The 270106-nt window shown below is 41.2% G+C and overlaps 12 protein-coding genes and 1 long non-coding RNA gene across 23 annotated transcripts in view; 7 read left to right on the top strand and 6 right to left on the bottom strand.

The window, feature by feature from the left end:
• The first annotated feature begins 5654 nt into the window (after positions 1-5654).
• dlk2 (delta-like 2 homolog) lies at positions 5655-31016 on the top strand. Of its 2 annotated transcripts, none has more exons than XM_079362018.1 (6): positions 5655-5755; positions 18045-18144; positions 26526-26583; positions 27036-27166; positions 27802-27946; positions 28132-31016. In XM_079362018.1, the coding sequence occupies exons 2-6, from the start codon at positions 18060-18062 to the stop codon at positions 28928-28930; spliced, it is 1218 nt and encodes a 405-aa protein (XP_079218144.1). In that variant the 5' UTR covers positions 5655-5755; positions 18045-18059; the 3' UTR covers positions 28931-31016. The 2 variants fall into 2 exon arrangements, with proteins under 2 accessions (XP_079218144.1, XP_079218145.1); XM_079362019.1 differs by lacking the exon at positions 5655-5755 and adding an exon at positions 13429-13600.
• LOC306835466 lies at positions 9040-26270 on the bottom strand. The gene is made up of 3 exons (XR_013780646.1): positions 25823-26270; positions 9609-9757; positions 9040-9369 (listed from the first exon to the last, which is right to left on the bottom strand). It is a non-coding gene; the product is annotated as an uncharacterized lncRNA (long non-coding RNA).
• Positions 31017-32215: 1199 nt separating the features above from the next.
• Positions 32216-42481, bottom strand: lrrc73 (leucine rich repeat containing 73). Of its 2 annotated transcripts, XM_079362854.1 has the most exons (8): positions 42189-42481; positions 41818-41870; positions 40312-40621; positions 40054-40214; positions 38250-38372; positions 37373-37473; positions 35232-35475; positions 32216-32627 (listed from the first exon to the last, which is right to left on the bottom strand). In XM_079362854.1, the coding sequence occupies exons 3-8, from the start codon at positions 40581-40583 to the stop codon at positions 32557-32559; spliced, it is 972 nt and encodes a 323-aa protein (XP_079218980.1). In that variant the 5' UTR covers positions 40584-40621; positions 41818-41870; positions 42189-42481; the 3' UTR covers positions 32216-32556. The 2 variants fall into 2 exon arrangements, with proteins under 2 accessions (XP_079218980.1, XP_079218979.1); XM_079362853.1 differs by lacking the exon at positions 41818-41870.
• Positions 42482-44425: 1944 nt separating this feature from the next.
• On the top strand, positions 44426-46569 carry LOC306836260 (calcium homeostasis modulator protein 2-like). The gene is made up of 3 exons (XM_079363261.1): positions 44426-44566; positions 44738-45344; positions 45959-46569. Exons 2-3 carry the CDS (start codon positions 44796-44798, stop codon positions 46370-46372), a joined length of 963 nt encoding a protein of 320 aa, XP_079219387.1. The 5' UTR covers positions 44426-44566; positions 44738-44795; the 3' UTR covers positions 46373-46569.
• Positions 46570-48082: 1513 nt separating this feature from the next.
• ncapd3 (non-SMC condensin II complex, subunit D3) lies at positions 48083-65448 on the top strand. The gene is made up of 35 exons (XM_079362344.1): positions 48083-48217; positions 49072-49244; positions 49377-49539; positions 49675-49838; positions 50222-50383; positions 50461-50522; positions 50611-50698; positions 50843-50976; positions 51073-51145; positions 51489-51614; positions 52201-52453; positions 53067-53105; positions 53541-53633; positions 53749-53822; positions 53921-54055; positions 54328-54548; positions 54681-54872; positions 54981-55078; positions 55350-55459; positions 55844-55951; positions 56805-56919; positions 57800-57895; positions 57989-58227; positions 59456-59535; positions 59757-59894; positions 60043-60176; positions 60516-60724; positions 61776-61886; positions 62280-62447; positions 62624-62736; positions 63095-63162; positions 63899-63946; positions 64836-64898; positions 65051-65099; positions 65200-65448. Exons 1-35 carry the CDS (start codon positions 48166-48168, stop codon positions 65267-65269), a joined length of 4221 nt encoding a protein of 1406 aa, XP_079218470.1. The 5' UTR covers positions 48083-48165; the 3' UTR covers positions 65270-65448.
• A 2213-nt stretch (positions 65449-67661) lies between these two features.
• calhm3 (calcium homeostasis modulator 3) lies at positions 67662-69922 on the bottom strand (the record flags this gene model as incomplete). The annotated part of the gene is made up of 4 exons (XM_079363142.1): positions 67662-68111; positions 68521-68648; positions 68765-68892; positions 69636-69922. 4 exons carry the CDS (start codon positions 69920-69922, stop codon positions 67662-67664), a joined length of 993 nt encoding a protein of 330 aa, XP_079219268.1.
• A 4597-nt stretch (positions 69923-74519) lies between these two features.
• edaradd (EDAR-associated death domain) lies at positions 74520-87256 on the top strand. The gene is made up of 7 exons (XM_079362010.1): positions 74520-74719; positions 82402-82460; positions 82830-82872; positions 83526-83596; positions 85556-85604; positions 86066-86916; positions 86975-87256. Exons 1-6 carry the CDS (start codon positions 74686-74688, stop codon positions 86452-86454), a joined length of 645 nt encoding a protein of 214 aa, XP_079218136.1. The 5' UTR covers positions 74520-74685; the 3' UTR covers positions 86455-86916; positions 86975-87256.
• Positions 87257-88319: 1063 nt separating this feature from the next.
• Positions 88320-92897, bottom strand: LOC306835656 (uncharacterized protein; the record flags this gene model as incomplete). The annotated part of the gene is made up of 3 exons (XM_079362321.1): positions 88320-92075; positions 92510-92685; positions 92786-92897. 3 exons carry the CDS (start codon positions 92895-92897, stop codon positions 88320-88322), a joined length of 4044 nt encoding a protein of 1347 aa, XP_079218447.1.
• Positions 92898-103795: 10898 nt separating this feature from the next.
• On the bottom strand, positions 103796-112077 carry exo1 (exonuclease 1). Its single transcript, XM_079363488.1, has 14 exons — positions 111946-112077; positions 111497-111693; positions 111278-111397; positions 110222-110345; positions 109668-109805; positions 109328-109540; positions 108974-109161; positions 108743-108845; positions 108440-108659; positions 107464-107650; positions 105932-106484; positions 105646-105735; positions 104982-105178; positions 103796-104055 (listed from the first exon to the last, which is right to left on the bottom strand). The coding sequence occupies exons 2-14, from the start codon at positions 111655-111657 to the stop codon at positions 103944-103946; spliced, it is 2406 nt and encodes an 801-aa protein (XP_079219614.1). The 5' UTR covers positions 111658-111693; positions 111946-112077; the 3' UTR covers positions 103796-103943.
• A 13-nt stretch (positions 112078-112090) lies between these two features.
• On the top strand, positions 112091-119735 carry yipf4 (Yip1 domain family, member 4). 2 transcript variants are annotated; one of them, XM_079363490.1, is made up of 6 exons: positions 112091-112168; positions 114194-114347; positions 114816-114987; positions 117766-117843; positions 117933-118046; positions 118920-119735. In XM_079363490.1, the coding sequence occupies exons 1-6, from the start codon at positions 112159-112161 to the stop codon at positions 119055-119057; spliced, it is 666 nt and encodes a 221-aa protein (XP_079219616.1). In that variant the 5' UTR covers positions 112091-112158; the 3' UTR covers positions 119058-119735. The 2 variants fall into 2 exon arrangements, with proteins under 2 accessions (XP_079219616.1, XP_079219615.1); XM_079363489.1 differs by lacking the exon at positions 112091-112168 and adding an exon at positions 112844-113103.
• A 2395-nt stretch (positions 119736-122130) lies between these two features.
• Positions 122131-254845, top strand: birc6 (baculoviral IAP repeat containing 6). Of its 8 annotated transcripts, none has more exons than XM_079363051.1 (73): positions 122131-122615; positions 125704-125885; positions 129776-129913; positions 131665-131858; positions 132491-132602; positions 132910-132992; positions 133077-133302; positions 133425-133594; positions 134310-134368; positions 134500-136182; positions 136866-137015; positions 137137-137362; positions 137681-137841; positions 138038-138169; positions 138767-138898; positions 139036-139202; positions 139863-139996; positions 140159-140320; positions 140406-140537; positions 141271-141368; positions 141467-141614; positions 141824-141957; positions 142228-142374; positions 142466-142653; positions 143370-143675; positions 143895-143994; positions 144244-144458; positions 144585-144793; positions 145465-145817; positions 145924-146143; positions 146241-146377; positions 146519-146656; positions 147539-147666; positions 147930-148061; positions 148635-148850; positions 148938-149121; positions 150093-150296; positions 150765-150898; positions 151757-151910; positions 151998-152114; positions 152481-152638; positions 153121-153247; positions 153381-153491; positions 154408-154666; positions 154770-155341; positions 155684-155859; positions 155941-156037; positions 156332-156526; positions 156619-156819; positions 156986-157265; positions 157352-157608; positions 158044-158152; positions 158454-158681; positions 159140-160004; positions 160330-160473; positions 162883-163012; positions 165143-165274; positions 165574-165735; positions 166334-166507; positions 170492-170715; positions 171226-171559; positions 171753-171970; positions 174392-174556; positions 175157-175328; positions 193085-193307; positions 194386-194531; positions 197636-197746; positions 237009-237226; positions 239949-240110; positions 241762-241839; positions 243469-243657; positions 252406-252540; positions 253587-254845. In XM_079363051.1, exons 1-73 carry the CDS (start codon positions 122405-122407, stop codon positions 253764-253766), a joined length of 15048 nt encoding a protein of 5015 aa, XP_079219177.1. In that variant the 5' UTR covers positions 122131-122404; the 3' UTR covers positions 253767-254845. The 8 variants fall into 8 exon arrangements, with proteins under 8 accessions (XP_079219177.1, XP_079219181.1, XP_079219179.1 ...); XM_079363055.1 differs by having other exon boundaries at positions 143367-143675; positions 150093-150266; positions 150855-150898; XM_079363053.1 differs by having other exon boundaries at positions 143367-143675; positions 150093-150266.
• Positions 202938-204926, bottom strand: LOC306835630 (zinc finger protein 862-like; the record flags this gene model as incomplete). Its single annotated transcript, XM_079362296.1, has 2 exons — positions 202938-203784; positions 204213-204926. 2 exons carry the CDS (start codon positions 204924-204926, stop codon positions 203107-203109), a joined length of 1392 nt encoding a protein of 463 aa, XP_079218422.1. The 3' UTR covers positions 202938-203106.
• A 7893-nt stretch (positions 254846-262738) lies between the features above and the next one.
• ttc27 (tetratricopeptide repeat domain 27) overlaps positions 262739-270106 on the top strand; it is a 68747-nt gene continuing 61379 nt past the window's right edge. Inside the window, exon 1 of the mRNA XM_079363148.1 lies at positions 262739-263040. Coding sequence (XP_079219274.1) covers positions 262950-263040 — 91 coding nt within the window. The 5' untranslated portion in view covers positions 262739-262949. The remainder of the gene's footprint in view (positions 263041-270106) is intronic.

The following is a 270106-nucleotide window of genomic DNA, read 5'->3' as shown; positions in this document are numbered from 1 at the left end:
AAAGTGCTTTGTGGAAATAATATACAGATATGTGAACATTAAAGGTAAGATGGCCACATGAGCCAAACTTTTTTGGGGGAGCTAAAGTGGTACGACTTTTAGCTGGTGGTTGAATGGTTTGATAGACGCATGTGCCTGAGGGAGCAAGTTGACCAACGATAAGTTGAACCAAATATTCCCGTGCTTGGCTGTAGAGGTCTGTAAATGAGAGAGTTGATCAGACGTTTAATCTGATCTAGGATTATCTTTTAACTTTGGTTCACCTTCTCAAAAACTAATCAAAAGTGAACACACATGAACAGTTCACATCAAAGACATTCAGGAAAATCAATGAAAGGATTGAAGTGTTGTATTGTCAGAGTTAAGACTTGAAATCTGTACAGATATGTTGACATTGATGCTTAATATCGAACACAAAACCACAGTATGCAAGATACAGAGTTTGTGTGTGTGTTTGAGTGTGTGTGTGTGTGTGTGTGTGTGTGTGTGTCTCCTGTTTTTTGTAAGACAACCATGGCGTCAAATTAAATCAAAGCACTGACGGTCACAATGACACAACAGCCCCATGTGCATTCAGTCTGCACATCTGCAAAGTCAGGTGTTGATTAGTGTTTTCACACGTGCACGAAAATCTGATGATGCTCCATATTCTTTTCATTTCCGCTTTCAATTATGTTTTTTTTTAATCACTTTTATCACTTATTACTGTAACAATAAGAATGAAGCAGTTTTCATGTATGAAGTCATGACAAATATTCTCCTGACCTGGCCGATCGGGGGAGGTGGGTGAGACATAACGTGAAAAAACGAGGAGGAAAGTAGCAGACGAAGTAGAGTCCGTCATAAGATGCTATAATGACAATATTTTAATATGAGATAATAATATTTGCCTAACAATGCTTTGGGTAGTTCAACAGAATCACAACAACATACAGATGAACAGAAAACATAAAGCAACCGTTAATTATTTGGACTGAGATTGTAGCGGTCACAGTAAACTCCTCCCATCAGACAAGGAAAGTCTCCTGCACTATATAATATGTGAATTAGCAACTCAGTGATATGAAACCAGTCACACCAGCACAAGAAGAGGAGGAAGTTCCTTTGTTGCGTCAAAATGAAAAAAAGCTTGTGATGTTTTGAAGGATTTGTTCAGAAACACATAAATCTGTTGTTTCTATTCACACTGCTATCTTTAGACAGACTGCATGCTGAGATCAAAGGTCACACACAGTGTTCATCAGTCAGACAGGGGACTCCTTGCTTTGCACTATGAGCTATATGAGAGAAAGAAAGAGAGTGTGTGTGTGTGTGTGTGTGTGTGTGTGTGTGTGTGTGTGTCTGTGTGTGTGTGTGTGTGAAGGAATAAAGGGAACAGTAAAAGGCAATAAGGACATATGGACAGACATAGAAGAACAAAGGAAGTAATCAAGGAAATATGTGACTCTTGAATCTTCCACTTAAACTCCATCTCAGAGTTTAAACTGGGATGGTGGGATAATAGCTGAGGTGGTCCTCAGCTGCTATGGTGAGGGTTGGGTCAAGGCTACCTCCCCCCCTACCCCCCCCCCCCCACCCCCCCACCCCCCCCCCACCCCATCTATTCTTCTCCCTGCAAACAGAGAGGCATTGTTAGGCAGGTGGTTTAACACACACACGCACAGTTTAGAGCGGAGAGGAATCTCCCAGCTGCTTCTGCCGCAGTTCATTCAGCAGGTTAGACCCTCATCAACCCCTCAACACCCTGCTACAATCTCCAATAGCCCAATCTCGCCACCCGTCACTTGAACATCCGAGCAGAGGTCAACAGCACGCCGTCAGACAGATTTAGCTTCCAAACACCACAACAGAAAGATCCAGTTACAGATGAAGACCAACCTGAACCAGAGCTGTGTCTGTCTTAATTTATTTTTCTTTGAATCAAAAAAATCAGAACACCTGAACTGATTGGCAGATTTTTGGATACTGATGAGCATCATAGTGTCCTTGATCATTCTGTTCAGACAGGATATGCTACTTACTCTGCGATGAGCTTGGGAGGTAACAGATGGTTGGAGGTAGTGATGGAGATGGAGATGGATATAAAAAGTAACAGTGTCTGAGTTATGACACATAAAATTAACACTTTAAATAGCTGCATTCAGAGAGAGGCAACAAACCCAGACCTTCACTTTTTTGTGACAACAAATTGATGTTTTCTCTGTCAGAGAGATGGAATAATTCAGCGATGTGTCATAAGTGTATTTCCATGAACAAATCATCAATCCAATCACAGGACACAATTACTATTCTCAAGGGTTTGTAAGTAGTTGGCAAGGGCAAAAAAAACCCAGCTTAAGGTACTCTGAAGGAGCAGATAGGAGGCATGGTAAAAGAAGCAACAGGGTTAGTACTCAGTGGACAGGTAAGTAAGAGTTTACAGGATGCATGCACAGTGACAAGTGTAGCAACATGGCAAAAGTCTCAGAGCCACATGAAACCAAATTGACTGTGTGCACAGCCAAAAGGAGAGGCAGACAGAAATCATTACAATGCGGGACACGTGGTGGGGGCAGAAGGCTGAAGAAGCTGCTGCGGACGCTCCCATTGAAAACAATAGAAAAGAATAAGCTGCTACTCTATCGCTCTCTTTATCTCCTCCTATCTTCATCCAACACCGTCCTCTTCCATCTCTCCTGCACTTGTGGTTCATTGTCATGCTCAAACATAACTGCCAGACACTTCCAAAGGCTCCGCATGTATTCAAAAAGAGATTATCATTATCAGGGTTGTGCCACATTGACCCACCTAGAATAATCTATGACGTCTCAGCTTCTTAGAGTGAACAACAAGTTCTCCCAAAGATCCCTGCAGATATCACAAAGAGCTGTTGACTCTCTCTAAGCTGTCCTTGGTCTCTTGACAAAGCTGAACTGTTGCAGGCCTGCCTGACATCAGCAACAGTGAATTGACATTATACATTAACTAAGTAATTACAGAAATTCTATGACAGCTGAAGTGTCAACATGTGCAGTAATCTATATTTACTTCCACCAAGATGAACATGGACTGCTGCCAAGGTTAGTGAAAGCAGTATATAGGCGATGGGAGCATGCTGTGGACAGCATAGCAAGGCTATTCTCCCTCTTAAAAGTTTTGTATATTGATCACTGAAAGTACTATGTTAAGGTGGAAAGGGTACATGTTATTGCTTTGAGGAGGTGCTAGTCGTCCCTGAGGAGGTTCCCTTGATTAGGATGGCATGGAGACCAGCAGGGTTGTGGCATTTTCAAGTGCTCCTTCATGTGATCATTAGGTCTACAAAAGGGGTTATGCAAGTGTGTGCAGGGGTCTTGTGATCAGTTAAGGATTTCTTCAGGTCTTAAAGGAAATTGGAGGGATTCTTATGCAGGTACAAATACTCCTTTAGGAATCACAGGTTGTTATTAAAGGGGTTCTTTTGTTCCTTTTAAGACATTCAAGGATTGCTCCTGTTGCTGGCCCAATTTTTTTGATAAAGTATTTATGCCCAAAACATTTTTCCCAGTCAAATGCTCTATTGATATTAATGACTGGCTTTATGGAACCACATTATTCATAGTCTTTTATAAACAGTAAATTAATGAAGTGTGCAAAGAACCTTTCAGGCTTTTTTACTAAATCTGTTTCTTTACGCAGAGTTAATCTTGTCTCCCAGGCGTAATGCCAGTCAGGATCAACTGTCTCTGAACTTCCTCCTCCTTACACATGAAAACATTTAAAAAGCTGCACCTTGTTTAATGTGGAAACAAGTCTCAGCCTGCCAGGAGGCATCCACCGATCTGAATGCAGATCTCATACACTTATAGAAGCTTTCTAACAAACGTGCAGATACATGAGCAGACGGGAAGGAGCCTGTGTCTGATATCATCACACTTGGCCTGCTGGGAGTTGATCTGCACAGGCTCTGTTCAGACATAACAGATCTTAGTGGATTATCAGAAAGGAAGAGAGTCTTAAACAAATGCAGAGCATTCTGGAAAGGAACGTGAAAGGTTGTCAATACAAGGGAGGCAGAACAAGCACGAAAGAGTCTCCTCTGCAGCGAACAGTTACTCTGCATGCAGAATGAATTTAGTGTGGAAAAAAACAAGCTTTTTTTACAGATGCACCAATAATGAGTCTCAATCTCACTTTTGAGAGTTGATTTGCAGTAAGCTGATGAGAGTTTGACTCTTAAATGAATTTTGGTATTTTATACTTTATATAGTTTATGTTTGGTATTTTTATAGTCTTTTGTGAGATTTCAGGATTCAGACTTGTTTGTGTCTCGTGGAGGTTTTGATTATGACTCATGTATTTCCTGAATCCCGTAACTTGGACTTGTCTTTCTCCGAGGGGTGATTTGATTTTGACTTGTCCTTTCCTGATACAGTAGGTGGTTTTGATCCTGCAAAATATGTGCCTCCCGGGCACTTGACGAGCTCCTCTTCTCATTGTCCTGGGTGTTTTTGTTTTGATATGTTTTAATTCACTCCTTTGGGTGCATGCCTGTGGCTCAGTGGTCGAGTTAATCATCTCTAATCATCAGGAGTTCAATCCCCTTCTCCTGTCAAGGTGTCTTTGGGCTATGGCGAGTGAACATGCTTGAATAATAAAGTAGTGATGGGCAGTTGGTCACTTTATGTAGATCAATGTGCTGATGTGTTTTGGCTTCAATTTTCAACCTGAGAGGTGGTAGCTTGTTTTGCCTCAAGAGTCATCCTTGCCTTTGATTGTTTACCTCAATAGCATGGGATGAGTACAAGTACGTGTTGCTGTTAAGTGGATGAAATGTATTGAAGAGTAAATAATAAAGCTAATAAAGTTATTTGTGCTCATCGTTCTGTTCCTCATTAGCAGAGTCATCCAACCATACACCAATCTCCTCATGTTACTCTTAAGACTCTGGCTTGTTTTCATGTGTCGACTATGAAAGGACATTCTCTTGTGGACATTTGTCTCTAACTTGTTTTTCAAGCGAGGATATTTTGAGCCAAACTGGTGTTTGTTGTTAAAATATTTTAACAATTTTTTTTCTACATCTGGAGAACATTTTCACCTTAACTCATCCAGGCCTCTTTGATGTTTTGTTTTCTGTGATAGTTTAAAGATGAGCAGGCAGGATGGAGGACATTGAAATGAGATACAGTTTTTTAGTTTGATTGTTATAGTTGTTTTTTAAACGCACCATCAGAGATATTAACCTTCATCTGTGCAGTGTTATAAGTGACTTCCAAAGTGTTTATGGGTCCAATCAACGCTTATTAACACCTGACTGTGAGGATGAAGCCTCACTGAAAACACACATTGTGTTGTTGTGTGTTAGGGTGACACATGGTGCTTAAATTCAATTTAACACCACTGTTATCTGACAAACAACAAGAGACCGGCCAGCTTCTTCCACATACATATACTGTACACACGACCCACCACTCAAACTGCAAGTTTATATATATTTATACGTGTGTGTGTGTGTGTTGGAGGGGGGTGTTCTGAGAGTGTGTCTGTGGGGGGAAGGGGGCTCAGACCCTGCAGAGAGGGAGTGTGTTAAATGGGAAGACTTGTGGAGGACAGATGGGGGGGGGAGGCTCTCCTTGTTGTTCGTATGCAGCTTCAAACACAAACACACACTGTTTGTAACTTGAAGAGGAAAGGAGTGTGTGTCAGTGTATGAGTGTGTTTCTATGTTGATGAGCGTGTTTTTCTAAATATTTATGAGGATTGTCACATGTAAGCAAGAAGCTGTGAGGTCAAGGTAAGAACTCTTTTTTTTTTTTTTTTTTACAAGTCTTTAGTTTATTAAAATTCAATGTTAGATTCATTTCAGTAACTTTTAAACATTGTGTCAGGTTTTAAATAATCCATCATCAAAATGATCTCTCCACTTCCACCTCAAACTACCTCAACAGCTTTTACAGCCACACATGCTCAAGGTATAATAAGTTGGTGATAGAATTTATTAAAGTAGATTTGTTTCTGTAAATTTAAAACTTAGACTACATCTTCCTGTTTATGCTTTGACTTAAGTTATATTTAAAACCTGGATTCTTCATTTTGGGGCGGCTGTGCTTCACTGTTGGAGTCAGTTATCTCTCCAAAGGAAGGTGGGGGGTTCGATCCCCAGCTCCTGCAGCTACATGTCCATTGTGTCCTTGTCCAAGACGCTTAACTCTGGGTTGCTCCCGCTGCTTCGATGGCAGCATAAGAATGTGTATGAATAGGATTATACTTATACTTATACTTAATCCTTCCTGCAGCACTGCAGGGTGTGAAATCTTTGGCTGGCAGAACTTTATTTGGTCCATTTTAGTCGAGTTCATCCGTCACATTTTTTTCTTCCTGAGCATTAATCCAGCTGCTGACCTCTGTCCTCTTTTGCCTCACATAGCTGTGCTTTAGGATGATGAACATTGGTCGTCTTGTTTGTGGAATCGATAGCACGGCTCTTAGTGTCACACTGAGGTCTTCTGTTCAAAAATAAATAAATCACAGCTCTTTGGGGAATACTTCACAAGATAAACATTTTAAAATAAAACTGTCTGACTAGATTAAATGAGAATAGCTCACATGGCAATATGAAGAAATGACTGGTCTCATCAACAAAAATGAAATATATATTTTGAATGAAAAGTCACAAACGACCATATTCTTCTTCTTGAGATAGTGAAGAAAAAGTACAAGACCATCTTACTTAAAAACTAAATTATACTTTTGACTTTGTGCGACATGAACGCTGGTTGCAAGTAAATCTGTGCACCACTGTGTTTCATTTGTCATGGCTCTGATTTTCTGAAAGTAGACACCAGCATGGTTTCTTTATTTCTCTGTAATCCTTCAGAGCTTGCTGCTCCTGACACAAAGTCATGCTGACTTGCTCTGTCGGGATCAAACACCCTCATTCAGCTTCAGCGGTCTGTAAAACTCAGTCTATAAATACCGGGCCTTCATAATAAAAGCTCTGGGACATCGTGACACACAGAGTTCTGAGGATGTCAGGTCCCTTTTCTTTGCAATTATTCTGACCTATCCACCTTGTGTTGGGTTATTTACCCTTATTAATGAATGAACATAGACGTGTCTACAACTACTCCAAACTAAGATGGGACATTTATGTCCTACTGTGTTTGACACTAAACATGTTTGTAACCGTACAGCAGTGTTTTAACATAAGAATGAAGAATCTCTACCCTGCGTCTCCTACACGTTTAATCTCTGTCTCAATCAAAGTACATCCACAGAGGCGTGAGCTGTGTGTCATCTGGAGGGTTTCATCCTTTAAAGGCCCGAGCCTATAAGGACCCACTTTCCGTAGCCTGTGTAGACCACTCAGGGCGAGCTGAAATGAAACAACTCTGCCCTGTTTGAGTCACTAGCTGTCTCCTAGCAACCTCAAAAGCTGCATTAGGACTAGTTCACATCGCTAACCTCCCTTAACTTAACCTATGCGTTTCCTCTTTTCTACATTTGTATGGCTAGCTTTTCAACTGAGTTAAACACCAAGAGTTTGGTTGCGTGAAAGTCCAACGTGTAATCTGAATTAGCACACAATGAATCTTGGGATATAGTGGGCCATAAAGGATGCACTGGATGCATCCAACATATAGATCAAGAAAAATATCACTATTTTGTTTTCTGCTTCTGAAGGAGCCTTTGAGTAAAGAACCTTTGACGCACTGCTGTGAGGTTGTCTTCAAAAGGTGCCCTTCGAATAATGTGGCCCCTGAATTTAAACACAGGATAATATTTGACCTTTAATTGAAGCTAGATCTCTGCACCTGTGTCCTTAATCTATGCGTCCTTTATGAGGAGATGAGGTTGCCATAGAGAAAGTATTAACTGTGAAATCAAATGTTTAGCAGTAGGAGATCTCGTCACAAGGTCAAAGTATGTTGCTTGGGTAGTTACTAATGATGCTGATGATGGAGATGCTGTTGTCTTGTTTCAGTTTGTTTATTTGACCTTTGTTGTTCCACTTTGCTCTTTGTGTTTAAAACATTGTCAGCAGTTTCATACAGTATGTAAGCTAATATTATGGTTTGTATAAAATTGTGTTAAAAGTTGCACAAGAGACTTTTTTTTTAACAGTGATATATATTAGTGACCTGTTTGTATTTTGTGTCACGATCAGAAGTAGAAAAACAGGGAGGAGGATCCATGTGCAGAAAAAAGAAGTGATTTATTTCAACTAAAATACCAGGACAACAAAACAAAAACTTACTCAAACAATAATCCAAAATATCCAAAATCCATGATGAGAAAAACAAAGTAAATCCAGGGAGCAGACGCGACAGACTCAGACCATACATGACAAAACTACAAAAGACAGAGACAATGAATCAACAAGAGACTGAGGGAAAACACAGAGACTAAATAGACATGGGGTTATCAGGCGCAGACTAATCAGACAGGTGAGGACAATCAGGGCAATCAAGACAGGAGGGAAACAGAGATCAAAGAACACAAGACCAGAACTCTGAGGACAACGACAAAGTAAAATCTGACACCGAAAACACAACCTAAACCACATATTACAAAATAAGACAGGAAACACTAAAGACTAGAATAAGAAACATTAAACACCAAACTAAGAACCTTAAAACACAAGTAAGACAGGAAACAAGCTTACAGACAACATAGGTTTCAACACAACAGCACAAGGATACAGGGAAACACACTTAAGACTAAAGTAAACCACACTAGGAATCATACATACACAAAACCAAACCATGACATTATTTTGACTCAGCACTTTATTCTGTAAGTAATAAAAGCTGCTCAGAGCATCACTCAAGGATCTCTGTTGTTTCTCCAAGGCTGTCATATTCAGTGCCAATGACCTTTGACCCCATTAGCCTTTTATAATGTACTTTGTCGTTTGTAGTTTTCCATGTCCTTTCAATGCCTTGCTGGAAAACCAATTGCCCTTCAGCAACCTGTAATGTAAGAGTTGAGTCGAAGTAATCAAAATGAACTAAATGGTCTGATTCCCTGAAGAAAATCTATGAATTCAAAATAAATCTTCTAGTCTTCTAAGTCTTAGATTATTTACCTCACATATTGTGGCTATATAAGAATCATTAGAAGTGAAAGTCTGCAGTTAAAAACATGCCTCAGTAAAAGTAATTAAACACATTTAGAGGAGAGACTCTTACCATACTGTGGCAGAAAAGAACTTCACCACTGTACTAAAGTTGAATGATAACAACTTTAACTCTGCAGCAGAGAATCATCAGTTCACCCAATCAGCACTGACGACTCTGGAGCCTTTAATGTGTTTTAATCCCGACTGTCATCCAGTAAAATCCAGATAATCCAGTGAAAGAGTCCTCTGTCCCAGAGTTGAGCCCAGTTTAAACTTGAAACTGATCCCTGGAAAGACACACAGACACATGCACATACATTCAGACACATGTGGACACAGAGTATGGAGGAAAACCGAGCTGACTGTGCACATGTGAGGTTTTCACTTTTGACCCCAGTTAAAGTTTGACAGTATGAGAATCTCTGATGAAAACAGCAAACACTGATGACAGTTTGAGCCTTTCTTTTTTTTCAGCCTGATGAAACCTTCAGAAACATTGCACCAAATCAGATTCCTCCTCCTGCACCTGTCCATAGCTACCAGCTTCCTCCATCTCCTCCTGTTGCTATGGCAGCAGTCCCCCATCCACTCCCCACCTGCGGGGCAGAGTCAGTGTCCCTGTTTGTGGATTAGTTCCTTCTGGGGTTTTAGAGTCCAACCTGTCAGTGACGAGAGCTGCAGAAGTCGAGACACACAAACAACAGAGACATTTTCTTTCTCATATTCTTCAGTCTTACCAGAAAAAAAGCTCTTCAAGCTAATATTCATGCAACATTTTCCAATAATCTCTCGTCAGTATTTCATTGAAGATCAGGGACATCTCCACATGTTTTAAACTGTTTACCTTCTATCCCTGCTTTAAATATAAAATCCTCCATCAGTGTTTCGATATATCTCCTCCCCCCCGTAAGCTGCTGGTTTCACTTCCTTTAGATGAAAATAGACTGGAAACTTGCTGCAGACAGTAAATACATCATATAGTCAGAGGTGGGGTTTTTTTCCATCTTTGCAGGATCATGTCTTCTAAAGTGCAGAATTAAAAGCGTTGCACTGTTGAGCTGGTGTGGAAAAATTAAGGGGGCCAACTACTGTTGTTAAATATGTGTTGGCTGTACTATAGACTGATAGACAGATGTGTGAAAGGCAAAGTAACGTCTGTTACCTTCAGAGATCTAATTGGCCAAATACCTGCAAACTAAAAACGTTATTTGAAATGAGTGAGTTTCCGCCACGCAGCTACACTAAATAATGTAAACATGAATTTGAGAAGAGAAGCAAAAGTAACGCAAAAGTTATGAAATCAATAACACAGTTAGTAATTCAGCTACTTTTTGTCAATGTGCCCAACACTGTAAGTCAGTAACTCAAGGAAATGCTGAATGACCAACATGTTATTTAAACATAAAAAACAAAAGCTTAAATTGATCAGAGATATCTCCAGCAGCAGTGATGACAATAATGATGTTATACAATCAACTCGTAGTAAATAGAACGATTATTGTACTGCATGTCTGTATTCATGGATTGGGTGTTTGTGCAGCAATAAAGCACCTGCTCTGTGCAATCTGCTGCAACGAAGGGACTCTTTAGCAGACTCCCAGAGCATAACATAAAAAAAGATTGATATTCCTTTTTGTAGGAAGAAATAGAGACAGCAACTTTCTGCAGCAACCTCAGCCTGTCTCGCAGACGTTCATCGAGGAGGATTACCTTCCTAAATTTATTTTATTTTTTCCCTGCAGCTTGTCAAAGTGAAACATCACTGCTGCAGAGATGAGTACAGACATCTGACTGTTTGGTTGTTTGGATAATGTAATAGACCTTCCTTTATGTGGAACATGTGCACAAGCAGCGCTGTAATGAGGAGCAGTACAAGCGGCTGTGGCTCAGTGGGTAGAGTCGTAGTCAAACCAGAAGGTCAAGGGTTCGATCCCCAGCTCCTGCAAGCAACATGTCCAATGTGTCCTTGGGCAAGACAGTTAACCTGGAATTTGCTCCCCCAGCTCTGTCAGGGTGCATGCGGGTCGCTGCTCCCGTGGTCGACCGCTTGCTGCATGAATTGCCCCTCGGGGATGAATAGACTTTCGAAGAAGAAGTTTTATTTGCCACATCTGTTATTTATTTTCAGTCTTTTTGATGACAGAACATTTCTCAGAGGAATGATGTGTGAAATCATCTGCAGGTTTTTCCACAATGACGTTAATCTTAAATTATTTAAATTAATCCTTTACTGGATGGTTCAAAATGTGTTCTGTCTCATCTCCAACATTTGAAATACTGCTTTTAAATAATGTATGATTCATAATATGCTAAACAATAGAACATCTGTTATGTTAAATGCTCTGTTCCTCTTATCATAGGCTTAGCAGGCGCTGTAGTTGTATTGGTAAAATGTTTGTCTTGTTTTTACATTCAGCAATGCTTCAGTGAGTTATCTCGGCTATTCGGCTGCCTACAGAGGCGCTCAGTAACTCATTGTATTTGAATAAGTCTCCTCCCATGTTAACCGTGGGGCTACATGGTGATGCAGTAGTTGCCTTTCTATGTAAAGTATGTATGTTCTCCCCATGCATGCTTGGTTTTCTCCAGCTTCCTCAAACAGTCCAGTTAAATGACTCTAAATTGCCTGGAGGTGTGAATATGAGTGTGGCTGGTTGTCGGGCTCTACGTGTCAGCCCTTTGATTTACTGGCAACCAGCAGGGTGGACTCTGCCTCCTGCTTATTGACAGCTGGCATCAGCTCCAGCCCCCCGTGACCCCGAAGTGAAAAGCTGTATAGATCATCGATGGATACATGTAAACCAATCCAACAACTGCCTATACGTATAATCTGACATCTCATCTGCAGAAACTCAGCTACATACTCACCTCATACCGCCACTCAACAGAGGTCAGAATTATTCTGAAAATGGAATCAAAGATGCTGATGTGTTATGGAAATGTATGGAACAATTTGTACTTGGCTTGACAAATTAGTTTAATAGAATAACATGTGCCATAAAGTACCTGGGTAGTGAACTGGCAGCTCTCCAGCTACCAATACATTTCCAGACCAAAATTTCCAATTTCCAGATTTGGTCCGCACTATGACTTCAATCAGCAACCCTCCTGTTCACAAACCAAGTCCCTCCAGACTGAGGTACTGCCGCCCCAAGGGCAGAGAACAAGTTAGTAAATGTTAACTAGTTTATTGTACTCATTTAATACTTTAATTAGGCCACTTTTAGGGACACATTACCTCCACCAACATATTCCACACATTCTTGACTTCACATTAGCATCATTTATCAATGCTAACGAGAGGTGTTGGCAGGCACATTTTAAACTGCTAAATAATTCAAAGACAGACTCTTCCTGTGAAGCCTTTTCCTTAAGCTCCTTTCCTCCTACAGTATATTAAATCTGTACAGCAGTTATGATCAGACTTTGTTATGATCATACTTACCTGATGTCTGTGTCTGTCAAAGAGTAACTCATTATCACACTGATGTGTGTCGATGTGCTTCAGCATGGAGAGGATTGAGGAGAGGGTGCTGTGCTACCTGATATTCTTATTTAACCACATAAGTCTGTTTGGAGTGCCAGCCTGTGTGAAAACAGGACGTTATTTATTTGAATGGGCATTTTCTCTACAAAGGGAAACAGGTGCTCATGCTCTTTTTTTGTCTATTTGTCCAAGTGCATGCGCCTTGATGTTAGAAAAAACCTCCAACAGACCTCTCTGGTGTTTTCATTTATCGTGTATTCAGTATTCACATAATTTACTTTAGAAAAAAAAATACTGATTTTACACTGTAATATGTTGAAGGCCTAAATTTTTAAGTTACTCTATTTAAAGTTTAGTATAAACATTTGAGAACAGTACTTGGCTTTTCCCCCCCAAGAATGTAGAACAATGTTGTTTTTTTGTTTTTTATATAAACCTTTGACTGTTGCTCTCATGGAGAGTATCTGATGCATTTCTCTGTGTGTGTGTGTGTGTGTGTGTGTGTGTGTGTGTGTGTGTGTGTGTGTGTGTGTGTGTGTGTGTGAGAGAGAGAGCTGTATGTTGAAGCATTAAATTGGCCACCTGTTGCTATCCATTCTCAAATGCACACACTCCCCTCATTCTTTTCTTTCTCAAGCAAACACACTGAGAGAAAAGAATTCAAACACACACACGCGCACACACACACACACACACACACACATCCACACACACAGATACACAATAAGTATTCCAGGCATGTTAGTTCCTGTCTTTGCGAAGGTTGTGTTCGTAGCAGTAATCTTTGGAAAAATGATCCTGCTCGTTATTTCCCGCCGCCTGCCAGTCGAGCGCGTGGGCAGAGCAACCTGAAGGTCTGTCGCTACAGTAACAGGCTGAACAGACCAAAGCTTGGAGCAGGAGGAAGAACAAGAGACCAACTCCAACAGGAAAACAACAAAACATGAAGAGATCTGACAGGAGAGACCAAGAGGAAATGTGAAGAGATCAACTCAAAAGAAGAAGGAGGAAATAAAAACAGGAAGCAGCAGGTAGGAACAGGAAGCTGGAAGATATCACATGATTTAAACACCTCGCCTCAGCACGTCCAGGTGCTCTGAGGCATCTGTGGATTCATGGAAACCTTTGGTTTTCAACTACCTGTTTAGCTTAACCTACCTTAGCAAAGAACAAAAACTGAAAGCAATGGAAGTTTTGCTCCAAAAGAAGTGAAAACTCACCGTCTGTCAGGTTTGCTGTTAATGCTGCTTTTCTATCTGGCTTTCTTCTTACAGTCCAAACACACAAAGCTGAGCTCCGTGTGTCAGAGAGTCAACCAACATCAGTCACTATAACTCTGTATGAAATATACTGTATGTTGTTGTCTCTGGAGGTAAATTCTCATCAGAACCTGAAGCTATGTTTTACTGCCAGGGACTTTATTGTAAGTTTCTTATGAGTTTCAGGTAGTTGTGTTTTTGTGCTGGTTCATTTGAAGGCTGTCAAAATGTTTTCACTGTGCACTACCTGCTAAGCAGGGGGTAGACGTTTCATCACGGTGCTTTAACACATGCACAAAATCCTGACGTTTACAGACCAGCTGCATGTGTGAAAGCAAAGACATAAATTAGTCACCCTGACTTTACCCAGATTTTTTTCCCGCCAGCCCCCGAGAAAATGTCCCTCATGAAGATGAGTTGAATGTAGGCTCATGTGAAAACACCTCAGGTAATATTTGAGAGAATAAAGTGATGGGCTTCTAGTGTGATCTCCATATCAAAATGAAACTTAAAATGTTTACAGTTTGCCAGTTTGTCTTCCCTGCTCTTTGATATGTTAATACACTTGGATAGAGACAAACATCTCAGAGGGACTCTGTTGCTGCAGCACTTCTGAGTGGCTCTTTCAAAGCCATACTGCCTCCTGAGCTCCTCTACAACCATCCGTCAGGGATATTCTCCAGCTGTGAGGTATATATTTGACAAGAAACTCAGGAAGATTTCCCATTTTCTGGAAATTTTAGAAGCGCACGAAACAGCTTTAGTGACTCGCTGGTGAGTATAGTGGATCATCGAGCAGCTGAGGAACCAGATGTTCTCCTCTTTAGCTTTTTGGAATCAACAGTTTGATTTGATTGGAGTTGATTTTACTTTACTGTCAGATTAGCAAAATGAAAATTAAAGACAAGATACAAAGATATAAAAGACCGACTTTACCACTGAATCACATCCGCCACATCTGATGGATAGAAGAAGAGGATAATGATGGAGAAAAGTGAAACAAATGTGCGGGGAAACAAGAGACTAAAGAGAAAGAAAGGAGAGAAGAAGAAGCAGAAGAGGAAGAAGAAGAGCAGCTGCTTGGCACTGACTCTAATAAGTCCATTATGAACAGCTGAGATCACCGAGAGGAAGTGAACAGGATCTGGGAAATACAGTCTCTGGCTCTGCTCCAACACACCAACACACACACACACACACACACACACACACACACACACACACACACACACACACACACACACACACACACACACATACACACACACATACACACACACACACACACACATACACACACACATACACACACACACACACACACACACACACACACACACACTGGAATTTCAGAACTACAAAGGAGGTTGACTTCTTATCGGGGAACAACTGATGATGAACATCTGACCTGCTTCCTATCAGGTTATGTTCAGGATACGAGAATGACTTGAATGAAACTCAGCTTACTAGCCAATCAGATCTCTTGGTTTCATAGCTCTGTTAGCTGATCGCGGGAAGAGGGGAGGGAGAAACACAGACAATATGCTACATCTTTCTGTATATTTTTTTACACATATCTATTAATGAAAGATATTTGTTGTGCTTTGCTTATATCCTCCCTGAACAGAGATGAGCTTTGTGCCTACTTATGGCTTTGTGTTTCCTTTACATATTAATTTTTATAGGCTTCTGTTAGTGAAGCCACGTCAGGAAGACACCCAGAGTATGTTGATCTAACTTCATGGTGTAATCCTTCTACTTTACACAATGCTCTTTGTTTATGTTGCTACCTGGTAACTTCTATTAGAGCCTCGACAAAACGACAGCAGTGAACATCTCTGCTTACATTTTTTACTGGAAGGTAATCTGTCAATCAGCAATATTAGTGACAGTAAAATGAAACTTGTTGTTCCACCAATGAGAATGCTTTCTTTATCAAGATTATCTCAGGTGAGCAGAGAACCCATAGCACATTTTCAACTTTCTTTTTTTTTTCTTTTTGTAAAACTGCTCAGTTACAAAGACCAGACATAAGCATAACTTATTTCCTGACTTTTTTCAAAAGTTATTTTAAATCAAAGTCTTGTGAATGAAGCGACTATCTGGTGTTGAAATTTGAAGCCACTACGGAAGTGGAAACAATTGCAATATTTGTCCAATTGAAGTTGGAGCAGAAAAAGTAAATGCAGTCTGAAATAAATGTCTCTCTGTCTTCTCTTCTTCTGCTGCTGAAAAGGTAGATCTAAACCAGACAAGTTTAACTTTAATTTAAAACAATGAAAATTAGTGTAAGTTATTCGTTCAGTTGGTAAACTCTAAAATGCTTCACATCTAACAGGTAATTTCACTTTAATGACATTTTTCACACTGTGATCATCCTGACATTATGTCAAACTTGGAGAGAATTAAGATGAGGTTATTATGCTGTTTATTTTACAAAGCTGTGAGAACGCACATGCAGACTTCCTGGTACAGGAGGATCGGGAAACTTCAACCTCAAGGACTGACAGGTTGGAGTTAGTGTCAGCTGGTCAGGTTTCACATGAGTGTGTTTGATCTTTAAAAAGCTCTGATGTGGGCTGAGTTCACTGAGGGACAAAGATCTGATCTGGGATCTGCAAGATGAAATCAGATTATCAAAATGTGTGAATAGAATCTGGCTTTTGTCTCCGCCAACTTCTCAGAAAAAATCTCACCTAAGAATCTCTCACCGAGTCCTTCTGATGTTTGCTGCTGAGCAGGAAGTTAAAATGGCTTTATTGTGAGCTGTTTTCACACATGCATTGCTGCAAATGTTGCCTATAATTGTTATTCCTGACAGCGTGAAGTTTTCCCTGTAGGACGGGGGGAGTTGGGGGTTTAGGACGCAGGGTCCAGTATGACAAAAAAAATAACGATGTGTCTGTCATGTTTTCGCTCTGATGTTTATGCTATGTCCATTTCATGCTTGGCAGCATTGTAGTTGAGTCGCCAAACCTTAAGGAGACGAGAAGTCAAGCCTGTTGCTCAAGTCCGATTCACCAAGTCACGTCTGAGTCAAGTTCCCATTACTGAAATCCAATCCAAGTCCAGTCCAAGTCTTTAAAGTTGAGTCTGATCCAAGGTTATCTTCAGTTCTTTGCTTTGCCACATTTATTTAATCTTGTTCAGTGTTTCTTAAACATTTTCTGTGAGTCGTCGTGTCAACTGTATAAAACTTAAAAGGTGTAATATTGTTAGAACAGATATCATTAAATGATTATAAATGATTTGAAGCAGTGAAAGCTTTCCGTGCCGATTTATTTATTTATTATAAATGTTTCAACGTGTGCAGTGATGTCACTGCAGCATCTCATCAGGCATTTAAGCAGAAAAACTAAAAACCATTTTGAACCGTTCTAGCTTGAAAACAAATTTGTTAACATTAGATTCTGACTGATCCTTCCTGTCAGTATATCTGGATATTTAAATGATCAATGGCATTGGAGCTCTGTATGTTGTGCTTAAATGTGCATCGAGCCTCTCTTGTTGTTCCTGCAGCAGTGGGATCACTGCAGGTGTGTATCTGAGTGCAAGAGTTTATTCTGAAAGCAAGAATAAACAAGAACCATGCAAAACTCACAATGAGCTGATTGGCTCAGTAAAGCTGTGAAAGCTGAAGGAGGTCTACAGAGTCAGCTGATATCACTTTCGTCATCACTCTGTAAACTGTTTGTATCATAATTAACATTTTTATTCATACATCCAGAGGAGCGTTCATCATTTGAACTTTTCAACAAAATTCTTCTGATAATTCTCTCCTGATCCTCTTCCTGCTCTCCAGAGGACTCACTCTTTTCATTTTCAATATAACATGAACTGACCTCTATTGACCTATCGTTGGGACAAATTATGCTTTTCAATCCTAATTTAGAATTTTTTTAAAGGAGAGATTAAGACAATAATATGAAATATTGTCAGCTTTGATGTTGTTGTAGACACTTGTTGCCTTTGTTTTTTGCATTTTAAAATGCAAACACTGAGTTGGATTAGAGAGTGTGGTGTGAACACAGCACAGCCTACGAGTTAACAGCTGATCCAGGAGCAGCTTGGATTCATGTCTCTTTCTCAGCTGGTTCAGACCTTTGATCTGCTGTAGACGTGTCCGTGTCACCTTTCAGGAGCCTCCATGTGTTTATCCTCTGCTGACAAACTGACTCCAGGTCAGAGACCAACACTTCTGTTTCTTCTGTTTCAGTTTGTCCTTGCCGACATGTCCTCAGCCCGAGCTGCAGCCGTCCTGTTGCTACTGAGCTGCTGCCTCACCGCCCTTCTCGTCCCACCCTGCACAGGTCAAGGTAAGGTCACGGGGTCATATACGACCAAACCTCAGGTAACCATCTGCAGTGGTTCAGACTTTGCTGTAGTCAGTGTTTAAATATCACCAGGACATTCAGTTTATATAAATCAGAGCTCCTTCATTCATCTGGTTGCTAGAATCAGATTTTGGTAGTTCATCCTCACAGTCCTGTAATGTTGCAAGTGTTAAGACATCCATAAGGCAGCTTCTTTTAAAGTTTCCACCAATGATTCTCCATTGGAGTTGTATTCAAGTGTTTCCGGGTTCAGAAGGTCTCCATTTATGCTTTGAATGTAGTGCAAAGTGTCTCCAGAGGTCACAGTGTAAAGCCCAGTGCAAGTCTTCAGTCGATAGCACATGAGTACGCCAAGGCTGGGTGCTCAGCAATAGTAGTAATAAAGAAAGAAAGTCTGCTTACCTGTGGCCTGATGCCCTTCTCAGCTGAGACTTTATTAGCTAGCAGCATAACAAACAATGTTTACACACAGTGGTCAAGGTTAAAGAGAGACTGGAATCAAGAATTTGTACAATAAAGTAGAGTATGGTTCTGGTGTGCGCGCACGCGCACACACACACACACACACACACACACACACACACACACACACACACACACACACACACACACACACACACACACACACACACACACACACACACACACACACACACACACACACACACACACACACACACACACACACACACACACACACACACACACACACACACACACACACACACACACACACACACACACACACACACACACACACACACACACACACACACACACACACACACACACACACACAAGGATTTAAAAGGATTTTTTTCAGTTTGTCAAGACAGACTGACAGACTGTGTAAGGCTGCCAGATCAGCAGGACAACCCCTGGGTGTCTCTCTTTGGGTCAGGGTGACGAAGGGGAACAGACTCTGGTGTCATGGCTGAATATTTAACTTACTCCACAGGCTGCTGATCTCTGAGTTCAGAGCTTGACTGACTGTTAAAAGTTGTGTGTGTGTGGGGGGGGGGGGATCCTCTTCTGCCTCCTGTCAGCTTCAGATGACATATCCCTCACCCCCAATAACCCCCCTCTCTTCCCTGTCTCTCCTCAGAGGACCAGTCAGCAGAACAGCCTTTAAAGTAATCACTTTTGATATATTAAACTCTGTACACACTCTGTCAGTACATACTCCTCATCATTTACCTAAACTTAACTGTAGATCTCAAGACACTTCAGACATTTTAATGGAGATAATCATATCTAAATGTGTGAACAAGACCATGTGTGAGAAATTCTGACAGACTTATACCATTGTCTTTGAGTCCGAAACCCTTCACCCCTCATTTCTTTTGATTTCATTCGAGAGATGTGAAAATGATTCAGCTTAGTTTTTTATTTCATAAATTCATCTCTGCCTAAACAAGAAAAATAGTGAACAGAGCAGCTTCCATTCATAAAGTCACATTTAAAAACTCTCTCCCTCTCTCTCTCTCTCCCTCTCTCCCTCTCTCTCTCACACACACACACACACTCTACTTATCATATTTATTTTAAAAAGGCGTCATAGAGGGTAGACAGGATTGGGGGATCCAGAAGGGGGAAACATCGCTGTGTGTGTGTGTATGTGGAGCACCCTGCTGTTTTTCCAAACACACCATATGAGTCCACATTCTGGCCCACTAATATTACCCCTTCCAACCTGAGAGTATGTAACGACGGCAGAGCTCCTTACAGATCCTGCTGATGCATATTACACTCTAAAAGGACTTTAACATTTACTGTAAACGTGGAGATGGACCGCAGTGAAATCCAAATAAATCTGTTAGACTGTTTGTTGCATCACAGCCCAAATAATTAATTTTAATATAAATCCTGCCTCTGAAAAGGTCATAGCCAATCATTGATTCAAATTTTGGTGGCGGCATATGAGTCAGATTTCATCAGCCTCCATAATCCCTGAATACGCCCCTGACTCTTACTTCTCTACAATCCTATACAAACTACAAACTCCTTTACAGGTTAAATTCATCAAAGAAACATCATCAGCGTTACAACAGAATGAACCACCCAGTATTATGAAATCGTTTTTTAAATGAGCCCCATCTTTACCAGCTGCCATCTTAAAGTGATGAACACCTTGTATCATATTAATATTCCATTGATATCATGTTCATCATGCTGCATTACTGGAATAAAGCTCCTATAAGGAGATTGAAGCTGATTATATAACAGACTGAAATTATTTCCTAAGCCTCTGTGTCTCTTGTAAAAATAAACAAAATCTTCAGCAACAAGATCAATTACTCAGAAGTCGACTTTATATATGTAGAAATAATCACTTTCTTCATATAATCTCTTTTGTAGGTCGTATGGGGGCGTCAGTATTCATTTCGTCTGTTTCATTTCTTAAAACAAAGGCAGTACAAGATCAGAGAACTACTTCCACCTCTGGTGAGGTCATATATGTGTTTATCTTGTGTTATTTACGAGTTACATATATAAGTTGATGATGCTGAACACTACCACCCATGTAAGCAGGAGGATCAGGATCAGGTTATTTCACAGCAGCTCCTGTTTCCCTCTGTAATCATGGAGACGCACCAACCACCTGCACAACAATGACCTTTGTTAGAGCCACGGCTTTCCTCCTGGTGTGGCTCTGATTGGACGCTTAATGAGCGAAACATGTGCTGCCAGTGAACAGGCCAATCAGAGAGCAGCAGAGTAGCCGGTGGGGTGACTTAAATTAGAAAAGCAATCATCATCTTTAAAGCTGCAGCACAAGTTAAAATTATCCTTCACACACATACGTACACCTACACACCCACCCACCCACCCACCCACCCACCCACACACACACACACACACACACACACACACACACACACACACACACACACACACACACACACACACACACACACACACACACACACACACACACACACACACACACACACACACACACACACACACACACACACACACACACACACACACACACACACACACACACACACACACACACACACACACACACACACACACACACACACACACACACACACACACACACACACACACTCAGTTTCAGTTACACTCTTGACCTGTACAGTCTCCACATGCCCAAAAAAACCTGACTTCTTAAAGCAAGTTTGAGTGAGATCCAGATGTATCAGATGAAATATCCAGATCCTTTACATCCTTTTTAGGTGCAAGATAGTTAACAAAGGATATAAAGCAAAAATATAAAAAACTGAAACAAAACAAATTTAAGAAATAATTAAAAATAAATATAATAGAATATAAAAATGTACAAACACAAAATGCACAAAAGGTGCAGTTAAACTCAAAGTCTTTTGAGCATTAATGTAACGCATAAAATAATTTCAGCTTTCACATTACTGTAATGCTATCTGACCGTGGAGCTGGATGAGAGTCTGTGTTATGTGGGGGGGGGGAACGGGAGGGCAGGGACATTATTGAGGCTAGCAGCAGAGACGGAGAAACTGTTCTTGAACCTCTTGCTATAAGACAGAAACAGACCCCAGATCAGTTTTCTGCACATTCAGATTCTTTCAGCTGGTGTCGTTCTCCCGTCAGTCATCTCCTTCTCTTCTCTTCTTTGATGCGTTTACACAAAAATCAAGTTTCAGCAGATTTCTCTGGAGCCCTGTCACTCCTTTTTCACTTCCTCTTCCCTACTTCTCTGCTCCTATAAGCCTGGGGCGGCAGCCAGAGTTTCTCTTGTCACTATTTGGGTATTCAGTACTTACATTTATACAGTACTAATACTGAGGACTATATTTTTGGGGACTATATTATGTCTGCAGACTTTGGTATTTCTGTGAACTGTAGATAGATAGATAGATACTTTATTGATCCCGAGGGAAATTCAGGGCATCCAGTAGCAGTATACAGACAGGCAGGACACAAGACATTGGTTACAATACACACCCGCTGTCCCCCCTCCCCTGTAGTAACTCTGGGGTCAGTTAAACTTTAGGTTACTAGTATCTCTAAGGATTGTTGTGACAGTCATTATTCTGGGAGGGTCTGTTGTATCTCTGGGGATTTTGGTATCATTTAAGACTGTTGATGTCTTCCAGAGACCTTTTGTCTTAGGCCCTATTTGCACAACATTAGTATTACTTAGACCTCTGGTGATTTGGGAATTACCTCCCAGCATGAATGTTTGGTGCAGTGTAGTAAAGACATTTTTAGTTTTGTACATTTCAGTTTCATTTAAATTCATTTTCAATGCACAGTTTTTAGTTTTGAATTTTAAAATGTGATACTTGTCAGGGTCGAGACTGAACAGGGCCAGAAAATGTATATGTTGTACAATTTTACCCCTGCATGATCAAATCCATAACTGAAATCTCTCTATTTTAGTTATTTGTAAACACAATAAAGTTTTAGTTAGTTATTGTTTTAAAGTAAAGCCTAATTTTTTTTCAACCTGGTCCTCAGGTATAATACCAGTTTGAACCCTGCATGGCCCTGGTGGCGCATGTGGCCATTGATTGCTATGTTAAACCCTTGTGGTCCCTGGGTTTTCTGGTGGTCCTTGTTGTCCTTCAGAACTGCTCCAGTATTATTAACAAACTCAGTATTGTTTATTTCAAGCATCTCTAAAGACTGATCAACATTTTCAGATAAAGAGGAGGCAGTAAATCTTCATCGTTGAGTAAGGCCTGGATGAATGTGGATCCTCACTGAACACACTGAGTTCAGAGGATCCACTGGGCCTCAGCTGTTCATTGTTCCCTGTTAATCCAAGCCTCCCCAGCTGTCAGATTAACCCTCCACTTGCTGTTGTCTGACTTCTCTCAGATAACACTTAGCACCCCCCGGCTGTTCTCCCACTAAGTGTGACCTGGTTGACGTTCCCGGCGTTCGTAGCAGCTTCAGGACGGAGTGCCGTGCTTGAGCTGCCGGAGCTCTGTCCTGAAGCTGCCAAAGCTCTGAGGACAGGCCTGTTGTCTCTCCGTCAGAACCTCCTTTGAAAACAATCCCCTCAAATTCCAGCAGACACTCGAGCCACCCGCAGCTTCACCTGCGCTCGGAGCTGAGAGGTTAGAGTTCACGGCTGGTGGTCTATATACACAGAGACAAAATATTCATACTAATAACTTTACTGGTATGGTGAAGTTCAAGCAGAGTTTGATCCTCCAGAGAACAAGAAAAATCAGAAAGCTTCTCAGATTAATTCTCAGTGAATGACTTCATTGAAAAAGTCATTATTTCTCCAGGGGTTTGGCTTGCACAAGTGCTGTAGGGCAAGGACTTCATCAAATTTTTATGACATACAGTTGTACTTCCTCATACCTGGAAACACCTGATAAGAAACACTAAGGTGGATATTCACTGAATTTAAATCTTTACAGCTTTAGTCTGAATTCATATTGACAGCTGTGCTAAAACAAGAAAGGCTTTGAGAAACAAGCTGACATCGTAATGCTCATATGCTAACAGTGCTTTCATAATTTCAACATTTGCAACATCTGAGGTTAGCCTGTTAGCGCGCTAACATCACCTAAGCTAAATAGTAACTTTAAGGACTTGTTGTAGACAAACAATCCAGCAAAGAATGATGGCCTTATCGTCAGTTCTGCAGGGATTTAGTCAAACATGAAAGTCTTAAACACACTCTCTAGATTTGATTATGAAAAACTCACAGGATCACAACAGTATTTGTAAATTATCCAGAGAGTAGCAACACCATCTGATCACAATTTCCTTTTCCTTCTTTATCCATCCAACGCCTGTTAGGATCATCCACAACATAACTGATTGTAGCATCTTCTGGAAAAATCTGTGGATGGTTAGTAATAAAAAACAGCCAAAACACATTATCAGCCTGGTCTTCATTGAACATGAATTATTTTATCTCAGCTTTATGCGGAATACTTGTCCGATTAATTTTCTGAGAGGTTCAAGTTGTTATTATTTTGTATTCATGGTTTTTTTCTGTTAAATGAAAACAGTTCATGCTTTGCAGTGCATAAATTATATTTAAAAAAAAAAAAAAAGAAATATGCTTGCTGCTTGACGGGCCAACTTTTTTTCCAGCTCTGAACAATGGACCAACGGATCTGAAAGCTCTATCAGTAGAACATGTTTTCAACTTGACATTTATACATATTTTACAGCAGCAGGTTGTTCACTTCCTGTTTATCCAGCTGTCTCCATGACAGACGCACTGTAACACCCGACACGTGGCTCACCCAGCACCAGGGGCAAGAGGTCAAACTATCGACTACTAATGTCTCACCAGAGACCGAGGACACTCAAATTGTAACAGCTGACTTAAAAACACAGACTTTGAACACATGGAGGGTTACTGGTTGAAATCCCAGCATGTTCAACAGTTTGTTATCTGAACCATAGTCAGTCTTTATTCAATCTCTTCCCTTTTAACACTGATCAGTGCATAAGCTTTGGTGTCCCCAACCCCGTCACCTCATGAAGAAATTAATGAGGAAAAGAAGCTGAACATTTTTGGGACAGAGCAGACATGATGAAAAAGACTTTGTTCAGTCAAGAGCACACTTATTGGACTCTGAAATACAGGTACTGTGTGAAGCCAAATGTATTCATCACTTTTATTTCCAAAGTGAGAACAGATTATATTTTACAAAAAAAAAGTAGTCCTATTGACTTAATTCTATGTGAAGGACAGTTCTGAAAAATCCAAAGAAAACAACACAACGTATATATTTGAAGCTCCACTAAAGCACCAATAATGCAAATGGTTGTTTCCAAAAGCCTTCTGCTAACGTCACCAACCAGTTCCTCAATTCAACCACAGTTCAATATCCAGCTTGGTACAATCAAACTCATGCCCACAAGGTCTGCCCAAATCGTTGGTGTCATGATTGATTACCTGGTCATGCCAATTTTGCCCAGTAGAACATGTCACGATTTGAGGTAGAAACACAGAGAGGATGACCCATGTGCAGAAAAAACAAAAACATGCGTTAAGTAAAAACACCAAAACTAAATCCAAACCATCCACAAAAATCCACAAGAAGAAAAACAAAGTAAATCCAGTGAGCACAGAACACAGGGCAACAGCCAACTAGGAGCACAGAACAAAAGACACACTAAATCAGAAAAATACAGAACAAAACTTATTAAAAAACAAATTCCAAAAACCACAAGACACAAGACACAAAACAAAGTAATCCACGGGAGCAGGGAGACAAACCACTACAAAAGACAAACTGACTACCAGAGACCACAAACCGACAAGGGACTGAGGAAAAACACGGAGACTAGACAGACAGGGTTAATTGGACACAGGTGAGACTAACGAGACAGGTGAGGACAATCAGGGTAATCACACAGGCGGGAAACTCAAGGAACAAAGAACACAAGACCAGAACACTGAGGACAAGTACAAAGTAAAACCCAACACTGACACCACCAAAACCAGATATACAAAATAAAACAGGAAATACCAAAGACTAGACTTAAAACACAAAACAGGAAATAAACAAACAGGCAGCAGGGAAACACACTTAAGACTAACGTAAACACAAGACTATGAAATATTAAAACACACAAGGGAAACAAACAGAACACTGAGGGAAACATGAAAACTAAAACAAGACCAAACCAAACCAAATCATGACAGAACATTAGGAAGATCAGACCTTACCTGTCAGAGCATGCTGCACCGCTCCTGGTGCAGGTGATTGTGATTTGATGCATTGACTACTGGAACTCCCTATTGGCAGAGAGTCCGACATGCACTATCAAACCCCTGCAGATGATCCAAAACGACGCAGCGTGACTGGTCTTAAAAAAGAGCTCATCAGTCCACTTTGCTTCTCCCTCCACTGGCTTTCAGTCACTGCACACGTCAAATTTAAAACCCTGCAGTTGGTTAACAAAACAGCGACAAAAACAGTCAAGAAAACGCTTCTAGATCCCTACTTGTGATGTACTTACTGTCTGATGTTTGTTGCTTTTGATAAAAGCACCTGCAAAGTAAATTGTAGAATTGTCTCTAAAAAACCTGCATTAAGAGGAGGCTGCTCATGTCACTAATACCAGAACTCAACACAAGGCAGAGTCTAACACAAAACACAAACCAGCGAATGACATCATGGTTAACATCGAACACGATAGTCATTGTTGGATTTCACAGTGTATGACTATAATGGACAGAGCCTAGTAGATATGTTTGGGCAGGAGCCTTTTTGACAGGCCAAACAAATACACAAGAAGTTGTATCTTTGTTTGGCCTTCTATATTTATCCATGGAGTAAATATTTCTTTGGTATAGACAAACACCTAAAAGGAGCAGTGTCAAGAAACATATTCTTCCTGTCTCTGACCTGATGTCTTGTTCTCTGCAGGAAGTGACTGCAGCTGTAACGTGACCAACAGCCGCTGTGACGAGGCAGGAGTCTGCAGGTGAGGAGTCCATAATTCTGTTAAACAAGTGGCTGTGTGTGTGTGTGTGTGTGTGTGTGTGTGTGTGTGTGTGTGTGTGTGTGTGTGTGTGTGTGTGTGTGTGTGTGTGTGTGTGTGTGTGTGTGTGTGTGTGTGTGTGTGTGTGTGTGTGAGTTTGGGGCGGGGGCTTTTCTACTTCAGGCAGCATGAAGATTTGTGTTACTCTGTAAAGTTGGTGTCATTTGGTTCAGGATGGATCACATTTCCTCTTGTTTAAGCACCCTCAGGTGTTGCTTTGATGCTCCACAGGTGAACAGGCCTGAAACAGCCCTGCTCGGCTGCTTGTTCATGTTGTACAGGTGTTAAAAGGTCACATCAAACTGAACAATCACATCACATCGAAACTAAAATTCCATCTGTTGTTGTCAATCTGCATTTAGTCAGATGTGTAACTAACTATGGTCCGTTTGCAGATGTGACCCTGGGTGGGACGGTCAGCGCTGTGACCGCTGCATGCCAATGCCTGGCTGTCTGCACGGTTCCTGCCAGCAACCATGGCAGTGCAGCTGTGAGCCAGGCTGGGGGGGGCGCTTCTGTGACAAAGGTACAAGACGTCCTTTATTTCCATGTTTGAATTAAAAAACACCAGTGGAAGTCCTTCTGTTGTCCTATATTTCAAGAAATGAGCAGTACCTTAGCTTTAAATACTTTGATTTGTTCCGGATGAAAGCAAGCACATTTTTAGCCCTTCATAATCAGAATTATAGTTTGAGATATGTTGTTAAACTAAACTCATGACATGTCAGCGTATGAAACATCATCCAAAGGTGATGGGTTGCTATACTGTATGTAACAATCAAATGATGCGACACCAGTGAGCTCGTTCAGGCAGTCAACATGAGCTGCACTGATTTCTCACTTGACATGCCTTTACCTGACAACACCTCCATCCAATTAGCAGTCTATTTAAGCTGCAAGATTTCTGGTCTCTCCCTCTGCTCCCTTCACTGCCACCTCTAACCTGCAGCAGTAACTGCACTCTGGCTCAGCCCCACCACTAGCCCAGCATCCACCTATATGCTCCGACGGGGGGGGGTTTAAGATAGATCATCCCATCACGCCTCAAATTTCTGTGTGTGAATTAAAACTAATAGGAGTGATAACTGTAGCTCATTGTTTCTGGTGTAGGTTAATGTGTCAGTTCTTGTGACATTTTTCCGGTCTTGTGTCATGTTTCAGACCTGTTCGTGTGCTCACAGCAGCAGCCCTGTCAGAATGGAGCCACCTGTACGATGGAGGACAGCGGGGAATACACCTGTCTGTGTCCTGAAGGTTTCCATGGCAGAAACTGTCACCTGAAGACCGGACCCTGCCATCAGAGGAGGTCTGCCAGGTTTTCTTCTTCGTCATGGCTTTGTCCAGTCTCAAATATATCAACAGCTGTTTGACTTTTCATCACATTTACTTTGTCTTATACTAACATACTTGCAGAACTGTTCAAATTCAAAACCAGCCTGCAAGCTGCACTCCAAGTCTTTAAGTAATGTGTGTTTTCTCTCTTGTCTCCAGGTCTCCGTGTAAAAATGGCGGTCTGTGTGAGGATGCAGATGGCTTTGCGGAGAAGTTAACGTGTCGCTGTTTGGCCGGCTTCACAGGAGAGCGCTGTGAGACCGACGTGGATGACTGTCTCATGAGGCCATGTGCCAGCGGCGCAACTTGCCTGGATGGTGTTAATCGCTTCTCATGCCTCTGCCCGGCTGGACTCACTGGACGCTTTTGCACAGTCAACCTGGATGATTGTGCCAGCCAGCCATGCCTCAATGACGGGCGCTGCTTGGATCTTGCCGGAGGCTTCCATTGCATTTGCAAGCCGGGCTACACTGGCACTACCTGTGAAACTGTGCTGATAAGCCACAGCGGCCAAGAGCCTGGCTGGACTACGGTGGGCTGGGAAGGAGGGGGAGGTTGGGTCATACCTCAGCTGACCACTGGGGGGAGAAACCAGAGGAGCAGCACCACCAACAGTAATGACAGCAGTCCTCAAGGCGACAGGCTGCTTAAGGTGACAGTGAGCGAGCGTGGCACTGCTGGCCTGTCGGAGGTGCAGCTCATCATAGTGCTGGTGCTGGCCGGGATGACACTTGGGGTGGTGGTGCTGACTGCCACCCTGGTACTGCAGGGTCACTGCAGGGATTGTACTCACGGCCTCTGCCAGTCTCTGACACTATCATCATCAACATCCTCACCGTCACAACAGGGAGGAAAGACAAGGTGCCGGCAAACAGGACAGGATGAGCATGAATGTCAGATTAGCTTCCTGAATGTATCAGAGCAGGAGAAGAAGAAACTGAACACTGAAGTCGTTTAGACTGAGCGGGTGTAAGACCTGTGGAACAAACAGAGAGAGAAACAGAGAGAGAGAGACTATGCTCTCTCACACAGCACTGCAGAGTCAAAGGACAGAGGAACCTGCTTCAGTTTCAGGTCTGAACTGAACTCAGTGTGAACCTGATATGCTAATGAACTGTGACACCGTTACATGTGTATTTAGATTTGTTCTGAATACATGTGACGTTATGTGGTGCCTGCATCACCCAGAATGAACCCCAGCATGTACAGTTGTATATCTGATGAGGGTGCATGTAGCCTGCCGTAGAGATGAGCAGTGGTCTACAGAGGTCAGAGAGATCACTTCACACACCACAGGACATTTTTTGGACTTCAAACAGAATCTTCTTAGTGCACTTCAGGCTATATTTTATGTTTCATACATATGTAGGACTTGTCCTTATCACCTGCTAACCCAGAGAAACACCTGCAGAGGGGTAAAAAAAAAGTCATTTACCCAGGTCTGATGTTATGAATGAACACAGATCAGATTTTTAATCTGAAAAACAGGATGAGAGGGACAAAACAATATACAGACTTCTCGTGTGACTTAAAGCTCCTGTGAGGAGCTTTTAGCTGGCTATGAAACAGACAATAATAATAATAATTGATAATAATCCTGACGACTCTGTATGGGCTACAAAAACAAATAAGACCATCACCGACAAATTTGTTTATTTCTATAAAGTAATTTTGAATGTCTGAAATTGTAGGAGAAGGGTAGGAGTCAAAGGAAAAGATCAGCCCTCTTTTACATATTCCATGGCAAAGAAGAGTGATGTGTTAATTTTTTGGTTCATAACGACTTAAAAATGTTCAGGACATAATTTGCAAATAATATAAGAGGTGAAATTAAATAAGTTAGTTAGTTTTTTATCAACCTTGCTCAGTGGATGGTAAATGGACTTAGACTTAGTAAAGTGCTTTTGACTATATGCGCATTAACACCACTTTCACACACTGTAAGCAGAGGCTGATACATAAAGTGCCCATCAGTAATAACTTCTGATGAAGAGATGACACACTCTACCACTGAGCCACAGCCACCCCTCAACTTTAGACACTACGTATTCATTTAGAATTACAAAAGTCAAAATGGTATCTATTGGTGAGTTTATTGTCAGTCCTATTATTGTCATAGTTCAGTGATTCAGAGTCAAGAATGCCTTTGAGTTTTGAGTTATATATAAAAAAAAATAAAAACAGGTCTAAAGTAGTAACTGGAAATCTTAAAAGATTCTCAAAGATGGATTTTGTTCACTTTGATTCAAGCCAAAAAGCCGTTTCCCCTTGTTTCACTCTTCACACTAAGCTAAGTTGGTTGAGTTTCCTTTTAATAGAACAGCAAAAAAGATTTGTGTAGATGTTAACTTTTGAAACTCTAAAGCAGGAAGAGAAAAAGAGTATTACTGTGAATGTTGAAAACTTCCTGAAGATCCTTTCAACTAAATTTGATCTAAGAGGTGTTTGCTGTTCCGTAGTAAACACAGATTATTTATCAGGAGGAAGTTCAATGTTGATCTGAGGAAAGACAAAGTTTGTCTCTGGTGGTGTTTTGTTCGTTCTCCAGGAAAAGTCAGAAAGCTCATGGTCAGAAAAAATAAGAAGAGATGTGTAAAATAGTGACTTACTGTGTGATATTAAAAATGTATTTTCCTTTTATCTCACTGTTTTTATTCAACATATCATAATTATTTAACATAACATGATTGGTAAATATTTACTTCAATACCCAGATATCAACTTTTATATGAAAATCCTGTCACATGAGCTCAGAGCAAACATGTTTTTATACCGTGTCTCATATGTGGGTGAATTCCTCTGTGTTCTTGACTGTGTTGATAAAACAGAAACCCCGTGTCTCCTTGCAGCTTTAAAGCTAATTTATTGCCGTAATTTATCAGTTGTGTATGAGTGTGTTATTCTGTGCTGAGAGTCAGAGGTTTTTATTAAAAATTGTGTGCAATAAAGTTGTGAATGACAAGCTCTGAATCCTGTCAGCGTGTGTTTCCGTGAACTAACAGCAGACTTGTCACACAGCGCCATAAAACAGGAGGTATGGAAGAAAGAAAAGCGTTCACATTCAGAGAAACATCCAGAGCTTCAGTGGGAACACCTGCAGTGGTGACTTTTTCCTAAATATCCTCGTGAATTTTAAAATGAACATTTGTAAGATGCTTTTTCTGTAACAGAAAAAGTCATCCATGATCACATTGCTTTGATAAAAAATTTAACATTCAGGAAAATAAAATCTGAGGACTTTATTTTGGAAGTAAATCAAAGAAAAATCGACTTAATTGCTTGCCAAAAGCTATCCATGTAATGGCACTTTAATTGGGATTTATTTTCAAAATGTATAGAAATGATTCGTGGATCTTCTAATCATAGTCTCACAAATACATGACGACCTTGTTTCATTCTCAGACTGTGTTCTGAATGTACTGAAGGTGTTACTTCTCTTTTCTCTGCAGCGTTCTTTTCCCTAAGCTGCAGCGTCTCAATCTTCATTCAGAACTCATTCTCAGGGTCGACAGTCAGCTCATCAAACTGCCAAACCATGACCAAACTCTGGCCCACCGCCTGACACTGGATCACTACAGGAAGTCAGACAGCCCAAAATAACTTTAACCACAGTCAGTTTCCAGCAGCTTCATCAGGAAAGAGGAGATGGAGTTACCAGCAGCAGAGACAGGGATCTGATCACCACTTCATCCTTTCTATTCAGACTGACATCACCTGCAGGCTGAAAATACCACCGCTGAGCATTATGCCGTAGATCTGTATCATTGCTCTATACTGCTCAACAAATGTGACACTGATGGCAGCACTTTTCATAGAAACATCCAGCAGCTTACATTTTTAATGGTTCTAGACAAACCGTTAACAATGATTCATCTCCAAGCACAAACTGATATTTTATCCTGGAAAAAAAGGGAAACTTGATATTTTAAACGCAGTTCTACACAACCTTTTCATTTCGTGACCCCTTTTTACTAAACTACAGTATGTCCACCTACGACTTCCTTTCTGAGGGAGATTGATTTTTTATTAATGGAAAAGGATTTTTTGTTGTCACTTAAATGCATCCAATACTTTCTGAAATAAAGTTTTTTTTAAAACCTTTTAAATATACGATTAGAAACTCATATTCAGCTGTTAACTGATGTTTCCTTGTCTTGCACATTTTGAATTAAATGCACAAGAACTAAAGGGTTTAGTAAACTGTTTTTATGGAGTTAGTTTGCTGAAAAATAATAAGAGAGTCTTTATTTCATACAAAGCTGTAAACAGTTTTATTATTAGGACATCAGAGCAGCAGAACATTTAGTCAGAACGTACATTCATCAGAGAACACACTGTACACCTGCTAAACAAACACCTGTCTAAAAGTCACTTGGTGTGTTAAGGTTTTGTGCCGACTGTTCTATGTACAGGTGCTACATCAAACCATGCAGAGCATGTGATTGGCTGCTAGCTATCAGGTTATCCAACAACCAAGAGAAGTGCAGTGCAAAGAAACAAAACAGAAAATCTCAAATCAGACAAACAGGAAATAAAATAAAGTGAGAATAGTTTGACAGGAAGTGGGTGTGTTTGTGGGAGGGGTCACATCTCAGTTTCAGCCAATAAGCTCTCACCTAGACCTGATGTCAGCAAGACCATCTGGGGGCTGGAGTCTGTAGGGTTAAAGAACGACACATTTAGAGCTTTATACCGGATATAAAGGAGCACACTAAAATCTTTAAAGGTCACATATTATGTAAAATATACTTTTCCGCGATTTTCTAACACTAATGTGTGTCCATAGTCTCTCTACAAACCCCCCAATGATGTCCATCAGTCCATCCTCGCCGTCTCTGAGATTTAGACTGGTTAAAAAAGGAAGATAATATGGGACCTTTAACTTTAAATTCTGAAACTCTAAATGCTGTTTATCCATTTTCCAAACTTTCTGTTGAGTATTTAAAGCAGATTGATTTTCTTCAGCAGACTCTCACTGGTTTAAAGTCTCATAATTATTGTTTAAACAAGTCAAGAGATAACAAGTCAGATTTAATGTTATTATACTATTTTATTTTAGGAAAAAGTTTGACAGAAACGTTTAAATGAAGTTGGCAGAACTAATTAATTAAATACAAATTTACTGTAACATGTAATACGTAGATCTGAGGGCTGCTGACAGGTGGATTGTCCATAAGCTGCCAAACATACACAATATATTTTTATCTTTATGCTAAGCTATACTATTCAGCTTCTTGTTGAAGCTGTTTTTACTAAAGTCAACTTTTTATTGTTGTTTAAACTTAAGTCAACAAGAGCAAGATCTATTTTAAATGTATGTAAATGTAATATAACGGTGTATCTTCAATAATTATAAGTGATCATTAAATATAAACTTATCATTAAATCAAACACTGAACCTCACAGAGAATTGATGTTCACAGTTGGACAGGTTGACGTTAAACTGATGCATCATTTCATTACCTGTAGTTGTGGTAATTACCACACTGCTAGCATTCAAGCTAATCCTACAAACATGCAAACTGACCTCTTCCATAACTCTTTATAGAAGGCAACAATAAACAATCCTAAAATAAAACGCCAACAGGAATAGAGTGCAGGTATTGTGGCAGCAGGTGAGCAAGGTCGAGTAGTAGAGTAGAGTAGTGAACTGCTATAGTTAAAGTACTACCTGCAAGCACACAACTTACCTGACTGTTTTGTATTCTATTAGCAACGTCTCATTAAAATAAATAAACCTCTTACATTAGGTGTTGGCTTATTCACTGGTAGAATAAGTGTCCAAAGTTTAAAGATATAAGTGATTAAATGTGCCTAAAGCCCAGCAGCAAGTCCCAACACCCGATGCACAGAGGATGTTGTCCCTTTACAAATCTAACCTGTACCTCTCCTCCTGTTTTCCAACGCCATCAACTGTCCTTTCAAAATAAAGCCATAAAAAAAAATTATTTAAAAAAATGGTCAACCAGTCGAGATGTGTGTAACCCCTGTGGCTGTGTGCATACTTTAATGCTAAGTATGATGTCATGTTGAGTAAGTAGTGACTTAAACATTCACAGTATTACATTTTGTGAATGCATGAAAATCCTGGATTTATTCGACCCTGGCATTATTTTGTATGACATGGGAGCTCTCCAGTCACAAACAGCCTACCCACAATGCTCCGCTGCTTTTTTCGATTATCCAATGGCAGAGCTCGCAAGCCGGCTATTGATGGTATGCAGTCAGAGGAACATACTGTTTGAGTATGGAGTAGGCAGTAAGACAGTTGGAGGATTTTGAAAACACACTGTATGCTTAATGTGATGTCGTAGTTAGTATGAGTAGTATGAAAGTTTACGATTTCAGCCACAGAGTTCACCTAAAAAACATCATGGAGGGAGGTATCACAGGGGTATAGTTCTGTTATGCATATACAGCATTAGCACTACTTCCTTTCAGCTCACTGATTTCAACAGAACATTTAGCCATTGTTGATGTTGGAGTGGTGGGACTTTGAGGATAAGAACTTCAGCCTACTTAGCTTCATAGTGTTACAGCCAATCACAGCAGAAGTGCATCATTGATTATTCATTCAAAAGGAATACAAAACATGTACTATAACCAGATTCACATTTAGACCTCTAGTATACAGAACACAAAACATCCTACTGTTACTACACCTAAAACCAGAGAACCAGGCTAATACTGGGTCAACTGGGACAGAACCAGGCTAACGCTGGGTTAGATGGAACAGACAGGTTATACTGGGACCGACTGGGACCTGACCAGTTGCACTATGTCAGGTGAAACACAACCAGTCCTAAACGTGGATTAACTGTGACTAATACTTGGCAAAGATGACACAGACTGGGGTTATACTGGGCTGATAACACAACCTAGCTGACGTTAATCACCATCAGTTCAGCTAAACTTGACCACTGACACCAGAATTTAACATGACACGTGGAACCAGTATGCTAAGCTGTAAAGAACCCGTGATAAACACTGGTGCATCATCAATCCGTCATTGTCATTTTATAAACAGTACCAACAGAACCGGACTGGGTCCTTGTGCCAGTTGAGCCACGATGACAAACTGTACCAAGAGAACCAGATATATACACTGAGAAGTAGACCTAGTCCACTTCTTGAGTACTGGTTCTGAAGGCCGACTGGTTTTGTGCAGTCTGAACCAATCCTGTGGTTTTTGAGGGAACAGTACAGGGATTAAGGTTGCTCAGCCTATGTGTGAGGACAGGGAAGTGTTCAGCCCTTACTGCTGTGTTGAAGCCAGGCTGGAGGCTGGTACTTGTCTCTCATTGGCTGGTACTTGTCTCTGATTGGCAGACGGGCGCTGCTTGCAGGACCGGAGTGGAGGGGTGGGGCATCTCTGTCGTCATCATCCTCTCCTTCAGAGAGCAGGTCACAGATTTGCTGCTGCAGCTCTGGACTGATGTCGTTCTCTGCCAGGACCAGGACCCTGAGGCTGGTGGGGTAGTTCTCCACCATGTCCAAGAACACCTTCATTCAGAACATCAAACCGAACTTATTGGAATAAAATGGTTAAAACAATTAAAGTATGGCGCCCAATGGTGCAGACTTGGCTGCGAGGACTGTTTCTTCATGAGCCTGCCTCTTAAAAGGACGATTTTAACTTTTGCTCCTTTGCTAAAGTGAGTTATACAAAACAGAGCTCCTGCTTCTGCTTCGTGTTACACTTTAAATAGCATTTTCGTCTTAATACATTTGGCAATAAATATCCTGCAAATCACAAGGCAACATGAAATAGCCCAGATCTATCAGGTCTGATAAACTGTAATCAGATAAGAGCGGTCAGGCTCTCACAGATAAGTTAATATCAGCACATTACTGTCCTGTCTGTTCGAGATAAAGATCGATTTTAAAACTGACTTTGGCTTCAGAAAACCAAGAAGAACAAAACACTCTGTCCCTGCATCTATGTCAGGCTGAGATTCATCTTTTATGTCTCGATGCCACCACACTTCCATCACATGTAGGACTGAACCGTGACAATCAGCACAGGTACATATTGACTTAAACAATTAACCTCAGTTTGATTCGCAAATCACAATCCAATTTTTGGCAGTAAGATCACGCTCTCTGTACTGATGGTTTGGGTTTAAGTCCGACCTGTGGCTCCCTTACTGAATGTTTCCAACTCTATTCACTCTCCTATCAAATAAAGGCCAGAAAGCTATTGAAACAAAGTGTGAAATTAAAATGTTATACGGGTCCGACCGATATGGGATTTTTTGAGATATTGTGGAGAAAAAAAATGTGACACAGATAAATCGGCCAATATCTTTTATAGATCGATGTTTGATCTTTAGATATGCACGTTTCATCCGAAAAAGATGAAGGCAAGATGGTCACTCTGCTGGAAACATCATGTACATGCATCACTTGCTTGACACTCTGGACGGTGATAATGCTTGTTGTGAGCCATATAGTGCCATCTGCTGGTGAAAGCATACCGTGTATGCTCATTTCTGCGGATTATCTTCGGTCGATTAATCAATCCTGCTCTACATTTTATAGCTTAACACGAAGTCAAAACAAAGTCAAATCAAAAGTCAAAAAATTGATTAAAGCTCCTGTAATGAACTTCCAGTTGGTACTGATTATTGCAACCTTTGTAGACAAAGCAGTACTCATTACGTCTGTGCCGATCTTCTGTGCACTTCTGATGAAAAAAAAAAATGATTATGCATATTTGCTGGAAAATGTCAAAATGTACTGTTTCAGAAGTGTGCTCTATATTTTCTTGTCTAACTCTCTGCGTAGCAGCAGTTAAAGACAGTAAATAGTCAGAGTTAATTAAACAAGTTATATTGAATATAGGAGTGCAGCTTCTTTTATTTATTCATTGTTTTAAGATTATTTGGGGGGAGTTGGCCTTTATTTGAGAGGACAGTAGAAGAGGATAGAAGGACCGGGTGATGATGTGCACCAAACAGTGTCAGGGTTTGGGAGTTGAACCTGTGACCAGAGCGACGGTGACTACAGTCTCTGCACAAGGAGCGCCTGCACTAACATATCTAAGCTTAACCCGTCATGTGATTATATTGTTCGGGCTTACTCACATTGTACTATTGTGCTGAGGGTATTGAGGGTCTGATTATGTTGTAAGTATTTGTGAATTGGCCCAATTTACTCACAGCTCATACTAGCCAAGAGGGCATGTTGGAGAGTAGATACATTCATGATACCAATTATCATCAATAAACCAGCAGCTGAAAAAGCACGTTTGATATTAGTGTTGTTAGATTTTGAGGTCATTGTCTCCCCCTCCTGGACAATGAGCTGAATTACTCAACACTGAGAACATCGCATTGAAACTAATGATGGAACAGAAGAACAATGACCAAGAGAGAGATAAGCAGTGTGATTGGTTAACCTGAGCAGACTGGTTGGTCAGTCCCGTTCCCTCCAGGTCCAACACCTCCAGGGTTCTGCTTGATGCTACGGCAACTGCCAGCATCCCGGCAATCTGATCACCTGGAAAAGAACCAAAACCCTCAAATCCAGGTCCAGCAGTTCTTCATGAATCTCTCTCTCTCAGTCTTAATACGTAACCACTACCAACTACTGCCTGGTTTATGACAAGAGATTCATTAAATCCGGTTGCAACATTCAAATGTAAGTGATCTATTAGCTGGTGAAGACTTTGCTAATTCATTGCCGGGAAACAACTGGATACATTTAATATCATTTATTTACATAGCACACATTTAATGAAGCTGCTGTTTCTAAATGTGTGAAATTGCAATTAGCCAATGCTTATCAATAATCTTAAATTCACATCAAAGTCCAAGAAAACATTACTACTGTACACTTGTTTTTGGGCCAAATATGTGAATAGTGGCAAGAGCGGCATTTATAAAAAAAAAAATAATAATAATAAAAAAACATTTAACACAGTCAGTCAGCTTACATTGTAGGCGAGCTACTGAAAAGCTGTTCCCGAGCTACCTGTAGCTACTTGTTGGAGACCCCTGCTCTAGATCATTACTGTGTTGCGTCTCTGATGTTTGTTGCTTTGGATAAAATTACGCTTCTTCCAACTGATTGATTTGTTCATTTCTTAAAAACTAATAGATTAAGTGTTTTCAATAAACACAAATAGTGCGAAGAATAGACTTCTCTCTTAGCAACGGCTCACTCTCTTTCTGTGTCACATCGGAGTACATTAAAATACACTTTGTGAGTAATGACTCTGAGGCTTAATGATCACTACATATCCAAATGCAGTCCTACTGAAGAGATGCTGTTACCCAGAGGGTTGTAGTCCAGGTTGAGCACCCGGAGCTGAGAGCTGTGAGCCACAGCGATGGCCAGACGAGCCCAGCCTTTGGAGCTGATTCCTGGGTTAGCACTTAGAGTGAGTTCCTTCAGACCTGCAGAGAAACCAGAAATACATCAACGCTTCAGGACATTTGCTGTAGGCTGATTTCTTTTTTTCTGTAATGGGAATAAAACATTATTCTATGGCTGACATGTACTTTAAAATCCCAACGCCTGTGTTAGAGAAAACACAGCACATATTGAAAACTGACCTCAAAATGATCTGTTGGATTCTGGTGGAGCAATGATTTCAGTTCTTTTGTGTCCAGCCAGAGATCTGATCAATGCTAATTTTAAACTTCCAATAAACGACATGATATCTCAGATGCTTTGAAAGTTCATACCTGAATACATATCAATGTTGATTATATATAGTTTATCAATAAAGTCAGTAACGATTTAAAGGTTAACGGTAATTCAAATGCATCTCAATAAGTAAAATTTGTAATGCTCTTACACAGACCATGTCTCATCCAAATGACTTAAAAATAACGAGCTAATTCCTCCTGAATTATTCACGTGTGGTGTGCGGACATCCGAGCTGATGAATTCAGGTTATCTGAGCCTGAATTAACAGAATCCTTGGGGACAAAATGTCCTCTGCGCTTTATTGAATAACTGTCCAATTCTGTCAGACTGCAGACGTTTTATCAGATCCGCTGCTCTCCTGGTTCTCCTTTATATGGACTACTGTTCAAATATTGTTTTCTATCTCCAGTTTTCATTCCATTAACATTCATTGTGTTCCCTTAAAACAACACAACACTTTGACACAGTTACCCAGTCTACAGCTATTTACCGTCCATGCAGGAAACATGTGCAGGTTACTTCAGGTGTTAGGTTGTAGTGCCAGGTAACTGCTGTTGAGTAATGTGATGACAAGGCATGACAGCTGGTTAATTCACTGCTCCAGTACGGGCACATCACCGTGGTAACATGTCCTGATGATCCTTTTTATGTTCCTAAAAAGTAGAGGGGGAACTTTCTCTTTAGGACGCTTACCGTCACCTGAATGCCTACACTTGCTACCATGGTTACTCTGGTGTTTGTAGTTTGCAGCAAATCTCGAATTCATTCGGATGTTTCAGTGGGTATCGCCATTTTGTTTTTGTTTTTTAGAAGTAGTGGGAGGACGTCTCTGATGGTTTATCTGATGGTAATATCAGTAGATGGTTGCTACAGGCTGGTCGTTCTGTGTCAGTAGGTTGAGACTAACAGGTTGCTATTGTTGGAACCCTACGTGCTATAGGGTTACGATCAAAGGTGAATGCCAGTGTGTTCCCAAAGTAAATAGTAATAGTAAATTGAGAGCACTTTAGTTCGGTTTTCTCTTCTCTTCCAACCACTCAAAGTCCTTTTACTCTTTGTGTGTCATTCTCCTTTTGTACACACACAGGCACTTAAGGCAGAGGCTGCTATGAGAAGTATCTGCTGCACACAGTACAGATCACACATTCTTAGTTTGATGGCAATGTCCTCAAAAGACAATTTGCCTGTCTTGCTTTCTTGTGGTGTGTTATTGCAATATGTTTTAAAAAGGGTCCGTGGTAGAGCTGGCAGCTTACTAGAGTGATCCAGTCTGTACAGTACATTCAGTGTTACTACAGTGTGGTTTCCTTTTTATTGTCTAATCATCTAATTTTGGCAGTCCAGGTTTTTTTTTCTCCAAAATCTATTGGACAGCAGAGATGAAATACATCAGATCTCCACCTGACGGAGTCAGGAGATTGTTACCTGACTTTGCTCCGTCTGGAGGCAGCATCCCACAGATCAGTGCCAGCGCCTCATCTCCCAGCATGCAGTCTCCGAGATCCAGACAGACCAGTGTTGGATGGGTCGACAGGGCTGAGTTCAAGGTAACCAGGCCGGCGTCCAACAGTGGGCTGCCATGGAGGCTGGAGGAGGCAGGGCCAGTGTCTTACAAACCAATCACATTATACCTAGCTTTGGCATTAATAGCCATTCGAAATATTAACGGATGTCTGTACTTACAACAAAGTCTGCAGGGATCGGTTTGTCTTCAGGGCATCGGCCAGGTGTCGGGTCCGACTGATGCTGGAGACGACACCCAGGTTGAGGTTGAGCTGAGCGAGCGAGTGTGACTCTGCAACGCTCCGACAGACGCGACCAAAATCACGGTCAGATAGCTGGCAGCCGCGGACGGACAACAGGCGAACGCTGTCCTCCTTCAGACTCTCACAGATGTCCTGAACCTCAGCAGCTGACAGCAGCTCCCCTGTGATCTGAATGGAGGCTGGCAGCATCCTGGACAGGACTGGGAGCACTGGGAACACTTGAACAGCTGGAAACACGGGGAGAAAACAAGTCGTCAGGCACTGCAGAGATCGAAGACAAATGCAAAAGTCATTAACTATTCTTAACTCTCTTATTAGTTACTTGAAGGTGATCTAACAATAAGCAACACAAAAACTATATATCAATAAATCCTTTTTATACCACTATTTATTACACACAGAGTGAACTGCTGCTACGTCTTTCACATCACCTTGGAAATTAAATTAATCTTTGTGATCTTTGAGGTGCCAGTCTAAACCCTACAAATTTTGGAAACTTCAGAAAGTTTTAACTTCAAACAGTCTGATTAAAGCAAAATATATTTTCTTTAAAATATAAATTATGTGATGGATAAAATTCATAAATTCTTGAAAAAGCCATCTCCATGGAAACGCAGCTTTATAAGTGGCAAAGTGCAAAGCTTGTACTTCATCAGATTTTGATCTATTTGAAATCAATAAATGTACAGTTTGTGTATTTTCTGTTATTACAACCCGCAGGTTATCAAATACGTCAGTTTGCTACCAGATGAAGACTTGGAGAGTCTGAATAACAGATAATTGGATTATGGACGTCATCTTATAATCTTCACTAAGTTCCCTTACTCCTTAGCCTAAGCTGTCACACCTGTTACTTTTAAACCAAGAGATATTTTTCTTTTTTTAAACAAAAGAAGATTATTCATTTGAAAGTGAAGCAGCTCAGATAAAGTTAAGTGCTGGAACTATTTCATGAAGGAGAATTGTGGGTTCCTCCTCTCTGCAGAATAGACCGGTTGCCTATAGCTACTTCATGTGACAACAAAACTCCCTGAAGGCAGTCACTCAGCTGTCATTCAAAAGGATATAAAGGGATGTTACTACCCTTATAGCTATCTTTAATGATCTTAACAGTTCGGTTTGTGTGGAGACAACAGTAGTAAATAACACACTTTGATAAGGGAACATTAGATAAGTTGAAGTTTTTAATTGTATACAGAGCTTTCCGTCATTTGTAGTCTGATCATATGGAAATTGGTGATCCTTATCACTCGTCTTTGTAATAAAACTGATCTATTGAAGAATTAGGTTTTTAAAAAAGTGGTACAACAACAACAACAATTATTATTAATATTATTATTAAAAGGCCTTCAGACTCCATCTGTGGCGGTTGTCAATTAGTATAGCGATAAAGATGTTAACATTGATTGACTAATTGACTGACCTACATGAGGAGATCAACTGTTGATCAGTTGTTGTTTTGTCACTTATTGGCTCCTGTACTGTCATTCAGAAAGCAGTCAGGTGTTGACAAATAATCACTTGGTCTTTACATGATGGAACGGGGTTGGATGATCAGTTTTATACACGCACACACAGTTTCGCAGACACACACACACACACACACACACACACACACACACACACACACACACACACACACACACACACACACACACACCTGTGCTACTCAATTATCAATTAATACAAAGAGTTTGTTAGCACGAGAAGGGGCCGATTAGCTCTGCAGACCAATCAACCAATCTATCATGGAGTCTGGCTCTCAAAGAGGGTTTTATAAGGATGTTAATGAACCTGATAGATGACTGATCAGCTCACGCGGGGAGGATCGGCACTTTCACACGGTGATGTCATCATTAGCTGCTCCGGTGTCTCTGATCTCGCCGCAGGCCACGCGCCGGTTATGATCCACCGCGGCGGACATCAAAGTCAAATGATCCCTGTATTGATTGATTTGGTCTGATCAGCAGCACAGAGGCGCTTTTAGTGAACAGGAGCAGGGCAGACTCGTCGGTCCGTCGGTGTAGCTCGGTGAGTCCCGGTGTGTTTCTGCAGGTGACAGTTACTATGAGAACGCGAGAAAAGAGGAGAGAAGGAGGGCTCACTCCTATTTTTTTTCCTGCGACCAAAGAGGAGACGGGCTGTACGTCATGGGGGTGTGTGCCCATTGACTTGTATAGCCTGGCCCATGGCGCTGGTCTGGCCTATAGAATACAACAAGTTGGCAAAATCATATTCATGCGACGGAGAGTGTGAATAGAGAAAATGATTTATAGAACTATTACATTGAGATACCCTCTGAGGCTGTATCACAAATTATCTTAACATTGAGATTTCTAGCATTGGGCTGAATGTGGCTTAAAAAATATAAATACTTTTTTTCTTGTAAATCGATATGTTATACATAAATTGATCATAAATAATATAAAGGATATTGTAAATGAAATAGGCTACTGAAGGGTGTGAATTAAAGGGATACTTCACCCATTTACATGAAGCTGTGTATCATTAGAAACATGGTAGTAGTGTTGAATGGTCGTGAATCCAGCCCTCATTTTGCCCTGAGACGAGAAAAATGTGTTTTTCTTTGCTTGAAAGTTTTCTTCATGTGATGCAATATGACACTTTTTGCATCACATGAAGAAAACTTCCAGGCAAAGAAAAACATATTTTTCTCGTCTCAGGGCAAAATGAGGGCTGGATTCACGACCATTCAACACTACTACCATGTTTCTAATGATACACAGCTTCATGCAAACGGGTGAAGTATCCCTTTAATAAAAGTATTAAATCGATCTCAAAAGAATGCTTAATGACCTTGTGCATAATGTTTTTTAAATGTTAGACAAGTAAAAATCTGATCCGAGTGAGGGCTCTTCACAAATAGACGATCTCTGCGGCGTTTGCGTCACACAGGCTCTCTCTCGCCCCCCACCCTCACTCACCGCTCTTCTGTGTCGTCACGTGCGAAAAAATGCTGACCTTTCTCGCTACTGATTAATACGAGATTTTATTGATGAATGACCAGAAGCTGCACGTGATCGATTGGCTTTTATGTACAGTATATGCCTTTGTCCTGAAATCACCTGAATACACTTCCGGTTCTAATTTTTGAAATAAGAGTACACGTTCAGCCTATTGCTCTTTTGATCTTTCAATCAGTGTTGTATCAGTTATTTATTTGTATATTTATTTAAACATATGAAGTGTTTATTTCTCTGGTTCTTGTTTTATTTCTTACAACACCCCCAAAGAACACATTTTGTACTATATAAACCTAATTGGTTGGCGTGTGTATCAGAAACTTCTTGCTGCTACTTTGATGAGTTTGTTTGTTTTGGTTTTATGAGTGAAATAAACCTTTTATAAATGTCTTTTTTGTTGTTGTTAAATTTAGACACATCCAATAAATGGCTCTTCATCCATCCTGTGTGTTCACACCTGAAGCTGCTCACTTGTGATCTGATCCCTATAATAACAAATGCTTTCACCAAATGTACACAGGGTCAATCAGCTTCTGTGGCTGCCTGGCCACACACCTCTGCTCCCTCCACCTGCTGCTGCATACTGCTGATACAGAGTTTACTGAGGATAGATTATTATTCTCTTCATCTTCATACTAAAGTGTTGAAGAGATCACCTTCACTTTTTTGTTTACAAGGCGGGCGGGCAAAAATGAACCAATGAGCTGTTATGCCTCCCTGTGTTGGGGACTGGTTTAAAGCATTTCTAAAAATACCTCTTCTCAGTAGTCTATAAAAATTATTTTGGCTGACAAGTCAATAAGGCTGCTCAAAATGTCCCTAAGGATGCCTGGCTTCTTTATGTGTGTGTCTGTACCTGTGACTCATATTCTGATTTGTCGGTGCAGCCCCAGTTGGTCGCCATATTGCTCTGTGATCTACAACACATGTTTTCACTTAGACTTTTTTTTTTCCACTGGGGAGGAAACATGCGGGTAGTTCCTGACTGTGAGTCATCGCTGGTGCCCAGACCGACAAACTCAAAGTTCTTTCTACAACGAGTGACTTCTATTCTTCAGTCTCCTTACCGCCTTTTGGACTCAACATACATATTTTGCAGTTTTTTTCTTGAGATATCACTTCACACGATGTCTGTGATGGAATATCAGGGCTGAGTCACATCCTCGCCTCAGGACACTACCAGAGAGCGTGAGTTTGCGTGACTGCATACTGTAAAACAGTCACTCTTTGTTTTCAAATGAAAGGATTTATTTTTAGTACTAACTTTTATAATCAAAGCTGCATGTTTTGATCGAAAACAGTTTTGTTTCCTCAAACTTTTCTCTGTGTTTAACATCTCCCATTTTATTCTCTCTGCAGCCTGAAGTTTCTCCAAATCAAACTCTCTGCACTCCAGTCACACTCTCACCATCTAAACATGGCTGCTACGGCTCTTGTCACAGAGAACTTTAAGTTTATGTCCCTCTTCTTCAAGAGTAAAGATGTGATGATCTTTAACGGTCTGATCGCTCTGGGAACTGTTGCCAGCCAGACTGCATACAGTGTGTTTGCTTTTCACTGTCCCTGTTCCTCTGGGAGAAACTACCGCTACGGCCTGGCTGCCATCGGTGTTCCTGCACTGGTACTTTTCCTGGTAGGAATAATGTTGAACAAGAGCACTTGGGATGTGGTGTCTGAATGTCGACTCAGAAGGTGCCGGAAGTTGTCTGGAGCCGCAGGTTTTGCACTGCTGGGAACCATCATCGGTCAAGCTGTGATCGCTCCATTAACCTGGGTGGTCATCTCTTTGCTTCAGGGTCAAGCGTACACATGTGCACTCAGTGAGTTTGCAAACCCCACTTCAGTGGAGGGCTTCTTTTCAAAAAATGGGTCAGAGGTCATGGCAAAATTACCATGCCAAGGAAGTGCTTCGGAGCTGCGAGGCTTCTGGACTGAACTTGAGCGACGACTAAAATACGAATCTCAGGTATTGTGGATTACTTATGTTTTGTTTTTGCTTGACTTGGTTTGTTAATATCTTGGGTTTTTTTCAATAATGCTGTGTATAATAACTGTGCTCTGAAATAAATTATTGAAGGACTAAAGTTATGCTAACATTACTTAAGGTCAGCAAATTGAGAAGAAGTCTGTGCATGCAGGGGGCGAGGCCAAAACCTAATATTGGGCTGTAGTGATTTTCTGTGATGGACCTGCACTAACAACAGGAATGATTGTGTAATGGACATGACTGCATGGCCTCGGGAACACTTCTAAAAGCCATTGTCTGTGAACACAGTCCATCACCGTTTTCTCAAAAGCAAGTTAAATTTCTACAACACACCTGGGCTGAAGCCGAGAAGAACCCTTTGGCTTGCTATCAATACACAATTCAAAAGCCATCATCCCTGATTGTATGGGGGTGCATTAGTGCACATGGCATGGGCAACTTTATACATTTACAAAGGTTCTTTTAATTCTGAACAGAAATACAGTTTTTGGAGCAACATAGGCTGCCGAATAGAAAACTTCTGTTTCAGGGAAGTTCTTGCGAGTGACCCAGTGCCTGAACTTAACTTCACGACTGTCCTTTTTTTCCCCCAGCTTTTAGGCTGGCTGCTGGTGGCCGGACTGTCTCTGGCAGTATTCTTGATGCTATGTATGAAGCGGTGCTCTTCTCCACTCGGCTACCAGCAAGAGGACTACTGGTCTCAGTTCCGATCTCAAGAAAAGACCCTCTTCCAACGCACTGCAGCTGTCCATGCCCGCCTTCTGGCTGCAGAGAACATCAAGAGCTTCTTTGGTTTTGTAGTTTTGGATAAGGAAGAGAAGGAGCAGCTGGCTGAGTACCAGAGCGCCAGTCCGATCTGCAGCACTAACTGGAACAGAGTAACTGGAGTCTACCTTTACAGGGAGAAGGATGGACTGCCTTTGTACAGCAGACTCAACAAATGGGGCACGTACACCCTGGAGAATAATGTGGAGGCCATGGACAAAGAGATGGAGGTGTTTCGTTGACAGACTTGTCATATAAACTTGCTTATTATTAGTTATTTTGCATTTTGACATGCAGCTTTTGTCCTCAGTGCGACTCTCATCAGAAATGGATGGTGTGATCATCCTTTTTTGGAAATGTTTCTATATTATCTATTATCCATATCTACATTTGTATATGTGTTTAGGTTTTACTTTCCTAGTTTCGCACATCTTTGTATTTTTTTCTGATGTTTTTTACATGAATATTTTCTTCAAATAAAATTCCAAAGTGTACACAGAATATAAAATGTAAGGAGAATCTGTGTGGTAGGTTGAGTTTCAGCACGTTTCCATTCATGGAAAAAAGGAAAATAGGATCCCGTTTACACCTGTTTTTTTAGTGGTGAACTCATCATGAAAAAAAATGAAGGGAAAGCTCATCGGTACCAAATCTATATGGGAAAAATAGATTTGACATGAGATTTCTCATTAGAATTGTGACATCTGTTCAATAAGTTTATTTGACTTAAAAATGAAAAATGTTTTAATCCAAGATTACATAAATCTTCCATTAATGATAATAAAACTGTAATGGTAAACAACATTAAATTCAAAACAAAATGAAAAATTATCAATTCTGTTGGAGAACAAAAACTTACACAAAAATGTATTTGATAGTATAGCATGTCAGCTGTGGAAATTGTCAAATATGTCAAATATAATGTTTGCATGTTGAAGAAACACTGATATGACCTGACACAAGATTGATACATATTGTAATATATTAGAAGTTTCAATTTAAAAGAAACATTTGTTTGGTTTAAATTAAGTATAACTACTATCAGTCACTTTGTTCTGTTCTTTTTGCAAATACAAACTATAATTGAACATAAACCCCTAAAATAAAACAGTAAATAGCTGGAAAAAAATTGTGGTGGCAAAAGTTACAGAGCAATATAAGTTTCTATTTTAATGTTTAAAATGTGGACACTCTCCAGACATTTCCCATGCTCTCCTTTCCACACCACGAGACAATCAGAGGAAATATGACAGTCCCTCGGTAACCTGATAAAAAGTTAATTCCATCTTTACTGCATTTTCCTTTCCTGAGTCCTAAATTCTCTGACACATCCATATTATCCTTTCTGTTGATGTCATGTGTCTTAGAAAATACTTATATTTTACTGTTAGACTTTGCCTATGTTTGGTCCTCTGTTCATATTTATTCCTGTTACAGCAAACCGTATAAAAGGAGACTTTTAAATCTCATTCTGAGTCAAAACAATTCCTCTGTGTGCTATTGTTACTATTATAGAAAAGGAAGTGAAGCTCTCGCATGTTAACTTTAAAGGAAGTGGTGCAGCTGAAGCGTATGGGACCTTCCTCTTCTAATATGAAAACACGTTTAGTGTTTGATCAATTTATAAAGCACTGCAACACCCCCTGTCTTTTTTCTGTAATGTTCTATACATTTTACTCTGCATTGTTCAATCTTTGCCTAATGCTCACTGCTTCTCTCATGCAGGTTGACTGTCAAAGTAAAACATTTGCAGTTGTCTCAAGCGTCTCATTCTTCTGACATGAAAGTCAGAGAACATACGGAAATATGGAGGTAGCTTAATTTTTTCTATTCAGTACAATAAAGACAAGAACAGTTTGTTTTCTGCTTATTCTGCTGTTTTACACTTCCCTCCATTTGGTGGCAGTCATGAGCCACTACGCTGGTTTATAAACTGCAAATAAAAACTGAAGAAGACTTGGTTTTCTGCGCATGCGCACTTGTGCGAGTGGGTTTTTCCAGGCGGGCGGGCTGATTCAAAATATAACCTCTCAACATGGATTTAATATCTGCGCTGCAATTCCTGAGATTAAATGAAATCCCAAAAGGTAAAATCATGTATTTTTTGTACAATATAAATGAGTTTTTCTTATAAACTGAATGAATCCAGATATTGTATATGCTGGCTGTTTGCTCCTAATGTAACTCGTTGTTATTTCCCGGGTTTTGTCCTCTGCTCTGATGCGCAGAGGAAAACTTTAACATGTTAGTGATGCAACGTATTGATTTGTATTTGACTTTTATTGTATGTTAAATCTAAGTGTGTTTCATTTTCGAGGACTTCAACCTTAAAATGACACGTTTGATGTAAAAAGCTGCACATTGTTTACCGATAACCTAAGTCACTATGCTGTCTATTTATATTATTATTATTATTATTATTATTTATTGCTATTATTTATCTGATAGAAGAAGTACATCGTGTTGTCACTAAACACAGAAAGGGGAATCGAAAGAAACGATATATATATATATATATATATATATATATATATATACACACACACACACCCTGCTACCCACTGTATGGTGTTTATAATGTATGTTTGTGTAGAACTGAGATAAGTGATTTATTTATTAGCTCATATTTGACAGTTAAGTAAATAACTGAACCTTTAAATTCAGTTTTTGATGGATTCTCTCACCCAAAAAAAGAGCATTTTTCATTTTGACAGCTGATGCAGCTTCTTTTTCAACCAATATCAGGTAGTATTATTTCAAAGGGTTTATTTGTCATTGCTCTGAGTGATATTTTTACATTTATTTATTTAATTGTGATTTATTATTATATGTGATTATTTGTGATTTATTATTATATGTCCTTAAGCTCCACATCATCATCAGCAGCAGCTGTGATATTGAATAACCTCTCGGGTGATGTGCTAACTGTTGTGATTTCCAGCCTGGGTGGATGAAGTGTGGGACTTGGAGTTCACCGAGAGAAAACAACTTGATGACACCGTCGGAGAGGAACTTGTCGTGATCGGAGGCAGGAACTTCAACAACCTGTACCAGTGTTTATTGGCCCATGCTGCTGAGCGACAGCCGTCTGCAAGCAGGGATGGAGCTTCACAAGTAAGACTGATTCAGCACAGACTCCATATTCACTCTTTATTTGATTCTTCCTTCAACTTGATGCTGGCTCTGGTATCTGTTTCTTGTTTGGTACCAGCACTAAGGACAGGCTGTCTCTGTGTTGTTCTGCAGAGTGTCTGGGCTATTCTGGGGGAAAACGGGGTGTCTGTCAAGACTTTGGTGGCTGTTCTGTCCCTCTTTGTCCTGGCTGGGAAAGCGAAAGGAGCCAAAGTCCAGCAGAGAGTGAGTGGACTGCGTGCTGCTGCCCTCTACCTGCTGCTGCTGGGCATCCCTGGTGAGTAAATCTGCTTCTTTTTGAGTTACGATTGCTCATTGGGGCCCATCATATAGTACACTCATGTAATGTTTAAAACATGTCTTATATTAGTAGTTCACAGTGGAATGTAAAAGTGTGCATCTCTGCTTCCAGGGAGCATCGCCAACAAAGTTTTCCATGAGGTTTTGTTGGACACGTGTTCAGACATAACGTCTCAATGCTGGCCTCAGGACTCTGGTAAGAAGCGCAAGAAAGAAGGCCCGAAGAGTTCTCAGACAGAGAAACGCTCCAAAGCGCAGAGGAAAGACCCTGAAGAGGTAACGATCACGCAAAGCCACCGGACCATTTTAAGATTAGCGCAGTAAGTGCGGAAGTACAGAGCTTCAAAGATTGACTGCACATCTAGACGCAGCAGATAGGATGTTTATTTTCTTCTTTTTAGTTCAATTTTAAATGTCTTAGTGTTTGCAGAAATGTTCATTCAAGGAGGATTTTTCAAAATAACCCTTGTTATGTGTTCTAAAGTCGATTAAAGAAAGATCTCCTATTATTAATTATTCATCAACACATTGATTAGGGTAGGTTTCCCTTGTATCTGACGCAAATGGAGATGTGCGAATCGTGTATCATTAACATGAGTTTTGGTCGAATAATTGGGGTGTAAAGGGTGTTTGAAAATGACGTCTAATGTTTCCCTCAGATGGAAGTGGATGAGGAGGAGGAAGAGGAGGAGCTTTACTTCTCTGGCCAGGACTTGACAAAGATCAGAGGTGCTGTGGTTTACTTGGTTCAAAGCCTCCTCAGACTCCTGCAGGCTTTTCCTCTCAAAGACAAACCGCAGAGCGCCAGTAACTGCACACAGGTAACTAACAAACACGCCCACTTCCCAGCACTCTGCAGTGTCTTCAGTGTTTGAACCCGTTACCTTCTTCAACGCAGATCTTCAGTAAGCTGCTGTCCTTTGAGCCACTTGTTGGAGAGGCAACCTTTGCTGCTGAACAGTGAGTTGTCTTATTTCTCTGTCTTCTCAAAAAAATAAATCCAGGTTGTGAAAACAAAAAGCTGACAGTTAATGTTATTTCTACACAGAGATATCACCAAGCTGAGGAGTATTCCTGAGATGGCTTTCTACGGCCTGCGGCTGCTCTGCTCTCCAAAACATGGAGACCAGAAAGAAGTGAGATCCTATAGTAGTTCTCCATGATTAAAATACAGGAACACATTTTAAAGTTAATTGGAGCAGAAGAAATCTATTTGCCTGACCAAATGATAAAACAGCAGTTTTTCCTGTTTCTAATCCAAACTAATGTCTGTCTGCCAGTCCCTCCGGAGGGTTTTCCACCGACTTCTGTACGTTATCTTGATGATGACTAAAAACAACAGAGGAAGGCCTTCTCTTCTCGTACCGAGCCAGGCTGTCCTCTCCACCCGCAACCAGGCCATTAGTTTTGTTTGGTAAATATCATTTCTATCATTCCTCTATCTATTAGTTACTGTAGTTATCGTTGACATGTTACTTCATGCTTGAGTTCTCTGTTTGTGTGATTTCAGTCATCTTGTGGAGGAGCTGAAGGAGCTGGCTCTGCCTTTCCTGCAAATCCTCCTGCAGCATATCTGCTATCAGGTGAAATGCACTTGTGACTAAAACTAGAACATATACTGTAAAGTTCAGAGAGTCTGCGATGACTGTTATGCCTAAAACATTATGAAGGAAACTAAGGAGCTATTTACTGATGATTGTATGAGAGGTTTTTATGATTTGAAAGCAAAGAAGTTGCACACCAAGAAGCTCCTGTTTAAAGGATTTAGCAGATCGTGTTTTCTTCTTTTAGCTTTTCTTTGGTTTGTTTTTTTGATCCAGCACTCTCCGAGGGATGTGCTTGTCGTTTTTTTTTTTTTACTATACTTAGTTACAGGTTGATTCACTGGTCAAGTGGTGATACTGTATTTATCCTGCTGATGTTTAGATGGTGGAGAAGAGTGAGTTTCGAAGCCACGGAGCCCAAGCTGTGGGTATGTTGACGTCACAGATGGCCAGTCAAGAGTACGCCCGCTTCATCAAGTGGCTGTTTAACTTCTCCAGACACTCAAAGGTAACACGCCTCCACTTTCAAAGGACTCTTTCCTTTTTATGTAAGATCCAAAAATGATGATCTAACGTTATACATTTTCATTTTTAAACCATTGAGTTTTCACCACCTGATGAAATGATCATAATCAATCAATCAATCAAATTTTATTTGTATAGCACCTTCCAGTACCAAATGGTGCACAAGGTGCTTTCCATGGTAAAAACAAGAACAAAGCAATACAACTAAAACATAATTAGAACACAATGGTGACATGAAAGAGCAGCAGACACAGCTGCACCACAAAAGGTGCACAAAGTGTTGTCATAGTGCACATTTATATTCAAACTTTACAGCAAACACGGCGTTCATTTTACCGGCAATACTTTCTTTTTCTGTTTTTAACATAAGTCTTTTCTCTAATATTACTTCTACCTTCATCCTTTCGTACATATGAACCATCAATATTTGACTGTTTGATCTCTAAGTAATGGTTGCAGATGTTACTAGCTGATGATGTTGGATATAGCCTGAATATCATTCCGGCTTCATTTATCTCTAAGTCACTGTAATCCCCTGTGTGTTGAGTCTGTTGTTGTGGCTTCTGCAGATGGTTCACCGGCTCTTCTCTGTGGACGTGGTCATGGTTTTGCTGGAGCAGCCAGAAAGGAGTTCTGAGGATTGTCAGGATCCAGAGCTCGCTCACTTCCTGCCACACAAGTTCCTGATCCAGAGTGTTCTTTTCACCCGGCGGATGGACGACTCCCCGACTGTCCAAGGCCACGCCCTCTCCTGCCTGGCTCAGTGTTTGGAGCTGCCTTCATTAAACGTCACCCGGGCCGTCCACAACCTCTTCACAGCCAGTGAGAAAACATTTATACACACTAGTGGGGAACACCTGAGTTTTTTTATTTGTGCTGTGGGAGGTGAAACTGGGACTACTAGCTAAGGGAATATAAACATGTTAAGAGGAAATCACATGACTCCTTGGACAATCTCAGGTGGACGCTTGTTCCCTAATAAAGGATAACAATCATCCAGTTATTCCTCTATGCTCTACGCAGAAGTTACATAACTTCCACATGGCCCTTACACTGCCACCTGTGCTACGTTAACACAAGCTAGTGAGTCTTGAGTGCTATCTGTCCTCCTACCACATTGACCCTAATCACCTCCACAACCATTATGCAACTGGACCTTACAAAATGTAAAACAAAAACCCAAGACAGAATAGCAAGACACGGGTGGTTCTGAAGAGAGATCTCGAAAAGAGGACGGGGAATGGAAGAAATCGAGTGAGGGGAATAAATAGATAGATGGATACTTTATTGATCCTGAGGGAAATTCAAGGCATCCAGTAGCAGTGTACAGACAGGCAGGACACAAGACATATTATTTTGAGACCACTGTGTTTGTACCATAAACTGATTATGCACACATGTCCACTAATGAAACCTGTCTACTTCCTGTGTTTAGCTGCAACCCAGACGGTGTTGGAGAGTGAAATCACAGAAGGTAACCTTTTTAGTTTGGTTGGTAACATGCCATAGAGGCTTTAAGAGGCACATTTTCAAATAAGATAAGGCCCTTATTTCTGAAAGCATTTAACAACCTTCATTAGAAATAATAAAGGTTCATGAAAATATGTTTTATTTTTTTGTAGTTATTGTATCATTTCTAATGGTTACAAACTTGATGTAGTCTTCATGAAGATATGAAGAGCTGGCGGTCTGACCAGTCAAGAAACACCAGAAGAGATTAAATGATTCCCCCCCTCTAGATTCATCTTCGACATACTCGGCCTCCAGTTAAACTTAGTTTTTTTTTCTTTTCCATGAGGAATTGTTACTTATTATTTAAACTGTGCTCACCTTGATTCGACAGAAAAAAAGGTGTAGTAGACTGCAGAGCATGACGTTTCATGTTTGAATCGACCTGACTGTGTTTCAGAAAGTCCCATGTCCCAGCAGACTCAGAAAACCTACCGCAGTCTGCCCTTCAGGACCGTGGAGATCAGCAGCACTGACGGCTCCATTTGTGACGGTAAATGCAACTATTTTTTAACTTCCTGCATGTGATTCTTGTAAATAGATGTGTAAGTTCACACATTAGCACCATTGTAATGATAGATTGACGGGTTTTTATATTGTTGATTCAGCCAAAGAGAACCTGGCTCTTCTCTTGCGGCGAGCAAAAGACCCAAAAACCAACGTGAGGAAATCGGCCCTGCAGGTATTTTGAACTCAACTTTAAAATGATCTGTTTAACACGCTGTCGACTGTTGATGCACACATGCTTTCCCACCTGCGTACTTTGCCGTCACTCTGCAGGCTCTCGTTGGTCTCCTGAAACACGATGTGATCCCAGCCAGCTCGGAGACCTTGTCCACGCTGTCAGAACGCTGCAGAGACCCCGCTGTGTCTGTAAAGAAGAAGGCCCTGCAGTGTTTAGGAGAGCTGCTTGCTGTGAGTCTCAAAAAACAAGCTCAATGAGGCGGGACATAGAGAACTCTAGTATTCAGAAAACTCAAATAGTGCAGATGGATGAATGCAAATAAGCATCAGTGACAGAAGGAATGACGCAAGTTATGTGTCTTTATTGTCCTGCATAAACAGTCACAGCTTCTCTAAACAATGTACACGAAATCTCCTACCTATAAAAAGCATACAGCTGTACATTCCTGTCCTCACAACGATCATTTCAAAAGGTTTTTATGTTGTTTTTTTTGCTCCACCAGGCTAAACCTGAGTGCAGTGTGGTGCAGAAGGCGTGGCTGCAGGGTGTGGTACCAGCAGTGGTGGACGCTGAGAGCTCAGTGCAGGAAAAGGCCCTTGAGGCTCTTGATCAGGTGCTGCTGAGCCGGATCAAACCTTACTCTGCCGGCCGCCATATGGATGCCAGTCAGAGTCTGACATGGGCGCTGTTGGACCTGCTCTGTCAGGAATGCCAGAACCTCAGGTATAAAAGTCTAAAGTTCAATCCAGAATGTGTTATGTACTAAAACAAAATATTGTGCTTATCGATCTTTAAAAGGCGTCATTTTTAAATCCTCATCACCTCACCAATGTTGTCTCTGATATTCTCTTCCAGCCGATATTTCAGCAGGGCTTTCACCATCTGGTCCAAACAGAACATGTTCACCCCGACATTCATCACCAACCTGATCTCACACACCGTGGCTGATCACGCCGCCGGCGCCTGGCTGCTACTCTCCAAGGTTGTTGCTTCGTCCTCAAAACTTCCTTATGGGAAGATCCTGGATGCCTGGGACGACTTGATCAGGTGAGTGGGAGAAAATTCATATCCAGCATTTAAATTGAGCTCATGTTTTATTTTCTACTAATAAATAAATAACATCTGTTTTTTGTTTTTTTAATTTTGTGCTCTTAGATCAAAGGACGTACCGGTGACAACCTGCTGTCACATCCTGTCTGTGATCGGAGACATCGCCGCACATTTGAATGAGGACACCAAAGACAGGATAGTTAGTGAGTGATTGTGATGGGATTAAGCCTTTAACTGTCAACCTTTCTCTCTCCCTCACTGTCTTCATCTGATTGGTGCACTTTATGTCTATGAGTGTACAACACACTCACTCTGACATGTGAAGTGAAGCAGCTCAGACATCTCTCCATCAGTGCTCATAAACTGGATGTTTTCGTGCGTGTGTTTTGATTCCTGGCCCTTGTGTTTGAAGCGTGTCCAATCTAATAGCAGGGTAATATTGTCTTCTTCTTCCCTCTCTCTCTCTCTCTCCAGGTGATCTGATGACTTGGTTAAAGACCTTCACTTTGTCTTTGGAGGTGATCAATGCTGCTGTTGAGACTCTTCATCAACTTGGCCACAGTGAAGATGTCAAACAGACCCAGGTATGACCTCCTGGTTTCTCACTGTTCAACCTACTAACATGCAGCATTCTTTTTTTAATTAGACATACTCAGATGTGGGATGTTTCTAATGACGGTTTGGGTCAAAGCTGAACATTCATGGTCTGTGACCTCGACCTCTCTGATCATTATGAATGCATTTTTAAGCGATTGCTCTGTGATGACATGCTAACAGGTTTAATGCTCCATAAAGTGATCTTTTGTTTTGGTCTATAACTCTTCCTTAATAATCTGCTTCTCATTAGAATCACACACCATCTTTTGACATATCCAAATCTGACCTGAGTCATGATTTTATACTCCTGATCCGTATTTGTACTTTCTGTCACATAGAATTAAACTTCATTTGTTTTGTGTTTTTTTCAGGCTTTCCTGAACCAGCACTGTGGGGAGCTGGTGTCTGTGTGTGAAGCTTATCTAGCTGCCATCATCCTGAGCGAAAAGGGAAACGAGAACTTGAATGAAGAGCTAATGGTGAGAGCTAACCTTCAGCAGCAACATCGACACAGGTCGATGTTGGATAAAGTTCGACTTGAAAAAGTCTTCACCGGTGACGTGTCATTTATTTGACAACATCATCGTGAAGAGACACAGTGTGTACAGCAGGTGATGCATAATTCTGGCCACAGATGTATCAGAGACTTCTGAAGATCTCGCTCCTGTAACACCTCTGTTACAACCTCCAAAAGCGATACAGAGGAGGGGTCGCTTCATCTCCCCATTACACCTCTGCGACATTCATTAAAGGTTGTCACAGGGACATGAATGTCACACCATGAAGAAGCAGTCTGAATAGCATCTCTGAATTCAAACTCAAACAACACTGATTTAGCCATTTAGCAACAAGTAGCATTCTTGGGGCGGCTGTGGCTCAGTGGGTTGAGTCATCGTCTCTCAACCAGAAGGTCTCAACCAGAAGGTCAAGGGTTCAATCCCCAGCGAGCAACATGTCTGATGTGTCCTTGGGCAAGACACTTATATGACATTGACATGACCCTGCTCTGTCAGGGTGTATGCAGTTCGCTGCTCCTGTGGACGAACGCTTGGTGCGCTAATTGCCCCACGGGGATAAATAGAGTTTCAAAAAAAAATAAAAAATTCTTGTACTGCAGTCCGACCTCTGAATCTGAATAATAAATTGCTAACCTACATGTAGAGAGAGGACACTCTGGATTGAATCTGGTCATGCAGTTTTGTGAGTTTGAGGTAATGCACCTTTTGGAATAATGGGGACCGAGCTTCGAAAGCAAACCCGAAAGCTGCATATTCTGAAGATGTGCTCACACTGACAGTGCTTCTCTTGATGTAAAAATGATCTCTGTTCCAGATAAAACACCTCCACACTCTGGGTGTGGCATCACTCCACTGTCCTTCAAAGGTTGGCAAAAGGACGGTGCTGCTTGTGGAATCAGTCCTCACAACGCAGACTGACAGAGTGGCAGGTAGGAGGGATGATCAAGTACCAAACAGAGCTCCTGTGTCCTGCCTGTACAAACCATGTCATGATATCCTAACACACACACTAAAGGCTCACAGAGAGCAAGTTTGAGTCATGTTTATTTTATATTTGATTGACAAATGATGAAGCTGTTAAAAAGACAGCTCTTTTAAGTAAACACTGTTTTCTAATTAAGACTCAGACCTAGTTTATATCACCTGTGCTCTTATTGGTCACACCCATTTTCAGTTGAGCTCTTTAAAAAACTTCATCTTCACTATTTCAAAGCCTCGTGAATTTTTCTATCTAGTGTTTAATCGTCTTCTCTGGTAAATCCTACAACCAGTGAGTAAATAATTACATATTTTTTACATTTTCATTTGACATTATGTCTTGGTAAAAAATAATATACTGGTAATTTACTGTATTATACAACATGTTGTTCAAATGTTTGATTGCATAGAAAGTCATTTGATGTAACTTTGACATCTTGTTGGCTATGAAGAGACATTGGAGTTGATTTAAAAAAAAAAAAAAAAAAAAAAGTCATTTGTCATTACATGAGAAAATGTTCCTTATGAAACCGACATTTCAGGGCTGCTTGATGATGGCAAAACAATTTGTCAAGATTATTTTTGATATCTTTTGACACCATTTCTCTTTGATCACCTGCACTAACCCTAAAAACTCAACTTAAATATTCTGAACACTTTGAATAACAAGCAAGAAATGAAAAAGTGTATATATGTATACAATGATAGTGGTGATGTAATCTTGTGGTCAAACTATAACAACAAACACCTGAAAACATTTCAGGACATGCAGCACAGTAATGGTTTACTCTCCATAATCTTGTTTTCATGAGGTGTTTCTGTTTCTGACAGAGTTACAGGGAGAGGTACCGGCCTCACAGCCTCTGTCTCAGTTCAGAGCAAACTCTCTGCCCACCAGAGTTAGAGCGCACGGAGTCATCACCTTGGGTAAGCTGTCATTTTCTCTGCCTTCCTTCTATGAGTCCTTTCCAAAATGTCCACAGAACAATGTCATCCTCCTGACCCTCCATTCTGCTTCAGGTAAACTCTGTCTGCAGCATGAGGAGCTGGTCCAGAAGTACCTGCCGGTGTTTGCCAGAGAGCTGGAGGTTGGCACAGAGGTCGCCGTGCGCAACAATGTGGTGGTGATCATGTGTGATTTGTGTGTTCGCTACACCAACAGCGTGGACCACTACATCCCAAACATCTCCACCTGTCTGCGAGACAATGAAGCTGTCATCAGGGAACAGACCCTCATCATGCTGACCAACCTGCTTCAGGTGAGAGCTTCTAATAACCACACTCTTCTCTAGGCCACACTTTCAGTCCGTCTTTCTTTTCCATGTAAGGGTTTTTTTTGGGGGGGGGGAGTGAATGGATAGAGTAGGAGACCAGTATGAGAACCTGGGATGCCCACTTAAAGGATTCTAACCTCTGTGGATGTTGTATAAACTAAAACCTCTATCCACGCTATCCAGCGCCTCCTTAGAAAATGTGGGTAAATATCATATATTTTGGGTTAACTTAGAGATGCTCTCTATCAATACAACAATATCAAAAGATGAGGTTGGTAGGGGGTCTCTGTTACCAAACACCCACCTGGGGGAGGAGTTGTTGCCCTTTGTGATGTCACAAAGGGTAAATCTCCAAACAGCCTGTTTGAGCACACATTTTGTGAAAAGCGGAGCAGGTAAAAGATGGAGAGGATGAACTTTTCTCAGAATCAGTGGGTTTGAAGACAGATTAGGAACAAGTAATAGTGTTAGAAAAACTTTTTTTAAAGTAAGAAATGTGCATTTATGATAACATACTAAACAGTGCAGAACCTTTTATGTGGCCTAGTTGACTTACTGGACAGAAGACTCAACCGATGATTCTTGGAATCTTTCAGCATCCTGGGTTTTCAATATCGATTACTTTTTGTGATGTTGAGCCGTTTTTAACAAATAGATATCAAGAAAGCCTAAACGCAGTTAATATCTGTTTCCATTCACTACATTTAAGCTTGCATAAAGAGCTGGTACCTCTCATCACACCTGTTGATCAGAGGCCATTAATTAGCTGCAGAGGATTTACAGCCAGGTGAGTTTAGTAAAAACCTCCGGGACGGCTGGAGCTCAGCGGCAAAGTTGTTCATCTTTCTGTTGGAGTAGTGTTGGTTGATCCATGTTCCTGCTGTCCTGGTGGAAGAGTCAGCACCGTCACGGGAATGAGATTATTTCATTAAAACTGATGAGACTCGAGTGGGTGAATGTAATACGCAGTGTTTGAGAAAAGCCCTGTATAAATTTTAAAAAAAACGATGTTGGAAACACTAAACAGTCATAGGCTTCATTTACATTTAGGTAAAAATCACATTGTGTTTCCATTTTAGCTTTAATAGATACTGTATGTCAACTTCTGTATGTGTGACTAACACTTTTAGAAACGCGTTTTATTTTCACTCAGGTTTGATTCCAGTTGGATGGATTTGTCTTTAATGTATTATTTTTTTATTTTATCTTCTAGGAGGAGTTTGTGAAATGGAAAGGCTCGCTCTTCTTTCACTTCATGGTGGCCCTGGTCGATCCAGTCCCTGCCATCGCCAGGTAAAGACAGTGACCAAATAAATAATTATAGAATCAATCTCTGAAGAGATGATGCCATTATCATTTAAGGCAAACGTCATACATCACAGTATACCTGCTGTAAAACGTGTATACGATGGCACAGTTTCACATTGTACACAAACAGAATGAAATCTAACATTGTTTTAAGCTGTTTAAAAAAAACATCACAGTTATATCAAGCTTGGTGTCTCCTGTCTCAGTCTGTGTGAATACTGCCTGCTCCACCTGCTGCTAAAGAAAAACCCAGAAATGTTCAGCCAGCATTTCATCGAGTGCATCTTCCACTTCAACTCCTACGACCAGCACAAGTCCTACAACAAGTTCCCTCAGAGTGAGAGGTAGGACGCTGACGGACACTTACTCCTGACGTCTAGTTCATGTTTGGCTCAACGTTTTATTTTGCATCCCAGTTTGACGTAAAGGCAACGAATAAGCCGAAACAGTTGAGTGTTGGTCGTTGACTTATGCGCTTAACTCTTTTTGCAGGGAAAGGGTTAAATTTTCACTGAAAGGAGAACAGCACCGTGAAAAGCGTTTTAGGATCTACCGCTTCCTGCTGGAGCACTTCACAGACGCCCAACGCTTCAACATCGTCAACAAAATCAACCAGTCTGTCCTGGGTAAGCACGCGTGTGCACTCAGAACCAAAGCTGTGCAAGGAATCGATCGTACTGCATATAGAACAATTACTTCAAGGCTGGAGGTTTCTTTCTTTTGCCTAGAGGTAAACTTGTCGTGCCGACAGGAATTCAGCGCTCCAGAGACAGATACAACATTATACAAAAGCAATTAAAAGGAAACAGCAGATCGATTACATCTGGTCATGGAGAAGTCTTCAAACAGACACCCGTTAAGAAGATAATAATAAATAACCCAACATGGTTAAAATGCATCATCTTGTGCTAGTTTTGTTCAACAGTGCTATAGCAGTAAACATCTTAAACCTTTTCTTTATCCAGCATGCTTTGCAGACGAGGAGTTGCCACTGGATGCAGACGGTGCTGAAATTCTTTCAGAGACCTTCAAAATCTTGAGTCTGAAGGAGATGAAGCTGCAGGCTGTATCTACTCCAGCAGGAGGCCCAGCAGAGGAGGAACCAGAGGAGGAGCACATGGCCAACATGGCCAAAGCTGTGCTGCAGGCCGCACAGAAGAAGGTGGTGTCACAGGTGAGCTCCATGAAAATAACTAGGCGAAATATGGTACAACTGTTTTTGAATGGAAGTCAGTAAAGTCAGCTTTTTGTGGCCTGTTCAGCATCACGCTGCTGCTGAAGCAAAGCAGGGTGGACATGACCACATTTTAAATCTGAGGATGCATGTTTATGTTTTAAATCAGATTTTTGGCAGCCACCAAAAAAGTGTGCAAGTATTGGAGAGACTTACAAACTGCCAAAATAAAATAAAACATATGATAACTATGATAAATCACACAAACAGAACCAATACAAGAAGATGTCTACACCACAGCAGCTCAGTCAGGTCTAAAAATATTCTAAGGCAAGTCAACAGATGTCTGACTCCACCTCCCCTCTCATGAGTGCAGTCGCCAAAAGAATATTTTGAAATCAGTGTTTACATGAAAATAATTAGATGGGGAACTTTGTAGAAGTTAAAAAATATTTTTTGCAGCTTCTTCCATCTCCAGTTTCTTTTCTTCACAGCTGCTTCATCGGAGCCGACTGATTTGGCTGTTTTTTCTGGTGGTGGCTGCTAGCTTAAAAAAAACCAAATTCTATAAATGTGGCTGGATGCGTTGCATGAAACCGATCATGATTTACCAGTATGATTAACACAAAATACTGGACAGTCGTTGCTGACTTCTGTAACAACCTATGGAGTATCCTGTTTTTTTCTGTCACACACGAGAGAATCATGTCCCATCACTAACCAGCCGAACTACTTCATGTACACATGTACCTGTAGGGCCAGTCCTTTATTTGGAAGGTCGGGTCAGTAACAGTGGGAAAGCTGTTACAGACACTTAAAGTGTTAAAGGATAAAATGCATGTTTGAGTTGAAGGTGTTTTAGTCCTGAAACTAAAAAGCTTATTTGATTCCCATTATGAACAAACATCTGGTACTGGTATTATAAGGTGGCAGCCCTAAATGAATGAAGACCTGCAGAAACAAAAGGAGTTGACATTTGCTTCTTGCTTTCCTGATACGGCAGTTCAGTGTGATTGGTTAATTCCTTTAAGCGTTGTGCTTGGGTCCACAGGTCCAGAAGAAGGCCTTCATAGAGAACACAGTTCCTTTCATCATCGGCCTGAAGAGTCTGCTTGAGCAGAAACGCTCTCCTGTCCTCAGAGACCTTATGGCATACCTCCAGGTGAGAACTCTTTAAGTTTCGTCTTTGATGCATTTTCTATAGTCCTGTCATATGATAACAGTTTGAATCATGATTAATGTTACTTGTGATTAATTGCATTTTTTTTTACCTAGATAAGCTGTCCTTTTCTAATTTTTATTCTGTTAATTTGCATGAAAAAAATTAAATTGTTAGGCTTTTATTTTGAAATGTTGTACTGTCTTAAGTTAAGAATTCTTTACTAAGAAATGGTATACTCTCCTACCTCTACAAGGAGCTAAGGCAGGTTGAGGGCTCAAAAGGAGAGAGAGAGAAAGCTATGCGTGGCTCAGAGTTAGCAGCCTTTCTGAGGCTGCATCACATTGTTCAGGTGACTCCACCTCATGTTCGACGTGATCCCGTCGTTTCCATCAGGTGACGATGCAGGATTATCGTAACGAGGTGAAGGAGTTTTTCTCTGGAGATGAGCAGCTGGCGGCGGAGGTGGAGTTTGCTTTGAAGACGGCTGAGAGGGAGAGAGAGATGGAGCAACAAATGGACAACTGCAACCTGGAAGGAGACGCCAGAACTCCCACTGCACAGGTGAGATCAGCCCAGATGTACTGTAAATAAAACTTTTGGATCAAAACGTGCTTCTTCGAAAATGTATTTTTTAAAAAAAAAAGATTTAAGATAAGCTTTTTTTCTTACATTCTAAACAAAAATAGGCCAGTGTCTTTGACTCATTGAATGTGTGATGGATTCCCTGCTCTCCTCAGCATCCGGTCCACGGCTCTCCCATCAAGTCCAAGCCCCTCCTCCCATTTAGCTTTGCTACACCACAACCACCGCGACCAAACCAAACGGCTGCTCGACTGGCACAAACTGACAGGTAGGCTTCCCTCACAGCAGCTGATCAGTAAACACTTTGTCTATGATTGACTCTTTGTTTTTCACAAGTTGTCTTGAAAGTTGCAGCTCGTGATTAGAGTTAGAGTTCTCACGTCAGCTCACTCGGACAGTGTGCAGAAAATTACTGTGGTGCTTCTAGAAGTAACTCCAGAAAAAGTCTGATGTTTGCGTTCACACACACACAGCTCACATTGAACGAGAATTTAGCCTCAGTTCGAAGACCCCTGTGACGTATAAATGCTCCAACAGCTATGGCCTCGTAAGCAGGAAGCAGTGTAAAAACAGGGTTTAAGTAGCTGGCTTTGTGTTTATGTTGTGTTTGTGTTTATGTTTCTCAGGCGTGCTCAGAGAACCAGGCAGGGGGAAGCCGTCCAGTCCAGGAAGTCCATGGCTCTGGAAGGAACAGGTAGGAGAAGGAAAATCAGGAAAACGTCCTGTGAACTTGAAGCAGAATTCTTTCTTCTGCCCATACATGCATCCATGTGGACAAACAGTGCTGCTCCGTTATGAAAACACAGGGAAACTTCCAGAATCCATACTTTCCACGTCTTGTGATGGTGAAATAAAGACATCACCGACTGTTTCTAAGAACAAAACGTTTGAAGAAGAGTCTGGTGTTTGTGGGGTCAGTTCTGTGGTCAGAACCAAATTTACAAACACACAAGAGCACTCTTACTTACATTTGAGCGCTGACTGGTTATAGCATTAAATAAAACCTACAGCTGTATGATATTATAGGGTTACATTACATTGGTTACTTTCATAATTATTAAAATATTAATTACACGTTTTTCGGATCATACAAATCAGAGTGTTGTATTAAAATGAATAGACGCTGCACATGACACGTCAGTCACAAAGGCTGCAGTTATTGTGTTGATTCCATCTCATGCATCTTTATTTTACTCCCATGACTTAAGAAATGACTTGAGAAGACCAACAATGTAATGATTTAGTTACAGGAGCAGTATAAACCTGAGTTCAAGTGTAACAGAATTATCTGATTTATTATTACGATTCTGATTTTGATGAAAACATATATATATGTTGTTCAATCTGGTGGATTCTACGAGCAAGATATGACCATAACGATCTCTATTTCCTGATCAGCTGTTGACTTTCTTATGTGACTTTGTTCTTAGTGATGCCCAAAGGAGTTGTGAACTACCGAGCCATCAGCACACCAAAGGGTAAGAGACAGTTCCTCTGCATTGGTCTTTTACTCTCCATAGCACATCAGACAAACACCTGATCAGGTGTATTTCAGATCCATCTGGAGACTTGACCCGCCCTCTCTGTTGTAAAAATGTAAAAAGCATCCATCTATATTAACTAACCATTTGTACTCATTCGCACCGCTGAATCCACAGCTGGAGCTATTTGGGGTTAGGTGTCCTTTTGTGCACATTAAGTTTGGTGAAGTTAGGTGGGGACACATCGACATGTGGCTGCAGGAGCTGGTGATCAAACACCCGGGTGAGAGGCGACGACGACTCTGTCACTGAAGCACAGCCGTCCCACAAGAACAAAGCGGAAGACAAATCTACTTTTTTTTTTTTTTAAGAGAACAAGCTCGGCCCTCCTTCAATACTTTTGTAGAAGGAGGATGAAATTGATTCAAGACTGAGTTTTTCCTACATCCTCAAGCTGAAATAGACTAAAGAAGCCTTGCTTTAAATCAAATAACGTGAGGAGAGAGATTTACGCACCTTGACTTCCTGAGACAGGTTTTACGTCTCTGGCAACCTTTTTGTCTCCTGATAAATGTGCTTCCTGCTCTGATATATAAACCGCATGCTTATAATCTTCTCGAACAAAAAGTGTGTTTTAGTCGTGTGGTTGCTCACTATTATTGGAGATGTATTAAAGGGTACATATCATACAACTTTTCCACCTTTAACACAGTCTCCTGTGGTCTGAAGGAAATTTTGGATTTTGACTTTAAAGCAGCTTTGAACATAATACCTTTTAATTCTGTTTTTGTGTCATAAATGTGGTGCAAATTGTTGTCATTTCAAATACAATGTATATATCTTCTCCTCACACCCTCAACTTAATGTCCTCCTCCCTGTAATCCAGGTGTCAACATTAACTTAACATTTGATGAAGGACTGAGCGCCATCTTCAGTGACCAGGGAACAAGTGAGCTACCAAGATTCCCTAAATCTCACTCACATGGTGTTCATGTTGTAGTTTATGATCATGAGAGCCTTGTTTCACTAAGCCAACTTCTGATCAGTCTTTGAGGTTCTCAGCATTAGATTTCTCTTCATTTGTCTAATTTGTCCCCACAGGTCTCGGTGGTGAAACCAGTGTTCTACATATGAGGTCAAATGAGCAGCAGTAAGTGCACTTCCATGTTCCAGTCACATGTTGTCTGGAGGATGATGTGTAACGTTTGTCTGCACGCTTTGATGTGAATCTCGGCTCTTCTGTGTTTCAGAGCTGCTGGACTGAGGCAGTGGGATGTGCAGTCTCCGCTCCGCCAGAAGAGAAAACCATCTAAACATTAGTCCACTTACTGTTTTATTTCTTTTGATTCAGTTATTTGTCTTCAACACAACTTATTCTCTTACTTCAATTTAACTACCATCTACCTATTGTTTGTCTTCATCTTCATGTCTGATATATATGTGTGTCACTGTTTGTCTTTTGTATTTCTGGGTAATAAACTGTACATGTTTATATATGATACGTGCTCTCTGGGAAATTTCTCTTTGTGAAAATCACTAAGTTAATGTCCCTAATAAAGTATGAAACGTTCATCACATCACATCATACTAACATCCATAAGATCTCATGTGCCTGTAAAAACATAACAGAATATAAAATGTGAATGTTTGGATGTTGTTATTAAAATGTTCCTCTGTTGCAAGGACAGTTCAGAACAGTAATATTATAATGGAAACAGTCGAAATCCAGTTTAGTAAGTCATGAAGTTGAAGGCTTAAAAGAGCAGTCAAGACACCATCGGGTGATATGACGGTGGGGACTTCCACTTGAAATGGGAGTAATAGAAGAGAACACAAACAGATGGTATTATGGATACATAGGGATGCACTTACTCCAAACAACTAGGATTTAAAGTTTCATTGGGATACCTTGATATTTTATTTTTACACGGATGTAGAAAGTAGTGTATTTTTGTAAAAACGTTTCACACAGTCTTTCTGATATGTACTTTTGCTTTTGTTATTTTGTTTAATAAAAAGTACGTTTGTTTCAAGCTTTGTAAAAGTCACCCTTGTTTTGCACTTCCCAGCCACCATACAACAAATGTACATTTGCATGTTTCCATCGAACAATGTGGTTAGAGCTCCACCATGTCAACAAGCTGTATGCAAAACTACCAGCCCAAACCCTGACAGTCAAATGACCCTGTGCTCCACAGAGCGACTTATTTTAGTAGTTAGACATCACCAGTTAAATACAACAAAAGAAAATCACTTTTGATTATGAACTTCAAATGTAGTAGATACAAAAGTATATGCACAATATGTCTGTATTAAAACAAGAACACATCCATGATTATGTGATGGTACAAAACACTACACAATGTCCTAAGCATCTGTTATTGCTGTTGTAGTCATGGCTAAAGCTGTTTCTGCTAAACATAAAAAAAGACTACCTGTGTTACATCACTTGTTGAATGACCTTTAACTTATTTCCAGTTCAATCTGATGTGTCTGTGGGGCACTTGATTCTTACCTGTGACAGGTCACCATATTGGAAATGTGATCTCTATTTACTTTGGTTGTGTCCAAAAAAACATACTAACATACTGCCACTCAGTTTATACTGAATACTCTTGCCATCATACTTAACCAAGGGTCACATGATGTATTTCTGGTCCGAGCAATGATGGATAAGCTAGCATCAAGCTATCGTAATGGCCAGTCTGTAAGTAGAATTCAGAAATTTTCATCTATTCATTATAAATACAGCTACGTAACATGTAAAAAAAAAAAACCATTACAGTAAGATTACTTGTACTGCTTGTTGGCTCGCTGTCAAGCTCTGCTATTGGCGCAATGCATTGTGGGTAGTTTAGTATAACCACTGTGCTCCAGTTTCATACTTAAAACTTCTTGTCCATCTAGTAGACATTCAGGCCTTCATCTCGTACGCAAAACTGAAATACAACTTTGATTTTGGACCACGCTGCATACTCAATGTGATGTCATATTGTGTTGTTTCAGACAGCCTTAGATAGAACAAATACGCAGGTGGAATTAAGGACCTTAAGCCTTCTGACAAAGACATGACCATCCTTAAGTGGACACTTAAAGGAACTGCAATATTTTGCATTGCAGCATTTTTCATGGCTGTATGTTGTCATTTGTGCTGTACATAACCTCATCTGGGACTGAAAAGGTTGCCGTAAAGCTTTATTATTTTGTACCGTTTTGTTAATAAAAGCATAAGAGTGTGTCTACATGTTAGTGTTGCATAAAACTTGACTGAACGCAACTTAAGTGAAGTAGAAAGAGACCGAATGAACACTGGAAAAAGACATCAGCTTACACTAAACACATCTTACAACATAAACCATGAAGAGTTCAGAAGTCAGCGAATGGCGATGTGAAGGACGCCCAAAGAGACCGGGGACCATTTTTGAACTGAGAGGGGTGACTGCTTCTTCCCATACAGAAGCCTGTGATACAAAAATCTCATGATAGGTTCCTGTAATAACACCTTTGGCAACTCCATTTGAGGAAAACCATGGCATGCAGTTGAAAGCTTTCACTGATTAGGAAGTCGTCTTTTGAGTGAAAATTGATTCTGACTTCATGACGTTACTTCTACCTCTGGAGAAAACTAAAACTAACATGCTTCGCTAGTGTATTTAAATGAAATGATCCCCATGTCCTGATTCATCCAGCAGATAAACACCACTAAATGTGTTCAGACATCAGAAAATAAAGGCTTCCCATTCCGGTCCTCCCAGGTAACACTCGTCCTGGGTCTATATGCTATCCTAGTGACGTCCAGTTCAGGTTTACTGTAGTACCACTTGTTGAGTAGCTGGTCCATCTGCTCCTGCTTGGAAATCCCATGAAGTCTCTCCTCCTCATCATCCTGCCACTCCTCTTTGGTGTTAGTAATAAAAGCTGGGTAGGGAAGGTGAATCACAGCGTCCTCTCTCATGTCCTCAAAGAACTGCACAACACATTTACGGGCAAAGTCACGCGCGTGTAGGACACAGGTTTCGTCAAAGAGCTTCTGCTCAACGTCCAAGTAGTTGCTCCAGTAGCGTGTCTGCAGAAAGGTCCCATGGTCGTCAATACAGGGCTTGATGATGCGTCCAAGTGCTCCTAGTACAATGAGGAAGAGGAGGATGGACCAGCCTATTGCCTTTACAGGGAGAGGAAGGTTAGAAACAGACTACAAAAGATATCAGTCATTCTGTGTAATCTCTGAGAAGAGCCCAAATACAGTTGTCTGTCAGTGATGCAAACTATTCCTGACGCTCTAACATGTAATGTGTTTTTATGTTAAAAAAATAAATAAATAAATAAATATATATATATATATATATATATATATATATATATATATATAATAATTCTTCCCTATTTAACCCTGTTGTGAAAATGTTCACCCAGACATGCTTGAAGTTCCCCTGGTGTGTGTGTGTGTGTGTGTGTGTGTGTGTGTGTGTGTGTGTGTGCGTGCGTGCGTGCGTGCGTGCGTGCGTGCGTGCGTGCGTGCGTGTGTGTGTGTGTGTGAGTGGTAGATGCATGGTAATGATGTTGAAGCTTACTTGTGAATAGCAGCGAACGTAACGTGAGACTGCTTTTCGGAAAGAGCTGTTCCTGAAGATAACATCCTCCTTACAGGGGACTTTGGCCATGATTTTGATCACATCCAAACCTGTGTTGTTGGGCAATCCTAAGGAAACATATCCCATAATAATATACTGGACAATTTAATGTATGTTAAAGAAAAGACTAGTAAAAGGACTGATATTGTATTTGTCTATGCAGCTATGACATGTTTGCAGGTACCTGAGAAGAGTGTAGGGTCGACACTTAAACTGAAGGCACAGATGATGATTTTTCCATCCAGTAAAGTGACCAGGATCCAAACCATCGGAGCCAGTAGGGCCCTCTGGAGCATGGCTGAGAACAGGTACCTGCAGAGAGACATAACACCAGTTTATCAGCTACTGAAAGAGATAAAACAGGTCAACTGCCAATTGAAAGATCAGCGGTTTAATTCCTGGTTTCTCTAATCAGAATATTGAAGCCGATCCTAATCATAAATGTTGGTAATTCAATCCTCTTGTAGAGCAGAGTGAATGTACCCTGATAGGTACAGTATGAAGTTCAAACATTTCTGAACATACTAACTGAAATTTGAGTGACTTGAGAATTATATTTGTTTTGTATGTAAATTAATGTTGGTTATTTTTACAGGCTGATGTTCCAAATGCCGAGGCCAGCGACAGGGCAACCACGACTTAATCTTAGAATCAGTCCTCTCTCAACTGCAAGGTCAAGGATTTGATCTCCATCTCCTGAAGTCATATACAGATGTGTCCTTTAGCATGACCAATTTGCTCCTGCTGCTGTATATATTATGAATAGATTGGTTAATATTGATGGACATGTTACGTGTCAGCCTGTGCCATACATGTGTGAATGGGTCGATGTGACCTGCGGTGTAATTAGCTTCTTGAGTAGTCCATTGCTGGGAACCATTTCTTGATCATTTTGAGTTGATTCAGATACAGAAAATATTCATACAAAAATGATATATGTAAATGTGTGTGGTTCAGTTCTAATTTAAATTTGCAGTTTTTCCATATTTCAAGAACTTTATATATGAGTGATTCAGTGTTGGTGAAGTAAAATTTTGCAAAAGTGTTTAACTCACTTAACAGCAGCAGGATTTTTGGTTCTGTTTCCAACGGGCCTCATCCACTCGTCCATCATGATGCCTGTATGTCTGTTGACTAGGACCCCCAAGAAGAACAGTATGATGGGCGGGACGATCATCACTCCCAGAGAGTACAGTTTGTTGTACTGAGGTAGACATGGGCAGTTAAAGTCAAAGCTGGTGTACAGCTTGACACTGACCAGGGCCAGGACGACACAGATAACATTGGAGATGGACTCAGAGTTGGACTGGAAGTACTGCAGGACTAACTTCAGACGCTCCATCACTTAATATATCCTGTTGTTTTGTTGATCTGTGGTTTAAACAGAAATAGTTCCTGTAATTATTTACAGTGTAAGAAGATGATTTAGCTCATGTTACATTCTTGTGGAAGCCGTACAAGAATTACAGTGATTTAATTTAAATCCTGAATAAGTTACTTTACCTTCGGATGTCACCTTACCGCTTATCCTCTCTGAAGTAAGGACCGAAATTCAGTTTAACAGTCCTGTGAATGAACCTGGTCTTTGGAGAGAAAACTGCACAAACAAATCAAGTCCTGCAGTGAGCCAGGGACAGTCTGGGAATGCATGAACACACCTGAGCAGGTGACAGGGCTGCATGGCCACACCCTGCCCACTGTCAAAGCAGTGTTCACATCAAAGGTTTACAGAGAGAAAAGGCAGTAGGTGGGGCTGTATTGTAGTCAAGACATGAGCTAAAACTTCAGTTGAACCTCCACCACTGTTATGCCATTAATGTCATGTAATTAAAGATTCAGCCTTGATGTGTTTTGGTTCAGATCCTATAAGATAAAGCGGTTTGTGGATCAAACGGAAAGTGAGAGCGTGTGAAATGTGACAGGTGGTTCTGCAATGGTTTATATGTTCAACTTTATTTTCTCCTCTGAGTTAAATGAACCTTTTGGTTTAGTCTGTTCCTTGTAGTTCACACTAAACTGAGGTGATGTTACATCCCAAAATGTCTCATATTAATACATCATAACAAAAGTTCAAAAATCATACCCTAATTTGTAACAAATAGATATAAATAATCATGTGTTCATGATCGTCTGTTTTGTTTCTTTATATAAAAAAAGGACAATCGTGATAAAACCTTATCATTGTAATTATCATATCGTGAGTTAGAATAAGATACAATAAGGGAAACCTTTATTTATATCACAGCAGAGAATTTGACAGTGTATCAGCAAAGAGCACAGATCGAAAAGATCAAATCAGATCAAATGAAATAATTGATGATCCAAAACAGAGCACATATAGTTGAACTTGTCATTTCACAAAGTAAGTTTCATATATGGATCCACATAAGTATCAGAGGGCATTGTAAGTGAGTTGAGAGAATGTATGCATCCCTACACAAAGGCTTTTAAAGTTCACCGACACATGGAGCCTCTGAGGTCTGAAAGCTCCTCTCTGCTGCTCACAGCATGCTTAAACAAAGCAGGAACATTTCCCTGAGCAATTTGACTGCTGTCACATTTTCTGAATGAGGACCTAAAGTACTTCATATATTCAAAAAAAATACAGCCACTATCTTTACATTGATGAAAGAGCCAACTGGCAGCAACGTAATACATTTGAAATTAATCGCAGAAGTGAACATTTTTGGGTTATAAGACGATGTTCTTCACACTGCTTTTACCAAATGTCTTTAAGATTCATCGAGTTCTGTATTTTGTTTTTACTTTGGGATGTTTAGGATACAGTTAAACACATAGCTGACTGCAACATATTTTTGATTAGGATAAATAAGACATGCATCCGTCAGTGTTGTCATCACAAACTCTGGCATTAATTTAAAGCAGCTGCACAGCCAAGAGAGGGCACTGGTACATCATATGAGCTAAAGAGATGTAAGACTCAAACCTGCACCCTTCCCTCACCCCAGACACTTCCTCCAGCTCTTATAGTGGGACCCCGAGGTGTTCCCAGGCCAGTCGCGATAGTCTCTCAAGCGTGTCCCGGGTCTACCCCGAGGGAGGAGGCCTCAGGGTAGACCTGCTCCCCAGGGAGGCGTCCAGGCGGGAACAGATGCCCGAGCCACCTCAACAGACTCCTCTCAATGTGGAGGAATAGCAGCTCTACTCCGAGCTTCCTCATTGGTGGCCAACCCGACGGAGGATGCCCATTTCAGCCGCTTGTATCTGGAATCTCGTTCTTTTAGTCATGACCCATAGATCATGACATAGGTGAGGGTAGGAACGAAGATCGAAGGTTAAATAGCCTCTGACCACCCTCCATGAAAAGAGGGACCACCACCCTGGAATCTCATCCACCCCCGGTGCCTTGCCACCGAGGAGCTTCCAGGATGTTGTTTGGACAAAAAGTACTGTATGTCTTTCTGATTTCTATGATCTGAGAAAAGTAGTTTATCTCACATCACTTAAATACCTGAAGCAAGAACTCTGAGCCAGGACCTGTGCAAACCTTTATATGACAGGCTCGAGACTCTGCTGAAAGGATAGGGCCTGATTCAGGATCCTCCGGCGGCCTTGTTGGCCTCAGAGTAGCATCATAGCCACAGGGATCCCAAAGCAACACCAAGTTTGGATGTGAGACTTTAAACAACCAACTAAAGGAGAGCTGACCTGGGTGAGGCAAAAAGCAGAGGCCAGGGAAAGATCGTCTCTGCAGAGATCATCGCAGGGAAAACAAAGAAAGAGAAAACAATTCTCTCTTTGTTCTGATGGATACAAGGTGTGTGCAAAATAAAAAAAGACATTAAAACAAAGGCATCCAGAGTTTGGTTTCAAACACTCCAAAAAATCATGTGTTTCATCCTCATTTCACTCAATTCCACAGAAGGATTTGATTGATCCGAGTGTGAAATGAAATGCATGATTTTGTTCTCTTGTGCTTTGTACCACACAGCTGTTTGAAGATTGTCCAGATGTATTTTCAATGTCTGATGAAGACAGATGTTTACACACAAGTCTATCAACTTTAATTCAATTTTTGTTGAATGCCTTCCAACAGTGCAGAGGGATGCTTTATATCTAATATATGAAAATGATTGCAGCTGCTTAACAAGTGCTGAAGTCTTTGTTTAAAAATAACTGCAATGTCCTCTTTTTCTCTCATTAGGTCACTGCTCATGTCCGTTCTGTTTCTCAGTGTCTTGTGATTTCATGTGGACTGGGCACTTCTTTTAGTCAATGGCATGTTGAATGATGAACTATTACTCAGCTTTTGTTTTATAAAAGGTACCTGCATTCAACGTATGTGCCTGTCCTTATGTATTGATAAAATTCAGCACCTTTAAGGCCGTTGTTTGACACAATTAATACCAACTTTTGGATTTAAACATTAAATCAAATAGCCTACTATTCTGAGGTTCTGAGAGTTATGTACCACACAGTCATTGCTATACATCATAATTATTTTTAAAATGATGATACATCATTACATTTCTCCTGTCATAAATCAGTAGGAAGCAGTAGGAGTCAGTTACATCATCATGTTACTACTTACAGACAGACATAAGTTCAATTGGTGTGGTTTTCAATTTGTTGTGCAGCACGAGAGAGAAGAGAGAGCCTGCACACTCTCCTTTTATTCCAGTGAACTTAATTAGAGATGAAATATTTTAGTTATTTTGCCTAGATTATAAAACGTTGAGGAACAAAGGACACAGACATGCAGCACCTCCTCAATCTATCAATCTTTGTTTTTTAGAATTACAAAAAGCAGGTAAAAGACCCTTACTCTTTAATATGTCACAAAGACCCAACGCTAATCCATCATGAGCACAGCACTTAGCAACATTTAACAAAGTTACAGTGGCAAGAAAAAACTTCCAGAAGGCACATCTCACTATTAAAGTATATGTGACTTAAGAAAACTAAACAATCACACACTTGAAATAGATCAACAGTCTTATCTGAAAGCTTCGATAAGCTATGATAAACATACTTAATAGTGAAATAAAATAAACCACCAGAATTAAATATTATAACACCCCCCCACCGCCTTTAACCTCAGCCAACTGTTTCCTGTTTTACCAATGAGAATTAAGTATATGCATGTAAAATAGTTTTTAAGAATAGCGTGAACTTTTCCTAAACCCTTCTGTCATTGAAGTTTTTAGCAAATGTGACTCAAACAGGATTTGCTTTCATTCAGGATTATTTTCCATGATGGAGTAATCCACACTGGGGGCTTATATTTAAGAAGTTCTTTCAGAATGACGGTGAATGTGTTTTTTTAGTCCAAATAAAAACTGGTCACCCTTTGCTACTGCAAAGTGAGTAATGTAAAAAATAGAAAAATCTGCAACTATTATAATTTTACTGATCAACTTATTTGAATTGATCATTCAGTTGAAATCTTAATGGTTTGGTCTGTCATCTAAACTTTAAAAATGTCCTTTAAATGCCCTTGAAAAGGTGTTGAGTGCCACTCACAAAGCCAAACATATCCCACGTGCCCTTCAATGTAGGATGCAGAAACGCCATAGATTACAGTGTACTGGACTCAAATGAGATCCTTTTATTAGAGGTGGATTATTTTTTCATTGGTGCAGCATTTAGTCTGTCTTCCTACTTGCTGTTGTGAGTAAACAGTACAAGTAATATCATTGAGTTCTGTTGCATCTACTGGAAATATGAATGGAGGAAAATAATAAGGAAGCTCAAAGTACTGCACTTTTTACGAGTAAGTCAAATTCACTAAAACGCCTCATTAACTCAGAGTAAAACAGTAAAACATATTAGTTTACAGTCCCAGAAATCACAGCATACAACGTGAACATACATTTACATTACATTAACTCACTTCCTATCATCTTCTTCTTCCAAAATGAATAGGCTATACTTGGATTTACGAGGTGACCTTGAATGCAGCATGGACCCTCGTAGCCCTGCAGGACTGAAGTGAGTGGTTAGTCTGAGCCGCCGCTGCTGGGCTGGCTGTAGCGCTTTGTTTCACCTCAGTGTCAAGGATACCTGTCCCTGTTTTCTTTTTTCACCTGTTCACATTCAGGTCAGGGTTTCTATATCGTCCTGATAATATTCACAGCTTCAAAAATGAGCACTTTGACGGCGTGTAAAAAACCTTTCGGTAAGTCAAATATCAGTCTTGTTTAAATGTGTTAAACTTCACGGTTGTTCACATATAAGTGCCTGTTATTGATGCAAACCTAGTTTAAACTCAACTCCATTTGTTTACATTAATGTTGTCATGTCGTTTTCTAATCACAACATATAAATGTTATTTATTTTATTTAACAGTCGATGTGTATATGTTATGTTTTCATAACATTTAGATCTCAGAAAGTGTTATTTCATCTTTATGAGCATTGTGGACGCTTTCAGAGCATTATTGGTTGCTTGCCACTTGGTCAAATTGTCAGTTAGTTTTCCTTTTCCGTCTGAAACTATGACACCAAAGTTTCCACAATTAATAGATCCACAGCTCATATACTCAATAGGGAAAGTCCCATTACCTTTGACCCTGTGATATTTGTTGCCAAATGAATTTCTAAGTGATCCTCGTTCATTCCAGTTGAATTAGACTATATACTAGAAATGTTACAATGAATTAATTATAAATCAATTGAATTAAGTTCGGTATTTGTGTTTTGATTAATTCACTAAGTTAGCTGTTAAGTGTAGGTTCCTTTGACATGGTCTGTAGGATTAGGGTGCTGCTGCTGCTGTTGTTGTTGTTGTTGTTGTTGTTGTTGTCAAATACTACAGAGGTGCAGACAGTTACAGCTGGTTTGCCTCGAAATCAATAATTCCAATCAAATGTTGTCTAACAACATCATTAAGTGCAATTGGCTTTGGTAAATGTTATAAACGTTACACTGATACTTTTGGAGGAGTTTGAATCTATCATTAAATACCTTTTATAACATTTGGGTCACTATACAGAAAAATAATCAGCTCACATGGTGATTACCTTACTTGGGATTTAGTGTTTGAGAAACATTATATGAAAATCTGAAGATTATTGAAGATGACTTAACTCATTGACTTGGAGAACAAATCATCAGTTATATTTCTGTGAGAAGGAGAGTAAGTTAGATTTTGAGTAAAAGTTGGATGATTGTCCTCGAAGCTCTGACACTTTGTTTGTTTCTAGAAGTACAACTTAGAGGACTAAATGATTTCTCTGTTGAACAAAAACAAAAGTGTTTTGCTTTCTATTGTCTACGGTGCATTATTGTGCAACACACAGCTTGTCAATCAAGGTTGTCATGAACTGTTGCTGGTGCTACATCAAGATGATTGATTGAAAAACTCAAAGTAATTCTATTGAATCCATGAAAGTCCTCATTTTCTTTGGAGTCAATCCAGTATTTCTATATACACATGCTTTGTTATAATTTTTTTATGTATGCCGTTTGAAGTTTTTTTTTTGCATTGGATACCATCAATCAGCCTACTTATCAAAAACTACAACGCTGTCCTGAATGATAACTTTATAAGAAAGGTGCATTCAGTTTTAAAAAGACACCTGTTTGGTTTGGTACTGAACAGTTTGGTGCTGTCAACACGGATCATGCTTATGTTTCAACAGCTAACGATAACCTTACTTTGTAAGAAGAGTGTAAGCCGCATGGTGATAGGCCTCAGCTATAATAGCATGAAATCACAGCAACACATTGTAGCCTGCAAATAAAGAAGTCGAACACGTCACAGTAAACTAACTGCGACAGTGGAGAAAGTCCTGCAGAGTTCTGCACCTCTCAGGTCGTCCATGCAGCAGAGCCCTGTGCTCATAGTCTCAGAAGCAGCCTTGAAATGACTCGCTCTAAATCTGTGTTTTGTGTTTGTTCTTTATCAGTCAGTTTGCGACTGAAAGGGTTAGGGTTAGGGTTAGTGGTGAAAGACGAGATTAGTTACCGGTATATTGGTACCAATTCTTACTGTTAATAGTGGGGACAGTAGTAAATGCTTACCGTACTGAACTAACCTAAATTAAACTAAACTTAACCAGATAGCTTGGTGTAAATGGGGCCTTGGTACAGTTTGATACGATGGCTGAAGCTAAGAGGAAGAGACCAGATAACGCTAAGAAGAGAAACATAGAGGTGACAGAGACTTTTGTCAGGCACCAGAGCACACCAAACAAAATTCTTAGATATTGTTAAACAAATTTCTAAAACTGCTAGTCAGTAGCAAACCTGATTTCATGGCATGTGCCTGTGTCACAGTCTTACACCAGTCGAGATCGTTTCTTTCTTTCCCATGTGAAAATGTTGTTCCTGTCTATAGGTGCTAAACCACTGAAAACCGCTCTCACACACACACACACACACACACACACACACACACACACACACTCTCTCTGTGTGTGACATGTGTTCAGTCATATTTCAGTTGAATGACTGTCTGAAACTCTGCAAGTCTTCACCCATCACTACACTGTTATTAATTTTAACTCAGATGTATAGATCTTATACTTATATCATACAAAAAGGTGAATGAAGCTACACTAAGACGATTAAAGTTCTCACACATCGTCTTGGGTGTATCTTAAAGTAAGTCCTTTTTTTGTTGTTATTCACTGACACCTGACTGTTTCCACACCGTTTGTGATGTGATCAATATTACAACTACACAAACCACAGCTGCAATGTTTTACACACTGAAACCTTGACACACACGGGCAGTTTTTTTATTTTTTTTATCTGTGATAGTCATGTTAGTTTGCCCTGCCTTAAATGAGATCACTTAGTAAAAAAAAAACACAACACAGACATTTCAACACAATACATATGAATGCTTGTTTTTGGCTGGTACTGGAGATTTGTTTGGTATAAAGTTGATCTTTTATGAATATTGTTCTGTTAGCGCTGTAACCTCAAAATAAGATGGTCACTGTTTTAAGTCTCCAGTTAGATGGTGGTTAGCCTTTCAGTGAGGAGTTTACATGTCCCCATGCACGCCCGGGTTTCCTCCACGTTCTCTGGCTTAAACTGGCTACACTCGACGGGTTTAAGTTTAAAACTCCTTTTAAAAACTTTGGACCACATCCATGAGGACAGTTTGAACCGATTTTTAACATCATAGTGTTTCGAACACACACTAGAGGATTCAGCATGACTGTGAAACCACACACCTGCCGTTTATACTACGATTTCACAGACACCAGATCGTACAGAAACTGGTGTGATCAGACAAAGAAAACCAGCTGTGGAGGACGATTGACAAGGTCAGAGGGCTGTCCTGCCATGTATTCAGATTTGCTTTCAAATATATATATATATATATATGCAACAAATGTTTATTTATCTGTAAAAAAATGAATTTAAACTCAATTAAAGGTTAAAAATGAAAGTTATCACACAACAATTAAATAAACGGATAAACTCCTTGGAACTCAGCCATCAACCTAAAATGTTTTCATGATATTTCTCTCTTTGTGCAGATAAAACAAACGAGAAGCAACTTTTAGAAACCGCCAGGGTCGCTCACTCAGCTGTTGGTCTTTATGCTAAGCTAGTCGTGTCCTAGCTTTTACCTGGTATTAACGCACAGTGATACCAGTTGAATTAAAAAAAGTGTCATTTAAATTCCAGAGTAACTCCACAAAGATATAATCAGTCAAGAAGGATTTTCAGGAAAGAAACCTGCTCTGAAATACTTAATAGTACGATAACATGTCAAAACTGAATGTCAGGTCTCTGCCGAATGTTTTTTTGTAAGGCGTCCATTTTGGAGTTGAACTCTACCAGTCTTATCTTGTACAGCTCACCCACAGTAAAATAGATGCTTACCACCCACCCTCAGCTATGTGACACATGTAGCAGAGGGAGTTTGTAAAAGGTGGGTGTTTAAGTCTGCTCACAGTCTAGACTTCACCGTGGTCTGGTTCAGGTAATGTCTTCCATTCACCTTCACTCATGTGTGGAAACGAGCTCATCATGAGTAAACTGCCCACTGTGCAGTGTTCTCAGAAACTGGGCTTTATCCTTCTGGAGATATGGGTGGTCAAAATGCAAAAAAGGTGGGTTCACCTGTGTGGAATTATGGCCCTAAGCTATGTATTATGATGTGGTTTATATTTCATCTCTTGAACTTTATCCAGAGCATGCAGTTACACGCCCCTGCATTCCCAGAGAGGGAGAAACAATGCGCAACTGATCTGGGCTTCAACTTACACATGATAATTTGGTGACTTGCTGTAGGTCTCAATACTGTATGAATGACAAAAAGGAGGGAAATACCACCAGGATCACAATTGAATTGACTTTTCTGTTTTTCTTTATTTTGTTATTCACCGGTTTTAATAACTTCTTAATTGACTGGCCATGTGATTCTTTTCTTTAATTTATTCATTTTGTTGAAAATGCACAAACAGAAACTGGTTTCCACTTTAGAATTGTGCTGCTCTCCTTTGTCTTTGTGAACTCAATATATGTGTGCTACGGGCTGTTGTTCAAACGAAACTTAACAAAGGAATCTCTGTGTATTTGCCATGTTGACATAAACCATTACTGGAGATAATAACTAGATATGATTAACAACAACATACAAAGCGGTTGTCTTTACTTTGTTGTAAAGTTAAAACAAACGTGCTTTTAAAGTAGGAGGTAGAAAGGAGGAAACATGGTCAGTAAGTTCAAGCAAACAGCTTTAAAGTCATCAACGATAGCACTTTTACCAAGGTTGTTCCTGGTGATAAATCAGAAGCATACATCCTGGTGTCTACACCTGACCGTCCTGAACAACTCAGTTTACAGAGGCAGACCTCCCCCGAAATAAAATATGTGGCTCAGTGGTTAGTGCGCATGCTCCATGTGTGGAGACTGTAGTCCTCCAAGCAGACGGCCCAGGTTTAAATCCAACCTGTGGCTTCTTTCTCACATGCCATTCTCCACTCTCTCTCTATCCACTGTCCTATCTCTCCAATAAAAGCACAAAAATAGCTATTTTAAAAAAGCAAAGTAATACTCACAAAAAAAATATTTTCAGAAAAAATAGTCTAATTTCCCATGGTACTTGAATGCATCACAAGATAATCATGCCATACAGATCACATACAGTATGAAGGAAATGCATAGTAATGCTGTGAGCAGCTTCCCTCCCCGACATGGTGGTGACTTGATGGTGTCGCTGACATCACAGAAAGCAGAAAAGGAGGGGGAACAAGGGGAGGCCCCCTCTCTGCACCATGAGTTTGTCATGCTTCAATAATATCATTTGCTTCATGATAAACATTGACATACATTTGATTCCCACCCATCACAGTGCCCTTTTTTTTAATAGCAGACGACAACCGCCTGTGTTTAAAATTGAAATCATCGGGGAAACGCAAAAATACTGCAGTTCCTTGAGTGCCCACTTGATTGATTGATTGTCCACCTATTCAGCTTTCAATGATGTCAGGGAAGCCACAGGTTGGATTTGAACCTGGGCCGCCTGCTTGGAGGACTACAGTCTCCATACATGGATCATGCACACTAACCACTGAGCCACATATTTTATTATTGGGGGAGGTCTGCCTCTATAAACTGAGTTGTTGAGGGCGGTCAGGAGTTGACACCAGGATTTATGCTGTTGTGAGTTTATTTCGTATCTGTTGATTTTGTAAATAGTTTCTGTCCACATTTAGTTTTGCGTGTGTCATCTGGTTACACTTGTAAACAAATGTCCACCAATTGGACCTTCTACACAGAATTATGAGTTTACTTCCTACTTCACCATAAACCCTGTGACACTTCCTCACAGTCAATCTTTCTTTTCATATAGTTTGCTGATGTCTTGTTCTTCAAACCAGGAACAACCTTGGTAAAAGTGCTATCGTTCACTTAGTGACCGTTTTTCCTACTTTCTTCCTCCTACTTTAAAAGTATGTTTGTCTTGGGTTTGAAACGGTCTTTTCATCTCAGGTCCAAATGTTCCTTTTCTTGCATATAGCTTTAGTGTTTTAAGTTATAACACTATTGGATAAATATTGTCCTGTACTCCACCTGCTCTTAGCTTTTTCTACAAATCAAAACTCTAGATGTGATGTTTTCTTCTTTTTCTCGGTCTTTTTGGGACTTCTGTAGAGATATTGATCACGCTGTTTTTGTATGGTGTGTTTTAAAATGTAAGTTGGAATAAACTATATTCTGGAAGACAAATTACTCTACTGAGGAAATAGTCTGCAGGGGCACTTCCTGTATAGTGCTAAAAATACTGAGAATCTTTGAAAGAAAGTTAGAAAGATAAAAATGCTTCCACATAAGGACTGGGAAAGATAATGTTTCCAGTCCATTCGAATATGTTAATTAAGAGATTGAAATGCCCATTTATATCTAATCAGCATCACAGTGAAAGAGAGTGAAAGTTCCTAAACAAAATTTCCAATAAAACATCATATTTTTCTCTCTCTCTTTCACTGTTTTTTTTTACTACTTCTCAGCATAAATACAATCTCTTTAACATAACCAGGGGGAAATTAGAGAAAGTCAGCTATATTGTCACGTAAAGACAATTTCTGCCAATGCCATTGATCCGAATGCAAGTTAGTGTTCCCCAAAAAACAACCTCATTTTAAAGGTAGATAGTTATATTGATAAACAAAGAGGACAGAAGAAATAAAAAGCAGTTAATATGCAGACAATGCAGATACGGTTTCCTTTTGATTTCAAACTCAAGTTCCTGAGAGCGAGTGACTACTTGTGAAACATGGAAGTAAATTGCATCATACTGTATCATGTGCTTCATTTCCGAGTATTCTTTCAGCACTGGCTGTTGCCTTAAACAGTCTCTGCTATTTAATTTGTGAAATATGTGGAAAAAAAACTATTTATACAAATTTGCATCAGAATCCTTAGTTGACGTTTAACTTGGTGTATTGGTGCCAAACATTTAACAAAAGAAATAAAACAGAACTTTCAAGACTTACATAATAAAATAAGATAAAAATACAAATACAGTCTCATGTAGAATGTAATCGTGGTTACAGTATATCTCTGCTAAGTTGTAAGATAAGATATGCTGACTAACATTTGAGTTGGCTTTTGTACTCTCACTAAACAGTTGTAATATATTACTCAATACAGGACAGTGCTGTCAAAATGCATTACAGTGTGTGTAAAGCATAGTGATGTTTACAAGTGTTCCCTGTGGTTTGTTTCTTTTTTGTGAGTTATCTTTTGAGCCTTTATTTTGGACTATTTATTATAAACCAAAAGGCAAACACAACTTATAAAGAACAAGGAAACACACAAGGGAAGACTGAGAACTAAAACAAGATAAATAAATTGGATACAGTCTAAAATAAAAACTAAATCATTACACTTAGGCCATATTCTAGTTTTCGATGCAAAGGGAAGTTTCAACGCCATAGAGTTTAACCTAAGAAAATCCAGCACAGATCCCTGTTTGAAACTCTTTGAATACATTGGCTTCACACTGACATGGTCTCAAGAAGGCCTGCATCGCTCAGCCCAGGTATTTTCTGGATCTAAAAGTCCCCCCAAAAAAGTCTTTAATCGGAGGGGGGGGGGCAGTATTTCAGTGCTTTAATTTCTGCTGTAATTTGAAACACTATTGTAAACTGTTGGCCCTCATGCCTGTTGACAGTAACAACACTCACACTTGTGTGATGTGTCATTACCACCTACTGTGTGTCCAAACTGCGTCATACTCACAACAGAATAATATGGTTGGCTGGAGGATGTGGCTTTTCTGTGCCTCCCTGCAGGTGATATTTAGTGCATATATAGACTGAATGACATTAGTGGAGGAGGCAGCTTAAAGCCATGATGACGTTAGAAGCTTCTTCCTTCTTTGTAACAGACAGGACCAGCTCTGAACCTGTGGAGGACACAGACACCACCAGCTTTGTGGCACAATTTGTGAGTAACTTTTCCTTATTCATTTTCTCTTGTTACATGTCAGTTTAACCATCGAATGGCCTTGAAGTTTGCTTTGTGCTGATTTCTCATTGTTCTTCCTGAGAAAACAGAGTCTCACAGTAATCTGCTCAGAAATGTACCATAACTGAACACACTGCGCTATGATTGCTAGCGCCAGAGGGCTCATTCAGGAACAGGTTGCAGCAAGCTCTTCCCTGTCTTTGCACACAACAGAGTCATTGACTTCTCCAGCTACAGACTACATCTTAAATGTTGTCTCAGGCTTGAGAACAAAGTGACTGTAAAGCTTTCTCTTTTTTGGCTTTATTCTTTTTCCTTTATAATATGATCTTGTTTTTTCTTCCACAGTCTCTGGAGGCCAATTATCCAGTGCAGGTGACAGATCCGCATGGTAAATACAAGAGCAAACCCTCAGTGGTCCTTTTTACAAAGCACATATTGAGAAAGTGATTCTAAGTGCAGAAATACTGCTAATAATTAAATCAGAGCACATATTTGCTAAATGTTCATATCAATCAATGCAGCTGCCAGCTGATCCACTTGAATAGAATCAATTTACTTTTAGCTGACTTTAAACATATTCTATAACTTAACCTATATGAGGAAATCTCAAAAGTAAAAGATAACCTTTTAAACAAAATTACAGACTGTTTATTATTTGCTTTAATATGTATGGATGCAACTTGGCTCCTACACAAAAGATAACCTGGGTATGTAGAACTTGTTGTGTATTATAGGCCTCAGGTCACAGAGGATGAAAAAAAAATTATATGTAGGAAGTGAATTAGAAAAATGTGCATAAGATGAAATAATTCATATAAACAGATATTAGAGTTTGAATTCATTTGTTTTGAAGTTTTGCTTTTAGTGCTTATCCTTTATGTGTTTAAAGGACAAAGGTGACCTAATTACGTGCATGAATTAAAACAGACCTAGATCTGTTTTGTAAAAAAAACAACAACAAAAAAAACAACAACTTTTGAAACATTTTTTCAAGCATTTCTGTAAATAATGATTGTAATTGCTGTAATGTGTCTCGGGCAGATGCTGTGACTCTCCACTTGAGCTCGATGCCCTCTGGATACCTGAGCCCTTCTTCAGACAGAATAAGACAGGTCAGTATTAATCAAGTGGAAACATCTGGTGGTAATAAATGAAGCTGAGTGCAAGAAAGTGCAGTTTCTTGATTGACCTGTTATGGCTGGCTATAAAAGCCAAGGAAATACAGTCCCAAATGAAATACCCAATTTTAACTAAAACATGATAAAACACAAAAATAAAACATGTGTTCACAACCTGGTTGTAATAGAAAATATGTTAAAACTGTATGTGTGATGAATTTATTTTACAACTCTTCTATTTTGATTATATGTAGGCCAGAGTTTGGCATTCAATATCATTAATTTGGATCAGTCTGAGTTCAGTGACGGACTAACACAGAATCCTGTCACATATGTATGTAGGTTCCTGGAAGTTTAGGTTCAGTTTCATGTCTGTCCACAGCCCACTCACTCCCTTTGATCTTTTCTATTCTGCCTTTGTCTGACAGAAGTTACCTATTAAATGTTCTTTAACCACAAAATGTTCCATCTGCAGGATGCAAGCTCAATGAACTTTAACTGAAGTTTACCGTAACATGAAAAATATAATACATGTAATAGAGATACAAAAAACCCTTCTTAGTGGTGACCGCTCAAACCCAGAGTAGTAAGACAGTCTGGATAGGATTGGATATGCTCTAAGGTCTGAAAGTCAGCTAACGTTGAAATCAGCTCTGAAGGTAAATCCATATTTAGGTTAAACTTTTAGGTGCATGGATGTAAGCAACAAGACTCCTTCTGACTGCTCTCAGTTAAAAGCAGAATCCAAAGAAATGTACCTTAATACGCTGATATAGCTCAGTAGACGAAAACAGATAACATAGGAGAAATCCTTGTTTAGCTCATCTATCATAAAGATTTGCTTCTCCTATACTGTTATTGTAGACAAAGTTGATATTGCGTAATCCTGCCCCTTCTGGATTTCAATTTGTTGGTGAAAGTGCGAGCTCAGGTACTGAGCACTAAAAAACCCAAACAATTCTGGGCTTTCAATGTATCTAGAGCAGTTAGTCTGACAACTTACAACAACTTCAGAGGTCATAGTTCACTTTACAATTATGCACAGTACATCTCTTTACAAAATGTTTAGGTGCTGCATTTTAGTAATCTACAAAAAAAAATCTGTTACAGATCTGGATCCAGGAGATTATTAAAGAAACTATTGAAACTGCCTAAATTGTACTTTTATACTTTGATACACAGTGAGCACTTTCTAATTTAAGCTATGAATCAACAGGATGTGGTTTTGCTCCACTGCAGGTAATAACAGAGCAGGAACACAGACAGCATTAAGAGCGCTCACTTTACTCCCCGTCAATGAGCTCTCTAAGAGACAACACGTTTTAGCAGTTAACAATCAAGACGAGTTAGATGTGGGAATTAAAAAAATAATAATTTGCCCTTTCCAGCCAATGCGATCATCACTGGGAAAAAAAATGAATTCATCCCTCAGGGGTAGGGTCTTGATCTCTGTCTGGCCTTGATGTGTTGCAGTGTTGCTTTTGTTGAGACACGTTCGATTTGCACGCTTCCAGATTTTAAGGTTGCAACTTGAATGAAAGATAACGTGCACCTGCAACAACTTAGAGATAACGTACTCATGCAACAAATTAGATAGAAAGATAGATAGAACATTCAGATACATTTCTGAATAGGTACTATAATGTTGAATGTTGTGCTATAAATAGCACAATATAGAGAGTTAAAGTCCAAATTAAAATTGAATATACCTGTACATACAAGCAATTATATTATAAATACAATACAATTAAATAATATATACAACCACATAATTTGTTGATTTATAAAAACCTAAATGTGGTGTAAATCATGATTTGTTGAAGAGATTGGTGACTGTTCATTAATGAACCTGACCCCACATTGCAGACATGGTTGTGGAGTTTGGGCTTTTGAATAAAAATGACTCATATAAAGATGTTCTGTAACTAATAGTTGTGTTTTTTTGTGTTAAAGCCAGTTGAAGATGTTGAAGAATGCACCTGCCCAACTTCGATTTCACCAGGTACAGTATATCAATTCTTCTAGCAGTATATAATAGGCCTTTGTAATAATTATCGTGACTCAGTCTTTCTGCATGACAATCGCCTTTGTAATATTAATTGTTATGTCTGAAATATGACTTCAAATATAAACATCAGTTTTATTCAGGAAAATACATTTCAAGTGCAAAAATAATAAAGATGTAAGCTATGTCATACTAGGAACATGTGTTTGATGTGACAGCCCCGTCTAATCATTTGAATATTTGAAACGTTTGTATGATTGTCCACAGTACTATATGATCAGACAGCCCCCTCACACTGACATGCATGGACACTCATATTTTTTTACTTTTTCTAAAAGACACCAGGAGACTTTAAAAATGAAATGAAGGTATATGTCATACGCACATGTAATTTACAATGTACTCATTTTGTTGAGCTAACTTCTTTGTCCATCTTCTTTGTCCATATCTGAGCTCAGACTTCCCCAAAGAACTTCAGATACTAAACAGTCCATGTGAAAAGTGCTGCTGCCCAGCACCTCCTCCAAAGATCAGTGACCTCATGAATGACAAAGACCTCCTGGACTTACTGCGACTCAAACTGGACCCAAACCACTGCACCGTCAAAAACTGGAAAAACTTTGCAAGTCGCTGGGGGATGAGCTATGATGAACTGACCCTGCTGGAGCACCGGACGCAGGGTTCCTTGTCCCACAGCCCCACGCAGGAGTTCCTGCTGCGCTACAATCAGAAAACAGTCACTGAGCTCACTGAACTTTGCCGTATCTACCAACGCATTGACGTGCTGCGACTGCTACAGAGCTGGATAGAGAAGGTGTGGCCATCACGCTGGCAAGAGACTCATTAACCAGTTTGACTTTTTACATATTTATCCAGTCTCTGTTTTTCATATTGTCAGGGTTGTACTTGTTAGGGGTCTTTTCTTTTTTTTTAAGACACTTTTTTGGGCATTTTTTGCGCCTTTATTCGAGTGGAAGGACAGTGGATAGAGTAGGAAATCAGGGAGAGAGAGTGAGGATGTACATGCGGGAGGGGAGTCACAGGCCGGACACAAACCCGGGCAGGACGTAAATCCGGGCCGCCCGCCGAGGGCTATAGCCTCAATGCATGGGGAGGGGCGCACTAACCACTGCGCCACCTTTTCTTTTTTATTGACTTTGATACTTTTTAATTGTTTTTTTGTATTAAAAACTGTAGAAATTTATCGTAAAGCTAACTTCCTGAAATTTAACGTCGGCATCACTGAGAGTTTCGGGTACCAAGGATCTTACAGACAGAGCACTTACACTTGACTTACTACTGATGAATAGTAGGGCTTCTTTTAGATTTAAAGCCACGCTAACGGTGTGAATATTTTCTTTTTTTAGCTGGTCTATCAGTTGGTCCATCACACTGGTCAAATGGAAATGTATTAACAAACAGAATTTTGATACATTAATGGTTTATGCTCGCCAGTTTGTACAAACAATAATGGTTTCTTGACCTTTCTTCTGGCTGGACCCGCATTTGTATTTTTAAGGAAAATATCTTAAAATATGCTAAGGTTGCAATTTAAGCTTAAAAAGTCACTTACTCAACCATAGTCTAGTTTTGTGGATTTGTTTTTGACTGTATGCATCTGAAAAACAAGTAAAGCACAGATGAATGGATTTTCTTTTCTTGGTTTATTTCTATAAAAGTGCTCATATGGTCAGCAGGATTTATGTCTCCACCTTTGAGTAATCATTGCATGGCTTTTACATTCACGGTTGCTCTTGTTTGTTTTCGATAAATGTCAGAGCAGCGAGAGTCAGACGAACAAGAGAAATATTCACGTCACTGATTTATCTTTCATATGACCAAAAATCATGTTTCTTGAATTTTCAAAACACATAATTTGAACAATTGATTTTTACTGCTCCCATCAATGCTATTTGGGATACATTTTGATACATATTTGTATTTTATGTTTATTGTACTTGTTTTCCAATATAAAATAAACACATCAAACTGTGCAAAATTTTAATTTTTAAAGGAAATGTAGGGTCAGCATTAGCGTTAAAGACCTCAATCTGTTATACACTTTGACAAAAAGCTGTTTTTTGGAAAGGACTCTCTTATGAAATGTTCATTATATTTAGATTTAGATTTTTGTTCTGCTTTTTTCTAAACATAATATTACTGCTCTAAATGTATCATTTTAGATGTGCAAGTTAAAGTGTCTAACCTCTTATTCTGTTAAATTCAGTCATCAAAGTTAGACAAACAATCAGCTATTATTGTTATTACGCTCTTATATTTGTAAAGAAAGACAAGCATATTGATATTATTCATTATATTATTAGATATTTATTGAACAAAAACATTTACTCACACAGTTCACTTATCCTAAAAGTGTTTAGGTAAAGAGAAGCTCTTTAAATGGAAATCATTTACAGCTCCATGTTATCACAAACAATACTGAGGCAGATATTTAAAAAGTAACATACTTGCAAATCACACATTTTCAGAAAGAAATCTTGTATAAATAACAGGAATATACACGGTTTATAAAACAAGTGTCATTGTTAGGCTACTAAAAATGATTACAACAGAAGGATACTGTAGCTGGCATTGTCTGCAGAAAATAAATTGGCAAGTGTAAATGAACAGTAAACGTTTCTCCTAATGTTTCTAATGTGTATTTACAATGATTCTTGACCGAAGCTTTATGCAAAGTGAGCCTTGCAGGAATCAGTCAGTATCTGAGTCCTTGATATTTAGGCCGAGCATATTGGAGAGACTTAAGGACATTTTCTCATTTTCATCTGATGTCGAAATTTCAGGGGCGACGATACCCAGTAGAGCGTCTGGCTTTTCTACTTTGAAAGTACCTCCCCTCACCAAAGAGGAATCTGTTCCTTCCGTGGAGGCCTTGACATCAAGACTTGGGGCAGCAAACTTTAGATCAGTACTATTCTTTGCTTCAGTTGGTGAAGCGTTAGCTGACGGTAATTTTTCCTTCGACATTTTTAATCTCTCCAAAATGTCAACTTTTTCTCCTGATTTTGATGTTGTGTTTAGTATTGGCAAGCGGACTCCTTTGCTGAGGACATAATCCTTTGACTCTGTCTCAAGTTTTGGTAAGCCCAGGGATTCACCAATATCTAAAGTGCCATCAATGCTGTTTCTGGGCAGTTTGTGGAGTTTGAATGCGGGAACCTCCAAGTCAGCATTTGCGTTGTCACTTTCAAATTCAACACCATTTCCCTCCTCATCACCTGATACAGACTTTCGTCCAAATCTAAAGGGCCATTTCAGCCTACTTTTTGGAGATCCCTTAATATCAGCATCTGCTTCAGCTTTGATACCAAGGTTAGGTTTGTTAAGGTTAGCCCCCACTTCCGGACCAGAGAGGCTGACATCAGGTGGACTGATGTCTCCTTCAACACTGGGAGCCTTGAGCTTTAAATCAGGAGAGAGGTCAAGGTTTCCTGTTGCATCGATCTCTGGAGCCTTTGCATTGTTTCCTGGAAAGTTGAGCTTGGGAAACTTGAAATGTGGAAATTTGGACTTTTCAATGTTAGCATCTACATTTGGAGCTTTCACATCTACTTTGGCTCCTCCAATATCACCATCTAGCTTTGGTCCACTTAGGTCTACTGCAGGAACCAAGTTAACATTAGCTGTAGGAGCGTCAATGTTGACCTGTGGTGCCTCTACTCCTGACTTGACTGAAGGATCTGATAGTCCAAATTTTGGAGCCTTGAATTTTGGCCATTTAAAGTCACCAAGACCAGAATCCACATCTAGATCTGGCGTTTTCAACTGTGCATCAGGTCCTTTAATGTCTACTTCAGGCATGGAGATGTCACCCTTTGGTAAAGTTAAGTTAGATTTGGGGGCCTTAAGGTCTGTGTTGAGATCAGCATTCAGATTTAAATTCGGAGCACTGAGATCTCCTTTAATTGTGGGGGCTGAAAGATTGAAATCAGGTGCTTTAACATCGGCTGTTGGCAATTTAAGATTTGGATCAGAAACAGAGACATTGGGAGTCTTAAGTTCTGCATTAGGTAATTCAGCCTTTGCTCCTCCAAAGTTAAATTTTGGCAGGTCAATGCCAAAATCTGGGGCATCGAAATCGCCTTTGATTTTTGGCTTAGACAGGGAGAGATCTGGTGCATCCACATCAAGGTTAGGTTTTCCAAGACTAATGTCAGGTGTATCTAAATCAGCATCCAATTCAGGACCCTTGACTTTGGATCCTTTAAATTTTGGTAGTTTTATTTTTGGAAACTTCAGTTTACCATCTGGCGAGTCAATTTTGAGATCTGGACCATCAACTTCCATGTTTGGCCCTTTAATATCGGCTTTGGGCAGGTTGACATCAAAGTCTGGTCCCTCAATTCCACCGTCAACTTTTGGTGCTGAAAGTTTGAGATCTGGTGTCTTGAGGTCTAAATTTGGTGCACTCACACCAGCATCAATGTCAGCCTTTGCTCCTCCAAAGTTAAATTTTGGCAGGTCAATGCCAAAATCTGGGGCACCGAAATCGCCTTTGATTTTTGGCTTAGACAGGGAGAGATCTGGTGCCTCTAGGTCTACATTTGGTGCATCCACATCAAGGTTAGGTTTTCCAAGACTAATGTCAGGTGTATCTAAATCAGCATCCAATTCAGGACCCTTGACTTTGGATCCTTTAAATTTTGGTAGTTTTATTTTTGGAAACTTCAGTTTACCATCTGGCGAGTCAATTTTGAGATCTGGACCATCAACTTCCATGTTTGGCCCTTTAATATCGGCTTTGGGCAGGTTGACATCAAAGTCTGGTCCCTCAATTCCACCGTCAACTTTTGGTGCTGAAAGTTTGAGATCTGGTGTCTTGAGGTCTAAATTTGGTGCACTCACATCAGCATCAATGTCAGCCTTTGGACCCCTCAGTGTGCCAAATGTAGGTTTTTTGAACCATTTGAATATTCCAGAGGGACTTTCAACATCTGGGGCATCGATATTTGGGCCTTCTAGGTCAGCACTTGGTAGCTTTAGATTTACATCTGGAGCATTCATCTCACCGTCAATCTTTGGAGCTTTGAGGCTCAAGTCAGGAGCAGATACATCAGCATCCAGATCCACATCTGGACTATTAATCTTAGGACCTGACATTCCCCACTTTGGCTTTTTGAGTGTGAACCATTTGGGCTTCTCTGTGTCAATGTCTACATTTGGTGCGTTAACATCAACATTAGGTCCATCAAGGGATAAAGGAGTGACATTAAGGTCTGGTGCTTTCGCATCATAATCAATATCAACGTCGGGGGATTTCAGAAACTTGGGCATTTTCAGTGTTGGGAACTTGATTTTGCCTGAGGGAGCCTCAATGTCAGCGTCTGGTACATTAACATCAACATCAGCTTTGGGTAAATTCAGGCCAACACCTGGTGTGTTAATCTCACCATCAAGTTTTGGAACGCTTAGATCACCATCTGCATCAAGATTCAGATCTGCTTTTGGACCGTGAAATCTGTGTCTCTTTAACTTCTGAAACCAGTTGAGTTTTCCAGACGGAGCCTCTACATCTAGATTAGCACCTTTGAGGTCAGCATCAGGCATGTTAATGTCAATGTCTGGGGTACCAATTCCCCCCTCCACTTTTGGAGCAGAGAGATTAACATCTGGTGCAGTTGCATCTAAGCCCAGATCAGATTTTGGGCCATGCCACTTGGGTTTCTTAAATTTCCAAGTCCTGAATTTACCTGACGGAGCGTCAATGTCAAGATTAGGGGTTTGAACATCTACATCAGGGCCTTTAATGTCCGCTTTGGGCAGGTTAACATTTACATCTGGTGCACTTAAACCCCCATCAATCTTTGGTGTTGAGAGATTGGCATCAGGTGTGTTCACTTCACCTTTAAGCTTAGGAAATTTCCAGTTTTGATGTGGCCATTTAATTTTTCCTGAGGGTGCATCGAGATCAGCATCTGGGGCTTTCAAATTTATGTCAGGGGTTTTCAGATCCAATTGTGGATTCAATTCTGGGCATGAAAGAGAGAGATCAGGTGTTTCTAGATTTCCATTGATTGTCCCTCCTGGAAGATCTGCTTCTGCTTTTGGGGTGTCGAACGTTGGCACATTGAAGTTTGGCATTGCAAATTTTGGGGGCTTGTATTTCACATTGCCTGTTTTGATTTTTGGTTTTTCAACATCAATAGAGGGAATGCTAGTGTCTATCTTGGGGGTTGAGACACTGACATTAGGTGCTTTGAGAGTGCCATCGAGGTCTCCTTTTACATCCGGTCCAGTCACACCTAGGGAGGGCATAGAGAACTTGGTCCCAGCATTGGCTGAGGGTTTGTTTAGACCAAAACTGGGAATGTCTCCATTTAGAGTGGGACCATTAATTTCACCCCCCAACCCCTGCCCAGCATTTAAATTTCCATTCAGTCCATTAAGGGACACAACAGGTGCCTCAGACTTTGCATTCAGTGACAGATCCTTCTTTATGTTGAGCATCTGTTGGTGATAAATTCATAAGAAAAAGTAGGTTAACATCTATTTGAGCAGATATCGTCTTGATCTTTTATGAATTGCTTAACATTTAAGTAAATATCAACACGTTGTTGTTTCTATTCATATGATTTCTGACATTGATACAATTTGAAATATTTATATTACTGGTAACCTTTTGAGGAATGAAGCCAGGCAGACAGTTTTTAATTTTGTATGCCTGATTTGAAACCATCTGCAGCCTCTGTGTGGCTATCAGGTTTAGGACTAGAACTCATTAACAAAAGTTCCCCTTAAAAACTATTCACTGCACAAATCCATTGCCAAATTCAAGCTGATCTCCATGTCAATGGAAGGTAAAAAATGAATCAATTTCATTTAAAACCATCAATCTGTATAGAAATAAAGAGGCTCCGGCAACATTTTGAATTTCTCTGTACCTTTGAAGGGTCTCCAAGACCTAATCCCAAGGAGCCAAGGCCCGCATTCGGGTTTAGCTCCTTCTTTGTGAGAACTTTCATGTTGTTATCATAGGGCTCCAGGACCTTCAGGACTTTCAGCACTTCATCTTTGCTGAGGTGGTCTAGGTGAATAGTGGCTGCAACAATCTCATCCCCTAAAAGAAACCAATCATCAGAAGTAGCATACTGTGCATCTTTTCCTGAAATGCAACACATGGAACATTAGTGATTTCATTTTCACAGTTTTTTCTTTACCGGTTTGTAGGCCACTCTTCGCAGCAACTGTGTCATCTGTGATTCCTGTGATGATAACTCCCTCTGCACTGTCATCCAGGATGAGGCTGTCCGATATACTATTTCTTTTCATGTCCAGGCTCTGTTAATTATTTCCAATGTTTAAAAAAAGAGACATCATTGCTCTACTTTCACACATTTGCACTTTGCTCTTTTCTTTTATAACATATTTTCAAATTCATATATGGACAATAAAACGTCACACATAATGTGTATGTTTACTTTTGATACTTACCATCATTTCTCAGTTTGATTTACATCCACATATCGAGCAGTTTGAACCAAAATAACAAGCTTGAAAACTCGAATCGCCACAAAATCTGTAAAACACCAGAAAAAAGCAACATTACATAATGATGATAAACAGTATCTTAAACTGTGTTTCATAACAACATATTGTACCCTGTAGACGATGCAGGATAAAAATGTAGAACTACAACATGAAATAAAATAAATTTTTTAACTTTAATACGTCTTTTAATGTTTAGGTTTGGGTTTGTTTGTTTTTTCAAATATGCACAAACAAATGTAAAACCCAACATACTAAGTTTAAAAAGCCTCTCTCTTGTTTATTCAGATATTTTGGTCTTTGCATAGAAAGTACCCAGCAGCATGACTTTCATTGCTAATTATTTAGTTTGCCTGTTCGTTTGTTTGCTTGCAACATTTAAAGCACAGTTCAAAAATGGAATGTGATATTTCCATCATCATTTTCAACAATATATGAATTATGATATCAAACAAACATGTCCCCTAATTTGTATCTTTCACCATTTTCTTAACTCATAATTGATCCAGTATCTGGCTTATTTGATTTTTTTTAATGCAGCTTGCTATCTTGCTATCAAAAGACCAGAAAATCTTGGCAGTAATATTTGACCCCAGATGAGTGCACACCCTTGGATATTAGAGTTAAGATAGAGTAAGCAATGTCAGAAGTAAGAGTTTGAAACAGTATCAGCTGAAGGTCTTGATGATACATACTAGGAATAATTTGCATCAGCTGTCTATTAACCTAACAGGGTGGGGTCAATTTATCCCTGTCTTTCCTTGGAGTTCTTCACCTGCCTTCAGTAACCCTTTCATTTTCTATGGGAGAAACGACGACACCCACACACCTTCTAACATCACACCTTAGGAATTCTAAGCCTCTGCCAGGTTTGTTCAGGGGAAGGCATGCATCTAAACCAGTTGGTTTGGATGCATTCTGACAGACATACCATCAAGCACAGCACCCTCACTCATACACAGGCCTTCCTTCAACCACACCCCAACCTCATCACATGTTCACAAAAACCATAAGTTTAGAGATGCCATGTTTCAAATAAAAAAATCTCAAGAGAAGTAAGTCAGGGAAATCTGAACTGTCCACTTACGTAATAAAAACAAGATGTTATGAGCTAACACCCACTAGTGTTAATGCAACTGTCATAAATAGGCGCTGCCTTTAAAGCCAATTAAGTCTTTCAGTAGACAAGCAAACTAACTGTCATACATGTTTTTAAATGGTTGTGACTAAGAGATCAACAACTTGGCACATGTAAAGTATTAAGTAACCAGGGGCGCTGTTTTGCAATAGGCAAGGTAGACAACTGCTTGGGACCCAAGTCCAGTAGGGTCTCCAGAGAGCGGACAAGCAAACCAAAGCAGCAACCCAAAACATGCAAATTTTGCAATGACAGTAGGAGACCTTACTTACGGGTCCCCATCTGACAGCATTCACGATTATTGCCCTGCTGAATGCTGGTGGGGGGTGCCCCTGAGTTCACTTTTGCCTAGGTGCCAAACAGACTCTATTATCGCCACTGTAAGTAACGTAGCGTATGCTTTTTCACGGGATATGGTGAGTAAGATCTAAATAATGTAATCCACTGTGGATGTCCAATTACTATTGTTGAATGAAGTAGATATGAAACGTTTTTGCACCAAAACAATTAAAGGGCAGCAATTCAAATAAATAGTAAATATAGCTAATAGTAGCAAAAACAAATTAGCTTAAAAGGTAATTACGCAGGTGTTCTTAACGATGTACCCTCTTAAGTTGGGCGGCAGCATCAGCAGGGTGTGAGCCACATGACAGCACAGATTGGTATGTCCCGGTCAGGACAACAGTTAGTCCATGTTGCAACCATATTTATTAGTAATAATAGACGTAAAATGAATACACAGTATAGCTATTAACCTACAGTTAGTGTTTCCTTTTATTATTGCTTATTCTCAATGCAAGAAGGAGGAATCCATTTCTGAGGAATGAGATTTTTGGCTTTGCAAACTGGGCCATGACGCATCAAAACTCAATATTCAGAACCTCACCATGTGATCAACTTTGACAATCACTGCAAGACAATATGATGTTATAAATATGTCAGTCACGTCAACTTTAAACTTTAAAACTCAACCTTGCACAACATCTCAGTCATAAGTTGTACTTTCATCATGTTTTTTATTTGACCATAAAATGCTACAACCTCAATAAAATAATACTATGACATATGTATAAATTGAAATGCACAAGTTCTCTTCATTTGGGCTAAATCTGTTGACATGTATAAAACCCTAGTTTCCAACAACACATTTTTAGTATTTTCCTCCCATATAATCTTATGATACAGTTTGTAATTAGACAAAAAGAAGCTTTAAATAATGGCTGATGGACTTGCCTTTTGCTCCTGCTGGTGACACCTCCAGCTAGCCAAGCAGAGATGTTTCCTCCTTAGTGTACCACTGCTGCTCTGTCAGGTACAGCATCTTGTCTTAGCCAGTTAAATGCCTACATCTTAAAGCTAGCCGGCAAAACAGGTTGGGCCGCATCAGCACCGCCTCTCATAGCGCCCCCTTTTCACTTTACAAGACACACACACACACCCACACACACACCTTGACTTCAAACTATGTCACAGGCAGGCCTTCTGGCAGCCGAAACCTGACTAAAAGTGCTAGAGAGACACCACTCCTTAACTGGACAAACCAGGTTTACAAAGAAACAAACTCGCAGCAACAATGTCTCACACATAAACACTTCGCACTTCATTCCTCTTCCAGTTTTAAATCGGTCTGTTTGATGGTGAACACGTTTTCAACACTTTTATCATTTCTTCGTGTTTTACATTAAATAAACAGACAACAGTATTCTGATTTGAGGTTATTTTCACTTTCAGCTTGGTAATCAAAGCATCATGACACTGTTTGTGTATTCTTTTAGGCCTTTAAATTAGATGCTGTTTCAGTGTTCTCCATAAATACATGATGTGGCCCATGGTGTTTTTAAATAATATATTCAGGTACTGGTTGAAAATCAAGTTGCAAAGTTTCTCGTCTGTTTTATTGCTTTGACTGAACAACAATAACAGCAGACATGGTAATCATGTTTTATGGGTCTACCCCTTCATAATCATACCATTGTGACAGTGATGTCACCCAAATGCTGCACGAATAGAATGATTGCCCTAACACATAAACCTTACCTACACCAATTGACTTTAACATGATGACTGGCTAAACAATCGAATGCATGAAATCTTAAAGAATACTACTTAGTGTTTGAATTGGTTTCCCCTTAAAAATATCTTATTAAACTAAAACAAAGTGGGGCAAGACACGGATCTAAATATCTCCCTCTGCTCGTCAGCAGTGTGACTGGATTAATCAATACTGTTGGACACTTTACTAAACAGCCTCTGCCATCAGTGTGTTAATGTAGTATAAATGAGTAAATGTGACATGTAGTGTAAAAAAGCTTTGAGTAGTCACAAGGCTGGAAGAGCACCATACAAGTCCAAGTACACATTACCATTTCAAGTACTGTGGACATAAAAATAATCATCCAGTTACATCTTGACAATGCAAATATCATATTATGTAACTTGCACTCCTAAGCTAAGTAATTCTCAAATGCTTGATTCCAGCAACAAATCTGTCACACCTCTTTAAAACGTCTTCCATCATTGGAAGTAACCTAACCATGACAAGACTGATACTACTCTCATATCAAACAAACACCCAGCATGCTCATAGCAAAGATTATGAATGTTGCGTTGGTGACACGTCTGCTAGTCTTTGACTTTAAGTCTTCAGATGTGAGAGGGTGTCAGACCTAATTCTTGTTAAAGTCTTTTCAAAGTGTTGAAGGGATTTATAGACATAAATGAATTTTTTTTTTGATAATGTACCTACAGGGTTTCTTCTTTTATTCTTCAATGTTCTTATGACAACAATATAAATGTGACAGCTGTATGTGTCACTGTTAATGAGCAGATTTTAATAATACCAAATCGAGAACAAGAATAACAAGAATACATATAGGAGTACCAAATAATATGAATACATTCTTACACTGTGAGGGAATACATACTACTCCCCTGTTATCACTAAGGTACCAATTCTACGAAAACAAGGTGATTTAACAATACATTGAGGAACACAGCTGACTTTCTGACGTAAGGCATTTCAGTCATTTCGTCAATAATGCCTCTTCAACATTCTTGTTACCAGGACACACAGCAAGATATGCTGCATGACTCACTACCCAACCCCTCAGACCAATTAATACAATGTGATGACTGTGCACAGATTGAGAAGGGTGTTACCTGTGTAAGGTGAAAGCTTAACGATGAGCTATAGAAACTGCTAATGAAGAAAAGACGGGAGTTGGCATGTCACATGTACATCTGAGTCCTTATATGGCACAATAACTTTCTAATTATCTCATAGCTCCCTCCTGATTGATGCTCATTCCATCCACCTGCTCAGAGCTGCACACCCACTCTCCATCAGCTCATATCAACACAGCAGTATATATACCATGGCTCTCCATCCACTCATCACCAGATCGTTGTCTTAGCTACTGTAGTAGACCACGATAAGATTTGATAGATTTTTGAAGAGAAAAAAGAAGTTCTTTGTGCGAGTTGTGTTTTTTTTTTTTTTTATTCTTCTCCTGTTTTTTCTTTGCTTCAGGATCACGATTGACCCACCTGCCTTACTGCTCATCTTTCTGCCTCAACACACGCTCTGGATTCCAAGCCACTCCATCAGCCACACTCACAACCCTCCTCTCTCTATTTCCCTTCACTCTGCCAACCTCTGGAATCTTCAACCCACCTCCATCTCTATTTGCTGCAAGCAGATGACATTACTCTTTGTCTTTCTATTTCTTTCTTACCCTGTTCCTCCCGTTTGCAGCTGTGTGGGGATGGAGCTTTGAAAGAACCCTATTTGCATTTGTATGACCACCTGACTTTTGATAGGTAAATGAATTTCAGCAATTTGTGCTCCCAGTTTCTGTCTTCCCCCTTCCCCACATAGATATCTTTGACTTAGTTGGAAGGAATTTAACTTCAAAGTGCAGATTGTGTGGACTGGCTATTTTGCATGATTCAAATCTTTGCCACATACCTGTGCCAGATAAAACCCTGGTGCACAGAGATATCATCACCATTTTCAGTCACTACCAACTCATGGCCACCACAGGAAACACTATAACTCTGCCATTGCAGGTTTTGTCTTAGATGACTGACACTGGCATGGTTTCATCAAAGCTCAGTTCCTTTCAATGATCTGAAGACTTGTCCTTGAGTGGAGGAATGCAAGGGGGCAACATTTTATTTTACACCTTATTGCTCACGATGACCTCTTAAAGCAACAGAAACACCCGTTTCGTTTAACGTTACTTCAGTAAAATGTAGCCTGTTGGTAAACCCCCTCTACTAAAAATGATATGAGCCCTCCATTTTGTAATATTACGAACCTAAGCAGGCCCAGTAAACTACATGGTATGCCAGTTATGTTGCAATCAGAAGAGCCATTCATATGAAACTGTGGTGGCGTGGTACACTTTTCTATGCAGTGATCTGCTGAGGAGGAGGGAGCACCGAGAGAGACAGGAAGAGACTTAACAGACTGGTCAGCAGGGCCGGTTCTGTCCTGGACTGTAGAGGAGGAGGATGTAAGTGAAGCTGACCTCCATCATGGACAACCCCTCTCAGTCTCTGACATGACACTTTGTGGTCTCTGATCAGCTCCTTCAGCAGCAGACTGAGACACCCACCCTGCAAGACCGAGCACAGGTCCTTTATTCCATCTGCAGTCAGACTGTTTAACGGCACCACCACATGACTCTGTATAATAATCATCAGTATCATTAATGCTACACACAGTGACTGTTTTTAATCATATCGGATCTGTCTTTCCACAAGTGAAAGTGTACATAGTTTTTATGCCTGGTATTATTTAATTCTATTGCATTTGTTCTTCCTTTATTTGATTAATGTAAATGTGCACATGGCTGTTTTTTAAACTTTTTTCTATTGATGCCGTTTATTTTCCCTGTTTTCCTATTTTCCCCATTGTGGGATCAATAAAGTTTATCCTTGGCCTTTCAAATGACCCTGTTAAACAAGCAAAATGTGTAGCATATATTGGAAGAATACCCAAGGGCTATATTAAACAGCTGTACTTGCCTGTTTCTGTGTTTACGTCTTCGTAACTGTTCACAGAAGTTCACTATAATTACTTTCAGTAGATTCACTTCTTGTGGTTGATTCCCAGCAGATGAATCTGCCCACTTAAATACTGCTTTAGCTCTGCATTCAGATTGTAACCTGAAATGTGTGACATGCAGGTTTGAAGACGGGCATGATGAAAGCGTTGAAGCATCAATGGAGGAGAGTGGCTGGTTACTCATACACCATTTCACTCTAACATTCTTGACTTTGGTACAGTTCAGGAGTAGATTTGCTGAGATTTACTGTAAAATGACCCAAAAGTTACAGTGCATAGGTAGTGAGGGGGTTGGTGGTGATTTTGTTCATACACGTCTGGTAGCTGAGGGCTGCTTTTTCTAGAAAGAAAGAAAAAAAAACTCTCCTTGATTCATGTTTCATCCGCTGCCTCCAAATCAGGTCTAAACTTGTGCCTTTTAATGAATACCTAGAAGAGTGTGGAGCAGGCGGGGGACTGTGAAACAAAGATGTACACATAAACACACAGACACCCCACACCTCCTTCACTGTTACAACAGCTCAAATGTTGTGTTTGCATCAGTCACCTTAAATACTTTGTCGGCTTTGCTGCCGAAGTTTTAGACAGTAAACAGAATTCCCTTCATAGCTGGCTTTCCTCATAGCTCAAAGTAAAATTCTTCATTTGGCCCATCAGAACAGTCCTGCAGGCAGCTCTTTAGCTAAGGCATGCATGAGGGGTGCTGGGAGGCTGTAAATATGTGTAGGGGAGTAGACATTGTCATACTGGTTGTTGCATAGCAGTGTTATCTGCATGCTAAAAGCTTACCCGGAGTCAGGAAAGGCATGTGGAGCATGTGGAGAAGGAGCTCCACAGCTCCAAGCTAGCACTGAAACTAACAGCACACACTCCTTCATTCAAAACCCTGAAATATGCCAAGGGTTACATACCTCACGTTTGGTTCATCAGTTGATTCTGAAAAAAAAAGTTGGCTGAAGGAGCTACCGCATCCATCACCTCTCTAAACTGTCCTTTCACAAACAAAGAATATCTGGGACATTGTGTTTTTTATTTACTGATAACAAACAGTTGCATAGTTGGAGGATTATCTAAGGCACCCCTGATTCTTTAAGTACATAATTTGTGTTCATAATTTTTCTGTAGACAATGGGACATAATAAACATGGAGCACGTTTATATCTTGGATTGGCATAAAACTTCCAATATTAATTATTATGAAGAAGACTGAATTAAAAAAAACAGCTAGTGCTTTGAAAAATAAAATTCTGCATGATTGTGTATATAAAACTAGAACTTGTCCCCAATTAACAGATTCTATATTGATTTTAAAAAAAAACATACGTTAAATATAAAAGGTACACTTTCTTTGCATGTGGACACACAGAGTAGCAAAAATTCTGCATCAATTTTAAGTTCCTGTTACATATGTTTAAAGATACCCTGTCCAATCTGCTTCAAGGTACTCTTCAAGTGACATATTTGTTGTCTGCTTCCAGGTTCCTCTCTAGCATGTGTTTCAAGGTTTCTCTGACTGCTGTAGCTGAGTCCAAATTGATTTACAATTATACAAGCATGTTTATGATTACAAATTATATTAGTGTGGTTCTATTGCTGTAACGCTCAAAACTAAAAGAGTTAATATGACTCTTAAGTTTGAAATCTAAAAGAAAGGTTTTAAGTTGTATCACCTGCACAAAATGTAGTTAAACTGAACAGTCAATGCAATGACTAAAACATGAAATAATCCCATGCATCCTATATTTTTGCAAAATAATAACACTGTTCAGGCACCTAAAAAACCATTAAATACATATAATATAAGTTCTACACTTGGAGAAGCAGTAACAGAAGTGAACCAGTGAATCACTTTAGTAAAAATGTCCTTTGGTGTTAAACATTTACCAAACAAAATACAGTAACTTGATCAAACAGGGCTAGTGAAGAGTTGGACGTCATATCCCTGATACTGTGATTTAAGGTAACTGTAATAAAGCAAAAAGTATAATACTATATGAGCTTACAATGACACATTCGTGCCGCCCTCTGCCTATGAGGATGTGGTAAATAGGTGGTAAGATGAACTTCCTCCCACAAGCGTTTCATTTGCAGATGGAAAGAATGTCACATATTAGTTTTTTTTAATAGTTATTTAATTTTTCATTATGATCTGTTGTAGCTATTGGAATAACCAAACACAAAGACCTGAATGACACAACCTGGACACATTCAACTATTTGATAAGCTGCCATGTGAGCGCTCCAATGAACCCATGAACCCAAAATGTATGTGCCATATGTTATCCTTTTTTTGTCTGTAAATGTTATAATGTACATTTTATGGATTTTGCCTTGTTTGACTTAGGTTTAGTTGTACAAACTGTGTGTCAGGCAGTGATACGAGTACTTGAATACTTGATATAGTTTCTGCTCATGTAATGTTTCCAACGGAGAATGCTGTGAAACGGCATTCTTATCACACTGTTTTAAGAGCAAGGCACAGAGGAGCTGTGCTGATACTGTCTGAAGCTCAACATTTTCAGATACACTAAACCTCCACAGTACAGTGGATGGTTTTTTTATGTGATGGAGGCCATAACATTCAATCTGCTTGGTGTAGTCCATAACAATAGTCATAACAAACAACCTGTGTTTACAGCACAGCTAAGGTTTACTTTCGTAAGCATTCCAAGAGAAACTTGATCATCGTAAATCCATCGTCATGACACCTGCACAAGCATGAGACAGGAAATGTATCACCAACTAAAACTGCAAGGTGAACTAATTAATTATAATCAATCAACTTTTAGATATAAGTTACACCCTGTAACAGTTTTTTTTAATCCATTTTTATTGTCGGTTCACAAAGGAGTACCTGTGACCTGTTTTCTTTAACAAATTCTTTACAAGTTGGCAACAATTGGGTCCCAGATGGCCAACAATTTCTTCATCGAACTTGTCAACTGTGACCTGCCTTTAATGCATGTTCCTATTTCGATTTTACACCTGCTGTCTACCTGCGGCCTAATGTGTGCCGCAACAATGATCACTCATTCTAACTGCAGCAGAACAATTCTAGGTGCAGCTCATCAAGTCTAAATGCCCTAACTGAGCAGAATCAAAAATGTTTTTTCCTGTTTTAGAAGCTTCCAATTTACGACCAAAAGGAAGTTAAATCATACTCTTAGAGCTCATTTGTATCTTCACTTGTCCTTAAAAAGTACTGAAGATCGTGTCGACGTTGAAGATAATGTATGAACAAGAAAGCGTGTCAAGGTTAAGGCAAGTGGTTGGCCCTTGTGCAATAAATCAGGCCAGCTGAAATTTTGACAGAAGCATGCCAGGTATCCAGATTATCTGAGGTATTCAGCCTCACAGCAACATTGGGGAATGACTGATGTCATAAAATTTACTTAGTAGACATCCACCTTGTTTGACAACATCTTTACATTACAGAAAATATTACTGAAATAAAAGAACCTTTGATAACATCAGAACTTCATTTAGCTGCACTTTATTAGCTACTCATTCTCCATCTATGGGTTATCTGAATCACTTGGACTTTCTTATTAGTAATATCTTTGTCCTGGTGTCACTCCAGGTGTTAAAACAGATCTCTCTCTCGCTCTCACACACACACACACACACACACACACACACACACACACACAGATATAGATATACATTTTCTGCTCTGGGTCTGTTTGTTATTGTTACTATATGAAGTTTATTCATTTAATTCATATAGTAATTCATTTAAGTTAATTCATTCTTATTTATGTTTGTATTATGTTCTGTATGTGTTTTTTTTTTAAATTTGGTGATATTTTAATATAATTTAGGTGGAGGCTTCAAATAAGCTCTTCAAGTTTTCTCCCTCCTTCTGCCTGTAGCTTGTCTTTTTTTTTGCTGTGAAAATAAATAAACAAATGGTCACCATGTTAACGAGTGTGAATGTCCCAGCAATGTTTTTTACTTTGTACTTTGTTGTATAAAACATGGACTTGGCATCGGGGAAGTCACCCATTGGTTTCTGAAGAGGTATTATGGAACCATGTTGATGGTACTCATATTGAAAACAGTCACAGGGGTGATGGTGGCCTAGTGGTTGGTTTGTGCGCCCCATGTTCAAAGACAGCATGTGAGATATTCATCTTAAAAAACCCCCCCCAAAAAACACAAGAACACTAACTGATGTTGGTATAAAATGAAAAAAAAAAACCCGATCATTTCCTGCATGAAGCTTGCACTCGGGTGTAATAACTCAACACTGTTCTGGAGACAGAGGAAGCTTGCAGTCTTATCGTAACATTCCGCAGCATGCATGCAGGTCCAGTATTTTCAGTAAACACTCAAGTATGCATTGTGCATTTTTACTAGCCGACACATTCTTTGACTGCACTGAAGCAACAGACAAAAGATAGACAATGTGTTGCAACCTCACTTGAAACAACTTGTGTTCAGTTGGGAAACTCACAAACACCGTAAACAAGACTCAACTCAGAAACAGAATCTTTATTTAAAACTACGCATAGACAAAAACATACAGGTTAGTGAGAAATCATGGACATACATGGCATGTTTAAAAGCTTCAGTCCCACACAGAGCGTACACAACGCTGCGTGAAACACTCAGAGTATCGATCAGAAGCTGGTTATTAAGTTCACGTCCGTCTGGGGTGAGCTGGCCAGCAGGTTATCTTTGACTGGAGACATGGGCTTTCCTTTCGACAAGGGGGTCAGCTTTTGGGAATCTCTGAAAAACACAACAGAGGTGGTGTGATAGCAGGTCTATAACAAACTGTGTCACCGTCGGCAACCACAGCCAGATTTCTCAGGTCTAAACTGATGTCTCCTCCCTGCTTCCACAATGTGTTTTTTTAACGATGTGAACAATCCTGTTTCTGCTTCAGCTAAGCTTTAAATTCTTCTACTGTGGTTAACAGGTTGAATAAGGTGAGAAGAAATGTATTTAACTATTTATTTCTAAGGGAAAATACTGGAACTGAATATCTGTGTGACCATCAAAACAACACATCTTCTAGAGCTCATAACCAAAAATGAGTTCAAAATGAAATGATTAAAGAAAAGCAGATATATCTCTCTTTGTCAAGAGACCTCACAATAAGAAGGTCAGAGGTCAAACAGCACTTGACCTTGTGCACTTTCTAAAATATCTAAAAAAAGACAAAGGAAATTTCAAGGAGAAGGGACGTCCACTATCTTTACCGGCTCTATAAGAAGTCATTTCTTGGAATGCCATCAAAAAAGGGAAGAATGTGCAACATTTCACATGTAAGCAGAACTCAAGTCTTTACTCTGTAAATGTTTGAGTCATGACTCTGAAATGAGTGAGACACTAAAGTCCTGTCAGCTGTGTTGTCGTAACCCATGTTTAAGTCCACGTCTGGAGAGAAGAAGAACACAGCCTGCTCACTGCTTCTTTGAATGTCACATAAATGTCTGTAGATCAGTGTCATTCTGTGAAGAGTTAACCAAAGTGTGCTAACATTAAGATGTCTTTAAAGACTCTGTGGTGCAACCAACAATGTCAAAATTAACTACTTTCACCATAGAGTACCATGTTAACTTTGCAGAAACAGACTGTACTCATGTGACATGTAACCAGTGAATGGGATTACATTCAAATATTTTATGAAAGTAACTCGAGTACTTCTTTACTTTTTGAAGCTGAAATTCTCCCACAGGCTGCTGATTGTGGCCTGGACACCAGGCTTGTTCTCGTTGTTGGTGGAGGAGTTTTTCTTTGTCGAACCAACAGACTTCTTCCTCAGACCGCTGGCCCGGGCTGGGCCCAACGTCCCCACTTTTGTTGCTTGACCCTGGCTGCTGGACTTTGGTTTGGACAGACCTGAAACCTGGACAGAGGAAGAGGTTTAAAAGAGATTTGAACACTGAAGACCATCCTTTTGTTTTTCTGTGAAGAATCAGGCCTTGTAAAGTTAGGCTCAGCTGTTGTTTCAACAGATCCTGGCTTAAAGAATTCAGTTTAATGAAACCTGCTGTTGATGGAGGAAGAGGCTGAAAGAATTGTTTGGGCCCAGCCGGTGTTTGTTCTTCAGAGGGACGGCAAACAGATGATGAAAATCATTTAATAGAAAGAAAAGTGGATTTGTGAATCCTCTATAGTTGTTATTTTAAAGCATTTTGCTGTTAGTATTGGAGCTTTGAAATCATTAATTCATCAAATATTCTGTGTGGCTTCATGTTTGGTTTTTCATCGAGACACTCTCTTGTCATTGAAGTCGACCTACAGTGTAAGCGCTATTTTTAAAAGCAAAATTAAAACTCAGAATAGACTAAATCCGCTAAGGAAACATCTCACCTTTGATCTCATCACGCCGGGTTTCACATCTGCTACTGGTGAGTGTGTGGGACTTTGTTCACTCTCTGAATCTCTGCTTGAATTCGTATCCTGGGAAAGCACACAAGAGACGCATGTAAGAACAAAAAGCAGAGGATCCAAAAATAGCTCTCTCTTCACACCTCCTCGTGATCCAGGAAACTCTGATGATGGTGATGATGATGATGTACGTATGTGTGCCGGTCAACCCAACCACATGAGATACAGAGAACATTACAAAGGCGTTTGAGATTAGTAAAGAACCTACACATGCAGCATCCTCCTGGTGGGAGGGGGGGAACCTGTAGGTGGGGACCTCCTCTTTGGGACAGGACGTGATGTGAGGCTGAGACTGGGAGAAGTAGGCACTGTCCTGGGATGGAGGAGAGTCTGGAAGGTCATCATTGTTCTTTTGGTTTTCCTCAGTGGATGACAGACGCAGTGGTGATGTGTTTCCAGTTGATCTGTGTGTCTTTGTGGACGATGTAAAAGTCTCCTTTTTATACTGAAACTGCTGCAGGGCAGCCAGGCCCGAGGTGGACTGAGGTGTTCCTGATCTTTCAGTCGAGGGGGAGCTGCTTGACCAGTGAAACAACCTGAGGCCCTGACTGGCTGAACTGGGAGACGTGGTGCTTGGTGACTGAGGGGGGCTGGGGGTGTCAACAGATGAAACCTCGGGGGCATCGCTGTCATTGGTCTTGGTGCCGGGAGAGTCGTCCTGAGCAGGACTCAAAGCTCGGGGCTCCACATCCTGACAGGAATCCTGCTGAGTGGACTCCTTAGTGCTCACACAGTCTGCTGAAGACGAACGGCTGAAGAATCTACAAGTTGGAATTGATACAAAGACATTAGGATAATAACTTAGTGTTTTTTGTCATCTAATTTAAGTTCTTTTTTACTTTTCTGAAAAGGTCTATGGGCGATTACGACTCGCACTAACATGTTTCTCATTAAAACAAAGCTGCATGTATTCAAAGCCTGATCCAAATAGGACTGGACTTGTTTGATATTGAGGATGCTGTATAATGGCAATGATGGCACGTGAGTAAGGGGAAATCGAGAAAGCCTCAAACAGAGGAGGCATTATTAGAAATGATGTACCATCTGCTGGATTTTGGTTTAGCTCGAGTATTTTTGACAGCGAGCCTCAAGAGGACTCACTACAACTCAACACGTCTTCAAACTGTTCACATCATGTTTATTTTTGACAACACTTTCAGGATAAAGCTGTGATTAACTTTTATTCATGTTTTGGATTACTTTAAAACATTTCATTTTGTTTCCTTTTTTACTGTGCCCCCCTGATTCTGATGAGTATTTCTAATGAGCGGTAGTTACAGAATCTTACATTGACTTGTACTATCATCATTAAAAGCATTAAGTTAACATTACATTTCTACTCTTTTAAGCAAGGTGTGGTCAGAAACTGTAGGTGTTTTTATCATTTCAGAATCTTTAATTATCAGCAGATGGATTCCAGATTCTGCATCAGGCGTCCTTTCCGTCACCAGTCACAGTTATTATTGTTCCGTCTGCCTTAGTGATGACATTATATGTTTTATCCTAAGCTTAGTTAAATAAAATCTACAACAATTCAGTCAGACAAATTTATTTAGTGTACTCTTAGACACTAGGGTATGTAAGTTTGTTATATATATATATATATATATATATATATATATATACTGTTTGTTGTTTGCATGACAGTGCTTCATATTAAATATTCGTCTCCACATTAGATAAAAAAAAAACGTCTGACAGGAAGCTGATGAGTAGAAGAAATGATTTCTGTAATGTCACCTGCTGCATGTGCCATCTCCATGCTCCTCAGCTTCCTGGTTTCTCCTCTGCAGCAGGGTGGCGAAGCGGTTTCGTGGACGGGGCTGACTGGTTGAAGTCGGCTTGTCTGGCTGCTTTTCTGGCCTGGATCGCTTCGGACTGAAGGTAGAGTACTGCTGAAGCACATCCTGGTCTGATATACCAGAGTCTATGAAACACAAACAGAAAGGACACTCTGATTGATATTAAAGCCTGCTATCACTGCATTCTTCACAGGCTTGGTGATATAATAACTATTGATTTGTAAAGGAGCAGAGAAAGTACCTGAGGAGGAGGAGGACATAATGTTTAAAACCTTCTGATGTTTCTACCTGTTGCCATTTAAAATCTAACACTACCGGTAATTCTTTCTTCTTCAAAGCTGCAGCTCAGTTTAAATGTGGTTTATCTTCGTCATGAGGGAAACAACGTGCAAGTAAAGTATTGACGTTTTCTCTCTCTGGATGGCAGGCAGATTACAGGTATTTTTAAATGGTCTCCAATAAGAGTCTAAAACTGCAGCTGCTAACTTTTGAACATACTGTATTTCTTAAATTGCAGGAAACCTGAAAAGAGTGTTTGCAGTCATAAAGTCACTGTTGTTTTGAAAGTCCACATTAAGTCTGTTTTATTTGAGCAATTTCTGGAAACGCGTCTATATTTCCTCTCCCTTTCTGGTCACCTATTTCTGTTTTATGCAGACTCCACTTCACTGATACTATAAATAACTTTATGTTGATACCAGTGTAAAATAAGTTATAATCACACCACCAGAAATAATACCATAATAAAGATTTAAATCTAGAGCTGGAAACCTTGTTGGTAAACTTCTCCACAGCATAACGCTTTCTAATCATGAGATCTGTGCAGTGGAGGATGTGTTTACTGACAGGGTGACATCGATGAATGTGTATCATAAAGTAAGAAGAGTTTCAAATGTTGCCTGTAAACAACACACCTTCCCGCGGTCTCTTCGCCTGCAGCTCTCTGCAGGGCAGCCTCACACTGTCCAGGCTGACGACTCTCTCCTTCCCCCTGGTGGAGGGAGGCGAGGCAGGGGAGGCGGCAGCAGCAGACTTTGGTGGGCCAAAAGATCCAGGCTTGAAGCCTTTGCTCCAGATACTTGGCCCAGTGGACGCTGGCGAGCTGTTCCAGCTGTGACTGCGGGGTTTGGAAGCCTGAAACAACATTTTGATTGTTTTTATCTATTTTACACTCGACGTTGATCATCAGGACTTTGTTCATCACTTGATCGGGATACCTGCTGCACAGGTTTGTCTGGGTTGAAGTCGTCGATTTTCTTCATTGTGTTGATGTCAATGTTGCCTATGGCCATCTGTAAGCCTTTGTCATCTCCGAGGTTACTGGATTTAAAAAACTCAAGGATAAAAAAGTGAGATAATGAAAAACTCTTTGACATAAATCAACAAGGTGACACTTGAGGTTAATAAAGGTGACTCTTTGACAGGTGTATTTCAGGACAGGAGGATACATTCCAGCATAGCCGAGTGTTGCAGGGTCGATGTGCTCTGGGTACGGGTTTAGGGGTACGACTTTCCTCCCGACAGGATCAAAGACCAGCTGGTACAGGAAGGTGTTGTTGGCTCTGATGAATCCCTCAACGTACTCATCAGGGACAACAAGATTCATCTTTAGGTACTGGCCCATCTTTCTGATCACCTGAACAGACAATAAGTGCATCTTATCAAAAAATACAAGCGATTGGGCTAACGATATTTGTACTTATTATGAACTGTGTGTAATTTAAGTCTTAACCTACACTAAATATAACACTCTGGTGAAATCGGTCATCTCTCAGCCTGACACATTAACATTATGGTCTCACCTTGAGGATATCAGGGTCTTTGGCCAGTCGCAGCAGCTTGCAGGCCTTGCCCAGGCCGATGCCATGCAGCGAGGCCAGGTAGTCGCAGCCAGAGAGGATGCACATGTGACGAAACTTCTCTTCTGTAAAAACATTCCCCAGAGGGCGGCAGCGACCCAGGTTACCTTGGTCTATCTCCAGGCCGTTGCCTTGTTTGTCCATTTTGAGGATTACCTACAAGGTTGTAACAAAACAATTGAAATCTGTTAAATAAAGTGACTAACCATCTTCATCCAATGATCAGAGCTCCTCTAGGTGTTTTCTATGTACGCAGGTGGACAGGAACGTTTTGACTCGATACCTTTTTGCAGCCAAAAGCCAGCAGGTCAGAGTCCTCTGTGATGACAGCCTGAGCCAGACCACACTTAGTGAGGTAAGCTAACTGAGCATCCGCTTCATAAGGAGCCACGACACAGTCCACTCCTCGCGCCCTTGCAGTCTGACTCCATGCAAAAAAAATAAATGATTAAACACATAAAACATTTTCACCATAACTTCACTAACATGCAGAACTCTAGAATGTAATCAGACGACTGCCATGGAAAACAGCAATGTTATCTGTGTTTTTTTATATTTTATCCTTGTTTATTTTTATTTTATTTTACTTTACAGGGACAATGCATATAAAAAAAAAAAAAAAAAACATCTAAGTGAATATGCCAGAGTTAGCCAAAAGGCTCATTTTCATCTGCTGTCCCTGGCCAGACATTACAAAAGGCTCCCTGGAAAATCAAAACAAATTCATGCATTGTTAAAAGGCTAAAAATAGAAATAAAACTGCAGTAATTAAGCAGACAGGGCGGTGGTAGAATTAAGGCTCTTATATACATCTGGCAGGAGAAAATAAGTCTTCACCTTTATTAGGTTATGAGCCATGGCTGGGGTGATGTTAACACAGCGGGTAAAACAGTCTCTGGCCTCGGACAGTTTTCCTTCACGTAGCAGCTGTCGGCCTTTCTGAAGGTTGGTTTCTCTGCGTCTGCACAGCGTAAAAAAAAAAAAAAAAAAGACACCTCAGATTAAACTTTGTACAAGTGATTATTAAAACACAAAACAAACAGGAGGGCTTTGTGTCCAGAAAATAATACAATAATAAAACCTCCTGTCACAGAGAAAAGGGTCACAGATACAGCTCAGCTTCCTTGCTGATGAAAACAAGCTTCGGTGTCTTCTGTCGACAGGTCGATGCATTCCTGTTTGCACCTTCACACACAAACAGTGAGTCAATGTTGCTGTTTTGGAATGCAGAACTTCAGAGAAACAAAGCTTTGTCTGAGCCTGTTTGTTACTGAGAAACACTGGATCGTTGTGTTTGGCAGTGTCATCACCTCTGAGGCAGAACATTTTTGTTATGGACCCAATACAGAGATATTTTTTTCCCCCCTTTCCGTTTGAGTGATCTTGTTGTCAATAATTGCTTTTACTCTCATGTTAACATGTTAGTATTTGTTGTGTCCAGGAAGGTCAAGTTTACACTTGAGATATCACCTGAGATATATAGATAAGATATCATTCCTGATATGTTGTGAAAAACTCAAACTCACAGGCACTCATTCGACTTTCACCTTCATCTTCCAACATGTTACTTTAGACAGCAGCATATCTGAAGACAGGTGATGCTACTTATAGTACAACTCAATCCTTTATAGTGTTTTCTCTCCAATATAGTCAGATAAACACGTCTTGGAAACAAAATTGTGTGACCCTGAATACAGTTTAAAAGACATGTAAACGAGGTTTGATACGGATGACCAATCAGACTGACGAAGGTGCAGACTGGTTCTTCGGAGGAAAATGTCTGAAACCTTTTTATCATTGAGGTCCCTTTAAAGAATTTGGGAACCTGTTAGGTGGTATAAAATATGCTGTTATGGATGCTGCATATCATTTACAATCAAGCTAAATACTCACTCTCTGCGGGCTTTTTCCACTTCATGTTTGGAAGGTAAATTGCGTCCATCAAACACCAAAATCGGTTTGACACTGAAGGTCAGCAGCATGTCCACAAATTTCATGCAGTACCACACGTACCTAGGATGGGACGATTTCAAATATCAATATAAAGGTTGAGCTTTCAATCCAAGCAACAAGAAATCGGACAAATTAAATTTGAAAAACAGAAATGCTTACTGGTCGGTCGGCTCTCCTTTAGCGAGTTTCTCTGCACATGAGAAGGCTCCTTTATGCAGCCAGCAGTATGTGTCCACAGCCACAGTCTGGCCTTTGTATTTTTTCACATTGATTGGCTCTCCCGCATCTTTGATGAACTGCAGCAGTCCAGAGATTCCCATTTTGAGCAGCTGATTGGATTCACACAGATTCTGTAACTTTAGAAAAGCAAACAAACAGATAAAATACTCATTACAGCAAACTGCAGCCATCCTGGAAACTCATTTCTATATGGTCACAGATCCCAGTGTATAGACACAGATCCCAGTGGATAGACACAGATCCCAGTGTACTTCCGCACTAACGCTTATTAACGGTAGCTGCAGGTTTCGCCTGGTGTTCGTGTACACACCAGTGTGTGTAAAAGATACACAGCACAGAATGACACAGAATGTATAGTTTAAACTTACATCTTTGTTGAAGTTTCCATTCACACTCGAGCAGCTTGTCCGTATTGCAGCCGAAGCGAGTTTGGTTTTAGCGGCAAAAACACATGATTCAGTATGAGCTCCTGGGATTGGCCAGCTGGATCGAGAGGGGCGTGGCTTATGACATAAGAACAGAGGGAGCTCTGAAAGCAGCATCCAGCGTGTTGTGATTTTATTTTATGCCTGTATGTAATAATGTCTACAGGTATGTTGTTTCTTGTCTGTGTGTAAGCATACTTAACCCTCTGTGTGCCTCAGACTTTTTCAAAAGCTTATAAGTTGGATCCGTGAACTGAAGAGCACCGGAAGGACTAATTACCAGAATATTTTTTCAACACCCATGCGGCACTCCATGCATCTGCTTGTTAAATGAATGTCTTTAGACAAGCTTTAATTCTCATTTTACCAGGGCTAAATTCATGGAGATCATGGTATACACGGTTTAAAGTAGCCCCCCAGGCCAGTAGGGGGCCCAACAGGTCTGACAGAGTGTGAACCCTGGCAGTGGCAAAAAATCATAGACTGTTTTTAATGACAGTAACCCCCCCCCCCCCCCACACACACACACACAGACGGCCCCAGCTAAAAAAAAAAAGCACTCACTCTTAAGCACTGCATTTATTATAGCCTTTTCAATCATGCATATAGCATGTATGTATGTGTAGCATATATAACACATGTAAAATCTTCCCATTTTGCCATTTTTTGTTGGAGTCAGATTATAGATGACATAGTGGTGATGAACACTGGTTGGAGGGCCCCAACAGACTCGAGCGTGCAAAGAATAAATGTATAATCTATGTTGAACTGTCCCGTCTTGGAAGTATTTCTATAATCCCGGGTTTTATGACTGCACTTGAATGCATCGTTATACGTGTCTCATTTCCCAGCTTCCCTTGCGCGTCTTCTTCCTGCTTCAGTCGCAGAAGTGTCAGACAGGCGGAACAAAATAAAACAAAACAAGATGCAACTTTGCGGATGAGCTGTGTTCTGTGACAGCGACATTAACGCTTTCCGACACGACTTTTTCAATGTCATCTGTTTGCACTCCGCGGGAATTGCATTAAAAATAAAAACCAACCATGCAGTTTCCTCCCACCAACGGGGATTTCACGTTCGTCTCTTCGACAGAGGCTGAAGGTAGGCAAAGCTACAGCTAGCATAGCAGGCCTGGGCAGGGCGAACACATACCCGGGGACGTGCCACATTAAATCTGCCTTATAAAGTACCGCAATCACCACTGGAAATGACTTAATGATCTTGAGTGTGTTTTTCAAATAGTTTCAAATAGTTTATTTTCATTGTTATATACATGCTATCTTCAGCTAACAGTAACGATACGTGTCGACAACAAAAGCAGCCAAAACAAACTCAAGTTTGTTTTTTTTATCATCCAACTCACCGTTTAAGTAACGATGCTATTAAAAAACAACATAACATACATCAAAACGGGCAATATAAATGTCTGTATAGTCATTTCACACATAGCCTTTGTTTTTACATCCATTTACATCTTCACCTTATTTTGTAAATGCTAAATTCCTTATGTAAAAACTGTTTTTCCCCCTGCACTACAACTAGCCAATGCAACGAAATGTCTTTCTTATCTACACAGTAAAGTTCACATTTAAATGACAATAAAGAAAGTTTAAGTTATCTTTTTAATGTAGCCCACATCCTAACACTTAAAAGTACAGGATTGTGCTAGTTAGTTTCATCGTGTGCATTGGTTTCAGAATTGTAATGAATATTAAATATCTAAAGAAAATGCCTGAGCACTAGATGTTGAAATATGCCTGATCGTTCATGGCCTGTCTGAGCCTAAATCACATTCCCTGTGATGTTTCATGAAGTCTTGTGAGTGTGTTTTGGGATTTAACATAAACATGAAAATAAAGGCAGGTTTGATTTTAGATTGCAGATTTCCCAAACTTTTTTTACTTCAGTTTTTTGATTCCTACCAGCATCCTTGTCCAGAGAGCACCTCTAAGTAACTCGTTTTGAGCCAAGGACATGTTCCTGTGCTTGTCTCATTATATCCCCTGAATGAAAAGCTGTAATACTTGATGCAGAATGGTTTTCATGCAGGGTGTCAATACAATGATTTACAGAGTATATATTTATTGTCGCTCGTTTTATTTTTTAACACGCACTGATAATGTAAGTATAACTTGTGCTTCATTAATCTGTGATCCTACGCTGTACTCACAAGCCAACATTTCCTCCTCAGAGCTCAGTGGCACCATCAGTGCCCCGGACATTAAACTGAACATGGGCAGTGAGAATGTCAAAGATCCTTATGCCACCACCTTCCTGAGACAGCGAGGCTACGGTTGGCTGCTGGAGGTGGAGGAGGATAACAGTGAAGAAAGTAAACCTCTTCTGTAAGTTCACGGTTGTTGTTTTCCTCAGTGTTTCAACCTTTGTCATTTTTTCATCACATCATGTATATAAAGTAGATGTTTACTGTTTATCTGTGTTGCCTATTCAATTTTGCCCAGGTCCGATTTTCCACCAACAACTTTTTAAACCAGAAACTGCCTTCTCGCCACTTGTTTGTCTGTCGGTGGATTAAATGGTCCAACCTAATAGCATGTTCATTCAGTTGTATGGTTATACATTAAAAATCAAGTGTAGTAGACCTGTAACTTCTGTGACCTTAATCTTAAAATGACCGTGTAATAACATAATAATAAATGTAATGACATTTGTTCTTGAAGCATTTTACTTTATTTCCCATTAAAGGAAACCCCAATCTGTAGAATCACAGAGATGTTTCACTGTTGTTTAAGTACAGTATGAATATATATATGGCTGATTTAAGACTTGTGTGGTCTTGTCTGTGTGAGCAGAGAAGAGCTGGACATCGACCTAAAGGACATCTATTACAAGATCCGGTGTGTGTTGATGCCAATGCCCTCGCTGGGGTTTAACCGCCAGGTGGTCAGAGACAACCCGGACTTCTGGGGCCCTCTCGCCGTGGTGCTGCTTTTCTCAATGATCTCCATCTATGGCCAGTTCAGGGTAAGCAGACGACAGTAAAACATCACCCTGATGTCATTACACCACGTTTCCCACACTGCCTAAGAGTTTGTCTTTAAGCCACTGCACAGTGTCAGGGGTCTGGCGGTCCCATAACCTCAACATTAAGAACTCACTGTGGCCTTTGTTGAATTTCCTCTGATTTACACCATCCTGTGCACGTGTATACTCATAATAGAAAAAACTATCAAAGCCAGCCATAAGGGTTCATTTTTAAGGGCTGTTTGATTTGCAAAGGAAAAAACATTGGTTATTGAACGCAGCTTGAAAACACTACATGTGACATTATTATTTACAATCTCCATTTCTAAACAGTGATACCCGTGTCGTTGTGGCTTTGAGGCATCAAGAGCTGAAAAATGAAGACCAAGGAAGGCTGGCATCACTTTTTACATGTTAGTTTAGAAAAGGAAAAAAATATATCTGTAAACGACACATGGGTAAAGTTAGTAAGTAAAATATGTAATCATGCTGCAAGCTTATTGGTAATTATAGGCCAGCTTAGTTAGAACCTAAATCAGTGTGCCTTGTGATCATGAGCTGTTAGCCAGACAAATAAGTTAACTGGCAAACACTGATTTGTCTGCACAATTAGTCTTCCTGCTCTGCAGCTGCCTGTCAAGTGTAAAGTCACATGAAAGTTACAGTTTCATGAAAGAGGAGGGCTAGTGCTGGTCTACACTTCATAATCTCACAGGACAACTCCAGTAACTTTAAATCAAACAAACACCACAGTGAAGTTGAGCACGAACATGCACTGCAATCAGCCAGCATATTGACATTTAAGGCGTGCTTTAAATCTAAAGTGGGACAGACAGTGGCTTTTATTGACATCGATTTTCTGTCATGTTTTTTTTTTTTTTTTTTAATGTGCATAAATCTAGGGCAGTGGTGAAGCTGCACTTTGGTGACTGGTTGAACCCGTTTGGCTTTCTGTCATACTCCAGTTCAAATGCACTCAAATGTTTTCTGTTGTGTATTACTGCTGATCATAGAGTCTAACATGGACAATGAGGTTTGTCCATGTCTGTGTAAACATTTTAAACAGTGGGGGATCAGATGGCCTGGCAGTGACGTCTCGCCCCCATGTACAGAGGTCACAGTCCTCAAAGCGGGCGTCCGGGTTTAAGTTTGAACTGTGCCTCCTTTCTTACATCTCTCGCCACTCTCCCCCCCCCCCCCCCCCCCCTTAAAGAAAAACATAAAGCTCTTTGAACAGTGTATTGAGACCTGCACTACAACCCTCGTTCAACATTCAAAGGATAACATTTGACTATCTCGCTCTATTAGCCTATCAACATCATGTGAGCTGTCACACAATGCGCGTTAAGTAAACCCAGGGACTCCATGAGCGTGTACACTAAAAAGTGGGTGCATGAGCAGGAGATAACGTATCACAAACACTGAAAGGTCCAGTAGCATATTCTCTAAACAAACAGCTAAATACATTATGAAACAAATAGTAAGAAGCCCACAAAGTAATTCAGGTTAAAAGTACAACAGATGCAGCTGGATGACAGGCTGTTAGTTTATACATAACGTTATAATATGGCTGCCTTATTGTTATAACGGGAGGAGATTCAACTGTGATTACATTTATGTGCAGCATCATTAAATACATTGAAGTGCTGATGAATGCTCAGGTTGAGATATATTATCCCTCCAGCATGCTCTGGGTCTCCTCCCAGTTGGTCGTGCCCTCTGAAGGGATGCAAAGCGGGTGCCTGAGTAGCAGCTCTACACCTCGAGATGTCTGAGCTCGCCACTCTGCTCCGAAGCTGAGCCCGGCCACACTGGGGGAAGAAACTCATTTCATCCACTTGTAAACATGATGAAATCATGATCTCTTTGATGGGTTGACTACCCCTCCGCTAACGACCCTTGGTGAGAGTTGGAACGTCGACCGACTCTTAAGAAGAGAGCTTTGCCTTCATGCTCGAAGCCATCTTCACCAGAATGGTCCGTTGTTTTATCCAGCAGAGAACCGTCGTTTGATTCATGTTCTGTCATCCTGAAGGCGACTTAGGAGAAAAACACTTTTTAAAAAAAATATGACATCATGATGACCTGAAGCCTGTTTCACACTTCTATGTTGAATATTGAGCCGGTGTGTGCTGTAGAAACTCCAGACATGTAACTGAACATTGCAGCAATGTTAAAAAAATAACAAAAAAGTCATTAGACATCTGTAGTGATGCACTAAACGAAGGAAGCTGTGTCGTCATCGATCGAGTAGCTCTCTGCTGCTTTCTGGCTTCCATTGAATGGTCATTGCAGGTTTCAATGTTTATAAGAATATAAACACACACACACACACACTTCAGTAAAAGAAATCGCTTTTCTCAATTTTAGCTACAACATCAGTCACCGCTGTTTGAATCATAAAGGGCGTTTCAAGAAGCTCAATGCAGTTAAGTAGAAACGCTGAAGCTAAATAATGTAGAGCTTCGGCTGCAGAATCTGTGATGATGGAAACACTTGATGTTATTTTTGTGTAGCTGTTAAGTGGAGAAAGCTCTTCGTTGGCTCCTGTTACTGAGCATCCATCTAAACGTAGGAGAAGCGGATCAATTCCTCCCTGCTTACACACACACACACACACACACACACACACACACACACACACAATTAAACTTCGATAAAAGGAGAATAAAGTGTTTTTGTTACTGATATGATGGCCCAGTATTCGTTTGAAAAGAGTAACATGTTCACCTCTCACCCTTTCCAGTGTTGACATGGAACTCTGTTTTTATTTTGCAGGTTGTGTCTTGGATCATCACCATCTGGATATTTGGATCACTAACTATCTTCCTGCTGGCCCGTGTTCTTGGCGGTGAGGTACGTGCAGCAGGTGAAAATGGCGTCAGACATGACTTTAACATCAAACATCAGCATGCTCTGAGGGAATCTGTTGATCTTGTGCGCAGGTTTCTTTCGGACAGGTCCTTGGTGTAATTGGATATTCCCTTCTCCCTCTCATCGTTATAGCCCCGTTGCTCTTAGTAATCGGGGGGTTCGAGGTGGTTTCAACACTAATCAAAGTAAGTCAAAGCACACTATTGTTTTATAATGTTGTTAAACAGACAGGCCTCTCAATTTTGATTCACCAATGAAGACGCTCTGACTAAAAGTGTATTTAACCTGTAAATTGTAACATGCATACAACAAGATAAACATTTAATTGTATCGTACAGATTTTTACCCAAAAAAAGGGAGTAAATCTTTTTTTAGTGTCGAAATCAGTATGTGTTCACGTTATAGTGGAGTGTGTATCGAAGCCCCAATATGACTTCAATATTTTATCTGTGAGATGTATTCATTTGGGCTATTGCAGCATGTTTCAAAGTAAACTTTACTGTATTTTTACTGTACATTTCTCAGTTTGCGAGATGAATAAAGGTTTTATCTTAGGATTTAGAGTTTTCAGTGTGAGCTGAGCTTCCTGCTCACGTCCCATTCCTTCAAAACAGATTGAGTCCAACAACGTCATCAATGATGAAACCAGTGAGAGCAATTCAGAGTTAAATGCCTTGCCCGAGGACACATCGGACATGATGCTGCAGGAGCTGGAGATCGAACCCCGACTATCCGGTTGAGAGACGACCAACTCTCCCCGTTTAGCCGCCCCTGCTTACTTAATCTCAGCTCCACTTTCTGATTATTAAGGATCCAGCAGACTACTTACTAAATCCTTTTATTCTTTTCTGAGGCTTAGACGCAGTGCCGCAGACAGCCGAAAACAAATTCATATATAACAAAATATTAGCAGAAAATTGCCACAATGTTATTTATGTTTTTACAGAAATCCATTCCCCTCTTTTCTTGCTTCTTTAAATACTTGTGTCATATGATGCTTGTCAATGAGATGTGTGGATAAATAAATAGTCAAAGTGTTGTCTCCTCTGATCTTTCAGCTGTTCGGGGTGTTCTGGGCTGCTTACAGCGCTGCTTCGCTGCTCGTCGGAGATGAATTCAAGACAAAGAAACCCCTTCTCATATATCCCATATTCCTTTTGTACATCTACTTCCTGTCACTTTATACTGGTGTGTGACTGGTTGAGTGGAAACTGTGGACCTTTTCATGGACAGTGACCCTGGATTATGGGGTTAAAAAACAAACGTCAAAGTTGGAACCCAGGATATATTTTTTTTTTAAGGTGTTTATTTCTTTTAAACTCTGTTACATCCTAGAAGGTGTGGACGTTGGGAATATATATCTGTGTATATAGTTGTGTCCCTCATGTCTCATGAATGATCAATAAAATCCTCACTGCTTTTACAGCTTAATGCTTTCAGTATGCAGACATGTTTACAAATCCAATACAGTTCCTATAGTGCTGCATTTTCTTGGACTTTATGAAGTTGGGAATGATCACAGGGTTATTTATTTAATGATTTGTTTCCCCCCTCTCTTTATCCTACTGAAAATGTCTTGCCAAATAAATGTGTACATGTCAAAGGAATAATTGGATAAAAGAGACTGCACCACACAGAAGGAAAGGGCATAATGTTCCTCATTGTTACACATTGTAATGTACATTGAGGAGTGTTCATTTATGCTTTCACATTTTGTCCTACAGACTGATTTTCTCTCATTTACAGACTGATGACATGACTGGGTGTTAAGAGTGATATAAACTATTGTATTCAAATTGTGGTGCCTTGTTTTCCCAGCCCTGTTTCCTGTCGATCAACAGTTCCATAAAGGACTATAATCACTTGCTCAATCATTTCAGTAAATCAGTAGTTATTTGTCACTTTAAAACCTGTTGTTTAATGACTGTTTGTGCATTACTCACACTTGTCCAAGTTAGTCACATTGATTTATTACACTTTTCTTTGTGAATTGGACTTTTTAAAGGGATCATACCAGGTTTCATATCCACTCGTAAAAGTTGTTAGTCATCATAAAGTTATACAGTTCTGGATCTTAGTAAAAATTTACAGCGATGTCTTGCACTAAAGATTTCAATAAAACAAACGGTAACAAATTGAGATGTAAACATAATCCCTGATGGGTTTAAAACCAAGATATTATTTCAAGGTTTATTGTCTAATGTATCATTATTGAGGAGATAACCAGTTCTGAGTGATGGCTTTTTTTTACAACAAAAATCAAAATGCCAAACTGGTATTTATCACTGCCTGTACTAAGGAAAAAGTGTTCATTCGCATTTTTTTAATGATGTTAACCTCAGCCTGTGTTGATTCAAAATCTGCTCTTCTTCGGAGCGTTATGAATTTTGAAATTCATAATTCTTACTCTGTGAAGCCAAGCCTCAGATGTTACGTAACAATATGAAAATACTAAAGGCCTGTTTTAGGTGAACTAAATATGCAAGAGTAATTTTTTATGTCACAGTTCATAACAGAGGACTGCTATAAAAGAAAATGCACTTGGGGGCTTAAATTAAGAGTTTATTCTCCAGATGCCTCTACACCACATATTACTGCACACTTGGTACTCCGACCGAACCCAAATGGATGAAAATCTGTTTAACGTTAGAAGATATTTCAGGGGGGAAAAAAACTGAACAGCCAAACAGCAGTGAATGAGAAGTTGTGGGTTACTGAGAGACATAACATTTAATTGGATTTTAAAGTTGGATAGAAATTAAATTCTGGGCCTAAGTATCTCCTCTGTGAATTGTATAGCCTGCTCTTGTTCATGAAACATCTCTTTTTAATCGGAGGCATTAGTCCTTTTGTTTTGGTTTGATGAATGTGACTTCTCTTTATGTTGATAGGTACTACGGCTACATAACATAAGTCAACTGCCTCTGTTATGATCTTAAACAGGACATGAAAAAAGCAGTAGGGCTTTGTCTTTGATTGTTTCCCACTTCTCCCATTTAGCCAATACATCTATTTATCAATCCATTGAACAGCCGGTCGGTCACTGTCTTTGCAGTACATACGGTATATGAATATAATCAAAACTCAAAGAAAAAAATCTGTGTTGATCCCCATTTCAGCATCTAGAGCAAGAACAAAGTGTGCATGTAAGGGTGTGCTTACACAGTAAATATCAGGCCTTCTGTTTATGGTATTTAGGCTTAACTGATCCAGGTGAAGAGAAATAGAACCGTACAATCATTTATTTCTTCAAATTTATATCAATATACATAGTGTATATAACCCAAAAGAAACCAACATACTTACAATGTACTCATACCTTATACTGAGATACATAAGACTCCACAGATTTACAGGTCTGCTCCACTCTGGGTGTCTGGATCAGACAGATGATCGTTTAAGAAAAATGTTTAAGTAATAAACTGAATAGTCCGTTTAGAACAAAAAGAGAGATTTGAATGATCCAGGATTAGTACATCAAAGATTAAATGAACCTGCATATCATTTAATCTATTACAATACATATCAGATTTATTCTGTGAAATTGACATGCGTATTGACTACTAAGAAGGACTGGTGAAGGCAGGCCATTTAGGTATGACTTTTGTGTTCCCAACGCCTTGATATGGTTCAGACAGTGGTATAGTGCAGAGTATACTAAATATACCCACTTATTTTTTACTCTGCATAAGGTATACCAAACCACTAAATCGCTTCTGATTTACACCATCGATTGATTGACAGATTGAAGTAGTTTGCTGCAATTTTTTTCCTCCGGTGGTGACCTTCCTACTCTTCTCCACTTGACTAGTACACAACCTACAACCTTCATGTGTAAGAGTGGTGTTACATGTCACAGTTTATGACAGAGGACGTTTATCCTCTGCTGCAGGCATCACTCCACCCCTGGATTTAGACAGTTGAATGAAAAAAACAACACTTCAAGTCTTTAAACATAAGTTATTTCAACGTTTAAGTCTAATATGCATCGTGTAAACCATTCTGTTACTGCGTGGTGTTCAAATACATTGCATGAATACCTAACTTCCTCGATATGTGAGAAATTCAGTAACATTGTGTATTTTATTCAGCAATTCATGCGTGAAACGGGAGTCTACATTTCAGATTGGGATCATGTTTTTTCTTTTTCAAATCCGCATGAATGAAAAACTCAAGAGAGTGCTGTTGCAGAATGAGTTTGTTGTTTTTTGTTGCACGGCACTTATTTTGGTGTTCCTGTCATTTTGTCCATCCATAGCTCTCGTTCAACGTCGGAGTTATCGCGGGATTTGACGCAGAGCTACGCTATCGCCGTGCACCCAACGTCCAACTGACAGAAAGCGGAGCCTGGAGTTCCTCAGCGCTGATGGTGAATAGCCACTGTTGCGGTGACGGGCGGAGGAGAAGAAGCCGCAGCAGAAGGAGTCAGCAGTGGCAGGGAGAGATAGTTCGGAGTTAGTCTTAATAGATTTAGCAGTATTACGTGTATCGTCTGATCTTTGGAAACCTCAGAAGGTGAAGGGAAGGGAGAAAATAAGGAAAGATGGCGGCCGCGGCCTCGCCGGCCTCCGGCTCGTCCACCTCCTCAGACTGGATTGTACTGAGAGACGGTTGCCTGCGCTGTGACGAGGAGGGCCTGCGAAGCCTTTCCTATCACCCGGCCCTCAACGCTATCTTGGCCGTCACCAGCCGCGGCAGCATCAAAGTAATTGACGGGACTTCGGGGTCAATTCTCCAGGCGTCGGCGCTGCACGGTAAGCGCACGAGCACTCCCAAACGAGCACTGACACCGACACTTTCAGTTTGGACAAACCAGCCACTGATTGTCAACAGACACCAAACACGACACAAGATTGAGCAGTAACCTCAGCCTGCTAACGCTAGCAGTCCCGACCTGTTATCTTTAGGGCCTGGTTACATTATCTGGCTACATGCTTCCCCCTTTTTTTAAAAATAAATAAATACACGATCTTTGGATCAGGATCTTTTACGGTGAGATGTTAACTCACACAAAGGCTTCTTTTAGACACAAATCGTTGCCACTGTTTCCACACCGTTCGCAGCATGACATATCAACCATGCGAGCTAGTCAACTTAGCACATCGCTAGTTAGCCGGCTAACCTTCCCTGTCAGTTTCTGTCACTCGAGTGGTCAGTCACGATGTGTCGGTAGATGGGGAACTCATATTTGACAACACGGAGGAGCAAATCCATTCTGATCAAGGAACTTAAAGGACTAATGTGTGCATTTAATTGCTTACTCTACAGCAAGTAAGTTAGCTTGTGGTTCTTTAGCTGCTTAACTTTACAGCCTAATAGTGCGCACTGTCAGTCACCGAGGGACATCACTGTAATGCTGAAAGTAAACTGAACTGATGCTGTTTAGTTGGTGGATTGGTTGTATAGAAGGGTGTGTGGGGGTAAAATGGCTAAATCACTGTAATAACAACTTTAAGTTTTAGTTCTTGTCTTAATTGGTGTTGCATTTCAGCACACAGTGTCCTGTTCCAATGTGCTGACAGGACTGTGCAAGTTTCCGCAATATTTACAAATGAGCTTGTCTGACTGTGCTGCACACTCACACTTGGATACTACAACACCGAACACTGCTCTCTGCTATGTTTACATCCCAAACTCATGGACACAGTAGATGTGATTGTACTCTGAAGAATGGTCTACAGCTTGTCATTTGTTTACATCTCACATCATGCTAATCTACTGTAGGGTGTCAATGTGTATTGTGGAGTCATATTGTAAAGGGAAATCAACAATAGTATCCCCAGATCGGGCTCTATAGAGGTATGTTCGGGCATTTTTCTGCCTTTATTTACACAGGAGTGGATAAAGTAGGATTTTGGGAAAGAAGGGAATGACACGTGGGAAAGAAGCGACTGGTCATATTTAAACCCAGTCTGCCCCATTGGAGGACTATAGCCTCCTTACATGTGGCATGACCTAACCGCTAGGCCATCTGCACCCTGGTGATATTCATAGTTTTTTTTAACGTTGAATGCACTTGAATTTATGTTTTTGCTGCCAGTATTTAACTTTGATAACATTTCTTCACCTTAAAGGGGTGCGCAGTCGAGTCCGCTTTTGCACATCGGAGAACAACGGAGAGAACATGAAAGCTACTTTGTGACTTATTTTGAGTCATGTTAGTCAGATACAGCCGTAAAACGTAGGATTTCTTCAGAATGAAGGCTGTCAGTGGTGTGTACCTGCGTGCTTGTCCTGGTGCATGAAGTGCACGGTGCCCAGGCACACCTCTGAAGTGTGCCAGAGCCAAGCAAGCGTACCGTGTCTGAGCACAGAATGGAGCGGTCACACTGGCCAAACGAACTGGATGTTAGGGTTGAAGCGTGCTTGGGCACAGTACAGATTGCCAGTGTGACCGCACCCTTAGTTTGCTGGATGGTTACTTTAAATTCCAGTTATTATTTAGCAGAGGCTTTTGTTTTCAAGTGATCATTATGTTTATTATGTTTCTTTTGTCATGCCAGATGATGATCAGTATTTTTTTTATTATTGTAGTTTAACATTCTTAACGTGGATGGGTACATCATATCCAGATCTGTCCAGTTTGTCACATTGCTGACAGTTACAGCCCATTGTGCAGGACTCATAAAGAGACCAAACTAAAGAGAGAATTCAAAAGTCTGACATCATGTCAGGATTGGGAAAAGTGTTTCACTTTAAAATGTATTGTGAAGACTTTTCCCTGTGATAAAACAAACATTATGATCAATGCCCTCTTTGTGTTTTTACTCCTCAGTACAGCTTCTCTGCTACACTTACCATGTTCCTGCTCCAAAATCAACAGACAAGAAGAAAACTTAAAAGTCTGACTCTAAAAGGGAGAAAGTGAAACCAGCTGATCAGTTTTCCACTCAGCCAAACAACTATTAAATGCAGAGGAAATGTCATTCATTGTAATTTCAACGTAAAAAAATCATGACGCGATGAGCACTCTGTACGCGAGCTAACCAGCATCTTTTGTTTGTTTTTGTTAGTTTTGCAATTCAAGTTTTTATTTTATTTTTTTGCGTCATTAACAACAAGTCATCACAAAAGGGTGAATAGATGTTCTGAAGTATAAGAAGACGTTTAAAAGAAGGACAAAAAGAGATCCTTCTCCTACAATTAAAAAAAAACCAAACGACTCACCCAACAGTTTTTGTTTCTGTAACTCAAGTGTGTGGTTAAATTCAGCCTCACCTATCGTGTGGGCTGAGAGACATGTGACTTCATCCAGCCCTGCCTCTTGACAGTCGCTGTATAAAATAACTTCAGTGTGTACATTTGACAAACAACATAAAATATGCAAAAATTGGTTTGCATGTTGTTGTCTGATCACCTGCGAGGTGTCACACATGCCTTTGATTCAAACACTGCAGTTAAAACGCTAACGGCCGGTTGTCAATGGTTACAATCTTTTAGTAATAAAAGCAGTGTTTAAACACTTTCAGGATTTATCTCCATCCTCAAAGGCCTGAAAACCAGCAACAAGGAAAATGTCCCTCTCTTACAGTTTTTAGTTCTACTTTAGATAAAGACAGATGGAATACTCTTGACTTTCTCTTTCATGATGAATAATAATTTGGTCCAGCTTTCCAGCCTGAAGAGGAAGTGATGTTTGTCTGTTAATGGTGGCAGGTCACACTTGTTTGTCTGAAATGTTGGCCTGTATTTTGATTCTGACAGACTGACCGTGGTGTCTGAAAGAGCTGTTCCTGTGTTAATACTCACACTCTACAAGAGTATTACCTTTTAAACAGGGCTTCCAGCACCTCTCCTTCAGATCTCCTGACACCGTGTGCTGTCCTCTGTTTTTTGTCACAGCCAAACCTGGAGGCCGTGTCAGGTGTCAGTACTTTCCCGCAGTGGACAAGGTGCTTTTTGTGGACGACTATGCAGTGGGATGCAGGAAGGACCTGAACGGCATCCTGCTCCTGGACACGGCTCTGCAGCCTCCAGTGACCAAGCCGGAGGACATGGTTCAGCTGGAGCTGCCGGTCACAGAGGTAAGTCAGGACTGCACTTTTTCATTTTCCTGTTCAGAGAGGCACCAGGAAGCATCTTTGAGAGATTGTTGCTGTCACCTGAGATCTGACACCAGTTGTTGTTTAGCCTGGATAGGTAGGTGTGTGTACACTGAGCCTTTTGTTCCACAGTCACAATATTAACCCTTGGCCGGACTAACTTGCTCAGTCAGACCGTGTGAAATCCTTCCATGACAGTCACTGAGCAGGTGCCAATCCTTTGTTTAACTTTTCCCTTGTCATTTTAATCACACCAGCTTTTTCTAACAGCTCTAAACTGATGACTGGAGGAGTAATATTAAGATGATAAAATTAATGAACTCAACTCTAGTAATCAGAGACAACCAGAGATGCACTAATGCAGACACTCAGAAAGAGAAAAGTTCAGAGGACAATCGATCATGTGATAATCATCTGTCATTAACATGTGAGCAGTAAAGAGCAGAGGAGCCTGTGCTGGGAAATGCTCTCCTGGTGTGAATGGCCAGTCCACTGCTCGCAAAGAAGTGAAGTACAACTCCTTAAACTGAAGTTGATGTGAGCTTTCAGTCTTTTGGAAGTGTTGGGTCAATAAAAGCAGTGTACGGTGAGACGCTTCTTTAACTTCAGAGTCTGGCTTGCAGAGAGTTCACGAGCCAAACACCAGAAACGCAACCTCGTCCCGTCAAACTTAACCATCAACTTATTCCCTGAAAATAAAGTCGGTCATTTTGAAAGGAGACAGATGTACCTGAACATTTTTCAAACTGCTCTTTGCATTTTGTGAGCTCTCTTGAATATTGGCATATAATTACTGAAAAATAAAACACATTGATGTGGTAAAATTACTGATTTAATATCTTTGTCGTTTTAAACATCCATCCAAATGATGTGAATTCTAGTGATGAGCTCAATTCGTGAACCCGTTAATGAAACCAGTGTTAGTCTGGTGACTTCTCTCCTTTTTATGGAACCGCCCACCTCGTGTGCAGGAAGGGCTTCATGCTGCTGCACGCTCCGGACAAGTTGCCAGATCCAGTTTTCACCTACGGGTTTGAACCAGCTGGATTTCAAATTTGAAAGGAACGAGAGGAGGAGCTTGTGGATCAACGCTCGTAGCCCCTCCTCAGTCCCTCGAGGCGGAGACAGAATGGACTTCTCTCCACGCTACCATAACATACAGTGTTAACTGGAACACATTATGAAAGCTAACATCAGTGCAGATGACGACTGACTTAAAGTTCAGCTGATGGGGATCCTGGTACTAAGGCGGGGTCAGAGGACTTGAGTCCTAGACGGGGACTCGTCACTTGACTTGAAACGTGTACTCCAACTTATTTCTAATGAAATAAAGAGAGAAGTACTGTTTCTATTTAAGATGGAGAATATTTCTGATTCAGTTCAGTCTTGATCAGCCACAGTTGGTTTGTCCTCACGATGAACAGATTGCAGTCATATCACTGTGTAAAAGGTAAAGTTGGGGTTTATAACAGGTGGGTTGCAGGAATCTTTGAGTCCATTGGACATCTGCAGTGATCAGTGTGAGGAGCGAGCTTCGTATTTAAGGGACACTCAGTCCTGTAACTTCATTCATAAGAAAAATCTCCCGACATGATCGCAGAGAATGAAATATTAACCAAAGACATTGGATTTCTACCCATCATCAAACTGGTCCCTCACAGTCAGCGGAGGTTTGAACAGTTTGGGGTGAACTGTGGTCAAAACGTTTCTCCCCAAAACAAAGAAGACAAAAAAGACTATCTGGTAACCTAGTGCAATGTAAAGTCAGTGTGTGGTTAGAAGAACAACGCTGCCACACACGCTTTCTTTTTGATTGAGATAATTGACAGTTTCAGTCGAGAAAAGGTGTGTGTGTACCAGATGTGCACGTCTTGTCTAAAAGCAAAACACTGCTAAGTCAGGGTCAGTGAGAGGAGACTTATTAGTCATCCTGTCTGGAGTTAATTATTGAATTCAGTGGCTTTGTTGTTTTTGTTGCCATTAATCACTTTGCACAGTTTGCTTTCCTTCCACTTGACCTGACTCTATTAAGCCCAGTGTCTTTTAGCACAGCAGCTGAATGTGAGTCCCCACCCTCACTGTACTTCATTGGATGTTTGTATTTCTTCATGTCCTGACAATGTTGATTAGCCACACTGTTTGCTTTTCTACTACTTTTACTCGAAGACAAGAAATGAAATCTGTTGCTTAAAAAGAATCAAATCTTCAGGGATTGGGTCAGATGTCAGGATGTATCAGAATGACCAATGAGCAGCTTCAATTACTGAACACGCATCAAGCTTTTTCACTCCCTGCACATATCAGTGAAACCTCTTCATTTGTAAGCAGGTTTTCCCAACCTTGTTTGGGGTTACATTGAATTCAAATGGGGTTGTCAACAATAATCTACACAACAAACTGTTCCATGATTTTAATAAATTACTTTGAGCAACAAGCTGTACTGTCTATAAGTTTGTCTTCAGAGTTTTGTAGAGTCAAAAGTCCAAAAATGTTGTGAAGCACATTCAAAACGTCAATGTATGTTTTTCGTCTTGCAGCCAGTTTGAATAATGTGCACTATGTGATGAAAGCTTTAAAGGTTCCATATTCTTCTTATTCTGGTTTTAGATGCTCTTTTGTGTGTTTTCCAGGTGTCTTTTGCATGTTTAGGCACATCTATATGCAAACATTCAAAGTCCGTGGAAACTCAGCTTCTCCTACCTCCTCCTGTTAGCAGCAGCTGCATGAAGCGCTCGGTCCCTCGCCCCCCTCCTCGTTGAAAATTTAAAGGGTGACATTACACTGCGATGATGTCACTGATCGAAGCCCATTGGCTCGTTGTAGCAAGCGCAAGCTCATGCTGCCCAGCTCAGGCTAACAGTCTGCATTCCCAATGTGGTAAAAGGGGCAAAGCATTTTTGAGAACCGTGCTGAACGACTGACCAATTACAAAAGAGCAGATCAGCCAACCAATCAGATCAGACTTGGCAAACGTGTGGACCCGTAGCGTTGGGGATTCTTAGTGTTAGAAACACAGGCAGATGAGAAACACTGCACATAAAGGACTTAATATGGGCCCTTTAAGATAGCAGAGGGTTTTAGTTAGTTTCAATGTTAATCGAGCCGTCACACTTCTGTTGGATAGAAATCTCAAAGAATCACAAAACATCCTGTTAAATGCAAACGTAGCTTTGTTAACAGAAAAGGCAGGTGGATGGGCGGGGCTGACCTTCTGGCAGTTATTGTCTTGAGTTTGTGGTTACATAGTCACATGCAAATCCACTCATACGATTGCTGTTGTGAAACATCCAAGCTGTACTGAAACACACATTGACCTATTAGTGACTTTCATATTTCATAAAGTAAACAAACCCAACTGAACGTTAAACCAAAACCTTTTCCGTTATTTCCTTAAACATTTAAAAAACATAACTGACTTAATGTTTTAATTGAAAGCTGCGCAGGAACAGCTTATTAAACCTTGTTACATTTCTGAAATTAAATATCAGAACTTAAATTTGGGACAATAACTAGTTTAGTCGGGAACATTCAGGAAAAAGTGAGTTTGGAGTCCGGGGTCAAATATTGATAATTTGTGTGTCACATCCGAGTATTACATACATGAATGCAATCGGGTTGACCGATACGGTTTTTCTTTCAGTGCTGATATAAACACAGATTCTGAGTAGGTTTTGAGACAGACAATATGCATTTACAGTATAATTGAAAATCTTTCCATCAAAGTTCAGATTTTTTGAATTGTTCAAACTCCAACATGAGCCTTCGTTTGAATGCTTTCCCGGGGATTCTCCTCCTGCTCCAGGATGCTCTCGTCTTACCAACATCTGCCTCTGGAAGTTGTAAATAGATCTAACGTGTGTGTGTGTTTCCAGGCCCAGCAGATGTTGTCAGCCTGTCAGGAAAAGATCGATGTGTCCAACACAGAGGGCTATGAACTCTTCATCAACCAGCTCAAAGAAGGCCTGAAGAATACCTCACACGAGACGGCGGCCAATCACAAAGTGGCAAAGGTTAGTCATACGTCCTTGTTTTCAGACTCTGATTAATAAAGGCCTGCCGTTTGTGCTCGGAGCGACTGTGACGGTGACGTGAAGGGTCTTTTTTTAATTTGACCGTTTGCTGCAGAGTCATTACTTACGTTTCAGCTTGTGGGATGTCATGAGTGAGGATAACGTGAGAGGAGCCAGTCATGAAAAAAAAAAGAGAGAGACTGCGCCGCAGCTCCAGGGGCTTTCACAGAACATCAGAGTTATATGTATTTTAGTGTTAGTGCTCTCCTTCAGTTCTGCTGCTTCTGTCGAAGGAAAACCAGAGCAGTGCTCATTGTATGGTGTTACGCTGAAAAAATATGTTAGACCTAAAGCTTCTCAGGAAAGCTAAAGGGCCAAAAAGATGAAGGCTGACCACCAGACATAATCTCTTTTGTAATGCTAATGTTTCATTATTTTTGACTCTTTTGTCATTTCCAGGCTGTTTGACGTGACGTTTGTTCAGGGTCACGTTGAAGTCTGCTGTTTTGATTGTGTTTACCACAAATCACTCCTTCCTCAGTTGGAATGTTTTATAAAGAGCTAAAGCTGCTCTACTTTTTTCTTTGCTAATGAAAAAATCATTTATCGATGAAATAACAGGGAACCAAGTGTATTCTCAAAACCATTTACCTTTCAGTTGTAGTATTTCTAGGTTCTAAGTTAACGATGAAAAGTTCATGTGAGGGAGTCCGGCGGTGGTTCATTTGACTTTAGCGGATGAGTTTGACCAATCTAGGAACCAGGGGAAACTGTTTTGGTGAAAACTTTAATGTGTAGTGAGGCGTGCATTTAAACGCTTGTTTCCACAGAAATAACGCCACAAAATATGATGTGTTAAAAGTAAGCGTTATCGCCCTGACTTCATGGTGGATTCTAAACTTCTAAACTGCAATATGTTGCGCCTTCACATTGGCTTAATGTTTAAAGACCGGAGGTTATCACTTAGCAGTAAGCTAACGGCGAGGCTTAGCCGAAACATTTACATGCAGACCGCACAAACAGCAGTCACTGGCTGGCTTTTACACCCAGTCTTCCTTCTGTGAGTCATTTCATTTTTGCGTAGCCAAGTAACTGTCAGTAGTTTTCCCTTTAAGTGATCTCTTTACAATCAGAAGACGTACGTCTTCATTCTGTGAGGAGGGACGAGTCCTCTGGCTTGCATTGCTATCCAGCACTGTAACCTCTGCAACAAATCTCCTTCAGTACCAGCCTGCTTTCCCAAACTGCCAGCCACCTTGTCTGCCAGAATCACTAAAGACTTGAGAGCAGTCCTTAGGTTTCGTTAGATATTCAAAACGACCTGGCTGACCTTTCTATGAGCAAGTTCTAGATGTTTTGTTCTTGTCACAAAAGCTATAGATCTTTCCTCTGGAAAGTTTCTAAATCTATCCCGAAACCATTACCTGTTCCACTCTTTCGTATGCATAGCTTTGCAGCGTGTAACCCTCATAAATGTTGATTGTATGAACTGTATCGTATGTCAAATGAGCTAACATGTTTAACTAAAACCATGCTGATGTGTCCTACTTCCTGTCCCAGCAGTAGTTCGTCATGTGGGCAGATTCTGCTGGTTTTCAGGTTCATAGCTGATGTTGTGCCAGTAACAGTGTCTGACTTTGTCACTTTATCCACTTTCTCAGATTTCACATGAACTGTTTGAAATGACGTACTCTCTCTTTCCGGTTCTCTTTTTGCTTTCTCTCTTTGACCCTTTGTTTTCTTTCTTTCAGTGGGCGACGGTAACCTTCCATCTTCCCCACCAAGTGTTGAAGCTGGTGGCCAGCGCCATTGTCAATGAGCTGAAGAAGATCAACCAGAACGTAGCTGCCTTGTCTGTGGCCTCATCCATCATGGACAGGCTCTCCTACCTCTTGTCGAGCGCCCGGCCTGAGCTTGGGGTGGGCCCTGGCCGCTCTGTAGATAGGTGAGCAGGAACGGTATCTTGATCATCCTCAGGAGGCCGTACAGAGCTAACACACGTGAATGCAAATTATTTCTTTGTGTTGTTAGCGTCAGCCGTCAGTATTACAATCAATCTGTATTGGTATAGCGGCAGTTCATAACAAATGTCATATCAGGACCCTTAAAGAGCAGGTAAAAGATCTTTGTTATATTATTTACAATCCGTTATAAGCTCAGCACTGAGCAACATTTAGCGAAGAAAAGTATCCTTTTAAGAGGCAGAAATCTTGAGCACCCTCCACAGCTAGCTGCAGTCTGGAAGCATCGGGATGAAGAACAAAGAGAGGGGGAAACGTCTCTGAGACTAAAATCTAAAAGAGCCTTAAGGAGTCAGATGACGGCTGGTCATGTATCCTTTATAAAGTCAGTAACATTGCTCTGTCCCAAACATTGTCATGTTTTGATTTAGCATGAGGGGGTGCTGTTTACAGACTGTTCCACTATCATAAAAAAAAAAAAGTCAAGCAGGAAAGGAGGGAAATACTGCAGAAGCATTTCAGTATCTGTGAGGATTATGGTTTTAGAAAGGTTAAAGTTTAATGTAACAAAACAAACCTTTAGTGAGCATGCTTCTAAATGTGGATTTCTCTGCAGATCTTTAATGTACAGTGAGGCCAACAGGAGGGAGACATTCACATCGTGGCCACATGCCGGGTACAGGTGGGCTCAGCCTGATCCCATGGCTCAAGCAGGCTTTTACCATCAGGTAGGTTCTGTTTACTCTCATGAACGTTTTCACGAGGTCAAAGGTTGATTTACCTGCTGCGTGGTAGAGCAAACAAATGTGCTTTTTATTGAAATAGGAATAACCCCTTGAGATGTGTCATCCCGTTTTTGAGGGGAACCTAGAATCCAAAAATGTGCAGTATATAGACGAGATATTTAACAGCGCAAGACGAGAAACAAAAACAAAGCGTTTTTTGGTTTTCTCCAGGATTCTTAAGGTCAAACCTGGCCTAGAGATCGAAGGTGTGGCGATGTTTGCTTCACAGATCATGTGTCTCTTTTCACAGCCCGCCTCCACCGGAGACGACAGAGCCATGTGTTTCACCTGCAGCGTGTGCCTGGTCTGTTGGGAACCTACAGATGAACCGTGGTGAGTTCAGATCACTTTCTATTCAAGTGTGTCACCAGAGTGTCCTCTCACTGATACCAAACCTTTCTCCATCACCTCCTCCAGGTCCGAACACGAGCGACATTCTCCCAACTGTCCATTTGTGAAGGGAGAGCACACGCAGAATGTGCCCCTCTCAGTGACACTGGCAACCAGTCCCGCCCAGTTCCCCAACAGCCCCGACAGTTCAGACAAGATTGCCTGCTATGGTTTCGGCAGCTGCCCGCAGTTCCTCGCTGCTGCCACAAAGAGGGGCAAGATCTGCATATGGGATGTCTCCAAAATGATGAAGGTCAAAGAACCACAATTTGAATGCATGAGACAGTATTTTCTCTTGTGTTTCTATCAAAAAAAAAAAAAGTTAATTTAAGCGTTTCTCACACATTCAACGCTCTGTCACTGTGTACCCAACAGGTGCATTTAAAGTTTGACATCAATCCGTACGACCCGGCCATCCTGAGGCAGCTGATCCTGTGCGGGGGTGTGCAGAGCCAGCAGGCGCTGACAGAGTCTCGGAGACCAACTCTAGCTTGGCTTGAGGAGACATCTTCCTGCTCGGACCTGCCCAAGTTGGAGGGAGACAGGTAAAAACAAACCCAATGAAGCGCACTCAAGCATTTACATAGAGTAAATACATGTAAAGGGAAATGTACAGGGAACAGGTCATTATTGCAGAAACCAGCAGGGGGCGGAGTAAGAGCACTCCCTCTGCCCAGAAAACCGCTAGGTGGACACAGGGGAAGAGATTTTCTCTTCCTCTGCTCATACATAAATCCATAAATACGTCATGCTCAGGTAACCTGCAGCTGGAACTGAAACACTATTAGAGATGAACTGAGAACCAAGCAATGTTTTGCCGCCATCTCTGAATGAAATTGTTTGGCCTGTTTGTGCACGTGATGACATGATACCTGATAAATTCAGTGTGTATTTTCCCTACATATTAGGCCTGCATGGAAAATTGTATGTATGAATTCTTGGATAACGAAATGAAGAAAAGACGGAGTTAAATCCAAAATTTCCATTTAATGTTGTTGCTTTTATTGCTGATAATCTGTCTCGCTTAAAGAAACCTGTTCTCTGAAACGGTGAATAACTCTTCTATCACATCATGACACCACGTGGTGTCAACGCCACAAAAACACAAACACTCTAGATGAGTGGAAAGAGTGGGTGGTCACACACTGTGACACAGACACTCCGTCCCTGTTACTCCTCAGGCCTCGTGTGTGTCGTTGTGTGAGTCACAGCTCAGTGTATGATGGTAGTCACAGTTTTTATCCTCTTCTTTCCCTCCAGTGATGACCAGTTGGAGGATTCCGACAGTGAAGAGCATTCCCGATCAGAGTCAGTAACAGGTAGGACCACCATATGCAGGTTATGGAGACAATATCTTCTTCTCTGTGTGAGCTTCTCAGCTCATTAAGATAGCGTTATTCATCATTGGACAGAAACACAACTCAGACCTTTTCTTTTGCTTGTGTTCCAGGCCAGCAGTCCCAGTGGGAGAGCATGGATGTGAACCTCGGGGTGACGGCATTAAGTGTTCTTCAACAGCCAGAGAAGCTCCAGTGGGAGGTGGTGGCCAGCGTGCTGGAGGACACAGTCAAGGACCTGGAGGAGCTGGGGGCCAACCCCCCAATGAACCAAGCAAAGTCTCACAGCCAGGCAAAAGCAAAGGACAAGGTCACTGACCACCACAACATTCCCTTCCCCTGCTTACTGGCCGGAGGCCTGCTGAGCTACCGCTCACCTTCCAGCACCCCCATGGCTGGACCCCATCCCGCAGCCCCTGCTACAGCACGCAGGACTGCAGATGGTCCCCTCAGAACTCAGGGCCCTGAGCCCTTTCATCCCGGTCCTCTGCATGACCAAGGTCCCATGGAGATAGAAACCTGTAACTCCCAGACTGCAGCCCCGGAGCAGGCCTTCTCTAACCTAACAGGGTCCCATCCTCCAAGCCCCTCTTCTCTGCCAGCAGTGCGCAGGACTATACCTGTCCTTCTGTTGTACAGTATAAGAGAGGTGGATGACAAGTCCTCTGGACAAGTGTTTGCTCAAATGAATAACCTCATGAGCAAGGGGCTGCACGAGGAGGGCTTTACTGTACCACAGATTATAGAGATGGAGTTTGACACGCATGAGCAGCTTCTACTTCAGGATCCTCCAATCACTTATATTCAGCAGTTTGCTGACGCAGCAACTAATCTCGCGGGGTTAGATGGACATGTGGACAAATGGAGCACGCTGGCTGCTTCTACTGTCTCTTCCCCGCCTCGTCCCGGAGCGCTCGTGCAGTGCTTGAGGCTGCCAAAACAGCTCGAAGAGGAGAACCTTTACGTGGATTCCATCACGCCGTGCTCGGATGGCGTGCACCTTCTCGTCGGCCTGCAGCCCTGCGGCGCTGAATCTCTCAGCGCCACAAACCAAGTGGAAGCTCTCAACAATCTCAACCGCCTGCACTCTGCCCTGTGTAGCCAGAGAAAAGGAGACCCCCTCCATCCAGTGGCAAATGGAGTGGAAGGCCACCACCCAGGGGGATCACCACCGCAGACGCCCCTCATCCTGCCCCCAGGAGACCAGCAGCAGCAGCAGCAGCAGCAGCAGCAGCAGCAGCAGCAGCAGAGGTCCCCAAGTGGGGGGAGCGGAGGCTTTCTTGCGCTCTACAAGCTCAACTACTCAACTCGTATCGTCACCTTGGATGAAGAACCAATCAAAGTGCTGCAGATCTGGGATCCCTCTGATGCAATTACTTCCCTTATTTTGCTTCCTCCAGATGTGCTTGATAGCAGGGAGGATGATGGCGAGGAGGTTTCTGAGGAGACTCTTCCCCCTGTGTCAAAGAACAGCTCCTCTGTGTTTGGAATAGGCCCAGCAGGCTCTGCTGGAAGCGGGACTGTGTGTGATGCAGCCACAAGCAGCAGTGGTGCTGCTGCCACCAGTCCCTCCACCTCCGCCTCAGGACACAAAGAGAGCAAACGATTAGAGGTCACTGGTCTGGGACACCTGGTTGTGACCACAAGGGCTGGGTTTATTATGATACTGGACCTGTCCACGTTGGAGGTCATGGCCAAAGTGGAGCCGCCTAAAAAGGAGGGCTCAGATGAGATGGACCCCTTTGTCTCAGTGACATATTGCTCTGGGACTGACCGCCTTTGTGCCTGTACCAAAGGTGAGTTTATCTGTGACAAAGCCAGTGTTGCAGGGACTGTAACAGGTTTTCAGTTTACGTCGATGCCCTCAGCTCATGTTCAGCTGCGCCTGGTCTGCTGCGTTCAAAATATGTACCAAGTCATTTTTTTAATGATGTATCTGTAAAGCTGTGCAGAGAAGATGAGCCGTGCAAGAAGCCAGGCTACGTTACACACATGATATTTTCGTGTTGTGTGTTGTGTTGACAATAAGAAATATGTAGAGTATACCTCCAGTGTTCTTATTTCAAAGTATCAAGACATGAATTTAGCTGGTGTAGATCTAATGAGTTTCTCAATTTGTGTTTACCACAGATGGTAAACACAAATTTCTGAAAGACGTTTACTGACTGTGTATATATGTATAGCCTGTCCACCAGTAGAGTTTACTAAATGTGTATTTACATATAAGACTGTTTCAGTCCCATGTGCCATCACTTGATTCTTTAAAGCATTATAAAAAGACTTGTGTGACTTCTAAGAGGGACTTTAAATATTTAAGCCTGCTGTGAAACAAGCTTTCCTCATAATGCATATTGCACCCACACATTGTGGTTCAGTTATTGCAGGTGCTTGAAAATATGTCTTACATACACTTAGGTAAGTTAGGATAATATGATGATGAATTTGTAGGTCTTGACTTTGTTTCTCCTCTCCCCTAAAGGTGGAGAGCTTCATTTCCTTCAAATTGGAGGAGTTTGTGACGATATAGATGACGGAGACATGTTTATTGATGGCCCCCTTTCTAAAGGGGCTGAACTGCTGCTCGAGGGGGCCAAGCCCTCCTCCAACCCGTCGAGTCCTGGGATCACAGGTAGAGCTTGGTCTTTAAACGTCTTCCACAATGAGGACGTTTTTATTCCAGCGTTCCGTTTCCTTGGCCTCTGTGCACGGCTCACTGTCTGATGTCCTCCGCGTTGTCCTGCTTTGTTTAGGAGTGGACCTCCTGGTGGATCAGCCGCTGACCACAGAGAGCTTGATGTCGCTGGTGGAGCTGACACGCTTCGAGACACTGACCCCTCGCTTCTCGGCCACTGTGCCGCCGTGCTGGGTGGAGGTACAGCAGGAGCAGCAGCAGCGACGGCACCCACAGCACCTTCACCAGCAGCACCACGGAGACGCAGCCCAGCACACCCGCACGTGGAAGCTTCAGAGCGATAGGTAGCTTTCTTTCTTTGTAACTCTTTGTATTTTCAGGGCAACAAATAGCAGGTTGTACACAGGAACCGGGTCTTTAAATATCAGATGTTCTATCTGTGCTACTATAGACCTCAGGAAAGTGCTTCTTCATATTCTTTTGTCTAAAGGCGGGCATACACTGTGTGATGTTTTCGACCGTTTTGAAAGTCTCGAAACCAAACTCTTGAGATGTTAGCAGAGCAGCAGTTGCATGTCAAGGCTCCTCCTTTAATGACTCGTGCACAGTAAAGTGCTGGAGTGACACGTCTAAGAAGTTGATGACTTGTGATCCTTCTGCAGCTCCAGCTGGGACGAGCATGTGTTTGAGCTGGTGCTGCCCAAGTCCTGCATGGTGGGCCACGCCGACTTCAAATTTGTCCTGAATGCCAACATCGTCAACATTCCTCAGATTCAGGTCACTCTGCTGAAGAACAAAGCCCCCGGCCTGGGCAAAGTCAGCGGTGAGGAACCTGCTTTGAGCCTTTTCATGAAAGCTTCTCATTTCAGTACTTTGTATATTTTGTATACTGGACATCATATTTGTTGAGCTTTCATGATGTTTCTCTTCATCTCTCTGATATTCCTGCAAAGGATTTGAGACTTTCTTAATATGAGCCCTGTCTCTGTCTCAGTATTTGCTTGTTATGTCTTTGACAGAGACTGCAGTGGACAGGCAGATCTCATTCCCCCTCTCCAGCGTCCTCCATGCCAACGGAGAGAGGAACGGCCAGCCTCTGCTGCATGACTTCTCAGAGGACATCCAGTTCATGGACATAGAGGACACATCAGGTAAAGAATACTCTGTAATCTCCAGATAAGTCTTAGACTCTACACTTAGTTCAGTGGAGCTGATGTTCACTTACAGCACTGATTCATTGGCTTTAGACTCATGTAAAAAAACAAAAACACAATTCTGAGAAACTGGCATTTTTGTTAAAAGGTCACATTGTGTAGATTAATTGCCGGATTTCATGCTGACCATTTGACTGTTTTTTTAAACGGTAGGGAAATACATTGTTGAAACTCACTGAGTACTTAAAGGCAGGGTTGGTCATTTTTGAAAACTTGCATGATGACAGATTTTCTTTTTCAGAGCACATGACTTATTAATTATTGTCAAGACCTATAGACCATTTCAACCAAAATCTTATAAAGTGTGTCTGGAGGAAATTACCAACCCTGCCTTTAATCTACCAAAATGCTTAAAAAATAAACCAATGCAGTTGAGCTATTATTCAAGGTTTCCATCTTCCCTTTGAAATAGTGTGATCAATAATTAAAGTTGATGTGTTAAAATTCGAACATGAGCAAAGCTTTAGAGAAGGAAGTCGCTGTGATGTCTGCTTGCTACCCTGGGTAAAATATTAAGTCTTTTGTTTGCTGTAGGCTCCATGCTGTGTCCGTTTCTCGAGGACCACAAGGAAGACATTCTGTGTGGTCCAGTGTGGCTGGCCAGTGGGCTGGACCTCTCTGGTCATGCAGGCATGCTGAGCCTCACCAGCCCCAAGCTGGTCAAAGGTAACGGGCGCATCAACCCCTTCTTCTGCCACTTGCACTCAGTAAACAGATCTGTGATTTAGATGTGACGGGGTTGTTAGTAGTAGTGTGTGTAGGGTAGTGTGTGTCTCACCTGTCCCATTCTTTCTCTGGTGCAGGCATGGCAGGAGGGAAATATCGCTCCTTCCTGGTTCACATCAAAGCAGTGAGTGACAGGAGCGTGGAGGAGAGCCCCCGGCCGGTGTTAAGAATGCCCAGTGCCAAACCTCAGGGCACCAAAGCCCACTCGCTGTCTACACTGCTGCAACGGGCCCAGGCCTCCAAGGTTCAAATCCACTCTAAATTATCGGGGTCTTGTTTTGGGGAGGTCTACCTGAAGGCAATTACCACATAGATGTAATTTCTTATTTTGAAGAGGGATGATGTATAAAAACATGAAGCAGAAACATATACATAAGGAGCAGTGATGTCACGACCTCAACCCTTTGCTCCATGTCATCTCCCTTCATTTCCTTTCTCCTTGGTTGTTCGATCTAATAAATGAAAAAGGCCCTAAAAATAACACATTTATGGTGATGTAAATAGCGATGTCATGATAATTGGCTCAAAAGACGCATGCATTGTAAACAATGTGTCTGAACTCCCTACAGTAAAGGGTGTGTTTACTAAATATGTAGACGTATGTAGCTTGCCCACTTACAGTTTCTTTCTATTTATTTAGTCTTTATAGTTTCCTCTTTGTATTTCACCGGTCAGTGTATCATTGCTGCTGGGAATGGGATTATGACTGTCATACACAAGGGGCCTTATGTCTTAAACACAAAGTAACTAGGAAAGATGTTCACTCTGTTTGACTGGTTTCTGTTTGAGAAAATACTCTTTACACCCGCCGGAGGAATGTAGTGTTAAACCGCGCAGTCACATGGATTGATTTGTATTTTGCGTCATCGTCTGCATGAGTTCATCTGTATGTGTTTGAATGTAGGACAAGGTCTCTTCAGTCAAAACGGAGAGCTCGGCGCCCTCGAAGAAAGTCGAGAACTTGCGAGGATGCGACCTGCTGCAGGAAGTTTCTGTCACGATCAGAAGATTTAAGAAGACGTCGATACCCAAAGAAAGGTCAGAACGCTGGTTTAGTGTTTTTAGCGACAGATTCATCCAAAAAAACTCTTTCCTTGGATTGTGCGTTTTTTTGTTTTGTTTTTTTTTTTGGTCATGATGATTGCTGAAGTTTGATAACAAGCCTGATTTGTCAGTTAAATATTTCGTGATGCTTTTCAGGGTCCAACGCTGTGCTATGCTGCAGTTTATGGACTTCCACGAGAAGCTGCTGGACGCGTTGTGTCGAAGGATGGAAGGCAGCGCGTCCACTGAGCATGCCCAAAGCCTCATCCTTGACATCTTGTGCTGGCTGGCCGGTGTTTTCTCCAACGGTCCCTGCAGGTATGACCACAGCATCGGCTCATTATACATCCTCATGGCTTCATGTAGCTGGCACTAATACATTGTGTTCCTTTTTCTTTTTTAGCTTGAGAGAAGGAAAAGAGGGCCTGCTTGCAAAAACCCGGACGCGACTCACGGATATTGTGCGGATGTGTTTCTTTGAGGCCGGCCGGAGCATAGCTCACAAGTGTGCTCGCTTTCTTGCACTTTGTATTAGGTAAGAACCCACGAACATAAAGCTTCTCAAAATCTGACCCTGAAAGAACTGTTGTTTAAGAGGCTCCATGTCCTGGCTTTTGTATCCTCAGCCTCACAGGTCACTTTGGTGAGAGCAGTTCTTTTTTTTTTTTTTTTTTAGAATTAAATGAACTGAAGAGCCGATCTGGGAGTTAAATGTGTTTTTTGTTTTGTTTCAAATTTCAGATAGTTTATCGAAATGTGTTCTGAAGCTTTGACGAAAGTTTTCTTGAATCTTTTCTTATCAATAAAAGAATTTGAATAAATAAACAAAAGTTAACAAGGTAAGAGACCAGCTCTCACCAGGGCGGCTGTGCTCCTTGGGACACAGAGAAGAAGACATTTACTTTGTCTTATTTGAAGTCGTTTTAGTCAGATCCAGCCATAACATTCTGACATGCATCGATAATAAAGGCTGTCAGCGGCATTTACCGTTTTCTTCTGCTCGTGCATGAACTGTTCCGTGACGAGGCTCACCTTTTCCAACTGGCAAAGGCCAAGGAAGTGTGCCATGCTTATGATTGGATCGTAGCACTCGCACTTGTCAAACGATCTGGACTTAGGCACAGTATGGGTTACCTTGTGTGAGTGCGCCCCATGTGTATCCATGGTTATGCTACAATCATTGAAAAGGCCGTTGTGAGCATTACAGGTAGATGTTTGGATTTTGTGTTTTGAAGTAACTGATGAATAATGTGCTTTACTTTTTGTAGCAATGGGAAAGGGGATCCCAGTCAACAGGGTTTTGGCATGAGTCTGCTGAAGGCTCTATTGGACAATATGCCTTACTTACCTGCAGCAGCAACGGGTGGTAAGTGACTGAAATGAACAGCATACAGTACGTGTCTGTTGCTTCTCTTTCTTGACTCCCCGGTGGTGCTCATATTTCACTTCTCTTTCTGCTCTCAGGCTCGGTGTTCTGGTACTTTGTGCTGCTGAACTATGTGAAGGAAGAGGACCTGGCAGGCTGCAGCACTGCCTGTGCCTCCCTGCTCACCGCAATCTCTCGGCAGCTGCAGGACCGCCTCACCCCACTGGAGGCACTTCTGCAGACCAGGTGTGTTCCCGGCTTTTCAAATCAAAGATAGCTTATGGATTTAGTTTTTAAAATGTTAGTTTTCAAGTAATACTCAGGAGGTATACGTAATTCCTGCTGAAGTAATACATGTTTACTCAGCTGGGCATTGCCTCACTGTAAGAGTCTTAGCTTCTTCAGTATTTCTGTTTAAGTCTCTGCTCTCCCACCTTCTGTCCACTCTCCCACAGGTACGGCCTGTACAGCTCTCCATTTGACCCCGTGCTCTTTGACCTGGAGGTCAGTGGTTCCTCCTGTAAGAATGCCTTCAACAGCAGCATCGGAGTCCAGTCAGATGAGATCGACCTCTCTGACATTCTCTCAGGTAGTAGCGGTGCGCTTGTTTAAACCAAAGCAGTTACAATGACAGTTTGATAATATGATCAATGAAATGTTAGATTATTGAGTCAAAGTAAAGTGGTGACCAAAATGTGGCAGTTTAGTGATACGTCACACTGTGTTCGACATCAGTGCTTCGTTTTTATGCATGTAGTATGTCAGTGGAAATATTTCTTTTTCTGTTTTGGGAGTCGACGGCCGAAGCTCATTTGTTTTCTTTCCTGTGTTTTTGTGACTCATGCTGTGTGCCCTGCAGGGAATGGAAAAGTGAGCAACTGTGCGGCCGCTGAGGGCAGCTTTACAGCTTTAACAGGACTCCTGGAGGTGGAGCCTTTGCACTTTACTTGTATCTCCACCAGCGATGGCACACGGGTGGAACGAGATGACGCCAGCATGTTCACTGGTAAACAGTTTTTGAAATAGCCTTTTTTTTGTTTTGAGTGTCTTTAGCCCACGAAGTTCGCTGTGCCTGAACTTCTCCTTTTTAACCCCAGTGAGTACATTTGGCGTGACGCCGACTGTGGGCGGCCTGTCAACAGGGACTGTGGGCGAAGCTTCCACGGCTCTCAGCTCTGCAGCCCAGGTGGCGCTCCAGTCGCTGTCCCACGCCATGGTATCAGCAGAGCAGCAGCTGCAGGTCTTGCAGGAGAAGCAACAGCAGCTCCTGAAGCTACAGCAGCAGGTCAAAGCCAGAGTCACACACAAATCCACACTTAGGATTTCCTTTACCTGAACAGTATAAGAGGGCAATTAGGAAGTGAAACCCAAGCTGAAAATCTGTAGACTCGCGAAATTTCCTTTGTGCTCCTCTTCCCCCTTTTTGACAGAAAGAATTCAAGAAACCCAACAAAACATTCCCAGTCCCGGCTTGGGAATGATCCTGAAACTAAATGTAACTGTCAAGAGGTCGTAGCTGCTTTGAGGTTAGGCTGTTTATTGAGACCGCTCAAGACACAGCATAGAGAACTTTAGTCTTAAGATGTCAATGTGAAAAAATTTCGTATAAACTGACAAAGAGACTCAGTAGCTCACGCAGGGAGAAAAAAAATGTACTGAGGAAAATGACTAAACTACAAGGGTTTGACAGGTCACTGGCCCAGAAAGTCCCCTTAGTATAAATATTAGAGAATCTCAACATTAAACAAACAGCCAGTAAAACAAACGATCTGGCTCAGAACCTTCATTTGACACAAACAAACAGACGTCACAGGAAGCCCAAGTTCTTGAACTACAATTATTATAAATAATTGTATATTACCTGTCATTGATTCACAAAACTATCCTGTTCTCTTATTGCACCTCCCACCCACACACACCTTTTACCATTTCCCAGCTGTTTTTATACCAGTTTTGAGATTCTATGTTGTGCTTAGTAAAAACTCTCCATCTGAACAGAAGGCCAAGCTTGAAGCCAAACTGCATCAGACCACCTCCGCTGCGGCCGCTGCCTCAGGCGTGGGGCCCATCCACAACTCTGTGCCTTCCAACCCGTCCTCTGCTCCGGGCTTCTTCATCCACCCATCCGATGTTATCCCCCCAACCCCGAAAACCACTCCCCTCTTCATGACTCCTCCCCTCACGCCGCCCAACGAGGCAGTGTCGGCGGCCTTCAGCGCTGAGCTGGCTCACCTGTTCCCTGGCTCCATGATGGACCCGGGGCCCGTTAACCTTGCTGCACACAAGAACACACAGAAAGCCAAACCGGTTAGTGACGGAATCAATTTATTGTATGTATTTATTGAAAATGTAATTGTAGTCATGAGCTCTATATGCTGTCAGACACCACTTCAACGTGTACGCTATTGGGAGAATGACTTTCAGTAGCTAATGCAAATTGTTCTTTTTTTTCCTTCTTTTTTTTGTTTTTAAATATATTTTTTAAGTTTTTAATTGTGATTATCTCGTACTTTGTTTCTGCTTCAGAGCCCCATGGGTAGCGGTCTGGCTTTGGCCATTTCCCAGGCATCTCACTTCCTGCAGCCTCCTCCTCACCAGTCCATCATCATAGAGAGGATGCACTCTGGTATGTCCTGTAGCATTGTCCCACTTTAATCACTGAACTAGTGCTTTTTTACTTTTAAAGTTTCAATACATGTTTGAAACAGGTTTGAGGTTTAGGTTTGTTGATATTTAAATAATTAGAAATTATTACCAAATTATTTGGTAGCAAGTTGTCTGTTGGGAAATGTCTAGTTAAACAACTTCTGCTTGAAAAAGACGGTGCATCCTTTTGGCTAAGGGATCTTCCTGTTTCTGCTGTACTCTTGCCCAGGAGCCCGACGCTTCGTCACGCTAGACTTTGGCCGTCCCGTGCTCCTAACTGATGCGCTCATCCCGACGTGTGGTGACCTGGCCTCGCTGTCCATAGACATCTGGACGCTGGGGGAGGAGGTGGATGGCCGCAGGCTGGTGGTGGCCACCGACATCAGCACCCACTCCCTCATTCTTCATGACCTGCTGCCTCCACCTGTGTGCAGATTCATGAAGGTCGGTTCTTTGTCTTCGTTGTCTTTGAATAATTGCAGGGAGACCTGATGTATCAGTGTGGGGCGCTTTTGCCAGTCTACTACAGTAATTTAACCTCTGTATTAATGTCTTTCTCTTTTTTTTTAGATCACTGTCATCGGGCGCTATGGCAGCACCAATGCTCGGGCCAAAATCCCACTGGGCTTCTACTATGGCCACACCTACATCCTTCCGTGGGAGAGCGAGCTTAAGCTGATGCATGATCCTCTGAGGGGCGAGAGCGATGCAGCGAGTCAGCCAGATGTGGATCAGCACCTGAGCATGATGGTGGCGCTGCAGGAGGACATCCAGTGCAGGTAGAAAACAATCCGACATCGCTACATACAAAAACTGCACTCTCAGTTTGAGTTTATCTCACTTTGTCCTTTATGAACTTTAATCTAAAAATAAATTCAGAAAGTTTCAGAAAGTACAAAATAATTTAATTTCAAACATGCAATTTTAAAAAATAATTGGTTAATCAGGATTAACTACTGAAATGTAGTTATTAAAATGTGCTGATAGTTTGATAGCTATAAAATCAACCTAAATAAAGCTTTAAAATAGATAACAGAAAACATAATGCTTCTGTAAGTACGTTTTATTTGAGGCTATCACCACAAAGGTTCATTTTTATATTTCTGTCCCCTCTGCAGAGTAGTTGGTATAGGATGAGGTGATTAACGGCACATTGCAGAAACTATAAAACTCAACATTAGGAAGGCAGCGATTTCCTCCAGGAAACACTACCTACTCATGTATAAAGAGATGAACAGTTCCACTTTGTCCAAAGTGGGCGCTAAAGTCAAAGGAAACCAAAAGTTCCTCACAAGAGTACAAATGAAGCATGCTAAGGCCTTTTCACTGTATTCCTGAGCCAGTGTTTCTCATGTGGTAATTTGTTAGACAAACTCTTCAGGAATGTATTCCTTCATATTCACTGATGTGACTTTCAAAGCACGCATGTTCCTCGCTTCCTGTTCACCAGGTATAATCTAGCTTGCCATCGCCTGGAGACCCTCCTACAGAACATCGACCTGCCGCCTCTCAACAGCGCCAACAACGCTCAGTACTTCCTACGAAAACCGGACAAGGTGGTGGAGGAGGACCAGCGGGTTTTCTCAGCCTATCAGGACTGCATCCAACTGCAGTTGCAGCTCAACCTGGCACACCACGCCGTCCAACGGCTGCGAGTGTCACTGGGCGCCGGCCGCAAGTCACTCCCCTCAGCCGGGGCTGCAGAGACCCAGGAGCTTGTCCACAACTCCTCTACTGAGCAGTTGAGGACCATAATCCGCTACCTGCTGGACACTCTGCTGGGCCTGCTGCACTCCAACAACGGTGAGCAAGGAACTGGACGCAGCTGTGTCTCAAAATCAGGTCATTTATGGGCCGCTGCCTGCTCAGTATTCATTCTCAATTCATTCCTTTGTGTGTCCACTTGTAGGCCACTCGGTGCCTTCAGTGTTGCAGAGTACCTTCCATGCTCAGGCCTGTGAGGAGCTCTTCAAACACCTTTGCATCAGTGGGACGCCTAAGATCCGTCTTCATGCTGGACTGCTGCTGGTGCAGCTCTGCGGAGGGGAGCGCTGGTGGGGCCAGTTCCTCTCAAACGTACTGCAGGAACTCTACAACTCAGAGCAACTGCTCATCTTCCCTCAGGACAGGTAGAGACGGGGAGATGTTTAACGATTTGGTGTTGTTTGCTTAGTACAAATCAATCAAACATCACTAGAGATTGTAACTTTTTGGTCGTCATCCCAGGGTGTTCATGCTCCTGTCGTGCATTGGCCAAAGATCCTTGAGTAACAGTGGAGTGTTGGAGGGCCTCCTGAACCTCTTAGACAGCCTTCTCTCTCCACTGCAGCAGCCTCAAGCAGCTGCACAGCGCAGGACTGAAGGTATTGCAAGCTTCACTGTGGAACCGTTAACAGTTATATTGCAAAGCTTTTTCTGTGTAACAAATAGAACATGTGTATATTTGAGTTAGATAGTTAAGCAGTTTGAGGTCAAAGACAGTGTATTTGTACGTGTGTTTTCAGGAGTCCTGGATATCCCCATGATCAGCTGGGTAGTGATGCTGGTTTCTAGACTGTTGGACTACGTGGCCAGCATAGAAGACGAGGCCTCTGGTGGGAAGAAGAACCTTGGAGGAAAAGAGCGTGAGAGAAGTTATACAGGTACATAAAGTGTCTGATGTCACTTTAAAGGTGCTATTTGTAACTTTCAAAGATGCGTTTGTAGTTTAGTTTATAGTTCAGTTGTCAGGGACCATTTACAAAATAACATTAACCTCACTGAGAAAATATGCTTGGGACCAGATTATTAGCAGTTTGCAAATTTCCATCTCTAGGCAGGTCAAGAGAATACACATGCGTAGCGATACAGCATGGCCGTTAGGCAGTTCACCTGACCGCCATGCGCAGTGTTTTTTAAAGTAACATAAAGCCCCTTTAAATGTAAAACTTTCAATGAACTGTTTTTAATCCACTTCAGAACTTTTTAAAGAAGCTAAACAAGTTTCATTAAAGACCTCGTTTTCATTTTCTCAATCACTCATCACTCTATTATAACTATGAAGCTGCAGCTCATTAAGGCTGTGGATGTTTGAAATGTTAATTTTTTTAATTTTTTCTTAGCTTTGAAAGATGAAAAGTAAATTTGTCATATATTATTGAGTAACCTTTTTTTCTAACAGCACGTTAAGCATGTCAAAAACCTGCAAGAGTCACACAAAACACATCAGCAACCTTTTTATTTTGATCAAATGCAAATTTCAATTAAATTGCTCGACTTGTCTAAAGGTTAGAAAACTAAAAAAAAATGTGATGGGAAGGAACACTTCACATAGCCGAACACAGGATCACAGCCTCTTCAGGCAAACGTTGTTGAATTAGTTTGTGGAGTGTGTTTAATGGGAGCATTTCTGTCCTTGCAGGTTTGAGTCCACATTCCTGTGCTGAAAGTGGCTGAGCTTTGCTCCACTCCGTACGCTGGTTTAACAAAATACTGCCAAACTGCACCCTAACACTGACGACTGTTGTCGTCGATCTGTTCTTCAGGTATTCAGTGGAGCTTCATCAACAACAGCCTTCAGTCTCAGAGCTCCAGCAGGTCAGCCAAAGGCAGCAGCAGCCTGGATCGACTCTACTCTCGCAAGATCCGCAAGCAGCTGGTGCACCACAAGCAGGTAAATGTGTCTCAACCAAACACCAGCTTCCATTTAAATAGATACTTTTTGATGTTTTTTTTCCTGAAACCCTCTGATAGTGTTATTTGAAAATGTGCACTTAAGTCTGACACAAGTCTTATCAGATATAAACCCGGGACTATGACCTTCTTGTTTTGTTTTTTCACTTGTTTGCACATCTCATGATGCTGCAGCATGAAATTTGGTTGTCTTGAGTGAACACTTTTGCAGTTCTTCTATTTATCATGCGCTTTTTATTGTAGCAGTTAAATCTATTGAAAGCTAAACAGAAAGCTTTGGTGGAGCAGATAGAGAAGGAGAAGATCCAGAGTAACAAAGGCTCCTCCTACAAACTCCTGGTGGAACAGGCCAAGCTCAAACAAGCAACATCCAAGGTGAGAAGTTAATCATTCACTGCAGTGTGTAATAGGAAGCCCTGTCACTTTCTAAAGCCCTGTTCACAAATGCACTAAACTCCTGAAAGTGTCCCATATTTTCATGATGTGCTGCATTTGTGATCGCACAGGCCAAAGTGTTTACCCAGACTTGAACTGGAATTTCCCCCTGCCAGCTCCCTAGTTAAAATTGTATTGATAGGTCAGTGGTGAGCCGATGTGTGAACTCAGCAGGTAATATTCAGGAAAATTCAGCCTGCGGGGGTTGGGAGAGGAAGGTGACGTTTATATCATGCGACCGACGCCATCGTCATGCATGTCATGAAACTGCTTCCGTATGTTTTCTCCCCACCAATATGTTCTTCTATTCTCTTTTGTTTATACTAATCCTAAACATGTACCACTGATTTAATTCAAAAACTGTCATTAAACATTGGACTCTGTTGCTAGTTTGCCATCTTGACACATCCTCTGTTCCCTTATGGATTTGCCTGAGACATTGAAAGACATGTCCTTGTTCTGACATTCTTAAATGTCTCGTATTCCCCTGTTCACCCTCCCTCCATATTGCAGCACTTTAAAGATCTAATCCGTCTCCGACGGACAGCTGAATGGCCCCGCTCCACGTTGGATACGGAGTCTACAACTGCCAAAGAAGCCCCAGAAGTCGAGCCCCTGCCCTTCACTCTGTCCCACGAGCGCTGCATCTCTGTGGTCCAGAAGCTGGCCCTGTTCCTCCTCTCCATGGACTTCACCTGCCACGCCGACCTGCTGCTCTTTGTCTGCAAGGTACTCATCCTCCTCGTATTTATGGACTTTTCAAATACTCTCCTCTAAAGCGTCATATCAGTGAATACTGTCGGCTTACCCACGCAGGTCCTTGCTAGGATAGCAAACGCCACAAGACCCACAATCCACCTGTGTGAGGTCGTGTCTGAGCATCAGCTGGAGCGTCTGCTGCTCCTGCTCGTGGGCACCGACTTCAACCGAGGGGACATTTCCTGGGGGGGCGCCTGGGCTCAGTATTCCCTCACATGTATGCTGCAGGATATCCTGGCAGGTGTGTTAAGTTTGTTTTACGCGTGTGTGACTTGATAATTAACTCTGAAACCATGAAGGCCTTCGGATGTCTACGTAAACTACTTCAACAAGGAGTGGGACCCCGCTTTGTCACTGGGAGTTAATCATGTTGTGACATGAGCGTTAGGGTTTAATCCCTGGAGACGGAATTCCCCGAAAATCAGATCAAGACCATTTCCTGATTCCCGGGAAAGTTAAACAATGGGACATAAAATAAAAATCGCGCCTCCATTGCAGTGTTGCCTTTATTGAATTTCCATCAATAAAGTATCTATCTCTCTGTCTATTTCAGCATTGAGCAACCCTTATACAACCAATCTTTTACAAACTCACGAAATCTCGCACAGAGGTGGAGAGACTTGAAACAGGAACTTGAATTATTATCTCTTCTTCTCAGTTTAGCACAGAATAGTGGGATCTACATTGCAGACTGTCGTCTCTTTTAACAGACTGCAATCAGTGCACACTGATGTCCCTGTGTGTCCGCTCATCTGGGGCGGGGGGACCCGGCTCCAGGACCTCAGGGTTCACATATTAAGCACTGCTTGGAGCTTTTCAGAAGACACAGACAATCCACCAGGCATTTCATCTTCAGCAGTGCAGCAGGTGTCACGCACGCAGCACACCTGATTATTGCAAAGTGTTGATGGACAGTTTGGTATTTGGGAACACATAGGCCTATTTAAATGATGTCATAATATTAGGCCTACTTGTGCTTCGCTGAAAAAACTGAAACGCTGTTTCCCGGGATTCTCTGGAAGTTGGTCATCTTCTGATCTTTCCAATTCTCGGGATAAATAGGAAACCATGCTGAGCATTTATCCCAAAGTTTAGCCACACATACGGACTGACAGTGTTGTATGTGCTTCATGCGACTGAAGTGTTATTTTCTTATTCTATGTTACATGTCTCGTGTTTTGTGCCTGATTTCAAACTCGGTCGTCCTCCCAGGTGAACTTCTGTCTCCGGGCTCCTTGGATGTCATGGATGACGTGGCGGTGGGTGAGGAGGCTGGGGCATCGTCCTCCTCAGCAGGAGCCGATTCAGACGACTCCTTGCCCCAGCCGGCACCCATCCCCCTCGTAGAGAGCATTGACGAGGCCCTGGTACCCGATATCATCGCAGGTACTGCCGGGAACTCCTCGGTTTTCCAAAGTGCGTGGGTAGCCCTATCCGTTCTCAACTCTTCCAATAACACACCACACACACACACACGTTTTATCATCACAATATCAAGTTTGAGTTTTCTTCTTTTACATATCTGCATGCTTACTGTTTTCTCTCCACAGTTTTATTTGATATGAACTGTTAGTGTGTTGTTAAAGCTTGTTAGAGCGAGAGTTCAGACACCGAGATTCATTTTAACAACATGTCATCTAAAGCCGTATTGTCGTCATGGCTTTTGCCTCGTTGTAGAGATGAGTGAGCCTTACACTGGAGATGGACACCATGATCACTGTCACTTCTTGAGTCTTGTGTCTGGACTCCCGCTCTAGTTCTGGAGTTTAGGCCGGTGTAGCATTAAAATTGCCCAGTAACGTGCTAAAGAAAGAGTTTCTCTTGCTTCTATGTTTCCCTAGTGTGCTTGCTTGGCAATATTAAAGCTCTTTTCATTATCTGAAGGTGCTCCACCTCTGTCATCTATGGAAAAAGATAAAGACATTGACTTTGACTTGCTACAAGACCTGATGGATGTTGATATTGATCCTTTAGATATTGATTTGGAAAAAGATCCACTTGCTGCCAAAGTGTTTAAGGTACGTTGATTATGTGATATTATTCTCCTTTTTTATTTGCACCTTTTATGATGTAAATAATCAGTCTGTGAATGTCACTTCTTAACAGTTATCATTATGCTTCTATTCATACTTTTTTGTATTTCTTACTTTAGGTATTTCTTGCAAATTTATGTTCACAACCTACATTACATACCATTTAATTTCAAATGTTATTGTTTAGTTCTAAAAGAATTATTTCAGTTCTCGAAGCGGGACGCCTGGGCTCGACCCTCGGCACTTAGCCTGTTCTCATAACACTGTCCTCTCGACATCATGGGTCCAACAAAGAGGGAAAAAATCAACAATACAAAATAAACAGTCAGTGTTTTCTAAGGCTGTGAAACAACTACATTTATTTATCCTGATTAGTTGTTTAATTTTAATCAAACGTTTTAATATCATGTTTAAAATGTCTTTACTTTGCATTTCATAAAGGTTTTAGTTCCTCTTTTATTTTGTACCATTTTAAGCTGTTTAAATACAAACTTGCTTTTATTTTGAAATAATACTGACAGCCCTAATACTTTCACACACTTATTTTCCCCTAAAAACTTCCTTACAGTGCAGCTTCCCACACTTCCTGTAGATTCAACACTTTTTTGCTCAGTTCAATGTTAAGTCTGATCAGTGAAAGTGATGAAACATTTTCTTAAACTTCCAAACTGCATGAAACTGAAGAATCACCAAACACGAGCAGCTGTTAAATATGTCAACAAAGTAACGTTTATCTGCCTTTCTAGGCTTCTTTAAAGAAAACTAAAGAAGAAATTGAATTTTCAAAACAAGATGAGACAAGATTTGTTTTGTTGATGTGTTTTGTCACGTTTCCATCCTCAGCCTATAAGCAGCACCTGGTATGATTACTGGGGCGCTGACTACGGCACATATGGGTACAACCCATACATCGGAGGAGTTGGTATCCCAGTGTCCAAACCTCCTGTTGCTGCAGAAAAGCCTGGATCTCAGAGTCTGTCAGTGTCAGTGTCACAGGGTGAGTACGGGTGCGGCGGGTTCACGGCTCACTCCGTTTGCTTCCTCATGTCTTTCTGTCTCACTGTTGACCGTCTTGCCTTCACAGCGCTGGATGCCCGGTTAGAAGTGGGTCTAGAGCAGCAGGCTGAACTCATGCTCAAAATGATGGCAACTCTGCAGGCGGATTCCATTCTCCAGGCCCTCACCTCAAGCTCATCCACAGGTCAGTACATTAGACTGTTAGAACATGGACATGAGGATGTCTCAACAAACAGTCATTCAAACACCAGGATCTGTTTGTGGCTGTTTTTTATTTCATTTTTTTTGCTGCCCCTATTCATGATTTTACAATGTGTGGTGGAAAAAACATCAAATGTAATTATGTCATCAAACCCAAACAATATAGTGAAATGAAAACTGGTAGCCTTTGCTTTTGTTACAAATATAAAAATGTTCATTCTCATCCAGCTCTGTAACGACCGCCTCACAAACACAGCATGTTTTCATTTTCATTTTAGTGTCTCGGTTCATGTTCAAGTTTATATAACTTTAAGAACTAAAGTATACCTTTTACTTGTTTGTCTTTAAGTGAGCCAGGCGTCCAATGGGACTGATGACTCCCTGCTGAGAGCTCTCCATGGAGGAGGCTCTCCTCCTGTTTGCAACCTGATCCAGTCCTCATCCATCCCAATACTGAGCGCCTGTTTCAATAAGCTCTTCTCCATGCTGCAGGTCCACCATGTACAGGTCAGTCCCACCACGAACACGCACAGACCCAGGATATCACATGACGACTCTTTCAGGGGCACCACCTGGAATATCTCCGGAAAATAAAGTTCATAAACCCAATGAAAAAAATCAGTTCTATAATGCAGCCAGTCATTCTTTTCACATGCAAATAAAGAAAGCACATCAAGCCTTCTTTCATCCTCATCTTTGGAAGAGAAAGCGTCACGCACAACATGCTGCCCTATGAAATCCTCTCACTCCATCTTCAGTCTCTCCATGTCTTTCTTGGATGAATGTCTTGCTGACATAATTTAAAATAATTATTTTATCTAGCATGGGTCATTAATATCTTCCCAAATTCTGAATCATAACTTTTCTTTTATTCAGGTTCAAGGTGATGAAACTTAAACTCAGGGATACCTCATAAACCTTAAAACAGTACAAATAAAGAAGAACAGTCAACAAATGGTAATAATAAAAAGAATGTATTCTCTCCTCAGCTGGAGTCTCTGCTGCAGCTGTGGTTAACGCTCAGTCTTAATACCTGCTCGAATGGCAACGAGGAGAGCGGCTCGGACATCTTCATGTTCAACGCAAGCCGAGTGCCCACCATCCCGCTCAACCAAGGTAAGGACTCCATCACACTGTGTCCCCTCTGACACCTTTTCTTGTACCATTTAGTTTACTGTTTGTATTCTTTCTGGCTTTATAATGTATTGTGTCTTTGTGTGTGTGTGTGTCTTTGTGTGTGTGTGTTCAGCATCCATCAGCAGTTTCCTGACCGTGCTGGCTTGGTACCCGAACACCTCCCTGAGAACATGGTGCCTGGTGTTGCACTCTCTCACCCTGATGACCAACATGCCCACCTGCAGTCAGTACCCCGTTCTTATTGGCTTCCTTTACATGAAACCATGGAGAGTAGAACTCCCAACCTGTGCTCATTATATCCACAGTTAATAGGTAATGAGGTCTGGGAAAAGTCTCTGTCAGTGAATATGAAATCATATTCATGAAGGTTCATGAAGGTCCACAGGAGCAGAAGATAAGATCAATATGTCTCTGACTCTTTTTATAAAACATGGCCACTTGAATCAAACTTCTGAAGCTAAAATACAAAGTTATTTAGGTTTCACTAAAAGTTATGACTATAATTCCAAAATGTTCCCAATAAGGAGCCTGTTTGAGCATGAACACTTATTTCATGTTTGCTCATGGTTCGAGGTAGGGAAAGATTGATCCACTACTTTCCCGTGACTGAATGTTTCGTCGTTTACAACCAGAGGGAGGCAGCATTGTTCTCCGAGTTGACGGGTTGGATCAGCAGGACCACCCCTGCACGTGGTCTGAGCTGTGGAATCTCAGTCTATACGGTGCATTGGGGTGCGATCCTATCTTGCATAAAGCCTATCTGCTTGTTCTCAGATTACCCAGGACAGATTCTTATACAACTTGTAAAGAGGGCCATTGTGAAAGTAAACTCATGAAAAGCACTGCAAGTTTAGAAAAGGAAATTTAATCTGAACAGCTGCTACTTAGTAGTTTTTTTTCAGAGACTTTATGACTTAAAATTCAACAGCATTTTTTTATTTAGGAAATGCAAGTTTATTTATATAGCACATTTCAACAACTAGGCAACTCAAAGTGCTTCACACAAGACATCAAAAGCATCATGACAGAGGAAAGACGTGCAGGAGAATGCTCTCATTCTTCTGTCGTGGGTACCTCATATTTAGGTTTAGTTGTGTCATGTGCAATGATTTATCTAAAACCTGTGTTTGGCCTTTCAGCCTCCAGCAATGGAATGGGCTCTCAGGAAAGCACCGCCCAGCAGATGGTGTCCGATCCCACCCTGGTTCATGTCCTGGTGCGCTTCCTGTCCGGCTGCAGCACCAACGGTACAAGCCAGCACAGCTCTCAAGTTGGACCCACTGCCACCCAGGCCATGCATGAGTTCCTGGGCCGCCTGCAGGTTCACTTGTCCTCTACCTGCCCCCAAATGTTCAGCGAGTTCCTGCTCAAACTCATGCACATCCTTTCTACTGAGAGGTATGACATTCTCGAGGAGTTTTTTGCCAATCATGTTTTCACCTTACAGATTTCTAATAACGAGAAATCGTTTTGACAACTTGTGTTTATTCTCATGCTTTAGGGGTCCGTTCCAGTCAGGTCAGGGCCCATTAGATGCCCAAGTGAAGCTGCTGGAGTTTACTCTAGAGCAAAACTTCGAGGTGGTGTCAGTGGCCACCATCTCCTCTGTCATCGAGTCCATAACGTTCCTGGTTCACCACTACATCACCTGCTCTGACAAGCTGGTTTCCCGCAGTGGCTCCGACAGCGCCGTGGGTGCACGCGCCTGTTTTGGTGGTCTCTTTGCCAACATCATCCGGCCAGGAGATGCAAAGGCTGTGTGCGGAGAGACGACACGCGATCAGCTGATGTTCGACCTCCTTAAGCTGGTCAACGTTCTGGTTCAGCTGCCACTGTCCGGGGACAGAGAGTTCAGTGGAAGGCTGCCGCCGGCGGGTAGCGGAGCGGCGGACAGCAGCGTGTCAGACGAGGAGAAGGTCTGCGGCAGCAAAGAAAGCATTGCCGGCGGATCCACTTCCAGCCAGGGTCCTCCCGCTGGCGTGGCTGACTTGGTGCTGGCAAATCAGCAGATTATGAGCCAGATCCTGTCAGCACTGGGCCAGTGCAACAGCAGCGCCATGGCCATGATAATAGGTGAGACCAACACGCCACATAGTTATTCACTAACACTGCAGTTCCTCTGACACGGGTTTCATCTCCGCTTTCAACATTTAAGTTATAACCTTTCAGCCTCTTCAAAACAAAACTGCACACAGACATCCTGGATCCTGCTGTTAAAGAGGCAGAACACTTTATCTGTGCTGAACAAAGAAAACACTGAGCACTGCGGCCACTAGTGACATTAACAGCTTAACTTTTATACCAGCACTGAGGAGTCATTGAAACATCAAAGTGACCGTGTAAGGACTTTAAAATAACTATAATCCAATGCTTACATGAGTCTGTGTTAAATACAATGTTCTCTGTGTTCCTTAGGAGCCAGTGGCCTCCACCTGACCAAACATGAGAACTTCCACGGTGGTCTGGACGCCATTTCCGTCGGTGATGGCCTGTTCACCATTCTTACCACTCTCAGCAAGAGGGCCACATCAGTCCAGGTCATGCTACAGCCCATCCTCACGTACATGGCGTGTGGTTATATGGGCAGACAGGTGAGCACAGCACTGTTCAGTGTTTGAACAAATACTGTGAAATTCTTCAAACTCTGAACATGTACCGTGTCCTTGTTGTAGGGCTCTCTCTCCACCTGTCAGCTGTCTGAGCCTCTTCTCTGGTTCATCCTCCGAGTGTTGGACACCAGCGAGGCTCTCAAGGCCTTCCATGACATGGGTGGGTAAACACAGGATTCAGTGTGAATGATCGGGCTACAGCCTCTGCTGCACGATGTAATAAAAGGTTAGAACAAAAAAAAAAGAGGTCCAACAACATTTTCGGGAGCCCCCATCAGTACGAAACATATTAGTTGTTGTACTGCGCTACTTTGGTTTGTTGGCTTGATGAGAACCACTTAAATCAGCAAACCCAGTTTCTCAAACTTAGTGATGTTTGCTTCTACACCTTGTAGGTCTTTTCTCACAGCGCTGTGCACATTTTAAGTATTAAATAAGTTCTTTCACTTTCCAGGTGGTGTGCAATTAATCTGTAACAACATGGTAACCAGCACTCGGGCCATTGTGAACACAGCACGCAGCATGGTATCCACCATCATGAAGTTCTTAGACTCGGGTCCAGGAAAGACAGCCGATGGCAACCTGAAGGCCAGAGTGATGACATCAGAGCCCGACAATGCGGAGGGACTCCACAACTTTGCTCCTTTAGGTGCTTTCAGTTTCTTTTGACTCACATTTTAAAACCGTCTAATCTTTCACAAACTCTCCACTCATCATAAATGATCCGTTTTTATCACGAAGGCACCATCACATCCAGCAGCCCCACAGCCCAGCCAGCAGAGGTACTCCTCCAAGCCACGCCCCCACACCGCAGGGCACGCTCGGCGGCCTGGTCCTACATCTTTCTGCCAGAGGAGGCCTGGTGTGACCTCACCATCCACCTCCCTGCTGCTGTGCTGCTCAAGGAGCTCCACATCCAGCCTCACCTCGCCTCTCTCGCCAGTGAGTGGACCCAGTTTATCGATGAATTTGAAATAAGGATTCTCTGTCAGTATTTCACAAATAAAATAAAGTTGAGGAAAGTCCTTTACTCTGTTTGTATCCACTTCCTTCTGTTCCTCTTACTTGGATCAAAACTAAGCTATTGTTTTTCTTTCAATTCCACCAGCCTGCCCGTCCTCGGTGTCTGTGGAGATTAGCGCTGACGGGGTCAACATGTTGCCGCTCTCTACGCCGGTCATCACTAGCGGCCTAACATACATAAAGATCCAGTTGGTGAAGGCGGAGGTGGCGTCAGCTGTTTGCCTGAGGCTGCACAGGCCTCGTGATGCCAGCACTCTGGGTCTATCCCAGATCAAACTCTTGGGGCTAACTGCATTTGGTAACACCTCCTCTGCAACAGTCAACAACCCATTCCTGCCTTCTGAGGACCAGGTTTCTAAAACCAGGTACACAACTCATCCCTGGATTGAGAGTTTTTCAATAAGTCTTCGATGTAGGTGTTGTTTTTCAACTCTTCTTCCTCCACAAACAGCATCGGTTGGCTGCGCCTTCTCCACCATTGTCTCACCCACGTCAGCGACCTGGAGGCCATGATGGCCAGCGCTGCCGCACCCACTGCTAACCTGCTGCAGACCTGCGCTGCGCTGCTCATGTCACCTTACTGTGGCATGCATTCCCCCAACATCGAGGCCGTGCTTGTCAAGATCGGGCTGCAGTCCACTCGCATCGGGCTCAAACTCATTGACATTCTCCTGAGAAACTGTGCTGCCTCTGGCACTGACCCCGCAAGTGAGTCACGCAGAGCTGCATCGCTGAGGAGTGTTAATCACAGGCTGCAGAGCCCCATGACCTTAAAAAACATGACTGGGTTGCCAGATTTTTTTCCCCTTCAAAGGTCCTTAAATTGGGTTGTAAAGAGTTTAGGACTTACACAAGGGCACATTTTAGATGATTGTTGTGCCAACAGTTACTCACAATATTTGTGCAACGACTTTTACAGCAAGCACGTTTGTAGTTTTACAAGTCTGTACTTTTAATTATCCTTTTAATGATTAAATATTGGAGGTATTATTTGGTAATTATTACAGACAATATTTAAATAGGAATGTTTCAACTGATTAAATTGTACTGAGAATGAACACTTCAGAGTGTATTAGGAAGTGATGGAACAGTGATGGGAAAGTTGTATCCGTTCTTATTTTATCTCTATCTCTGTCGTTGAAGATTTGAATAGCCCTCTGCTCTTTGGAAGACTGAACGGCCTCTCCTCAGACTCCACCATCGATATTTTGTATCAGCTGGGAACAACACAGGACCCTGGAACCAAAGACAGGTACATCAACATCCTGCTCTCACCTTGACTGTAACTGTCCTCAAGTCCCCCTCAATAAAAAATGACGACCAATGTGAAACAGTTTTCCAATCAAGGTGATTTCCCAGACAGATGCATGTGCTGGTCGTAAAGAGCGTCCTCGCACTCTCCTTGTCAGCTCTTACAGCCATGGAAGCGCTTATTGCATATAAACGCTAATGTGATTCACCTCACACCGACGGGACTGAGGAGCTCATGCTGTCTTGTCCAAGCTGTGTGATGAGTCATTTAGCAAAGTTTGTCTGAATTTGAACCCCTCCAGGATCCAAGCTCTGCTCCAGTGGGTTCATGACTCCTCGCGCGTAGCAGCCCACAAGATCAGCGGCCCCATGGGATATGGAGCCAGCACTTCCTCGGCTTCATCCAGGGAGTACGGCCTCCTCATGCCTTCGCCTTCCCATCTCCACTGTGTGGCAGCCATACTGTGGCACAGTTACGAGCTGCCTGTCGATTACGACCTGCCTGCGCTGCTCAACAGAGAGCTCTTTGAGTAAGTCATTTCTCATTTTCAAACATTGTTAAACATGTTTGTCCTAACATTAAGGGGCTGTGTCATTTTAATACTTAGCATCGCTGACTTAAACATGCTACTGGCGATAGCTTTTGTTGTTGCTGACCCATTAAAAAGAAAAACTTTTGCTCCGAATATCTTGTGCACCCAGACTTTTTTGAGAGTATAATTTCCAGGTCAGGATATAATGCTGATCCCAGGACAGGATTCCTTTCTGTTGGTATTGTTTTTTTTCTAAAATGTCCTGAAATGAAATAAAAAAAAATAAAATAAGGATCATTCTTGGCAGTCTCGACTCGTAGCATTAAGCAGTGAGACAAATTACGGTAACCTATCTTAAATCGAGATTATCCTTCTAATTTACTTCCCCTCGCAGTGAATGTCACATATGTAAAGTCATTATTGTTAACTCGTTGTATTCCTTTGCTCCCTTCCAGGCTGCTGTATAACTGGTCTATGTCGTTGCCATGCGACATAGTGCTGAAGAAAGCCGTGGACAGCCTGTTGTGCTCCATGTGTCACATACACCCCAGTTACTTCTCTCTGCTCATGTCCTGGATGGGGATCGTTTCAGCACCCAGCGCCAGCCACTCTCAAGCCCAGCACCAACGTCTCGCCATGACCGATGATGGGAAAAAGCAGCATGACGCCAACACCAACGCTGCAGGACTCACTGATGATTCCAAGCATGCAAGACCACCCATCAACCTGTCGGAGTCCCAGTTAGCCACGCTGGCTGCTGCCTCTCAGTCTCCAGGGGCCATAGAGCAGCTGCTCGACTCCGGATTACCCTCACTGCTGGTTCGTAGCCTGGCCCAGTTCTGTGTCAACCTCCTGGCCAGTGCGGACCTTCCTCTGCCAGCTGCTCAGGCTGAGAGGAGACACCATCATCACCACTACTCCTCCTCCTCCGCCTCTCACAGTCGGCCTCCTCTGGCTGCAGAGCTGGCTGCTCCGGTGCTGCGCTTCCTGACCGACGTAGGCAACAGTCACGCCATGAAAGACTGGCTAGGCGGACCAGAGGTGAACCCACTGTGGACGGCGCTGCTTTTCTTGCTGTGCCATTCAAGCGCCAGTGCTAGTACCAGTGCCAATGCAAGCTGTCAGCCTCTGGGCTCCGGATCTGCAGCTGGTCCCTCTCTTCCCCAACCTCAGCCTTCGGGGTCACGCTTCTCCCTGGCTTCTTCAGGGCAGCCAGGAGGACTCACCACACAGCAAAGGACAGCGCTCGAGAACGCCACCGTGGCCTTCTTTCTCCAGTGTATCTCCTGTCACCCAAACAACCAGCGGCTCATGGCACAGGTCTGCTTTTACATTCCACACCGTTGACAAAGTTTAGAGCTTACACCTTCTCTGAGACTCCAGAAGTTGAGTGAAAGTGAGGGACTCCTTTTAAAGCTATTAGACGCACTTAAAGATGACATCACAGCCTTTACAGTTGCTCTTGGAGTGCTGGCCCAAACAAAGGCAGTACCACAACTTTCTGTATCCATTGCTCTTAAGGGCCCAGATGTAAAAGACCAGAATTCTCCATGAACGCTTTGGTAGTTAGTCTTGGAAACCTTACTCGTATCAAACGATTCATCAGTCTCCATCATGACTTTAAGGCTGTATTTTCTGTCCGCAGGTTCTGTGTGAGCTCTTCCAGTCGGCACCTCAGCGAGGAAATGTCCCCATGTCTGGAAACATATCAGGCTTCATTCGAAGGCTTTTCCTGCAGCTCATGCTGGAGGACGAGAAGGTCACAGTCTTCCTACAGTCTCCCTGTCCGGTGAGTAACTTTCTCTGCTGTCCAGTTTCTGTCTTTAGATTGCTTTCCTTTGATAAACAATTCCCTTTCCTCCTTATGCAGATCAGGGCTGTCAAACTCATATTGGGTCGGGGCTGGATTTATTCCAATGAGACCTCCAGTAGGCTGGACCAATTTAGCAAAGATCACTATTACTCGGAACATATTTACCTGTCTAACTGGAGCCAAATCCAAATAAGCTACTTGTACTGATAACTTTAGTTCATAGTAATAAATCAGGTCAGGCATGAATCGTTATGCTATCCTTGCATCACATGAAAAAGACCATCACTCTCGGCTATATAGTGCTGTGCAAGATATAAACTTTAACAGTGGTTATTCTGCCTGCCCTGGTTTCAGTGCTTTAATGATACAGTGTGCAGTCATTTAATTTCAAAAATAAATCTCATAAAGATATGTTTCTCTTCTTCCTAAAACGTCTTGCGGCCAGATGAAACCTGCTGGCGGGCCAGATTCGGGCCTCGAGTTTGACACCGGCAGCGGTTTAGATGAACTCAGTGTCAGTAACAATGGTTCTATGTATGTATCTTAAGAGAACCATAACTTGTGCCCGAGTGAACCCGTGATTGTAAAGGAGTTCAATGTTTGACATGTTCTGTGTTGGAGTTTTATTTTTCAGTAGGATTGCTGTGATTGCTCTGAAATGACGGGCCACATCGTCACACTGAGCCATGTTTATCAGAGAGAATCAGTTCATCCACTCTCAGTCATGAATTAAAAAAAAAAAGTCATTGTGCCTGTTTAATTCAGAAGAGATGGCCAACATGATAAAATCCTGATATTGTCTAAACCGAGAGTGGCACAGAAGACAATAGATTGATGCAGTATCAAGTGGTGGCCACCAGGGGGCAGTGCAGCAATGTGACAGAAAAAAAGAAAACCTCATCTCCTTTTCACGATGATCCTTTTAGCCTGATGCGTGCGTTGTGAAAAGTGTCCTCATTGACACGTTAATGAACTATATTTTACAAGCTCACTGATTGGTTGTCAGAAAAGCTCTTTTAGGGAAAGTGTGTGTGTGTGTGGGGGGGGGGATGCAGGTGTTGAAAAATTAGTTTTAATTACCCAAAGTAAAGCATTTTCATATTCTTGCTGTCTCATTGTTCTCTGTATGATAGGCTATTTTTCCTTGCTGCCCGTTAGCAGCGAGCACTATGGTCAGCAAGGTCGTCTGCTTGGTCCAGACGAGGTATTTTAGCAACCGCTGCCCAGACTGTCCTGACATGTTCGAGACACATCCATTGTGGTTGGAGGTTAAACTTTCAGGACTTTTATTTGCAGATCCCCTGCTCCTCCTTTTTAAGCACCACTGTTAGGACAGACAGGAGACAGACAAACTCGCATCACATGTGTCATAAATAAGCCTCCTGAACGCTGACGCAGGATCCAGTGAAGAGCCAGACGTGACCCTTGAAATGACACGAGTATCGGTGTGCAGCTCTGAAAATGAGCGTCACACTTGGCGGCTGCTGGTTTGTTGTCTCGTTCCAAAAGTTCTCCCCTCTCTTTGTAGCTTTAAGGTATTCTTGGACCAGTCATAAATATTATTTAGCCAGAGCTTTTGTTACAATAACAGTTTGTTCATCACATGTCACAAAGAGCTTTACATTTTAAAGGTTCCTTCTTAAAAACAAGGTGTGTCTGTGAGCACACGCCTTATTGCATTGTAGATGAAGATGTTTTTTTTTTTACTCTTCCTGTTCTCGCCTCGGGCATGCTGGGAGACATAAAGCCTATGTAGCACCCCCCTGATCCTCCACGCTCCGCACAGTGTGTATGAATAAGACATGAGCAACTCAGACCAAAACCTTTTTTTTTTTTTTTTTTTTTGTTAACTCGGCTGTAAACATTCCTTTCTGCTGTCAAAAAGAGCTCATAACCATGGCAGGGAGTTTTTAACCACGGAGGCTTCTGCGTGTTGTGCATGTTTGGTGAGTCATTTTGTGGGAGGGGCTTAGGCGTACGAATCACAATGCAAGTTATCCGAGGGAGTTTCTGGTAAAATCTTTATTTACTTCCCATTGAACATCATGATGTTAGATAACCATACTATTCATTGAACGGCCTCAAACTCCCAGTAACATGTGATGTTTGTTTCTTTCTTTTCATCCATTCTTTTTTCCCCAAAACTTCAGAAAATAACATTCTTATTGACAAACAATGAATCAATGCTGTAAAACGAAGCCATGCGTACTGTTTACATGACTATTGTGAACCATTTCTAATGAAGCTCAAAGCTCTTCTTTTCCTCACAGGTGACACTGTATCTTGTCAAAGTATTCTTACAGATATGAAAATTATGTAATGATAATTCCCTCCTTTTTAGTTTAATTTTTTAAATGATGTTTTATTCATTTTTTTCTTCCTTAGTTATACAAAGGGCGCATTAATGCCACCAGCCATATGATCCAGCATCCCATGTACGGAGCAGGCCACAAGTACCGCACCCTCCACCTGCCCATCTCCACCACGCTGGCTGAAGTCCTGGACCGGGTTTCAGGTATGTACAGCCTTACACCTTTGACTTGAGTCAGTTGTCTCTGAGTCTCACCAGCCGGTATTGACTCATGGTATTTTCTAAAGCGATTTAGTCGACTTACAATTCATTTAGCAGACACTTTCATCCAAATGGACAAAGATGGGAGAGTTAGTAAGCAAAGATCTAGAAAGGAGGAAACGACGCCATGAAGTGCAAATGAACAGATTTGAGGCAGAGCACTATTCTTAAATCATTTAAACTAATGGTGACATGGGTTAACAATATTTTCATGTGGCGAGATACCTCTCTTTCTGCTTTTTGAATTCGTATCACTCAAAGTCACACACTAAACACGAGGCAACACTGACATCTGTACTGCCTGTTGTGTGGACCAGAAACGTCCAAACCTCTGCAAGTTTATTATTTCGCAGCAGCCTTCACTGTCAATTATTATCAAACACGGTTTTTGACGCTTGACTTGAGTCTTCATCAATATTGTTTAGCCCCACAGCTGCTGTTTGTGTGGCTCCGCACACAGCAGGACACGGTCCCAGTGAAACAGGCTCCACCCACTGCTTGAGTTCAGCCTTACCACTCGAGCTCCAGATCCCTTTTGGTAGTGTTTTAAATGTTTCAGAAGGTTTGAGCTTAATGTCTTTTGACAAGCTTCTCCAACAACAAACATGGAGCCGCAGCGTCTTGCAGCCGTCCAGTGGAAACTGTTTCCCTGATGTGGTGAGGTTTAAAAACGCGGTTCTTAGACGTCGGTAATCAGATCAGCTTTTTTGAAAGTGTTCGCATGTGGTGTGAAGAACAAACTCTTCCCCAGGTTGATTACTCAGACACAAACTTTGGAAATGAGTTCAACTTTCACTATTGTGTCCTTTGAAGTCTCTTTACAGTATATCTTTCTGCTGCTTATTTAGAACTGACTCTTCCTGGGAAAACAATGGAGGTTCCTTTGTTTACCATCTCCAGTTTATGACCAGATATTGGCTTTGTACTCTCAGAAAAAAGAGACACTGTCATACATAAGATCATCGTTTCTTTTAGATGTGTGACCAGCGACCCTCCGGTTTTTAAGTCCCTACAGACTGAGCTACTGCCCCCGTCCACACATCTCTATATTATCTGTACTGTCAAAAGGCACAGGTTTGAGTTACCGGTATATACATAAAACATTGTTTAAATTGTACATGATTGTTCCAGTGGTTTGCAAATGAATTACAAATAGACAAATAAATGTTACATTAAAAAGACACTTAAGAGGATAAAGGTGTAAATAAGAAAAAAGGTTGCTATGTGCAGTATTGTGCTTCCCACCCTGAGAAAAGATCCTGCTGTAGCTGCCCTCCTGAAATCAGCCCTCACTCTCGCTCCCATAAAGAGGCGACTGATTAGGAAGGAGTTTTGAACCCATTACTGCTGAGGTTTTAATTACAGCCTCAATGATTATGAAAATGCTTCCCAGACGTGAACTCTGTGCTCGGCCATGCGCCCTTGTGGATTCATTCTGTGGACGTTGGTTAGCTGTAAAGGTCAGCGGTACAGCATGATGAATGGCTCACCCCCTGGGACCTTGAACAGCTGATAGAAGGCCTGATACACAACTGCTGTTATGAATGTGTGTGTGACAGGGCCATACAGTATCTACTGCTTGTACTTTTATCACTGCACAGATCTTTATTTATATATATACTTCTAACTTCTAATATTTTTTTTTATTTCAAGCTACAGAAAAAGAAACCTGGGACAAAAACGAACACACACACACACACACACACACACACACACACACACACACACACACACACACAGGTCAAATACAATAAAATGAAACTGAGCGTGATATATGTATATATGTTGTTGATCAGTTAAGTTTGAAAGGTGAAAGGTCAAGTGGGCAGCTTTATCCACAGCTTTGATTTAGAATTCATTTTAATTCAACTGAACGATAAATAAATTGGATTAAAACTTGTTGAGACGCCACTCGATCTTCTTCAGAGACGTGAACGAGGAAATCTGTTTGTCTACTTTATAAACTCAAAAACCTTTATTTTCTTTTAAAATTTAGGAATGAACCATGAAGTAACAACAAAGTGTGACTCATGCTTTTTTTTTTTTCTGGCTTTTCTTTATCAATCTGAACAGACACGCCAAGCATTACTGCGAAACTGATCAATGAGCAGAAGGAGGACAAGGAGAAGAAAAATCACGAGGAGAAGGAGAAGATGAAGGCAGACAACGGCTTCCAGGATAACTACAGTGTTGTTGTGGCCTCAGGTATTTGGATCTGTTCCATCCATGTCTTTGTCCATTTGCAGCAAAGGCATCAGCTAATAAGCCAACCTCTGCCTGCTTCTGGATCCTGTCCCACAGCCTTAATGCTTATCATCAAGACAATTGTGTAGCTTGTGTGTGCACCTCAGGTACTTTGGAAATATCATCTATTACTTGTACTTTAAAAGATTACTTCTCCGTGGAGTGTATATGTTAAAATGAAAAGATTTTAAGCTCTATTTTTGTCTTTAGGAGAACCACTTACAGGCCTGGAATAATTATTTGTCTGTCTCCGCCACCAGGCTTAAAGTCCCAGTCCAAGCGAGCCCTCTCAACTCCCCCCAGACCTCCATCAAGGAGGGGTCGTGTGATGAGTGACAAGTTGACTGCGTCGTCTGGTGTGGACCCTTCAGCCAAAACCATCAGTGTGCCTGTCTTCCACCTCTACCACAAGCTACTTCCAGGTACTGCATTTACAAGTTCAAGATGAAATTGTCATTTTATTTTTTATATTCAAGAGGTCTTCTGCGCCGCCTCTTAGCTCAGCTTTCAGGACTCAGGAAATCGAGTATGTGATTGGAGACTTTAGTTAATCCCAGAACTTTTCACAAAGAGGCGCTAACCTTTTTAATGTTTTCTACAAAAACGGATTAAATTGTTAAAAAAGTATTCACATTTATTTTTTTTCCCCCTTACTTCAGGCTCAAAAAGTTCAGGCCAAAAATGAAGATCTTAAAAAAGAGTGTGACAACAAGGCAATAAAATATGAATATCAGCCAAGTGTTCCAAAGATGAAAAGGGGTTTGCATTGGCATCAGGCTGCATTTTGTGTATTGGATGTATTCATCGATTTACCATGTCTGTAAGCCAGAGGTCTGCAGTTTTAGGGTTATATTTTTTGTCAGATTCTCACGTTTTTTCTTTTTTAGCCCTTTGCAGACTGCTGCATACTTCAGCTCTAATATGCTGACTCACATATGGCCGCAGGACATCAAGGTGTCATCCAAAGTTCAGGTGTCGGTGAACTTAATTTTTCCTTTTTCCCACTTTTCTCCCCTCCAGGTCAGCCCCTTCCACCTGAGATGACCCTGGCCCAACTACTGACACTACTCTATGACCGCAAGCTGCCACAAGGGTACCAGTCCATCAACCTGACAGTCAAGCTGGGTTCCAAGGTCATCTCTGACCCCGGCCTTTCCAAGACGGACTCCTTCAAGAGGCTGCGCACTGAGAAAGGTACCAAAAAACATTCAGCTCTGTGCTTTAGTTCACAGTTATGTTGCTGCTGGTCCTGCGATTGTTGTCGTGATTTTTGAGACTCCGTTACCGCTCGTCTCTTCCTGGGATCTTTTCCAGTACATACACATGTACCAGATCCAACAGGCTGCAGTTGTTACTCGCATTCAACAAAATTACTTTATGGACCTATTAGATTGACTTTGGACTTGCTTTGCCTTCATTTGAGAGATAAGAAGGTGGATGAAGTAGAGAAAGAGAGTGAGAAATGACTTGCAGGAAGGAGCCAAGAGTCGAAGCATACGACCCAACTGCTCTGCCAACAAGCTTCCCAAATCTCTGCCAGATTATTTTTTTTTCTTTAAAGATTTTGTTTTGATCTTCTTGTGCCTTTATTGGAGAGACAGTCCAGTGGATAGAGATGGAAATCAGGGAGAGAGAGAGTGGGGAATGAGGTGGGAAGAACCGGGTGGCCTTCTTGACGGATTCTCCTGTAAATGGCGGCGTGGAAGCTCGCCACTCTGCGACCGACGGCCCTTTGTCACATTTTTAAAAAAGAAGGTAGCGTGTGTTGAGCAGGGCCTTCGAAAATGGACCTGAGTTTGTCTTCATCTATGGGCCAGAATTCAGGAACAAACCGACAAGTGCTGCAAGGAAGGACTCACACACAGAGAACAGAAGGATGACAGCAGGGATTAAATCAGATTAAGTCTGACAGACTTATAACAAATGCACCCAGATATGCATTCCATTGGACTTCTTTAAGTGTTAGATTGCAAAATGGATTGAATCATTAAACTTGCATATAAAACAAATAAGCTTCTTGACAAATTCAAATTCTAAATTGTCCCCATTTAGATTCAAAACTCAGTACCAATGCTGGTGAATTCACCAAACTTCAAAATACAAAGACAAAAGGTTTAAAATGTCATAATGCAGCTACATTTTTATTACTGCTTTAGTAATGTAGTCCACAGCCATTTTTCTGCTCCCACGTTAAGATTTGATAGAGTTGTACTTTGGTCAGGGCTGAGCTCGTGTCACCTGGACTCTTTCTTGGGTTCCTTTGAAGTCTAAAAGCTTCTGGAGTGCTTTGGAGCACAAACGCTTCAATCACACTAAGTCTCCTACTTACCTGCGCTCAGGGAGTTAAAGCTCTGTCCTCCTTAGAAGTGGTGTCATTAAACATTTACAGCATCTTACATGTACATGTAGCATGTATGTTCAGTGGTGTATAGACAGTCTGTGCCTGTATGTTAATGCTGTACTTCTGTAGCTGGTATTGCAGTGTGACGGATAATAAAAAGAACATTGTCGTTTAAAGACGTTCGGTCAGCACAGGTTGCTGCTGGCGTCAAACCCGCTGACCTTTCTCTAGCAGGAGGGCAACACTACAACGCCACCTGTCCATTACAGACCTGGCTGCTTATTTCTGGCTACCTGACTCTGCAGGCTTGGAGGTCAGCTCTTGACCAGATTAGTTTTTAACGTCGAAGTCTTGTATTGATGATGTCAGCACAGGTGAATCGGCAGAACTGCACATAAAGCTTTTATCCATCGGATTTGACCTGTTCTGTTGTTTCCATTTCAAAAGGTGATGGTATCATTTTTTGTATTACTTAATTATGGCAGTATAGCTATTGATTTAGCATTATTAATGTTGTTCTTCAGTGGTCAAATATCTGATATATTTATAATTTAGATTTAATCCTGGAGTGTATCAACATACCTTGTATATTAAACATAGTTTGACTTGCAGTAAGTAAGCATAGTATCAGTCACTTTTGTACTTAGTGAAACCCTCGTGTACTTCCTTGCTGCTGAGGTAGAGGTCGGAGCAGGCTTGGACGAGGGCGGCGGTGGTTGTGGGGATGATGCGGTCCAGTGGTGGTGGCTGGGCGTTAGCGTTAAAGCTCCTGTGAGGAATTTTGGTTCTTCCTGTAGGCAAAGCAGTGCTGCCCCTTATCTCCTTGCTGCTCTTTAACTAAAACAATCCCCCTGCTAACAGTGAAAGGTATCACTCACTTTTATTATTGGTTGTGGAAAAAAAAAAAAAAAAGTATATAAAGTGTGTTAGAGCACTTTGTTTAAATCTATCCCAAGCTGGACGTTAATAATAACTATACAGAAAACTTTTTTTTAATCATAGTCTGATTTGCTTTTGTAGTTCGTAAAAAGGCATTAGTATGAAATTAGCCTCTTTCGTATAACGGGCTGAAATTCAGCACCGTATCTTTAAAAATGCGGGTCTGTTTGCTAGAGGGGTTCGAGTGACAGACATGTTTTTATCCACACGAGAAGTTTCTTCTATGCCTTTTCCATTTGTCCAGTATGGTGCAGAGGGTGTGCACACTTCACACACAGCGCTTACAGCCTTCCATTAAAGTTGATGACGTTAAGGTTCACTTCTATTGCCTCCCTTTTTACAGGCAGCAGGAAGCGGACAGGGAACAGCCCGTTATTCTTCCACCCTAACATTCCCAAAAATGAGCAGCCACTGATTTGCCTCTTCCCCTCCAATGAACCTCGAATAAACGCCCCCATTCTTAAATGTGCCCATAGCCCAGACTCTAGCCACATGATGAGGTCAGCCATTATCTTTATTTCAGCAATATGTCCTTCCTGTCTGTGGCTGCTGAAATGAAGATAGCCTCATTACAGTAGCTGTAGAGATTAGAGAGCCAGCCGCATAGAGAGACTAACAAATAACTTTAGATTACTGGCCCAGTTGAGACTCTCCTTGATGCAGACGTTGCATTAAAGAATTTATTTTCAAAGAGTTTTGACAAGAAGGGAGCAGAAGCGTCATGTATTTCGCTCCCTTTATATGTAAGACTAACTCAGTTCGAGTAAAACTACATTCTAGTAATGCGGATCTATTTCTCATACAAGCTGCCTAATGAGCCTCTTTTTTTTATTCTCCAGATAGGCAGCATTTTCTAATCCTGTTTTAGAAGTTCAACCCACTTAATCTCTGCAGGAAACCCATGTAGTCTACAATACATAACATAGGATCCAAAACATATCCCATGCCCGAGCAGTGAATCATCCACCCACTTTTCTCCTCTGTAAGAGGAGAGGAATGGCTCTTTGTCATTAAATATTTGTTTTATTTTCTCATTGTCATTTGCAAAATACACCAAGTAAGTAAACAAATCAAAGACAGGTGTACAGAAATAAACAACTGGAATACTCTTACAAAAACAACAAACAAACAAAACTGACAAAAATGAAAACTACAAAAATAATCCTGAAAAATAAAACTTGGTGTGTGTGTGTATATATACACACACACACACACATACATAAACCATAGACAAAAGATGGGTGAGCTGTATCTAGAGATGAGTGGTTATTTATCAATCATCCAGTACTTAAAATCGTCATGAATCTAGCCCGGCCATGTCATCACAATAAAGTCGTGGTGGGTTAGCAGCTGCTCCTTTAGCCTCGTGTTTCATTCGGCCTTGTCTTCAGTGCTGTTGGTAATGTGGAATCAAGGTCATCAGGATGAGGATTTGTTCGATCAGCCTATTCGAGGGTCATGCGTCCTAAACTGGAAACTTAAAGCTGTGTTTGTTGCCGTGATGTGGCCAGTGACGGGCGATGCTTGAAGAAGGTCTGTGGGGACCGAAAGCTGTTTTTAATGTTTTTCACTTCTTCTTCCTCTGCCCTCTGGTTGGATTTGGAAAATAAATGAGATTAAGTCCCAAATGCAGCTGCTGAAGAAAGCCAGCGTCTGAAGTGAGCTTTAATGCCTTTCATATCCAGGTTTATTTGTAGGGAGGCTGCCAGAGTGGTTCCAACGTCACAGCTTTCCAGTTATGTGAAGCGTCTTTGTGACCAAATCAGCAACATGTTTTCTCTTACTCCACGTGTTAAATATTCTAAGATGACGCCCGTTGTTTCGCATGACAGGCTTGGTTCCTGAATACTATGCTGACAAGTGTCCCAGCTGTCGCACAGTGCATGAACATACAACAGGCCCTCTCTTTGCTCTCCTTGCAGTCGACCACTGTGACATGCTGAACAGCTGTCCTGAGGACGAACCCATGACGCCCGGTGAAGACTGTTCGGATGCTGCCACTGATGAGTCCCTGCTGGAGACCAACCCCATCCAGTCACCTCTGCAGGTCTTCGCAGGCATGGGGGGCCTCGCCCTCATCGCGGAGAGGCTGCCAATGCTCTACCCCGATGTCATTCAGCAGGTGAGACTCAAAGTCCGCCACGGAAACGAGCATCTGCTTTGATGATCAAAGTTTGTGAAGGTCATATCACATGCTGTGAAGAAGTTACTGTTTTTATAGTTCAGCTTTTTCACAATTAATTTCCCTCTGGTTCATATTTCTGACATTGTTCAGAGATGGTGTAAACACCTTTTCTTTACACACAATCTTGATTACTGTAAGTATTTTGGGGGGGGGGGGGGGGGTTCTTAAGCTTAGTTGCCATGGAGATTGTTCATTACAACTGTCCTTGTGAACTGTGAATGTTTTCTGTTTTCCTAAATCATCCGTGATCGTAAAATAATTGCATTCAGGAGTGTGATAACAATTGGATCAGCAGTGTCTCCTCTTCCTCGGGCCTGAGTTTGCTCCATCCTGACACTGCAGACTTTCTGCCCCGTTGTCCCTAATTCACCTGTCAGCACTGTCTCATGTTGCCTCCTCTCACCTTTGCTAAATTGAACCTGTGCTCTCCTGAATGGTTGTTCACAGGTCAGCGCCCCGGTGGTGGCCTCCGCCTCACAGGAGAAGCCCAAGGACAGTGACCAGTTCGAGTGGGTGACCATCGAGCAGTCAGGCGAGCTTGTCTACGAGGCGCCCGAGTCCATCGCCACTGAGCCCCCGCCCATCAACAAGCAGCAGTCGCAGTCGTCTTCATCGTCGTCGTCCTCTGTTCAGACCATGTCCCCCATCCCGGCCCACTCGCTGGCAGCTTTCGGCCTGTTCCTGCGTCTCCCTGGGTATGCAGAGGTGCTGCTGAAGGAGAGGAAGCATGCCCAGTGCCTGCTGCGTCTGGTGCTGGGCGTCACAGATGACGGAGAGGGCAGTAAGTCTAAAGCACCACTTGGCTTTGACCCTAAGCCCAACCCTCTTTTACTGCTTCACTTTTTAAAAGTTGTATATATGAAGAGTCTAAATATGTCTAAAACATGAACATGTAAAACTGTGTTTCTTGTATATTCAAATGTTGTATAACCAAACCAAATGTTCTGATACAGTCGTCTATGTTCTCCTCTTAGGTCACATCCTGCAGTCTCCATCGGCCAATGTGCTGCCCACGCTGCCTTTCCACGTGCTGCGTGCTTTGTTCAGCAGCACTCCCCTGACCACGGACGACGGCGTCCTGCTGCGCCGCATGGCTCTGGAAATCGGCGCCATCCACCTGATCCTGGCCTGTCTGTCAGCTCTCAGTCATCACGCGCCCCGCAACCCCAACGCCAACACCAGTGTGTCTGAGGTAAGGCCCGAAACAGCCACCCACACAAACACCCACCCACACAAACAAACACCCATTTCAAATGATGTTTCACTACATACTCGTTCTGTTTCTACGTGTTGGAGCAAAGGAAACTGTTGCTTTAATGTTCTTCTATGTACATTTTAAAGATATTCTTTTTGATGCTTTCTCGTCCTGCAAGTTTAGTTTGAACCTCATAAAATTCCTTTTCCACGTTCCATTAGTTGTGACTTCTTAAATTCTATCTTTAACATATTCTCCTTTACTGAACTTGTTTTCCACTACAAAGAAAATCTTTTGAAGGCTTGTCTTTAGAAGATTGACACTGGCAGCTCTTTTCACTACGTCGGCTCCTGACCCACCGAACAGACAGATGAAGGCCGTTTTTTTTCCTTTTTTTGGCTGGTTTTCAATCATCTGTTGTACCTCGAACCTTTGACTCTGCCTGCCAACCAAGAAGAGAAAGACAAAACATTGTCTGAGTTCTGTCAAACTTTCAGACCAGAAAAAAACACAAAAACCTGATCTGGCTCAACAGCATCAGAATGCACTGCCACTCTGTCTGACTGGTTGCTGTTGTTAAGCCTTCGGCCTCATTGGCCTTTACTCCAGCTCCCGTTTGCATTTCTAACATTGAGTCCCTGACAAACAGGTTAATTGTTCAGGCCAACTGAGCTTTGTAATACTGACCAGTTCAGGGAGAAACACCTCAGAGATGTTCGGAATAGACGTCAAGTCTTAAACATTCCTCGACTGTCCTGTCAGTAAACTGGCTGAGAAGATTTGAGCCGTCTGCAGGGCCTCAAAAGCACCTGACTAAAGACGATTTAAATTGTACGGCGCTCTGGAAAGAACCTAAATGTTCAAGTCTGGCTCACTGTGGCAGATCGAGCTGCCCACTCCCTTTCCCACTGTTTAGATGATACCGCCCAAATAGATGAGGATAATCATAGCAACTCAAAAACAGTGATCTGATTGATAATCCTCGTCCTCCACCTCCTGCATGCCCACAAGTCAACTTTCTATGAGAGGTCAGGGTGAGTGAATGCAGCAGGTAAAAGTCCCAGTGCGAGAGTGATGATGTTCATAACACTACTCGTGTGACCTGATTATAGGCAACATGGTGGAAACACAGATGGTACATATACTCTGTGAAGACTGGTCAGACTGACAGAGACGAGAAACAAACCTGATCTGTGGATTAAAAAAAAAATAAACACAGCCTTTCTTGTTGTTGGGCATGAATAATTCATGCATTAAATCAGCCCTGACCTTTTACTGGCTCGGTTGTCGAGGACAAAACATTTTCTGGAACTTGAATGAAAAGAGGGTTGGCACACTCTGAATCAAACCGGCCTTGTTTTTGTTGTCATGGTGACATTCAGTCTGATGCTCCTTCCTGTCTCTGGATTTATGGAGTTGTCAAGTCTGAGGACTGATCACGGGGCTGACGTGTTGAACCTGAGCCAAAGACTTGTCACTGTGGTGGAGGCTGTCCTTGAGCCCGCCGATACAGGAGCTGCCAACGGAGCACAAATGGGAGAAAAGACGTGGAAACGCTTTGTTTGAAATGGAGCACACATCCAACAAAACTTCAACTTATTTATTTTTTAATTTAATTTATTTTTACTGTGTTGATCATATATATATATATATATATATATATGTATATGTGTGTGTGTGTGTGTGTGTGTATGTATATATATATGTATATATATATATGTGTGTGTGTGTGTATATATGTGTGTGTATATATATATATGTGTATATATACATGTGTGTATATATATATGTGTGTATATATACATGTGTGTATATATATATGCGTGTATATATATATATATATATATGTATATATATGTATATATATATATGTATGCTTGGCTCTTGCAGATTACAGATTATTTATAGTAACAATAAGAACCTCACTTTATGATGGACAGTTTTCTATTTATTTTTCAATCTGCTTATGACAGCTACCAAATACTGACATCATAATCAATGTAACTACAAGTGACTGAAGTGAGTCGTGCTAGATACTTTTGCATATGACTAAAAGCTTGACACAATGATTGCTGACTCTTGTTTGCTGTCTCTGAGTCTACGTGACTTGAAATAATAAATAAGTTTATTATCATACGTCTGCTTTTTTTGTCCTGGTGATGGAAGATTTATTATTGGTGGACTTTACAGGGATAATAGAATGAAACCCACCTAACGTCCACTGTCAGCATATGATGAGAGGTGGGGTACCAGCTAATGCTCTCCAAAGATAAGCAGCATAGATAACACATAGATGGATGAAAACCAAACTACTAAACCATAATGGTCCTTCATCATATTTCATAACACTTCAGGCTGTTTGAGAAAGGAACTGAAAAGTCCATCTTCCTAACCTTGTACATTGTCTCTCGTTACTAGCCTCAGATGTCCAGTTGTCACGGTGCGGGGACCAGCGAGGAGCAGCAGTTATACTGGGCCAAAGGAACTGGTTTTGGTACTGGATCCACAGCTTCAGGCTGGGATGTAGAGCAGGCGCTCACCAAACAGCGACTGGAGGAGGAGCATGTGACCTGTCTCCTGCAGGTAAATCTACCCATCGATGACGAGTGTCCAGACTGAAGTTATATTCTCACTTCTAAGTGTATCTGTTTGTATTATTCTGGGTCTTCACACCATGGTCTTCGTATACTAGAGATTCTGACTCTTAGGCAGTGTTTTTACTCTGGCTTTGGTGTATCCAAGTAAAGAAAGAATTGTATTGATGAAGAGTTTGTGAACCTCTGGAGTCCCAAAATGTCAGAAAACTAAATATCGGGCCATGTTGAACTATGATCACGTGTTAGTGGTTGGAGTTGAACCTGAGCTGCTTTCTATGCATGAAAATCACCTTACCTCATGACAGATGTGGAAAGAGGTTAGCACTTCTTAATGAGTTTACAAAATCAATCAGGATGTGCCTCTTCCAAAATCATGAGCTGATTTTCCTGCATAAAGACCCTTCAGTGTTTTCATTAAGATAAATGTAAGGTTTCCTTCTCACTGGAGGTGGTTCATAGCCCAGTATACACTATAGTTACACAGACTGGCTCATGCAGAGTTCATACTTGAACTTGTCAAATTCGTTGAAGTCTTTTCAGTCACTGAACAGATTTTAAAGGTTGTCTACCCTGCGTTGTTCTCCAGGTTCTGGCGAGCTACATTAATCCAGCAGGCTCCAGCAGCTGCCACAGTGCTGATGCCTCTTCAGCAGACAGCAGAGCTCACAACAGTTCAGCTCTACCAGCCGTCCTGCAGGAGCTGCTGAGCCAGTCCTGCCTCATCCCTGCCATGTCGTCCTACCTACGCAATGACTCAGGTAAGCGTGCTCTTCTTCTTGCAAATGACAGACATGGTGGCAGAGTGAGCCTGAGAGCTCGAGTGACCACTGCCCTTTATACCCAGCGTCCTTCACTCAATGCTACTGACCGAAGCACTTTACTGAATATAACAGCAATCCTCTGTGATCCATCCAACTGTCATCGGCCTTGTTCATTTCAATGGAACCAAACTGCACTTAACCACGTTTGTGCTCCATTTCACTTTTTTTTCTTCAAGATTGTCATTAATTCGATTTGATCCATTCGTATCTGATATGATGCAAATTGTTGAAATCTTTCTGTGGACTTCTGCTGCCAGTTGGTGGTTTGGATGACTGATTTATTTTTTTAGTGCTAACTGTGGGGAAGAGATTTTGCCTTTCAGCCTCCATCTGCAATTACGAGGGAAGCTGCTTCGGTGTTTTAAGTACTGACGTGTGCTGGGGATGAGGCATTTTTGCTAAATGAAACAGCAGATGGCGCTGCAGCATCTTTGGCTGAAGCTGAGATGTGCGTGCGTCTTATTGTTGAATAGTACCAGGTCCCTGTTTACAAATTGAATTCATTCAGGCTTGTGAAGTACACCTTCAGTTCTTTGTTTTAAATGTACACTCAAAAAAGAAAAGACCAGTCCTTCACTTCATATCACTTCTTCTAATCACATTCCAGATGTCATCTGATGTCATAGCGTACTTGTTCAATGTTCAGTAAATTGGATAAAAAAGGGTTTTTTTTCTGAGACATAAAGGAGCGTTGTCCTTTTGTGGATATTTTAAAATCCTGTTGCATATTGAACAGTGAGATGTGACACTGTAATCGTCTTGGTGTTAGTGGTGTGGTGCAGCTTTAACCAGCTCGATGTTTGCACATCCTCTGGTAATCCCTTGTTCCTTCAGTCTGCCTTTAGCAGACAATAAGCTTCCATCAAAGCGCTCGGCACACAGTGGACTGTTCAGGTCAGGTCAGTCCATTGCTTATATCCTGCCCCAGTGCCTTAGGGACTCACTGGTTATTAGTTCTGGGCTGACTCTTTGTTGTCTAGCTGCAGATGTTTTTCACACTTCAGCCATGGAGAAAGCTCAGCATCTATCCACTAACACTACTCTAGGTCCATGCACAGGAGGCTGTGAAACATGTCCAAACCAGTTAGTTTTTTTTTTTTAAGTAAGACGATCAAAATATATAATCTATAAATGGCAAAAATATATAATCTATAAATGGCAAAAATATCTAATCTATAAATGGTATAACTATATAATATATACATGGTGGACTTGGATAGCACTGTTTTTGTCTTCTAAACTTCTTAAAGCTGCGTTTACACATCTCATTCACTTCTAACACCAGAGGCTGCCGTGTTTAGTGACTGTTAGTATTAATGCATTCACACACTGTTTGAGCTGGGGATCGAACCTCTGACCTTCATGTTGGGAGCTGCCCTAGTATAAATCAGCAACATTTGTATGTATTTATTTTAAGAAAACTTTATCCGTTCTTTGATATCATTTGATTAATTTTTTTAAATGAACCATATACCGGTATGTCTTTTTTAAAGAGATGATTGGCTGATAATGAATCTGCAGGTCTATTTCGGCTGGAAAATGTGACGCATCTTGGAGGTAATTTGCTTTGACCCTGTACGTGATGCAGGGGAGACGTTGTCTCGTGTTCATCAGTAGAGAACCAGTTTGAGAAGGAGAGAAGAGTGACATGAGGATTAAGGATCAGTGTTTCTGCTCTCCTATTACCATTGTACACTGTGGCTTATCAGCCCAGAGCCAGTCTCACCCGAGCGTGTGCCACCTCTGTGTGCCTCACGCTGCTGGCAGGAGGACCTCTCTGTGTGCATGTTCATGTGTTGATGTGTGCTAATGTGCCGCTGGTCTCATAATTAAATAACCGCTGATAAAAAGCATTGTGAATGTTGTAATTGTTCCTCATTATCTGGCAAACGCCTCTGACACACGCTTACATGCCTGTGTGTGTGTGTGTGTGTGTGTGTGTATGTGTGGTTTATAGCTCTTTGTTTGATTAGTTATTGCCACAAGCTCTGTTGATGCATAGCCTGAATGATCGCCCATTGTCTTTTCAAATCTTTGCATTTAACACTCTGTTAAATACCAAATGACATAACGCTGTGCTAACTAGCCATAGCAGACAGCTAATCAAAGCAATGGTGCACTGAGTCAAATAAAAGATGGGGTTTCCTGACCACCTTACCATGGAGCTGGAAGGCTAGTGTCCTTTAATGACTGTCTTTTCATTGACAAACGACACATAGCATTTATATAAAGGCATTTATATATAATATTATCATTATAGCGGACTCTGTTGCTTTGTGTGGCACTTCCACATCTTTTTTAATGTCAGGTCTCATCCCCTCCTGTCTCTCGCTGTGAGGAGCATATGTGAACGGGGAGTTTCCAGAGCAGTCCTCCTGAAACCATCTCGATATTTTCCAGAGTGTGTACAGCATGTTAGCTCTGTTTTTCCTCTTCTTTAAATGGACAACTCGTTAGTTATATGTTGCCATAACAACTTCATGTCCGCTTGTTAGGTCTCCCACAGACCCTCCTGTTGACCAACTAATCACTTCATACAGCATTAACAATATGAAATATAAAATCAATTTGTTGAGGATTAATTGCCTCATACCTCTTTTAGAGGGAATTACTAAACCAATATATTTAAACCAAGCATCATTAACCATATCCCACTGTGTCCATTAAGACACAAGGACCATTAGAGACGCACCCATTCTTCTGATTCCACTCCTCGTTCTTGTTCTTCTACATCATCATTGCCTCCTTGAAATGTGGAGCTGAAGAACGTATGAATCCCCCAGAGAGGAGGGAGCATCAATCCTGTTTCTGATCGAAGGTTAAATCCAAGAGAACGATCCTTCCTCATGATGATAGTTAGGACGTGATAAATCACTATATCATATTACTAAATATCAGCTGTAATTTAAAATAACATGCACAGTAGAAAGTGTGCAGATTTATGCACAAAACCTGGAAATGGTGTGTGACTTACTTCATTCAGATTTTAGAACCTGGATGCAACGTTCTTTATAAGTCATGATCCACCTGGAAATGTGCGCGTGTGGATCAGCCTCAGACTCTTCCCTCTACACTCGCACACTCAACCTCGTAAGGTCAAAAGAATCTCATGAATGAAAAGGCGTAGAAATCAGCAGGCAGATCAGAGGTTACTCGAAATGAATCACAGCGACATCTGGAAGGAAGAAAAAGCAAATAAACTTTGTGACACAGGTGTGCAGTTGTTTGTGAATGAGCTGGAGGTTAAAGAGCGCGTATTGCCGGCTTATCTCAGCAACAGTGTCACTAAACTAAAGTAAAACCAGACAGTTGTTTGCTTTTGTATTTCCAGTTCAAGGTGAGATGTGTATTCCTTTCATGAACAGGATTTTTTTTAGGTCCCTTACCCAAAGGAAGTGTTACTTCTCTAATGTTTTGGGGATGTTGCTTCTGTCTTCAATTTTTCTACAAAAATAACTATCACTCGGGTAAGATATTTCCACTTAGCTTCCTCGTAGCTAACAGAGTAGGTGAACTGATTGAAGCTTAGCTCTCGGTGCTGAAAACCTTTGACCAACATTTAACCACAAGAAACCGAAGAGACTTCCATCAAACACTTGGGGTTGTTAACATCGGGAAGAAGTTTAGAGTTACATTTGTGATCTCCATATAAAATAAAATTAACCACATCATTTAAAATACTGATACATTCCCTCTAAAAAATAACTTCTCATCTCAGAACTTCCCCTGAAACCTTTCATTTGCCTCATAGTCTTACCTCGCGTATCCTAGCTGCTGTTTTCCCTTGTACCCACAGCTCCACAGTCCCGTCAGCTTAGCACGTTGCTGCACGCTAATCGTCCGTTTCTTGGCCAATCTTTTGGGATTCACAACAGTTTCCCTCCATTGCCTGGCGTCCATCACAGGAAATTGAGCGATTAGTTAGAGGTAATACCTTTGAATGTCACCACACCACAAATTCAGCTTTATTGAAAAATGCAATTCCAGCATTTTTATTTTGACATTGAAATATTTTCCTGATCTGATGTGCGATCTTCACAAATTCGATTCCTCTTTTGACTTGCCGAGACGCACAAGAATGAAAATAAACCGAGGTACCAGCAGGAAACACCTCTTTATATTGTCTGTTTGTGTCCATCATTCATGTTGAGTGTACTTGTACACGACAGTGGATGGTAATGTGAACATGACTGGCCTGTTAGATTAAAGTTAGTTACGATCAATCTCTTCAAAGACAAGAGAGACCAGACAGCAATCCCTGCACTGCTGAACAGCTTTGTGAGGGAGTGTTAATGGAGACTCCCTTCCCCTGAGCAATCGTCTTCCTGACTGAAGTAGGGCTGTCAGTGAAATAAAGAAAAGAAAAAAAAAGCCTTGGCCTTGAAGTATTTCAACTCATGCACAGGGGAGGAACTTCTACATTCAAACCATGAGAATATAACACAGACATATGGACATATTGCTTGACCCAGTACAAGTACCCCCTACTACTCCAACCCTGTGGATTTGCAATTTATCGCCGCTCAGCCGTGACAATGTTGATTCTATTACCACAGGCCTTTTCTTCCAGCATTTGAAAAGGGTAGATAAGTGGGCTGGGGGCAGATATGAGGAGTGGGGGGGGGCACCGGAGGTGATCATCTTTGCAATAACAGGAGCCATGCTGTGCTTCTCCTTGATTTACAACCTGACTGTGTGGGATAGGACTGAAGATGCTTGCCACTCTGATTTCCAGAATCCATCTCTTAGAAAGGCCGATAAGGGCGAATCCATGATATCTGTATCCCTGCTTGTGTTTCCAGTATGTGCCAGAGCCAACATATTTTACAGGGGGGGATATTAAAAAAACGGGGTCTCCCATTCACTCCCATGCATAGATTTAGGTAGCCTACCGCGAAACCGCTTTTTGCACGGCCTATTTTAAAAAAACACGGCCTTGAAATGATAGCACGGCTTGACCTAGGCCGTGCAAATATCTACATTTAATAGACGTGCTTACTACACAGGTTTCTATACGGTGCGCTAAATATCTGATTAGGCTACATTCTAATTCTGGCAAAGAATATGTTTGCTGAATACCGGTACTGAAGAGCTTAAACCCGATCCTGTTTACGTTTCTACAGCCACCTGTGCCCTGTTTGGTAGACGGCGTGTCAGCCAGATGACGATAGCCGCTATGTAAATAGCGTCATATGATAGCAGCTGACAGCTAACCGCTAACTAATAAATTCAACAAAGGAGAAACATCCAGCAGTTCATCCACTTTGTCATTGGCATGTGACTCTTTATTACAAGAACTCAATCAAGCTTTGTTTCAGAGAAGGATGTGTGCGGCGGGGAGAAATACACACGTAAACAATCAGCTGTGTGTTACAGTCAATGGTTTAAACACGGCGGAGTTTTGTTTACCAACGTAACACAGGAAGTGACGATTCTTTCAACCAATCAACGGACTGCAGGGTTTAGCTCCAGATGATTGACTTATCAAGGTCTAGGGATCTATTATTACTGGATGACACATGTAATATTATGAATTTATGTGTTTGTTGTTTGTTTTTTAAAGAAAGTGCAGATAGAAGCAGTGGGCCAACAAAGGGCTTAGACAACATGAACCAAGTGAGTTGCAGTCAAATGATGAAGGGGTGTGTCAGGGCAGGGGCTGTACAGTAAATCAACATTATCAAGCTTGGGAAAACTAAAATGTGAAAACTAAAACGTGTAACAATGCATCTTATTGAACAGAATGCACCATTTAGAGACTTATTCAGTTTTCTTCAAAACTAGTGTGTTAGGGGGCACATAACTGCCGCGCCGCGTGACACTGAAAAAAATTTGCACCCCCTGTATTTTTTTTTGCACCCCCTGTTTTCCCATTTCTGCCTAAATCACTGCTCCCATGACTCCATTACAAACCATTTCCTCACTGTGGCGCTGCCATTAGGCCACATGAGAATGACTTGACAGTGTTTAATAATTAAAGAGATTCTTGAAGTTATTTTCTGAAGAAATCAGCCCGATGGGTACTGTTGCAAAGTCAAAGTCATATCACAGCAAAACAGTGACCAGTCAAGTTAGAAATAGCTTATTATTATATTATATTATATATATATTATCATTATTATTGTATTTTATTTAATTTCTTACTATTTTAGCCTTATTTCCTTTGTTAGCTTTGTTTTTTTGTTTTTTTTGCACTAATACAAATTCCTTGTATGTGTAAATGTACAAGGCAAAACAAAAACAAATAATCTGAAAAGGTCTAATCACGTTCTGTCTCATTTCAGTTTTTCTCTTCACCAATCAGTATCAGTTTTTCAACACCAATAACACTCAGGCTCTACTGATAAACTAAATTCCTTCTACTTCTTTGTTGTAATGATGATGGTGCGATCAAATACAAAGATCCTCATTACTGTCTTTGTAATTGCATACTTAACCATGAAGGTGCCTTTTGAGTCCTAATCAAATGTTCAATCTCAGTCACGAGTAAACCTGCACCTTTTAACCTGCCTATATCATTCTGCACCGCCTGCTTTACTTTCAGTCACACACAAGGCTTCAGAATATCCTTATTGATATGCTCTGATGTTTATTGTTCAAATATCTTCTATTCCACAACACATCTAGACTCTGTTTAAATATTTATTAAAAAAGCCTTTTTAATACAGGAAAACAACATGAACAAATAAGTGAACAGAATCCTTTAACTCATATTTATCTTGTATATAAATCAGTTACATTGTTCAGGTTAATGTAACTCATTTCTGCAGATGTGAGAGACCCGTTTTCAATATAAACATCTTCCCTTCCTTTGGATTTTCACACGTGTCTTGAAGTGGCATTTATGGAAATTCACCCTCAGTGATTTTTCGATGGTTCTCTTTTTGTTGATTAAACGCGTTTCAGAGACAAAAGTATCTTGAGAGATGACAGCACAACAGAGCTTGTCTGGAGTTACACATCCCCACAGAAGGCTACTCTTTGAGAGGGGCTCTGAAGCTGTGAGACTTTTGGTCCTGAAGCCTTCAGCACTTTGTTTGCCAACAGTAACTCCAGACGGACAGCCTCGTGCGACTCAAGGTCCCTTCTCACTTTGTAATCACATTGCCTAAAATCCTTTTTTTAGACAAGAAAAATAACATCAAGTAAAATGAATGAAAACACATCAGTTATGTCCACAAGACTAAGGTTATTTGGCTTATCTTTCCAAAGTAAAGCAGTCCGAGACATTTCGATCAAGGTGAAGTTTGTAATTCCTGTCAGTCCTGGCTGGCAGCTCGCAGTGTCTGTCTGTCCCTGATCACGGAGGTTTGAGCAGAGCCCTGTTCCTGCCATGTCATCCAGCCCTTTGTTATCTCCCTGGCTCATGGCTGTGACTTGAAAATACGGCGTCTTCGTCTTCGTCGTTATCCAGCCTCTCCAGTTTCCTCCTCCTCTCTGAGGGGAAGACGTTCATGTCCAGCCTCTTTCCCCAGCACCTGTGAATTTTTAATGAAGAAGTCCCTCCCTCCTTGCTTGCACACAAGACAGACTTTTTTTTTTTTTTTTTTTTGAGGTCCTTTTATCTTCTGCTTTTGGAACCTCACAGTGTGGTGTAGATGTAAACAAAGACGATTACAAAAAGGTTAAGGAATGTGCCAATGATGCCTAACATGGCCAAAATGGACTCCTCCTGCTCCTCCTTGACCTCCAGTGCCTGCACATCCTCGATGGTGACGACTGTGGTGCCCATGATCCTGATGCTCAGCTAGCCTGGCAAGGGAACTCTTATCTGGAATAAAAAGGATATTGTGGATACTTCAGTCAGCGGTACAAACAAAGAAACAAGATTAAACATCACACGTAACTTTTTTTGTATCCCCCTCCTCCTCGTGGTCATGATCCAGTTTGTGTGCCAAATCTAGACCAGAACTGCTTTGTGTTTTGGGCAGCCCAGCCAAGAAGCACATAAATGAATCTGGACTATAACAACACAATGGGCAAGCAAAGAGGAGTGATGTGAATCTATGAACAACCTTGTTTACGACTGTGAGCTTTACACCCACCCTCACAAACCTTAAATTATTAACCACCCACCAGCACCAGCTTCCTATCAGTTGTTATTCTGAGCATAATTCCCACCGTCACAAAAAAACAGGAAGATTGGAACGTAAGGACAAGGAGTGGTGAAGGATGTCATCACTCAGAGAGACGTGCTCTCTGAAAGGTAAATAGGATCTTTGTTGGCTCAGGCTCGTTTGCGAGTGGGACTGCAATCATCCTCATCAACCTTTAACTCTAACGTAATCATGACGGAAATCTTTAGAATTCAAGAGGTTAGAGCTTTATTTCACAAAGGAAACTTGGCTTACCCTGATGCGTCTAAAGTGTACGACAGCATCATCCGGCATGCTTTTTGGATCCTCACTGGAAAGCCATGTCTTTGGGGGCATGCTACATGTGGCGACCTGGGAGAGACGGAGAAGAGAACGGCAGCTAAAGTACCAGTGCCTGTAAGCAACACGCTGACAGAGAGAGAGAGAGAGGAATCACAGCGTAGTGCTCAGCAACGCTTCCAGTGGGAAAAACTCCTTGAGCAATTTCTGCACTCTTCCAGTCTGTAGTGTCACCTGTCGTCAAAAAAAAAAAAAAAAATCCTTGTGATTGAGTGTCCCTTCACAAGTCTTTGCAGGCAGGTTTTTTTTTTTAAAGCGGGGGCTTCTGAATCACTCGCAGCATCTGTTTAGGGGGCGAGGAGGAACCCTCTCCCCGCTTGCCCCCTCCGCCTCCCCACTGCTCTCCTCATCCTTTTCCTTTCTGCTTTCTTGTCACTGTTTTGACTGAACTCGTCCACACAACTCCTCCACCCTCCTCCACACTTCACCCGTGAATCCACACACCCCCCCCCCCCCTCCCTCTTACTGTATCGTTGCTCTCGAATGCTCCGGACTTCACAGAGGAACAGTGCAATTAGCACCTTTTCAAAAAAGCAGCCAAACTGTCGGTGCAGTCCAAAATCCCAACCATGTCAACTCTTTATTGTCTGTAGGATAAAGCTGATAGTGACACCCAGCTGCGCCGAGCTAGGTAAGAACAGACTGATTCCTAATACAGTCAAGTCTAGCAGGTGATATTCCAGAAGAAAAGGAAAAGCTGTAAAATCCCATGAAGCTGACGTCTATAGAGAGGCAGAGGCAGCCGGAGTGCCAGACAGTCACGATAGCAATATGGATCTGCCGCGACCGCCAGTGACAGCAGTGTTATGGTACGTCTCCAACACCAGTTAGTCACCGGGGGGGGGGTCTGTGAATTGCATAACCAAGCAGAATGATTGCGAGAGAGGGAGGTTAGGATCCTGATGGCCGTGGCAATGAAAGAGTAGCATCATGAGAATGAGAGAGGGGGAGAGAGAGAGAGAGAGAGAGAGAGAGAGGGAGGGGGGGGGGGGGGGGGGGGGGGGAACAGCACTCCTCATGCTTACTGTTGTCTCCTCCTCTCCCACTGCTGTGGGGGCTGGTTGAGAACACGCATGCACACACCCGTACAGCTACCAGTTAAACGGCACAAAAAGCCAAAAGAGGAAAAAGGAGTTAAATTCAGCTTCATTGTGCCACACTCTGTTCTGAGTGTAGTCGAGCCCATCATCAGCTGCTGTTATTCTGGCAGACCTGGGGAGAGAGGGGAGGAGGGGGAGGCAACAATAAGAAGGCAGCGGGGAAATATAGGATGGTTGAGGCTTAGTCTGGGACAAAGAGGATGTGGGGGGGTTTGTGCACGCACTTAGATTTTTATCTAAAAAGATGGCTTCTGAAATGAAGATGATGATCCCCCTTTTTTATTTCAGAAATATATTCCTCTGAATCTTCGCTTTGTGACATCTCATCGACTGTCTCATGTCACCACCAAGTTTAATCCAGTTAATAAGCAAGTTTCTGAGGTTAATAAATAAGGACGATTTAATTTCCTTCCATCTTATGCACTTGACCATCGGTCAGTGCAGTTGGACTGCACATCTTAATGTATGTGAACAGGCTTCTGGTTCAGTCAGCTCATCTCTTCCAGCATTATGACTCACTCTTCCTCCTCTCCTCTTTGCTCATTGTTTTATTTTGGTTCAGGTAGGCAGGAAATGTGCTCCTCCAGCCAAAAGAAGAGTTTAAAATTTCACATGTAAAAGGTTCATTTTGTTTTAAAAATGAAGAGACAGACCCCTGCCAGGCTGAACTCATTGTTAATGCTTTCATGTTATAAATCGACCGCTCACAAACAACATTGCAGGATCAAGCAAACATTGAAGGGTAACCGGTTACACAGATAACTGAGCACCATTCGGTGTTAAATTTTAGCTCACGATTTCAAAGAAGTGCTCCTTTGTGTCTGGCTGGTGTGTTCAGAGCACACTTGTGTTTTTATACAATCCAACAGGAAGTGAATGGAGTCGAACTTTTCGTTTAAACAAAAAAAAGAAAATCAGTGCAAGAAGTTTTTATAAAATTAGGTGAAAAACAATTATAACGTCAAGAAATAAGCATAAAAAGAGGTGTCCTCTTTAATGGCCCAATAGGCTCCCATCAACGTCAGAACCCTTCATCTCTCTCATGTAATGTTCACATGAAGGTGCCATGTAGCATCAACTTTGTTGGGATGGTAAGTGGTTATCTACAGCTGAAACCCAACGAGCCTGACACCATCTCTGTGTTGTTTCAGAAACTTCATTGAACTGTGATCTGGCTCATCAACAAAGAAGAGGGGTTATCTAGCATAGCAGTTGTCCTCCTATCATCATCATCACGTTTTTTAGTTCTGGTTGTGTTAGTATAACTTTATAATTGATTGCTTGGTTCTGCTCTTAAAGGTTGTTTTTTTTCCTTCACTTCCCAGAGAGCGGCTTTAAAAATAAAAACAAGTGTGTTCATGGTGGACTTCATAGCCCCGTTTCCACACAGCAGTCCGGTACAGTTTGGTACGGTTTGGTCCGATTAAGCCCGATCCCGTTTGCATTTCCACAGCCACCCGTGCCCTATTATGTAGGCGGTGTGTAAGCCGGATGACGATGGCCGCTATGTAAATAGCATCATATGATAGCAGCTAACAGCTAACTAATAAATTCAACAAAGGAGAAAACGCTACACAAACAAAACCACGCTGGAAGACATCCAGCAGTTCATCTACTCTTTATCACAAGAACTCATTCAAGCTTTGTTTCAGATAAGTCTGTGTGCCGCGAGGAGAAATACAGACATAAACAATCAGTTGTGTATGGTTTAAAGACGGCAGAGTTTTGTTTGCCGAACGTAACGCAGGGAGTGACGATTCTTTCAACCAATCAATGGACTGTAGTGTTTTGCTCCACCTTTTTTCGGGTCGGCTCCACATTCTTGGCACCTCAACGGAAGGGTCCCAAAAAGTGGGACGTTATGGATCGGTTATTTGGGAATCTTTCCTGGGATTAGTGTATGGAAACACTGCAAAATGCGCGCCGGACCGAGCCGGACCGCTCAGTGGAAACGGGGCTCATGTCTATGATGGTCTGCATGTGTATAGATCAGAGACAGACAAATGGAAATAAATAAATAAAAACAACATTCTGGAAGATTATTGGACGGCTTTCGTTCCTCATTGTGTCACCTTAATGTGCGAGCATATATCTCCATCAAGCCGGCATCACGCCCACTGTCGACATTACCAGGCAGATCAATAATATATAGTTTGAGTGGTGCAGTTTTCTTGACCTCAGGGGATTATAGAGCTGCAGCTGAATTATTGGAGGTCAGTGAAGTGATACAGCAACAAACTTATTTCCTCCAAGCTCCCATCCTTATGCCCTCCATCTTTGGAATTTCCTCTGGTTGACCTTAACCTTGACCTTCCTTGTTGTGGACTAGTTTAGGAAACTTTAAAACTGTATGTCAGGGTACGCCGGATGCCGTAGCCGCGTCAGCTGCGTAATAGCGTCACATGATGGCAGCTAATCGCTAACAGCTAACCCACTGATAAATTCAACAAAAGAGAAAAACCCGACAGTAGCCAAAACCAATGATGGAAGACATCCAGCAATTCATCTACTTTGTCACTGACATGTGACTCTGTATTACAAAAACACAATCCGGCTGTGTTTCAGAGAAGGCCGTGCGCCGCGAGAAGAAATACAGACGAATAAACAATCGACTGTGTATTTAAAGTCGGCGGGGTTGTGTTTGCTGCTGTTGCACGGAAAGTGACGATTCTTTCGACCAATCAAAGGACTGCAGTGTTTAGACCCTCCTTTTAGGGTCGGATCGATATTCTTGTCACCCCAACATAAGGGTCCCAAAAAGTAGGACGGTACGGTTTGGTTATTTGGGGATCTTTCTCGGCTTTAGCCGAGACGAACTGAACTGAAGTGCTTGGTAGAAACAGGACTTTACGTATAAAGTGTAACAAGTAGACATTGAGTTCTGCATTTTACTATACGTGTCTTACTCTTTACAAGAAACCGTAGATTCAAGTTAATGTTTTTAAAGAGACGTATAAAATAACTTTTCTGGGTCACAGCAATCAGGTCGTAGACTTCATATAACCCCGTTAAGATGTCCACACAGAGAATGTCAACCCAAAACAAAGTCACTCTATCTTGGTTTATAAAAGCATTCTTTGTTCACCAAAAAAACTCTCCTGTCCTTTGAAATGGCACAGAGCTTCGGGCCCTTTTTTGTGGTTGTTCCACATCGTTTTGCTTTGATGCACATTATCATTTTAGTGTCCACTGAGGCACACTGTGTTTGCGGAGACATGTCACCGTCCAACTATTTCAGCTGGTCTGGCCTGGAGGAGCCAGGAGGACCTGACACCGTCCAGCTATGAGCTTGAGTCAGAGCTTGAGCCACCCACTCGGTGTGACCCACATGCTCAACGCCTTCTTTCATCCGTTGTAACAGCAGCAGCAGCGAGCCCACGCCTCCTCTCTCCCATTCACCCATGAATAAAGTCTCAGTGGTAACCTGTAACATTGTGTTGCCTATTTTTATTGACCATGTCAGTAAACGGGTGGGTGTGTGGAATAGATGGCTTTATTAAGATCTATGAGAGTTGCTATCAAGAGACAGCAGACCATTGCAGATCGGAATCAAGTATCGAACACAATCCGGGTAAGAAGGATTTAGCAAAACTTCTCCACTGACAAGCGAGCGCAATAGATGACTAACATCCACCGTAACTGCTGTGATCATGTTATTTCATTCTTGTTGCAGCTTCACCCCAGAAAACGAAACAGAATTCAAGTCTTTTGATTGATTTTGTAAACGTGTCACTGCGTGGCTTTGAGATGCTCTATTTCCAACAGGAAAAGGCCCCCTCTCTCTCTCGTATTATGACACACCCACACACTTGCAGTACCAGGCAATTAAGGGCTATAATAAAGTGTTCTCTTTTATACTATGAATCTTGGTTACACTCATTAGAAACTGTCCGTGGTCCCAGGAGCTGTATAATCTGCTGCTCTGCAATGATTCATTTTGTTCCACTGAGATAAAGAAAACGTGTTATCTGGACCGGTCCATTCCAGTCACTTAAAGGAATTGTTTGTTCGGAGCAGTGATATTTTTCAGTAGAAAGTTTAGCAGAAACTGGCACAATTTTCCTCTAAAAACTAATTATCATTTCCTCCATAACACCGATCTGAATCCTTTATGTTTGCACACCAGCAGTGTCCTCCGTGCACAGGGCTTTCTTCAGTAATTAAATGCACAGAGGTGGCCAACTCTAAACAAGTCCCTCCCTCACACCTCTCTGTGTTCCTGTTGTGAACGTCTGCTCCCCCAATGTCTCATCCCCAGTGAAATACCAAACGCCAGTCTGTCAGCTGTAATTACGAGTCTCTTCCTTGTTAACAAGGGACTGTGGGACAGAGAGGGATAAAAATTGGACGAAAGTAAGTCAGGAGTGGACGACGAGGTGTAGAGGTTAATTAGGATCTCTTTGTTTGGCATTTTATTGTTACTCTTTTCACTGTGGTGGAAATGTGTCAGATACAACACTAACAATCCTTAAAAAAAAATCATACATCGAGCTAATTAAAAGATCCCAGGCAGGATTTCTGTGGTTTCTTATCATTAGATGGATCTATTTGGTCGATGAGGTTATCTGAGCAGATGCTGTTGACATTTAACAGGTGTGCAGGGAAAGCCACGCCTCCCTCTACATTTATTAACCGTTTATGTGCACACTAATGTAATAGCTGAATTATTTTTTGCACATTTATTTTTACAAACTTCTGTCACTTTGCTTTATTGGATGCAACACAACACCATTGATGCCACATGTTTGACTGGTTCCAGCATCATTAATTGATGCGATGGTCTGAAGTCACCACTCAGTACTGCCATCACTCAGCCCACAGCCAGACAGGATGTGATGTCATACTTTGCACTGAACATCCTGACTGTGCACTAAAGGACCAGGGATTCTACCACTGTATGTAACACCCCCGTTTCCAGCTGTTCGGATGTATAAGCACATAAGTATGTCGATACTGGGGGTTCCCACTGCTTCTGGTGGTATTTGTGCATCCTCATTCCACATATCTATCTTATGTTATCTCAATCTACGACTGATCTTTTGCTCATCATACTTCATGCAAGAGAAAGGCTTCAAAACATTGATGTGTTTGGAGAAACGTTACACAGAAATAAGCATGTGCCTCTGTACTCGACCGCCAGCAGCTGACTGAACAGGAAGTAGGATTTTAAAGATAGCGCGATCAATATGAGCGATACGGGAGAGAAAAACATTCAATACAGATCTATCGGCCGATATCTTAGTTCTAGGTTTGAGCTGTACAGCTATATAGATATAGATATAGATATATAGATCTACACAGACTTTTATTGCGTTGATTCCTCAAATGTCGTCATCACATCACTTCTGCTAAAGATGTAAAATGAAGACAGGATGGTCACTCAACTGGAACGTTACAGAACATGTACGTGCATAAAGCTTGTTGTAATCCATATAGCGCCCTCTGCTGGTGAAAGAGAACCGCTCGTGTATGACAATAAAACTGAAATAAGATGGTGTTTGACTGGTGATTAAATCTCATAGTACCAGCACATCAAATTAGCCGATACCATGATCAGTGTATATTGCCAATGAATCGTTCAGGTTCTAATCTTAAAAGCATAAATGAAAGAAAACACAGCCACATAGAATAAAGAAAGAGAGGCTGTGTGAAACAAGCTCACTCCACAGCAGCCTCTGCCATCAGTGTGTGAATATGTAGGTGTGACCTGCGGCTATACATGCTCAAGTCCATTTACAACCAGCAGTGTTTCTCCTGAGCTTCAGTATAGTTTATTATGACATGAGACATTGACTTGTGTTCTTTTAAAAACAGTTGCAATCTCTCCCTCAAAGGCAGCGTCTTACGTCCAGCAGACCAAGCGGCAACAAAAACCAGCAACCTGACATCTCAGACATGTTTGGGTTTTTTTTTTATTTTTTTATTTTTTGTGATGTCAAAAAGCACTTGTATGCTTTTGTACTCCGCTTTGAGCCAGCTGGGTCCTCACATTGTTTTCATTCATACATCTGTATGCCCACACAACTCAGCATGCTGTCGGAGATTTGAGAAGACCATTTGAAATCTCAGTCTAAAGCGTGATCGAACACTCCCTACTGCAATTTTCCCTGCTGCTGTTTGTTTCTGGATGATTCACAGCCTGACTTGAAATGCAACTTCCTGACACACTATTTTGCCGAGGCAAATGATGTGACAATAGGTGATTCTACAGAGTCGAACAGGGAGACATTAAAATCCGACAGTATTGCCTTTATTTCAGGCAGCTCTTACATGCGCCACACTAACTCATCACAGGTGCTCTCATTCAGGTCCAGGGGCCCCCTGTTAACTATTCATCAGCCTGGGAATTTGACATGGCGACACACGGTCTTCTATCTCCGTACAGCTCCCAGAAGGCCCTAAATCACACAGAATGGAGGTACGCTGTTCGTAGCACTGCGATGACTGCGGGTCAGCACCACCAAGATATTCATAGCTGTGATGGATGTCCAGCCTCGTTGGGCTGCTGAGGAGAGCAACCTCGCTTTTCTCTTTGCTCTGCTTCACTGTTACGAGACAGCTGAAATATCATGAAAGTGTATATTTACAGTAGAGCCACAACATTGTTTACCGCGGAGTTGTTGGACTTTATGTCATTTTCACAGATCACAAAATCTCACATGTGCATGAGAAGGGAAAAGGTTTTTGGGGGGTTATTGTGAGAAAACCAGTCCTGCTACATTTCAAGATTCAATAATATTTGTATCCTAATACACTCGGCAGGGATCTTTTGATTGGCTGTATTTATTTATTGAAGGATTGTTTGTGTTATACCTGACATATCTCCCGCACAGTGAAAAGAGGAACAATCTGACATTGTCACAGGGACGGAGTAATTACAGAGTACTTACACAGGTGTAGCAAGAATTGGATTAGAATTCTACTGGTGGTGTCACCCAGAGACAATGCTTGAAGGGTCTGCGAGCAGATTAAAGCGCGGTGAGGTCAGTGTTGTGCAGAGACCGGGAGGACAGTACAGAGTGGAGAATTTCAATATAAATGTAAAACAGTCCAGGAGCCACAAACAAGAGCTGTTCTATTTATTTTGAGGCTGACACTTCAAGGCAAGCACGCACACACACACACACACACACACACACGCACACCAAAGAGCCGCTCTCTAAACAGGATATGGCTTACATGGTCAGCTTGTTGATGATTGCTTCACTCTCTGAACAGACTCTTGTTTTTGATTGGCTTCTTGTCGAGCATTTGATGCAACAAAGGAAACGTCAGTTGGCTCCAAATAAACGGCGGCTGGCCAACAGTTTGTCTTTATTGTTTTAGCATTGACACAGGCTAACCTATTCCAAACACTTTTTGAAAACCATTTCCTCCCTGTCAGTTTCTTGGTGGCATCAAGCTTAGTGTGGAAGACTTCAGTGAAGAACCTTGAATCTCATGATGAATGTTGAGACTTTTCTACAAAGCGTTTTTGAACTCTTCATGAACTTTTTTCAACTATTGGAGTTCTACCCAATAGCTTTAAGTCACCCACCAATGAAAACAATGATACAAGGTTAGTTTGTTGACGTCCTGGTTTAGTGTCACTGTTTCGAAGTTGTCCCTTACCGTGTCCCCCCACATTCCTCCGCTGGCCTGCGTCTCTACTCTCACCATTTGAAGGAAAATACCCCCAAAAAAATATCGTCCAATACGTCCACGCTTTAGTTAGGCTTCCTATTTGAAGCTAGCTAACTTTGTTAGCCCCTAAAATGATGCATGATTTTTGAACAGGACCAAATGTTAGTTATACAATGATTTACTGCAAACAATGTGAGGTGGGTGTAAAGTGTGTGACGTCTGCTGCCCAGAAGCTTTGAAACAATGGAGCAGCAGGCTTTTCTCACACAGAGTAAATCAGTTCGCAGTTACTTTGTGTGGGTCATAAACGATTTTGTTGCAGTGTCAGACAGTTTGTTTAAAGTATTATTTTTGATCGTATTTTTATTCATGCTGTGGCTTCAATGATTGGGTCATGTATCTATAAATATATGCTATTAAATATGAACAGAGCAGTGCCATAGAGATGTCCTGTAGAAAAAGAAAGTAAACAAACACCTTTTGTTCCTCTTTCTGTGGAACATCTCCCTCTTCATCTCCTCTCTTCCCTCTGCAGTTCTAGATATGGCACGACATGTGCCTCTATATCGGGCGCTGCTGGAGCTGCTGAGGGCCATTTCTACCTGCACGGCGCTGGTTCCTCTGCTGCTGCCTCTGTCTGGAGACCCCGGGGAGGACGAGGAGGAAGAGGATGAGGAACGCTCCGAGGGACAGACCTCTGTTGGGATGCTGCTGGCCAAGATGAAGACATGTGTGGACACGTACACCAATCGCCTCAGGTGAGATAGGAAAAAAAAAAACTCAAGCCATCAGTGATTCATGGAATAATTAAGAATCATGAGGAAAATTTAAATCTCAATGTTGACCAATTGAATAAAGCTATACGAGATTATTGTAGCATTTAGGGTAACCCCAATGTATAACACTGAAGGGTTACTGTGTTATTTACCACTTTGATCAAATCAAGAATTTATCACTCATTGTTATTCTCCCTTTTCTGCCAAATGGCTGAACTGGGAGTCTCAGCATGTATAGCCAGATGTGTTTGTGGCATTAAAATGCATCCAGGGCGACCTGAATGTACCCCGAGAGGTATGGAGACGCAAATAGATTCAGTCACTGATCACTGAGCCGCTATTTGAAGTTGGTCAGGAACACATGTCGATAAATATATGATGTGCTTCTTTGTGGCTGGAAAAGGCTTAAGCCTCAGCAAAAAAAAAAGCAATGCTTTTACTTTGCATTAGAGACACACACACACATTTTCACACGTGGCCCACACCATCTCCAGATGAGTGAGCCTCCTTCCTTACCTTACAGCTCTGGTACATTTCCTCACGACATGTTGTTCTCAGGTTTACATCCATGCACACTGCATACATACATGGCAAAGTGCCTGATAATGTATGATGTTCCTGATGGTGTTTTTAAAAAATGCATGTCATAAATGTTGCAGCAGCCTTCCCATGGCAGCATGGTTCATTTAAGGTACCACATGCAGAAAACCTTATAGCTACTCTTATTTCTTTGAGACTTAAGCGGTCATACTAAATGACTTGCTGCTGTTCTTTTGACATTATGCATACGAAAAAATATAGTCTGGAGTATTATGTAAGTCCAGGTGCATATTTTGACATTTTTGCTGTAAAAAAAAGAAACAGGATTGTGTAAATAAAGGACAAACCAGATAGTGGTGGGCAATGTGGAAAACATACTGTGTATTACAACTATTTTAAAGCAAAATCACCAACTGTGTCAGTTTGGAAAAATAAATTATTTCTGACAAAAAAATATATATATATATCCTTCCTAACTACAACCCAGTATTACAGGCTGATGTATATTTGTGTGCTCCAGGTCAAAGAAAGATAAGAGTAAAGGTGTGGTGAAGACAGACAGCTCGGATCCAGAGCCCGAGGGTTTGACTCTCCTGGTTCCTGACATCCAGAGGACAGCTGAGATAGTCTACGCTGCAACCACCAGCCTGCGGCAGGCCAACCAGGGTACGTATACAACGCATACTGTGCAAATCGTACTCATCATAGCCTCCTGGCTTCCAGCAACTATACCAGTTCATTAGAACTCAAATACAAACCCAGTCTCATTAAATGTGTTGACATAATTGTAAGCTTTTTTATAGAATCAAGTCCTGACGTCAGTCGGTGTCCTTGCTTTCCCCCCTGACCTTGGCTTGCACCCAGTGTTTTCTCTTTCCCTTCTCTCAACTTGATCTGAATAATTCCAGCGCTTCATAATTCTCAGTCAAGTCATCCTCTCGCCTCTTCTGTTGTCTGTCTCCTGCCCTCATAGAGCAAGGACAAGAAAATAGGTCCTCTAAGTTTAGCTGAACAAAACGTCTGAATTCCCTCAACTGTGATTGATTCTGCCCTGATATTTAATCTTAGGACGCTATTGGCCTATTTTTTGAAAGTCTAACTTGATTTAACTGTCTCAAGATTAGAACTAGGCACTCCCTGTAAGCCCATGTAAGATGTCATTATTGGACTGTACTCAGAAGCGTCAGATTATACTGAGTGAAGGATCTACTCTTTGTTTTCTTCATTACAGTTCTGTGCAATACACACCTCCCACATCAGCGTAGAACTATGTTTTAACCTGTGAGATGTGTGCTGATGTCGGCGATGGTTGGACATCATAACGACCCAATTCCTAAAAAGATGGACATACACCACAGAATGGGATGATTTTTAAAACTCTGAAACTTCATTTATTAAAAAAATAATTAAAACAATTTGAATTCAATGCTGGCAACATTTTTTTTACTTACAAGAAACAAAAATCCTGACTAACAACAGGCAATGAATGCTGAAGATAAACCTTTTAAAAGAAAGTTCTGGATTGATTTATGCTGCTCTACAGATCGAATTTTATTTTTAAACTCAAAACAATACAGAACTCCAATCTGGACGCTTGACTCCAGCATGGCTCTGGAGTCAAGATCCTGGGTGATAAACTGGCCTTCCAGCAGTCACCCTTGATAAAAGTTTGAAGCATTATGAAGCGTAAATTAAGACAAAGTGTCCTGAGCTGTTGAACAGCTGAAATCCTACATGAAGCAAGAATGGTAAAACTTTCCACTTTTAAAATGACAGATTTATTTAAAAAAAATGTTAACAGTTGTTGAAGAAAAAGGGATGTGCTAAACATCTGTTAAATTAACATTTACCAACTTTTTTTAAAAACATGTTGCTGGAATCAAATTCAAAACGGGCGTATCATTTTCCAAAACAATAATTTTGATTGAATTTAGATTAAATTTGGGGTTTCGAGACTTTGCGAGTCATCCTATTTGTTTGAATTTGTTTCCGTTTTTTCTATTGATTTATTTTTCTGTACACAACGTCCCAGCTGTAAACAGTAGTCCAGATATGCCCTCTAACTGTTCGGGGAGAGGTGTAGACCATGGACTCTGTACGTCCTGCCTTTAAAATAGTCTCACCAGCCTCTATTTTCTCACTCCTTCCTGATGGACGACTGTGACCCCTCGTTGAATCTGTTCAGTACACTTCACATTTTAACTCTTATTGTAGATGGAGAAATAAAGACATGAAGCAGATTCTTCTCGCTTGCCAATATTCACATAAAGAAAGCGGCACCATCAATAAAATGTCGATCTCCCTCCGGAGAAGTTTTACACTCACTCCACATAAATAGAGCCTAACTGATCACTTAGGACGGAGGCACCACTGCTAGATCTGCTGCTAGCAGGGGGTTATGGGTAATGACTTCATCTGAACAAATCCATATGATAAAAGGTTTCTGGAATCACACATCACATAGGGTTGTGCAGGGTGGAGCTTGAAACATGAGGGCCATGACTGATGTATAATCATTTAATTGGTGCAGAGGCTTTAAGAAATACATCTCTGAGAGAAGCCCTGGTCAGAGCCGAGCACCATGATGATGAGTGAGGAGAGGACGTATTCATCTGGAGCGTGGATGTAGCCATGCTTACTGACTGGCCAAATAAATGAGGATCTAAACACTGTCATGTGCACATCTTCTGGATTGTATTTCTATAGTTTATCATTTTAGTGTCAATATTTTACTTTATCCTTAACCTTGGAAAAATATTACTTTGACTATTCATTAAAAAAGTATCCTTCTGATTGGCTGACTGGATGAGTATGGATACCAGCAACCTGTGTGGTATGAGATAAAGATAGATGGATGGCTGTACTTTATTGATCCCAAGCTGGGAAATTGTACTGTGTGAAAAGTCAAACGTCCTTTAAACCGGCACAAGTATTTTGTTTTGTATCATGAAAAAAGAAAAAAAAACCTTTACCATGATTCCTTTTTTAAAATGTTATTGGGTAAGTTGTACATGAGTTAAATTCTGGATTACACTCTGTCTGGCTGCTACACACCACTACGCAGGTAGCAGGCCGGGGGTGTTGGGGGCCTGGTTTGTCCGTACTCGGGAGGTGACCTGGCATTTCTCCTTGCTACCTGACCGATAATCATGATTTTGGTCTGCACTGGGACTTGAACCGGCGACCCTCTGGTTCATTTTATGCTAACATGGGACAATAACATCTCCTGATGTATTTGTTGGGCTCTTGTACAGAGGTTATTACATTATTTTGACATGTATTGATCAACACTTTGACATTGCCGTTACCACAGTAAATGCAACTTGTCAACAGTAATATTAAGAACATCTAACAGTTGTAACTTCTCATTGCACGAGAAAACTGCAAAAAGTGTGAAGGTCTAGTTCGATGTGTTCACTTTGAGATTCGTTTGGCTTTTCTACTTTCTTCATTTGCAGCCTGGCTGCTTGTCTTATTGCTTGTGCTTTGGTTTTTTTCATCTAAGCCATAAACAGACGTGCTCTGCTCAATGGGAAAACCTTTTTATCTCACCTCCACATTGCCTGTGAAGACTGTGTGTTTTTGACAAAGATAAGTTTTTCACTGATAAATAACCCCTGTGGCAGGTTGTTCTGAGAGGATTTTCACAAAGGACGACTTTCTATAGTGGGCGCTTCTTCTCTGAAGTGGTTACTCTCTGAATGGCTTCTTCTTTGTTTTGTATTTTTTTGTCTTATCTTCACGATTTATGTCTCTCATCTCCTTAACAGAGAGGAAGTTGGTGGAGTCTTCAAAGAAGGTTTCAACTCGCCCCAAGCCGCTGTCCATTCTCCGCTCTTTAGAGGAAAAATATGTTGCCGCCATGAAGAAGCTGCAGTTCGGTGAGTTGTAATACAATTATTTGGATATTTCCAACATTTTCTCAGACATAGCAAGAGCATCTATACCAGAGCTGTATCATATTGGAAAAACTAACATTGCAATATTTTTTTCTTTCCGCAACACTCGCAAATATTTGGTTGTGCCTATAAACCCCTCTTATTTCAGCCCTGATCAGAACAGCCTGTTTCTGTGTCTGTAGCTTTAAATGCAAATGCACTGTGTCTGACCACGCCCCTCTCGATGGGCTCAGCTCAGCCGTTGGATCACTTCAGTCTAATATTGGGTCAATATTCCCGCCGTGGCTTAAATCAACCCAGTGAAATGACCCAGAAGATGAGGACCAGCATTATTTAGGGAGTATATGAACGTTGTGAAGGGAGTCCTCTTTTTAGTAGTTTCTGTGAGCACAAAAAAAAAAAAGTTTCCATATTGTGCCTTCCCGAGTTCTTACTTTGTCATGTGAATTGTTCTTTGTAAAGAACTTGTTATTAAACATTATAGTGGCGGTGCTTTGCTTTGGAAGGGAACAGGAAGCTCATATGAAATCTTGTCATTCTGATTATTCATATTAATACATTGGTTTATACATTGGTTATAAATACATTTTTTCCTTTTTTTAATTTATTATCATTTATTGTCATTTTATGGTGGAAACTGTTGAAGTAAAGAGTACCAAAGACAAAGAATACATTTGTGTTTCAAAGTTGAAAGATTTAGTGCATGTAGTCTACTTTCTGAAGGTAAAACAAACTCAAATAAAAAGTATCGTAGAGTGATTTTTAAATTTATTGTTCAATTAGAACTGGATTTATTTTTTAATTGTGGGAAGAAACCGGAGCTCCCCGGAGTAAACCCACACCGCACTGTAGTTCACATCAGCGCGGCCCTTTGGATAGTAAAGTCTGATGTTGATATGGTGGGTCTGATTATGTGACAGCCTAACTTTATCAGATATCAGTGGGATCTTGGCTACTGTCTATAAGAAGATTGGTAAAGCTTCCTTACGCTGTTGTGAGAGTCACTCTGGCATTTGGACCGTGTTGTCTGTGGTGGACATGGCTTCATCGGGCTGTCACTTTCTCTTACAGTACCTTTGTTGGGTATATGTGGAAGCATCAATATTTCTTTATTACCGGGCTTCCCGCTATAAGGAGATGGGTAACGCTTCCTTGCGCTAATGAAAGATTCACCCAGCTCTTTGGATTGTGGCGTCACTGGTTGATGCTGCTTTTGTGAAATGTGTGGCTGACTATTTTTGTTCTGCATAGGTGGTGGCCCAACTCTCGTGGCAGTTGTTTGAGAGCGCTGCTTAGATGAACAAAGTTGTTCTGGTTTCACTGAGGTTTTGGATTGTGCAGTCTGTGGCAGACTTGGCTTCAGCTTAGTCAAATCATCCTTCTTGGCATTTAGGGGTTTTTGATGACTTGCCGCAGGGACATTGTGATGGGGAGGAGTCTGAAGTGTACCCTTACGGGTGTGCTCCCCTGCATTAAAGACATTTCTCGACTGTCTTGGTTGAACAGATTTTTCGGTCCTCTTCTTGAAAGATTTTTGAGGTTGCATACTGTCAATGTCAATGTTGTCATCTGAGTCCCCTTGATTTTCTGCATCAAGAAAAGCTTCAATGACAATCATCTCATTGATCTTCTCCTCCACAAAACTCAAAGAGGATAGGACGTCCTGAGAAAAGCTGCTCACATCATCCTGAATTACTGTAGAGTCATACTCTATCTGATAGCAAATGTTTTGTAATCTACTCTTGGCCTGGTCTATGAATTTTGTTTTGATGGCGTTTTGGTTTTCATATTTCTCAGCCCGTTCCTCCATTTCACTTCCTTGCTCCAGTAAACTTCTGACCTGCAGGGAAATGTCTTGATCGTGTTGTAAATCTGCTTCTGTTAGCTGCTCCAGCTCAGATATCAAATGACTGTTTTCATCTCTGAGAGCCTCAGTGTTTGTGTTTTGGTCATGGATGAGTTTTTCTAGAACAGAGGAGTTGTAATCCGCCTTGATTAATCGTGTGACCGCCAGGTCTAAGTCTTCCTCCCCTGTCATACTCTGCATCATCTCAAACATTTCCTTCAGCTCGTCCACAGACTTCTCTCCTGCACATATCCTCTTTAGCTCGTAAATCCTCTTGAGAGACAACTCTTTACGTCCCTCCTTATGACTTAACTTTTGCTTAGATTGTTCAACGAAGAGTTGTTGCCGTCTGCGCTCATGTTCCAGAGTAGCGGTCAGTTGGCCCACGTCGTCATTATACCGTTGAAGTTTCTCTTCTGCCTCAGCGGTCTTCGTTTTCAGTATCTTTTCTTTTTTTCTACATGCATCATGAACAGCAATAGCCTCGTGCTGAAGTTTAGTATTCAACGTCTCGTCCGCCTTATGTTTCTTTTCAAACACTTTTTCGTCATTTAGAAAAGACTCATGTTCTTTTTCTAATAACCCCTCCTCCTTCTTCAAATGAGTGATGTCTGCTTTACCTTGATTGATGCAAGAAATGGTAAATATCTTCTTCCTTTTATACCTCTCTATAAGCTTTTCCCTTCTGTCAAGGTTTGCGAGTATTCTATTATCGTGGTCCCGTGCCCTTAGATGCTTTATCGTCTGCCTCTTTTCTCTTAACTTTTCGCGACGCCATTTATCTTGGTTCTCCTCCAACTTTCGAGAAAGTTTGCCGTACAGCTTTAACACATCTCTAAGTCTTTCCTCGTCCTCTGTATCACGCTCCTCGAGCGTCATGCTGTAACATGGACCCGCCTGTGTGCTGAACTCTTCATTCTCCCTTCGCAGAATTGTAAGATCACGGTTGTCTTTGAAGTCGGTGTTCTTCTCCCTCCTTAAGTTTTCCTTCATTTGTCTTTGTTTAAATATAAGCTGTTTTTGGAGCTGAGCTAATTCTGACTCTAGAGCTTCCATCTCAAAGTCTGGTAAATCAGTTGTGACATTCCTAGATTTAGCCATGGCTTTTAAAGTCAGCAGCTAAAAGTTGAAAATCAGATCCTGTTGAGTATACCGTCAGCTCACTGGTTGCTGTTGTCCTGATGAGTTCAAGAATAATTTACCAAAGACATTTGATAGTTACTTTTTGTCTTTGATCTCTTGCATAACTGATGATGTCATATTCCAGATGATGTCACATTCTAGATATTCAAATGTAAACAGAAATGTTAAGATGAAAAAAATTACAAAAGATTCCAAAGACTACAAGTGTCAAACTTAGTTGCCAAGCAACCCCAGCAGTCCTCTGACAGCCTGTAGTGAATGAATCTGTCAACACAAAGAAAACACGTTTTCTTTTATTATTATTATTTGAAATTGTTTGTGAACTTCAATTATTAAATATAATTTTCTGCTAAATATAATTTTATACTTGTACAGGAAATAAATAATGGCAGTTGCCCATTTTCAATAATAATAAAAATGTATTTTTTTTAATGATTTTCTTTTTGCTGTCACAGCAATCTCAGTTGTAAATGAATGAACTTTTGGTGCGCCATACTTTTACAGCACTTTGCCTATTCCTGTAAAGGCAAAAACAACAAAGACCATGAATATTCAAAATAGCATATATCAGAAATGTAACAGTCTCATAATTCAGTCCACATCATGCCCCTGTTATTATTAGTACACAGCCATCTCAGAGGCTCAACTTCAAAAACTTCAATTGTTAGATGTCTAAGGAGCCCTAACATCTGAACCTTGTTTTGTCTGTTTTCAGTCTTTTTCCAAGCTGAGAAACCATCGACTGTCCAACATTTGCATCACTTCTAAACTGTCTTGCCAACATTGCAGGCCCTAATGAAAAAGCCAATGATTTGTCACTGCATGCATGACTTCTATTTGGAGCTGTTATCCGTGTCACTTCTGTCAATTCAGAGGAAGGCGATAAAGATATCAGTGGCGCTTCAGTAAGAAACTCCTCTTTTCTTTTGTTTCTGACCAAATCAAGAAAAAACAAAAAAGCTCTCTGATGAAAAATAATGGATTTGTGGGATTCAAAGGGCAGCACACAGATTGTAGGAGCCTAATGTCACATTTTATGCTTCTTTGCTGAATATCTTCTCTGAAAAATATATTTCCAAAACTTCAGTTTTGGAAATATATTTGTAAATCGCGATCCTGAAGTCATTGTTGCTCGCATATAGATTGGTGTAGTTTTGAGTCCTAAAACCAGGTAGGGAGTTATAGAGCTGAAACGATTCCTCGAATAACTCGAATAATTCGATTACAAAAATTCATCGAGGAATTTTCGCTACCTCGAGGCTTCGTTAAGTTTGGGGTTTTTTTGCGTCATCAAAACTTTGGTATGAGCATTGTAGCATTAGACATCCTTGCAGCAGTCTTGCGTGGTTACAGTCATCAGAGATGGCAAGCTACCACTAGCTTATTTAGTTATGGAAGAAAACACAGCACACCTGCTTCTTTGTCGGAGCTCTTGACGGAGACCAGTTTTATTATCACGCATGCGCACATGCGGCAAACACAAATTCAGTGACATCACAGCATGTATGTAAATGAACGTGGCTTTGCATCTCATTTTAGATATGCTTAACAAGTATAAAACACGTTTAATGTAGCTGCACCTACCTGCTCCTCTCTCTTACACACAGACACTTCAACACGCGCGCACACGCGAGCGTGTTGTGCCCCTTTTAACTTTTAGTCAGCACACAGTTGATCCGTGATCCATATGACCCAGTCAGGAACACGTGATCCGGTCAAACGGTCGGCTTTTCTCCGTTCACTCTCTCCGTGCTTGCAGCTAACATAACGATAGCAACGCCCTCTCACAGTCTCTGTCATAGACACGTCTCTGGTCTCTGTAGTCTCAGCTAACGTAACGATAGCAGCGTCCTCTCACAGTCTCTGTCATAGACACGTCTATGGTCTCTGTGAGCAGACAGAGATACACTTTTAACAATATACAGCAGGGCTCCAGACTAACTTTTCTCACCACCGTCCCAGAACCGTCCCGAAAAACTATTTGATCCGTCCCGAAGTGAATTTGAACCGTCCCAAAAACATTTTGCTTATCTTCTGTAATTGTTAGTAGCACAATAAAAACAACATTAGAATGTTAAGGAGATAAAAATAATATTTATTATATTTTATATATATATATATATATATATATATATATATATATATAAATAAATGTTTGATATAAAACTGAGGACAAAGAAAGTATCAGAGAAATACAGGGGCAAAGTTAGTAACAATATGAACACACATTTCAGCTTATCGAACATATAATTTCAGTAATTTGATATAACTATAACTGTTACAGTTATTTAAAAACAGAACAATATGTGCCCCAGAACTTCACAAAATGCCCTCAGTCTTTGTACGTAGGTCTTCATGCCCTGAAGCCACTACTCCACCACTTGGTGACAGCTTTCACTGAGTCATAGTGTTGTGCAGGAGGACCATGAACAGAGATTTGCAATAGGCTGTTGAGCATCTCATTTGACAGGCAGGACCTCCAGTCTGACTTGATCCTCTTCATACTAGAAAAGCCACGCTCACAGCAAGAAGAGCTCATGGGGAGGACAAGACCTATCTCTGCCACCACCTGCATGTGTTGGAACTGGCCTTCCTTTCCTATGGCACCCTGTATCAGACGCTGCCACAGCACCTGGGAATTGAGGTGCCTGTAACAACGGGCAACGAGAATCTTGAGGTCAAGCCACTCTCGCCGAGCTGCCTCCATTGATTTAAAGTCCTCACATGCCACAAGTAGTGGATGGAAATGTTCCATAAAAACATTCAGCTCAGCAGTGCCAAATGTTGCCAGATCAGTGGTGTTTTCTGGCCAGTTGGACAGGTCAAAGAGGGTGGAGGTTGCCTTCAAAACACCAGTCTCCAGACTCTTGAACCTCTCTGACACAAACTCACAGAAGTTGTTGGTGAAGCTAAGCTTGAGGGTGTTGAAGGTGTCATGTGCAGTGTTGCTTCTGCAAATCTGGACACCCTGCCAGGTACTTCCAGCTCCAACCTCCTCCATGAACTTGTATAGCCTTGGACCTGGGTTAGTCTGCAGTTAAAAAAGAAGAAATGTATAGAACATGTTACTAATAGTAACTGTAATCTCACTAAAAAACATACAACTTCAATTATGTTGAGCTGTGATGATATTTAATGAGATTGGGCAATTATAACATATGAATATGTGTGTCAATGGCAAATCAGACATTAAGCAGTTAATGTCAAACTAAAACATAAAAACACAAAATTCACCTGCATGGCCACGAGAGCCAGAGATGTTGTCTGCAGTCCATCTGTGACCATCTGCAAGGTGAGGCCTTCTTGCTGGAACAACAGGCTGAGGTGTTTTAGCTCATGCAAGACATCAAGCATGAGGTGGATGAATAGCAGCATACTGAACTGCTTCAGGGACTGCTGCACAAGCTTTGCCCTCCCCTTCATGGCTGCACTTGCTTCCCTGTCATTAGGGTCACTTGCATGGTTCTCAAAGTGTACCAAAATGGGCCTGTAGTTCCTCATCAAGGCCTCCAATGCATGGGACATGTGTGGTAGCCAGCGAGTACCTTCAATGTTGCCTGGCCTCACAATCGATATCTCCATCGCCTTGGCAATCTCCTGAAGCTCCCGTGAGACCTTTGCAGAGCAGGTATAGTGTTTGTGGATGGCACGTAGCGTTTGTCTTATTTCTTTCAGCTGAGGAATTTCTTTAACACAGTCTAGAGCGGCTAGCTCTAGGCGATGAGCTACACACCAAATTGGGACGAGGGACGGGCACAAACGCTGGAGTCTGGCAGTCACTCCGTTATTGACACCCAGCATAACAGCAGCACCATCACACCCAAAGCCAACCAGACGTTTTTTCAGGTCCTCCTCTCCCACCCCAACCTTCAACAGCCCTGCCAGAATGGCATCCAAAATGCCCTGGCTATGAGCGTGGTCCAGGGCAGTTAACTGGATGAGCTTGTTCACTGGTTTGCCATTCTCGAGGTAGGTGCAATAGATTAGCTCCTGGTCTTTCACAGATCGGTCAACTGAAGAGGCTTCGATAAACATGCGGCATGCCTGGTCATTGCTATAAGTTGTGCCGAGATCTAGACCGTTTGTTTGATGCAGATTCACCAGCTTCGGAAACATGGTGAAGGCGGCTTCTTCTTTGGCAACAAAGTAGGCAATGTTGAAGAGTTTTATCATCTTTTCTTTTATTGCTACATCCATTCTGTCTAAAGCTGACACTAGTGCTCCTCTTTCTGGGTTTAGTCTAACTTTTAGGGCATCTTCAGCTGACTTGTGTAAAGTTGTCTGCATGCTCTTTGATGCTCCTGATTCTGACCTTCTCTCCTGTCACCCCGTGGAACAGGCTGTTCCCCATGGCCTGAGCTGGACAGCTCCTGCATGTTTTGCAGTACATTAGTTGTGCAGTTTCATCATATTCAATAAATGAATAGCTCTTTTTCCAGTCAAGGAGAAGTTTTCTTTTTCGTTTGGCTTCATAGCCAGAGCTGCTTTGTTTCTGAGGAGAAGTGGAAAATACATATTTGGTCAAAACGTTGCATACGTGGAAAGATTTTACAACAATCTTTATTATTCACATATATAAACCTCATAGAAAATACAAATTCACACTAAAAGATGAGGAATCATTTTAAAGTAATCAATTTTAACTGCTTTAAGTTTTATTTTGTAATAGACCCTTACATTTTCTGATATAATATGGATACAGGTAAATGTGATAATTGAGAGAGAGAGAGAGAGAGAGATGCGCTCTTTTCTCCCTGCTGAGAAATAGTTCAAAGTGCCCGTTTATTTTACATTTCTTCTCGTCACATTGCCTTTTACGTTTAAGACCCCCAAATAACACCAATAACTAAAAGAGACCACAACAATGTAACATTGAAATCGTCTTAATAACATTATGCTTGATCTAATACAACTTTAATCACAGCCAACAGTGCCTGGCTGCCTTAAGTTAATGTTACTTAGCGAGGTTATGATCAGTTTCTTACTCTAACGTAACTTGAATGAATGAATGAATGACATTAAAAAAACAAAAGAAATGTGTCCTTACCTCAGAGTCGGGGTTTGTAACTGTAGTTTCTTAAGTTCTCCTCCTTAGATGATGAAGAAAAATCCGCTGACACTGACTTGCTTGCAATGTAAGACATCTATTTACAAAGTCAAGAAACAGCATCAGTCCAGGTTAGTCATGTTCCCTGGGAGAGTCACCAGCCAAATGTGATCCTCCTGAACAAAGGCAAGACCCTCTTATTTATACTGTATTGGCCAACAACAGCAGTACATTTACGACTTCATTTAGGCTTTGATCATTCAGGTGTGCCTCTCCTACAGTCCTGCACCCCCTGTGGTTCCTCAGGACATCTGACTTCAAAGGTTACACAGGTCACCATGAGGTGACTTCTTATCTCCCCCAATGTAGCCTAAGTGTCTGTTCTCATTTCAATACTACATTGTTTCTCTTTTACAATCTTAAGGAATGCCCCCATAAATAAACCCCTACATTGTCTTTGATGTTAAACCAATCTCTAACTTTAAGAACACCATTTGTCCCACCAACAGCTCACATGTTTCAGCAGCACATTTACACTTATTTATATTACCGTAAATTCCGGACTATAAGCCGCTACTTTTTTGTCACGTTTTGAACACTGCGGCTTTTACAAGGATGCGGCTTATTTATGGATTTTTCTTGCGGGACAATGAGCTTCTGCCGCAAAAACATTTGACCTCGTCGCGTCGGATCTTAATATCAGTCATTTTGCGCTTCATGCACGCATCCTCATCATGGAAAACACACGGAGAAATACATATGCTGCAGCTTTCAAGTTAAAGGCGATCGAGCTGGCTGTCAAAGAAGCTAACAGAGCTGCTGCACGTTAAGATGACACTGACAGCGACAACAGAGACTGAGGAAGTGAGTAATGAAGTCATTCTGAGGCAGTGAATGGATGGACTTTTTCTTGTGAAATGTATTAGTGTATTACAGTAATCTTTTTCATCAGCCGTATTACAGACACTGTTCGATAAAGGATTTCCAGTTAGTAGGCTTCGTTTTTGCAGATGTTACCTGTAGCCTACGTATTTAATCAAAAGTTAAAACAATGTTTTTATGTCACGTCTTTCTGTGTAAATAGCTCTTGTTATAACGTGGACACCTGCGGCTTATAATCAAGTGCGGCTTATATATGTACAAATACATTTATTTACCGTAAATTCCGTACTATTGAGCGCACCTGGATATAAGCCGCACCGGCTAAAAATAAGTAAATAAAAGTATTTGTACATATATAAGCCGCACTTGATTATAAGCCGCAGGTGTCCACGCTATAATAAGAGCTATTTACACAGACGTAGGCTACCGGTAACATCCGCAAATACTGTACCGTCCGTACGGACGTTAAAGGACGACGAGAGCGTTCAAATAATAACTTTTAATAACCCGATCACTGTCGGCCGTGACCACGCCGTTTACAGCAGAGAACAAAACCATAACTTGCCGTAACAATCCAACTCTCTCCCCCAGCGTTCTCTCATACAGCCACTCAACACGTTCTCGCTGGTGCATTCACTGACTCTCCACATAATCGGAATTATGAACACATTATCAACTACTGACTTTACAACATGAACCGTTACAATACGAAGCCTAGCCGACGGTGTCTGTAACACGGCTGATGAAAAAGATGACCGTAATATATTTCACAAGAAAAAGTCCATCCATTCACTGCCTCAGAATGACTTCCTTACTCACTTCCTCAGTCTCTGTTGTCGCTGTCAGTGTCATCTTAACGTGCAGCAGCTCTGTTAGCTTCTTTGACAGCCAGGTCGATCGCCTTTAACTTGAAAGCTGCATCATATGTATTTCTCCGTGTGTTTTCCATCATGAGGGTGCGTGCATGAAGCGCAAAATGACTGATATTAAGATCCGACGTGACGAAGTCAAATGTTTTTGCGGCAGAAGCTCATTGTCCCCCATAAAAAATCCATGCATTAGCCGCACCGGAGTAGAAGCCGCAGTGCTCGAAGTGTGAGAAAAAAGTAGCGGCTTATAGTCCGGAATTTACGGTACTTATTTTTAGCCGGTGCGGCTTATATCCAGGTGCGCTCAATAGTCCGGAATTTACGGTACATTATGTCGCATGTAAAATGCACTACATATTCCCCCCTTCGAGACTTTAGTCTCGAAAAAGAATAACACACAAAATACTTATGACATAACCCTCTGAGCATGACTAACATTAAAAATGTTTTTAGAGTGTGAGAGCGAAAAACCCATCAAGCAGACATCTTTCAAATACCATCATTCAATCTAGATAGGAAAATTCTCTCTACGGCCCCACTGCCCATGGCGACCACTTTTCAGTACTCTTAAAACAATTAAAATACTAACAAAATCAAATAACTTTGATGGATGATATACAAATGCATACATTAAGAACCTCAGAAACAAAATAAAAGATTGTTCAAAGTCAGGCTGGTCAACCCATCGCACCTTTCAATGAACTTGTCCTTACCTATTACCACTTTCCCTAAGGATCGAGAAAAGAAATAAAACACCTGAGGTCTTAATACATACATCTTGCACAGGTTTCCAAAAACATCAATATTAAATCTAAATAATATATCACACTAAACATCTAATGTAAAATAATAAAAGAAAAGAAGAATAAATGAGAGTAGGAAAAAGACAAAAGTTGCTTTGTAGGAGTATCAGCTTCTTCCATTGGACTGCAAAGATTGTCCATTCAAGAACTCCCATCATTATCTCCTCATTCAGTCCACTGTCCATCAGGATATCCTCCACTCGCCTACATTTGAACTTTCACATCCTTTAGGCTGAAGGAATCTCTGGACAGTCCATCATGCTCACATTGGTCTCCCCAATACTATCCTAGGAGAGAAATCACAACCAGTATCTTTGCACAACAAAAGCATCAAAAATATAGTCATTTCATATCATACTTTCAAATGATCTCATTGTATGATTAACATATTTCAATGTCCCCCCTTTATCCATGCAGTCACTATTCAATTAAATCCCATGCATTGCAGATTTTAACAATTCAATTTTAACACACATTTTTCACCAACACCTTGGCTTTGCAGATGATATTATTACTCTATTTTATTTTTTCTCTATTTTTATCCTCTTGTTTTATTCACTATTTTATGCTCTATTGAATTTTATTCAAAAACTCTTCACCATTTCACCTGCTTGTAACTTCTTAAAACAAAAACTTATCAACAGAAACTAAAACTTAACCATTTAACAACAGAAAACTTATCAACAGACTGAACGTCAACATTCTCCAAAAAATTATTTCAAACAAATCTTTCTTTATAACTTCCCCCCTTGCACATGAACTAATCATGTGCCCTCTGAATCATCAGACTAGCAGATCTTAGAGTACTACCATCAGCCTTTCACATCATCTCCACAGACCTCAAGTGACCCTCAGTCAGAGGCATAAAGACAACCAAAATATTCTCACTGAAGTCAATGTTAAAGTCCCTTTTAAAATGCACTCAAATGAAAGTAGACACCAACTCACTGCAAATCTACTTTAAGTAAAAGAAACCTATCACTGTCTCTTTTTATTTATTGTTAATTGAAAACAAATGTTTGCAAAATGTGTCCTACAAACATCCTTTTTACTCTTTTCACCAAAACAAAATATCAAATCTCCTCTCAGTCGCATACTCTCTCACCCTCATCCATGTCCTAGCATATGTAGGACTCAATCCTTCTTTTGATCATATCCACATCTCTGCTTACTAGATCCATTCTCAGCACTTACTTATCTCCTTCTTTCTACTTCATCACATCCACCAACATCTTCATCCACATCACTTTCTTTTACCTTTTACCTTTACACATTCCTATTCAAATGAACAAGAAACTTTCATCCTTTTACACTTACTTTTTACCCTCATAACTCCTTTTTTACAACACTCACAAACTTTTCCACTAGTTTTAGTTTTCAAACTGTTCCCTTTTTGAATAGATATGTATCTATATGTTTGCAATTTTTAAATTTAGAGTAGGTTACATCATTTAAGTTAACAAAACTTCTGAGATAGTTTCAAACAAACAAATATCTTTACTGATCACAATGTTCATACCTAAATTTATACTCAAAGTTCAGAACACCTTATCTTCAAGATGAGCTAAGCTGAACCTTCGGTCTACCACTCTTCTGGATTACCTAACCTATTTTCTTCAACTATTTAAACACACAGTAGTACAAATACTCAACTTAGCATTAGGCATTTGTGCTACAATAAACTTCTTCCAAAGCTTAGCTGACTAGTAGCTCTGGACTCCAGTACACTAGAGATATCTTGGACACTGGTGTCATAAATAGTTGATGACTAACAGCACTTAGCACATCCACCAGACAGCCTTCTGGTGTACACCTTATTGTGCAATTCATCTTCCATAAAGCATCTCTTCCTAGAAGTGCAATTGATGTATGTTCTAACACCAATATAGGTATTATTATTTTTGCAATGTCTATAACACAGCTCAATTGGTTGTGTGAGATTAATCAGCTGTTTCACAATCTGCCATTACTTCTAATAGTTGATCTTTACTTTTAATTCTATTTTTTTTTTTTAAATCTTGTTCTGACCCTGACACTACCTGCTGACACCCCCCTTTCGAGTCTTCTGGGCACCCCTAAAAACCTTCTCTGTGCTTCTGTAAGGATTCACAGAGATCAGCTGAAACCTCCTCTGAAGCTTCCTTTTGTCCTATAACAATTATGAGCAAGGTGGCCCACCAGTCCACAATTATAGCATACATCTGGAGGCTGTTGGAAATTTCCTCCTCTACCTCTGCCATAATTTCCCTGACCTCTTCCTCTCCATATCTGTGATCTGCCAAAATCTAACTGTGAAAAAGAAACATTAGGAATCATAGGTGTCGGCACGGCTGGCTGAAACTGTATCTGTCCCTGCTGGGGTTGAGGTGATATTTGATTTGGTTGAGGCTGACTCTGCATAACAACAACTTCTTTCTTCTCTTTATTCTTATTATCCACCAGCTGTATTTGATTAAGTTTTCTGATGATATCCTCATCCTGTTCTTTCTGATCATGCTCCTTTTTCCTTCTCTCTTTTGAGGCTTCTAACAATTTCTGTCCCTCAGTTTCAAACATCTGCAGAATGCCAAGTTCAGTTTGTCTTTTCTCCTTACGCCTTTTCCCTTTCCTTCCTTTCTTCTGATTAACTTTATAAGTGGACACAAGAACCTGCATTGTTTTAATCACATCTAGGTTCAAAGTCCCTTCTTTTGGCCAGGGTTGGTCACTGTCAGACCAACGTTTGCTCCATTTTTGTGATATTTTTGCAACATTTTTAACCAGTGGATTAATCTTCTGCACAACAGCAACAGAAGTGACTGCTTGCGTAATTTTAGTACTCATCATTGACATTAAAATGATCCTCTTATTTCATTGAAATATAAATTGAACAACGTTAATCAAATCTAGATAGATAGACAAATTATTGATCCTAAGCAAAATTGAAAACATCCAGTATCAATATACCAGACGTAAAACACCAAATATAGCACTCTGCTACCACACTTAAAACCACTCCAAAAAGAGACAAAAAACTTCCTACTATGAAAGTACAATTGCGTATGTATCACCTAATGCATCTAATCACATCCAATTATCTCACTATGGAAATAGAATCAACATTCCATCTCAAGACAACTCACACCAAACTAAACCTTCCTTAGATGATGAAACCCTCATTCATAGCACTCAACACTTTTGAATCAAATCAACTTTCCAACACAATAAGCAACCCAACCAACACTGCTTCATTAATCAACCAAATGCATCAGTCTGTTGCCAAGATTCCTCCTAAAAATTACCCTTTAATTTACCATAATCCTATATGCAAAAACAAACCAAACATATCATAAACTACTAGTTTACAAATGTATGTGCTCATAGATAAATGCAGGTGTCTGTTGAAAGAGTTTATGAATAAAATCGTACTGGCCTTGATCAAGCTTAAGGATTCCTATGAGTTGTCATCTGCAAAGCTTCAGTGTCCATGAATCACTGCATGGTGTCCGCTCATCTGCCTTTTGGACTGCTTCACTTCAGACTGAGGAAGTGAGTAATGAAGTCATTCTGAGGCAGTGAATGGATGGACTTTTTCTTGTGAAATATATTACGGTCATCTTTTTCATCAGCCGTGTTACAGACACCGTCGGCTAGGCTTCGTATTGTAACGGTTCATGTTGTAAAGTCAGTAGTTGATAATGTGTTCATAATTCCGATTATGTGGAGAGTCAGTGAATGCACCAGCGAGATTATTAAAAGTTATTATTTGAACGCTCTCGTCGTCCTTTAACGTCCGTACGGACGCTACAGTATTTGCGGATGTTACCGGTAGCCTACGTCTGTGTAAATAGCTCTTGTTATAGCGTGGACACCTGCGGCTTATAATCAAGTGCGGCTTATATATGTACAAATACATTTATTTACTTATTTTTAGCCGGTGCGGCTTATATCCAGGTGCGCTCAATAGTACGGAATTTACGGTAAACTTCAGATATAAAACAACAGATAATTCAATGTTGAAAAAATGAAAATGGACTCAAAACTAAGAACAACTATTACAATTGTTTTTTATTTCAACAAGTGTGGCACAATATTTATTTTTTATTTTATTTTATAGTTTATTTTATGTTTATCATTAATGTTAGTGTACTTTTAATTGAATTATCTTACCAATAAGATAAAAGTAAACAATCAATGTTTGAATAGTTCAATGATTATTTATTTCCCAAAAATAAAAACTAAACTTTTTTTCTCTAAAGATTTAGTGGATCATTTTCAGAATGTGGGATAACTGTGTAGATTCTTGAAGTTTAATCTAGGGTTTAATTGATCATTTCTTAATCTTATATTGTATTTAAACCCCTAAAGAACATATCATTCCCTCTGATATCTCCTTAACTTTATTGTATCTCTCTTATCTAACAAAGAGAAAAAGAAGGGAGGAGGCTCTCTCTCCTCTCTCAGAAGCAATAAACTGTTTAACACATTTAAAGCACCTCCTCTTGCTCCACCTCTTAAATTAAACCACTTCCAGTATGAGCTGACCATCACAGAGTAAGCATCCTATCTAAAAATCCTCTTAAAGTCAGATCAAACCAACACCACAAAAATCACACATACACAAACAGACAAAAAAAAACACACACCAACATATCAACCCAAACGCACCTCAACAGAAAATATTTTCTTTTATTCTACCTAAATATATACATATTAAACAAACTGTCCTTGTTGGTCTCTCCACTTCTCCTCAGACTCAACAAAGCTCATATTTTTATCTAATGCATAAATGTCCTTTGAAACAAAGGCTCATATACTTTACAACATATACAAATGTCCCCTTTTAGGCTCATATTTTTATCTGGTTAAACAAAGTCCTATAAGGGGCTCATAGGTATTTAAACACTGAAGAAACAAACATGTCTCTCCTCATGACTTTACCAACTCTCCTTTCATCAATCTACTACATACACATACATATATTCTATTTTTTCAAATACACACAAACACACAGACATTACACAGAACTCAACACAGACAACAAGACTGTCCTGCAGCCCACATTGTCACACACCCAGGATCCATTAGCACACACACCTCCAAAGAACTCCACCATTCTATGTTACTTTAAAGTTTTTTTTTAATTCTAAGATTTTTCTCTGATGCATCAACAAAAATTCTTTGTTGCCACATTTTAGTCTTTTAACTCTTTTTTGTATGTTACCCCTTGACTATACGTTTATTTTATCTTTTAGTTATCACCCTCATAATTCAGTTCACAAATCAGACTACATCCCATTAAAGCCAACTTTCACTCGAAAGCTAAAATACACATGTCTTACTGTTATGATCTGGGCCCTGATTCATACTCTTGCATGGTGTTTTTTTTTAACTTCCTTATTACTAATTCTGCTATACTAACTCTAACTCTTTTTTCTTCCTTTCTTCTTCTTCTTTTTCAGCACTAGAGCCTGTTTTAAATCCCTTTTTGAACCCCAAAAACAGCCTCAAAGCATATTTTAAATCCCAAAAACCCCATGTTTCAACCCTTTATTCTGAACCCCTTTTAATTTTTAATTTTAAACCCCATAAATCCCCAATTTAGACAGAAATTACTTCAAACATTAACACATCATCTCTTTTCACTCCAAGTTCTTTGACAGTGGAGCCAGCACAACTACCTCAACAAAAATCAGCACTCTGACATGTGTGCACTCACCCAAAATGCTGCAGAATTGAAGAAGCTTCAATTGTGGCTGAAAAATGCTCCAAACTGACCCTGCTCGCAGCGCCATTAATGTAGTTTCTTAAGTTCTCCTCCTTAGACGATGATGTGTAGATGATGAAGAAAAATCCGCTGACACTGACTTGCTTGTAATGTAAGACATCTATTTACAAAGTCAAGAAACAGCATCAGTCCAGGTTAGTCATGTTCCCTGGGAGAGTCACCAGCCAAATGTGATCCTCCTGAACAAAGGCAAGACCCTCTTATTTATACAGTATTGGCCAACAACAGCAGTACATTTACGACTTCATTTAGGCTTTGATCATTCAGGTGTGCCTCTCCTACAGTCCTGCACCCCCTGTGGTTCCTCAGGACATCTGACTTCAAAGGTTACACAGGTCACCATGAGGTGACTTCTTATCTCCCCCAATGTAGCCTAAGTGTCTGTTCTCATTTCAATACTACATTGTTTCTCTTTTACAATCTTAAGGAATGCCCCCATAAATAAACCCCTACATTGTCTTTGATGTTAAACCAATCTCTAACTTTAAGAACACCATTTGTCCCACCAACAGCTCACATGTTTCAGCAGCACATTTACACTTATTTATATTACATTATGTCGCATGTAAAATACACTACATAACATTAGAAAATGATGCGGCAGCGGAAGTGCCCTCTCGAGGCTCGATCGGCGTAATCTTTAACCAACGTAACATACTTGTGCTGGTCCTGTCAGCAAGCCGTTTTTTAATGAGGGGATATATGGACCGGCAAGCGGCGGGAAAACTTTAGAATGTTTATATTGGGTCTCACGCACAGTAACCAAAATATACATATTGTAGCGCGAGGAGATGCGCTGACTTGTAGTCAGCTGGTGGTGTAGTATCTCCTTTACTTAGCGGAGGTTTTGACAAATACCCGTCCCGACGGTGTCCCGGGGGAGATTTCAGTTCGTCCCAAACACGTTTTTTTATCGTCCCCGGGACGACAGGACGCCGTTAGTCTCGAGCCCTGATATACAGGCTGATTATATGAAATGTCTAATGTCTTCAAAGCTAAATCAAGACAGAACTTGTTTGTGGAATAATAATTTAGCAAATATATATTTAAAGTTTCTCAATTTCCTTATCTGACATAATGATTGATTCTGTGATTGATTCAACAGAACATAATGCTTTCTCAATTAAATGTACTGTAACAGATGTGTCGGCTACACAAAGCAGTATTTGCTATTTCAGCCATTAAAACATGTTTGGCCTGTATTTTTCATCTACCTGGTGTCTACCACCAAAACTGTAAAACCTCAGATTATTTATCAATATGTGTAGTCTCTAAAGTTTGGAAAATCGGCCGACAATTTTAAAATCCTTATTTCAGCCCTGATCAGAACAGCTTGTTTCTGTGTCTGTAGCTTTAAATGCAAATGCACTGTGTCTGACCACGCCCCTCTCGATGGGCTCAGCTCAGCCGTTGGATCACTTCAGTCAATCTCAATGACCTAATATTGGGTCAATATTCCCGCCGTGGCTTAAATCAACCCAGTGAAACGACCCAGAAGATGAGGACCCAGCAATTGGGTCATGTAAATGACCCAGCATTATTTAGGGAGTATATGAACGTTGTGAAGGGAGTCCTCTTTTTAGTAGTTTCTGTGAGCACAAAAAAAAAAAAGTTTCCATATTGTGCCTTCCCGAGTTCTTACTTTGTCATGTGAATTGTTCTTTGTAAAGAACTTGTTATTAAACATTATAGTGGCGGTGCTTTGCTTTGGAAGGGAACAGGAAGCTCATATGAAATCTTGTCATTCTGATTATTCATATTAATACATTGGTTTGGTTATAGATAATTTTTTTCCTTTTTTTAATTTATTATTTATTGTCATGTTATGGTGGAAACTGTTGAAGTAAAGAGTAAGGGAAGACAAAGAATACATTTGTGTTTCAAAGTTGAAAGATTTAGTGCATGTAGTCTACTTTCTGAAGGTAAAACAAACTCAAATAAAAAGTATCGTAGAGTGATTTTTAAATTTATTGTTCAATTAGAACTGGATTTATTTTTTAATTGTGGGAAGAAACCGGAGCTCCCCGGAGTAAACCCACACCGCACTGTAGTTCACATCAGCGCGGCCCTTTGGATAGTAAAGTCTGATGTTGATATGGCGGGTCTGATTATGTGACATAACTGATATCAGATATCAGTGGGATCTTGGCTACTGTCTATAAGAAGATTGGTAAAGCTTCCTTGCGCTGTTGTGAAAGTGACTCTGGCTTTTGGACCGTGTTGTCTGTGGTGGACGTGGCTTCATCGGGCTGTCACTTTCTCTTACAGTACCTGTGATGGGTGTATATGGCAGCCTCAATATTTCTTTACTACTGGGCTCCTCACTATAAGGAGATGGGTAACGCTTCCTTGCGCTAATGAAAGGTTCACCCAGCTCTGTGGTTTGTGGCTCATGTGGCCTCAGCGGGGTCATGGGATGCGGTAGAGTACTTTGGTAAGTTGCGAATGGCTGCCACTCTCTCCTACTTTGTCCTGACTTCTGATTGGATGCATGCAAAGATTCCTGCACACTCCTAGGGCTGATGAAAGAAACACCCTGGCCTTTGGACCGTGTTGTCTGTGGTGGACATGGCTTCATCGGGCTGTCACTTTCTCTTACAGTACCTTTGTTGGGTATATGTGGCAGCCCCAATATTTCTTTACTACTGGGCTTCTCACTATAAGGAGATGGGTAACGCTTCCTTGCGCTGATGAAAGATTCACCCAGCTCTTTGGATTGTGGCTCACGTGGCCTCAGCGGGGTCTTACGACGCGGTAGACTACTTTGGTAAGTTGCGAATGGCTGCCATTCTCTCCTTCTTAGTCCTGACTTCTGATTGGATGCATGCAAAGATTCCTGCACACTCCTAGGGCTGATGAAAGAAACACCCTGGCCTTTGGATTGTGGCGTCACTGGTTGATGCTGCTTTTGTGAAATGTGTGGCTGACTATCTTCGTTCTGCATAGGTGGTGACCCAACTGTCGTGGCAGTTGTTTGAGAGCGCTGCTTAGATGAACAAAGTTGTTCTGGTTTCACTGAGGTTTTGGATTGTGCAGTCTGTGGCAGACTTGGCTTCAGCTTAGTCAGATCATCCTTCTTGGCATTTAGGGGTTTTTGATGACTTGCCGCAGGGACATTGTGATGGGGAGGAGTCTGAAGTGTACCCTTACGGGTGTGCTCCCCTGCATTAAAGACATTTCTCGACTGTGTTGGTTGAACAGATTTTTTGGTCCTCTTCTTGAAAGATTTTTGAGGTTGCATACTGTCAATGTCAATGTTGTCATCTGAGTCCCCTTGATTTTCTGCATCAAGAAAAGCTTCAATGACAATCATCTCATTGATCTTCTCCTCCACAAAACTCAAGGAGGATAGGACGTCCTGAGAAAAGCTGCTCACATCATCCTGAATTACTGTAGAGTCATACTCTATCTGATAGCAAATGTTTTGTAATCTACTCTTGGCCTGGTCTATGAATTTTGTTTTGATGGCGTTTTGGTTTTCATATTTCTCAGCCCGTTCCTCCATTTCACTTCCTTGCTCCTGTAAACTTCTGAGCTGCAGGGAAATGTCTTGATCGTGTTGTACATCTGCTTCTGTTAGCTGCTCCATCTCAGATATCAAATGACTGTTTTCATCTCTGAGAGCCTCAGTGTTTGTGTTTTGGTCAAGGATGAGTTTTTCTAGAACAGAGGAGTTGTAATCCGCCCGGATTAATCGTGTGACCGCCAGGTCTAAGTCTTCCTCCCCTGTCATACTCTGCATCATCTCAAACATTTCCTTCAGCTCGTCCAGAGACTTCTCTCCTGCACATATCCTCTTTAGCTCGTAAATCCTCTTGAGAGACAACTCTTTACGTCCCGTCTTATGACTTAACTTTTGCTTAGACTTTTTAACGAAGAGTTGTTGCCGTCTGCGCTCTTTTTCCAGAGTAGCGGTCAGTTGGCCCACGTCGTCATTATACCGTTGAAGTTTCTCTTCTGCCTCAGCCTTCTTCGTTTTCAGTGTCTTTTTTTTTTTTCTACATGCATTATGAACAGCATTAGCCTCGTGCTGAAGTTTAGTATTCAACGTCTCGTCCGCCTTATGTTTCTTTTCGAACCGTTTTTTGTCATTTAGAAAAGACTCATGTTCTTTTTCTAAAAACCCCTCCTCCTTCTTCAAATGAGTGATGTCTACATTACCTTGACTGACGCAAGAAAGGGCAAATACCTTCCTCCTTTCATACCTCTCTATAAGCTCTTCCCTTCTGTCAAGGTTTGCGAGTATTCTATAATCGTGGTCCCGTGCCCTTAGATGCTTTATCGTCTGCCTCTTTTCTTTTGACTTTTCGCGACGCCATTTATCTTGGTTCTCCTCCAACTTTCGAGAAAGTTTGCCGTACAGCTTTAACGCATCTCTAAGTCTTTCCTCGTCCTCTGTATCACGCTCCTCGAGCGTCATGCTGTAACATGGACCCGCCTCTGTGCTGAACTCTTCATTCTCCCTTCGCAGAATTGTAAGATCACGGTTGTCAGTGAAGTCGGTGTTCTTCTCCCTCCTTAAGTTTTCCTTCATTTGTCTTTGTTTAAATATAAGCTGTTTTTGGAGCTGAGCTAACTCTGACTCTAGAGCTTCCATCTCAAAGTCTGGTAAATCAGTTGTGACATTCCTAGATTTAGCCATGGCTTTTAAAGTCAGCAGCTAAAAGTTGAAAATCAGATCCTGTTGAGTATACCGTCAGCTCACTGGTTGCTGTTGAGTTCAAGAACAATTTACCAAAGACATTTGATAGTTACTTTTTGTCTTTGATCTCTTGCATCACTGATGATGTCATATTCCAGATGATGTCACATTCTAGATATTCAAATGTAAACAGAAATGTTAAGATGAAAAAAATTACAAAAGATTCCAAAGACTACAGGTGTCAAATTTAGTTGCCAAGCAACCCCAGCAGTCCTCTGACAGCCTGTAGTGAATGAATCTGTCAACACAAAGAAAACACGTTTTCTTTTATTATTATTATTTGAAATTGTTTGTGAACTTCAATTATTAAATATAATTTTCTGCTAAATATAGTTTTATACTTGTACAGGAAATAAATAATGGCAGTTGCCCATTTTCAATAATAATAAAAATGTATTTTTTTTAATGATTTTCTTTTTGCTGTCACAGCAATCTCAGTTGTAAATGAATGAACTTTTGGTGCGCCATACTTTTACAGCACTTTGCCTATTCCTGTAAAGGCAAAAACAACAAAGACCATGAATATTCAAAATAGCATATATCAGAAATGTAACAGTCTCATAATTCAGTCCACATCATGCCCCTGTTATTATTAGTACACAGCCATCTCAGAGGCTCAACTTCAAAAACTTCAATTGTTAGATGTCTAAGGAGCCCTAACATCTGAACCTTGTTTTGTCTGTTTTCAGTCTTTTTCCAAGCTGAGAAACCATCGACTGTCCAACATTTGCATCACTTCTAAACTGTCTTGCCAACATTGCAGGCCCTAATGAAAAAGCCAATGATTTGTCACTGCATGCATGACTTCTATTTGGAGCTGTTATCCGTGTCACTTCTGTCAATTCAGAGGAAGGCGATAAAGATATCAGTGGCGCTTCAGTAAGAAACTCCTCTTTTCTTTTGTTTCTGACCAAATCAAGAAAAAACAAAAAAGCTCTCTGATGAAAAATAATGGATTTGTGGGATTCAAAGGGCAGCACACAGATTGTAGGAGCCTAATGTCACATTTTATGCTTCTTTGCTGAATATCTTCTCTGAAAAATATATTTCCAAAACTTCAGTTTCCAATGCATGGGACATGTGTGGTAGCCAGCGAGTACCTTCAATGTTGCCTGGCCTCACAATCGATATCTCCATCGCTTTGGCAATCTCCTGAAGCTCCCGTGAGACCTTTGCAGAGCAGGTATAGTGTTTGTGGATGGCACGTAGCGTTTGTCTTATTTCTTTCAGCTGAGGAATTTCTTTAACACAGTCTAGAGCGGCTAGCTCTAGGCGATGAGCTACACACCAAATTGGGACGAGGGACGGGCACAAACACTGGAGTCTGGCAGTCACTCCGTTATTGACACCCAGCATAACAGCAGCACCATCACACCCAAAGCCAACCAGACGTTTTTTCAGGTCCTCCTCTCCCACCCCAACCTTCAACAGCCCTGCCAGAATGGCATCCAAAATGCCCTGGCTATGAGCGTGGTCCAGGGCAGTTAACTGGATGAGCTTGTTCACTGGTTTGCCATTCTCGAGGTAGGTGCAATAGATTAGCTCCTGGTCTTTCACAGATCGGTCAACTGAAGAGGCTTCGATAAACATGCGGCATGCCTGGTCATTGCTATAAGTTGTGCCGAGATCTAGACCGTTTGTTTGATGCAGATTCACCAGCTTCGGAAACATGGTGAAGGCGGCTTCTTCTTTGGCAACAAAGTAGGCAATGTTGAAGAGTTTTATCATCTTTTCTTTTATTGCTACATCCATTCTGTCTAAAGCTGACACTAGTGCTCCTCTTTCTGGGTTTAGTCTAACTTTTAGGGCATCTTCAGCTGACTTGTGTAAAGTTGTCTGCATGCTCTTTGATGCTCCTGATTCTGACCTTCTCTCCTGTCACCCCGTGGAACAGGCTGTTCCCCATGGCCTGAGCTGGACAGCTCCTGCATGTTTTGCAGTACATTAGTTGTGCAGTTTCATCATATTCAATAAATGAATAGCTCTTTTTCCAGTCAAGGAGAAATTTTCTTTTTCGTTTGGCTTCATAGCCAGAGCTGCTTTGTTTCTGAGGAGAAGTGGAAAATACATATTTGGTCAAAACGTTGCATACGTGGAAAGATTTTACAACAATCTTTATTATTCACATATATAAACCTCATAGAAAATACAAATTCACACTAAAAGATGAGGAATCATTTTAAAGTAATCAATTTTAACTGCTTTAAGTTTTATTTTGTAATAGACCCTTACATTTTCTGATATAATATGGATACAGGTAAATGTGATAATTGAGAGAGAGAGAGAGAGAGAGAGAGAGATGCGCTCTTTTCTCCCTGCTGAGAAATAGTTCAAAGTGCCCGTTTATTTTACATTTCTTCTCGTCACATTGCCTTATACGTTTAAGACCCCCAAATAACACCAATAACTAAAAGAGACCACAACAATGTAACATTGAAATCGTCTTAATAACATTATGCTTGATCTAATACAACTTTAATCACAGCCAACAGTGCCTGGCTGCCTTAAGTTAATGTTACTTAGCGAGGTTATGATCAGTTTCTTACTCTAACGTAACTTGAATGAATGAATGAATGACATTAAAAAAACAAAAGAAATGTGTCCTTACCTCAGAGTCGGGGTTTGTAACTGTAGTTTCTTAAGTTCTCCTCCTTAGATGATGAAGAAAAATCCGCTGACACTGACTTGCTTGCAATGTAAGACATCTATTTACAAAGTCAAGAAACAGCATCAGTCCAGGTTAGTCATGTTCCCTGGGAGAGTCACCAGCCAAATGTGATCCTCCTGAACAAAGGCAAGACCCTCTTATTTATACTGTATTGGCCAACAACAGCAGTACATTTACGACTTCATTTAGGCTTTGATCATTCAGGTGTGCCTCTCCTACAGTCCTGCACCCCCTGTGGTTCCTCAGGACATCTGACTTCAAAGGTTACACAGGTCACCATGAGGTGACTTCTTATCTCCCCCAATGTAGCCTAAGTGTCTGTTCTCATTTCAATACTACATTGTTTCTCTTTTACAATCTTAAGGAATGCCCCCATAAATAAACCCCTACATTGTCTTTGATGTTAAACCAATCTCTAACTTTAAGAACACCATTTGTCCCACCAACAGCTCACATGTTTCAGCAGCACATTTACACTTATTTATATTACCGTAAATTCCGGACTATAAGCCGCTACTTTTTTGTCACGTTTTGAACACTGCGGCTTTTACAAGGATGCGGCTTATTTATGGATTTTTCTTGCGGGACAATGAGCTTCTGCCGCAAAAACATTTGACCTCATCGCGTCGGATCTTAATATCAGTCATTTTGCGCTTCATGCACACACCCTCATCATGGAAAACACACGGAGAAATACATATGATGCAGCTTTCAAGTTAAAGGCGATCGACCTGGCTGTCAAAGAAGCTAACAGAGCTGCTGCACGTTAAGATGACACTGACAGTGACAACAGAGACTGAGGAAGTGAGTAATGAAGTCATTCTGAGGCAGTGAATGGATGGACTTTTTCTTGTGAAATGTATTAGTGTATTACAGTAATCTTTTTCATCAGCCGTATTACAGACACTGTTCGATAAAGGATTTCCAGTTAGTAGGCTTCGTTTTTGCAGATGTTACCTGTAGCCTACGTATTTAATCAAAAGTTAAAACAATGTTTTTATGTCACGTCTTTCTGTGTAAATAGCTCTTGTTATAACGTGGACACCTGCGGCTTATAATCAAGTGCGGCTTATATATGTACAAATACATTTATTTACCGTAAATTCCGTACTATTGAGCGCACCTGGATATAAGCCGCACCGGCTAAAAATAAGTAAATAAAAGTATTTGTACATATATAAGCCGCACTTGATTATAAGCCGCAGGTGTCCACGCTATAACAAGAGCTATTTACACAGACGTAGGTTACCGGTAACATCCGCAAATACTGTAGCGTCCGTACGGACGTTAAAGGACGACGAGAGCGTTCAAATAATAACTTTTAATAACCCGATCACTGTCGGCCGTGACCACGCCGTTTACAGCAGAGAACAACACATAACTTGCCGTAACAATCCAACTCTCTCCCCCAGCGTTCTCTCATACAGCCACTCAACACGTTCTCGCTGGTGCATTCACTGACTCTCCACATAATCGGAATTATGAACACATTATCAACTACTGACTTTACAACATGAACCGTTACAATACGAAGCCTAGCCGACGGTGTCTGTAACACGGCTGATGAAAAAGATGACCGTAATATATTTCACAAGAAAAAGTCCATCCATTCACTGCCTCAGAATGACTTCATTACTCACTTCCTCAGTCTCTGTTGTCGCTGTCAGTGTCATCTTAACGTGCAGCAGCTCTGTTAGCTTCTTTGACAGCCAGGTCGATCGCCTTTAACTTGAAAGCTGCATCATATGTATTTCTCCGTGTGTTTTCCATGATGAGGGTGCGTGCATGAAGCGCAAAATGACTGATATTAAGATCCGACGTGACGAAGTCAAATGTTTTTGCGGCAGAAGCTCATTGTCCCCCATAAAAAATCCATGCATTAGCCGCACCGGAGTAGAAGCCGCAGTGCTCGAAGTGTGAGAAAAAAGTAGCGGCTTATAGTCCGGAATTTACGGTACTTATTTTTAGCCGGTGCGGCTTATATCCAGGTGCGCTCAATAGTCCGGAATTTACGGTACATTATGTCGCATGTAAAATGCACTACATATTCCCCCCTTCGAGACTTTAGTCTCGAAAAAGAATAACACACAAAATACTTATGACATAACCCTCTGAGCATGACTAACATTAAAAATGTTTTTAGAGTGTGAGAGCGAAAAACCCATCAAGCAGACATCTTTCAAATACCATCATTCAATCTAGATAGGAAAATTCTCTCTACGGCCCCACTGCCCATGGCGACCACTTTTCAGTACTCTTAAAACAATTAAAATACTAACAAAATCAAATAACTTTGATGGATGATATACAAATGCATACATTAAGAACCTCAGAAACAAAATAAAAGATTGTTCAAAGTCAGGCTGGTCAACCCATCGCACCTTTCAATGAACTTGTCCTTACCTATTACCACTTTCCCTAAGGATCGAGAAAAGAAATAAAACACCTGAGGTCTTAATACATACATCTTGCACAGGTTTCCAAAAACATCAATATTAAATCTAAATAATATATCACACTAAACATCTAATGTAAAATAATAAAAGGAAAGAAGAATAAATGAGAGTAGGAAAAAGACAAAAGTTGCTTTGTAGGAGTATCAGCTTCTTCCATTGGACTGCAAAGATTGTCCATTCAAGAACTCCCATCATTATCTCCTCATTCAGTCCACTGTCCATCAGGATATCCTCCACTCGCCTACATTTGAACTTTCACATCCTTTAGGCTGAAGGAATCTCTGGACAGTCCATCATGCTCACATTGGTCTCCCCAATACTATCCTAGGAGAGAAATCACAAACCAGTATCTTTGCACAACAAAAGCATCAAAGATATAGTCATTTCATATCATACTTTCAAATGATCTCATTGTATGATTAACATATTTCAATGTCCCCCCTTTATCCATGCAGTCACTATTCAATTAAATCCCATGCATTGCAGATTTTAACAATTCAATTTCACCAACACCTTGGCTTTGCAGATGATATTATTACTCTATTTTATTTTTTCTCTATTTTTATCCTCTTGTTTTATTCACTATTTTATGCTCTATTGAATTTTATTCAAAAACTCTTCACCATTTCACCTGCTTGTAACTTCTTAAAACAAAAACTTATCAACAGAAACTAAAACTTAACCATTTAACAACAGAAAACTTATCAACAGACTGAACATCAACATTCTCCAAAAAATTATTTCAAACAAATCTTTCTTTATAACTTCCCCCCTTGCACATGAACTAATCATGTGCCCTCTGAATCATCAGACTAGCAGATCTTAGAGTACTACCATCAGCCTTTCACATCATCTCCACAGACCTCAAGTGACCCTCAGTCAGAGGCATAAAGACAACCAAAATATTCTCACTGAAGTCAATGTTAAAGTCCCTTTTAAAATGCACTCAAATGAAAGTAGACACCAACTCACTGCAAATCTACTTTAAGTAAAAGAAACCTATCAATGTCTCTTTTTATTTATTGTTAATTGAAAACAAATGTTTGCAAAATGTGTCCTACAAACATCCTTTTTACTCTTTTCACCAAAACAAAATATCAAATCTCCTCTCAGTCGCATACTCTCTCACCCGCATCCATGTCCTAGCATATGTAGGACTCAATCCTTCTTTTGATCATATCCACATCTCTGCTTCCTAGATCCATTCTCAGCACTTACTTATCTCCTTCTTTCTACTTCATCACATCCACCAACATCTTCATCCACATCACTTTCTTTTACCTTTTACCTTTACACATTCCTATTCAAATGAACAAGAAACTTTCATCCTTTTACACTTACTTTTTACCCTCATAACTACTTTTTTACAACACTCACAAACTTTTCCACTAGTTTTAGTTTTCAAACTGTTCCCTTTTTGAATAGATATGTATCTATATGTTTGCAATTTTTAAATTTAGAGTAGGTTACATCATTTAAGTTAACAAAACTTCTGAGATAGTTTCAAACAAACAAATATCTTTACTGATCACAATGTTCATACCTAAATTTATACTCAAAGTTCAGAACACCTTATCTTCAAGATGAGCTAAGCTGAACCTTCGGTCTACCACTCTTCTGGATTACTTAACCTATTTTCTTCAACTATTTAAACACACAGTAGTACAAATACTCAACTTAGCATTAGGCATTTGTGCTACAATAAACTTCTTCCAAAGCTTAGCTGACTAGTAGCTCTGGACTCCAGTACACTAGAGATATCTTGGACACTGGTGTCATAAATAGTTGATGACTAACAGCACTTAGCACATCCACCAGACAGCCTTCTGGTGTACACCTTATTGTGCAATTCATCTTCCATAAAGCATCTCTTCCTAGAAGTGCAATTGATGTATGTTCTAACACCAATATAGGTATTATTATTTTTGCAATGTCTATAACACAGCTCAATTGGTTGTGTGAGATTAATCAGCTGTTTCACAATCTGCCATTACTTCTAATAGTTGATCTTTACTTTTAATTCTATTTTTTTTTTTTAAATCTTGTTCTGACCCTGACACTACCTGCTGACACCCCCCTTTCGAGTCTTCTGGGCACCCCTAAAAACCTTCTCTGTGCTTCTGTAAGGATTCACAGAGATCAGCTGAAACCTCCTCTGAAGCTTCCTTTTGTCCTATAACAATTATGAGCAAGGTGGCCCACCAGTCCACAATTATAGCATACATCTGGAGGCTGTTGGAAATTTCCTCCTCTACCTCTGCCATAATTTCCCTGACCTCTTCCTCTCCATATCTGTGATCTGCCAAAATCTAACTGTGAAAAAGAAACATTAGGAATCATAGGTGTCGGCACGGCTGGCTGAAACTGTATCTGTCCCTGCTGGGGTTGAGGTGATATTTGATTTGGTTGAGGCTGACTCTGCATAACAACAACTTCTTTCTTCTCTTTATTCTTATTATCCACCAGCTGTATTTGATTAAGTTTTCTGATGATATCCTCATCCTGTTCTTTCTGATCATGCTCCTTTTTCCTTCTCTCTTTTGAGGCTTCTAACAATTTCTGTCCCTCAGTTTCAAACATCTGCAGAATGCCAAGTTCAGTTTGTCTTTTCTCCTTACGCCTTTTCCCTTTCCTTCCTTTCTTCTGATTAACTTTATACGTGGACACAAGAACCTGCATTGTTTTAATCACATCTAGGTTCAAAGTCCCTTCTTTTGGCCAGGGTTGGTCACTGTCAGACCAACGTTTGCTCCATTTTTGTGATATTTTTGCAACATTTTTAACCAGTGGATTAATCTTCTGCACAACAGCAACAGAAGTGACTGCTTGCGTAATTTTAGTACTCATCATTGACATTAAAATGATCCTCTTATTTCATTGAAATATAAATTGAACAACGTTAATCAAATCTAGATAGATAGACAAATTATTGATCCTAAGCAAAATTGAAAACATCCAGTATCAATATACCAGACGTAAAACACCAAATATAGCACTCTGCTACCACACTTAAAACCACTCCAAAAAGAGACAAAAAACTTCCTACTATGAAAGTACAATTGCGTATGTATCACCTAATGCATCTAATCACATCCAATTATCTCACTATGGAAATAGAATCAACGTTCCATCTCAAGACAACTCACACCAAACTAAACCTTCCTTAGATGATGAAACCCTCATTCATAGCACTCAACACTTTTGAATCAAATCAACTTTCCAACACAATAAGCAACCCAACCAACACTGCTTCATTAATCAACCAAATGCATCAGTCTGTTGCCAAGATTCCTCCTAAAAATTACCCTTTAATTTACCATAATCCTATATGCAAAAACAAACCAAACATATCATAAACTACTAGTTTACAAATGTATGTGCTCATAGATAAATGCAGGTGTCTGTTGAAAGAGTTTATGAATAAAATCGTACTGGCCTTGATCAAGCTTAAGGATTCCTATGAGTTGTCATCTGCAAAGCTTCAGTGTCCATGAATCACTGCATGGTGTCCGCTCATCTGCCTTTTGGACTGCTTCACTTCAGACTGAGGAAGTGAGTAATGAAGTCATTCTGAGGCAGTGAATGGATGGACTTTTTCTTGTGAAATATATTACGGTCATCTTTTTCATCAGCCGTGTTACAGACACCGTCGGCTAGGCTTCGTATTGTAACGGTTCATGTTGTAAAGTCAGTAGTTGATAATGTGTTCATAATTCCGATTATCTGGAGAGTCAGTGAATGCACCAGCGAGATTATTAAAAGTTATTATTTGAACGCTCTCGTCGTCCTTTAACGTCCGTATGGACGCTACAGTATTTGCGGATGTTACCGGTAGCCTACGTCTGTGTAAATAGCTCTTGTTATAGCGTGGACACCTGCAGCTTATAATCAAGTGCGGCTTATATATGTACAAATACATTTATTTACTTATTTTTAGCCGGTGCGGCTTATATCCAGGTGCGCTCAATAGTACGGAATTTACGGTAAACTTCAGATATAAAACAACAGATAATTCAATGTTGAAAAAATGAAAATGGACTCAAAACTAAGAAGAACTATTACAATTGTTTTTTATTTCAACAAGTGTGGCACAATCTTTATTTATTTTTTATTTTATTTTATAGTTTATTTTATGTTTATCATTAATGTTAGTGTACTTTTAATTGAATTATCTTACCAATAAGATAAAAGTAAACGATGTTTGAATAGTTCAATGATTATTTATTTCCCAAAAATAAAAACTAAACTTTTTTTCTCTAAAGATTTAGTGGATCATTTTCAGAATGTGGGATAACTGTGTAGATTCTTGAAGTTTAATCTAGGGTTTAATTGATCATTTCTTAATCTTATATTGTATTTAAACCCCTAAAGAACATATCATTCCCTCTGATATCTCCTTAACTTTATTATATCTCTCTTATCTAACAAAGAGAAAAAGAAGGGAGGAGGCTCTCTCTCCTCTCTCAGAAGCAATAAACTGTTTAACACATTTAAAGCACCTCCTCTTGCTCCACCTCTTAAATTTAACAACCACTTCCAGTATGAGCTGACCATCACAGAGTAAGCATCCTATCTAAAAATCCTCTTAAAGTCAGATCAAACCAACACCACAAAAATCACACATACACAAACAGACAAAAAAAAACCACACACCAACATATCAACCCAAACGCACCTCAACAGAAAATATTTTCTTTTATTCTACCTAAATATATACATATTAAACAAACTGTCCTTGTTGGTCTCTCCACTTCTCCTCAGACTCAACAAAGCTCATATTTTTATCTAATGCATAAATGTCCTTTGAAACAAAGGCTCATATACTTTACAACAGATACAAATGTCCCCTTTTAGGCTCATATTTTTATCTGGTTAAACAAAGTCCTATAAGGGGCTCATAGGTATTTAAACACTGAAGAAACAAACATGTCTCTCCTCATGACTTTACCAACTCTCCTTTCATCAATCTACTACATACACATACATATATTCTATTTTTTCAAATACACACAAACACACAGACATTACACAGAACTCAACACAGACAACAAGACTGTCCTGCAGCCCACATTGTCACACACCCAGGATCCATTAGCACACACACCTCCAAAGAACTCCACCATTCTATGTTACTTTAAAGTTTTTTTTTAATTCTAAGATTTTTCTCTGATGCATCAACAAAAATTCTTTGTTGCCACATTTTAGTCTTTTAACTCTTTTTTGTATGTTACCCCTTGACTATACGTTTATTTTATCTTTTAGTTATCACCCTCATAATTCAGTTCACAAATCAGACTACATCCCATTAAAGCCAACTTTCACTCGAAAGCTAAAATACACATGTCTTACTGTTATGATCTGGGCCCTGATTCATACTCTTGCATGGTGTTTTTTTTTAACTTCCTTATTACTAATTCTGCTATTCTAACTCTAACTCTTTTTTCTTCCTTTCTTCTTCTTCTTCTTTTTCAGCACTAGAGCCTGTTTTAAATCCCTTTTTGAACCCCAAAAACAGCCTCAAAGCATATTTTAAATCCCAAAAACCCCATGTTTCAACCCTTTATTCTGAACCCCTTTTAATTTTTAATTTTAAACCCCATAAATCCCCAATTTAGACAGAAATTACTTCAAACATTAACACATCATCTCTTTTCACTCCAAGTTCTTTGACAGTGGAGCCAGCACAACTACCTCAACAAAAATCAGCACTCTGACATGTGTGCACTCACCCAAAATGCTGCAGAATTGAAGAAGCTTCAATTGTGGCTGAAAAATGCTCCAAACTGACCCTGCTCGCAGCGCCATTAATGTAGTTTCTTAAGTTCTCCTCCTTAGACGATGATGTGTAGATGAAGAAAAATCCGCTGACACTGACTTGCTTGTAATGTAAGACATCTATTTACAAAGTCAAGAAACAGCATCAGTCCAGGTTAGTCATGTTCCCTGGGAGAGTCACCAGCCAAATGTGATCCTCCTGAACAAAGGCAAGACCCTCTTATTTATACAGTATTGGCCAACAACAGCAGTACATTTACGACTTCATTTAGGCTTTGATCATTCAGGTGTGCCTCTCCTACAGTCCTGCACCCCCTGTGGTTCCTCAGGACATCTGACTTCAAAGGTTACACAGGTCACCATGAGGTGACTTCTTATCTCCCCCAATGTAGCCTAAGTGTCTGTTCTCATTTCAATACTACATTGTTTCTCTTTTACAATCTTAAGGAATGCCCCCATAAATAAACCCCTACATTGTCTTTGATGTTAAACCAATCTCTAACTTTAAGAACACCATTTGTCCCACCAACAGCTCACATGTTTCAGCAGCACATTTACACTTATTTATATTACATTATGTCGCATGTAAAATACACTACATAACATTAGAAAATGATGCGGCAGCGGAAGTGCCCTCTCGAGGCTCGATCGGCGTAATCTTTAACCAACGTAACATACTTGTGCTGGTCCTGTCAGCAAGCCGTTTTTTAATGAGGGGATATATGGACCGGCAAGCGGCGGGAAAACTTTAGAATGTTTATATTGGGTCTCACGCACAGTAACCAAAATATACATATTGTAGCGCGAGGAGATGCGCTGACTTGTAGTCAGCTGGTGGTGTAGTATCTCCTTTACTTAGCGGAGGTTTTGACAAATACCCGTCCCGACGGTGTCCCGGGGGAGATTTCAGTTCGTCCCAAACACGTTTTTTTATCGTCCCCGGGACGACAGGACGCCGTTAGTCTCGAGCCCTGATATACAGGCTGATTATATGAAATGTCTAATGTCTTCAAAGCTAAATCAAGACAGAACTTGTTTGTGGAATAATAATTTAGCAAATATATATTTAAAGTTTCTCAATTTCCTTATCTGACATAATGATTGATTCTGTGATTGATTCAACAGAACATAATGCTTTCTCAATTAAATGTACTGTAACAGATGTGTCGGCTACACAAAGCAGTATTTGCTATTTCAGCCATTAAAACATGTTTGGCCTGTATTTTTCATCTACCTGGTGTCTACCACCAAAACTGTAAAACCTCAGATTATTTATCAATATGTGTAGTCTCTAAAGTTTGGAAAATCGGCCGACAATTTTAAAATCCTTATTTCAGCCCTGATCAGAACAGCTTGTTTCTGTGTCTGTAGCTTTAAATGCAAATGCACTGTGTCTGACCACGCCCCTCTCGATGGGCTCAGCTCAGCCGTTGGATCACTTCAGTCAATCTCAATGACCTAATATTGTGTCAATATTCCCGCCGTGGCTTAAATCAACCCAGTGAAATGACCCAGAAGATGAGGACCCAGCAATTGGGTCATGTAAATGACCCAGCATTATTTAGGGAGTATATGAACGCTGTGAAGGGAGTCCTCTTTTTAGTAGTTTCTGTGAGCACAAAAAAAAAGAAGTTTCCATATTGTGCCTTCCCGAGTTCTTACTTTGTCATGTGAATTGTTCTTTGTAAAGAACTTGTTATTAAACATTATAGTGGCGGTGTTTTGCTTTGGAAGGGAACAGGAAGCTCATATGAAATCTTGTCATTCTGATTATTCATATTAATACATTGGTTTGGTTATAGATAATTTTTTTCCTTTTTTTAATTTATTATTTATTGTCATGTTATGGTGGAAACTGTTGAAGTAAAGAGTAAGGGAAGACAAAGAATACATTTGTGTTTCAAAGTTGAAAGATTTAGTGCATGTAGTCTACTTTCTGAAGGTAAAACAAACTCAAATAAAAAGTATCGTAGAGTGATTTTTAAATTTATTGTTCAATTAGAACTGGATTTATTTTTTAATCGTGGGAAGAAACCGGAGCTCCCCGGAGTAAACCCACACCGCACCGTAGTTCACATCAGCGCGGCCCTTTGGATAGTAAAGTCTGATGTTGATATGGCGGGTCTGATTATGTGACATAACTGATATCAGATATCAGTGGGATCTTGGCTACTGTCTATAAGAAGATTGGTAAAGCTTCCTTGCGCTGTTGTGAAAGTGACTCTGGCTTTTGGACCGTGTTGTCTGTGGTGGACATGGCTTCATCGGGCTGTCACTTTCTCTTACAGTACCTGTGATGGGTGTATATGGCAGCCTCAATATTTCTTTACTACTGGGCTCCTCACTATAAGGAGATGGGTAACGCTTCCTTGCGCTAATGAAAGGTTCACCCAGCTCTGTGGTTTGTGGCTCATGTGGCCTCAGCGGGGTCATGGGATGCGGTAGAGTACTTTGGTAAGTTGCGAATGGCTGCCACTCTCTCCTACTTTGTCCTGACTTCTGATTGGATGCATGCAAAGATTCCTGCACACTCCTAGGGCTGATGAAAGAAACACCCTGGCCTTTGGACCGTGTTGTCTGTGGTGGACATGGCTTCATCGGGCTGTCACTTTCTCTTACAGTACCTTTGTTGGGTATATGTGGCAGCCCCAATATTTCTTTACTACTGGGCTTCTCACTATAAGGAGATGGGTAAAGCTTCCTTGCGCTGATGAAAGATTCACCCAGCTCTTTGGATTGTGGCTCACGTGGCCTCAGCGGGGTCTTACGACGCGGTAGACTACTTTGGTAAGTTGCGAATGGCTGCCATTCTCTCCTTCTTAGTCCTGACTTCTGATTGGATGCATGCAAAGATTCCTGCACACTCCTAGGGCTGATGAAAGAAACACCCTGGCCTTTGGATTGTGGCGTCACTGGTTGATGCTGCTTTTGTGAAATGTGTGGCTGACTATCTTCGTTCTGCATAGGTGGTGACCCAACTGTCGTGGCAGTTGTTTGAGAGCGCTGCTTAGATGAACAAAGTTGTTCTGGTTTCACTGAGGTTTTGGATTGTGCAGTCTGTGGCAGACTTGGCTTCAGCTTAGTCAGATCATCCTTCTTGGCATTTAGGGGTTTTTGATGACTTGCCGCAGGGACATTGTGATGGGGAGGAGTCTGAAGTGTACCCTTACGGGTGTGCTCCCCTGCATTAAAGACATTTCTCGACTGTGTTGGTTGAACAGATTTTTCGGTCCTCTTCTTGAAAGATTTTTGAGGTTGCATACTGTCAATGTCAATGTTGTCATCTGAGTCCCCTTGATTTTCTGCATCAAGAAAAGCTTCAATGACAATCATCTCATTGATCTTCTCCTCCACAAAACTCAAGGAGGATTGGACGTCCTGAGAAAAGCTGCTCACATCATCCTGAATTACTGTAGAGTCATACTCTATCTGATAGCAAATGTTTTGTAATCTACTCTTGGCCTGGTCTATGAATTTTGTTTTGATGGCGTTTTGGTTTTCATATTTCTCAGCCCGTTCCTCCATTTCACTTCCTTGCTTCTGTAAACTTCTGAGCTGCAGGGAAATGTCTTGATCGTGTTGTAAATCTGCTTCTGTTAGCTGCTCCAGCTCAGATATCAAATGACTGTTTTCATCTCTGAGAGCCTCAGTGTTTGTGTTTTGGTCATGGATGAGTTTTTCTAGAACAGAGGAGTTGTAATCCGCCTTGATTAATCGTGTGACCGCCAGGTCTAAGTCTTCCTCCCCTGTCATACTCTGCATCATCTCAAACATTTCCTTCAGCTCGTCCACAGACTTCTCTCCTGCACATATCCTCTTTAGCTCGTAAATCCTCTTGAGAGACAACTCTTTACGTCCCGTCTTATGACTTAACTTTTGCTTAGATTGTTCAACGAAGAGTTGTTGCCGTCTGCGCTCATGTTCCAGAGTAGCGGTCAGTTGGCCCACGTCGTCATTATACCATTGAAGTTTCTCTTCTGCCTCAGCCTTCTTCGTTTTCAGTACCTTTTGTTTTTTTCTAAGTCCATCATGAACAGCATTAGCCTCGTGCTGAAGTTTAGTATTCAACGTCTCGTCCGCCTTATGTTTCTTTTCGAACCGTTTTTTGTCATTTAGAAAAGACTCATGTTCTTTTTCTAATAACCCCTCCTCCTTCTTCAAATGAGTGATGTCTACATTACCTTGACTGACGCAAGAAAGGGCAAATACCTTCCTCCTTTCATACCTCTCTATAAGCTCTTCCCTTCTGTCAAGGTTTGCGAGTATTCTATAATCGTGGTCCCGTGCCCTTAGATGCTTTATCGTCTGCCTCTTTTCTCTTAACTTTTCGCGACGCCATTTATCTTGGTTCTCCTCCAACTTTCGAGAAAGTTTGCCGTACAGCTTTAACGCATCTCTAAGTCTTTCCTCGTCCTCTGTATCACGCTCCTCGAGCGTCATGCTGTAACATGGACCCGCCTCTGTGCTGAACTCTTCATTCTCCCTTCGCAGAATTGTAAGATCACGGTTGTCTTTGAAGTCGGTTTTCTTCTCCCTCCTTAAGTTTTCCTTCATTTGTCTTTGTTTAAATATAAGCTGTTTTTGGAGCTGAGCTAATTCTGACTCTAGAGCTTCCATCTCAAAGTCTGGTAAATCAGTTGTGACATTCCTAGATTTAGCCATGGCTTTTAAAGTCAGCAGCTAAAAGTTGAAAATCAGATCCTGTTGAGTATACCGTCAGCTCACTGGTTGCTGTTGAGTTCAAGAACAATTTACCAAAGACATTTGATAGTTACTTTTTGTCTTTGATCTCTTGCATAACTGATGATGTCATATTCCAGATGATGTCACATTCTAGATATTCAAATGTAAACAGAAATGTTAAGATGAAAAAAATTACAAAAGATTCCAAAGACTACAAGTGTCAAACTTAGTTGCCAAGCAACCCCAGCAGTCCTCTGACAGCCTGTAGTGAATGAATCTGTCAACACAAAGAAAACACGTTTTCTTTTATTATTATTATTTGAAATTGTTTGTGAACTTCAATTATTAAATATAATTTTCTGCTAAATATAATTTTATACTTGTACAGGAAATAAATAATGGCAGTTGCCCATTTTCAATAATAATAAAAATGTATTTTTTTTAATGATTTTCTTTTTGCTGTCACAGCAATCTCAGTTGTAAATGAATGAACTTTTGGTGCGCCATACTTTTACAGCACTTTGCCTATTCCTGTAAAGGCAAAAACAACAAAGACCATGAATATTCAAAATAGCATATATCAGAAATGTAACAGTCTCATAATTCAGTCCACATCATGCCCCTGTTATTATTAGTACACAGCCATCTCAGAGGCTCAACTTCAAAAACTTCAATTGTTAGATGTCTAAGGAGCCCTAACATCTGAACCTTGTTTTGTCTGTTTTCAGTCTTTTTCCAAGCTGAGAAACCATCGACTGTCCAACATTTGCATCACTTCTAAAACTGTCTTGCCAACATTGCAGGCCCTAATGAAAAAGCCAATGATTTGTCACTGCATGCATGACTTCTATTTGGAGCTGTTATCCGTGTCACTTCTGTCAATTCAGAGGAAGGCGATAAAGATATCAGTGGCGCTTCAGTAAGAAACTCCTCTTTTCTTTTGTTTCTGACCAAATCAAGAAAAAACAAAAAAGCTCTCTGATGAAAAATAATGGATTTGTGGGATTCAAAGGGCAGCACACAGATTGTAGGAGCCTAATGTCACATTTTATGCTTCTTTGCTGAATATCTTCTCTGAAAAATATATTTCCAAAACTTCAGTTTTGGAAATATATTTGTAAATCGCGATCCTGAAGTCATTGTTGCTCGCATATAGATTGGTGTAGTTTTGAGTCCTAAAACCAGGTAGTGAGTTAGCACTTTAGCGCCATGGGTTCCTAACTCTAAAACTCAATGGGGATTTTGACTGGGTTTTTGTTTAGACGCCTGAAGTAAGGTCTGTGGTTAACACAAGCTGAAGAGATGTAAACGTTTTCGTTTTTCAGAAAAGCTCTGAGTGTTCTCGCACTCATAAAGCAAAAAATAAAGAAATGTAATGTTTCAGTCTCCCAGGGGATTCTCCCCTCCCGATAATCTTAAGGACGCCCTGATCATCATAAGATAATCTTATAAGATCATCCTGCCGTGTGTGGTGTGTTCAGACTGCTCTCGTCTGGTCGGAAGAATGTCGGGACTGCTCCGATCTCAAATCGAGGATATTCAACATGTTGGATTGTTTTGGCCCGATCTCTCATCATGTGTGGTGTTTCCGGCCTTTAGCTGTTAGCTGACTACAGTTAAACACTCTTACTGCAGTCTCACACACAAACGCATACACAGACACACACACGGCAACCACCCTCACAATTTCTGCAGCAATTGTCTAGTTGCAATTGCAATAGTTAGACATAATATCGTTCAACCCCAACCGTAGTCTCTTCAACTTTATACACATTTGTAAAGCAAAGACCTTGACGAAAGTCCTCACTCTTCTATATACTGTACTTTCTCCTCTTCTTAAGAACACACAGTCCTCTGTCTCCTTTTCCTGTCTGATATGATCCATAATGCAGATTCACTGCCAGAGCTACAGTCTAATCCTGCCCATCTCTTTTGTCTTGTCCATCACTCTCCATTAGACCATGTCATGATTAATTACACTACTTCTGCTGTCTTGTAATTGATTTGGTATGCGGCTTGATGTTTGAAGTCATCGCAAGTGACTCGGCTGTCAACCGTGTTGTTTCAGTGCAGACAGAAAAGTCAGAGGACGTTATGGGCGGCACTATAACCTACTTTATCTAATCTAAGTGTTGTATCTGGATTACACGACCAGAGAAAATTTCTCTTTTCTGTAAGAGACTTAAAAAGAAATGTAAGTGGACCCGTGTAGTTTAAGTGCTCCCTAAAATGTGACGCATATCCCACTGGACGTTTATTTTCTCGCAAAATCGACGACATGCGGGAAAGCAGACACAGGTTGGATTCGAACCCGGGCTGTGATCTTAAAAGACCGTAGCCTCCTAAACACCAGGCTACAGGCCCTAATGTTTTCATTGTTTTTATCATAACTGGCCAATTATTTTATAGAGCAGTCAAGACATTTAAACGTGCTAATTACATTCTCTGATGGTCTCAAAGCTCCCGATGTAAGTGTGATCGTAATAGTGCTGCCTTTACGTGAATAAAACTTGAGAGTGACGTATGATATTCCTACTAAGAGTTCGTGATTAATCCCGCCTGGGGTTAACTGGTAACTCAATCTGATCTCTTCATCTTTGCAGACACCTTTGAAATGGTCTCGGAGGACGAGGACGGGAAAGTGATGTTCAAGGTCAACTACCACTACATGTCTCAGGTGAAGAACGCCAGCGATACAAACAGCGCAGCCCGATCTCGTCGCCTGGCCCAGGAAGCCGTGACCCTGTCCACCTCTTTGCCCCTGTCCTCCTTTTCCAGCGTGTTCGTCCGCTGCGATGAAGAGAGACTTGACATCATGAAGGTAGAGTTCTACTTCAGCTCTGTTACAAGCCAACATGCTGAGCTCATGACATGCAGTTAAACTTCCTGTTGAATGGCCATTGTACACGTTGTAGAGTAAGGTGTTGTGACATCATTCAAATATAGTAATGTTCATTTGTAAGGTGCTGAACTCTGGTACAGTATAAATAGAAAGCACTGTTTTGGAGAAGTGAGTCAGACTGCTGGAACACGTGTGTGTTTCTAGGACTTGTCATCGACGGCTCTTACTCATTCCCCTCGTGACATTTTAGGAATGGATCTCACCCCACAAGTTAATTAAAGGCGACGTCTCCTTCACTAAATGTCAAAATCCTCGTTCTTCTGTGTTCAAACGAACTCTTTAAAGCTGTGCAGCAGCATACCATTAACTGAAGTGAAGTTGGATACAAAATAGTATACAAATCTGCTCACAACCATCAAATTCAAACCGTCTTACTCCGTGTACACTCTTAACGTGTTAATGTGAGAATTTACTACGTGCTAGCAATTTTTTTAAAGCAGGATGCCAAATACTGCATTTTTTTTTAAGTTTGAGCACAGACCTCGAAGCAAAAGAAACTTCTTCTTTTTTTTAGCTGAACACATGTCATCGTTTTTTAGGACGTGGCACCAAAGTCAGGTTTAAAAGAAAAGATCTTTGCCCTCAGCCAGCAGTCCTGTCACAGCAAGGCACCGTTTTGTTACGTAAACATGTTCATACAAACCAACCAAAATTAACCTTCCCAAGAAAAGCGTAGCCTCAGGGGCAGCATCAGCAGAAAGGGACAGTGGTTGCTGAGGTGGAAATTTTATGATCTTTTGAGGGGTCAGTACTTCCTCGTGCGTCGCCCCTGCTTCCTTCCATTAGCACCCAATGAGCCTTGTGCGAATCCTCAGCCCTGTGACTGCTGCACGCTGGTTATAGACATGTAATGCTTCCCCACCAGATTTGACCGACTTTGGTTGGAAGTGCGATTAAAGTGTTGGGTCTGACTGTTCATGTCAAAATAAACTTGATGCATGAATGGTCCTCAGCGCCCTTAAGAAATATTCCAAGTGTTATTGCCAAGTCATCTCAGTGTTACAAACCCTGACAGCACTACTCAAGACCCATGTAGTGGTTTAGACAAGTGTCACGATGTTTGTATCTCCCTGAACGAACAACACATCCACACTGCATGGCCACATATAGTGTCCTATAGTCCCCCAGCAGGCTCTGCAAGCTGTCAGCTGTGTATCATTCAGCTTCAACCACCCTCCAAAGAGAGTCCTGAGAGTTGATGGACTGATGTGGAGTCCAAGATTTTTAAACAATGTGGGGTCGTTCCCAAAGTGAGAATCTTAAGGACTCCATTGAAGTTATGAAAATGTCCATAATTTAATTCTTTTTGATACATGTGTTAAGATGACACAATCTCTGTTATTTGGATGGTCAATAGTCTAAAAGTATCAAAGCTGTGTGTGTGTGTGTGCGTTTTATTATTTTTATTTTATTTTTTTCAACAAAAAAACTTCAGACATATTTCATACAAATGCTACTATGAACACAAAAAAAAAGACAGATGCTTCACGGGTCTTTTTGCCTTCTCGCAAAGATACACGAGTGACTTTTGTGTCTCTTCAGAACCGACGGAGAGAAGAGGAGGTGATATTGTTTAAATTGCACAACGACATGAGAAAACGAATTCAGACATTGTTTAGTTTAGCTTGTTAGTTTATTTGTCAGCGACCACGTGTAAAAATAACATTAAAGATGCTTTGTACCAGATTATAGCAGTTTGCTAATGTCCACCTGCAGGCGGGTCAACACTGAATATACATGAAGAATACAGAAAAATGTACATTCAGATCATATCACAGTAAATAAACATGTGCTAAGACTCCACACATACACGAAAGAATGTTTGCATCATCAGAGTTAAAATACTGAACACTAAGAGGAAAACAATAACTAATGTGAGCATGATTGGTTATTTACCGTGCATTTCTTGATGTCTCGTGAAAGCAGGATGTACAGTACGTTCAGGAGCTCTCGCAATTTCTGTGAATTTAAAAACCGAAAAATACCCAATGTTGTGTCCTTAGGCCCCTTTTTTGTTTTTGTTCCCGTGATATTGAAACGGGCCTAGAAATAATTTTGTTTGACACTCGAGTATGTTGACAACACTTGTGCGCTCTAGTGCTGTTTACTGTTTCATCTTCACTTACACAGCTTTAAGAATAAAATGCCTTTTTCAGCAGCTCATTCTGAAAAACTACAAACCTTCCTGCTAATAAGCTTCTCAATGTTTTTTATTCAAGATATTTTATTCTTCACAGTATTTAACTGTCAAGATTTATTCACATTGAAATCCCGATCTGTATTATAGTTCTAAGTGCTTGTGTGTATTTGATGAATTAGCTAATTTCATTTAGGGAGATAATAAACAGTTTATTCTACAAACACCATGAGCACTGTGGATAGAACTGGTCTTTTTCTCTCAGCTCATTTCACCCTTTAGCCTCGTTGTTAATTACATTGTTGTTCCAGTGGAAAATACTGAAATAGACTCTGTACCAGTTCTCCATTAATATTTTGCCTTCTGGCCTTTGTTTAATCCATATTTACAGTTATCAGCGCGTACACCTTTCTTTAATTAACCCTCGTTCAGTGAGTGATTAATAAGGAGTCTTTCTCAGGCTGGCTGTATTAAAGCCTCCCTCCCCCTCTCTGTGTTTTTCAGGTTCTAATCACAGGCCCGGCCGACACACCGTACGCCAACGGCTGCTTCGAGTTCGATGTGTACTTTCCTCAAGACTATCCCAACTCGCCTCCACTGGTCAACCTGGAGACAACCGGTGGACACAGCGTGCGCTTTAACCCTAACCTCTACAATGATGGCAAGGTAAGTTCAAAAGAAGGCTAACCTTTTCATTAAGGACATGTGAATGTTGTCTCAGTTTTATGAGACTCGAGATAGAAAAGAAGAGATATCTCGAACTTGGGGAGATAGAAATCCCCCCAAGTTCCTCTGTGTGTGGTAATCACACTGTGAATAATGAGAGGCCATTTTTGTCCATTTAGTCATCGACAAGAGCATCCATACATTACATGCAAATGCACTTTCTCTCTATTTTTACTAACTATACTTTGGCCACATTGTTGCTCTTAGTTTGTATTAACACAGATCCTTTTTTTTTTTTAAACGATGTACTGTAGATCTGTGTTTGCATAGTGTTGTTAGGTAGATTTGTTATTGCTGGCTCCTCCACTGTACGTTCTCCATGACTCTTCTGTTATGAGGAGAGGAAATGGAAGGGTGGAAAATCAGGGTATCACGGTTTTTAAAGCCACAATAATCTACAAAACGTAGACGACAGTTTAACTTAGGATGTGATTTGTTGAAAAATACAGAAAGGTTTCATTAAATTGTGATGAGATGATGGAAATAAGAACACAATCAGCAAAACGTTCAGACGCTGACGGTTGATTAGTGTTTTATTTGGGTGCATCTGAATTATGTATTAATGCATTCAGATTTTTCGATTTGGAAGTGGATATATAGTAATGATATTTAAAACTATTTACTACACGTAAAATAGGAAACGGTATGCTGAATTGAATTTTAATAAATTCAATTATTTTATTTTTAAATTCCTTTGAACTTTTGATCAGTAAAAGTTTCCAACATTGTTCCTAAATATCAGACTCGACCCTCTCCACTCTGTATGACATATTTGAGTTGTGCTTGGATCATAACAATTGTATTCAGTATTTAGTTCATGGCATTTCTGTTTGACATTTCTTAACCTCTCTGTATTTTGAGGTAATTAAAGGAAAACCTTGACTGATGGTCCATCCAAACGCACATAATCTGGCTGTAGTGTCAAACTGACCCAGAGTCTCTGCCACATGGCAGACATCATTTCAAATGCAACAGTTGGAGGTGGACTGAAACATTTCTCCATGTGAGACACGTTAGGAGATGAACTGCTCCCTGCACACACTGCCGTTTGGAAAAGGGCTCATCGGGTGCTGGCTCGATGAGTAATGGTTGACTGAAAGCTGGACTAAAATGGCTGACTTACAGTAACTTAACAGTTTCTCTCTCATCCCTATTAATGTCCCTGCGTGTCACAAAAACAAAAAGAAAAAAAACCCTATCGTTAGCTTTTGGTAGCAAGTGGAAACTATTTAATGTCACTCTTCAATCAGTGAGGGTTAAGAAAAGTGATCCAGACCTGCAGTTTATCTGGAGTGCTTTCATGTCTCAGTCTGCAGGCCTTAGTGTTTTAGTGAAAACATTACCAAAGAAGTCCACATTGAAGGTCACTGTGACCTCTGTAATACCTACATATTGTATGTTTCACTTTAGTAACACAAGAGGGCTTTATGGATTTAGAAAAGCAGATTATGTTGAACACATCTGAAGAGAAATGTGTTTGACAGAAATGGCCCGGACACTCTTCAACGCCTCTGTGTAAGGCTTATATGTGACTACAGTATGTGCGTGGCATAACCCACAAACTGATTCTGTGTGTATTGTGTTTGTTCAGGTATGTTTAAGTATCCTCAACACGTGGCACGGGAGACCAGAGGAGAAATGGAACCCACAGACCTCAAGCTTTTTACAGGTGAGCTGACGATCCATCAGGACAGTCACCTGTCTGCGTGGATCAGCGGGGCTGTCGTCTGAGCCTTTGTGTCACAGGCTGTAGTTTATCACTGGCCTGTCATTACCCCGCCCGGGGGCTCTGTATTAATGGGCTTGGTGTTTTGACAGCTGACATGACAGATCCTTTTTAAAGTCAAGTTATTACTTTGCTCGGGTGACAGTGTGTGGGTGTTAATCAAAGCAAACACAAACTGGTATCATTTGAACCTCCAGGTTACGCCTGCTCACACACATCACTCATGCTGGAGTCACAATCAGTTGGCTTCAATTGTTTGTTGAGACCAGACGCCATCTGTTTGTAGCCTGGATTCTGAAGACTGACATCACTTTTTATGCTGAAAATCCTCAATTTGTAGTCTTGTCCCTGATAAGGTTTACGCAAGCTCCGTTTTTATTACATTTCTTCCAGTAGTGCATGTCAAAGAAGAGCCTCACATTTGTCTCATTGTTACCTTAAAACCTATTTAAGGAGTCGCATCCTTCATGGGGGGCTAGTATGGTTAAAAAAAAAAATCTTAAAAAAGCAAAACAAAACCTGAAGCATAATTTTATTCCTGTTATATAAGCTGAGTGTTTTTAAATAAGAAGTCAGGGGTGAGAAAAGTTCTTTGTTTTGAAAACACAATCCTTTATCTGAGTTTTTATTATCTGAAGCCTGAGGCTTAAAATGTATTCAATACGTGGCGTTTAGCATTGAGGGACTCCTTGTCATTGAAACCGGTGCAAAGCCTTATGGATAAGCACACAAAATCTTGAGCACAGCGCATACGCACTAGCATTCATTTTCCATACATATTGATCCAACAACAAGCAAGCCAGAGCCCCTGGAAATGGATTTTTTCTTTCCTTTTTTTTTTTTTTTTTTTCTAATAATTTCCTCGTTTGCTGGGTTAGAGAGTGCATAGAGATGTCTCCATTGATTATCATTCCAGTTAGTGTGCTGCGGATCAATAATGAAAAATACGCGGGGTTGCTGAACACAAGGCGGGAGGGGCTGGAATCAAGCACGCGGAGGGGGGCGGGGGGGATATCTGCTCTGAAAACTGGCAACCCAGTTTAAGACGGACAGATCATACCAGTTGAAGGTCATTGGTCTCCTCTTGATGGAGCGCTTTCAAGTGCACATCATCCAGCTCCGGAGTGTTTGGGGCCAGCAGGCAGGGCTCCAAGCCCCACATCGTCATTGTTGGTAAAGTAGTGTCTTAGAATGGACGGGAGGATGCAGGAGGACGTTCTTGGTCTCCTTGAGACAGAGACAGGCAGCAGCATTAATCGGACTGTTAATAAAGATATACTGCAGGATAAATCTTTATGGAGCCAAAACATTCCTTGCTTTTGTCTTAGTCTTCTTCCAAGTGTCCACGACTGCCAAGATTATTTAAGAGGCTTTGGATGTTGAGGACAGCGAGGGAACGTGAGGTCATTTACAAATAGATCAGGATTGAACCTCATCATTAGGACACCTTTGACTGTGTCAGCCCTCCTGGCATCAAGAAAGGAAGAACTTATATTCTGTTGGATGAAATTGAGAATCCTGAATATTCTTTGTCACTCTGTGCCCAGTTTTGAATCTGTCTTTGTTCCGTAGGTGCTAGTGTCAGTGCAGTCCCTCATTCTGGTGGCTGAGCCCTACTTCAATGAGCCAGGGTACGAACGCTCCCGCGGGACCCCCAGTGGCACCCAGAGCTCACGGGAATATGACGGCAACATCCGACAGGCCTCGGTCAAATGGGCCATGCTGGAGCAGATGCGCAACCCTTCTCCATGCTTCAAAGAGGTAGGAGTCCCTTTTGAACAGTCGAGTGTGTCCTAGTGAATATAAAGATGCTCTCATACCCGCTGCTTTCTGAAGACTCTGTTTGTGTTGGGGGGGAAGTGCTGCCCTCTCATGAAGGATCTACAGGGCCTATCTCCATCAGCGCTTTCTTTGCATCTGCAGCCACGAGCATGAACAGTGCTGAGTGTCCTGCCTGACATCACTCTCCATGTCAGCTGCTTGTTGTGGCTGCTCTCTCAGTCGAAAACGGTTCTCATTGGGGAACACTGCAGCACTCGTCGTTGCCTCTTACCAACCAATCAAGATCTGATCTTGACTTTGTCATCAACGATGGCAGAGGAAAAACAAACGTGACCCTTCAGTGCAGAGGCAACAGGATTCTTTAGGTATTTCATGCCAGGAACTAATTATCATGTTTTGTATGACTGAAGCCAGGTAGGCAAACAATGTGAAGACCTTTTGGTTCGATGTTTTTAGTTAATTGAAGAACTTGATGACAGTTAATAAATAAAAAGAATGAAAGACGGTATCATTGGCTGTCTCAAGCCTTTAATAAGTCAATCTAAATATTTTATATCATTCCAAAGTATTGGTCTTGTCCTGAAGGTTAAAAGAAGTGCCCAATCATTGATCTGATCATTGATCTTTTAAAAGAGCTTTACAAAACACCTCAGTTTAAATAGCTATCAGTTGTAAGAGGAAACCTCAGCCTGTAGTTATTGGAGTTGTCATTGGGGGTGCTGGTGGCTCAGTGGTTAGTGCGCGTGCCTCTGAGAAACATTGTTTTCTAACATAAACCACTTAATCAGTGGGGTTTTTCTCGGTTTGAATTACAAAGTCCATTTGGCATTTCTCTCTGTCGGATCGCTCGTCTTTGCATTGGAAGGCGGGTTCTCCAGTCCACAAGCAGAAATGTCCCTGGGCAAAGAAAGTGAACCCTAAAAAGCTCCAGATGGCATCGCATTGTCTGCCATCAGTGTGTGTGTGTGTGTGTGTAAATGGATGAATGGGATGAGTAGTGTAAAAACGCTCTGAGCGGTCAGGAGACTGGAGGAAAAGAGTCCATTTGTAACTTACCACTTTATGTTTGAGGGTAGGAGACCTCTGTGGATAGTTTGTCTCCCAGTAAAACCTGAGAGAATGATAAACACCAAACATATCCTGTCCTGAAGATATGCTGAGCAACAACAAACGCCTCCTGATGTCCACAGTTCAGAAAAAGAAGATGAGAGAGAGAGAGAGAGAAAGAGACGTTTGTGGTTTTGATAGTAGTGTACATTTGTTAAGGAGAGGAGTGGACTCTCACACACTGAAGGGTACTTAGACTCCTTATATGGAACCTGCACTGCTGTTGATACTGTTATCTGTATGATGACAAACAAAAACAAGGTGCAGATTTAAGTGACTGAAGACAAATCAACTCGAGGTGTTATTGTCTGTATGTAATTGTTGGAAAAGGGTAGCCTAACTATAAAAACTAAGAATGAGTGTGAAGTGTGATGTCATGGAAGGTAAGTTAGATGTAAAACTGGTCTCTTTCCCTCCTCGTCTCTCCTCGAGCTTCGTCAGTCCAGAAAGCAGGCAGGAGAAGGAAAGCCACGTGTCCACCAGTGTTGTTTGGGATGGCCGTCTGATCATAAATTCTCCTCTTATTAAATCCTCGGTAGATGACTTCGTCTGGAGGTTGGTTCGTCCCTCCTCCCCCCCTCCCCCCCTCTCTCTATCCCTCACCGTTTTTTGATTTCCTGTGATCCTTTAAACGGTCCATGCCGAGACGGATCGTGCTGGGGAAGATAACAATCTTTCAACCTGCTCATCCACGGCAGGCTCATTCAGAAATGTCAAGAAAGAGGAACGGAGGAAGAGGAGCGCTTTGGAGAGGAAAATGAGAGGGGGGGAGGGAGGGGGGGGGGGGGGGGCGGACAGAGGGAGAATAAGAAAAGTGATCCAATCTCTTTGACAGGAACACATGAGAAAAACATAGGTTATAGGGGGGGAATGAAAATGCTGCGGTGTCATGGTAACCAAAGATTTCAGCTCAATGCCTATTGAGTTATTATTGCCTTCTTGTTATTAATGAAAAACATGCATTTTTATTTCATCCACTCAATATTACAATTTAAATTACAGACCATGAATTCATCTTTAGACCTGTTTTACTGGTCTAATTTGTTTCTAGTATCATTTATCTCTTACCTACTATAACCCCAAATGTCTGATATAATGAATCTCTTATCATTTTAGTCCTCCCAGGATGCTTTTCTTCACAACAGTCAGTCGGAGAGAAGTCACAAGTGTTCCTTATACTGTAAATGGGATAGATTGCAGATGTAATAGTGTTGACAGTTATTGACAACACGAGGAGGAGCTTAACAGTTGAACTCTGAAGCCCGTCCTTTCAAGGACACTCTGACATGTAGACTGCTGGTGATGTGGAACAAACCTCCGCTCTTTGTTGGAAGACATCCCTCTCTACGTCTCAGCCACAGCTGCCCAAGCAGCTTACTTGTCCAGTTTTTAGGCGAAGTGCACAACGGCTGTCTTCATGCTCATCTGGTGACTGGCGTTGCAACTTGGCGTGCGAAGGACAGGTGTGCGAGGCCACTGTGATGAGAGGTGGCTTTGTGAGCCCGTACATTGGATGCATCTCTCGGTTTCTGCACTTCTAAATGGGTTATATTTTCCATCTTGATCAGTTGAAGTTAGGGCTGCACAATAAATCACAATCACAATATGAGCATTCACAAAGAAATCTGAAATAATCCCAATAAAAAAGAGGAATTATGAAATTTAACCGCACAGTACGTCCATGTATGCTGTCAGGCGGTTTCAATCAAAACGACAACAAAAGATGACGTGGAAGCTAGCAAGGAATCATGGGAGTGATTCTCTCTCCTCTTTCACCCCCACCCCGATGAAAATGATCTCCGACCGTCTTCAAGACCATCAGCGAAACAGGCCTGAGGAAGAGAATATGTTGCTTGGATGTCTTTGGTTTCTTGGGTGACAAACACAAGTAGTGTGTGTACAACACTGCTCCAAAGTTTCTGCACAAACTGAATTATAGCCCATATGCACACTTCTATATTGTTTATTTACAGCACTTCATTTTGTTATTAAGAGCTTGAACATTTATATATTTTTACATCTGGTTTGATTTTTTTTTTTTTTTTTTCCATAAAAATAAATACTATGAATATCACAGACAGAAAATAAATCCCATTTTTTGTGTTTTTTCCATTATCGTGCAGCTCCAGTTGAATTTCACCCTGCTTTGTTTTTGAGCTTCTTTATTTGCCTCTGGGTATTCTCAGCCAGTGCTGCTTGTATTTCTGTGAGCTTCCAAGGTGAAATATTGTAATTCTATCTCGCCTTTGCACAGCATGCGACGCTGGGATTAAGGAGAGGAAAAGAAAAAAAAAAAAACTGGGTTCATGACATCACCAGTCAGCCGGTGAAATGGACCGCTGGACCGAGAGATATTGCAGGAATATAGTAGGACTTGGCAATGCCACATGGTTGAGCAATCTCACACATACGCACACAGAAATTCAATTAACCCTGGCAAGACACTCTCATGTGAAGACACGGGTCTTTTAGCACTTTTAGACCTTAGCTGCAGCAACTATTAGCTGAAAAACAAAAGCAGCCATTGCTTATTCCCTTTTCGACATGTAGAACTGTAATTTCATCTCATCATTTCTCAGATCGATTGTCTTGTTGTAAAGATATGAATCATCTCATGTTAGGTGTGTATAAACCATTACATAGTTCTAACAGTATATTATGGCCTAAGAAGTGGATTATATGTATTTAATTAGAAATAATCATGAAAATGGATTTAACAGGTTAAACTCGGCACATTAACATACATTTTATATCTGACAGCTTGTAAGTGGAACATGCATCCAGAGTTGTGTAGAAAGTGCAGAGGAAGTATGCAATGAGTGCTCGTTTAACTCAACAAGCATGAAGCATATTTAGAGATATTTTGTATTTTAAGATTGACCACATTCTGTAAAAAACATATTTTATCTGATGCAGTTTAAGCAAACCGTTTGAATCCGAGCTCTTTTGCTCATAGACTGCTTTCACGTTTTCCCTGCAGCGATGAGTGAATAATAAGACCAGAGAGAACACATCGATAACCTGTGAAACTGTAAAATGACAGTATACAGTCTGATGGTAGACACTTCCTGAAAACATTGCATATGGCATGTTTAACACAAAGTATTTTGGCTTACATCTGCTTTCCTGGATGCTGCAGATGCAGCAGTGGCTGCTGACGTCGTTTAGATCCGGCTGATACGTCCTGAGACTGACGCTGTCAGCTCTCTCACTTGCCTTAGCGCATCCTGTCACTCTTTCTGAAGCAGCGTCTTTAGCACTTTAAGAGTTGACACAGAAATGTGGCCGTTTCATGAGTGGTGATGAGAGACATCCTCTCACTGACCCCCTCTTGATGGTGGAGTGCAGGTTACATGTATGGTTCCCTGCAACTGTCTCTCCAGATCTTTCAAAGTAGCTTCCAGAACAGCTGAACATCAATAGAGTAGCTCTCAGCCTGTCTTAGAAGATGCCCTCCAAATGAACTAGGTGCCGTCTGTTGTCTTGTATTTCTTTCCATTTTTAACAGCTTCTTAAAATCCTCTATCAGCTCCACATATCGTCGTTGTCTTTAAGCTGAGCGTGAAGTTCCACTTTATAGGTTTTCTAATCATGGTCACTTTTTATAAGTTTACAATTTTTAGTTTTGCCCATAGCATGGCCTAGCTCTTTCCCGATGTATAACAGTAATGTATCAAGTCTGCATTTCATTCCCTCTCTTCCCTATTTCCTTCTCTATCCTCTGTCCTATCCAAATGAAGGCAGCATGCCCAAAATATATATATATTTTTTTTTTTTCTCCTAAAATCTCCTGAATAGAAACGTACTGATCTGTAACAGAGAGTGTTAGTCTGCATTCATGAAGACAATAATGCTCCATAAACATGATGCTTTTTTTTAGCACACGTCCCAGAATGGCCTAGAATGCCAGCCTGAAGGATCACTGAATACCTGTCCTTTTGAAACCAAACCATGGCGGTGGCCAAGGTTTCAAGTTTTCTCCTACTTCATGTCCCAGTAAAGAAAAGAGCTCGTTGTTTGTTGCACCGGGCTGTGAACATGTTTATATCTGCTGTCTAAAACGGGTGTTAAAGGGAGTTCAGTAACTTTTGTAACCTGCCTCGAGTCGACACTGGAGGTTGTTACTGAATGCTTACTTGGATAAAGAGCTTTCAGCAGTTTCACACGCTCTCTATTAGAGTTCGAGTTTTGCATTTTGAGCTGTGGATGTTTTTCTGAGCACATCTGCTCAAATATAGCTCGCAAGGTTGGAAGAGGATCTCGGGTTGAGTTTGTTGTGTCTGACTTAGAAATGTTAAGGGGGTCATGAAAAATTTAGCCTCAAGCGTTCTCTAACAAGGCTTGGATTTTTTTTGGGGGGGGGGGGGTGTGGGCTGAGATTCTCTCCCCTGTGACAAAACCAAAATCCATTAACTTCAGTTGTTTGAAGTCTTAACAGATTTCTTCTTACCTTGTGGCCCTGCTTGTGTGTGCGCAGATGGAGAAAACAACGTCATGTTGTTATTGTACCTGCTAGAATCAAGACTCAGGTCTCTTCTGATGATGTGCAGCAGCCTTTTTTTTTTTTTTTTTTTTTACTAACGAGAGCATCAGATTAGTGGGATCCAATTGCATGGACACAGTTTTATTTTTGGAATGTGTGTGCAAAATACAGTGCAACCAGAAGCTATTTATAGAGGGCGAGCTGGAGAATAGAGTACAGGCTTGAATAATGCAGCAGGAGATTGTCAGGTGGAATTAAGGACAATTGGTTGCGTGTTAAAATATGGATCATTGTATGTGTGCCTGTAATTGTGTGTGTGAGAGGAAGTGGACGAGAGTTCAAATGTTGGAGCCTCTGACAGATGACACCCTTTAACTAGCGCCACATCATCTCGGGCCAACACTGTCCCCCTCTTGAGGTTCTGCCTCGTAGGGTGAGGGTCAGCGCCACAGTACACACCATCTGATTCATAGCTGGAAGGAAAGGGGGGGGGGGGGGTCACAGAACAGATTATGGCGTGCAAGCGAGCGAGCAGTCAGCTGACGTCTGGAGGCCGCGCTCGTGCGGATTGAGAGCTGCACTCCGGGAACCTTTCTCGGCTGCGAAGAGGATACTGCCACTGAATCAGTCTGAACATTTATATCTCGAGTGAATGTGTGCGGAAACACGTGTGACTCTCACACCAAATACTTCCCATTCACTGCCTTCAGTATGCCATAGACACTGCACTCTCTCTCACACACACACACACACACACACACACACACACCACTGAGTGGTGGGACGCTGCTTCAACAGGCAGAGGGAGAGTCAGTAGTTAGGTCATCCTCTGTCGGTCACCGAGCTGCCAGACTGCGTGTGTGAAGTCGTCGCTCTCCTCGCCCTCAAGAAAACTCCCCACCAGCCCCTCACTGCTTTATCAAAACCTGGACTACATCTACAGTGATGCTTGGAGGAAATGTTTTCGTCGTGCTTTGTTCACACTGCAGGCAAAAAGTGACCTGAGCAGATTTCTCTGCTCATACGTGACGAACCGGTTTGAATAGTTGAAGTCACATAAAACGTCCTGTTTTCTTTGTTTCAAATATTTTTCATTAGAAGCAAAGAACAAAACCAGTGTACAGGCCAGAGAAGACAATGGAAATAACTAAAAACAAACAGTCAGTAAGTTAAATGAATGGATGAGTTTGAGATGAAACAAACAAATTAAATGAAAAGCAAAATGAAATTAAGAATGAACAACAACAAAATACACAAATAAATAAATAAATGTCAATCCGTTGTAATTCAAAGTGATCTTGCTGCTAAAACGTCCTGCTTTCTGAAGCACCCTCTGCCATCAGTGTGTGAATGTGTAGGTGTGACATGCGGTGTAAAAGCGCCTTGATCAGTCAGAAGAATAGAAAACTCCTGTACGAGCTCAACTCCATTCACCTCTGCAAACCAGTTTTTACCACCGGGAGATGTGCAGGAAACACTCCTCAAGTCGGTCCAGCCTTTTTGTTGCCTCTGCTGATGAGCACCTCACATCCACACTGCTCGGATATAAAAGAGAGCCCCAGCGGGTTACTGATCACAACCGAACACATGGAAAATCGTTCGGCTCCGGCCTTGATATTCCGTTTTGATGAAGTCTTTGAGATGACTTTTTTTTTTTGTTTGTTGGTAGAAACATCTCTTTTATCTATCCATCTGTCTGTCTATCTTATTCTGTTGGAACTTTGTCTTACCGATACAGGAGCTTCCTGGAGCTGGAGTTCTCCCACTGTGGGAGTGGGTCAGGGTTAGCAGGGCAGGAAGCTGAGGCCTCAGCGTATCACTGAGAGAACACCAAGAATAAGGAACTTTCTAATGGCTGCATGATTCACATTTGTCCTTGACCCTTCAAGTGTCAGGCGTTTACGCACAGCCATTCCCCGCCTGTCCCCCGTGGAATAATGAGTGCACGGCATTACTTCAAAGGTCACTGAGTTTATCTGGCAGCTGGGGCTCTCCATCAGAGGACCTGATCTCTGACTGCACATATACCAGCTCCATGCTCTCTGTGCGTACATGTCTGAGTCTTAACATAAAGTATATGTATTTCCTGAAAGGTCATTTGTCAGGCCGCTCTAATCCAACGTTTGCATCATGATCACAGCTGGTTTGCATGAAGAGCTTCCTCATGCGCTCTGATCGATAGCCACGTCCAAATGCCAAAAGTAGAACGGCTGCCGGCCCTCGCTACATGAAGCCCTTTGGGAAATCGACCCTTTAAACCGCCACATATCTGGACACATCCACACGTAATGTCAGACGTGTGCATCTGTCTTGACGTGTCTTATCATAGCATGCGTGCGCTCTCGTCTCTTGATTCCTGCGCACTGTTTACGGCACGCCTCTGACCTTGAGCCAGTGTCTCTTTGCTGGGGATCTTCTCCCATCTCGATGGATGTAACTTAAGCAGGCGAGCAGGGGAGGGGGAGGGGGGGTTGGTTGGGCGGATCAAAAGACAGAGGAAGAGATTAGAAGTAGCGGTGGTAGATGGAATGAAGATGAAGAGAGCCGAGGGAGATGGAGAAGGAAGAGGGGGATTAAAGTGGTCCCCAAACCCTTTCTGCTGCCTCTTTGCCTCTCCTCTCCTGGTAAACAGCAAATCAGCAGCTCCCCTAATAACTAATCCACTCCCTCCACCAGCACAGCAGCAGCGCTCGCTGCATACTGATGGCTCGGCCCTGGCGACTGTTGCTAGGAAGCCGACCGGAGGGGCTCTGAAAGCAGGGTACATGGGTGGAGATGATCGACATCAGCAGTGGCGCGGCGTCGTTTACATGATGTCAGAGAGTGACAGAAGCACCCTCGACGATAATAAACAGCCTCGGAGCTAATGTGTATGCTGCGCGTGTCCTGCCTGTCATTAGATACATTGTAGACCCTTCAAAGAGACATGAGACCACCTGCTCGGTCAGGACTGATCGTCAGCTCGGGGAAAAAGGACTTCTCAATGTGTCTGAGATGATCTGAATGATCGTTTCAAAGATGGAGGGCTCCTGCTGAGGGAGAAGGCAGCATCCAAACACATCATAAAGATTATCATTTTGTATTTCCAGGATTGAAGTTTCCCTTTGCTTTAACACTGTGGTGTGTTTGCTTGGCAGGTGATCCACAAGCACTTCTACCTGAAGCGGACAGAGATCATGTCTCAGTGCGAGGAGTGGATCGCAGACATCCAGCAGTACAGCAGCGACAAGAGGGTCGGCAGGACCATGTCTCATCACGCCGCTGCTCTTAAGGTAAATGATCTCCGCCTGCTCACCTCTGTAAAGATTGTGTGAACATCTGAACCACTGAGCCACTTCCTTAACGTCTTCCCGTTACATCCGACGCTGCTCGGTGTGACCTCAGGAAGTTTGTGAGTGCTGCTCGCGGGCTTCTCAGCTTTGTTCATTAATAATACGGAGAGGAGAAGATATGCCTGCACACTCTCAAATGCCACATGTTAAAAAAAAAAAACCCTTTGTGTTGCATTGAAGTAAGTGTGCTGGTGTTCTTATTATCAGCCCTATCCTTCGCCATCCTTATCTGACTGTACGTCAGGGAGTCTGTCCAAATGAAAACAATACAGGGTACATACAGAAGGACCGTGTGGAAGAGTCCAACAAGCCTCCAGGTTTATAACATGAGCTCGCTGCTTTAGTGTCTTCGAGCTGGGATGGGAGGAGATATCACAGCTTCAATGAGAACATGAAGGGACAAGTGATAGACTTCGAATGGAGGGGAAAGCAGGATGTGCTCGAGGGCAGGTTATTCCTATCATAGCTCTAAAGCTGTCATTAGGAAGGACAGAGGAAATGTCGGGAGGAGAGAGTCGGGGGTTAACGTGCAGCCCAAGGGCTGAGGTGGGAATCAAACCCACGGCCGTCACACGGGCGTTTGACATAACCACTAGACTACTGAGTGACGCCCCATAAAACGTCGTGGACGCCTGAGGTTCACTCGTCACCACTCCATTCTTCATCAGGATGGAAATGCACCAGCGTGTATTCAGTCTCTCGAAGCTCCAACTCCGTGCTACAAAATGAGAGTGTTGAAATAGTTTGGCGTCGTCAGCGTGGCTGTGCGTCTTGTTTTCAGTCTTTGCGACAAAGTTAATAGAAAAAGGATGAAGAGAGAAGGAAACATTTCCAAATAGAGCTAACCAGTGGGCTGGGAGTGTTTCGTCTTTGTCCTCTACATTGTGTGTGCTAACACCAGACTTAGCCTCTAACAGCTAAATACATTTAAAGTGATGGTGAAACTGAGACCTGACTGTGTGTGTGTGCGTGTGTTGTTTCTGCAGAGACACACAGCTCAGCTCAGAGAGGAGCTCCTGAAGCTCCCCTGCCCCGACGGTCTGGAGCCCGACGGTGACGAGTTCTCAGAGAGGAGCGCCTCCCTCATCCTCAAAGAGCTGCCCAATCAGGACGCAGAGAAGCCGGGCGGCAGTCAGGACAGCCACTGCAGCGAGGGCCAGCTATGAGTCCTACCCCGATCCACCGCCTCCCAAACACCCCCCCCCTTTACTCCTTCAGATTGTTACGCTGTAAAGACTCGATGGCTTCAGAGCACAAGCCTCCACTTTGTCAATATTTGTATGTAAAGATCTAATAGCAGAATAAGAAGACGAGGGGACGCGGGGAAGCAGAAGGTGAGGAGACGAACTCTGAACTATGCTTCACCCTTAATGACAACAGTCGACAAAAACTTTTATTTACCTGTAAAGGAGTGTAAACATTTTGTGCTTTTTTCCAATTGTGATATAACCACTGATTGGTATGTTATTAAACTTGTTTATGTATACATAATGGCAGAGGAAAATTACAGATTATATAAGGGAAACTACCTTTAGAAAGAATGTTTACTGAATGTTCTTTTTTTTTTCTTTTTTGTCGTTTGGACTGTTAGAGAGAGAACAGTTGTAACCAAGGATGTTTTGGTTATTCTTTAAGGATGCTATTTAAAAAAAAAACAACAACAACAGAAAACACACAGGAAACAGAATCTGACATGAACAGCCCCTCTGATCATCCGTTGCTTCATTTGATTTTCTTCTCGGATCATATCCACTTGAATAAAAGCTGAGTCGGACGTTCTTAAATGCTATGTTATCCCTTTTTAAAGGCTCCAAATTAAAAATCATTATGCTCTGGATTAACATTTTGTCGCCTCTCAGAACTTCTCCATGATTGTTTCCATTGACATGATCGTAGATCGTAAGACTGTGTGTCAGAGCCTCATGGGAAATGTATTTTGAAGGCTTGTGCATGTGTACGTGTGTTTCTGTGCGTGTGCAACAATCCCAAGTGAGATACAAAGCTGTGATGTGCCTTTGATCTACACCACACCACCAAATACTCCAACAGAGTACCTTTACTGATTTACTTTGCTATTTCTACAAAATTATTAATTCTGCTCCGTCTGACGTTAAAACTGCTTTGATCTTTTTTTTTTATTATGTTGAACTCAAGTGAACAAAAAAAAATGCACTTTCTATTTTACTCACTCCTTAGAACAGTCACATTCTCCTTTTGCTAGGACATTAAATGGAGCTTGAAAGTATGGATTGATTGTGCGAATGCTTCTTTTCTGCATTTAAAAACACATCAAACAACGCTCTGCTCTGCTCTGCTCACAGGGGAAGAAAGGCATCGAATACCTGAGCTAAATCACGAGAAGAAATACACGCACGGCTTTCAAAGTATCGGGATTTAATCTTTTGGTGGATTCATCTACTTTCTTTCATCTTTCAAGTACTTTTCTATCACACTCTTTCTGTGACTAAACAACTAGCGCCCGGTTGATACAGGATTTTATACCGATATCGATAAGAGACGAAAATCCGATGCAGATAAATAAGTTTGCATCTTCAATCTACTTATTGTGTTTATCGCTTGTAAGTTATGCAGTTATCTAAGACAAGCTGGTCACCCATCTGGAAAGTAACTGCTTGTTCTGCATCCTCATACACTCTGGACAGTGATCGTGCCTGGAGTAATTAATATAGCGCCCTCTGCTGGTTAAAAAGAACTGCCATTTTAATCAAATATAACTCAAAAAAAGGGATGTTTGGTGAATAAATGGAGTCATATTGGTGCAATTGCATCATAAAATTAGCCAATACCGATAATTACTGGATATGCTTTCATTGGATGATTTTATCACATCTGGATAAATAAGTGCTTTAACTCCTACATTTTATGTCCACAGGGGGCCACAAACTGAACGATCCTGACAGCTGCTTTAAAATACTAAATGTTCTTACGCTGATGCCATTGTTGAGACATTTTTATTACAGCCCTGATGTGGACCTATCTACTTTATCTTTCTCTGTTGAATAACCTGATCATAAGATTTGATCCGATCCCACAGCGTGATTCCTGTTGCATTTCTTCTGAACAGCCAGGTCCAGAATGTACTCGTATTTGCCAGTCCTCAAGTTTTACATGAACAAAACACATCGACTAAACCTGCGAGAGACCTCAGACAGATGTGTGATGGATGTGAAAGGGATCAAAGTCAAGATCTCAATGGTATGAATAAAAAGCCCCGTTTCATGCATGCAACGTAATCCCCTACATACTGTGACAAGAAGAAGAAAAAAGGTTGAAATGAAATACCAGTATCATTTCATCCATTTGAGAACTAACATCCAGAATTCAAAAATATAAAGAAATGTAATGATGACCCCAGGGGGAAACCTTTTAAGTCTTGTTTTTTTTTGTTTGTTTAATATATCCGCAAACAAATTTTTTTTTTTTTTTTTTTTTTGTGAAAAGATGTATTCAATACTCAAGTTGGGTTTATAATATTCATTTTCTACATTAAAATGAAACTCCGCGACACATCTTATTTTCAACCCGAGTGGACTGCTACTGATTCATTCTTTGTGTTTTGTGAACTTTGTGTTTTTAAGTTCTGACAAAGAAGTTTTAAGTAGAATAAATCTGAATTACTCTTTAGATTTATTTTAATCCTGGGGCGCTGGTGGCCTAGTGGTCAGTTTGTGCGCTTCATGTACAGAAGCTGCAGTCTTCAAAGTGGGTTTATATCCAACCTGTCGCTCGTTTGCTGCATGTCTCCACTTCACAACTCTATCCACTGAACCTGTTCTCTCATGAAGGCATAACAAGCCTGTAGTCTAGAGTCTATGTTTATAAGGAACAGTATAGTGTTAATTCAAGCTGTCCACTGATCGGGGGGAAATATGTATAAATGATTTTACAATAAGTGAAAACAAAACATTGACATAGTGTGTGAAAGGATTCAAATTAAACTTAAGCTCCCAGTCACGCCAACATCTCTGTGAGACTGTTTCCTGTCAATCAACTGCTCACCTTCGCTGTTTGGCATTTTTTAAGCCAGCTTTGTTTACAAGGACAGAATACAGTGGAGTCTGATGGGACAGTTGTTTGTCTCTTGCAGGTATTTGCTCATTGAATGTGATAGTATACAGATGAAGATGCTGAAGTGCCTGTGGCTCTGAATAACGTGTTAACCGGTCACTATAGGTTTTAAGATTTATCCTGATCAAAGAACAATTTAAGTTTTACGTAATTCATAGAAATGATTCAAAAATATTTCACTGAAGTGATGACAGACTGATGAAACATTCAAGACATGACACTTTACAAAAGAGCAGGTACAAAGACTTATACTCGTAACTATATTATCGACATAGACCCAATAATACATCATGAGAACTAAGCTGCATGAAGCAATTTTACAGTGGCAAGGAAAGACTTCCGTTAAGAGGCAGACACTCGAGCAGAACCAGACTCATGTTGAGCAGCCATCTGCCCAAACTGTGTACTCCTGCTGATAAGTTTGACGCCTGTCCCGACTGTTTTCATGGCAACACACTTCATTATCGATAAAGAATGGCAGAATGATCCAGGACATCCATCTCCATGACAACCGAGCAAATCATCCAATGATGAAACAAATCGGATGCAAGTTAAAGTGTCAGATACAGAGACTCCATTTTCCTTTTAATTCGATTCAAAGTGTTTGTACAAATGGAATCATGTAGCAGCTGTGTGTTTGATAAGACTGAAATAACAGAACCTCGCCACTCTTGTGACACTGGATAAGTTAAAAAAAGCTGCCTGTGCATGGTCAGGGGTTCAGCTTTTTTTGGCCTTTCACACAAATGATCAAAGTGAAAAATGATACTTCACAAAGAAAGCCCTTTATTCATGGCCTGTGGATTGTTCTGTACTGTTGTTCCCTGTATAGTTTCCATACTGTACCATGTTGATGTACCTCCTGTCCTTCTACTTGATTCTCCAGAGTGGAATCTTGACTGAGCCTAACTAATTCAGAGAGCTCAGTGCAGGATCTTAAAGGTCAAATTGCATGTCAGAGCAAGACGCATTGCATGAATATAAAAGAACCTTAAGGACTATATGGATCTCAGAGTGGAAGAGAATAGTAATGAGACATCATGCCAGTGAAGGGATTCTGATGAAGCTGATTGATTGAAGTATTCAGGATCACAGTGAGCTCCATAGAAGAATTTAGGAACCCCATCACTGAGGTTAAAACCAAATCTTATGATTAGCTCACATGAACGGAGATATTGGCTGTGAGCTCGGTGTTCTGACATCATAGAGCCGTTGGATTTATGAGTTGAAGGTGAACTCTAAAAACATCAGAAGACGAGTTTACTTTATTTCTATTCTCAGGATGCGGGACAACACTCTTATTGCTGTTTGCTTTGGAATTGTGTTGAGATTTATTTATTGTTGTCTTATTGATGTAGAAACAAGTTCTTAAGTACGATCAGAGAAATGTATGCAGAACCACAAATGATCTGATTTCACCATTCTTGAATCTGTGATGGTGCTCAAATGAGTCAATCTGAGCACAATTGATCTAGAACCACTTACTGTAACTGTTACTGTTACTGTTAGAATTGGCCCAAGATTTGTTGGGTTAGGGCGAGTGGAAGAGAAGCCATGTTGTTCCTATATGCAGATGACATCCAGCACTATACTATAAGTTTTATGTTCAGACTAAAACATCATAGGGAATGGGGAACTTGTCATGAAAGGAATCAGTTCATTTATTGAGACAAATAAAACCCCATACAGTTGAGTTTATAGAGAAAGATGAGCTTCTTTGTGACACCACAGTTTAATTCTCAGCACTAGTATATATTTCAACTCTACTAGTTATCAGCAATGATCTTCTCATTTATTCTTTTTCACTGTGCCCAGACTGATAACAGGTCTGGAGTAAACTATCCTTTCCTATAATGCAACATTATCATCTTTATTGTCGTCTCCCAATTGGAAGGTATATGAATTGTACTAGGTACTTCTGATGGACACTTTACATAGTAGTCTCTGTCATCAGTGTCTGAATGTGCAGGTGTGACACGCTGTGTTAAAGCGCCTTGAGTGGTCAGACGAAATGGAAAGAGCTATACAAGCTAAAGTCCATTCACCATGATCTGGGAATGATCTTCAAAAATAGATCAAATAAAAGTCACTGTTTAAGAGTATCATAAAGATTCTGGTGGCAGTGATGTAATGTTGTTGTTGTTTCTTTTTTAAAGGCTGAACTGTTCATTGGAAAGTCTTTTTCTAATTGTTCAGATTTTCAGGTGTTGTTTAAGACTGAATGTGTTTTGTTTATTTGTATGGCTGCTACAGGTAAATAAATAAAGAAACATTCTCTCAGGTTAAGGTCAAATAATTCATTAGTTTAGAGACGGTTACTGAAACAAACAAACATCAGCAACCAAGTAAGAAAATGTGAGTTAGATTATTTGAAATAATAAAGTTGGATACTCGTTTTAATAACTTAAATAATCTGTAACCTCCACTCTTTGCCTCCCACCTTGACTCAAAGAAGCTTAATGCAAGAATCCTGAATGTGAACGTCAACGTGCCATCTAAGAGGGAGAGCTTCAAAAGTTGAAATGATCCGACTTCTTTCTGTCTGAAAGAGTTGCAGAATGTTCTTTCTGACAGAAGGCAGCATGTGTGAGGAAGAGAAAATACGTCTTCCTGGAAGCGTCAGCATTGGTTCCCCTCAAGACTCCGTCATTTTCCATCTGCTCCTCTGCCTGAACAGTTGCACCTCGGGCCATCAATCTGTCGAGCTTCTGAATTCTTAGACGAAACCACCCAAATCAGGCTAATCGATGGTGGGGATAAGTCCGCGTACAGGTGGTAGATTGTCTATCTTGTGACTTGATATAAACAGACAAGATAAGGCACAATGAAGAAAGTGGAAAAGTGTTTTTAAATTTCACAGGATATGCAGCTCCACTTGATGCGGAGTGAGAGCGGCTTGTGTATCAATCAGAAGGTTGGTCTTTTGATCCCAGGCTCTGAAAGATTACATGTCCAAGAGTCCTTTTACATGACAAGGAAGCCTGTGTGATTGACACTGAACCTCTGCTATCACAGCAGGAATTTTTCCTTGGCTTCTCTATTGGCTTGACTTTTAACTTTCCAGGTGCGTTCTCCAGGTCTGCATCACAGACTGGCAGAGCACCGAGTGTCTGATATCACACATTATATCAGACTCTCTGGGCTTCTGAGGTTATACTGCTGCACGACACGATGACTGCAATCTAACTAATCGAACAGCACTGGGACAAATTTGATTAGGTTAATAGTCCTACTGAAATAGAATGAGAAGGTTCTTAGACTGCTCTCTGATTGTCTTTTCCCAGTGCTTTCTCTTTCTTTTTTATACAATTAATTTAAAACTCATAATTAATTAATTAATGAGCTTCCATCTCCAAACGTGAAATACAACCTGCTCATCAATAAAACACCTTTGAGTCAAAGAAATAGCACTCACTCCTGTTCTAACATGTTTCTCCACCAGCAGCTCCTTCGCCCTCAGAAGCAGAGATGACACAGTGAGCAGCAAATCTTGCATGTTGGTTTCACTTGTTTAAAGCATGATTCAGTGACCAGAGAAGAGATTCCACCCCTGCAGGAGTGAGCTCTCTCTTTACATTTGCATGGTTGTCACTTCACGAACAGTTGCATGAAACAACTTGCCGTGCATGTGAACAGATAAAAAGAGCTTCAAGCATGGGAATAAAGCTTAAAACAATGTGATGACTGGCCAGTCTGCTTTCATCCCGATATAAAATCATCACAACAACCTAAAAGTTACACTCAGACATTTCCAGGCGTTTTGGCAAATCCTGCTCGACTTTTCTTAATCAGCACTATTTGAAACAAATAATTGGAAGGCTAGTGCGAAAAGTAATAAAGACACAACTTTCAAAGGTCTACAGATTGTTTTCTCCTCTTTCTTTTGACCCATCTAAAGATAATAAAGTCACATCAAAATAAGCAGTGAGCATGTTCTTCTTCTATTCTCTAGTCCTTGACTGAAACAGCTTTACATGCAAGGCCGTCCCTGTAAACATGATGTAAACACAGCCCGACAACAATACAGCTGGTGGGACTCACACTTCTAGACAGTCATGACTCAGAGAGACATTTAGAGAGAATCTACTGGATGTTTGCTGTATTTAATGTATGTGTCAAATATGTCACATTGTGTCTTTAACGGAAAGCATTGTTGTGATAACACCATGAACATTTCTCGATCTCTAGAAAAATAAACTGAATGTTCTTGTTACATCGATGTATGTCCTCCTCGGGGCTTCTGCACCATTTTTTTTTACTGGTTTTGTATCTTTAACTTGTGAGCCTGCACATTGGTGCATAATTAATCTGCTGTATTAACACAACTGTTCTTACGAGGAGACAGGAATTAAACTTGTTGAAGAATTCACGAATAGATGATCAAAAACATATTTTATAAACTCAGGTAAAAAATGAGAATCATAGTTCTGTTTCCATACTTTATTATTCCATCTCGATCACTACATTCATGAGCAATTCAACTTAAGTGGTTTAGATGGATTATTTTTATTCGTATTTTAATAGAAAACTTTATTTGCAGAGTTTCTTTGTTCCAATCTTCCCGTTGTCTGCCCGAGATGGAGAAACACAAAGAAGAAAACTGTGATTTCACAACAAGTCCACATCAGAAAGGATTCTTTTTCTTCATTGATTTGACATAATGAGGCTGTCAGAATATTTTTATCCTCATGACCCACTTATTTTCATACCTATTGTATCGCTTCACATTTTAAGAAAACAATTAATGCCATGTCATTGCAGTACTTTCATGGAGTTGTTCCGCTTTGCTGTTGACAGAGGTCTGAAACAATGTAGGTTAAAAAGGAACTTAATCTTGCTATCGTATTTATTATTAACATAAGAATGATGACAAGCTATTTTTAACTCAGCGTACAATATATCATCTTCCCACAAAAAGAACTTTGTGTTGGGGATCATTATTATCACACATTTGTAAAAGTGTCACTGTCTCCTAAAACAAGGTTTTAAAGCATGAATGACTCAGATGACTGTGACAGACTTCTCTTCCTTCACCTTCATACAGGTCACAGTAAAAACATTCCTTTATTGTTACTTAATTTTACTTGTTTTATTTGATTTTTGTGCAAGGGACACGTATGGAGACAGTAAAATGTTGCCACAGCATTTTTAGACCATAAGCTCATCTGCAATGTCTGTCCCAGATGTGCCTTTAAAATACATAAAACAGTACCAAAGAAGAAGAAGAATAAAAGACAGAACAATACAGGAAACAAACCATCATAGGAGAAAGTTAAATAAAAGACATCACACATGACTACAAGCTTGAAACGGCTTCACTTTGACTTGTAATCGACATGTAAATATTATTCATATATTCTCTGCACATATTGGACATGCACATAAATAAGTCTTTGAAAAATGATAAATAACATACAAAAGATCATATTCTAAGCATAGCCTCCAATAAGTATCATAAAGGAAACATTTAGAGTTTGTATCACATTGAGTGAACGTGCCAAGACTATTCAAGGAAGGTATTTTACAAACTTTTAGTGTAAAAAACAAACAAAAAAATATATAAAATATTATTTGACTCAACTTGTTCTTTCTTTTTGTGTGATTACAAAGGGTTAATATGTTTTAATATGTATCCTGAATCACGTTTAGTGTTTAGTTGGTACAAGCTGATCGGAATCATCAGGGAAAATAAAGGTTTCTTTTGCAATGCCCACTTAGGCACGTTTGACTTCAGTTTCTTCAAATGACATAATTAGTCTAATTTCTTTTCACTAAACGTAAGTAAAATGTGCTTTTTTTTAATCTGCCATTGGCAACAAAATATCTCAATATAATGTGTTTTTTCAGCACTTGTCAGGTAAACGTGGATAATAAAAAGTGTTGAGAAATAATTATCTTTATTTGATTTATTTTAGGTTTTGCAGTGTAGTAACACTTTAGCAGCGAGTGCAAATCTTAATGTAACAGTATTAAACAGAGCCCATATAAAGTGCATGTTGACTACATGCCTTTAAATGAAACAGTGAATCACTGGCCACATGCTCTGTGCACGCCTTCATCACATTTCCCACAATGCCATGCGCATCTGTCATGGCTGCTCACTGATGCCACTTGAACCACATGGGTGGGAATAAACGTTTTATATGTGATAGAGACACAACGACTCGGATCATTATTAAAGCGATTACTCTTCGGGTTTGATCCGGGACAGTCGGGACAGTCGGGACCGAAGACGGAAAGCTCCTTCTTCACTTTGAGTGATGCCGCTGGACGTGGAGATCCCCGTCCTCCGAGGCTTCCTCACACCGAGCGAGGCAGCGGGATGGAAGCAGAACATCTCCGGGGCTGCAGGTGAGTCTATGCGGAGCTTTTTAAGACCGTCACCTGCTCGTCATCTTACCCGACGATAGCATTAGGATCCCCGGCACTGTGACAGTCTCAGGTCGCTTATGCAAAGTGCCACTTCGGCGGAGCGGGGGGGAAACCGAGGCTTTTACCCGCTGATGAAACTCACGGTAACCGTGTTCACCTTTTCTGCTTTTAATGACAGCGGTTTAATGTTAGCGCAAAGGGACATTTACCTGAAGGTGATACAGTGGCAATAAATCCCATGCGTGTAATATGTGCTTATAGAGAGCGGGATGATACGTGCCGTCCTCTCTCTCGTGTGGACCAGAGCCCATGCAAGTTTGATTCAATTTTGAATTATTGTCCCGTTTTGATCAGAGCAATATCAAATGGTGTTGTGCTTGATAACGAGTGTGAATGATGCATGTTGTCACTCTTCGGCATACGCAGCACCCTTGTTTTTTTTAGTTAATTTGAATATTATATAAACTTTAGACTTTTCCATTATCCACCCATTAGCTGAAGTTTCCCCAGTCTGTAAGCCAAACATGACCCGCGACTGATTTAATCATCCATTTGACGTACAGACATGGCTGGCTTCGCGAAGTCTTCTTTCTGCTGATGCAAACCAAAGTGTTGTCATGCAAGTCAACTAAAGCTGTTTTTGTTGTTGTTGTTGTTTTTTTTACTGGTTTTTGCGATTTGAAGTCTGGCACGATGACGTCTTCTCTGCGTGCAGCTGCAGAGCGTCGAGCAGCTTCGCCCTCACATCTGTCAGAGGGACCAGGACTTTCTTAAATAGCTGACATTACTCAGTATGCCCACTAGTTCTCTCTCTCTCTCTCTCTCTCTCTCTATTGCCCCTTTTGAAGGGACATTTGATTAACAGCACATGTTGTTTGTTAAAAGTGTGGTCAAGGATTAAAGATTCACTGCACAAGGAACAAATGAAAGTTTGGATGTGTTGCTCTCGGCCCTGCAGCCTGAACCTCTGACCAGGAGAGGAAGCTCAGAGCTGGACAAGATCTTTGTTTTCCTCACAATTTGTCTGTTCCAGGTATCAGACAAGGAAAGCTGCTGGCTTTATTAACTGCACTGTAAAGTTACTGTACCATGAGATTAAAAGAAAAAAAGAAAGGTTAAAGTGAACGCAATTAAAGATCGGTAAAATAAAACCATCGGTGTCTTGTCCACATTAGAAGTGTAAAGATTGCATTATTTGTGTTCTAGTCATGATGTAGTGAATTATAAAAGTCATTTTTGTATTTCTAAAGCGGCGACCATATGGTGTTGAATAATGAAGCCGGTGTGGCAGTGCAAAATGCTGCTGCACCAAAACAGTGTTTTTTCTTCATCTGTGTGCATCCATAGAGTTTTTGTAATAATAGAGCAGCGTGCTTTAGTCTAATCAAATATTAAAGGCGGTGGGGGAATTAAAAAGCACCTGCCTATGGTCAAAGTCTCAGAGCAGTGTCTTTGAAAGGAACGTAATAAAATACAATATATGAAAAGGAAACGGTTGTCATTTCCTCAGGCTCAGACGGAATTCATATGCTGGCACTGCGTCTGAGACGAACCATAAAAGAGATGAGTGCCAGTCAGTGTGATTGTGTCAAAGACGAAAACTCGCCCTCGGTGGGAACACGTGATCAGGTACAGAGAAACGCAGAAGATGCACATAAATCAGCCTCCATAACTTCCACACAGAAAGTACTACGTGGGTTTCCACAGTGTGGTGTGGATTTAAAAGAAGCCTCCTGGCAAGTTGAAACCAAGTTACTCGATTTGATAGAAGAATTGAAGAACAGTTTGAGCTCTAATGGTCAGTAAGGTAGCAGCCTGCTGTAGTCTGTGGCTGCACACTTACACAGAGCGCCGTGTTTGGTTACTGGATGTAACTCTGGATCTATGAGTCAATGCGTCGCCCTCCAACGTTCCTCGCTCATAGTTTGGTAACTTATAGATGGATGGATGCTCTTTATTGATTCCAAGCTGGGAGATTGAGGTGTTAAAGCAACAGGACAATCAAACACACAATGTTAGTCACAAAACAATATCATAGGAATACAAAGTAGAAAAGCACAAAAAATATATATATATATATATATAAAAAAAAAAAGAACAATATGGACTCCATGATTTAACTTAAATATTCCAACTAGTCAAAAAGAAATGAACTATTTGTAAGTCATGTTTAACTAAATGTAACTTTGCTGGAGTAGATGAACAGTTGTAAGTGAGCAGTATTGATATAGAGCAAAGATCAGTGATACGTATATTAAAGTGCAGGAGAGGAGACGGCTCAGCAGGTGAAACTATTGACGATGATGATGATGATGATGATGAGTAAACGGACCAATAAAGTCACAAATAAATGCTCTTATTGAAATGATGCAGCTTCTCATATGACTCTGATTTTTAAAAATACTTTCTCAATAAAAATGGACTTAAGGTTGATGTAACTGTAAAGTATTTATTGAAAACAATCTTTTTGCCTATTGTATACATGTTACGTGTTACGTGCTACGTGTTATGTTATGTGTAACATACACAGTATAGGTTTAGGTTTTTTATACATTTGTTTCTCTTTAATTTACAATTTCCGGTCTGAAAGTGAAGTTGAATAGTGATATTGTCTCCACTTTAAACCACGAGATCTGTAGTTATTGTTTTCCATTTTGGTCCTGTTTTATTTCTGGTGTGAAAAGCCTCTTAGGCAGCATGCAGCTGATGAGGAACAATAAAAAAAAAAAAAAAATCCAGATTAAACCCAGACTAATGAAACTGATTGAAGTTTAATGAAACTCATTAAGGCTCAGTCAACCCGACCAGCTATAGAGCGGAAGGAGAAACCAGCAGACCGTGACTCTGAGCTCTTTCCAAGTGAGAACTGGCTTCCACTCTCAGCTTCCAGGCTGCAGTATCTACGTATATGAGACATTCCGGATCCTTCATCCTGGTTGCGTATTGGTCATTGCTTTACGCGTTTGCAAAATCTATTCACCATTGCCTTATTAACTGCAGCTCATTGACTGAACCTTTATGAATTATGGACTAATTTGAGGGCCTCTGCCTTGTTTTCCATAATTGCTGCCATTTCATCGGTAGACCTGAAGAGTAGCTGAAATGTCATTAAACATGTGGCCATGCCTCAGGCTTTCATTTTCTCCCTCATAAAGCCGGAGCCCTTCCTGAGCCTCATCCTCTCCCTCCCGTCTCACTCTGCTATTATGGCAGCCCCCGGGTTTCATTAGACCAGCAGGGAGATGAAAATCTCCACATCTTCTTTACAACACCAGTCAGTCACCCCACAATTGCTTAATGAAGCCAAGGGTGCAGTTAAGGGATCACGTGACTGCCTTAAGTGGGCTAGAAATGTGAGGATGTGGCTCTCTGAGTTTCTCACCCTGACAGAATCCAAAGTTGGGAGTGAGCAGCATTTATAAAGTAAGATCGACACCTGAAGACGTTAGGCCGGTGTAGCGGCCAAAAAGGAAATATTCATTGTAACGCATAACGTTGAAGAAGTTGTCCGAGAAGTTGAGGTGTTGGATGCAGGAAAAATGGGCGGGGCCTGATTTTGATGGCTGGACAAGTTGGTCAGAGCGTCTTCGAAACTCCGCGGTGTTCCATATAAGGAAAACTGTTGAGCCTGTGACCGGATCAGGAAGCCAAGGTTCATCGGTTTGCACGCAGCTCCGAGCTACTGGAGCTCAGCGCTCTTAAAACGTTAATGCTGGTTCTGAGGTGAGGTCACCATCTGTCCTGTGGCCCGAGCACGCTTCGCCCCGAACGTCCAGTTCGTTTGGCCGGTGTGAGCGCTCCGTTCCGTGTGCTCAGACACGGTACACTTGCTTGGCTCTGGCACGCTTCAGAGACGTGTGCTTATACGGTACACCATGAAGCACGAGGACAAGCACGCGCTGGCAGCCTTCATTACGCAGAAACCCCGAGTTTTATGGCTGCATCCACTGAAATCACTCAAAAGAAGTCACAAAGTAGCTTTTGATGTTCTGTGTGTTGTTCTCCGATGTGCAGACTCGGACTCGACCGGGTGTCTCTTTTATTTGTTGAATTAATGTAAGGCTGTTTAGCTGATTTAAAGTGACTCTAAATAAGAAGCTGACTCGTGCATCCCTTTTTGTTTTTTCTGTTTGTAAAGCGAGCACGCTTCATAATGACATAAAGCATGCATGTCTTGTGTTACAACATCATGTCCAAGAGGTAATTGTACTCTGGCTCGGTTAGTCCTGATGCAGTGTGACCGCGGGCCGTGCTGGACAGTGGGGGAATAGTGATCGAGTACGGCACAGTACAGATGGTCAGTGTGAGCGCTCGGATAGAAGGAACAACAGAAGAACACGACAACCCCAAATCTTAATCTTGTCTGAAATGTCTGTGCGATATGTCAGACAACCAGTTTAGTTTTTTCAGCTTGATGCAGATGGACTTCATAACAAACTGGCTGTGAAGCTTCCTGCTTCAGTCAAGCAGTCTATGGTGTAACATCGAGTGCTTGGAACGCTTTAGCTCTGAAGAGTTTTGTTCAGTCTATCAGTCGGGGCTCACACTGTTCTCAAAGTGCTGTTATTGACCTGGCAGGTGGCTGTTTTTTCACTCAAAATTCTCTAGTAAACCACGACCATTTTTATTTATTTTTTTTTACATTTTTTGCAGGATTATAAAGATTTTATTTATTTATTTTTTGACTGCACATTTCCGAATGGGGGAAAAAAAAAACAACAACCAAAGAGCTGATGCAGTTTGTTCTCTGAAGTCCAGAAGCACCCTTCTTGTTCACGGCTCAGGAGACATTACAATCTGCAACCTCTCAACCATTCCAGAGATACTGTGATTTATTACATAACAGAAAACAGAAGGGTAGGCGGTTTCACTCCTTTGATTAAAAACCCATCGTCCTCGGCAACAGGAAATAAAGCTGGGAAGATTTTGGGGCTCGTGATGTTGTTTGTAATAAGTGTAGTAAACGTTGTTTATGAAGCTCAGCCAGTCAGGTGGAATGTGTTTAAAATCCCGAAGCAGCCAAAAGGGATTGCTTATTATTTTTGAGCATTTGAAATTGGCTGAACATTGTCCTTGTTTCTTAAAAGAGGCGTTTTCGGAAAAGAAAAGATCATCAAGAATGAGTTTGGGAGCTTTTCCCCCTCGCTGTTCTGGATGAAGGATTATTTTCTGTTCTCACCTTTTCCTTTCTAAAGACTATCATAGAGACTTTGACATGCAGCTCAGAACACCAGCAGCCTCCCCGTTCCCTCAGTTCTCTCCACCAAGGGAACAGAAAGCAATCAATGCTAATGAGCCAAGCCAGTCTCCCTCCTCAAATAAAAAGCTAATGAAAGGAGGGGAGATGTTGAACCGAGCACACGAGCAACACAATTATTTTCTGGTGTGGAAGCAGCGGCCCGGCAGCCTTTTCCTCCGTCCTTTCATAAATCAACATTTTCCAGCAACACACCATTGGCCCTCCTCAGCTGGTCCTCCTCAGCAACAGAGCGTGCAATGCTGTGGGAGTGTCAGCTCACCAACAAACGCTCACACATTGTACGCCTCATCTGTGGGGAATAGTTCCAGCATGCTCGTTGGCTTAATGAGAATATGGCGTTAGATTAAGAATCACGGCACAATAATACGTGACAAATGAGGGGCGATGGATTCGTCGAGTTTGGCCTGAACTTTGGGGTGGAGTGCGGCGCTTTATTTTTCCTCAACCTCTCCAGCCAGCTTTTGTAGGGCTGCGTTGGAAATTAGAATAAAGACATGAAGAGCAGTTTTCTCAATCCCCTCGATTTAGAAACAAAGATCACTGATGTTGCTTTAACACACAGCCTTTCTTTCCCCCAGTCAGATTAATTGTCAGCTTTATTTCATATTAGATTTGGTATATAATGGAGAGGGTGTCAAACCTGACTTGAGTTGTTAATCAATGTAAATGTTTTATTAATGCCGTTTTTTAAGCAAGCTGCAGCCTCTGCTGTTGAAAAATGAAGAATCCAGAACATCAACTTCAGATCATAACTAATTGGTATGTCCGGAGATTTGAATGATCAATAATACGCTGAGGTGTCACATGATGCGTAATTACTCAGACAGGCATCACGTGACACGGTAACAAATAGAGAAGTGTGGCGGTTGTCAGACAGAGGCAGGACCTTCATGTTTGGAAGGTAAGCTAAGATGACGAGTGCACACGACACGACCTTTCGTCAAACACTTTATTCATTTGATTCATGACGTTTCAGGTTTTAATTCATCGCTTTTAAAGTTTCTCATCACGAATTCCAACGAACTGTCTGAGGGATCATGAACGGAAAACGATAATGAAGGAATAATTTATGATCTTTTCATTTGAACGCTTCATATTAACAGACTGTTTGACAGTGAATCAAAAATCAAATGTGCTGAGAAATCGTCCTACACTCTAAAGTATTGATTTTATAGAACTGATGCTTCAGACACTTTTTCGTCCCAGCTCATGTCAGACCGACTCGTTAAAAACAGATTCTTATGGTCTGTTTAAATGTCCGACTGTCCCGTTAGCGTCTTTTTGATGTCCGTCTTTTCTCCGGTATGAAACTCTGCCTCATGTTGAGAAGTTTCACTGAAGTCCGATCCGCTGCAGCGTCCAATCAATGAGTGATGTACGAGAAGGGGGCGTGTCTGTCAGTGAAAAGACTCCTCTCCTGTATCCTCGCGGATCTCCCTCCTCTCTCCTCGTTTCACTCATAGGAGCTTTGGGAACGATCCTTAACATGGCGGGTCTGGAGCTCCTGCTGGTTCAGCTGAGGAGTGAGGACCGAGGAGAGAACGCACTACAGACCTAAGATAGCGCCCAGTATAGCGCCCGCTGTGATGGGGCCTGTCAGATGACGGTTTTGAACTCTCCGTCCTTTTGCTTTTAGGAGGAAGAGAAGTCGGCAGATATGCACGATATAACTTTGTCAACGAAATGACTCCCAACTTTAATATAAGCTCACGATCAAATACAATCTGGGCCAATAATAGCAGCTGGCGCGTTAAGACCACTGTGGCATCGGAGAAAGACAGATTT

This window comes from Symphodus melops (assembly GCF_947650265.1).
Source record: "Symphodus melops genome assembly, chromosome: 15".
In the NCBI taxonomy this organism is placed as follows: Eukaryota; Metazoa; Chordata; class Actinopteri; order Labriformes; family Labridae; genus Symphodus; species Symphodus melops.
The sequence above is the reverse complement of the archived record's forward strand: the minus strand, read 5'-3'. Positions and strand labels throughout refer to the sequence as shown.

Coding starts and splice junctions, on each gene's coding strand:
- dlk2 (XM_079362018.1), top strand. CDS start 18,060: ATGTCCTCAGCCCGAGCTGCAGCCGTCCTGTTGCTACTGAGCTGCTGC. Junction 18,145..26,525: donor CCCACCCTGCACAGGTCAAG/GTAAGGTCACGG, acceptor TGTTCTCTGCAG/GAAGTGACTGCAGCTGTAAC. Junction 26,584..27,035: donor GACGAGGCAGGAGTCTGCAG/GTGAGGAGTCCA, acceptor GTCCGTTTGCAG/ATGTGACCCTGGGTGGGACG.
- lrrc73 (XM_079362854.1), bottom strand. CDS start 40,583: ATGCTGCCAGCCTCCATTCAGATCACAGGGGAGCTGCTGTCAGCTGCT. Junction 37,474..38,249: donor CCTGGACTACAACCCTCTGG/GTAACAGCATCT, acceptor GTTCTTTTCCAG/GTGATCAGATTGCCGGGATG. Junction 35,476..37,372: donor TGACCAACCAGTCTGCTCAG/GTTAACCAATCA, acceptor TTCTGAATGAAG/GTGTTCTTGGACATGGTGGA.
- LOC306836260 (XM_079363261.1), top strand. CDS start 44,796: ATGGCTGCTACGGCTCTTGTCACAGAGAACTTTAAGTTTATGTCCCTC. Junction 45,345..45,958: donor GACTAAAATACGAATCTCAG/GTATTGTGGATT, acceptor TTTTTCCCCCAG/CTTTTAGGCTGGCTGCTGGT.
- ncapd3 (XM_079362344.1), top strand. CDS start 48,166: ATGGATTTAATATCTGCGCTGCAATTCCTGAGATTAAATGAAATCCCA. Junction 55,079..55,349: donor CACCAAAGACAGGATAGTTA/GTGAGTGATTGT, acceptor CTCTCTCTCCAG/GTGATCTGATGACTTGGTTA. Junction 56,920..57,799: donor GCAGACTGACAGAGTGGCAG/GTAGGAGGGATG, acceptor TGTTTCTGACAG/AGTTACAGGGAGAGGTACCG.
- edaradd (XM_079362010.1), top strand. CDS start 74,686: ATGAGCACTTTGACGGCGTGTAAAAAACCTTTCG. Junction 82,873..83,525: donor GCAGGTGACAGATCCGCATG/GTAAATACAAGA, acceptor TGTCTCGGGCAG/ATGCTGTGACTCTCCACTTG. Junction 85,605..86,065: donor CCCAACTTCGATTTCACCAG/GTACAGTATATC, acceptor ATCTGAGCTCAG/ACTTCCCCAAAGAACTTCAG.
- exo1 (XM_079363488.1), bottom strand. CDS start 111,657: ATGGGAATCTCTGGACTGCTGCAGTTCATCAAAGATGCGGGAGAGCCA. Junction 111,398..111,496: donor AAAGGAGAGCCGACCGACCA/GTAAGCATTTCT, acceptor GTCCCATCCTAG/GTACGTGTGGTACTGCATGA. Junction 107,651..108,439: donor GGCGAAGAGACCGCGGGAAG/GTGTGTTGTTTA, acceptor TGTGTTTCATAG/ACTCTGGTATATCAGACCAG.
- yipf4 (XM_079363489.1), top strand. CDS start 113,046: ATGCAGTTTCCTCCCACCAACGGGGATTTCACGTTCGTCTCTTCGACA. Junction 113,104..114,193: donor CTCTTCGACAGAGGCTGAAG/GTAGGCAAAGCT, acceptor TTTCCTCCTCAG/AGCTCAGTGGCACCATCAGT. Junction 114,988..117,765: donor CCATCTATGGCCAGTTCAGG/GTAAGCAGACGA, acceptor TTTATTTTGCAG/GTTGTGTCTTGGATCATCAC.
- birc6 (XM_079363049.1), top strand. CDS start 122,405: ATGGCGGCCGCGGCCTCGCCGGCCTCCGGCTCGTCCACCTCCTCAGAC. Junction 156,820..156,985: donor TCACCTCGCCTCTCTCGCCA/GTGAGTGGACCC, acceptor CAATTCCACCAG/CCTGCCCGTCCTCGGTGTCT. Junction 158,682..159,139: donor CTCAACAGAGAGCTCTTTGA/GTAAGTCATTTC, acceptor GCTCCCTTCCAG/GCTGCTGTATAACTGGTCTA.